General features: G+C 39.2%; 22 protein-coding genes and 3 long non-coding RNA genes across 30 annotated transcripts; 9 read left to right on the plus strand and 16 right to left on the minus strand.

Annotated features, from left to right (window-relative positions):
* Window positions 1-679: 679 nt before the first annotated feature.
* Window positions 680-28,009, minus strand: LOC119555294 (sodium-dependent nutrient amino acid transporter 1). 2 transcript variants are annotated; one of them, XM_037866610.1, is made up of 6 exons: window positions 27,662-28,009; window positions 14,580-15,251; window positions 6,126-6,357; window positions 2,931-3,076; window positions 2,738-2,874; window positions 680-2,671 (listed from the first exon to the last, which is right to left on the minus strand). In XM_037866610.1, exons 2-6 carry the CDS (start codon window positions 15,240-15,242, stop codon window positions 892-894), a joined length of 2,958 nt encoding a protein of 985 aa, XP_037722538.1. In that variant the 5' UTR covers window positions 15,243-15,251; window positions 27,662-28,009; the 3' UTR covers window positions 680-891. The 2 variants fall into 2 exon arrangements, with proteins under 2 accessions (XP_037722538.1, XP_037722539.1); XM_037866611.1 differs by lacking the exons at window positions 14,580-15,251; window positions 27,662-28,009 and adding an exon at window positions 8,370-8,606.
* Window positions 28,010-28,321: 312 nt separating this feature from the next.
* LOC119555295 (exocyst complex component 1) lies at window positions 28,322-31,573 on the minus strand. Its single transcript, XM_037866612.1, has 6 exons — window positions 30,797-31,573; window positions 30,511-30,738; window positions 30,004-30,453; window positions 29,462-29,943; window positions 28,890-29,397; window positions 28,322-28,790 (listed from the first exon to the last, which is right to left on the minus strand). Exons 1-6 carry the CDS (start codon window positions 31,448-31,450, stop codon window positions 28,443-28,445), a joined length of 2,670 nt encoding a protein of 889 aa, XP_037722540.1. The 5' UTR covers window positions 31,451-31,573; the 3' UTR covers window positions 28,322-28,442.
* Window positions 31,574-31,790: 217 nt separating this feature from the next.
* On the plus strand, window positions 31,791-32,670 carry LOC119555298. The gene is made up of 4 exons (XM_037866614.1): window positions 31,791-31,884; window positions 31,946-32,007; window positions 32,296-32,465; window positions 32,526-32,670. Exons 2-4 carry the CDS (start codon window positions 31,962-31,964, stop codon window positions 32,580-32,582), a joined length of 273 nt encoding a protein of 90 aa, XP_037722542.1. The 5' UTR covers window positions 31,791-31,884; window positions 31,946-31,961; the 3' UTR covers window positions 32,583-32,670.
* Window positions 32,671-33,554, minus strand: LOC119555297 (DNA-directed RNA polymerase III subunit RPC7). Its single transcript, XM_037866613.1, has 3 exons — window positions 33,323-33,554; window positions 33,127-33,255; window positions 32,671-33,060 (listed from the first exon to the last, which is right to left on the minus strand). Exons 1-3 carry the CDS (start codon window positions 33,464-33,466, stop codon window positions 32,695-32,697), a joined length of 639 nt encoding a protein of 212 aa, XP_037722541.1. The 5' UTR covers window positions 33,467-33,554; the 3' UTR covers window positions 32,671-32,694.
* Window positions 33,555-33,750: 196 nt separating this feature from the next.
* On the minus strand, window positions 33,751-35,219 carry LOC119553296 (RAB6-interacting golgin). The gene is made up of 3 exons (XM_037863613.1): window positions 35,027-35,219; window positions 34,245-34,944; window positions 33,751-34,186 (listed from the first exon to the last, which is right to left on the minus strand). Exons 1-3 carry the CDS (start codon window positions 35,124-35,126, stop codon window positions 33,976-33,978), a joined length of 1,011 nt encoding a protein of 336 aa, XP_037719541.1. The 5' UTR covers window positions 35,127-35,219; the 3' UTR covers window positions 33,751-33,975.
* Window positions 35,220-35,504: 285 nt separating this feature from the next.
* On the minus strand, window positions 35,505-40,135 carry LOC119554377 (ubiquinone biosynthesis protein COQ4 homolog, mitochondrial). Of its 2 annotated transcripts, none has more exons than XM_037865257.1 (5): window positions 40,064-40,135; window positions 36,648-36,874; window positions 36,373-36,577; window positions 35,753-35,976; window positions 35,505-35,681 (listed from the first exon to the last, which is right to left on the minus strand). In XM_037865257.1, exons 2-5 carry the CDS (start codon window positions 36,866-36,868, stop codon window positions 35,525-35,527), a joined length of 807 nt encoding a protein of 268 aa, XP_037721185.1. In that variant the 5' UTR covers window positions 36,869-36,874; window positions 40,064-40,135; the 3' UTR covers window positions 35,505-35,524. The 2 variants fall into 2 exon arrangements, with proteins under 2 accessions (XP_037721185.1, XP_037721186.1); XM_037865258.1 differs by lacking the exon at window positions 40,064-40,135 and adding an exon at window positions 37,700-37,963.
* On the minus strand, window positions 38,099-39,724 carry LOC119554376 (UDP-sugar transporter UST74c). The gene has a single exon (XM_037865256.1). It carries the CDS (start codon window positions 39,502-39,504, stop codon window positions 38,386-38,388), a length of 1,119 nt encoding a protein of 372 aa, XP_037721184.1. The 5' UTR covers window positions 39,505-39,724; the 3' UTR covers window positions 38,099-38,385.
* Window positions 40,136-40,385: 250 nt separating the features above from the next.
* LOC119554691 (neurofilament medium polypeptide) lies at window positions 40,386-44,531 on the plus strand. The gene is made up of 6 exons (XM_037865692.1): window positions 40,386-40,659; window positions 40,711-40,855; window positions 40,911-40,973; window positions 42,845-42,898; window positions 43,033-44,090; window positions 44,153-44,531. The coding sequence occupies exons 1-6, from the start codon at window positions 40,459-40,461 to the stop codon at window positions 44,402-44,404; spliced, it is 1,773 nt and encodes a 590-aa protein (XP_037721620.1). The 5' UTR covers window positions 40,386-40,458; the 3' UTR covers window positions 44,405-44,531.
* On the minus strand, window positions 40,986-42,969 carry LOC119554692. The gene has a single exon (XM_037865694.1). It carries the CDS (start codon window positions 42,764-42,766, stop codon window positions 41,051-41,053), a length of 1,716 nt encoding a protein of 571 aa, XP_037721622.1. The 5' UTR covers window positions 42,767-42,969; the 3' UTR covers window positions 40,986-41,050.
* Window positions 44,532-46,200: 1,669 nt separating the features above from the next.
* On the plus strand, window positions 46,201-64,673 carry LOC119554567. Of its 2 annotated transcripts, XM_037865537.1 has the most exons (3): window positions 46,224-46,285; window positions 46,503-46,690; window positions 56,637-64,673. In XM_037865537.1, exon 3 carries the CDS (start codon window positions 56,651-56,653, stop codon window positions 60,716-60,718), a length of 4,068 nt encoding a protein of 1,355 aa, XP_037721465.1. In that variant the 5' UTR covers window positions 46,224-46,285; window positions 46,503-46,690; window positions 56,637-56,650; the 3' UTR covers window positions 60,719-64,673. The 2 variants fall into 2 exon arrangements, with proteins under 2 accessions (XP_037721466.1, XP_037721465.1); XM_037865538.1 differs by lacking the exon at window positions 46,503-46,690 and having other exon boundaries at window positions 46,201-46,285.
* A 9,469-nt stretch (window positions 64,674-74,142) lies between these two features.
* On the minus strand, window positions 74,143-74,894 carry LOC119552534 (larval cuticle protein LCP-17-like). The gene is made up of 2 exons (XM_037862153.1): window positions 74,883-74,894; window positions 74,143-74,567 (listed from the first exon to the last, which is right to left on the minus strand). The coding sequence occupies exons 1-2, from the start codon at window positions 74,892-74,894 to the stop codon at window positions 74,157-74,159; spliced, it is 423 nt and encodes a 140-aa protein (XP_037718081.1). The 3' UTR covers window positions 74,143-74,156.
* A 1,481-nt stretch (window positions 74,895-76,375) lies between these two features.
* Window positions 76,376-77,009, minus strand: LOC119554143 (larval cuticle protein LCP-17-like). Its single transcript, XM_037864920.1, has 2 exons — window positions 76,941-77,009; window positions 76,376-76,815 (listed from the first exon to the last, which is right to left on the minus strand). The coding sequence occupies exons 1-2, from the start codon at window positions 76,950-76,952 to the stop codon at window positions 76,405-76,407; spliced, it is 423 nt and encodes a 140-aa protein (XP_037720848.1). The 5' UTR covers window positions 76,953-77,009; the 3' UTR covers window positions 76,376-76,404.
* A 3,687-nt stretch (window positions 77,010-80,696) lies between these two features.
* On the plus strand, window positions 80,697-82,974 carry LOC119552900 (mitochondrial inner membrane protein OXA1L). Its single transcript, XM_037862825.1, has 4 exons — window positions 80,697-80,828; window positions 80,936-81,212; window positions 81,323-82,379; window positions 82,452-82,974. The coding sequence occupies exons 2-4, from the start codon at window positions 81,129-81,131 to the stop codon at window positions 82,634-82,636; spliced, it is 1,326 nt and encodes a 441-aa protein (XP_037718753.1). The 5' UTR covers window positions 80,697-80,828; window positions 80,936-81,128; the 3' UTR covers window positions 82,637-82,974.
* Window positions 82,975-83,562: 588 nt separating this feature from the next.
* Window positions 83,563-84,287, minus strand: LOC119552903 (MIP18 family protein galla-2). The gene is made up of 2 exons (XM_037862828.1): window positions 84,064-84,287; window positions 83,563-84,010 (listed from the first exon to the last, which is right to left on the minus strand). The coding sequence occupies exons 1-2, from the start codon at window positions 84,182-84,184 to the stop codon at window positions 83,661-83,663; spliced, it is 471 nt and encodes a 156-aa protein (XP_037718756.1). The 5' UTR covers window positions 84,185-84,287; the 3' UTR covers window positions 83,563-83,660.
* Window positions 84,288-85,022: 735 nt separating this feature from the next.
* On the plus strand, window positions 85,023-86,692 carry LOC119552901 (nucleolar and coiled-body phosphoprotein 1). The gene is made up of 2 exons (XM_037862826.1): window positions 85,023-85,177; window positions 85,481-86,692. Exons 1-2 carry the CDS (start codon window positions 85,166-85,168, stop codon window positions 86,591-86,593), a joined length of 1,125 nt encoding a protein of 374 aa, XP_037718754.1. The 5' UTR covers window positions 85,023-85,165; the 3' UTR covers window positions 86,594-86,692.
* An 822-nt stretch (window positions 86,693-87,514) lies between these two features.
* On the minus strand, window positions 87,515-88,327 carry LOC119552902 (biogenesis of lysosome-related organelles complex 1 subunit 4). Its single transcript, XM_037862827.1, has 2 exons — window positions 88,104-88,327; window positions 87,515-88,048 (listed from the first exon to the last, which is right to left on the minus strand). The coding sequence occupies exons 1-2, from the start codon at window positions 88,245-88,247 to the stop codon at window positions 87,671-87,673; spliced, it is 522 nt and encodes a 173-aa protein (XP_037718755.1). The 5' UTR covers window positions 88,248-88,327; the 3' UTR covers window positions 87,515-87,670.
* A 420-nt stretch (window positions 88,328-88,747) lies between these two features.
* LOC119555382 (ATP-dependent RNA helicase DDX42) lies at window positions 88,748-91,472 on the plus strand. The gene has a single exon (XM_037866726.1). It carries the CDS (start codon window positions 88,834-88,836, stop codon window positions 91,213-91,215), a length of 2,382 nt encoding a protein of 793 aa, XP_037722654.1. The 5' UTR covers window positions 88,748-88,833; the 3' UTR covers window positions 91,216-91,472.
* On the minus strand, window positions 91,467-109,930 carry LOC119555381 (zinc finger MIZ domain-containing protein 2). Of its 3 annotated transcripts, none has more exons than XM_037866724.1 (11): window positions 109,153-109,930; window positions 97,492-98,053; window positions 97,093-97,254; window positions 95,879-96,657; window positions 95,702-95,820; window positions 95,504-95,636; window positions 95,223-95,436; window positions 94,345-95,087; window positions 94,151-94,280; window positions 93,467-93,853; window positions 91,467-93,389 (listed from the first exon to the last, which is right to left on the minus strand). In XM_037866724.1, the coding sequence occupies exons 1-11, from the start codon at window positions 109,215-109,217 to the stop codon at window positions 93,258-93,260; spliced, it is 3,426 nt and encodes a 1,141-aa protein (XP_037722652.1). In that variant the 5' UTR covers window positions 109,218-109,930; the 3' UTR covers window positions 91,467-93,257. The 3 variants fall into 3 exon arrangements, with proteins under 3 accessions (XP_037722652.1, XP_037722653.1, XP_037722651.1); XM_037866725.1 differs by having other exon boundaries at window positions 108,825-109,929; XM_037866723.1 differs by lacking the exon at window positions 109,153-109,930 and having other exon boundaries at window positions 97,492-98,197.
* LOC119555383 lies at window positions 101,052-152,635 on the plus strand. Its single transcript, XR_005219884.1, has 3 exons — window positions 101,052-101,138; window positions 101,298-101,555; window positions 152,545-152,635. It is a non-coding gene; the product is annotated as an uncharacterized LOC119555383 (long non-coding RNA).
* A 4,570-nt stretch (window positions 152,636-157,205) lies between these two features.
* Window positions 157,206-157,471, minus strand: LOC119552535. The gene is given in 2 exon segments (XM_037862154.1): window positions 157,206-157,396; window positions 157,399-157,471. Coding segments are annotated over 2 exon segments (264 nt in total).
* A 10,510-nt stretch (window positions 157,472-167,981) lies between these two features.
* Window positions 167,982-168,761, plus strand: LOC119554722. Its single transcript, XM_037865737.1, has one exon. The coding sequence runs from the start codon at window positions 168,148-168,150 to the stop codon at window positions 168,469-168,471; it is 324 nt and encodes a 107-aa protein (XP_037721665.1). The 5' UTR covers window positions 167,982-168,147; the 3' UTR covers window positions 168,472-168,761.
* A 2,172-nt stretch (window positions 168,762-170,933) lies between these two features.
* On the minus strand, window positions 170,934-171,861 carry LOC119554721 (loricrin). Its single transcript, XM_037865736.1, has one exon. The coding sequence runs from the start codon at window positions 171,848-171,850 to the stop codon at window positions 171,059-171,061; it is 792 nt and encodes a 263-aa protein (XP_037721664.1). The 5' UTR covers window positions 171,851-171,861; the 3' UTR covers window positions 170,934-171,058.
* Window positions 171,862-181,301: 9,440 nt separating this feature from the next.
* Window positions 181,302-184,659, plus strand: LOC119554723. Its single transcript, XR_005219834.1, has 2 exons — window positions 181,302-184,398; window positions 184,457-184,659. It is a non-coding gene; the product is annotated as an uncharacterized LOC119554723 (long non-coding RNA).
* A 20,698-nt stretch (window positions 184,660-205,357) lies between these two features.
* On the minus strand, window positions 205,358-205,859 carry LOC119554061. Its single transcript, XM_037864803.1, is given in 3 exon segments — window positions 205,358-205,437; window positions 205,768-205,834; window positions 205,836-205,859. Coding segments are annotated over 3 exon segments (171 nt in total).
* A 38,337-nt stretch (window positions 205,860-244,196) lies between these two features.
* Window positions 244,197-245,534, minus strand: LOC119554299. The gene is made up of 3 exons (XR_005219810.1): window positions 245,245-245,534; window positions 244,521-244,663; window positions 244,197-244,322 (listed from the first exon to the last, which is right to left on the minus strand). It is a non-coding gene; the product is annotated as an uncharacterized LOC119554299 (long non-coding RNA).
* Between the last annotated feature and the right edge of the window lie 42,824 nt (window positions 245,535-288,358).

A 288,358-nucleotide genomic window follows, 5' to 3' on the forward strand; every position in this document is an offset into this window, starting at 1 on the left:
CAGAATAACTTGCTCTGCGGCAAAAACAAAAGTGATCTTTAACAATATTTAATTGCTATTTTAGGATGTTCACTTGCCCATTCCAAAATCTCGTTCGCGAAACCATTTTGTGCAAATTTGTAGCGAAAATTTATAGCTCAGAATTGCAGAATATAAATTCTAAGCTGGATTTTGGTAGTTATCGACCGCAGAAGCTATCGACACGATCCACCGATCATGTTCGAACACGTATGCTAATTGAAATTCTGGTTCTCAAACTTGAATCCCCATGGATGAGATATCTAAGTAAGAGTTTTTGCGATTAGAAAACAAATTTAGCACCCGACTTGATAAATACCCGAACTTTGATATTTAATAGCCATAAAATTTCGAAGAATAGAACACACGGGCGATCATAATTTACTAATCATACATTTATTACATAAGATCGTTTTCGAAATCGTTGTGGTTTTTCATGCAACTTTACAATGGATGCTTAGGTTATATGGGGTCATAAGACTACGGACTAACTTATTTCAGTTATTTCATGTTTTTCAGGCACTCGAATCCATTATAGTTCAGTGTGCTTAGACTAAATGTAAAGTTTTTCTTTTCCTGCTCCTGATTTCCAGATTAAGAACAATGACAACGGAATTTTCTCGACTTAAGCTAAGGAACTAGATCGTAGAACTATATCTAGGGATGCTATTTACAGCTCGCAACTAGAAGATACACTTTCCATATGGACATGCTTCGTTATTCGTAGCTTAACAATTAGGTGTGCCTTAGGTGCAATACGGATTACAGATACAGATGCGTTTGTTTTGGATGCAACAAGTCTTTTTGAATGTGAATGCTTCGTTTTCTACTCCTACTCCTACTCCTGATCCTGATCCTGGATCTCCCCTCGTTTCACAGCTCCGTGGAATACTCTTCCGGATTCACGTTGAACTTCCGCCAACAAATGTGATCTGCCGCTCCACCGGCGGTCGCGGGTGGTGGTAGTTTGTGGGAGTTGACATTGACCACCGAGCTGGCCGACCGCTTCACATGGACACTTGGAGGCGGTGGTTGCTGGGCAGGAGCGGCCAGACATCCTGTGGAGCGGCCCAGTGGATTGCGGGACATGGCCAAGGTGGAGTTATTGTTGCTCTTCCCATTACCATAGGTAATGGATTCGTTGGAGGGTGATATCTCTATCCTTGTGGAGTGAGATCCACTTCCTCCGTCGGAAAGGCGACGTATGTAGACCACCTCGCGATGCTTCTCCACGGATTCCCTTGGCAATCGCATCTGAGTTTGAGTCTGCGGCTGGGCAGTCTGCCTCATCCGCTGGGAATACCTCGTGGGTTTCGTGGCATCACTTGCCTGGAAGGGCACATACTGCTGTTGCGTTATGCCGGGAAACTTATCCACACTAATATCCTCCTCGATGGCTGAGTCCCCAAACATGGATCCACTGTAGTTGGGTGAACTATTTCCCGGTGTGGAGGACTTCCAGTGCTGCTGATGCATGGGCGTCTGGGTCTGTCCACCATTCTGTGCACCATACTTCGTGGCACTCGAGTACTGACCCTTCTTTATGGAATGTGTATAGTCACGGGTACCCCTTCTTCTTAGGGTGAAATCCCTGCGTCCCGTATCCTGGCACACCGAACGCCACTGCTTCCAGGAGTGACGGGCCAAGGGATCCGCCGGACCCCACTCCTTGGCCGGCTTGGAGGCCTCGCAGATCATGCCAAAGAAATTGTACTCCACCTGACGGAAGATCTGGACGCAGGCTATAATCACAATCACGGCCAGCACAAAAAGAATTGGCGCCCAACGTGGGAGATACTCGGCCAGCAGATCGTACTGATCATCGTCTGCGCACCACCAGACCAGGATGCCCGTTAGGATGGCCGGACAGATGACCCACAGCCACATCCAGATCCGAAAGATGGGACGTCCGATCGAGAACTCCAGATCGGTGTAGATGTTCTTGGCTCCGTAGATCCAAGTTATGGCAATCAGCTCGAATACCAACGCAGTGATCACCATGGTGCCCACCAGACGCGAGTCCAGCACGCGGGCGATGAGGAACTTGGGCGCCGCAAATGATATGACCGCCACCACCAGTCCAATCAGGCAGATCACATAGTTGGGCCTTCGTGGCACGAGGCGTGTGGAGGTGTACACGGCCACCGTGATGGAGACCATGGATGAGAGGATGATCAGCAGGTAGATCAGCGATGGAACCAGGTGCTGCAGCACATGGCTATCGCCCTCCCTTGAGCCATTCAATACCCTATCATAGATGGCTGTCAGCGGTTTCAGCTCCTCCATATTCTGATAGCCATTGGCCGACAGATCAAACTGGACCATGAACAGGGTCACGGCAATGGCGTTGATCAGCAGGTTGAAGCAGAGGTAAACCACCGAAGTTCTCACGGCGTCGCCTTTATAGAGGAACTTCCCCGTGACCATGGGCAGGGCTCCAAAGCCACAGTTCACCGAGAAGAGGACCTGCATCAGGGCATTGAACCAGATGTTGCTCTCGGCCAGCAAAGTGCCATCGAAGCTCCAGAGCTCCGGGAAATAGTGACGACTGAAAGAGTTGCGCACCTCCCAACCGGTGAGGGTGCAAAGGAGGACCAGACCAACCAGTCCATAGACGAAGACGCTTCTTCTCAGGATCTTGGCATTATGGGTGCTGTTGGTATTGTTATATAAATATTTATTATAGGCTTGGATTTATATTAAAGGTTGTCCAACTTACCACAGCATTACCACTATCCAGAGACCTATTAATCCCGCTGCCAGGAGACCAAAATACAAAGGATTTCGCCAGAAGGGAGTGAGAAAGGTCTGCTGCAGGCACTCCTGTCCACTGGTTCCCGTCAGGAGATAGCCACTCTGTAGAGTAAGAACCATAAAACATGTATTCTGTGGGGGAATAGATTAATTCGTACCATTCGCAGCTTCACGGGTCCGGAGCACTCCCGGAATGGCAGGTCGTTGGAGGCGAACATTCCGATGTAGGCCAGTGCCAGCACGGCCTGCAAGGACACCCAAATGGCCGAAAGCCACGAGGCGAATCGACTGATGATGCAGGCTCCTAGAAATTATGAGTACAATCAATATCACTTAATTATTAATGAAGATTATATCTTAAGTCTATGAATATTTCAGTTGATTTTGATAAAGCACATTAAATTTAATTTTCTTGGCCAATAAATAATCTCGAAATATATTCTATTAAACCATTTATATACAAACTCTAAGACAAGATAAATTCATTTTGTTATTCTTGTTATAAAAAGCATATTTATTCTTATTATCTTAATAGCTAGGCCAACTCGAAATCTTTATAAATTTATGTTACATAACCAAATCTTCCTGTCTCGTATCGGATATAAAATATGTCGTTCAAAGTACGATCCTAACACATAACCTTGTTAACTAGACTACAAAAGAGCGGAAGAGGAGGAACTCAGTTAATTAAATTACGTTTGTCATTTAAATGGCGAAATTTATAAAAGCATTCGTTTGAAAAGAGCTCAAGTGAAAACAAGTTATAAACGAGAACGAGATGCTTTTAATATCTTTACATTTACATTTATAACGTATTCTGCAGCGACTGAAAACCGATTCGCCAAACCAGATCAATTTGACCTTATAAACACACCCAATGCTGTTAAATAGACATATGTATTGTAAATCGATTGGGGGACTACCCTAAGATGGCATTGAAAAGTGTTCAAAAGCTATAAAAATGATTTGGGCTTCAAAGGCTTTAGGGCTTGGCTTAAAAGCTCGATGAATATGAATAAAATATTTTAATTAGCATTGTCTGTTATAGATACCGCAACTGTATTACCATTTTCATTACCCACTTCCTATTTTTTCATATAGGCCACATTGTGTTGCGGTTGGCAATTCCGTTAGCACTGTTTTTTATGCTTATATTGCAGTATTGATTTGCGCTACCCATCAGGCAAAAGGTGAAGGAGCAGCAGATCATATCTCATCTGGCACATAGATTCTGTTCTCCGTTCATTCATATAGGCAATCGGCAATCGGCACGTGTCTTGAATACTTTGCCTCATTTATCGTAATTATAGGCTGCCAAGCACTCACTCATGAAACGCTCCACTCAATGAGCTCGCTGATTTCACAATGAAATGGGTACATTAAAGCAAACGTCAGTGGCTCGAAAAATGTTAAGTGTTGCCTTCAGCCATTTGTGGGTTTTATAAGTCATAAGAAGTTAAATGCTCATAAGGAATAGGCTTTAATGATGAGTCTTTATCTTAATACCCAAACATAGTGCTGTCTTTGTCAAAATATTTTATTTAATGGAAAAGCAAAGATAAATTGGCTAACAGTACATTAAAATGCATTTTCTTTTTATTCTTTTTGTTAAGGACGCCACTTTGCATTAAATGTTAATAAAATGTGTTTAAATGGAAGTGTTTTCTCAGTTTAAAGCTCATATAAATAGCTGTTAATCACCTAATAAAAACTTTAAAGAAGGCTTAATTATCTTGAATGAGAGTTTCCTATTTATTTCCAACTAATCGAAATAGTTAAGACAATTTAATGAGATGGTCTAATGTTCATACGCACTGTTGTCTTCTTTTTAAAGTTTGTAGTAGATACTTGTGAAAAAAAGATCTATGTCCTATAATAAATTTAATTACAGATCTTATAGTTAATATGATAAATGCAAAAAAGGGCGATACAACGAAGGCATTCCTTTGCAGCCACCAAGCATTCACGTGTTTTTTGTTGGTGTTTTTATTATTACTGAGGTCTTTTCGAAGGTGTTGTGTCGTAATTTGCAGTTGTCGTTTTTGCTTTTTGCCATTATTAGTTGTTGCTCATATTGCTCATTTTTGAATTCGTTTGTTTCTCGTTACAATTGTTTTTGGTTTATACTTTTGTTCATTTAGAATTTGCCTTAAACGTCTCTATGGTTATTTTTTGTGGACGCGCCGCCGCTTTGCCCGCGATACCGCCTGTCCACAGCGCCATCTTCCATTTGGCTCGTCCGTTTCCGTTTCCGCTACCGTTTCCGAGCAGCTTCCGGTTCCGCCAGGGCAGAAGGACTCAAGCCGGGCGGCGTTCAGATTTTGTTGTTGTTTGCTGTTGTTTTTCTTGGGCTTTTTTTTATATATTACTAGATGTCCTTGTGGGCCGCCACCCAACACTTTTGCCCCTCTACCCGCTGCTGCTGCTGCTGCTGCGGGGGGCGTGGCGAGCGTGGGCCGACGACAAAGGGGCGGGGCGATGGCCGCGGGGGGCGTGGCGCGCCAGCGATTACACGAACGGGACACACACACCAATGCATTTTGAGGTTTTAATATTTTTTTGTACGATTTTTCAGAGATTTTTTGCGGTCGTCCTGATAACACACGATGATGATTTTATCTACTAGGTCACATTTAAGTAAGTCTTCTCTTTTTTTAGTGTATTTTTTATGTGTATTTTTTAAGATTTTTTTGTTTGCATTGATATACTTTTGGTCTGATATTTGTATTTTTTCTTCATTTTGTTCATTTATCATTTTCGATTCGTGATACATATATATGTCTTAGACTTTTGCGGTTGTTGATTTTGCTTTCTTGTTTATTTAGTTTGCTCCTGTGCTCCTGTGCTTTTGCAATTGCACACACACACATCCGCAACCCCTTTTTTGGGGGGGATTTGGAATGGTATATATGCGCCTGCTACGGCCATGGTTTTTTGCTTCAGAGAGTGAGAGAGAGATGACGAAAGTTTTGCAATCGTAACTTCGGCTACCAACGGACACAATTCGAGAGAGTGGGGATGAGACGGGATGTGTCCAACCGTCGTTGCTGCGGAATGCACGACCGCCCGATGGAGGTCCTTTCGATCCGGGTATTTAAGCCACGTCCTTGCGAATTCCAACTTGGGAATTATAAATGCGCGCACTAGGATTGCAACTGCAGAGCTTTCCCCTTTGGAAGCTTCTGCCTCCTGCAATTGGGGATGCAAAAAGCTGCAGCTGCAGCTTTAGCTTTGACCCCCTTTTTACAACTACCCCCTATTCGAAAATGGGGGATGCGATGCTTACGATGCTTCTGAGCACCTGTTGCCTGCCGAAAAGTATGCAACCCCCGTCGCAGAAAACGGAAACTCACCTTTGAATATGGGCGAGGCGCGCCAGGTGTGCGCCGCCCCCTGGCCCAAGAACTGGCCCACGGAGATCTCGAGCAGAATCATGGGCAGGCCGACTAGAAAGAGCAGCGCCACATACGGCACCAGGTACGCCGACCCGTAGCGGTCCAACTCGCGTGGGAAGCGGACCACGTTCGCGTAGCTCAGGTTCAGGCACAAGCAGAGCACGAGGCCACGGAACACCGAGCATTTCGTCTGCAATAAACAGAAAAGAAATGGCACAGATATTGAAATTAGTTTCTAGACAGCATGGGTTAAGCATTAACCTGATAAAAAGTGGAACCATTGACGGCACCCACCAATAAAACAACACCCACGGTGTAAAAATTAAGTACAAGTTTCAACACTTATACTCGTAAGAAAGGAAAAAGAACTAATAAATATCTGTCAGTTATATTTAAAATATAATATGTACTTTTATTTAATAATAATAATAGATTGGTACAAAACATTTAAAGAGCATGGTTTGGTATAGAACTATTTGATTAAAGATAGAAAACAAAAGATACAATGTTAATCATATTTGCTTTTTGCATTTTTCATACATTTAAATTTGTCAATAAAACCAGAATGTAATATAAAGAACATGGATAAATATCATAGATTAAATTATTTACATTTACTCTTAACTAAGTTGATTTACTTCCTTTTTTATCAGTGTATATGTACAATGTACATTGTACATTGTTTTCATTATGCCAATCATAAGTCTTAGATTTTCGTTTTCCCAATTACCAAAAAATAAATGCTTAACAGGTTCAAAGACATCCACTATTTAATGTTTTTACACCCTGAACTCCCTTCGAGGAAAGTAAAAGTTTACAATAATACACCCAGTATTCAGCTGTCCGAAAAATTTGCGCAGCTGATGCGAATATACAAAAGTTACAAATCGCTGTCATATGCAAACCCATTGGGATTCGCTTTTTGCAGGTAAGCCAGACAAATAGCGGCACAGTCACAGTTGCCGCATCCGCCGACATTAAACAAAAACAAAAATATACTCCTACAGAGCGTCGCCGCCATTTCCGGTACTTCCGCTTTCGACTTGTGTAATTTCGCTATGCTTCGCTTTATTTTCATTAATTACACAATTTTGCTTTCTGTTTATTTGTCTTACGACTCATATTCCTCGAATTACCCCCCACTCCATGGCCCAACAAACTGGCTTAGTTCTTTGTGTGTTTGCACAGTGAGCGGCAAAAGAAAGTGCCCATCACAGCAGGGAGCCATGGGGAATCTTATTAGGCGGCGACCGAAATTCGCTCATGGCTCTAATAAGTCATCATTAGATGTGAGCGCGCAAAAACACCAGCCAGCAGCTAACAACAATCCTCACTTTGGTTACTTTCAAAGCCCAAAAAAAAGCTTAGGAAAAAACAGCATAACAACTGAAGAATACCTTGGAATTGGCTGAGATTAAAAATCTTAAAAACATTTTTATGGACATATTTCAAGGTATTTAAAAGTGCATATATGTAAAAATGTATGGCTTGATCTATTTTATTTATGTATTTAACAGCAACCATCTCTCTCTTTTAAAATCATTATTAAATATATTTTGCCCTTTTGAAATTTAAGTTATAGCTTTATATAAAACTTCAAAAATGTCTATCTTAAAAATTTAATCAAAAAATGTTATAAAGTACTAAATTCATAGACGCCTTTGCACCAACAAAAATTATTATTAATTAAGTAAAATTAATCTTTACGAAAAATTTCTAATCAAAAATGGAAAAACATTAAAATTAACTATAAATTCACATGCCTAACTTTTTTAAAAGCCGAAACTTAAAACCTTTATTTTAAAGTTACATTTTAAATTTTTAAAATGATTTATAAATATTTCTAATATTTATCTTCTAGCAGACTATCATATTTCGCTAACCTATTCCGGTTCTAATCCCTTGTTTTATGCACAGGGTACCTCTTTTAAGTGAAATTCATTCAGTGAGACAAACTAACTGCCAACAGGGCAACAGCAGCATCCAAAGGTAAAGCGGTAACAACAACGTGACGCCCAGGTAAACGCAGTTAATAAAGCGAAAACCGCACGGTGAAAATGTAAACAAAAAAAAATCGACCAGCCAAGCGGCGTTTGGAGTCTATGAGCGTGCAGATGACGAGCATTATATAGGCATATATCACATACCCATAAACCATATCATGCATGATGGCCCCCCTGAGTACCCCGCCCTATCACTTACTTTTCGATAGTATCGGAAGGGTACATCCTCGTGCACAACATACAGATAGTCGGCTAAATACTTTGTCGTTGGTATCTCCATCTTGGGACAGACTTTGTATTGTTTGGTGTCAAAGAACTTGTCATTTTCTTGCATTTGTTTGTTGTTACATACAAATCAGGTTTTTGTATTGTTATGCTTTGGATTTATTCGTTAGATTTCTGCGAGGTTTGATTCCTTGCAAGCTGAAATATTAATTGCACTGCACTCAAAAATAAATAAATTACAATTAACGGAGGCACTCGTGTGGATTTTTAAGTATTTCGTATTTATTTTTTAAACATCATGCTAATTAAAGCCTCGACTTGTTGCATTTGTGTCAAGAAAATAACAATATTTTTATGCAAGTGGAACAAGTTATCACGTGACGACAGCGAGCCAACAAAAAGCGCAGACTTTTAAAATAAATTGGCAACACCTTCAGAGCCTGGCCCTGAACCGCTTATTGAATGTCTCGCTGTCTCGTTTTGTTTTTATTTCACATAAGGTATTTGTATTCTTTTTTTTTTATTATTTTTTGTCTCATTTAACACAGATCGCCAACGCGTATCAATGGCAGTTGTTATGGAACTATAGTACTCAAGCTCCATTTATAGATTATGATATATAGAGCTGTTTGTGGTTGCGGATTGCCTGGAATTCAATTACATTTCATTGCACAGAACTCATTGGTCAGGCGATTCACTTCACACTTTTGCATTTTCCCCGATTGCACTGCGTTTCCTTTTTCTTTAAACTGTTTTTATTTTATTTTGAAGCTTTTTCGATGAGCGTGTGCACTCATCACGGCTGCAACGTCGAGTTGCGACTGCGCAGACGACGGTTTTGATTGGGGGGAAAATCGAATTCGAGTGCCCGGGGAGAAAGAGCCGGCCGAGAAAGATGGCCAAACAAGTTTTCCCCCAATGGGTAGACTTATATTTGGGATCTGATCTCTCTCCGCCTGATTTTTCCCCTGGCAGAGTTTTCATCTGGATGAAACTCGGTGGTTGTTTTTGGACCACACCGAGCGTGCGAGCGAGCGTACCTAACTGCTCTCTCATTAATGCAGAACTGACGACTGACGTAGTGCCGGCGGCAGCGAAATAAAAAAAGGCACTACCATACAGGCGGCAGCGGCTCAAAAGCAGCGACGGCACCAAAGCGTGGCTTTCTATGCACAGTGGCTGCGCAAAGTCAGCGCACGCCTCCGCGCATCTGCGGAAAATGAGCAGCCGAACTCACGGCTCACTGGGTTTCTTTGGAAATTTATGCATGCTTCTACCAGTGCACAGAGAAAAATATATAAATACCTAGTAATATTTTATCAAAAAAGGTTATAAATATTACAAGACTGCTTAAAATATAAATTAGTTGAGTTTTAGAAACAAATTCAATTCAAGCAAGACTGGACTAAAAAAAAAGTTTTCTAAAAACCATTTCATTGACTCAAAGTTATAATAAAAATACAATTCTTTTAAAAATAACTATAAGTTTTTATAAATATAAAAATGTGTGATTTCTAAAACAATTTTTTTTTGGGGCTGCTCATTTTCTGCTGCATTCTATGACCTATTTTTCCAATTTCAAAGTTTAAATAATGTCTTATGAAATATTTATTTATGCGTAACTTAAATTTACTGTTAGGGGCTAACAAAAGATAATTATCTTTAACCGACTTCAAACAATTTCCCCTTGCCCTTTAGCACAAGATACATTGTAATTTTTCCAAGTGCACTTAATTCTCCTGAGAGAATTTAATCATCTCAGGTTTATTGAAGTTCTTCAACATTCTAAGCTCGCCCACGTGGGTTAATTGAAAAAAAGAGACCGGGGAATACAAAGATGCTGGCTGAATGAGACTTTATTTCTATTGCTTAATGATGCCCTCAGGCCGCGTTCCCATGTCTCGAAATCCATCTGCATAATTAACCTGTCTTCTGCACAGCAGGAAGTGCCCACCGCAAAGAGCAGAAACCGTCTTTTAGTCTTGGCTCTTTGAGCCGCTTCTCATACTAAAATTAAATTTCATTTTAACACGTTCTTTTAGCGCAGAAAGAGAGAAGAGCTTGGTAATTTCTAATTATTATGTAAGCATGCGAGCGAAACTGGCACTGGTCGCGTAATTAACAGCACTCACTGTGTGATCAAATAAAAATTGTGGGGAAGGGAAAAAATTATCGAGGTAGCGCCGAGCAAAATAGGTGGACAGAATAAGCGTTAATGGAAAATAAAAACATTATTACTAGTTAAAATTTCTATTTGGCAACAAAGTTCTGTCATATTGAGCGGAAGTTCCTACGAAATGCCAATAAAATCGAATCAATGAAGGTTTGACTTTCTCAACGATGATCACATCAAGAACTTAAACACATTTAGCATAAATAATTGCTTGATTTTTTGGCTTTTTGACGGTTGCGTTTGTGCCCGGCATATCGAATGAGCTCCAAAGTGGTATAATAAATATGTGAAATATGAAAAGCCAAAAGTAAAAGCGTGGGTTGGGGCCAATTAAATGAGAAACTTAACCCATAAATACCTGGCAAGGTTTCTCCTAGGTTTATTCTATCGAGAATTGATTCCGTGATTGTATCAGAATGGAAAGGTGTCTTGTAGGCTGGACAATCATTACCTTCAGTGTCACCTGAAACTGGAGTGTGAAAATGTCCCCACAATAGAGCACTGGTCACAAAAGGTGTCCGAAATAAGGCTATTGTGTGCAGTATTTGCTGTTGAATAAGCGATGCCTCGACAATCTCTTTGACTGAACGGATCTGGGCACTGGAGCATGGACAAGTGTACCTGGGGAGTTGTAGTTATAGTTATGGTACTCGCATCTGGGCTATTGTTTTACGATTCGGATTGCGTCTCGCGGGCTCTATCTAATCAGTGGCCAGTGAAAGGAGAAGTCATGAAGCCATGCAGTTGTCTGTGATATCGTTAACTAGTCAAATGGTCTCGGTTACACCCAAAAACCCGGTAGCGCAGTGTACCGTGTAGTGGGATTGTGTATCGTAAAACTCAAGGGAACTCTGCCCGATTCTTCCCCCATCCGCACTTTCACTGTATGCCAATTCAACGATTTGTCGATGCAATTCTAATAGCCCCCCTGCAATTATTGTATTGCATGGAACCAGTTTCCAACTGACGTCATTTCTTATTTTCATTTCTTTTTATGGCCGAAACGTGCGACTTGCCACTGCCGAATTTGCACCGAAAGTATTTGCCACATTGTAGTTGTTGCCACTGTGTTTTGTTGAACTTGTTAATCAGCGAATTGGAAACGAAATAACATAAGAGATGAAGTAACTGAACAGCTCGAGAAACATGCATATGGGCAGAGGTTTTCGCTTTGGGTCTTGGGTTTTGTGTTTTGGCCACTCGCATGGGCCGCCAAGAAGTAATGGAAGGGAAGTGGTGGGCCATCGATTGTGGTAAGCAAATTGCACATTCGAAAAGTCCCAAGTTAAAAGTAAAAATAAGCAAACAAATATGCGAACTGCCAGCAGACATGGAATTTGCCGAGCCCAGTTGCAGATACTGTTTTAACAGCGGGACCATGAAATTGGTCAATAAATTGTACAATTGAATACGAAATTTTGGCAGTCAATAATTAAATTAGTTTATTAGTGGGCTATTTACTGAGTAAGTGTTTACCGTAAATTAATTGCTGTTTTATAAAAAAATAAGCCAATTGAATAATTCATTTTCCTTAATTCCTATTTCTTATAGTTGAGTGTATAGAGTGTCTTGATTTTAATTTTAAAAAATTTTAAACGGATTCGTTAAAGAATAAAAGTAATTTTTGTAGTCTTTTACTTTAAACAAAATATTTAATGTGAAATTGTTCTTTATAAAAACAAAAGACTTAAGCGACAAACTTTTCCCCCACAAGTATGCAACACTTTGCCAAGTTTGCTTTTCCATTGCCCTTTTGAAAAAGAAATACTGCATACCATAGGGATGAAAATGTCTTACTATGTCAAGTGGAGTAGAAAAGTAAGTGTCAAGTACATGTAAAAATAAATATGTTCATTAATCATTTTTATTTAAACTTTATATGATAATTATCTTTAAAATATATAAAAATATGAAAGGTAAGGTTTGTTACATTTGTTTATCTAAAAAAAATGTTCAAGCTAAATGTATTTCAAATTTGTATTGCATTAATAGGTAAATATTTATAGCACAACTAATTTAGTTTTTAAAGATCACTTCGCATAGAATATATTTTAAGTTAACCACAATTAACATGTTATGCAATTACTTAACACTTTAGAAAATATTTACTTTCTTTGTTGCTAATATTTCCTTGGTTAATCTTTAAACAAACATTGAAGAGATCTAAGAAAACTACTAGTCCACATTAATTTTTTCCCTCAAAAACACGACGTCTTTAAAATTGTTGTTATTGAATTACCAGCACGCATAACAAATGGTGCCCTAGTGTGTGTGATGCTAATTAAAACCAATTAGCATCTGTCCGAAGCATTTCATATTGCACTTGGCACTTGCACTTCCACTCGGCCGGGGAACCTGGCCTGAATGGGTGAAAATTACGGGAAACAATGGGAGTGCCATTTAGATGCGAAAGACAATGGCCAAGCGACCAGTTGGGCCCTATCCGGTACACTCCGATCCGATCCAGTCCGGTGCCCGCTGCCTTACTAACCCAAATAGTGGACAAATACGAGCTCACAGATGCCGAAACTAGTTTTATGATCTTGTTTATTATGTTGCCGCTACCCGACAACCCTATAAACAATGACTATTAGACCAAGACACAAGGATGAACTGTATGAAAGACCTGCATTCCCCGCCGGGTTCGAGCAATAAAAGAGCTTCAGGTGTTTGAAGGTTGCCATCGCCACGCCCTCTACTGCAACCGTGATTGTGTAGTCTTAGGTAATCTTCATCTTGAAAACTACTCAAACACCTCAAATCGAAGATCAGCAAACAAAGGTGGAGGCAAACAAATCGCGCGAAAATTAACGCGTTTTAACTCTAGAAGATGAAACAGTGAGATGGAAAAGTCTACTGATATACAATAAAAAATACACTATCATATATATACAATGGTGTACGTTTCTAAACAATTAAAACCGAAACCATCATATGCAACTATTGTTTTCTGTTTACGGAAGTGTTTAAGTAACGCATACTTATCACCAACAGCCGAATGCATTGGCTTAGGCAAATCGATCGATTGGAACCAGACAAACAAAAATGTGAATATTCTCTTGAGACCTGAGACACGTACACAAATTCGTTCCGAATATTTTCAGCATTATTAAGCGGAGAAATAAATTTTACAGCAACCGTGAGTAATCAATAAATGGAATCACCGAAGCTTCAAAAGACTCGGTTTACCTGATGATAAGCAGCAGTCATCTGGGAATAAAAACAATCATTCTTATTCACATTCATTCTTACTCTCAAAAAACCTCGAAAAGGAAGATGAATCAAATCGCTTCTGGCTAGCCCGTAACATTGAAAAAAGGTGTTCAACTTGAGAGATCTTGGCTGATAACTTCTAAATAGCCAAAACAGGTAGGACCACCACTCGAATGGGAACCAAAATAAATTGCATACACGAGCTCTGGCTTCAAAGATGAACTACTTTTTTGAAAGTTCAATCTATCGGTATGCTAATTGAATCTGAAAAATGCTAATAAAAACACACTTTAATTGCTTTGGCTAGGCCGCGAAATAAAAGGCGTGTGGAAGATTGAGTTTCCTTTTGTCAGCTTTTTTAATTTAAAGAAGAATTATATTAATTAACTTTGGTAGTTTTGCAGAAAGTTTATTTAATCAAGCAGCTATTTCAGTGTGCTATTTAGTGGAAGCTGAGTTTGGCAAAATATTTATCGGATACATCACTAGTTAGTAAAAGATGCAGAGGAGTGCGGAATGTCTTTGCAGGAAAAAAATATTTTAAATTAAAACTAATAATGTGTTTATTAATAAAATGTAATAACTCAAATATTAAATACTGTCTGATATTATTTAATCAGGAAAACCAACTAAACCTATAATCAAATTCGTCTTGTTAAAGTGTTTCATTTCCTGAGGCACTTACAAATTAATCAATGGTTTTTTATTTCCTATTAAGCCCATTTACCTCTTCATTTTCCCACCATAAAACCACAATACTTTCCCCCATTTTTCCACACCTGTCTGCCCCGAACTCACCTGTTTGTTGGACTCATCCTCGACGGCGGGCAGCAGCTTGGCATTGCTGGCGGTGGTGATGTTGTGGGCGGAGTGGGCGGACGCCGACACGGAGAAGTTCTTGGACACCGCGTCGTGGTCCATGTCGTGGTAGCCGCCCTGGATTTCGCTCAGTGTGTTGTTGCTGCCGCTCAGGGTGACGATGCCGCTGGAGCTGATGCGACCGGAAGTGGCGGTGGTGCGACCGCCACCACTGTCCACCACACTGGACACCGTGGAGATGCAACTGCGAGTGGTTTGTGGCGAGGGCGTGACGGCGGGCAGGTCCGCCTCGCTGGCCTTGGCCCTTCGCATATTTAGCCAGGACATTCGCTGCGGCTGCCGGCGGTCCAAGGTCACGGAAATCGGACCATTTCCGGTTCCGCCGCCGCCTCCGCCGCCCGTTGGCGCTCCACCAATATAGACACAAGTTCTCGATGTGGCTGTGGAATCGCTGCGCAGCCGGTTGGAGTTGCTATTGTTGTGATTGTGGTTGCCATCATGGCGCGGCAGGGTTGCCATGGCGCCGGATATCTGGCGGTAGGTGGGCGTGGCCGGGGGCTGGGTGCCACTTCCGGCACGGGCTAAGCTGATCTGCTCGGCGAGGGCCTCGTCGCTGCTGCGGGGCTTGTAGATGCTGTTCATCTATCAGATCTGGGAATAGCGATAAAAAAAAGAGGGAACAATGTCAGCTAAGTTTGTCACTTTAAATAAATCTTTTCTGAATAAATGGGGGTAAACAAATTGGGGATCGGAAACCTATTCAGGAGAGCCCCATAAATCACAAAAAAATCAAACTTCAACAGAAATTTAAATCATACAAATATTTGGGTTCGGTCAAGAGAAGCCAATGCCAATTTAAAATACGATTAAACATCATTCGTTTAAAATAAAAATCATAATTTTCGATTAAAATGTAAAATAATATTTATTTCTGCACGTATTCAACTAAAAATACCAAGCAAAACTGTCAACTTTTTTCTTTGTGTTCGGTGAGTAAGGTTCGTGGAAATATCAGAATAACTTCAAAGCCAAACTCCGCCTGCGGAGTTCACACGAAGCCCGAAAATCATATTAAAAATACGATTATATCCGCTTTGGTTTTTCTAACGAAATGATTCATATGGGAGATTCGTTGGGGTTTTGTTTTGGGCCTGTTTGGACAACTGATTTACATGCGAATCGAACTGCGAGAGAGAACAATGTCTGTCCGTTGAACGGAAAGTGAAAAGTCGCCTCAATTCGCAGCTTTGCGAAAGTGAAAGCTCTTTAGCCATTCTACAGCATACTGATGGGCTTATTATGCCATGGATTATGACATTGTTCCCGGAGAATCTGCGATCGCCTTTTGTCATGCAATTTAGCACAAATCAGAGCAAATCATTTCATTTCTGCTCTAGACTGCTGACTTTGTTGCCGAAATTTCACCTGTCTGGTTATTTTTATCAGACACTGCCAGAGAAAACCTCTCGACAAAAAGTTGACAACAATGAGAATTGAAACAAAGTCGTAAAAACAACTGTTCCAATATGAACATGGCAAAATAAAAAAAATGCATGAAAACAAAATAAAACGAAGCGAAAGACATACAGCGATATCAGTTGCTCGGGTCTCTGTTTCCCAACTTATTTTATTGACCTGAAAATGAGTTTGTCTTGCTAAAAATATTTTTAAGGTTCCCTTGCCATTGCTTAACCCATTGGATGCCAAGCTTAAATTTAATCAGAAATCCAATAAAATGTTATTGACTTAAAATGTTTAACTGGATTGAACTTCTTTGGACAGCCTAAAAATATTACTGATAAAACCGGATTACAACTTTAAGAGCGCTGTCCTCTTCAAGTATCCAATATATCAGCCAATGTATTTTTAAAAGAAAGATAAAGAAAAAACTTTAATACATTTACATTCATAACAGCTACCGTCTTCGAGCCTTGACAACACAAATTAAGCAAATATGTGCGGCTAATAATCATTAATTAAGCCAAGTGCTCGAATATCTTCGACGATTGGTGTTTATATACTTTTTTGCACCGCTGGATACAATTCAAATGACACTATGACTCAACTCGAACCTAACATTTCGATTATTAAGGTTGTGCCATTATATTAATGACTGCTCTCATCTTATCGGCACAATGGCACACATTTATCTTGGCAACAGCAGCAGCCTCTTATCACAATCACCTGAAATGCATATTTACAAATAATTATGCATGCTTGCATAAATGAGCAAAAAAGGTTCGGTGGTAAAAATAAAGGAGAGAGAAGAAAACAAAATCAACTTTTAACATGCGATTGAGTTCGGTGACCAGCGAAACAGTCCAAAAGAGGCCGTATCTCAATCTTGCCCGAGTATTTATACAAATTTTCGTTCATTTACTGGTGTTTCAAGCCGCCAAGTCATAAAATAAAAGAAGGTGGAAATCCAAGGTGTTCGACTCGAGTTATATCCTATACTAAAATGTGATTATCAAGGAAAGTATGGTTTATGAACCACGGTACAATAAATGTGTGGAATTTTTTAAACTGATCATTAAGAAAATTAGAAATATATTACGAAGGATACTAAAAAAATAAATATTAAAACATCTAATACAAAAATTTTTGTTAAGCTAAAAATGTTACATTTTCAAAAAGGTGTTGTTATAAATATTATGGGAAAGGAATCTTTATAAAGAAAAAACTACAACTATATTTACAAAATTTAAATTTGAAATACTAAATAAATGGAGACAACACCTTAAAGATTTTTCCACTTGTATCATTTAAATTTTGAACTTTTCATGGTTTTACAGCATTACATAAACGTATTTTCTTTAGCGGTTTGCTGAATACATCGCAGACCCTTAAAACTGTATTTTCCTCGAAAGTCCCTTTTTGCGGATCAAATTACTTTAGCCAGCCGATGTTTATCCACAAACAGGCTTTAATGAGTACCGGGTATCGAAGTGTTTACGGCGTCTTCGGCAAAATGAAGGCACCAAAGTGGATGACGGCGTCGTCTCCGCTTGTTTATTATTGAACATTTTGCAAACAAATGTGGCGCCGTATAGCCAGAGATTTGCATGTTGCAGATGTGCAGATACAGATACAAAATTCGGAGAGATGTGAATGCCTTTAGACACTTTGGTGGCCTACTCACACAGGGGCAAACAGATCGCAGACACAGATACAAATTGTGAGGAGACGGGGCGGAACCAAAAGCGGGATCGCTCGACCGTTGGCGAAGACTCGGAAACCCAGTCCAGCGGGACGATCACCAAGGGATCCGGCGATCCGGCGATGCATCAAGTTACAAGTTATTAACAGGTACGAGTGCGAGTACAAGTGTTGCCGAGGAAAGCACCACACGAATACCCCTAGATGTGCCCTATGCTTTTCTTTGTGCACTCAAACCGAACGGCAACAAGTGCGGGAGTTGGGATCTTGGTCTTGGTAAAAAGTATGACACTTGATAAAGGTTCTGACGAGGGCAGCATATATATTAGTACTACTATATATAGAAATGCTGGCACCAACTTCCACTTCAGCACCACCATAGAACGCAGCCGGGCGTAACCACAACGCCAGACAATCCGCCACTGACCAAAGCCAACGCGAACATTAACTTGCCATTTAGCCTGTACTTATGGCCCGCAGAACCCAAACAAACCGCACAGAACCCCAGATAATTCCACCTTTGGTAATAAAGTTTTTTAGCTGAAATTATCAAGGGTTCACTTCCAAGGAAACCCCAAGAATCAACTGCTTTGGCAGTCATTATTTTTAATGGATATGCAAATGGATGGATGAATCTGGCATTACACAAAAAGCTTCTCTTATGAGGGATCTACAAAACAAAGAACCCGCAAGATCAATCAATACTTGAAGGTCAGAAAGTTAAAGGGTTTTGGTTTTGACAAATGAATATGATATATTCTTAATGGGTTTTAATGGTTATATAATGATATTGTGATAGGGGTAATGATAGATTCCAAAGTAATTCACACTTCTTATCAAATGTTTTCTAATTATATAAATGGTTTTTAAAAGATGGCTATTCTTTATATAAATGTCCTTGTTTTGAATTTTCAGATTGGTTTGCAAACTTTTTATTACTTATAAAATTATGTAACTAAAATGATCAAAAACGTTTTTCCCTTTAATTTTCTTTCAGTATGACAACCTTTAACTCTAATAACATTCCCGCCGGATTACCATCAATTAAACTGCGTACTATGATTAGTTACGAACCCATTTTTAACGAGCACACGTGGTTGACCTTTGACAGAGCGAAAGTCCAAACTGCCAGCGATTCGAACGCCCATTATTAGGCTGAACATGAACCTGAACTGGAAATGTCACATGTGTCAGGCAAACAACAGAGTAATTTTCATTTATAAACCGGCAGCACTAATTAGTGTCCAACTGTGTGGCTAATTTGGAGATCATCCAGAGGGGAGACCAAATCAAATGAAATCAAATCTCGTGGCAACAATTCATTTAGTGAACCTCGGGGATAATCGCAATTGGCATGGTGCTCGGCTATGGGCTGTATCTGTATCTTTATCTTTAATAGCCGTATCTGTATCTCAATCTGCATTCGAGTAATTGAAAGTCTGTGCTTAACCTGGCGTAAAAGGAAAGTAAAAACTATTTAGATGGGTCTATGTATTTCTCCTCTTTCTTCTGCTTCTGACGGCCGGCAGAGATCACAGCTACCAACGAAAGTAAAAACAACAAAGCCAAGATACATACTTGGCTAACTCCAACTGCTAACTGCTAACTGCCAGCTGACTTGACATAGTTTCTCAAAAGGCGAAGATTATGTAAAATTATGTGCAAATTGAATTGAAACTCAGGCGACACAAGTAAAAGTACACGAGTACGAGTATCTTGTATCTTGTATCTTGTATCTCGGCATCCGCGCGTGTCTGTATCGCATTGATTGCCTTTTATTGATTGTCCAATTCCAATACCAATCGACTTTAATTAATGCTGTCCGCTCTGGGGACACGGACCACTGCAAAAATCTCGCCATGCCACGCCCCCTTTTCAAACGCTCGACTGATTCCCATTCAAAGTGAATTTTCAGCGGTGTTTTCTCAACAAATTGTCACATCTGCGATGGCAATTCGAGTTCCGTTTTTCGTGTTAGTGGGGCAAAAATCCGAAAACTCGTTCGTCCATTATGGCTCTGCAAATTGCATTTAGCTCGTGGTAATTACACTTATCCAGAGATCAAGGCAAGTGGACACTTTTTACTTTTTTCCTTCTTTTTTATTATTATTGAACCTGTTTTGCGCGTGGAGATTAGCCAAGAAATTGCCCACTTTGACACTTGTTTGTCACTGGGTCAAGAGCATAAAAAAGATACGCCAGGAGAGGCTTTGGCTTCAACCGCAAACTCGATTCAATAGCTGCTGCTCGGGAGGATTGTGTTGGCCCATGATTTGCATAAATACTTCGTGCTGCCCTTGCCGCTCGTTAATTGCATCAGCATCGAGTCGCTGGCAATCATAATCGGTACTCAAAACAAAACTCTACTAAATGTCGGTACCCCCCCCCCCCCCCTGGCTATTTTACCCCCCTTCAGTTGCACAACCAAAGTTTCGCTTTTGGTTTCGCACAATGGCAATTATCAGAATCATTAGCAACTGAATGGGCCCCACCTGGCTCCCCCCTTATTGACATTAGATTTGCCGCTTTCGCAATCGATTCGAGCAAACAGAAATAGTCAAAGTGGCAATGAAAATGGCGGGATGCTACCTGAATAATTTCAGTTAAAACCATAATTCATGCCAGGTGTTTGGTGTTCATTTCAAGTTGATAGCTCGTTTTTATGGAACTCTTTCTTTGATAAACAGGTGTAAAAGACTAGTGATTTGGTTCCCAGTTGACTTTAATGCGTTTCCAGAACTTATCTGAGGCTATGCTAATTTTAAGCTCAGTCATATATAAGTTGAACAATTTTCTATAAAAAAGATTCACATAAAATTCTACAAAAGTTCATATTCGCAAGGAGTTTAAATTGTTATGATTTTATTCTTGAGGTAAAAAAATCAGCATACCCTTTTTAACACAGAAAGGCAATAAATAGTGATACTATTATTATCACAATAAATACTTTAAGTATTTTAGCTTCACCTCAACCAAAGTCAGCAGTTTTTAATTTCAACAAAAATCAAAACAATTAATTACCGTAGAATTCCTCGAAATAACGTAAAATAAACTCCGGTAAGCGATCACATACACATTAAATGCAGTCTTTAACATGCAAATATTTTAAAATATATTTCTTTTTTTCACAGAATTTCAATGATCTTCTTGTCACTTCTTATGGCCAGCCTAAGGTTGAGCCGACATTCATTCATCACTTGTTAGGAAGTAGATAATTTTTTAATTTGTATTCAGGTTGGCTTCTGCTTTTTTCGGGGCAACAAGCGAAACTGGAACTGGTAATCAGAGACGTAACTCTGTTCCGAAAAGCTCATTTGAATGCTCCATAAAGAGCAATTGCCACACGGCGAAATGGCAATCATTGAGGCACTGGAACCCTCATCAATTTCGATTCAATAGCGCAAAAATTCATGGAAATTACGTTCTCACACACGCGAATTGAAACGAAAAACAAAAACCAACGAAAAACATTGGAAATACAAACTACAGATACAAAGCGTTTTGCGGTAACAGAAAAACTAAGCGACGACGACGACAGGTTCGGCGGTACTGACTGACTGAACGGACCGAGAGCGGAACTGCGATGAGCCGAGCTGAGCGGAGCAGTGGATAAAATACCTGGCAGGTAGCGACGAGCTGAGCGGTACAACACGTGTAACGGCTAAATGTATCTGCCAGATACACAGCTCCTAGCCCATCCGATCAGGCGTCGGGTAGTCGCGGTAATATCAGCGAGACACGCAAACCGTTTTAAGATAGCTTTAAAGAGAGGCTCTCGATTTTAACATATCCTGCACACGAAAAAATTGGTATTAATTTGGAGATTAGAAAACCAATTTGTATTATAATTTCGTCATCAGAACCACAGAGAGAGGTCGCAAGAGCTAGCTTCTCTCTTTTATACCATATCCTGCACTGGAAAAAAGGCATAGGTCTACAATAAAAAGGTAATATTATAAACTATTGGATATTATATTATAAATTCCTTTATTATCTTTTCTTTTTAGTTGAAGTAGTCCCAGTTCTTGAATAAATAAGATTGTTTATCCTCATGTATTTTTTGATAGGGTAGATCCAAAAAGTTTTGCGAGTAGCAAAGAATTATCTAGATCTTGAATTGTTCTGGAATAAATATAATCTTTGTCTTTCAATGCATACCAATGATAATTTAATATAATAAAGTGCTGAAATCATATGTATTTGCTATTTAGTTGTTCCATATCTTATCTATATCTAAATATAATGACTAAACAAAACAAAAGGACCTAGAGATAAGATCGAAATGAACTGTGCTAAGGTAAAAATGATCTAATTACACATTATATTCGATAGGTTATCTGTCCATTGTGCTTGTCCATTTCTTGTTTATTGAATCAACCTTACAATAAATACATAAATTTGTTCCGTGTACCCGGCACATAGGAAAAATACACGAATCCCAAAACTGAGTTTCATTGAGGGAGGGAAAACCTTCGAAACCTTCGGCAAAGAAGCCGCACAACAAAGAACAAGGCGAACGAAATGCTCATAAACAGGAAATTAATCACTCGAGTGTGTGTGTAATGCGTCGATTCCCATTCTCAGGCCCTCAGGTAGGAGGTAGGATATATCTGGGCTTAAGTCCCTGTCGGCGGTAAAGGACGAGGTTGTGAGGAAGTGAGAACTCGAGGGTTAGGGCAAGGTAGGGTTTCCGTAAATTCCCATTTGCCAAGGTCGCTCAGGTATTCACAACTTCATTCGCTGCGTGCAATTCAATTCTGTTTATTTTGACTTTTCGATTGTTCACACAGTGCAGCATAAAGACGATCATAAAAAAAATATTCTCAGGTAAAGCGAAGCTATTGGCATAATGCTAATGAGTTCCTAGTTTGAGTTTATCTTAGCGATGATTCAATGGCGGGCCCAAAGATTCTTTGCCAATAACAAATTACAATTGGAGATGTTGCCACTTTAAGAGGAGGTGGAGAAGGCAGAGTTACCGGTTTCCGGCTCATTTCTAATTATAAAACCGACAACTCAACAATTATTTTTAATATTAATTTAGCATGCATCCAGCGAATATTTCATGGCCCCAGAACATTTGCGCAATACTGATGTTGATCATAAGCTGGGGGTACGAAGTAGAGGGCCTAAACACCTTTTGATGCGAGAAACGCGCAAGTGCTTTGTCTTGTTTTGATTTTTTGTTCTACTCAGATATTAATGAGTTAAGGAAACCATCTTCACAGCTTCCAAAAAAAAAGAGCTTAACAATATTGTTGTTATATAATCTGAATTCTGATTTATTGTCTTGAGTGATTACGTTTTCCTGGAAGCGTAGTTTTTGTTATACGCATAATCCGCAGATTTGAAGATTTGTTCTTGCTAATGAGATCCATTCTCTGAATTACACACTAAAGATACTATTAGAAAATTTCATCAAATATGGTAAAGTTAATATAAAAATGAATTTTTTAATTTTTTCTACGCTTTATTACGGTTTGTAAATTTAAAAATAATGTTTCTATAAAACTGACAAGCTTTTATGATTGCTTTATTACAACTGGAACATGCCAGCTACTTTTTCTTAAACGGGAATTGTCAAACATTCTTTTAGATAATTCATTAATTTGTTAATTTCATATTCCTATGCAAAGCAAACTATGCAGACATGTTCGTCACACCTGAGCTTCCCAGTTAAAACCTCTTTTCTCAAAGACCTCAAGGCAGTTCAGCTTGGGCTTTGTGGCAAGGGGTGAGGATAATGTTTGGCACCGCATTAGAACCGGGCACATCAAAATGAGGAAACTGGTCTATATGTAATGTAAGACACGAGTTCGTCCACTTCCACGATCACGTTTGCATGGTGAAAACAAACCAAACCAGACGAGCAGACACTCGAAAAAAAGGGGACGATAGCCGACTCGCCTTGGCAGGTAAACCTGTCAGTTACCAAAATGAGTGCAGAGCCATTTTCCGCAGCATGCTTTACTTTGCTTTACATTACTTTGCTTTTTTGTTTTGCTATTTCCCAGCCGCCTTTTGGCCACTTTCTAGCAGCAGACTCTAAGAACCGTCGAGCAAATTGCACCACTTTGTGGCGTTCTGGTGGCGAGTCGGCCAAGAGGCATCATTATCATGGCCATTACCGGCTGCAGTGTACCTTACTGACACCATAAATGGTCCGCCTGTGCCCTCAGCCACAGAGTTATGTGCTCTAGGTCCAAAAGGGGCCGAGTGTGAGTGTGTTGGAGTACCCGAGTATCTGGAGTTACTTTCCACCTCAGCTGCTGCGTGGAGCAATCGAGCCGCGAGATCTGCAACTCTACTCCCAATCGAATATGACGTGCTCAGGCGTTTATTTCTCCATCGTTTCTAAGAGCCAACTCGGGAAGATATCGCATTTGTCTCTTGAGTTTTCTTGGAGGTAAAGAAGAACGTTTGATATTTGGAATTTCGGAATCGTTTTCTAAATTAACTAACACCAACGAAATCTTTAAATAAACTTGAAATCACTTTAAAAATTGTATTATACTGCATCCTGCTTAATGGTTTCGCAAAGAACACCATTTTATTAACTATATCATATCATATCAGATATAGTCTATATGAAATATTTTTTTAAAAATAATTTTCTTTTATAATTTATTCCCTAGTTTTGCATTTTAAAAGTTTTGATATTAAGCCAGCATGGTCATAGGTTAGTTGGAACCCATTACCCTCACTTTCCTTACAATAATCTCACATATCGGATGGTATAATTCGTTGGTAATTAAAAGGTAAGTTGGTACTTTTGTATCCATTTTCGTTTCTAATGTTTAACAAGAAATTAAGATATGGTCCCTAAATGTCTCATAAACGAATGAATGCATTTCTTTTTAAACTTTTCCAAAGATCTGAAGGTAAAGGTGTATCTCTACCCGCACAACTTCCTCACTTTTACAGTCATTTTGCCGCTTTTGATTAAGTTACAACGTGTGCTATGGGTTCACACAGTTCACATGGCTCATGGTTTTTTGAGAACACGACAACAATAAATAAAGATTCACCGAGTGGGGGTGAGTGGCTGGTATTATGTGGCTGGCTTGCATACTATATTCAGTTAGCACTTGCCGTAACTCTTCTCGCCTTTATTTTTATTTATTTGAGAGTGACTTCATTTTCTCAGGGCTGAGCCGAGCGATCTAAGGCTGAGCCGGTGACATGCAACCCCCGTTTCGGGTTGTTTTTTTTTTTTTTTAACTTTTTATCGTATAACGTTCCATTGTTCCGAACAATGTGCACCGCACACTCTTTTTTCCACATGCATTATAAAACAAGCACATAACTATACGATCACCTGTATATAGGTGTTTCATTTGCACATAGCACACTTGCGGCGCTTATTGTTTAAGCTTTTCGATTGCCAAACACCCCGAAAATTTTAGGAAAAATTTTGAGCACGTATGGCGGAGATTAGGAACCCCAAGTACACCCATCGGGGGTCAGTTCTGCTGATGACAGCAGAGCTTTGGAGAATTTGGAATAAATTAGTCTAGGTCTAGACTCCGCTCGCAGAAAAATAACGGTCAGTTGGGTGGGCAAAAAATGTGCGGCCCACAGCGAACCATGATGCATTTGCCAAAGACGGAAAAAAAAGAAAGAAGCGAAAATACAAAGAGAACGAAAGGTAAGAAGCCAGAAATGGGCAGGGAAAAAACTGCCTCTGGCAGCTAACCTTAAGTAAACTTGGGTTCTGGTTCAGGCTAAAACCGGAGAGAGATAGAGGAAAAAACCTGATGACTCAGTCACGAAGAATAAAGTTGATGGTTTCCCCCTCGGGAAATTGGCGGAAAGTATGGGGGAGTGGGTGAGCTGTGGGTGGGGGCACCTTCCTACACTCCGAACACTGCTTTTCCGTAAAATATTAAAACAAAAGATAATGGCCAAGTGCAAATATTTACCAGGCGATGCATTCTACAGCGGATATTACGCGTTCATATGCCATTTCCTACGGAAAAGTTCTAAATGTGCCACGCAAATAAGTAAACAGTCGGTTTAGAACGAAAACAAGAGTGACTATAAGTGTTTACTCTTAATTCAAGGTACTATTATTGTAAATATTATTTGCTGGAAAATACCCACATAAAGATAAAACGCGTTCTGATTTTATCTCATACAAAATGAGCAACAACTTTCTTGAAAAGTTTTTTATATTATAGGTCAAGAGCTCTCTATCCTTGTTGTTCTAAGCCTTGCTGTTCTTATTTGCACAGCTGACAATATAATACTTAATTTTTTTTTAAATTAAATATATTATTCCCATTCGCACAAGTGCATAGAAAAAGTAAATGAGGTGTGGACCATTAATTCGCTTCGGTTATCAAGTGTTAAATAGTATTCTCTGCATGCAAATAATAAAATGGAACGGCAATTAAAACTGAGCAAATATAAATTTCAATGGTGGCAATCAAGGAAATTAAATAATGTAGGTACATAAAGCAAAAATGAGAACTTTGATATCGCCGCATTGGAAGCAAGGTACAGTGGTGACATATGAGACTATATTATTCACATATAAACAGTAAATGAATGAAGTTGGCACACACTGTTACTGAGTAATATTGGCCAATATAGTTATGCAACGATATTTATGGTTTTAAAAACAAGATATCTGATAACTATTTAACTTAAAAATTTGATATATATTAAACTTTTACACAGTATCACATTGCCAACTCACTGAGGTCACCTCAACATCCCTGGTCTTTTAATGACTCAAGATCAACTCAGCGATTACAATATTTACTGATGGCATAGCATAGATAGCTCTTGAACCTAATCACTAAACATAGTTGGAGTCTTATCGCAGCTTATACGTTTCTTCGAGAGCAACTACAGTGGGTTCTGTAAGCGTAGGGCCAGTAAGTTAACTACGGTCTGAACTAGCTAATTATGGCGGAAGTCGAAAATGCACCGCCAATACTACGTATTGTAGCATTGAACTTACCGAGACGATCGCCACTGACTGACTTTCCAGGGGCTTATCAAGGTGGGCCAGGTTTCAGCGAAACTTCGTTAAAATATACGGCAACAGCAACTGCGATGACCGCCAGTTAAGGCAGAAACAAAAGGCAGTTGCCAAAGAGGAACGGTGAGGAAAGAAGAAACAGTGGAAACTGCCTTTGAAACATTAAAGTATTTTGATCTTTTATTAGTCTATAAATTATTATAATAAAAATGGCAGGTATAAAACATTATATTTAAAACACACTATCTTAAGGAACCATGGTCACTTTATAGGGTTCCCCAATTAAACATAATAAAAGATCGTATAATACGAATTTTATTTAAAATACAATGCTTTCATTTAAATTTTTGGTGAAGGGTGTTGAAAACAGAACGTAATTCCAAGTTTTTATGTGAGGTGTTAAAAAGACCTCCTGCCTATGTCTTTCGTATCCGATTAGGTTTACACAAAAGACATGTATAAATATGTAAATACTTTTTCCATGGACCTCCTAACCGGAATAACAGTTAACCGGTATTCACTGTACTACATCCAGCCGAAAAAGTGGAAGAACATGGGCACGGGAGCGCACGAAAAACACAAAAAACGAGGAACGTGTGTGCATGAGAAATGCAAGGGAGGAAGGCAGGGCAAGGTATGGAAAGGCTGGAGGAGATGGGGATAGGGATGAGGATGGGGATGGGAATGGGGGTTACGGTGAGGTAAGGAGAACCGAGTCAGGAGCGACAACCGCAGCACAAAACTGGTCGGACGGGTCGCTATAGCGGCCATACTCATGGGACAGCCCAGACAGGAGGGAGGATCAGTTCGGATCGCATCGGCGGGCGGTCGTCTAACTTTTTGTTCTCCCTGACGGAGCTTCTTAAAATATGCACCACATTCAGTCGCATGCACTGCGGCTTTTTGCAATTACCATTTGCATTTCACGGAGTTATCAACACGGCACATGAGCACACACGGAAACACGTACGGATAGAACAATTTAAAATGCACGGAATAAAATGCTTATAAGGCAGATGGGGGAACCGACGCGGACGAGCGACAACCGATCGGATAGAGGCGCGCAACTTGACTGGGAGCTCTACCCAGAACTCCAACTACTGGCGGTTGAAAAGCCACCCGGAAAGCTCACTCTTCGGGCTCTAGAGCTCTCTGCATATCTCTTCGGGTCTCTACAATCTCTTCTGATCTTGAAGAACTCTCTTTCATCTTTCGTGGGGGTTTGAATATGCGCGCTATATATTTAACGAGCAGCTGAAGTAACGCTTTTAAGCAAGGACAAACCTTTTACGCGGAATACAAAAACTTCCGTTGCTTAAGGGTTAGCTTTTAGATATCCCAAGGTCTTTGCCGTTAAGTATATAAAATATTTTACTTTCTATATAAAAAACATTTATCTAACCATGTTTTAAGAAAACTGAATAAGGGAAGTTCAATATTTAGAACTTATACAATCAACAACAGCCGTTTCAAGCCTCTAAAAAGCTCTCCCAAAGGCCAACTCTTTCGAGATCTCCAAGATCTTTCTCTTTGATCCCTCTCTTTTATCGCTTTCGACTTTTGCAGATCCACATCTGTTTAAATATGCGCGCCATATATTTTCCAATCAGCAGAAACAGCGCTTTAAATACTATTGCACTTAAAAATAAAACCCGATTTAAACGCTCCCAGATTTTCGGACAGGAATCCCTCGATCAGTGGGACCGCGCTATGTCCGAGAAGAAGGCGAGTATGTCCTGGATGTTGAACTCAAGGTTGATCATGGCGCCAGCATAGCACTTCTGGATGCGCTCCTCCAGGTAGTTGTACTGGGCAATGAACTCCTCCTGCATGGCGTGCCACACCACCTGCAGCAGGTTCTCCTCCTCGCTCAGGTGCTTCTCTACCTTCTTGTAGAGATTCTCCAGGCCTTTCTTCACCTCGCGCGCCGGATACTGGGCGATCACCTTGCGAAGCTCCTGTTTGGAGAAGGCCATCTGGTAGCTGATTTCCGTTTCCTTGACTCCCTGAGTCACTTTCAGTTGCACTCCCTCAAAGAATTGCTGCAAATGGAGAAGGGAAAGTATGAACAAATCGGATATAAAATATTACTTATAATATCTGTTCAAGTGATGATCTCTTTTGAGAGGTCATTGACTTACATTCAGTTTCTCCAACGGCCGGCCGAAGTACTGAGTCACATACGCTTTTAGCGCATCGTTGTAACACTTCTTGGCCTCTTTTTTTAGGGCATCCAGTCCAGGAACCTTTAGCTGGGCTAACAAGGCATACATATGGTGGTAGTTCTCCATGCGCACCACTTGCACAGGTGTCTTGGGATGCTCCTGCGAATGAAGATGGATTCCCTCAAAGATGGCATTCACCAGCTGCAAGTACCACTTCTCCATATCCGTGCGACGATCTGACTTGCGGAAGATGCCCTCTGCCGTTTGTGCAAAATTCTCGAAGTTCTCCACGTACGGCAGGATGGCCTTTGAGCGCTTATGCAGCTTGGCCTCCTTTATGGACTGCAGTTGGTTGTGCATAAAGCGGTCAAAGCTGCGCTTCACCTGCACCAAGGCAGAGGCGAAGGTCATGCTGAGAAAGGAATGTGTGTCCTGGGCGGACATGACGTGCTGGGTGAGTCGCACGAAGACGTATAGAGAGTAGCTGGGAGTAAATTTAGTAATTAATACTTGCTAATAGTTCTAATAAGATCATTTTGATTACTCACAAACTGTCCACACGCTCAAAGCTCTGGATAAAGCTGACCAGCTCGGGTTCTAGACAACCGAAAAGCCCCATCATCAACTTCCGCACATCCTCGTTAATCTGACGGTCTATCCGCTTCTGTGGCACTCCTTCAGCTGATGGCGAGACAGCTCCCGATATGACTGACTGCGACATGTCCACCGTTTTCTCCATCTCCAAAGTGGTCTGCGTGTTCTTTGTCGTTGGACTGATAACGTCCATTTGAAAAAAATTAATGCAGAACAGCTGCTCCTGCAGGGCAATAGGTTCCAGCTCAGCTAGAACCTTTTCCAGCAGGGCATCGAAACGAATTCGATCGGCACTCTCCACGCCGGGTCCCCACTGATCTCTATTGATTCCCAAAGTACCGTAGGGTATTGTCGACACAGCCGACTTCCTTGAAGACGTGGACATGTCCAGATCCTCCCGAGAATTTCGAAGCTTCTCCGTCACCTGAATTTTAGCCTATCAAGGGTACAACGTGATTAATATACGACCTATTCTTTTAGGATTTTGAGTTCTTACCAAATTGAAGAAGTTCCTCACATCCCTGTCATAGATCTTGCTCAGCGATGCCGTGTAGACTCGCATCAGGCCATCGTAGGTCTTCCGATCCATGGCTTTGGTCCAGTGCATCAGCTCCGTATAGGGCGTCAGCTCCCGATGAACGTTGGAATGATTAGGCAGCGTAAGTTCGGTGCTGGTAACCGGCATGTCCCCTATTTCGTTGCCCAGGTGGATGAACAGGTTATTCATAAACCGACTGACAGTGGCGGAGAACTTTTGTTTCCACTTTTCAAAGCGCTTGCGCTGATCCTGGACTGCCTCCAACCGAAGCAGTGCGGGATCTATATCGCTGTTCATGGCCTGCTGCAGACATTGAGCAGCTGCAATGGCCGCTTTGCGTCCATTAGCGGTCTTTAGGTCGGGTTCATCCAGAGCCTGCTGCTGGCTGTGCGGCAAGTCCAGTTGGCTCTGAGGAATAAACAAACAATTAAGCTCTATAATACGAGATGTACTTCCAATACGCACTATAACTTTGTTGAGTTCCTTCATCAGCTTGATATTGTTGTTGTTGGCGATCTCGATCATGGCATTTTTGCCGCCAATCTTCTCCATGGTTTCCTTTACGTGCCCCAGGATATCCTCGTAGCTGTCCAGGCGGTTCTCGAACTTGTCCGCTTCGGAGATGGCGTTGTCGATGTGCTCCATCATTTTCAGCACCTTTTGCTCCGAGGCCAGAACACTTTGCATATTGGCCTGCGAGATAAGAAATTATGAGTAATGAAGAATGCTTTTGGAGTGCCTATTTAGTCACCCCATCCAGATCGTGCAGCTCCCGGGACAACTGCTCTATGAACTGCTCTGCATCCTTGATGGCAAAGTCGCACTCGGAGAAGAGTTTGCCCAGCTCGTTGGCCTCCTTGTCCGTCAGGGCGGTGAACTCCTGGGCTTCCTCTTCCTCGTCCTCCTCGTCGTCGGTGTGCTGCGTCTTTTGCGTCGCCCTGCCCAGAGCCACCTTCTCAGGTGACTTCTCCGCCAGCCAGGCAGCGGGCACATTCCGAAACTCTGCCCTCTGGCCACGCACACTCTTCTGGATCTGGCGGTTAAGCACGGCCAGGAAGTTCTGGCGCTCGTGCGGATTGAGGGCGTACCACTTGTACAGCTTCTCCAACTGCAAATCAAACTCGTGCGTCTCGAACTGCTCGTTCCGGCCGTCCACCCACTTGATCTCGTCCAGCTGCCAGCTCCGCTTGCGCTTGTACTCGCCCTCGCGCTGCTCCGACTGCTTGATGAGGCACAGCGTGATTACGGGCACTGGTGGCGCCGTGGTGACCACGCACAGGTAGCAGGGCTTCTTGTCCTTCTTCTTGACCACCGTCACCACGGAAAGGAGGCGCTCGCCGGCGGCCAGGAAGAGCTCCTTCTGCAGCGTGTGCTTGATGTTGGCCATGGCGCCGATGGACAACATGGCTGGGAATGTCTTGCGGAGCACTGGTCACGAAAGAAAAGTCCTGCTTAGAATCAACAACTGGCCAATTGTTTGCACTTGCAATTAGAAAAAGGAGAACGCCTCCGCATCAACAGCTGATTTTACAGAGCTGATAACAGAGGCGTTAACAGGCTATCGGTTAGAGAGGAGCGGGTGACGAGTAACGTAAAGAAATTCAATTAACAATAAGTAATTTCATTCTACTTATTTTTAAGGAAAATATTAATTTCAATATTATAAAATTGTCCCAAAAAAGACGTTTTTGATATCATTATTATTATTTACTTTAATTTTAAGAAGCTCATCGTGAGTGATTTTAAAGGAACGGCTCGTGAGTTTATCTCTGATTTTAGGGTAGGTATTTTCGCTTAACAATAACACGGTCACACTGTTCGACACAAGAAAACTTACGGGTGAGTTTTTATGCGAAAAATTCTTTGGCGTAAAAATAATCCATATTTTACCTATTTCCAGTAACTCTCGAGCAATCATGTTGGTTAAGCACATTGTCAAGCAGGGGCTTCTGCTCAAGAACGGTGAGTTTAGGCGGCGCATCAACTATTTTAAGTGGAACTGCTAACCTTAAAAATTACATAATGTGGGAAGCGAAGAGAGGGACTTCAAGGAAGTGGATAGATATGGTTAACCCCCAATCCTTATAATAACCATGAACATCCTTTATTACAAGTTCCTAACTATGTTTTTCATAATTTAGTTAAAGATAACTATATAATAGTTTGGTACTAGGATGAGATCATATCCCAAGAGAGGGGCTCCCTCATTTTTAAAGGACCTTATTTAATAATCTTTTCCTGTATTTTCAGCTGGCGCCTTGTCGCGTGCCGCTTACCACGTTGGACATGGTCCCCACTCCACCATGAACGATCTGCCCGTGCCCGCTGGAGACTGGAAGGAGCATCACAGCCAGAGGAACGCCAAGTACAATGCCGCGCTCATCACTGGCATCCTGGTCCTGGCCGGTACCATTGGATTCGTGAGTTCCAGCCACTCTCTTCCTATTCAAGCCTCCTCCTAACCGAATTCCCCATTGCAGGTGAAATCTTCTGGTGTGATCCACTTCAACTACTACGTGCCCAAGAGCCTGGACTAAGCCAGTCACCCCCTACGTGTATATTAATCAAACATTTGTGTTAAATAAGCTTAAAGTGGCGACATAGTAAATCACAGATCCAAAAGTATTCAGTTCGCTGGTTTTATTAGTATCAGTACACGGGACCATCATCCAAGTTGTCGTCCTCATCGTTGAACGCCTCTCCGTTGTCAAAGTATGTGGCGCCGTAGTCGTTGTCCTCGTCCATCTCATCATCCATCGCCGCCTCCGGATCGTCCTGGTCTTCCTCCTGCTCGGAGTCCGATTCCTGCTTGACCTCGTCCTGCTCGCCACCGCCAGACTTTAGTTCCTTCTGCTCCAGCACCTTAAGTCTGTCCTCGATGTTGGTCTTCTTGGCTAGCAGCTTGGGACGTGCATCTGCAGCCCGTCGCTTTCGACTGGAGATGTTTAGCTCCTGGGGCATGGCCTTGTAATTGAACTCTGGCTGGGTCTTGAGCTTCAAGCGAGTCATGGCTTTCTGGGGTTGTCAGAAATAGGATTAGGGATGGTAAATAATAAGTACTTATGTAGCTAGGCTTGTCACCTCTCGCCAGTCCTTGTGTTCCAGCTTTTGAGACTCCTGGCTGGCGGATACAATGTAATAAGGCGAGTCACGCATCCTGTTTAGGAAATCCTCCTTCCACAGCAGTTGGTAGTTTTGTGTGGCAGTTGTCTATCACAGGAATATTAAGAGCATGTTCAACTATGTTTTTAGTTAGTTTAAATAAATTCAAATCCACCTCTAGGGTAGTGGGCCTGTTCAAAACAGGCGGAAATGTGGGAGGCGGCGCTGTCTGCACCGGCAAATCCTTGGTGCAGCCCAGCATGGCCATTTGCTCGGCTGTGAGGGTGCCTGTCTTTCCACCCCTTCCACGTCCAGCCATTATTGGATTGTTTCTTATTTAATTACGCTGAGAAATATTTATTTTCCGCTAATTTTGTTTAGCTTTTGTGCACGTTTATTTAACTCAAAAAACGATCAGCTGCTGGGCTAACTTACGGCGTTGCCACATAGTCGGAACAAAACAATAACAAAAGAGTTTTAGGTCGACTTTTGATACCCTTCTTTTTCAAATTTTCTTAACCGCCTTTGTATTTATATAAAAATGTATTTTCATTTTACACATAACATATACATATTTTATTGCAATTTGCACTTTTTCACTTACACTATGAACAGTAAATACATACTAATATTAGAGAGCACTCTAGCACATATAGAAGCCCTGTTTCAATTTACAATTTCATAAAATGTAGCAAAATAGAATTAATATAATATCAAGTTTCCGAACAAGTTTCCTTTTTAGCGAGCAAAGACGTTAACTCGCTGGTCAAATTAAGGGAAACAGGGCTGAAGCAGGCTGACAATTCGAATTTAACAAACTAATTAGGCTCAATTGACATTGGGTGGCGAAGAAGGGGGCTCATCGGTTGGCGCCAGGCCGACTTTCTGCATCAGTTCCGTGAGCTTCTGCGCCTTCCGATCCTCGTTGTGGGCAATTACAGTGCAGAGATGCTCGGTGAGCAGCTCCTTCTTCTCGGAGGCATTGTGCAGCTCTATCTTGGCCCGCAGGAACTGAGCTTCGATCTTGACGTATTGTTTTCTGTAAAGTTAAACGTTATTAATACAGCCTTATATAGGTTTTATGCTCCCCCACTCACTCTACATTGGAGAAATGTATGCAGGCATTGTCGATCTGCTTCCTCAGCAGGGCTACGTCCACAGCAAGATCGCTCTCCAGCTTGGACAGCTCGTGGCGGATCTCCTCGATCTTCCGTGACTCTGCCGCCGTCTTCTGGGTGTGCTGCTCGATGGCCTGGTAGAGCATTTGCTTCTTCTGCTTGTTCTGCTCCTCGATCATGCGACGATGCTGCTCGAAGTCCTTCAGCGAGATGCCCTTAAAGGGTGAGTCAGTGTTGAGGCGCTCCCGCGATGTGGACTCCTTGCTGCTCGGCAGGATGCTGGCATCGTCTATGGAGCTGCTGGTCTGGCCTTCACCGCCCCCGATCTTCAGTATCGAACTGTCGTCGGTGGACGTTGCCTCAGCATCCGCATACGTGGCAGTGGGTTTCTTATCTCTAGCTGTAGCATGCCCATGGTAGAGTGCCTCCATTAATGAATCGGAAAGAGCGCGCTCGAGGTTCAGCGAGCCATGTGCTGCGTCATCTTCCGCCGTGGGAGTTGGCGCCTTCTCCGTGGGAGTTGCCGATCCCGATTTGGCCTTTTTCGCCACATCCGGTTTTTGGATGGGCTTCTGTGGTTGTTGCTGTTGCTGCTGCTGCTTCCGTATTTGATCCCCTTGCCGGAAGATCTTATCGGGCATCCGCCGAATGCCGGGTTGATTCCGGAGCGCCTGTTTCGCTGCTCACGCACACATGGAAGGTTTTTTATTATAAACAGATAATTGTTTACACGCTTCGTGGTTCATTCACGGTGATCTAACCTGCTTCCAGATTCGCAGGCCGCCTGCCCACGCTGCCCTCCTTCACGCCCGTTATCTTGAGGATCTCGTCGTGGCTAAACCCATTGAATTTCTCAGTCATGGTGCGGGACTCACAGATAATTAGCCATTAAACAAGAGTGGACCGAAAAACAATACACAACACATCAGCAAAAGCAAACAGAGCGTTTATGGTTGCCAGATGGGTTTAAATTTGGATGCGATCATTTTCGAATATAGGATGTTCCCACTAGTGCTTAAAAATAATTTTTAATAGACTTGAAATTAATTTAAAATTTTAGATCTATTTACATCTTATAATTTCCTATTTATTTAATTAATAGTTATGTATTCCCATTGGTAAAAACACTACTAATTTAATTTTCCAAATTCTCAACAAGAGTTGCCAGATAGTGCCTCGATAATCTGCGATCACTTGAATCGATATCTCCAATCGATAAGTTCCACATTTAAAACAAAATTTAAAAATAAAACGCCTCATCAAGCTTTATTCAACACAGTAATGCCCAATTCGGAGCGCAGTTCGTGGATGTTCTGCTCCCAGCGCTTTTCCCAGTAGACGGGCATCAAGGGCTTAGTCCGCTTGCCATTCTCCAGGGCCCAGGGCAAATAGCTCTTCAAGTACGCACGCCTCTGCCTAAGAAGACGAACAAATAAACAAATGCGTGAATGGAGGCATAATTGGGCACCGCAGTTCACTGAACTCACTTGGGACGTAGGCGAACTGCTCCGAACACCGCGCCTCCGTAACACATGGGCAGTCCCGTGTTCAGGGCCTCCACCCACTTGACGGCCACCTCGCCGAGCATGTTGGTGGGCATGTCCAGCACAGTGTGGATCAGGTCGTGGCATTCCCTGTACCGCGTCATCAAGTAGGCCAGCTTGGGGTCCTCCAAAAACCTCACCGCCATGCGACTGTCGGGCGTGACTTGCTGAAAGTTGGTTACCGAAATTAGTGTCTAATCGATTGATGAAACCTAGACAACTTTTGTAAGAAATATATTATATAATATAATATAAGATATATGTTACATTTAAAAAACACATTCAAACTACTAAATATAATTAATTAACTCCAAATTTCTAAGCGCTCATCTCTCCTAAAAAATAAGGAAGTTTTCTTTTTATATTTTTAATCGTAGCTGATATTGTGAAGTCGGGTTAACAAGTTTGATCTTAACTTTTAAATTATTTTCTTTCGCATTTGGCACAACTATCTTGATGTTGGCTTCCTATCCCACTTATCTATAGAATGTCTCTGAACCAGATTTCTGCACGTGTTGTGTTTACTAACTTGTTCCTCATTTTTTATCACCCGCTCTACTTACATTATCTTTCAAGAACTTGACGTAAGAGGCCCCAAACGTATCTGGTGGCAGAGTTTCCAGGTATTTGAAGTCAATAGTGCTGGTATGGATGCGGGGCTTGTCGGCCATGATGCGCTGACCCTCCTCGCTGGCCTGCATGGTGTCCAAAATACTCCAAAGGGCATCTTCTCCAGTGGTCTCGCCCAAACAGGCGATCATGTCGTGACTTTAAATGGGAAATAAATGGTTATTAGCTATGGTTATTGATCAAAATATTATAATATATTATATCCCACCGTCTTGGATCTAGTAGGGCAGCAATGGAGGACCCTGCTCCCAGGAATAGCCGCTGGAAAGGGGATATCTCAATGCGATCCTTGAGATACTGACGCTCGAAGGCATCTTGGGGCTCTGCCTCTGGCGATTCTGTGGCTACCGCTTGGCTATTTACCGAACCCAAAGTAAGACTTCGTCGCAGGGCCAGCGGCTTTGGGAAACGCCAGCAGCGTTGCAACATGATGATCTGGGGATTCAAAGAGGAGACATGGGGAGGCACACCCGGTGACCTTATCAGCACGATCGTCGGCATCATCATTACCAGCAGCGCACATAAACATGACCCTGACTACCTGTCTTCGGTTAAAGCTTGTCGCTCGGGCCGTACGTGCCCACTTTCAATAGCAGCGAATATGAGCAAACAATTTGTCCATAATGTGGGTACGCGGACAGGGCTGATGCTGACTAACAATTTACCTCACCGCACTCGGACCGCCCAACGGTTAAATCCGAGAAAACCTGTTTCGGCTTCCTCATTACCTGTCCCCACTCCGAATCCCTCATTCGCCACCTATCAATATCGCGGGGTCTCAAAATAAAACCTAAACAAATGGCTGCAGGGGGCACTGGCACCTCATCTCGGATTTTATGCTTAATTTCAATGTCGTCATTGTTTTTTGAATAAATGGCTAGTCACTACTTATAGGAACACCACGGCAATGCTGTGTATTTAAAAAGTAATTGCACATAAAAACAATCTAAAAGTAAACAAAATTTACAGTCCGTAGTTTTAGACAATTAAGAGTATATTATAAGCACTTTGTCGCTTGGGTTAACTAATTCTTAGAAACAGATATCCATCTTAAAGCATATATTTAGTTAGGAGACAGCAAACAGAAGAGTTTCAGCTGCGCAAATTTATTTACTTCTATAAGAAAGCGAAAATTCTTTAACAATCCATTTCGTTACTCTAAACAGAAGTCTATTCTTAGGCAATCTACAAAAGCAAACGGAAAATCACAATGTCTATGCCCAAAAACTGAAGGCGCGCTTATCTATATTTTATTATTACCACTCGCAAACGCTCCCTGGCCTGATAATGTTTTTTTCCCTAGAACAACATGAATAACCCGATCTCGTCTACAGAGTAGCCCGTAATCGGTCAACTCATTCAAACGTATTCCGCCGAGTTGATGACGCTGCTGGTTTGTCCAGCACTGCAGTACTTTATTTTGTAGAATTCTTAAAGTTCCAGCGAGTGTTTACCCAGAACAGATAAACATCCGATTAAGCAAAGGTAATTGAAAAGTCGCACAACGTGGTTACACATTTAACTCCAACAACTAATTAGAGCAGCACATGTGAGGCCAATAGTTTTTTCTTAATTAGCAAAGGGAGAGTTGTGGAGTGCTGGTTGAGGCAATCTTATCGCTAACGACCCGAAATGGAACAGAAGATAGAAAACAATCGGTTATCTGGCACACCCAGTGCGGCGGAGGAGCTGGATGTCTGTGTATTTCTATAACTTATGACACTTTCGATGCAGGAAACAGTTGCATGCGGACAAATGTACAAAGTGATTAAAATTACATAATTGCTAAATTACACTCTTTTAGATACATAGCTAGATATATGTACAGAGACGATGCGCTGTGTGGCTATAGGAAAATCGAATACGAAGTCGCAGATCGCAGAACGAAGTACGGAATACGCTAAACATATCGTATGGCTTTGGCTTGAGTTTGAGCTAAGACGAAGCTAGACATTCTCGCCGCGGGTGGTGGGCAAGTGGGCCTGCTTATCGGGCGCCCGTTTCCGCCGAAAAGTGACGTACGTGTACAGCAGACTAGCCAGCACGCTGATGTTGATCCCTATGCAGTTGAGCCACGAGAAGACGTAGTCGCCGCCAATGAACATGCCCAGGTAGGTTACGCAGATGTTCTTCAGGCATCCCACAATGGTGGTGGTCAGTGCCGAGTTGAACTGCGTGCACAGGATGGTGCTGTAGGACAGGATGAATCCCATCACGCAACTGAGCAGGAACTGCAGCACAAACACTGAGTCGTTCCACTGGCCAAAGTTCAGCGCCTGCTCCAGATCCCCAGTGGCATAGTTGAGGGCCAGGGCGGGCAGGAACATGAACAGCGAGTTGTAGTACATCAGGCCGTACTTCCCGATCTCCGAGGTGTCCAGTTTTTTCTTTACATACACTCCATTCGAGGCGGTCAAGGCGTTGGTGATCATCACATAGATGTAGCCCCGCATGTTGAAGGACAGATCATCGGAGGCGGCCAGCAGGGCTCCACCGATCATGGCGTACACGCTGACCTGGACCGCATTCGAAGGTCTCAGTCCCAGGATCTTCAGCTCCAGCAGCATGGTCATCAGGATGGAGAAGCGCCGCAGAGCCGCAAACATGGGCAGACTCAGGGTTTTGGTGCCGCCCAGGCCGAACATCATGTTGCCCAGAAAAATCAGTGGCAGTGGGAATATCTTGGCGAATGTGTTCCTTTGCAGGGGCGGAAAGGAGACCAGTTTCAGGCGCTTTCCCACGCCCAGGACCACAATGCTGGCCGTCAGTTGGCCCAGGCTGAGGAACAGGAACGAGGGGAAGTGGTAAGAGGTCAGCACCGTCTTGTTCACCACCGTGATCATGAAGGAGGACAGGCCGTAGAACAAGGCGCTGCCGATCTTCTTGACGAACACTGCAGACTCCTCGCGCTCCCGGTGACTGAGCTCCTTGGAGCCGGATCCATTTAGTAGCGATGCTCCCCCCGAACCGCCGATCTTCTCCTCCTTCTCCCTGTCATCATCGCCGTCCGCCAGGAGCGGCTGCAGGTCCAGTGTTGTGTTCCCGCTGCCGCGCGAGACACTCATCGTAATTGCGGGGCGGCTGGTACTTGAATTTACGTGCTTTCGTCACTATCGTTCGTTCGACGGCTACTATCTTGCGGCACGCACATTTGCTCACTTCTTTCGGGGCCTCTGTGGGGCCGGGGAGGAGGCCTTCCCGCAGCACATCAACGAGTATTTGCTATTTTTACCGACGCGAAATCGCAGCCATTCTCCGCGGAACAGATGTTCAGTGTGCCCTGGCAGAGCTGTCAGAAAATACCGCGCGAATGAAATGCCCTAAATATGCCACCACTGTTACTTAACAGCAGTTAACAGTGGATGTAACACTTTCAGCGGCAGCATCTAGTTTTTCATGTTTATGTTTGCTTTGATTTACCTGGCTTATAATAGTCTTTAACTCACTTTACAAATCTTAATAACCTTAAACTGATATCTGCTCCAAATAACCTAACAGCTACTCAAATAAGAACACAAGTTTTCCACTATAAACTGACCTTTTCACATGAAAATTGCTATCCACGCTGCTTGCAACCACTTTTCACAACTCACAATTAGAAAACTAATTCATTATTGTGCTTACCTTCTTAATTTTAAGCCGGAAAACGCACGACGAATTATCACAAGCTACACCGCTCGAGAATCAGCTGTTCTGTACGAACAATAATAACACTGTAAGCTACAGAGCACAGTGGGTAACCGACTTCAATTTTGTAAAAGAAATTCTGTTAACTAAATTCGTGAGAAGAAAATAGTATTTTTAAATTACGAACAAACTTTCAAGTTTTTTCTAGGTCCTAGTAGTAAGTTAAGAGACATTTACTTTAACTTTCATTAACCTTTTTCACCTTTTGTTTAACATACATCGCGAAGCATCATATCTTTGCCCCACTGTGCGTCGGACATTAATCAAAGTGGCAACGCTGGCTGAAAGACTGAAAATTGTTTGGTTTATATTTGACAACAAACTATATTAAAATGAGCGGCTCAAAGGCGAAAAAGCACAGCAAAAGCGACCAAATTCCCAAGCCCATTAGCATAAAGAAGGAGAAGATGGAGGAGGACCGCACGCTGCACCCGATGACCCACTATATAGACGACCGTCTGGAGCTGGTGAAACAAATTTTTGGGACCTTAAAACCCAAAACTATCATGAACCTGGCACCGGAATTCCTAAAGGTGCGTTGAATTGTGTCTATAAGGAGATTACTTATGGTCAACATTACACAGAAAACCCCCCTGGACGAAATCGAGGAACTCTGCCTGGAGGAGCTCCTCTGCTTGTCCACAAAGCGCCTGAAATCCATTATAGAAGGCACCAAATGTCCCACAGACACCGAGAGCTCTGAAGATTCAGATGTGGAGCGCAAAGAGGGTATGTTTGAGCACTCTTTAACTCTTAGAACCACTCCCTAAAGATCCCCTTTCAGAACACATTTCTCTGGAGGAGATTTCCTCGGACAGCGACATTGGAGGCCAGGAATCCCGAAAAAGTGAGTGCTTTGGCATAAGTTACATTTAATTTAGAGCTGGTTAATCTGTGTTATCTGCACAACTGCACGCCGGAAAGTTAGCCACCGTACTTGAACTTCTCGCAGGCGAAGAGTGGTGACACGTAAAAGGCCCGCAGGATACAGACATCCTCGCCTATGCCAATGACCACGTTCTCAGTGTCCTCCTTGCCTACCTCCAGCGTAACCACAAAGTCGCCAACCTCCAAGCAGCCCTTCTTCCGCATAAAATCCACTCCAAACTCAATGGGACTGTAGTTACACTCGTTTAGCTCCTTGGTGTACAGAACCGGGTGCATATTTCTGCGCAAGTGAAGCGCTCGTGCCAGTTCCACCTTGCAGGTAATGGTCTCCGCATCGTCTGTGTCCTCCAGCGGCATCATCATGTACACTGGGCAGTAGATCTCGACGCGGGAAAGAGCCACACTGGCGGTCTCGCACTTGGTGAACAAAAATATGGCCTGGCACTCAATAGAGCTGATTGTCCGAATGATAAAATTGACTATCGTCTGGTATGAAGTCAGGATGTTCTTCACCACCATTTTGTTCTGGACGACCCCAACTCGATAATCCTTAATGGGCATCAGCTTCTTGACAATCAGCGGATATTTGTTGCACCATGGACTCTTCTGGATGTGGATGGCATCAACCTTCCACAGGAACTCATGCAACTCGAAACGCTTGAAATCGCTGCAACGCTCCAACGGCACGGTGCCAATCACCGGCTTCTTCTGGCATTGCGAAATGGGCAGCACGTCCTCCATAATGTAGTTGTAGACACAGCAGTTAACGTTGAACATGTCCGGAATCCAAAGGTAGTCTACCAGCTTAATGATGCCCAGCAGATCCAGCATGTTGCTCCGCACATACTCAAAGTCGATCATTCCGATCAACTTTAGGCTGAAGCCAGAGTTAAGGGTTTGCCGGATGGCTCGAAGAAAGCTCTTGCATCGAATTTTGGGCAGAACCACATAGTTGGCGTTCATGGATGCGGCCATCTCCAGGTCTTTCATATACAGATCGGGATACACTTCGGGATCCAGACTGTGGCACTGTCTGGGGAGCTCTATAAAGTCGTAGGAGGCCACTAGACCAGCATCAATGATCATCACGGTCAGTGCTTCGCGGAGGGTCTTCACCACCCGACCCCTAACTTCCCTTCCGATCAGCACAATGTCGCCTAGCTGGACAGAGGCGAGATAAGCCCGCAGATTTATCACGTAGACGATCTCCTTGTAGCCTTTGTAGCGGTACGCTTCATCGGTGGTGAGAGTGACCACCCCACCTCTGGCCAGCATCACGGTGCAGTTGTTCCTCAGCCTGCCAACGCGGCAGCACTCGCCATTAATCTCCAGCGCCAGGCCGGTGGTCAGACGAAGTTCTCTTTCCTCTGTGTGCGCCGCAATGGCAATGTTCATGGTGTCCAAAATGGCCTTCAATTCGTCGGGCTTATTGGCCACCGTGTCGACGTGGAAGGTGTATGTGCCATTCTCCAGCATGCGACGCAGCTCGTCGTGGGTGGTTTCAGTCACCAGCTTGGCCACCAGACCCAGATGGTAGTAGCGTCTCCGCTTTCGCCGCCTAGCATGCTTCTCATGAGCCTCGCAGGCGGCTTTGAAATCCTTCAAGCGCTGCTCCAAGTCATGCTGTCCATTGAGCCTCACCGTAAACTTCTCCAGTCGGTTCTCGTCTTCCGGCTGCTCCTCCTCTTCCCCCTGATCCTCTGCAGTTTGGCTGTCTAACTGCGGCTCCACCGCTTGCTGGTTGATCGGCATTCTGGCGTGCAGTTAATTTAAACTATACTTTATATACAATTTTAAATACAATCTGTTTCCATATAATTTAAATTTCAGGCAAGAAGAAGCTTAGAGCCAAAAAAACGAACAATGGAAATGAAAACAAGGAGTGTGAGTATCAACTTTATTAATGTATAAAAACTAAACAAGATCGAACGAACACATTATGACAACTGCCATATACATCTGTGTCCCTATGACTTAAAGTGGCTTAGGTTACTAAGGTTTCATATTTTCATCCACAGCGGGCGGTCAGATGAGCGTGCTGGAATTGCTGGAGCTTCAAGCCCGTGCCAGAGCCATTCGCTCTCAACTTGCCATGGAGCCAATCACCAAGATAGAGGTCAAATCGGACGATGATGACGAGGTACCAGCAGAGAAAGTTAAGCGAAAGGAAAAGGATAAGCGCAGCTCCAAAAACAAGGAGTCCGGCAGCCGCAAATCTCATGAAAGTAAAGCAGCCAAAGAGGGTACAGCGATCCGCTCGGCAGATGCAGATAGTAGCAGCAAAGAACAGTCGGCTCCCCGGAAGAAAATCAAGATCAAGCGGAACTATCGACAGACGTCACCCGAAAAAGAAGTGCCAGCTCCAGCCCCTGCTCCTCCTCCACCGCCGTCCGAAACTTTGGTTGCAAAGAAGGATTCCCCCAAGCAGCCACGTTCCAAATCGCGTTCTGCTTCACCAGATGTGATAACCATACAAACAGAGCCGGAAACATTGCTGATCAGCGACAGCACAGATGATGAGGCCACAAAACAGAAATCAAAGGAAATCATTGAGCCAGCTGTAGCGGAGCCACCAGCTCCAGTCGTAGAAAGCGAGCCGGAGGAAGGTGAAGTCCGCGATGAACCCGAAGAGCCAGCCAAAGCAGAAGAGCCATCAAAGCCAGAAGAACCTGCAAAGGCAGAAGATCCAGCTGTACCAGAACAACCCGCCGATGCTGAGATCCTTTCTAAGCCAGATGAGGCGGAAAAGTCTGAAGAGCTAGATACAACAACGACAAAAGAACAGCCCTTGGTAGAAGCACCCTTAGTTGACCATAATCCTCCTGCCCAATCAAAGGAACTCCCTGCACCCGAACCAGCTGCCATAGACGACGAAGATCAAAACGACGATGTCATTTCAATAGGCGGTGATCTGGAAATGATTGAAGAGATGACCAAGGAAGACGAGCCACCGCCAGTGAGCATTAAAAACGAGAAAAAGGAAAATCTGGCCAATCTCGAGGACATGGACAACGATGTTATTTCTCTGGACACAAGCGAGGATGAGCGAGACAAATTAGAGGAGCCGAACTCCGAGGTATTTTGATATGTCAACGTTAACAATATTTTGTTTATCACCTTTAAACCTCTTATTTTTAGTCCTGGCGCACACGCTACATGAAGAGCTCCAAGGTCAGCCAGGTGCTGGCAGAGTCACGACTGGGAAAACGCGTACGCGACAAACTCAAGAAGTCGAAGCGCAGCAAAGTCGTCGCCAGTGATGAGCAGGCCAAGGTTGAAAAGCCGGTCTCGTTCACTTCGAAGCACGAGGATGGATCCATTGAGCAATATCAGGAGCTGCTGCAGCACCGTCAGCGCAAAACTTCCAGCAGCAGCAAGGGTGATAAATAAATCCACTGGGCGAGGAGGATTGGGATTTTTATTGTAAAGTCGCGTACTGACGCACAGTCCTGGTTTATATGGCATATAAAAAGTCGAATAAAAATCCGCTGTCCTCGGGGGCGGCAGAAAACGTAAACAATTTGAATATATCGTGCTAAGCGCATATTTGATTTCTCATTCGTCTTTTCTTGTAATGCATACCCTATAACAAAGGGCATAAATACAATAGGATTAAGTTGAAGGAGATTCTTTACAAAGTAAGAGGTTTAATTTTAAGTTACATTTGTTTGTATTTAAAATATGTTATGAATGTTATCAGTTGCTGTAATAATTTGAGTTTAAAACCTAATTTAATGTAATCCATATATGATAATTTAAATTTTATTTTACCTAGTTAACTAGATCACGATTCTCAAAGAAAGATTTCAAAGGGTATTTAATGAATCGACTTGCTTTCCCGAAACTTTCTTTATTGTTTTTAGTTTTGTTTTGTAATTTAAAGGAAAATGCGAAAACTATGCTCTCTCATTTCCGCTGCGTGCTCCATTTTCGGAGGGGAACAGCCGTTTATGGAGGGTTCACTGAGGCCAAACAGCGGGAAAGGCAGTTAAACGGGTCGCACGCAGGTTACGCCTTTGCATTGATATTGTTTGTCATAAACTAGCTCAAAAATCATTAAGCAAAAACTTGAATGGAAGGGTTTGAGTTTAACCTAGTTTGGCACTCCAACCCCAGCCCCTGATTTCCCTCCCCCAATAAGGATTCAGCTCCTCCCGCTGCTTTGTCATCGACTTTGCTCGATTTCTAATCATGCGGTTACAGAACATGTCCACACCACTCCACACTCGAATCCACTCCAACCGCTTTTGACTATCCTCCTGGCCATTCCACTCTACTCGATTTGTTAACCACCCCGCTTCGATGTTACTGGTCTGGTCACTGGACTATATCTCAATTATGCTGCTGGGGGGCGGCGGTTGAAGCGTGTTGCACCATAAACGATGATTGTTTTATCAGAGACTTGGTCGTGTTGATAAACTGTTTTAGCAACAACAACAAAAAAATAGTCCGGAGAGCGGTGCTCTGAGTGGAATATTTATTTTTTGACTTATCTAATACGCATGTCCTGTGAGCAGAGGGTAGGATCAGTGTGCTTGTATAGATGTGTGCTTTTACTGCGAATCCATCAAGTGGGCGCACTGCATACATATAAGTATGGCATGGGTGTGAAATAATAATGTATGATTCGTTTTAATATGATTGTATATCAAAAATTAATTTTAGAAATGGAAAAATTAAGGCAATGAAATGTTTTTGACCTTAAAAGGCCCCACGTTGGGCGCCAAAATATTGATTAGTCTTTCAATACTGCCTCTGCCTTATTATCTCCTGCGGTTTTTTTATTTTTACAACAAAAATAATATTTGTAAATTTTAAAAAATTAAGAAGACGAAAAAAGAGTCTAATAACATGTTTAGTTTAAGTGCCCCACGTTGGGCGCCAAAAAATATAGTTAGTGGAAAAGGTTAGCACATGTTTTGGCTAGCACCACCACCCCCTCCTTTACAACTTCCTGTGGTTTTCTTTCTCTTTTTGGCCGTAGAACGCCCCCGCGGCGAGAAGTAAACAAAATAGCAACAGAGCGTTGCCCGCTGGAGGTTGGGGGTGGCTCTGGGGGTGGTTTCTCTCGCGGACTCTCGCTCTCTTTCGAGTGCCCGAGTGTGGGTGTCCGCATCCTTTGGCGGCAGGCTGGCAATTGGGAAAACGGAAAAGCCGAATCAGTCTACAGAAAACGCGTACGTGGTGCAGAAGTAGCCGCGGGTGGCTACCACAGCGTCGTTTTGGACTTGTCGGCATGATCAAATAAGTGTAACGCCCTGTACAAGTTCTGTAAGTTTCCAGCTGCAACAAAATCAAACCAAATCCATGAGAAGCAAATGAAAGCCAAACAAATGCAAATATCAATCTGCCGATTTCAGTGTTCAAAGTGTTTGTAATGAGTGACAAAACCCGAGAATTTGTAAGCCAATAACAATCAAAAAGTGGTGGCAACACATCAAAATTTAAAACAAGGATAACCAAGCTTATTTTGTATTTTTATAACCAGAAACGCTGTGCTAATCAAAAACCCAAAAAGTGCTTTAAACGTTAACAAACTACTTAAGTAATAAATTATTAAAAATTTTGATACTAGCCCAAAGTATGCCTTATCCAAGGAGTTTCCGTTCGAAGCGCGTTTATTTTCGCAAAAGTTTACACTTAGGATTAAAGATGCTCTCTCTGGCCAGAGACATTGTGAGTCCCAGCTACGCAAACTGTAACCCAAATTAATCCATATACATAACCGGATTATTGAACTTCGCCCGCTTGCATTGGCCACTAAAAACAAGAAACGAAATTACGATTGGCTTTACAAAATAAAATGAAAATTAATTCAAATTGGCGAATTTATGAAAATGTGTTTGCTAAATGCTTTCGAATGCTTTAAAACCACCATTTATATGCAGTCAACGTTATTTTGCAGATCTAAATTACTATGACAATGATTAGAAAATCGGAAAAAACTGTACAAAGAGCTATGCAACTTAATTGACTGCATTTTACATTCCTTTCCTAGGCTACCCAATAAAAATCATTTCCCTGAAAAAAAATTGCCCCATTCATATGCATGTATGTATGTACTTATTTTATTAAAATATTTAAAGATTTTTGTATTATACGACTAAATATTTATGAAACGCATTTGGATAATGTATATTTTAAACATTTTAAAGATTTTTAGCCTTAGTAACATAGGTAAATAAATGTAAGCTTAAGATAAAAAATAAAGAAGAATATTAGGAACAATTTTAGAAAATACGGGTTTTTAAAACAATTTGCAATATAAAATAGCGAAATTCATAAGATAAGTTGGAATATTAGGTACCTTTTACAAGGAAAATTAGAAAAATACTTGTTAGACGTTCCTTATTAAGGTTTACTAAAATATATATTTCTTTATTTTACTAGAATTTAAAATAACTTTAGGTTGTTCTAAAGACAAACTTTTGACTTTCTTCAAAGTTTTCTCTTGAATGTATGCTATACTGTCAAACCAATTTCTGAGAGCACCTAATTCAAATAGCTCTCCCACGTATCTTTTATTTCTATCATATATGTACATTATAATATTGGGTTCGAAAAGCAGAAAGACCGAAAAGATAGATTTTTTGATGGATACAATGACTCACCCACACACACACAGACAGTGTCCTACGAAGTTGGTAAATTTAATTGGAATAATAAACGGTGTGTGTGTGTGTGTGGTGTTCGCTGCTCTCTCACTTTTTTTATGAAACAAAAATGCACAATGCCTGATATAGATGTCATAAAGTTTTATTAATAATGAAAATTGTACTAAAAACGAGGCCAGCCGGAATGGGACAATTTATTAAAAAGTCTCATTAGCTCACGGGTTTTATCGCACATCGAGCATACGCCACGAGGTCCCCTTACGGGTGCTAATAACGTAAAAGCAGAAACGACGAATAATAATAATATGCCCGGCTCGGGATTGCGGGATTGCGATAAAGTAAAATTTTCGATATGGGTGGTGGACATGATTAAAATGCGGACCCCAGTTTACCACCCACATTTTTTTTATGACTGGGCAATAACTGGGCCGTCGGAGATTAAGTATTTTTAATGCGACAGCGACTGACAATAAAAATATAAAAATTTCAACGATAACGTGTGTACCACCATATAGCAACGTCAGCGGGCCAAATCAATTTCCATATATCTATTGATATGCGTTTTGCATGTGTCTATTGTAAATATCCAGCCGACTGATATTAAGTCACTTGCCATGTGCTCCTCCGGCAATATTTATTCGCTGAAAATCAATAAATTCCACACAGACACACACTCGTAAAGCGAATATTTTTCTTTTTTTTTCCTCATTTTCTCTTTGCGCTGGCGCTGCGGCTCATTATTAATATAAGTATATACTTGTATACATCTGTATATATATGAATGATTTTTTTTACATTTTTATATTTTGCAGGGCCCAGAAGATGGGGGTTGGCTTAAGTGTTTTTCTATTACGCCTTTTGCCCGAATTCCAGCTAGGCAAACATACACACACACACCCATAGAGCACCCTGAGAATCACCCACACCACCCCCAATATTATATTTGCTTTTAAATATTTTGATATACAGCCCAGTAACTCACACACACACACACACACAAGCAGGCGTTTTCTCATAAAAATTTCGTACTCGAATAAGACGAAGTAGCTGCACACACACACACAAACTGGGCAAAATGTAACCCGCAGGCATTATGGGTTAAGGGGGCAGGGGCGGTGGAAAAAGGGGGGCCACATGGCAAAAACTTTGAGCAGCAGCAGGAAAATAATGTAAAGGATGTGCCAGGGCCACCATGGAGACCAAGCCGACTGTAACTGGAAAATAATAATTTTTTCTCCCTTTTTTCCTTCATTTCTTGCTTTCTCCGTGAAAATAAACCCCCACCACCCCACCACCCACTTTCATCCCTCCTTCTGTATGTTTGCCGTTTCTTTTGAGTGTCAGAAATGGAAAAGAAAATAATTTGATGGTTTCATAAACTCGCTTCGGGGGCCAAAAAAGAGGCGTGGGGTGGTGGTTTTCCCCTGGCTGTCAGTGTGTGTGTGTGTGTGTGTATTTCTGATAAAATTGCAAACTTCTCCCCCTCTGTTTCCCTGTGTGGGTGTTTGACTAAGAAGAAGAAGCTAGAATTTATGGAATTTTTCTTCTTTTGTATTCTTTTTTTGGATGAAAAGTTCCTGGACGATAGATTTCTCTGGCGAAATAGTTGCAGCATACTTAAGGGGGTTGCTTCTGCAAGAAGCTCATCATGTCGATAAGGCAGATGATAAGGAACTACATATATTCTCGGTCTCATTAGAACCAAGGAAAACACTTGCCTTATTATAAACATGATTATTATAACCCCTCATCCATAGTTTCTCTGCTCACACACACACACACACGCAATTTTACTGGCTTATGTATGTGCACAGCATTTGTCCTTGTCTCTGTGTTTGAGTTTCATTATTAATTTTCCTCGTTTTTTCATATTTTTCGTATTTTTATTTTATCACACACATAGACACACTCACACATAGGCCCAGAGGGTGGAACGCACACACACACACACACACACTCGCATTTAGTTTATTGTACAAAATATTATTTGATAGAAAAAAGTTTTAGTGCCCGACAGAGATGGAAATAGTTTTTGTTGGCTTTTCGTTTTTCGGTTGGTCGGAAAATAGATGGTGTATGTGTGTATGTGTATAGGAGGGGTATGAAAATGGTTGGGGGAAATTAATTTTTCACTTGGTGGCCCATGCGCCATGGAGATGTGAAAGTGAAAATGATGGAAAAAATATCAAACCGTTAACGATTTACAGGCCTTCGAAGCTCTCATTACAGGGTTTTTCACTCCCCCCTCCAGTAAATATGTATGTGCTTGTTTGTTGGTTTTCCCAGCGCGTTCATTGGTTTCTAATGAGATTTCTCACTAATGAGCTGGGCACCTAGAAACTGGAAATGTTTTTCCGATTTTTTTTCTGCCGCTTGGCTTTGGGCTTTGGCCAAAGGATTTCTGAAGCTACGTCAAAGGAAATTCTACGAAATTATTTCGACATACTTCTTACATTTCAAATGATTACGGTTTCTGAAGAATTAAGCAGGTTTTCTTTTTCAATTATAGGGCTCCTTTCTGCATTATAGTCATTACCTTTCTTAGATTATTAACGTATTTGATGCAATTAAAAGCTAGTTAATCTAGATGTTTATACTACAATAATGTGGGTATTATTTTCATTTGATATATGTATATATTTCTTAATAGATATGGTAGTTATCGATTTTAGTCAGGTTATCAACACAATCTGCTCTTTACTTTCTTTACCAATTTGTGTTACTTATTGGAGAACCCGAAAAACTTCTTTCATCTAATGAATTCCTAATCAAAGAGACTTCAAAGTAACACCCCAATCTTGAGACGTCTCACGTAGATCGAACATTGCATTTGTAATAAAGTAATTTGTCGCACACATTTAACGAGGAAAGGCGACACCAAAACCCGTCCCATTGACTGATTTCTCCCCCGCACTGGAAGAAAAACTAACAGAGATCATTACTCCCAAGTTTAGGGGTTGATTTCCCGATCCCCTGGACACATTATTATTCCCATTTCCATTTACATTTTTGAGTCCACGCATAATTTCAATTTGATTTTCATCAGAAATATTAATTGCAATCCACATACCACATTTCGGGCGGGGGTGTCCTGTCAGGGGCTGCTGTTGTAGGTGAAAGTGTGGCATATGGGCTGAAAGGGGCGTATCAATCATAAGCGACATTTCGTCAGGACACGCTAGGCTAAGGGTGCGAAGTAGGTTGGTCCTTGCTCAAATTTAAATTTAATAATTATTTTTATGGTACCCAACGAATTGGGCGGGTGTTACAATTCTAAGCACCCCATAAGTCGGGCCACCACGAAACCACAAACATTGAAAATAGTAATTGTAAAATGATTTTAAAATTAAATGCATTTTCTTATAATAATAAAACCATAGTTTCCAGCAATATTTGCAATTTTAGAAAACATTAATCGAAGTCATATTTATTTAATTTTGCTTCCTAACTGCAAGTATTAAATTTTCAAGCTTAAAATATTTAAATATTTTTAAATTAATAAAAATATATAATATTGATCCCCGAAACTCTCTCTAGAACTCGAAACCCACTTTGGGATATTTAAGAGCAATACATAGAAAATGGTTAGCTTTATTTAATAGACCTTCGAAGAATATGATAGATTATTAGACTGAGATTGGGATATCTTATTTCTTACATAAAAAACTATTTTTATTGTAAGCTAAGAAAAAGAAAAAAGCTTTCCATAAATGAATATCCAGTCTTATTTATAATGATTTGAATGCCACATTGGCGATTTGTTTACATTCCGCCCACTGCAAGGACATGCGCCTACGAAAAGGGGAAGCCCCTCTTTTCGGGCGGTGCGTGCGTGCGAGTGATTCCAGTCGAGTGAAAGCGAAAGTGAAAGTGCCGGCAACGGCTGCGTCACAGTGGACATGTGTGAGAGTGAAAGTCGATGGGAAAACCTTGACCACGACCACAATGGCGACCAGGTCAAAGTAGACCAGACCGAGTGGGTGGTTGGGCTGTTCTTTTTGGGGTCCGATACGATCCGATTCGATTCAGCTGCCTGCCGACCAATGAGTTGCCAACTGCTCCGTTCCGACTGTTGCTGTTGGACTATTTTGCTAGCCTGGTTCGTTCAACCGGCGATTTTCTAGCCACACTCGTACACATATGACTATGGCCGGCTGCTCCAAAAAAGAGAGTCACCTTCTTCATGGCGCAGACGCAGAAACTGGGGGAAATGCGGGGGAAGTCACTTTCACTTTTTCGGCCTCTGATGTGTGTTGTGTGCCGAGTGGCAAAAGACTGAGTGGAAAATGGTAAAGGGGTGGCCAAGTTTGGACCCACACGCACACACATGCACTTGCAACTGGCATGTCCTTCGAGATACAAGTATCTGTAAGTCAATCCGTCAATCGGGGAAAGCAAACAATCACTGGCTGTATCTCTGGGGAGAGTTTATGACTCAGATTTATGGAGATGTCCACTGAACCAAATCCTAATCCCTTCAGGGACTCGCCTGACCCTAACTTGATCATAAAGACAGTTCGAACCACTTTATTTCTGCATTTCCATAAATTATACCTCATAAATAAATTGCCGCATTCACAAAGTATATCTTTATAGTTCTGTTAAGATTTTAATTTTTGTATATGGTCTATAAGTATTTATAAAAAAGGCAGAACAACAAATTTGTAGTAGCTAAATTCCCCCATACCACAATAAAATGTCAATGCCTCAAACCTCACCCGTCTTTAATTCAATCTAAAAGTTGAGATATTATAATTAATTGAAATTGACAAGAGTTGACTGATTTTTTATCAACTCAATTATAAACATTCATGAAAGAAAAAAGAGATACAGACAATCGATCAAAAGCTTTTTAACTTTACACCCATATCATTTCTAATAATAGGTACGTGTAATCCACCCTATTTCAATTTTCCTTACAATCTTTTAATGTTCTTTTCTTTAGGATCCAATTTATATTTTATTGTCCTAGATTTTAAGGCCCTTTATAAAAGCAATTCAAAAAGTGATCTACACATCCCTTCAAATATATTCCAGCTATAAGGGTTCTTCAAATTATTTCTTACAATAACCCTTGGTAATCATGTTATTAAAAGACAATTACAGAATCCTCTCTCTAATATCACTAAAAGGCATACAAAAAGGTAACTCTTACCTGAGTGACGATTCAGAGTCCGCAGAAACCCTTCAATTAGCCAATTTCAACATTTCGTAACATGGAACACCCAACCCTTTCAGGGAATATTTATGTGATTCCTAGCTACTCAAGTCAAGAAGTTTCGGCTTCTGTGACAGGAACTTGAAAGAAACCAAAAGAATTTCTGACTCTTTTCATTGGGAGTGCATAAATTAAAATAACAAAAATATAACTGCCGCTGGCGGAACACCAATAACAACGATGGCGGTACACGAACTTCTGCAGTAGGAAAAACAAATTGAAAATCCTATCGAACAATGATAAATTGGCACGACAACAATAATATCGGGGGAAAACCCTCCAAGTTGCGCGGTTGTTGCTCATTCGTGTGTCGCCGTCCCTTTCTTTTGTAGTTGTAGTTGTGGTGGTTACTGAAAATTTCAAAAAAAATAAAAGAGAGGAGGAAAAAGAAAACTAAAAGGGGCGGAGCAATAATGGTTTTCCGGGCAGCGCTGCTCTATTGTCGCTGTATGGATTTTTTTTAAGGGAAATTCTATGATTTTTGATATTTTGGGGTGTTTTATTGAGGTTTTTTCGGTGATATGGGTAGGGGCCCAGCGCGTGTGTGTGTACTAAACGATACAGAGGGTTAGGTCTGTGTGTGTCGTTGGGATTTTAGTATCATTGCTATTTGCTGTTTTGATTTTCAACCGGCAACTGGCAATTGATAGCCGATATTTTTTGTTATTCCGCTGCGTCATGCGGCAGTTGACAACGAGCTAGCCACTTGGCAGGACACGATCCCGACACACGCCAAAAAAATATAAAAGAAACTGCGCATGCGCAAAAGTGACTTGCGTAACGCGAACATAACCAGAGCATCAAGTGATCACTGATCGAGGAAATAGTTTTTGAGAATGTTTAGTGACCGAAGAAACGAGTGACAATAGAAACAAAAATTAAACGAAAATTATATCGGATCGCGAAAATCAAAAACATACTTAATGAGTAGGTTGATCTAAAAAAGTTGTATAGTTAATTTAATAGTTAATATCAAAGAATGGAGTGATCAGTGACCTTCTAAGGAGAAATACATCATTAGAACATGGAACAAAATAAGTTCATTAGTGGTGTTTCACCTGTGATCAATGTGATTTTATTGGATCACTAAATCTTAATAATATCACAATTTTAATGTTTGAAAACTAATTAATTAAACAACCTTAAATTTTAATTTGTGTCTTAATTTTCGACTTCATTATTAAAAAATATTTTGGTCCTACTTAATATTTAAACGCGATTTGCTAATTATATTTTTTTTAGTTTAAAAAAAAATTTTTAATATTATTTTTAAAAAATTGTATAAACCGTTCACATCTTCATTCTTTAACAAACTTAATAAGTTTCAATTAAATTCAAGACTCAACTATTTATTTTTTATTCACGGATAATTTCTGTAATATTATTAAAACTATTTCTTTTTCATCTTTTAAAAAGTTTTGAGATTAGTTTAAGCACCGATTTTATGGGCTTAAGTTTGCAAGCTCAGATTAATTTTCATCAGAAATACTTCTACCGTCAACTATCCAAGTCAGAGCCAAAACCAATCTGACGTTATTGGTTTCCCCTAGGCCAGTGTCAAGATTATTTTCTGAGTCCTCTGGCCCCCATCCAAAACTGGGTTGATATGTTGGTTTGCCAAATTAGCCGCTTCTCTTGTGGAGTCTCAAAATATACAGTGTACACATGCACATTTACTATATGTATACCTAGTCAAGGAGTACATGGTTTTGTTTACACTCTGTTGGCATTTTCATTTCGAACATTTTTCTCGGGCATCCTCCCACTGGCACGAAGAGATGGATATAGGGCGGGCAGGCAGGCGAAAAAAATCAAATAAAATAACATCAAACTACCTTAGGCTTTATAAAAATCCCAACCGAAATACAAGCAACACTCGCTATCGCATACACAAACGCACAAAGATACTGAAGAGAAATGCGCACATCCTGGCAGGCATTTTTGCTTAACTCCTCAAAGTGCCAGGTTCGTGGTCATGGGGAAAGGGGGGTTAAAAGGGGGGAGGGCAGTGGCGTGGGAGTGGGGTTTTGGCCTCAAGAAATTGTATAAAAGCAAAGTCAACAACAACAACTACAACGACAACATGTAGCTGGAGAACCAATTTCCAACCATGGAAACTTAATTTATGTCTGCAGCATAGTTGAGAATATTTTTCTTTCTTTCATTCCTTTTGCCTACTCTCCGCCTGCCACCCCCAACCCCACCCCCTGGAAACTTATTTCCCCCCCCCCCCTACCCTTTGACTGCTCCTCCTTGGCTTTTCTCCTTTTAGCCTGGGCTCAAATAGGAAAAAGAAATTTTCGGTTTATTTCGAAAAATTTTTCCTGCACAGAAAGAAATGTTGCTTATTTTACATTTTATCATTACTTCATGCTTAAGGTACCGAGTTCAAATATTCCACAAAAAAATATTTCTAATTTCACATTGTCAAATAGGGCTAAATGCAATAACGCACTAGATTTAAATTTTTTTAAAATGTTTTTTTAATCCAATGGGCGTTTATAGCCCCGTAAAGTCCATTAAAAATTCAAAAAATTTTCTACTTCTATTCCTTTTTCGATATTGTATAATGAACATTGTGATATAAATACATACCATCTAGTTTTCTTCCTGTGTAACTCCGCCTATTTTTGCCTCCCTGTTGCCAGGCATTTTCCCCCTCGTTTCCCCCTCATCCCTACCATATTCCTTTTTGCTTTTCTTGAGAATCAAATTTATTTTACCAAGTCATGTTGAAGAAAATTTTTATAAGTTTTATGCTTGACTCAAGTGATGGTGTTGGTTGTGGGGGGCGGTCGGAAAAGTGGGTGGAAAATGGCTGTGTGTGTGTGTGTGATAGTGTGGGGCAAAAAGTTTTCTGTGTGCGCCACACAAGCACACACACCCACACCCACACACAAGAAAATAAGCAAAATTTGTATTCCTTAAATCGGATGACTTTGTATAAATTTTCGTGTGCGCCACAATGGGGTTGTGTGTATGTGTGTTAGTGGGTGGCAGCTGGGGCGCTTAGTAAACAAACAGCAAAAAGAAAAAAAAACAGAACAAAGTTTCGTTTCCCCATATATGTATGCTATACATATGTATGTGTATATAATGGAAAAATTTTTCATAGAATTTGCACAAAAATGAAAAAGTGTAGCCACAGCGAAATGGTGTGGGAAATGGTAGATGGTATTGTGGGTGGCAAATGGGTGGGAATAACGATGATGGAGAAGAGAAAGCAGAAGAAGGCGGACAGAAGCAGAAAAATGAAATTAAGCGCATACGGAAATGAGACACAAATATTCTGCGTGTGTGTGCGGGCTTAGGCGATTGTGTGTGTGTGCAGGAGAAATATTTGAGTGGCATTCGGTTGAAGCCAAACTAAAATTGAATGGAATCCTTGGTCAAATATTCTGCGTTTCTCTCTACATTTTTCCTTTTTGCCAAAAAATAATGCGATCTAAGCCTCAGCCCATTCATTATGTACACTGAAGAAAAATAGGGAGGGAGGGAGAGTTATGAATAAATTGGTTGTGTATATGAAGGGATTTTATTGTTATTATATTGATTAATATTTTTGTAAGACATTTGCCTTTACGGGAAAAGTATTATATATAACAAACTATTATTATTATTATGTCATTTAATTTTCTTCCACATAAAGTGGCTAAACCTTATGTTCATACATGCATATAAATAACCCCAATATCCCATCCCTTTTAGTTAGATTTAAACCCCCCGCTAGCATGGCTTCGACTTCAATTAAAAAGTTCTCCACTACAATGTTTCTCCTTCTCCCCCGCAGTAATATCATCCAAAATGGCTGCATCCATATATGCCACCCCACCGCCAGATCTGAGCAGCGAGGACACTGCTCTTTCCGACGTCTCCAACTCATCGACACTCAACACGAACAGGAACAACCACACCAGCGGCAGCAATAGCAACAATCCACATGAAGCCACAGGAGCAACGCCCACAGCCACATCAGCCACATCAAGAGGAGCAACAGGAGGAGGAGGAGGTGGAGCTGGAGGTGGAGGAGTGGGAGTGGGAGGCACTTCGCCCACCGCCCACTTGGTCAAGGCAATGGAGCTGGAACTGGAGCCCAAGCCAGCGGGAAGCGGCACAAATGAGGCGGACCAAATGGAGGAGGCAGCGGAGCAGCGGCACAAGGACGCGGAACAGCAGCAGCAGGAGGAGGAGGAGGAGGTGGGCGATGCCAACATGGCCACCATGGCAGCAGCCATGCAGCTGCAGCTCCTGGAGGCCCTCAGCGATGCGGCCAAAAAGCGACGTAAGCAGCACAACCCCAGCCGCCTGGAGGCCCTCAATTTGAGTGGCGAACCCTCTGGTGAAGTGGGTCCAAAAAGACCCGACTCCTCCACGGTGGACTACGAAGAGAAGTTGTCCAAGATGTTCCTGCCCAAGTCCATTGAGCAACTGAAGGAGACCTTCGAGATGCTGCAGCAGCAAAAGCAGGAGGAGGAGCAGCAGCAACCGGAAACGGAAGTGGAAGCGGATGCGGAAGCGGAAGCCATGGCAGACATATCAGAACCCAACAAGCAGCGCGAGAATCCCTATCACACCTACTGCAAGCAGTGCGGCGAGAGCTTTGAGACCGAGTTTAAGTTAAGCCTGCACATGCTGCAGGATCACGGCGATGATAGGTCCGGTGAGCAGGATCCCGCCGATTTCCTGGCCTCCATCAAGGTGAAACTGGAGCGTGCCGACATACCCAGTCCGCAGCAGGAGCATAATATGCAGCAGGACATGACCAATGGTCATGGCAAGGATTTGGATCGAGAGCAGGAGCACTGGTTTCAGGCCATGCAGCAGGCGCAGCATCATCCGCATGGTCCGCAGATGCCACCTGCCTTTCCCTTCCCACCAGAGGCAGCCCTGGGTCCAGCTGGATATCTACCACTTCTTGGCATGTCTGGTTTCCCAGGGGTAGATGGTCTGAATCGCCCTCCCCTGAGGATCTTCAATCCCGAGGCCTATTGCGAGCTGTGCAACAAGGAGTTCTGCAACAAGTACTTTCTTAAGACCCACAAGGCCAACAAGCATGGCATCTTCGATCCCGTCGGCGAATCAAGCAGCTCCAACACTTCCAGCCATCACAATAATAATAACAACAATAACAACATCACCAGTAGTAACAACAACAACAGTGGTCACTCCAATCCCGGCGTGAGTTCCATGAGCCAGATGTTCCAGCTGCAAAGGGAGGCTCAGGTTTTGGCCAAGCAGGATGCACAGCCAGTTGGAGGAAGCTCCAATCCCGTGGCCTCAGTCCATTGCGACATCTGTTCCAAGCGGTTCACCAACATCTTCGCCATGCGTCGTCATCGGGCCAAGCAGCATGACATACAGCCGGGTGCCCAGGATTCACCCAACTCCCAGACACCCATGCCATCGCAAAACCTTCGGGGAAGTCCCAATGAGCCACTGCAGCCGGCCATCAAGCAGGAAATGTCACAGGAAGGTCAGGAGGTCAAGCCGTATCAATTGCCCGAGGGATTCCGCGAGGACTTCACCCTGGAACAGGAGGAGCTGAGCTTTGTGCCACCGCCCAGAAAGTTGCCCTCTCATCTTCACCAGCAGGCCAAGGACTCGAACTTCAATCCGGATAAGTTACGTCGCCTGGGCGTCCAGTTTCCCGAATTCTTCTGTGAACTGTGCTACCGGGAGTATGCCAATCGCTACTTCCTGCGCACCCACAAGTGGAAGCGGCATGGTCTGTTTGTGCCACCCGAAGATGTGGCACCACAGCAGGGTGGCAAGGATGAGGGGGCCCAGATGCCCAGTGCTTGGCCATTTATGCCTCTTAATTTGATGCTGGCCAAGGCGGCAGCTGCCACCATAGATCAGCAGCAAGAGCAGGAGCGCGAACCGGAAGCGGAAGTGGATTCAGAGCAGCCCAGCAAGAGGATCAAGTTGGAGCAACAACAGACGCCACCGGAGGGCTACGATGAGGACAAGCTGAATGGCTCGGTGGTGGGATTGCAGAATCTGCAGAAACTACAATCCATGTTGCAGCAACTGAACGACATCAATGGCAAGCGACCTTTGCCCTGTCACCTTTGTGGCCAGGAGCAGGAGAACCAGTATGCCCTGCGGGCTCACCTCATGACCGAGCACGCTGGCCAGATGCAACTGCCCATGCCCATACCAATTCCCCTGCCCGATCAGCAGCAGGCACCGCAGCATCCCATGGTCGGCTTGTATAATCCCCAAACTCCGCCAGGGGCTCTCCCAGGAGCCAGATCCCCAGCACCTGGCGATCTGCGATGCCAACAATGCGATCGGGATTTCGCCACCACCCAGGAATTCAAGCAACATATCGCCGAGGTGCACATGGGCAGAAATGGAGGACTGAGTGGAAGTCCCCTGCGGGAGGGTTTCTTTACACCCGAACGTCCGGTGGCGCCATCAGCGGGCGGTCCAGGAACTCCAGCAGCTCCGCCAGGGAATCGTCCAGCTTATACCCTCACACCCACCAGTAGCTATTGCGAGATCTGCAACAAGGAGCTGTGCAACAAGTACTTCATGAAGACGCACATGCAGCGGATGCACGGCATCGAGATCGAGAATGGCGCCCAAATCGGGGGAGTGGTGTGCAACATTTGCAACAAGGAGCTGTGCAGCAAGTACTTCCTGCGGGTGCACAAGCACAACACCCACGGCATCATCGAGGAGGGATCCCCATTGCCGCAGCCCAGGGGTCAGAATGGAGTCAAGATGGATGCGGCTGCCGCAGCAGCAGCAGCATCTGCAGCATCGCAGCCAGCCCAGCATGATCAAGACCTCAATGTGTCACCACCCACAGTGGAGGGCAGTGCCGGAAGCAGTTCCTCCAACTCCAATCACGAGGTGTGTCCACTCTGCTCTCGCCAATTCAGGAGCTTCAAGTGGCTGCGTTCCCATCTGATGAACGAGCATGGAACCGCTGGAGTGGAGCGCCTCCGGGAAATAGACACCAACCCATCCTCGGCTCGCAGCAAGCCCAACAGTCCCACGCTCAAGATTCCCAACGGCAGTGGCAGTGGTAACCCAAGTGCAACGGGATCCGGAGCTGGAAATACCGCTCCTAATCTCGCCCAGGCCCTGCAGAACCTCAATGCCCAGCATCTCTTTGGGCAAATGCAACAGCAGCAACAGCAGATGCCCAAGATGCCACCACTGCCGCTGCCCGGAATGTTTGGCGAACCATCTGGCAGGTTCAAGGAGTACCAGTGCTCACTGTGTCCCTTCACCACGCCCTACTACGCCTTTCTGTTCATCCACGAGCGCTCCCATGCGCTGCTCAACAACGGGGGCGAGGGCATGGAGTTGCCCATGGAGACGCCGCCACCTCAGCAACCACCCAGGAGTTCGGGTAAATCTCGCAGCAAGTCCAACAAGGCGGTGGTGCCACCTCCGCCCATCAAATCCGAGGATCCGGAGCCTCCTCTAGAGCCCACCAACCTCAGCACCTCCGCACCCAAGGTCGCCTCCCATTCGCCCACTGCAGGAGGAGCATCACCAGCCGCCTACTCCCCCAAGGCAACCAGCTCAACTTCACCGAAGATTCAACGCCGTCGTTCCACCTCAAAGCCCCCGACGACACCCAATGGTTTGGGGAGCGGAAACGGAAGTGGCAACCATCGATCGGCGGCAACCTCACCCTTCGAGGGATGCGGTGAGTTGGCCAACGGAAGTGGCAAGCCGGCGAGCTATGCCCAACCGGATCGGGCAGAGGAAGCATATCAGATGCAGGCCTTCCACCTGCAGCCCGCCGACGCCGACTCGGAGATGCAGTTCGCCCCAGCCCTGGTCTACCTACCGGTGAGGGTTCGGGCCTCGGAGTCGGCCACGCTCAGCTTCCGGCTCACACCGGCCTAAAGGTGCCACATGCAACAGGTATAGTGTTGCCAGCGTAAGTTCAAGCCACAGAAACGAAAGAAACCCCAAAAAGTTAAGAGATGGGGGCACTCTAAATGGTAAATTCTTAAAAAAAGAATAAAAAATGTAATCCCTGAGTGCCTCTATCCCAGAAACTCCAAAAAAGAAATCCCCCAAAAACTACATAGTTAAGCAAACGAAGTTAGGAACATGAACAAGACAAAATAGTGGAACTACAAAAGACTGAGTGCGCATATTAGTTGAGCTCATAATTAAACTTAAATATATACAAAAAACCATAATACAACCAATCGATCAACATCTAAGCCCTATATCGGGCCCAAAAGTTAACCATGTCCAACATGGCACTGATCACAAAATCTATAGCCTATAACTCAACAAGAACAAGTCCGTTTCAGCTGGCAACACTGTGCTAACCATCAAAATAACATATATATAAATATATATATTTTGATAGACGCATCACAAAGCATAAAGCATAACATACCGCAACCTATAACATATATCTCTAGTGATTAACTATCAAAGTTCCTATGCGTAATAGTAATTTAACGTAAACGAGTTGCAGAAAGACGAGATGGTGGATGGAATCTAAATACGTACGTAGATTAGGCGAAGGGGAAGTGGCAGAAAATGGAGAAAAAATTACTATATATACCACTTAGAAGGATTATATATCGTAGTAGCAGCAGCATAAATCAAAATTACAATTATACATTTCTCATCTAGATATGGCGTGGGTTTGTCGTGCTTAGATTAGGGCTGATCGGCACATATATAGCATATATATGGCATAATAACAATGCTATGGTAAAGCTTCAGCACAAACAAATTGCTCAAAATCAAAATCTTTTTAGCGAAGACTACACTTTTAGGATGTTCTGCAAGATGGCCCGAATTATCATCCTCTATATAAACACTCTTTTATTAGCCGTATCTGAACCGAGTTATACCCAAGGAAATGTCTTCACTAAAACATAATTCCAGCGCACAACGTGTACATATAAAGTTGTTAAAGATAACACCATAAAAGGTTCAGATTTTCGATAGCGAGGGGAAGTACGAGATAGAAGCAAAGAAAACTAGCGCCAGAAGGTAAACATTAAAAACATTTAAACAACTCAGGGCAAAAGTACAATGACCATTAGTACTTTTTTATACAAACATATTTAAAGAAACCAAAAAAAAGCATACGCAAGTAAAATATTACCATAATAATAAATTAAATATATTATGAAACGTTAAAAAAGATAACAAAAATGCTACCTCAGACGGACTTGAAAACAATAATTTAAATAAAATGAATTTATAAAGAAAAATCTACGAAACCATTAAAACTGCAGTAGAGGCAAAACCTTAAAGCTAAATCAAATTTTTTGTAGTAACTTTACCTCAAAACAGAATTACATTTAACCTATACTTTATTCAAATTCTAAAATATATACTATGATTTAGTTGACCATTATAATTTAAAACATTCCAAAGACCAGAACTAGTCGCATAAACAAGAACCAAACCATTCTAGTCAAACGTATAAGGATTAAAATAATTAAAATTATAAAACCAGAAGCCAAAACAGATCCATCAACTCTTCAGATTTGGGTGACGATTTTCGCCGATTATTTTGTAGTGTTTAAGGAATTTGTTCTTCGGCGAGAGGAGTTGCCCAAGATGAGTGGATGGCTCCAAGAAGAATACGGTTCGGCGAGGAATCATTTGCTATATTTGAAATTTCCTTTTTTTAAAAACGTGTGTTTTTTAAAATGCTGCGTGCCTTTTAGCAAATACTTCGCCGAGCCCACAACACCAAAAATTTGAACTTCAAAATCGAAATGAAATTTTACATAGAACTACCAATATAGATCGTAACTTTATTTTATATTCCATTTACTTCTTAGTTCTTATATCTTACTTTAAATGTGTATATATGTATTGAATAAATGTCATGCAATTTGTATTTGTTAAACTTGAGTTTCTTTTATTATTTGAATGTTGATTTCTGATATCTCTATTTATTAGCCACCGCATGTATTTTTAACCCTGATTGAAGTGTGCCAGACCCGAGTCCAAGGTCTTAAAAAATCACAATCTTTGACTTGACGACTGTGAAGTTGTCGCCGATAGGGGAAGACCTTTTTCTTTGTTTCGTATTATTTTTTGAAAATGTTCCCATAGGGGACCTTCATTTTTCGGGGTGTTATATGCTGGTCCAACGCCTTGGCCACTTCAATTATTAAATTGCCATTTGATTCAATTTGTCAACAATAGCTTGAGAGCCTATCTTCGACTTGTTTAATCATTTTAAAAAACTCACAAGCAGCTGCCTTCCTTCCACATCTCTTTTAAATATAACCAAAAACAGCACCCTCATAAAAAAAAAAAAAAACATAATAAGTGAAACTGTTTCCGGTTTTGGGTCAGACCTTGACCAACCCCCTGATTAGTATGTTTGCATTAAAAAATGCATCTGTATGAAAAAAAAAAGGAAACTACGATAACAAAAACCCAGCATGGTCATGTGAGGGTCAAGTTGGAGGGTCGCGTAAGCAGCTGCAGTTGTTTGAAGTTCTAAAAAAAAAAGTTCCTAAGCCGGAATCAAAATCGATATTGCCATGGCTATTGATTAAATGCAGCCACCCTCTGGGATTGGAAATGCGCCCGTTTTGGCAGTTAATTATTTGTCACGTGTCCATGCAAATTTCATCTCATTGATTACGGCCAGATATTCGATACTTTTCCGGCTGCCGGCGCTGCAATTAAAGATTGACTCGAGCAACAACCCCCAGGTTGACCAGGGGATGGTAGGCAAATTTCATAAATATTTTTCCGAGATTTCCCCCAGAAATGTTTTCTATTGAATTTTTATGGCAATTTAGGAAAATCCACTGCCAGCTATTTTTAAGGGCGCAAACAATTGACCAAATGCAGCGCTACCCCATGGTGCATTTGCATCGATTTAAGGGTGTCCGCCGCTATTTGCATGTTTAAAAGTGAACTGGAAAAATTGCAATTTATATAAAAATAAAAGAAAAATGAAAATGAAATGAAAAAATTGCATTTGCCAAGGGTGATTTGGCAGCAACCCCATGCAAATTCCTTACCTTCTTTGGGCTCGGGTTTTTGGCAATGGCATACCATTATTTTTATTTCCTTACAATTTGGCATGACTGCAACCCTCACACAGAAGAGCGCACAAATCAAAAATAATAATAAAACTATGTTTTTAAAAATCTAAAGCTAAATAAATTTTACAACACGAAACCCAAAAACAACTTGCAACGTACCTTGAGCATAAATCAAAATTTTGTATGACCTTTGGTAGGGTCAAGCTGCAAAACCACAAGAAAATCAAAAATACAATTTTACTAGCGCTAAGCAAAAAAAAAAACAACCAAAACCAAAAATTACACTCTTAATAAATATTTTAGTTGTAGGCTTAAGTCGAAGCAACAAAACGCATTGAAAAATTATTAATTTAATAGATGTTGAAGTTGGAACAAGAGAAGTTGAGAAGAAAGTGAAGAGAAATGCAACACAAAGACGTGAGAGCGCAAAATCAAAAGCCACGAGCAAAAAATCAAAAGAAATTAAATTAAAATTAAATATAAAACAAAAACCCAACAAAACAACATTTATTTAGCAATTGGCAAATGTATGAGATATATACACTTATATATCGATATATATATATATTACATATACTTAAACAATTTTACTTTGTTATTATGTAAAACTATGTGTGAGAAAAAATCAAAAGAAAGCAAGGAAAACTTGAACAAAATAATTTATATTATATGTAAAATGTGAAAGAGCAAAGAATCAAAAAAGGTGGAAAACCAACATTTTTCATTTCATTGTAAAAGAGCATTTATCAAAAATTGTATGTGTTTTAAATTGATTATATTAAATATATATACAAATACATATAAATAAATTTAAAATTGTGTGATTTGGGGCAGGGATGGGGGTCCCTTTGAATTCACAGCGACTTTCTTTAGTTCAACTTCCCTGAAGCAAAAACGCACTCAGCTACAAGTGTCATCATCTCGAGCTTAAAAAGTGCTTAGGTCGCCCTGTGATCCCCATTCAAAGTCGGCGAGGGACCTGCCTAAGCTGATTTTGCGACCCTTGAGACTGGAACCCCAACCTCTCATCATGTTCAGGATAAATGGAGAAAATTTCAACTTTTCCGAGTTTTGACATTTGCTTTTAGCTTTTCAATATTTTCCAAGGAGACAGGGATGAACGGAAAACACTTAGAAAAATATAATGGAGCCAAAAAGGTCCACATAAAATAATATTTCCATTCTACCTTTAAAACATCTTGAAATAATGTTGCATTTTTTTCCTTCCTTGGTGCAATAATGCTACATTAATCTTTCGAAAGTTTTTTAGAACAAATTCATATTATTTTTTTCTGTGCAAAACGAAGGACCTCTAACCCCAGAGAACCAGGGAGACGGTCCTTACTTTCGCTTGTTGCTACCCCAAGCAGTCCGAGCATTGCGAAATCAAAGTATGTCAATATTTGTATTACATGGGACACTCACTGGCAGGAGCGACTGTAGCTGTAACTGTAGACGTAATGGCCAAACGCAATGCGTGTGGAAATGTCTTATCAATAATTTTTGAAAAGAATGCGACGAAATCAATTCCGATCGGGGGCTGGAGATGTGCGTCTGACGCGTGTTCCTGACAGCTCTAAGGCTTTCTTGTCCTTTCGTCCCTTGTCCAAAACTTCCTGTTGCCAAAAAGGCGAGGAAACAAACTTGTTCATAATTTGGCAACGGAAGAGAGCAGAATGTTTTCCCCATAGTTTTCGGTGAGTATTATAAATGTGTAGTGCTATATAAGTTGGAAAACTTTTCCGGGTACAGTTGCCGTAGACTTTTGGCATTGTTACTTAAAAGTTGGATACACACATACATGTAGGAAGTTCCCATTATGTACTATGTTATTTAGAAATTCATAGCTTTTGCAGTCATTACTCAAGAACATTATACCTAAACTTAAATTCACTTTACTTCTAAAAATTGTAGGTATCCCAATTTTCTAACTAAAAACAATTATTTATGATGATGCACATGTGACAACTACCCCTTCTTTCTAATGCATTATACATTAAAACCCATCCATCAACGACAGCAATAGCTCAAAAAATTCCAGAATTAAATTACAGTTTTTGTTGTTTTTGAATGGATTGCTTGTGGAAATTAGTTTTTAATCGATTTGGCAGAGCTTCACACGCAGGCCAACAAATTACAGGCCTGAAACACTCATTGAACACCATTAAAGACCGACCTCAGGACAACTTCACCCACTTATTCCACATATATGTACATATATTTACGAGTAATTTCAACTCTCAATTAAATTGTTTAGGCGGCGCCAGGCGCAAACAACAATTTTTGTTGTCACCATATGCTTTGGAAACGCTTTCCATTTTCAATACCCCTTGCTCAGGAAGTTCAAAAGTATGTTGATTTTGGGGAAGTCTATTGAAAATAAACTAATGTTAAACCTTAGTTCAATTAAAATTTTAAATTTAGAAATCTATTGTATTTTTTGAATTTATTTTAAAAGATATAATTTTCTTCCCTACTAATCATAAATACAAGAATCTGAGGGGTACTTTATATTTGAGACTAGCTTTTTTACTCGTGCTTTTATGGGACTTCGTTTCATTGACCGCCTGCCGAGTCCTTGGAATGTGTCAAAAAACCCCCAAACCTTGGGTCAACAACAACGGCTACAAACTTTAATAATTTAACTTATGGATTTTTTCGGCTCCTTGGAGTGGGGGTAAGTATTTGTTATTTCGTTTTCTCATTTTCCAAATGTATATCAAGACGAGGGGCGGAGGGAGCGAGGGGATCCGGATCTGGGGTGGGTTTTTCATTTGTTTTCCCTCTGGCATATGCACATTAGTCCTGGAAATGCGGCAATTTAAATAAATGACGCAAAAGGACACGCACCAGAGACGAGTGGATAGGAGAACGGGCGGGTAGGGGTGGCAGTAGGTTACCCTAATGACTTTTCAGAACGCGACTAAAATTGGTTTTGGCTTTTCTTTTGCATACATTTCCACCAGCGTTTAGCATTTTTAACTAGGAATTTTCTTGATGTCATTTTTCAAAGTATAACAAAGTGGAGCGGGAATTAGTATTTGCATATATCTACATTTTTGAATATATTACGCTTGGCAATAAAAAGATTAAAAGATAAAGTTGGAAAAATTATAAGCTTTCAAAGGTAGTATAATTAAATGGATAGTCAAAAATAGTACATATACCTGAGGGTTTAAAAAAAATATGTATGCAAAGTTGTTTTACTTTCTTTGAAAGTTTGCACATATGTATGCTTAAGTTTTTTTTAATGTAAGAGCGAATTCAAAAGTTTGATTATCTCCTGCAACGATTAATCAAAAGATAGGATTTAAAAGATATAATATAGGGGTTTCCATATCAGTTATAATTATTTCAGGATTATTATCATAAACCAAATATATTGATCAAAGTGACACTGATCAGGAAACTTATCATTCCATATAATGATCATAAATTAGATCTTAATGAGTTCATTGGGCAATTTTCGGCCCCTTAGCACATTAAATCCGACAACCCCATATTAAAGATCTAGATCTACTATCTAACTTCGAAATCCCTTTAACTATTTCTCATTTGGTGGCATGTGAAGCCAAAGAAAGAAGAAAACTAGAGGCATCGACACCCAAAATACGGATTTATTTCAGTTTCAGTTGCGTTTTGAGATTTCTTCGTTCGTCCTGCTCCTTGCCTTTTCAATTGGATACACACAGCATGCGAGTTACAGAAAGGACTGCCAGGACTCCGAGTCTCAGTTTGAGTTTCAGTTTGAGGTTTCTGTGGAGGGGGAATAGGTTGAACGGGCGTTGATGAGGAATAAAACTTGCCAGGAGAAAGGACACAAGCGCACACACACATGCGTAAGCGTACTTGTATGGTTGCGAGGGGAAAGGACATCAGGAAAGGAAAAGCGAACGAACGGAAGCAACAAGAGGGCAAACAATTTCTTCCTTTTGGCATGAAAGTTGAGAGAAAAATAAGACGAAAATTGTAATTTTCATCAAGCGCAAAAAAAACTTTTTTGTATTTCATTTCAGCTTGACCTTAAAAGAAAATTAGATGCTCATATGTGTGTATATATATAGCATATATATAACCATATGTACCTACATATATGTATGTATGTGCGAGACTATCGAACGAAATTCCAAAATAAAAAGAAAAATTTAACGCAAAAGGCAAAGTTTTTTTTGGGGGAGTGCCAGTGCGAGTATAAGGTTGCCAGGATAATGGGGGAGGGGTTTGGGAAAATTCTACAAGCATGTGTGTGGGATGCTGAGGCTTCTGGCTTCTCCAATTTCCAGCTGGCCACCCGAAATGAGGGTGTCCTTTGAATTCCTGCCAGTGTGTGTGTGTGTGCGAGTGTGTGCTTGAATGTGTTTTTGGGTGGGTGGAATGTATGCTAAAGTGAAAAGTAGTAAATTGAACTTTCTTCCTTTCTCTGACCCTCCATCTGCTCCTTCTGGCATCGTTTTTATATTTTTGTGGGCAATTTGTACTTTGTCTGCGTTCAGCACTTTTTGCAGTTGTTGCTCCGGCTACTTTTCCACTTTTCTTTTCACTTTCATTTTACGGCTGTCCCCGGGTTCATACTATATATGTACACATGTGCGTGGGTCCGGAATCTGGATTCCGGAATTTGGAAAGGGAGTTGGAATTTGGCTTTGGACTGGGGCCATTTGTTATTTATCGCTTTGCAAATTAAAGTTGAGCCGCATAAAACTTGCAAAATTATTTATAGCAATAAATATTAACCAACCTGCTATTCCTTACTATCCTTAATTACAAAAAGGAACAAAGGAGGAGGGAAAAAAAGCCTGACAAGCTGATAATAAATTGAAAAATCTATCAAAGGTAGCAGGCTGTATTCTTTTTCCGGGGCATAAGAAGTGGTTAGGGGCTATCAGCTTGCTGCTGATGGAGTAGAAATCATAATGTCAGGATTGACTTGACAGCTACAAAAACAATACCCACATCCTGCGTTGTCCTTGTGCAAGAATATTTCGCAAAAAATGGTATGGTGTGAGTACAGTGAAAATTGACTATGAGTTAATACTTCAAAAACAGAAAATTGTAAAACGGAATAATAAAATAAAAAAATTTTAATTATAATAATATTAAATTTTAACAAACATTTTGAGCTATAGAATACATTTAATACATATACATAGCCTTATTATCAAAATAAAAAAATAGATCCTTTAATTTAAAGTTTTAAATTTAATTTTACCTCGAAAATGAAAAACTATCCTTACAACAAAATATTAAATTATTATTTTTTTCAGCTCTGCTATAAACCTCGTATATTTATTATAATAAAAAAATATTAACATATGTTGTGGGGCTAGGATAAAGAAACCTTGTAGCGATGCCCCACTTTATGTATAAATGATGACAATAAAATTGCTCCGCTTGGGTGTGTATGTGGATGTGGGTGCGTGTCTGTTTGCTTGGCAATCAGCCATGACAGCCAGGAATTCTTATTCCCGACCGAAGAATACGCCTCACCAGACCGACCACCCACTCAAACCCCTCGGCAGGGCGCCCCTGGCCATCACTTTCCCTGCAGTGATTTTGCAATGAAATTCGATGGATCCACCAGGGGAGTTGGGCCGATATAAGCCTCATTATGGAAAATCAATAGAGACGAATGTAACTTTAGATTCAGGCAACTACAGAAAAAAGGAAATCGGAGATGGGCCAATGAAGAAGAAAAGTAAGATAAGTGCACGGGAAAAATTGGTATTCTCTATGACCACCGGAAATTATTATCCAAAATAGGTAATATTAAGTATAGGTAATTATTATTATTATAAATATTAAATATAAATTGTAAATATCTAAAAGGAATACTAAACTTTCAAATGAATCTTAAATATGCTTTAATTCAAAAAAGGATCTTTAGAACCTTTTTTTATTCTAACATATATAATCATCCAACATACCTTCTACCTTTTTATGTAACGTTTTTATTTCCAGTGTAGTTCAATGTTATGGACTGCGCATTAAACTAAATTTCGATAGGCCTGCTACCCCCAACCCCCCGATCTAGGATACAACAAACAAAAAAAAAAGAGGCAAAAACAAAATTAATTAATTTATGTGCCAGGCGGAATTTTCCATGGCAATACTCACTCACACCACGGCCGATACACACATACGCAGACAACCGTCTATTGATACAATTTTTCCAATTTCAACGCCATCCTCTAACAAGCTTTTTGTTGTCTCTGCTGTTGTTGTTGTTGCCCATCCTGTTGACAACGAGAGCGACAACAACAACTTGAACTCATTACAAAAACATAATAACAAAATAAATATTGAAAGAAATGGCATAAAATTATAAAAGCCTTGTCCACAACAAGGAAAACTGCCATTGGCAGGCCGAAGTGAAAGTGGAGCTCTCCTGCTTTCCCCGCCTCCCCCAAAGCGCCAATAAATTTTATGCACTATCACACGCACACACACACACACAATCGCTAGCTGAGTGCGTAAGCTGCTTAAGGGAAATGGGAAATGGGAAAGTGGAAATGGAAATGGAAAGCAAAGGGAAAAGCGCGGGGAAATGGCGGTCAGTGTGTGTGGTCAGACTTTGAAAGTGTGTCCGTGGGGGAGCTTGCATTATTCGAATAAAAAAGGCTGGGCAAAAACTCAAGTAGCAAACAGCCCCCTTGCCCAAAGCCATTGACTTTTATACTTTTATCTCCCAAAATGTTCGAGAACAGAAACTCGGAAAGTGGTCAAGGAGTAGCTGAAGTACATCCATAGCTGCGGAGCCAAAGATAAGATAGGTGGCGGTTATAATTCCTTCAAATCTTCTTAAGCCTCTTTTCAATCGAAACCGATTTCCAAACTATATAGCAAGCAGGAACTACAACTTTTATTTATACTTGATAATATTACAAATATTTTTAATGACATTAAAATAGAACGCTAATATTAATAAGCTGAAAACAAAGAGTAACAAACGAATAGATCTAAGAAGGTTGTAATATAATAATTTAAAGATATATGATATGAATATTTTTTGATAGTGATAGAGGTTGTTTAAATAATGATATTGTTAATAAGACTTAATTTTAAATACTTATCATTTTTGAGTATGAAATACTTTACGATAAGATTTAATCTACTATACCATTTTTGTAATCCCTTTGATTATATTAAAAGATAATGCTAATATCGAAAAGCAGATAACATAGAGTTATTAACGAACTGAAAATCATTCTCATTAAATCTAAGAAGGGAGAAAGAAAATAATTTAAAGAAAGAAGTTAATGTTAGTATTTTTATAAAGCTGATAGGGATTATAAGAATAATTGAATTACAAATGACCCTTGATTTTAAATACATATATTGTCGAGTATGATATTATATACTTTAAAATTCTACAATATTCCTAATGAGATTTAATCTACAATTATGTCCGCATTTGTTCTTTTTATAACCGTATAATCACCGATAAATCCAAAAAAAAGAAATCATTGGGCCCTCAAGCATGGGCCAGCATGTGAAGACATTACACATTACCAAAACGACGCGTGTCTTGATTTAAAAACCCTAAACTCAACTCAGACTCACACGCCAGAGTCAATTTTTAGACAAAAAACTACAGTACATTTTTACACCAAAAAACCCCTAGTTTTCTTATCTCTAACACCCCAGAAAAAACCCCGGCTGCGGCCCCTAAAGCCGTGGGCAAACACAGACGCGTGCGCCAATAGTATCAAAATCGAATAAGTAAACAAGATCCATAAAAAAACCTAAGATACTGGCGAGTATGTGTGCTGTATCCGTGTTTGCGGCACGGGTAGTTTGGGTTTTTAAACACCATTTGGACCCTACGAACTCCGGAATTGTGGCAGCTGCTTGTCGAATGGAAAATGTGAAATCCACACGCGTGCGAAGCGTGTGGTGCCCCCAAAAGTTGTCAAAAGAATCGACATAAATTTCATTAGAGTTTACAATCCGCTGCATTGTTGCACATTGGAAAACCGGGGGACACAGAAAGGGTTGCCTGTCCAATCGGGACAGTTTTCCAAAAATCTGTAAAATCTAGCCCAAAACGAAAGGGGTCACCAAATTAGTTTTGAGCGCAAATGAAGCGAACTGAATGTGAAATTTGAAATCCTCCCATGACACTGAAAAGGGGTTAGGGGCTATAGGGTAAGGGGTAAGTGCTCATGCTGCCCTCAACCCTTGCCCATTGTAAAGTTGCAATTTTCTATGGATAATGCGAATTTTGCAACAAAAAATTTCCTGACATTTTCCGCATAAAAATCTCGCTGGGTCGTCGGGGGTAAAAAGGGTCACCCAATGCTGCCGCTCATTGTGTAAATAAAGGATCAGGCGAATGCAACCAACTGTCACACGTCCATGCGAAATTAATAAATTACATTTTCTCATTTTTTTTTCGCGCAAAAATACTTGCCAATTTTTTAACCCAAAATGAAAGGGGACGGGGGAAAATTTAATTTTCGGGTGCAAGAAGGGGTTGTGCGACACATTAACTGAGCCCATTAATAAGCGTAGCCAACCCCGGGTGACACGTGGGTCAATGTCGCCCGACCTGGAAAAAGGACAAGGACGACAGGCGGCGCGAAAATGGGTGAAAAAATAACAATAAAGGAACCCAAAAACACAGAAACAGTAAAAAACTGCGAAAAAAAGGAAGCCCGTTAAAATTCGCACTCGATTTGAAATCGGGATTTTTCAATAAATTGGCACAGGCCTTGGCATTTCCTTCTTTGTTCGCCAGGCAATAATCCTCTTAACTGCAGCGACTGTCGCAAAATTGGAACAAAGCCGGAGGGAAAATGACAATGCCGCATAGGGGTACCAGTAGCTGGCTCCTTTGCCTCCTTCCGCCGGGACTAGTTAAATAAATGAGATTTCAGTAGGAACAAAGGCGAAAGCCTTCTTCGATAAGCCGGTAACTAGGACGGACTGCTTCAGTGATTAGGCGAACAAAAACTGCAGTGCGTTTGAAGTTAACCAGGGGACTCCCCACTACCGTTTTATCCAACCAATTAAAGTTTTTAGGAATCCCAATCCCCTACAATTTTTGGGACATTTTTTTGGAGGTGTAAGAAATTTCCACTAGAAATATCTCGATGTATCAAGAATCTTTCTGAGTCCACCTTCCTTAATAACATCTTTAATTTTAAGATATGTATAAGAAAACAAAAAAATAAGGGTATCCGCGCACCGCCCAAACTATTAGACCGTATATTCAGTGGCTTTAAAAAACTGCACTTTTAGATTCCATAACTTGAGTTATTAAAATTCGATTTAGACATGCGATACCTCTATGAGTTTCTGATTGAATTCTCTAATAATTATCATTTATATTTACCTTTTAAAAAGGTGGTAAAATTTTTTACCCATTTTTATGTTCGATTTTTCCGTAAATCCAATGGCTTTCAGAATGGCAACCCAAAACTGCACTTCCAGATTCCATAACTTGGGTTATTAGATCCCGATTTAGACGTGGGATACCTTTATGAATTTGTGGTTGAATTCTTTAATAATAGAGACTAAAGTTTTTCTTTAAAACGATGGTGAAAATTTTATCGTATTTTCATGTTCAATTTTTCCGTATTTTCAATGGCTTCTATATTGGAACCCAAAACGGATCTTCTAGATTCCATAACTTAAGCTATTTTACTCCGATTTTAAGGTGTTATACCTCTATGAGTTTGTGGTAGAATTCTCTAATGTTCTGCATTAAAATTTTTCCATTTAAACAGGGTCAAAATTTTAACCCATTTTCATGTTTGATTTTCCCGTATTTCCAGTGGCTTTCAGAAGGGACCCCAAAACTGCATTTCTAAATTTCATAACTTAAGTTATTGGCCTCCGATTTTGAAGTGTGATACCTCTATGAGCTAGTGGTTTAATTTTCTAATAATCTAAATAAAAATTTTTGTTTTTTAAGAGGATCAAAATTTTAACCTATTTTCAGGTTCGATTTTGCCGTTTTGCCAGGGGATTTTAGATAGAAACCCTAAAACTGTAATTCTTAATTCCATAATTTCAGTTATTGGATACCTATTTATACGTGGAATACCTCTATTAATTTGTGGTTGAATTCTCTGATATTCTACATTAACATTTTTCTTTTAAACGACGGTCAAATTTTATACCCAATTTTAAGTCAGATTTTTCGCAATTTAATTACCTTTCAGAATGGCTCGCTTGTAAAGAAAACATGTTTTAATAGTTTTCTTTAAATCTTCTTCGTTTATTTCATAAAATTTTTTAAATCGTAATAAAGCTTTTAAAAGGTTATCACATAGGACTTCCAATACTCCCTAACCGCGGAAGGAGTTCACCTTACGGTACTGGGAAGGACCCTGGGACTGGTACTGCTGTTCCACGTACTGGGGGTGAGTGCGGATGTACTCCAAGGACTTCAGGATGGCAACTGGGATTGGGGGAGGAGTGGGCAGGAGGGCTCCCTGGGGCTGGAAGCCGTTCTCATCAGCCAAGTACTGGATCTGAACGAGCTGTCCCTCGGGCGAGTAGTACGAGTAGCCTCCGTTGACCTGGTGTCCTCCAAGTCCGGACTCCTGGGCGGCGATTCCGTTGCTGGTCTCGTAGGCGTAGTCGTAGTGACCATCGGGACGGATATCGCCACCACTCTTGGTGATGTAGGCACCAGCATCCTGGCTGTATTGGGAAGCGGCACAGGCGCAAGCCAAGAAGGCGGAGGCGATAAGAATCTAAAATATATAATATGATCAATATTACTGAATGAAAAATAATATGATTTTAAAATTAAATAATATACTTTATTCCCTGATAAATAGATATATAAAACAACTTAAAATAAGCTAAGATATACAAAGAAATTTAAGAGAATTCGGTAAATGTGTTATTACTTTATGTTGCTTGGTGGTAAATTTCAGTAAATCTCACTAAGAGCATAAATTCAAAAAAAAGGTTCATATATGCACTTGGTTTATTATGATGTTCCCACCAGGGTACGTAAGTATTTCTTTTTTTTCTAGTCTTTATTATTACTTAGATGTACTTACGTAGCGGAACATCTTGGCTGGATTGGAGGAGTGCGTGTGTCTGCGGCTAAGAGACAACTCTGAATGATAACTTTTGCTGCAGATCGCTAATGTATTTATAGGAATTCTCTATACGAAGCCCAATCCACCCAAACAACTTTTACGGCCGACTGCAGGAAACTCATCTGAATAACAATGGCAAAGCCGAAATTGGCCAAACTAGAGCGACGCGAGCGGCTTAAAAGGTAACGAGCCACGCAGTTGCAGAAACTTCGGCTCTTGATTTGTACGTTATTTTAAGCTCGGTTAACCGATTTGTAGCTGCCCAAACTTGAAGTGACGTAAAAATGATTTAAATTTATTCATAATTTTCACAGCTTCCAACTCGTTTTTATCTCAGAACTATTAATGTAACTAATATAGTTTATTGATCCATGTAATTAATAAATTTGTGCTACTTTTTTCTAAATCTTAATAAAGATATTAATTATGAGGCTTTTGAAAGATTCCTAGGAAATCTAAAATATTAAAATGTAAAATATATCCATTCTGAAATGGCTCATACTTAAAAGTAGGCATAAAGGTCAAGCTTTCACATTTTTATAGACTTTGTAAAATGTTTATAAAATCGGACCATCTATATTGAAGTTATCACCAAACAAGTTATGGTCAGTGGACTGAAATTAAGCACTTTTTTTCTAGATGAATGAGATCCTCTTCTCACTATTACAATTTGAAATATGGCTACTACATCTTTAAAAACGTTTCTTTTTTTCAAATTTTATTAAAAAAGTAAGGATCACGTATTGCTTATATTTTTTATGATTTTTTGAACGTGAGAGTGTCAGAAAAAAGTAATATGAAAAAGAGAAAAATATGTCTCGAATGCAAATTTCTAAACAATTTGAAAAAATCATAAAAAAATATAAGCAAAACGGTTTCTGAAAATGCAGTTACTATAAGTTTTGTTTAGAGAAACATTAAGCATCAACATATTTAAATTTTCAAGACGTGAAAAAAAGGTTTATAAGTAGATTTTCACGAAAATTCAACATTTTCAATAAGTAATGAATGGGTTATGAAAAGTCTTGTATCAGCAAACGGAATTAAAATGACCTTTCCATTGATGCCAAATTGTACATGAAGTAAGTGCAAAATTGAGTACCTATATTTAACTTTGGTTTTGTGTAAATACTTTTGACCCCTCCTGTATTTCAAAATTAAGAACGAAAAAATCGTATATCAAACAGTGTTTAAAGATTCTTGAAATTAAGACGAAATGCTTTTGAGTTTGCTTTTAATAACAAGCGATTTTGAAATAGAGATAAAAGAATCTCAGAATCATCTTAGAATTTTAGATCCTAAAGCTTGTTAACATGCCTAAATATATTTTAAATAGATTTTTGATTTCGTAATCTTTTCAAAATAATACATTTATGAAATTTGGTTTACAACTTCTTCGTTTATTTTAACTCTACAATAAAATTTTTACAATTTGTAATAAAGCTTTTAAAAGGTTATCACATAAGACTTCCAATACTCCCTAACCGCGGAAGGAGTTCACCTTACGGTACTGGGAAGGACCCTGGGACTGGTACTGCGGTTCCTCGTACTGGGGGTGGGTGCGGATGTACTCCAAGGACTTCAGGATGGCAGCTGGGATTGGGGGAGGAGTGGGCAGGAGGGCTCCCTGGGGCTGGAAGCCGTTCTCATCAGCCAAGTACTGGATCTGAACGAGCTGTCCCTCGGGCGAGTAGTACGAGTAGCCTCCGTTGACCTGGTGTCCTCCAAGTCCGGACTCCTGGGCGGCGATTCCGTTGCTGGTCTCGTAGGCGTAGTCGTAGTGACCATCGGGACGGATATCGCCACCACTCTTGGTGATGTAGGCACCAGCATCCTGGCTGTAGGAGGCAGCGGCGTAGGCGCAGGCCAAGAAAGCGGAGGCAACGAGCATCTATTCACAAAAATAAGATTTTATAACAATGATTTTAAAATGAAATCCATTTAAAGATTTTTAAAAATATCTCAAAACATGTTTTTTTGGTTTTTAAGTTATTAATAAATATCTTTTTGACTTACGTAGCGGAACATCTTTGCTGGTTTGGAGTGTGTGTCTAAGACTGAGAGACGACTCTGAATGGTGACTTTTTTGCAGATTTGCAACGCTTTTATACGAATTCTCGATGAAGCCAGATCCACCCAAACAACTTTTACGGCCGACTACAGGAAACTTATCTAAATAACAATAAAACTAGCCGAAGTTGGATAAACTAGACCGCTAAGAGCGCGTAAAGAGCTAAAGAGCCAAATATCGACTCTTCGAATTTGCAGTCTAGCTGTGGCCACACGCCTACAACTGCGGTAAAAATATTAGCTTTGAATATTTTTAAAAAAATTAAAAAACAAATACATTTTTCAGATGTTCCGTTAATATTTGTTTCTATAATATATTTTGTAACAGTATTATTACTTTAATAGGGCTTTTAAAGAAAAAGGGGAAGTTCTATTTTTCAATTATGTAAGGATTGAAATAAAATGAATAAAACTAAGATGGGACCTTACCCTTTTTATTTAATAATACATAATAATTTTCATACAATTTGTTAAATAATTAGAAAACAAATACACTGGATTTTAAATAAACCCTAAATTAATATATTATGTATTTTCAACTTGCATTTAAACGATTAACTGAAACTTACAGAAACTCCGTCACTTAAGTTTCTTGTTTGGTTTGTTCACTTTTTAATTTTTTTGGTAAGGCCTGTTGCACACCAGACCTAAAAACGCGACCTCAGCTGTGAGTGCGGGTATTGCAAAGAGTAAAAGCTAATATGATCACCGCATGCGGCAATGTCAATGTCGCAGCTAGTTTCTGGTTCAAAATTCAGTTTTAGGCGGCACACCCAAAATGGCAGTCTTAATTAAATGCATTTGAAACAGACGAGTCCCAATACGATTTTAGCATAATTTATGGTTCCACTCCGGTCTGCTCAATGCCTAACTTTTCCAGTTCGATCCGTCGAACCCTTCCTTCACCTTAGTCATTTGTAATCTTCGACTTCGAGGCGATGAAATGTGTGCGTTTAACAAATTGGGCCATAAAAGTGAGTTAATGCTTAATTGGTACGCGAAGTGAGATATCAAACTGGATTAACCCGTTGCCGGACGCGCCTAATCCGCCTTATCCAAACACTACAAAACGTCTCGTGTCACCAGCGGCACCTTTAATGCGATTTTTCCAAATTCATATTCTAGCACGATGGTAAGCAGCCTGTTTTTAAATCATTGAGAAGCTTAAAAATTAATTATGTTAATCAATAATAGCCGGCTTTATTTCTAATTCTTAAAGAAACCATTAGAGTAAACAGTGATAAAAATGAATTAATTTTCTAAACTAGATTTTATTGAGAAACAATTTTGCATGCATGATGTTAAAAAAAAAATAAAAAAAGTTATTTTGATATTTTATAGATTAAAAAAATATTTTAAAAGCCTTTCCAGAAATGTTTTTTTTATTCTATTTTCTTTTGGGGATCTTATTGATCATAGAACCTTTGGTTTTAAACCACCGTGTTGATAATTTTTGGTTTAAGTAAATCAACGTGGGGGGCCTTGAGAAAATATCCATATGATGAGAACACAATGGCCATAAAACTGATCTTTATGACAACCACTGAAAGTGAAATCATCTGTATGCTTTTTAGGAAATGCTAATGTTTCATTTAATTCGGAGATGTTGGTTTCGGTGACATGGTAACATGTCAAAGGCTTTGAAAAGATTTATTGTTTTGCCGATTTATACACAAAATCTGAGTTAATTTCTGAGAACATATTGTACATGGATTATGTATTGTATTTGCTGTCGTCACTAACTCGGGGATTCCCAAAAATGTTTTCTTATAATTATGCATCTTCCGGAGATACGATTATGGTTATTAATTTAATGCCACTAATTATTGCCATTTTATTGGGACTACCATATTAAGTGTGGCTTAAGATTGATTGAATCTACCTTAACCTTCCAGCATTGACGACCCAGTGAATAAATTTAAATAAATCATACTTAAATAGGTTTGAATCATTCGCATTAACTGAAAGTTGTAAGTCGTAGACCAAATTCAGACGAGATGCCAAAGATAGAAATAAGCCTCTAAAAGTACTCTCAAACTCACAAAACGTTTAAAGCCCAATTCGAGGTTCCCAAGTTATGACATGTGATATATTTGAATGACAACCATCTCATATCGTTTATCTTGTGTTCTGCCTCGATCTCGATATTTAAAAAGATGCACCTTCCGATCGGTCAGCAACACCTTAAGCATAAACGAGTTCCAAATATTATATTATTTTTAGACTATTTTTTCGGTTTTTTCCTCCTTTTCATCAATAAACAAATTGGTTTTGCTTAAAGCTACGCGTCAATGGCTTCGACGGCTTCAATATTTCACACCGATTCTGGGTTATTGATATGCATATAATCGTATATAATCTCGCTGGTTTCGATTTGGTTATATGCAGATGAGGCGTCAATATTGGTGCAAGTTTTGTCTACCAAATCGATACGAATTTTAAATTTATTTTTCCCATGCCAATCTTCACTAAAGTGTATCATATTACTAATGAGAATTATACATATAACAGTTTCCAAAGCCATATCTTTATATACCCTTTATAAGAATAAGCTATTTATATTTCAAATTTTTATTTAAGATTTTGCAACAGCGTATTATTTGTTTTTATACTAAAAATTATGCAAATTTTTAAATTTAAATAATATTATAGATGATATGATATGATTTTAATGTAGAGGTAAGCCAAAAAAATATTTTAGGGCGCAGCCAAACGTTATAAAGTAATTTAACATTATTACTGAACTTTAGCCGCCATATTTATATTATTTTTTTGAATAACTAGGTCAATGTGTTTACATATATACAATTAACGTGTTTTATATCCTAGCAGAGAGTTTTATAATTTGGTTTCAGCCTTAAAGTATATTCAAATGTTAAAAAATTAAGCAAACATATTCGAGCAACTGGCATGTGTCCAAACATGAAGACTTCATCCATTAGCGTATTAAATTAAATGCAAATTAATTGGACTGAACTCGTGTGCATATTAATTTGACTGAAACTGATACAAATACTGCCAAATATGCCACATTGACTTTTAGCATTTTTCCATAACCTGTTGGCCTTCCGGGATGTATTCTCCTATAGTGAGTAAATATTTTTATGGTTTCGAAAGCAAATTGCGAGATTATTAATGTAGTTTTCCAAAAATTAACAAGCTTTTAATTTATGGGACTTTTAATTTATAGATGACTTTTTTGCTCTTTATAAAATGCCTTTTGAAAGTGTTTACGTTTTAAAGCGAAATCTTTTTCAGAGCTTATAAAATAAAAATTACAACTATAATTATAATAATTATTGATTAATAAAACAAATATAAAATATTTGTTGTACATTTTATATTTATTTTACATGGTAGAAAAATAAAATCTATTTGAGGAACAACTTTTTATTCCGCCGGGATTATAAGATTAAACATATTTTCGCAATGTTTGGTAACCAATATATATTCTTTTTTAAATTTAAACTAAGAATTGCCTTTTATTATAGTCAGAAGATCATTAAAAAATTATTTTCGTTTTTTGACCATTTTATTTTGTTTTATATTAATTTCTTTATTAACTTGTTTTTATTTAATGAATGGAAATGTAATTTTATTTTTATTCCACATTTGTTCAATCTTGAATAGTTGAATTGAACATATAATTAACAGATTTTATACGTATTTAATAAATGAATTGAAGATTTCATTCAGTACACTCTTTATTATTTGTCAGTGGCCAGATTATTGAAAATACTTTTGAAGTCTGCACGAAATTTAAGCAAAACAAAATTAAACAAAAGGATAATTTGGTTATCGTAATCATACTGGACACGCCTGCCAAATTTCCAAGTGAGCAAAATAATTAATTAATTATTTAATTTAACTTTTTCTATGTTTTGATGTATTCGTTTATTATTCTGCATAATCATGCAATTAATTTTGAATTCAAATCTTAGCGGTTAAAAATAGTCCCGCAACATTCCGCCGGAGGGCGTTGTGCCCGAACAGCTGTGACTCTGCTTCTTCTTTGGCATTCACCCGCCCGCGTATATCGTGCCATCTCGCTCGCACTTGCGCAGACCAAAACGAGGCGAAAATAAATTGTACCATTTAATTTAAATTTGACCAAATCGCGAGCACAGGCACAAAATGTTGGCCCACAGGATGCAGCTTTGGAGGACAACGAATGCGGCGATGGCCTTGAGCTCCGCAGCCAGCCGTTATCCTCAACAGGTGAGTGAAAATCGATGGAATACAGCCGGCGACCTGTGACATAACCTGCAAGTTGCCAATGTTTGAGATCTGAAATCTACCCGAAATTCAATGAAAACTTTGTATTTTAGGGTACCACGACGGGCAGAAGAGATATCCACCTGCAGCGGATGGCCAGGGGCAGCAGTTTGCCCTTGGTGGCCACCGGGAAATGGTCAAATCCCGGCCAGCTGCGTTTCGCCAGCAGTGGAGCAGCTGCAGCGGGAGTTTCGGCCACAAAGGGTGAGGAATTCATGCAGGCGGTGTCCAAAACGGAACTGGTGGATCTACCCGACATACCAGCTGCCCCAGTGCCTCCACCCGTCGACGGTCTGAGTGTAATGGACGTGGTCCATCTGTCCGGAGAACCCTCCTTCGCCTCCATTGGTCTGGGCGGCTGGTCGCCTGTGGGCCTTGTCCAGAATTGCATGGAGTTCCTGCACTGCACCTGGGAAATCCCCTGGTGGGGAGCCATCGCCATGGGAACCCTCGCCGTGCGAACCATTATATTCCCATTGGTCATATTGGCCCAAAGGAACTCCGCCAAGATGAACAACAACATGCCGCAGATGCAGATGCTCCAGCTGAAGATGACCGAAGCCAGGCAGTCGGGAAATGCCATTGAATCCGCTCGTTATGCCCAGGAAATGATGCTGTTCATGCGGGAAAAGGGCGTCAATCCTCTCAAGAACATGTTGGTGCCATTGGCGCAGGCCCCGCTCTTCATTAGCTTCTTCATGGGATTGCGCCAGATGGCCAATGCCCCAGTGGAATCGATGCGGGATGGCGGACTCTTTTGGTTCACTGATCTCACCTTGGCGGATCCATATTACCTGCTGCCCATGATCACCAGTGCCACGTTGTACCTGACCATTGAAATCGGCACGGATTCGGCGCGTTTATCAGCCGCCAATATGAACACCATGAAATATGTGCTGAGAGCCCTGCCCATCGTGATCTTCCCCTTTACGATGAACTTCCCCGCCGCCATTTTGACCTACTGGGCCTGCAGCAACTTTATTTCGCTGGGACAGGTGGCTTTGCTGAGGATTCCCTCCGTGAGGGACTACTTTAAGATCGAGAAAATGCTGACCCATGCGCCGAGTGCACTGCCGCCCAAGAAGGGATTCGTTGGAGGCATGAAGGAGTGTAAGTATAAGAGGATTACCCGCTTTTCCTATCAGCTTTTCTGATCTATATCCTTTCTAATCCCTTTTCCAGCCTGGGACAACATGAAGATCTCGAAGGAAATCGAGGAGCGGCAGCGCCTGGACGAGATTCGATTCGCCAAGGCCGGCAAGGGGCCGCTGGTCAAGACCTACAAGTTCGATCCAACGAAAGCGAGCAAAACCATCTCCGCGGAGCCGCACATGCGGCTAAAGGAGCCGCCAAACAAGCAGCGATAGTCCCGGATAAGTTCATCCTGTGACCGCCGCCGAGTGCTGTGTCTTGTTACGTTAATTTAACCCATTAGTCGATAGTTTTCCACCATCAAACTGAACGTTTTGCTGCTAAAATATAATTTGTAAATGGACAAGAGCCGATTTTACTGATATGACCTAAATTGGGGAGTATAACAAAGGATTATACTCTATGAGACGAAACGCATGGAAGGGAAGTGAAGACGTTATGCCCGTAAAATATGCCACATATTAAAGCTGTAAATGATTTCCTTTTTATCTGTTGATACGATAAGGTTTTTGAAGACACTCAAATACAAAATTGATTGTGGATAATGAGCTAATAAATACTACTATTAAAAATAAGGGAATCGAATCAAAAAGCAGTAACAACTTAAAAAATATGTTAGCTAATATTCTTTGTAATCGCTGTAGCCAGGGAGACTATAAAATTCGTACTATTATTGCCACATAAAAAACAGGCAATCAATCTACACTAGAGTGAAAACTTGCTAGTTGCTAAAATAATTATTGTTGCTAAATCATCAGTAGACACTAATGTCTATAAATATAGAGTTATTTATCATACCATGTTTGCAAATTGCGGAAATGCTATAAAATTGTCAGTTATTTTTCTGCTTTAATTATACCAGATACAACGAAACACATCTAAATATAGCTCTAAAAGCTTTTTAAAAAGAGAATCCCCATAGTTTCGAGGTTTAAATCATTATTATTACTACTAAACCAAATAACGATGGGTGGAACCGGGCTATCAATTATCATTGTGCTGTTTCCTAAGCCCTGCCACATTAATTAAAGATTAAGATAAAAGGTTTTTAAAGATGTACAGTACAGACATAATTAGATTGTCATTATTATAGGTACATGGAAGCAATCAATTGCCCAATAGATAAGAGTACGGAAAAGGGTAACATTATTAATGTAAACTTCTATTAAATCATTATTATTATTACTAAACCCACAGCATAGTTATATATATGTCCATTAGTAGGATAAAATTAAACAATTAGCCCCTGGCGGAGATGCACTGGTTGATCACCTCGGCGAGGTGCTTGTTCTCCAATGCGGCTGCCACTCTTTCCTTATCCGCCAGTTGCTTATTGACCGCCTGCTCGGAGGCGTGGGTTCCGGGTGTAATCTCCACGGTGACCTTGAAGCGGGGTGGCAGCGAACGGAGCAACTTCACCCGAATGGACAGGCCAATCAAAGTGGCCATCGAGCAATGCGGAATCGTCGGGGTGAAGCTGATGTGCACGGAATTCTGGCCATCGCTTATGCGGATTAGGTCCTCCTGCACCACATGCAGTTCCTCCAAGGTCAACGGATGCTCCGGGTCATTGATATTCCTTATGAGATCTGGGCAATACCATTTATAAGACAGTTTCCCAACTATTTTCCCTGATGCTCACCGAAAATCTCTCGCTTGTCAAAGGGATCAGATACATTTTCGTCCTCATCGTTGGCCGTCAACACTCGTTCCTTGATCTTGTCATAGACATTGGGGTTTATATTTTCTATTTCCGTTGGCATTTTAATTTGTTTACTTTTCTTTTCCTTTATTTACACGTTTTTTGGAAAAATGCACGAACAAAAAACCAAAATACAGACCAGTGTGTCCCTATTGTTAGAATTGATAATGTACCAAATTACACCACTCTCAGTTTTAAGGTGTGTAGACACTTTTTGGGCGCGTAATTTATTTGAACTTGAAATTATTAAATTTGTAATATTTATGGGATTAGTAAGCAATGAATTAACTATAAGTTTAATCAGGCACCCTTTAAGTAGTTTTAAATTTATTACAATTGACTTGTTAGCCCTTTCTTAATCAAACCGAAGCTAATCATGTCAATATGTACAGCACAAAAACTCCACGAGTGATTTATTTGAGTTCAAATTGGATATTAATTCAGGGCAATTACTATATCAATCAAATCAACGCTATTCTCGAGAAGTACAGTACCAGGAAAACGCCATCCAATTGATATGTTTACCTGTCATCTTACGTAAAAGGCGTAATTACAGACGCTCCGCGATCCATATTTATGTGCTCTTCAAATTAGCTGCGGGAATACTTAACTTAAGTTAACCAAGCTTAACTTAACTTTTTTGCAAGCCAGTGCTAAATGGCCGGCAGATGTGGATCCGTGCATGGCGCTGAAATGACTAAGCCTTGAGCCCATTTCGCCGGCCAAACCCGCTTTAGTTTCTACATTTTTATTCCATATTCAGCTTTTTCGAGAAGCCGGCGCACTTGACTGCGATTTCCTCGGGTTATAATTAGCCAGACTTATCAATATCAACGTGGAAACGCAGTCGTCGCCGGTGAGATTTACATAGCGAACGGGTTCCGTGCACTTGGCGTGCATCTATTCGCAATTAGCACCGAATTACAAACTGGTTAGCATCCACTTCCAGCAAATCGGAGAAGCCTCCGATCCGTGGAGCTCATAAAATGGGTTCGCCCCATGCTTGGAGCAGCAGTTTGGGACCCATTTCCAAGCAGTCAACATGAAGTCGGTTGTAAGTGGAGATCTCGGTTTTCTTAGTGTTGAAAATAATATAATTAATAACTATAAACAGAAGTTTTTGTGAACAAAGAAGTTGATCCTGTCTAAAATTTCATAGAGTTTTCCTGTGGTTTTACAATTCTAAAGATTTTTGAATGTTATTTTAATGTTGGAAAACATGATTAATAATTTTTAAGTTGCAAACATAAAACACATGGAAACTCGAAAAGAATATAACATTAAAAAACTCTCAGTTTCCAGACAAGAGATCTAAATTAATAAACATTTTTTTTGGGTTTTTCTCAATTGTTTTTAGATTATTCTCTTAGCCCTGGTGGCTCTTTGCCATGCGGCACCTTTGGAAGTCAAGGACTCGTCGGCCGAAGCGCTCTCCAGACCCAGTCCCATCAGTCCCGATGTGATTGTTGATCCCAAGCCCACCGAGAAGGTGGTTCTGCTGAAGGATGTTCCCGCTCCGAATCGTCAAAAGCGTAATGAGCCCAAGAAACCCGACAGCGTTAAGGCCCATGAGCCGCAGAATCCCCATAGCCAGAAGCCCACTCCAGCCAATCCTCATCAGAAAGCTGGCCCACATGATGCCAAGGCCCAAGACCACAAGCACAAGCGGGAGGCTCATCACGAGGAGGGACACAAGGAGGAGCCCCAAGAGGAGGAAGTAAAGGGTGCTCCCGAGGTGGCTGCACCTCAAATAGGTGTTGTCGAGAAGAAGAAGGTAAAGCGCGAGACCCACCATGAGGAGGGTCACAAGCAGGAGGATAAGCCCCAGGTTGAGGATCTTTCATCGCCCCACGCTGTTCCCGCTCATGCCCACACCGCCGAGTTGCCCAAGAAGAAGGAGAAGCGGGAGGCCAACCACGAGGAGGGTCACAAGGAGGAGGCTAAACCCCAGGTGGGGGCACTGCCTCATGCTCTTCCAGCAGCTGCTCCAACCGCAGAATTGCCGAAGAAGGAAAAGCGCGAGGCCCACCACGAGGAGGGTCACAAGGAGGAGGGCAAGCCCCAAGTGGGTGCACTGCCTCATGCTCTTCCCGCTGATGCTCACACCGCAGAGTTGCCCAAAAAGCAAGAGAAGCGCGAGACTGTGGAAAAGCCCGACAGCGTGAAGGCCCATGAGTCCATCCAGCATAATCCTCAGCGTGCCGATGAGCTCCACAAGGCTCTCGAATCCCTGGCCGGAGGAAAGGTCCCGGAGAAGCGTCAGCAGCGCGACATTCCCGTGCCCACTCAGACCAAAGCCACCGCCGAACCTGCAGCCACCACAAAGTCGGAAGTGGGAAGCACCACTCCGTCCACCCACCATCTGAACATTCCCCATCCCATTCCCGTGGCCGAACTCTTCGAGAAGAATAAGCATTCGGATAAGTCCACTTCCAGTTCCGAGGAAAGCAAGGAGAAAGTCAAGGCCTAAACTTTATAAACCAAAAGTCGCTAATTGAACCATCACGAGATTTGTAGTCACAGAAAACGAACTAAAATAAACAACAATATTTACATGCTTATATAAAAAGACTGTGTGTTAATTAATCAACAAATATTTAGGGAAAAGGAAATCAAATAAACTGGTTTTTAGCACCATCGGTTATTAGAAAAGGAAATGGGTCTTGGCTTTACTGTTTAGCATTAACTAACAACAGATTAGCGCATTACTATCTATTTTAAGGGCTGTCAGAATAAATTACAACTGTCTGGACAACGTCAATGTAAAGTAGTTACAAATTTAATTATAAGCTAAAAGAACTTGAAGTTTCAAGGCCAAATACAGTTTTTCGAATATGTTATTATTGGCGCCTCTTAGCTAATAAATCACCAGATTATTATGGGCTAAACAAATTACATTTCCTAATATACATTTTAGACTGAGGTGGTACCCCCTGGAACTTTTTCTCATTATAAATATTTATATGAATACTTAAACAAAATTGTATCGACAATTATATTCCACTGCGTAACGCCTCGGGCTTCCCCGTATAAATTAGATCAATTTTACGACGTGGAACACGTAAAAAAATTGTACGTTTACATAAGCAGCTCTACGCTAATTATTCACTAAATATTTATGGGTTTCATCTAGCTAATAGTCATGGTATACATTACTCCGACGTTTAAGGTATCACAAAAATAAAAATAAACATCCAGACCTAGTATAAGCAGTAAAAACTGATGGCTTGGTTTGGTTTTTTCCATTCAATCTGGAACTTGCAATTATAGCAAATACATTAAATGTAATTGCAAAACCAAATACAGATGTATTTAAAGATCTACGCATTAGTAATATTTTGAAGGCATTAAGTGGAAATGTTATCACATGGAACAAATGACATTATTTAACAAAGTTTATAAAAATATATTTGGATTTTATAAAGGCAGAGAGTTCAGGAAATAGCCAGATCTCAAAATGGTATTTAATATTTTCGATAATGATAGTTCAATGTAACAGCTTAAGCAAACTATATTTCTTTCTAATTACTTACTAAATCGGAGTTAACTAACTAGTTAGTTCCTTCTCCTCTACTGCTTCATCTTGAGATTTTCCGAAGTAATCATCGGATTTGTAGATCTCCACAGGTTGATATTCCTCTTCGATAAGGTTGGATCGCGGCAGAGAGTTGGATGTTGCGGAATCGCTGGCACTCAACTTGGCTTTCAGGGGTTTTAGGAGAAGGCCTTTGAGGCTATAGTCCGTGACATGGAGTTCCTCCTCAGCTATATCCACATTTCTCTCGACTTCTAACAAATTTGCACTAACAGCACCCACAAATTGCTCCAGACCATCGATTCTAGTTTTTAACTGCTCGAAACTGTCTCCGAATCCCAGGATACTGCACACATTATTGGCCATCATTCCATTGGACTCGGCGCGCACCTAAAAGTCAATAAACCATTAATAGATCTTACTTAATTTATGGAAAATAACTCACCGAACCCAGCAAAGTTTCAAACTCATCTAATCTGGTCATCATATCATCTATATTCGTGCACAGTGGGTTTATCTCCTTCTCCAGGTCGGCGCTCTGCAGGATCTTGGCATAGTCCCGGGAAACATTATTAATATCAGCTTGCATTTTACAACTTTTTAACCAATATTTGTAAACAAAATCAACAATTGTTTTCTTTTTCGCCCCTAAAAGTGTGTGCACACTAAGGAAAGGGAAAATTGTGTCAATTGGAATCTATGTTATCGGTATAATATCGAGGTTTGTGTCTTCGCTGTATCATGTGGTTATATTGGCTAAATAAAAAAATTTAAGAATTATCGATAGCACCACAATTTCAAAAAAAAAAAACAAGGCGGGAAATTTCCAGTCTATCTGTATTTGTTATTCTTAGAAGCTGAAGTTCAGAAGAAAGTATAAATTGGTAATAAATAGGTATTGGAAAACTTGCAGTGCAGAGTTAAGAGAACAAGACAAGCAGAGCAAGGCTGTTTTTAAAATGTTCACCCGAGACCAAAAGAATCGATTCGAATCCATCGATATTTGCAGAGCGACCGTTTTAAATATTTTCGGTATATTTACAAAAATGGTATAAAAAGTATTTTCCCCCAGAACTGGACTGTATAATTTATCGCATTCACGCTGCTCATCACTATTATTGATTAAAATTTGTTGGCTTGGAGCACCCGGAATTGGAGCACCGAATAGGAGCACGATGAGCGGCTACCGAGGCATCGGCGGTGGGGGCTTCCCCTACCGCAAGCCAGTAAGTTCCGGCAACAACATGAACGCCGTGCCCCCACCCCCCATGTTGAATGCGCGGGGCTATGTGGGCGCCCGAGGAGGTGCATCCATTTCTGGCGGAGCGGCCCGCGGTGGGCTTACGGGGAGTGCGCCGACAACATCGACTTCCAAGCACGGCTACTCCACCTTGGACTCCATCAGTCAGTACACCAACGCAACGAATCTGGTGGGCAAGAGGAAACACCACACGGACGACGATTACTTCGACGACGACGATGAGCCCCGGGAGAAGGAGATGGAACAGGCGTACATACCCGCACCTGGATCCCCGGGAGCACCTGCCCCGCCAGACAAAAAGCAAGAGGAATCCGACTCGGATGAGGATCCGCTGGAGCAGTTCATGGCCGGCATTAACCAACAGGTGGAGAAGGAGAAGCGCCAACAGGCCCCCAAGCCTCCAACTCAGGCGGTAAGGGGCGACATTGATGACGAGGACGACGAGGAGAGCTACTATCGCTACATGAAGGAGAATCCCAATGCCGGTCTCCGCGACGAGGGATCTGACCCAGAAATTGAGTACGACGAAGACGGCAATCCCATTGCTCCTCCCAAGAAGAAGGAAATTGATCCCCTGCCGCCCATCTACCATTCTGAAATCGAATACGAACCCTTCGAGAAGAACTTCTACACGCAGCATGAAGACATAGCTGCCCTGGATGAGGAACAGGTGCGGGAATTAAGGCGCACCCTGGGCGTGAAGGTGACGGGGCCTTCGCCACCCAAGCCAGTCACCTCCTTTGGTCATTTCGGTTTCGATGAGCAACTCATCAAGGCCGTAAGAAAAGCGGAGTACACACAGCCCACTCCTATACAAGCTCAAGCTGTGCCCACCGCCTTATCCGGCAGAGACATCATAGGCATAGCCAAGACGGGTTCCGGCAAAACAGCAGCCTTCATCTGGCCCATGCTGATGCACCTTATGGATCAAAGGCAGCTCAAACCAGGCGATGGACCCATAGGTCTTATCCTAGCACCCACTCGTGAGCTTTCGCTACAAATCTACAACGAGGCCAAGAAGTTTGGCAAGGTCTACAACCTGACTGTGGTCTGCTGCTATGGCGGAGGCTCCAAGTGGGAGCAGAGTAAAGCCCTGGAGCAGGGAGCTGAGATTATAGTGGCCACGCCCGGACGAATGATTGATATGGTCAAGATGAAGGCCACCAATCTGAGAAGGGTGACCTTCTTGGTGCTCGACGAAGCCGATCGCATGTTCCACATGGGCTTCGAGCCCCAGGTGCGCTCCATCTGCAATCACGTGCGCCCAGATCGTCAATGCCTGATGTTCTCCGCCACCTTTAAGAAGCGAATCGAACGTTTGGCAAGGGATGTGCTCACCGATCCGGTGAGAATAGTACAGGGAGATCTGAACGAGGCCAATCAGGACATTACTCAGTCCGTCTACGTCTTCCCCAATCCCCTGCAGAAGTGGAATTGGCTGTTGTGCCACCTGGTGAAGTTCCTTTCCGAAGGCAGCGTCCTAATTTTCGTGACCAAAAAAGCAGATGCCGAAACTGTTGCGAATAATCTTTTGCTAAAGGAACACAACTGCCTATTACTCCATGGCGATATGGATCAAGCGGACAGAAATAAGGTAATTACACAGTTTAAGAGGAAGGAATGCGACATCCTAGTGGCCACTGATGTGGCTGCCAGAGGATTGGATATACCGCATATCAGGAATGTGGTGAATTATGATATCGCCAGGGACATTGACACTCACACGCACAGAATTGGACGAACTGGCAGAGCTGGCGAGAAGGGTAACGCTTTCACTCTAGTTACCGACAAGGACAAGGAGTTCGCCGGTCATCTCGTGCGGAACTTGGAGGGTGCCGATCAGCTGGTGCCCGACGATCTAATGGAGCTGGCCATGAAGAGCTCCTGGTTCCGCAGTTCGCGTTTCAAGCAGGGCAAAGGGAAGAGGCCGACGAATACACACACAGGATTGGGCTATCGGGAGAGAGGAAATGGCGGTGGTTTCGGATCGGCTGATGGCTCGGAATCTGGCACCAGGGGATCTGTCCATAGTCCAACTGAAGGACCCTCCAACAAATCCTCTTCCAGCGCAGGACCTGCCACCGATCGCTATGCAGCCATGCGGGAGGCCTTCCGATCCCAGTATAACAACCAATTTCGAGCCTCCAGCGATCGGACCTGGGAGAAAACTCTGCCAGATTCCGGAGTCTTTGCTGCGCCAATGGCACCTCCATCGTCATCCCAAGGAGCCCCCTCCTCGTCCAGCAGCAGCAGCAACCAGGACGCCAAAAGGGCCAAGAAGAGCCGCTGGAATTGAACGAAGGGCCCAAAAAACTGACGCTGCTCTTTGGTTTATTTCTCTTCATATTATTTAATGTGTATTTGCTTTTGTTCCATCGTTTAAAATTACAGCTTATGGACTAAATTTAAACATATTATATATAATCAGATATATACCATGTTCATTCATAAAGATTACGTTAGTTAAATACTCGTATGTACAACTCTCTTCCTTCGCAGCCAGTTCCAGCGAACGATCCCACAGATCCAAATAAAAATCTTTATTAATTGTAATCATGGTTATGTGTATTTTATTTTGAATAAAATCACATTTGCGCATCCCAACTGCCTATCGATATTGTTAATCGTTAATCGTGTCGTTTTTCATTAAGCGAGAGAAGAAATCGAACTGGAATATCGAAATCTTGAAGCTAAATTGTTCGTTAATCATTATGAAATATTGTTTTACAATGAAACCACTACGAATTTTGTTTCTTTTTCGCTTTTGGATATACGTGTTTATATAATAATTGAATTACGTGTGTTCTTGATAACATTGAGAAGAGATTGAGATTCATTTAACTACCACATCGATGCGATTTTGCGTAAATTTTCGAGTTTTCTTTCGTTTTGTTAAGCGCTGAACGGGGAATTAGCCTGGGCAAAGCTTAAAAATTTCGCTATATTTGAATATCATATCAGATACGTACATGAATATATATATTTTTCGTTATATATAGTTCGCATATATACTCTATTCAAAGACTCGTCGGTGTGTGGGTGTTATACATATATATTTGTATATAAAAATTGGTCCATGTTAACCACATCGTACGAAACTTATAGAGGAACTCAAGACGGAACTGAAGGGAAATCCAAAATAAAAGGGAATTGTGTGGGGAAATAAAACGCAAACAAAATCATAACACTCTAAGTTTAGTTTTGAAATACTTTTTGTTTTTTTCATTTATTATTATCATTATTTAAATGTATTAATTAGCTTTGTGTGTGTGTTTTTTTGGGGGAGGGGTTGTGTTTTTTTTTTGTTGTTGCCGCATATATAACATACATATCCATATATACAATATATTTTAGATCTAGCATTAAATTTGATTTACACTTTTAATAGTTTGTTTCTCTCTTCCGCTAATTATGCAGTTTTGTTTTGTCTCTTAATTATACACATTTACTTTCTGTTCGTTAAAGTTAATAATTCTTAATATTTTCTCCGCTGTTCTGTTAAATTTCGTTTATCATTTACCGAGCTAAATCAATTACATTTTATATGTAGATAGGCTTTAAAAAATAATTAAAATTATGCAACAATTAAAATGTAAATGTTTTCATTTTATAAATGTAATAAAATTGTTGGGATTTCACTTGTATGTATTTTGTATCTCTCATTTAATTCGCTTTTGTTTTTCTTTGCTCATGCTTGTTTTGTTGTTGCTGATTTAACTCTTTTTTATATTTTTAATACTTTGTAAATGAACAAGAAACATTTTGCAACAAAAGTCTGGGATAAGGCAAACAAAAAATGTAATTTTCCAATAAACGAACAAAGGACTTTCTGCTGCATTTTAAATTCGTAAATTTCATTGAAGGAATTTTCATGCTCTGAACTGAATTGATTGTTTTTCATTTTTTTATATGGTATAATGACTGTTTGTTATTTTTTTACGCTTTTTGTGTGTGTGTGTGTATTTTTTTTCGATTTTTATGGGTGTTTTTTGTCAGTTAGCTTTAAATTAAATGCCAATTAATTTAATTAATTAATTTTTAAATCACATTTCATTGTTTTTCAACACGGGCAAATTCAAATTTCCGCTTCGATTTCTCATCCAGTGTGTTGTTTGTAATAGTTTATCCATTTTTGTGGTTTTACTTGTTGCTGCTGTTGGTTTGTGTGAGGAAACGAAAATGTTTGTTGAAGTACGCGACTTGCTTCTAGTGCACATTTCATTAAAATTAATAATACTATATACAATTTATGGTATTTCTGCCATTTCAATTCTCCAACTCTCTCTCTGTCAGCTTTTGGGCCTTGATTTAACATTTCGCCATATATTTTGATTAGGTCTAGTCGAATAACGTGGCCAGCAAATCGTCGCTGGCATTGTTGTTGCTGCTGCCACTCGAGGGCGGAGTGTTAAGATCGGGCTGGGGATCGAGATAGGACAGGATTTCCATGGGATCCACGTCCTGCAGCAGCTAAAAGGGGTTTAGAAAAAATATCCAAATTAGTACTTTATATTTTTCAACAAAATATATGCATTTCCAACACTTACATTCAGATCGTGGGCTGTGTCATTAATGGCCGCTGCCGCCGCATCGAAACTTTGCAGCTCGGCACTCAGATCGCTTTCGCTGAACTTCAACTGGGTCTGACTGCTCATCAGCGAGTTGAGCAGCTGCTCCTGCTGCTGCTGCTGGCTGTCCGCTCCCCCGCCCCCCATGCCGCCGCCGCCCATCCGACTGGGCGTGCCCGGCGTCTGCGGCGAGTTGTGGCCCGTGCTGCTGTTGTTGTTGCCGCTTCCGTTGCTGCCACTTCCGCTTCCGTTGGCATTGGGCGTGCCGCCGCTGATGGGTTCATTGTGGGAGCTGCTCACGCTGGGCGGACCGCCGGGGGTCATCGGATGACTGGCCGCTCCGGGAGTGTGCGGGGTGTGGGGCATCTGAAATTTAGATAAATAAAATTGTATTCGAGTAAAGGTTTTGGAAGATATAAATATTTTTTTAAATAAATCAGAAAGACTATTAAATGTATGATAAAATACAATTTGGAATATAAAAAACTTGTGTATGTTAAGAATTTTAAGAATGTCAGTGGGATACATAGATCAACAAATTGATTGGAACAGTATGTCAATAAGAAACAATTTTTTCTTAAATATTATTTTTCAGTATTAAGATGTCTATTAAGATCTTAAATAAAAATATAATATATATCTATAATAATTTTATTTCCTTACCTGATCGCTGAGAGACTTTTCCATGGCATTCAGCTGATCCAGGGAGTTGACTCCACCATCGCTGCCGGCCAAACCGCCGCTGCCATCACTGTGGTTGCCACTGAAGCCGTCATAGCTGCTGCGATTGCCACTAAAAATAACAAATTAAATATTTAAAATATATCTTTAAGATATAGATTAAACAGAAAACTTACTGCTGGTTGGTGTTGCCGCCGTTGCCCATCATGTTGCCGCTGGCAATGGAGTTCATGTCGTGCATGTTGTAGGGACTCATGGCCTGCGCACTGTCCCAGGTGGGCAGTTGGGTGGATCCCGGCGACATGACCTTGGCGATATCGTCGCACAGTTCCTGTTTGATGGCCGGCATGGTGGAGTTGCCACTTCCGTTTACGGAATTGGGCCCGCTTCCGCCACTGGGATTGCTAGGAACATTCGAGGGAGGCGGGGCATTGGGCATGCCGCCATTGTGCTGCAGCGCCCGCCAGTTGGCCGACGAATCGATGATCACCTCGTCCACATCCGAGTTGCCCAGCGTGTTGAGTATGGCCCAGATGTACTGATCGATCTCCAGGGTATCGGTGATGGCCGACTTGCTGCACTCGGGGCAGCGCCACGAGCCCCGCTCGCTGTTGATCATCAGATACGCCTCCAAGTCGAAGCACTGCACGTGCTTGCACTCGTGACCCCGGGCCGGAAGTCGTATCCGCGACTTGGTAATGGGGCACTTCAATGAGATCTTGGCGCACTGCTGGCCACCGCCGCCCTGCTGCTGCTGCTGGGGCGTGGCCTCCGATCCGGGATTCGTCTCAGGTTGGCTCAGGTTGCGCTTGATCTTCTGCACACTGTGCTCCAGGGGTAGCAAGTTGCGCTTGTGCAGCGTCTGCAGCACCTGGCGCACCGAGGGTCGATGGACTAGCTGCAGCACAAACAGGTGCGACTGGAAAAAACAGAAAAGAGGGATATAATTAATATAAACTTTGAAATAGCTATTAATTAAATATTTTTTAAATATTTCAAAATCAAATTTATTGATTTAGGTACTTTAAAATCTTTGTATCTTTAAGATACTTACACAACAGCAGGAACTGGCGGTCAGCTGGAGGGTATTCCTCCCTGGTTGGCAGACGGCCTTCAAGTAGAGCGGACGCAGGGCGGTACTGTTCTTCTCGGACCGCTCGATATTCAGGGGCGTGGCATTCGCGGAGACGGTGACGGTGTGCGGCCAATTGGTGTTCATCTGCCGGTCGTCCTGGTGGAAGCACTTAAGCTGCAGCTCCAAATCGGTTCTAAAATTAATTTAAGAAAATTCCAGTTAGTTAAATACTCTGTAAAAGTAGTAACGATTAGACTTACCTGCACATCAGCGTGTTATAAACATTCTGCTTGAGATGGAACACGTGGTTGCTGACCGATAGATTGTGCAGCAGGCGGAAAGGAGCCAAGATGATGCCATCGCGCACCGGGAATGTCAGTCTCATTTCTTCGCCTTTAAAAAAGAGTTTAAGATATTAAATAAAATTTTTAAAATAGGTATAAGCTAGCACAACTTACTGTTGTCCATGGGTGGCTTGATGTCCGGATTGGGGCTGACATAGGGCACACTGCAGGCGGGCGTCAGTGGTGGCGTGGGATTGCCAGGAACTGGACTGTGCTGATAGTTTTGCTGGAAACTAAAGAACCAAAAAGGTATTATTAACTGGTTAATAGGTAGGTACAACAAGAACTCACCCTTGATTCTGATAGGGATTGCCGGTGGTGGCCACGCCTCCCGGACCCGCCGGGCACATGCCACCTGCCTGCTGCATTCCGGCGCTCTGGCCGCTGCCCGGATAGAACTGACCCTGATGCGAGCCAGCTCCTCCCACTCCGCCGTAGCCCACTCCGGGCATTCCGCCGCCGGATCCTTGGGGCATGAAGCGCTGCTGGCTCATGCAACCGGGTCCCGGACCCATTCCTCCAGCGGTCATTCCCCCGGGTCCAATGGGTCCCATTACGGGTCCACCAGTTGGACCCAAGCCATTACCCGCGGACATACGACCATAACCTCCATTGGCAGCGCCCATGGGTCCACTGCGTCCGTAACCATTTCCGGCTCCTCCCGCCTGCATGGGCAGAGGAACTCCTCCTCCGGATCCGGGATGCATCTGCCCGTTTCCGTACATCTGCGCCTGTTGCTGCTGCTGCATGGGATTCCCCGGATACATTCCGCCCGCTCCACCCACTCCGCCCGCCGCCCTCTTCTGGGCCATGTGCATTTGGGGGTGGGGATACGGAGCCATCCTCCTCTGCTGCTGCTGCTGTTGTTGTTGCTGCTGGGTGAGACTGGGTGGCGCCTGCTGGGGATATCCACCATTGGCCATGCCCTGCATCTTGGCCATAGGGTTCATGCCGCCCATTTGCTGCTGCGCCGCCTGCTGCTGGAGGGGATTCATGCCGCCGCCCATGCCGGAAGTTCCACCAACTCCGGGGCCCATGGACATATTCTGCATCTGGTTCATGGGCGTCATCTGAAGGAAAACGGGGAAAAACCATGATTACGGGGGTTTTTTAAGGTTGCACACAAGGGTTTCACAAGGGGTTTCTATAAAAGTCAAGTCCTCGTGCCTCATTCTTTAATCCCAAATTAAGTGAAAAACTTTTAAACATTTAAGGCCACGAGAATCGGGGGACTGGGGCATATAATGCCACTGGTCTTGAGCGGATTACTGTCACTCTGGCAGTCAGAAATTTGTCATTTCCAAAGCGACCGACTTCTGTTCTGGGTGCGATTCGAATGATTCGTTAATGGGCGAACGTTTTAAAGGCGAAATCTGTTTACTGCCGCAAATGAATTGTCAACAGCTGGTCATATAAAAAATGTGGATGGTATGGGAGTGCAGTGAAGTCATCCAGCCATTCCATTCCCCAAAAAACCCATAAAATATATCCCAACTGGAACTCACTTGATGATGCCTCTGGGGTCCGATGTTGCCACCTCCGCCGTAGCCCATTCCCATGCCCTGGGTGCCATTGTAGCCACCTTGGCCGGAACCGCCGTTCATGTACTGGGCATTCATGTTGCCCATCATGCCGCTGTTGGGTCCAGGGTGCATGCCGCCACCCATCTGTAAGATGAAAGATAAATGGGTTAAGACTAGAAATAAAAGGGTGTCTGAAAAAATAATATTTATATGTCTTCCAATTGGGGTTTTGAATATATACCCTTTGTTTATAAGTAATTTAAATAGAATGTAATTTAAAATGATAAAATTAAATTTCTTAATTTATTTTCAGTGTGGGAATTTTAAACTTGTCCTTAAAATCCATATTTGGATCTTTCTTTTCCAACTAATGATCCTCACCTGACTGTAGCCACCCATGGCGTCCATGCTGGACATGTGTTGCTGCTGCTGCTGTTGGTGGTGCTGTTGCTGGTGGTGTTGCTGCTGCTGCTGGTGTTGCTGGCTGGCAGCAACCATGCCCGTGTATCCCTGACCGCTGGAGCTGCTCAGTCCGCTTAGCGAGGAAGTTGCCGAACTTGTGGCGCCCCCGAGGGCCGTGAACTCCGAGTTGGGACCGAAGGTATTGTTCAGGCTGCGCAGGCTGTCGCCGCCGACAAGGTCATTGCCCAGCATAAAGTTACCACCGCCGCCCACTCCGCCGCCTCCGGATCGCTGGTGTTGCTGCTGTTGTTGCTGCTGCTGCTGCTGCTGTTGCTGTTGCTGTTGCTGGTAGGCCAGAAAGGTGTCGCGCTGATGTTGCTGCTGGTACTGTTGCTGCTGCTGCTGGTTGTAGTACTGCTGCTGCTGCTGTTGCAACTGTTGCTGCTGGTCTACGCCGACTGTTGCACCTGGCGGTGAGATTTGGCCCCCGGTGGCTGGCGCCCTTGAGGAGCCCGCCTGCTGGTTCATTTCATCATTTTTCCTGTAAAGTTCGTAATAGACACAAATCCATGAATTAGTCGGTATCGAAAAGATGATAATGTAGCCGGATGTCCCAATATAATACATGGGCATTGTCCATTCCAGCACTTCATAAGACATATTTATCGTATGATCCCCGAATTGAGCAGAAAAAGTTCAAAACCTCTTAACAACTAGACAATTTTGGGTGTATTCGAATGTTCCCTGGTGGCAAATAAGCAGGGGCATTGAGTCCCATGCCTACTTTTAGAAAAAAAGAAGTGATTTCATCAAAAATGTAATACAGCTTGGTTTTGTTTAATATGTTGTCAAAGTTTTTTAAAAATATTATATTTATTTTTATTATTTTTCTTCGAAAGTACCACCCTTATCGCCTTCGTTAGTCATATTTATGAACTGTCTTGGGTTCTTTATTTCATACAGTTCTTTAAAATTGTAAAATTTATTTTTGGTTTCTCAAGTAGAATCTTAAGTTCGTACCAAGAATCAATTCCCTTATCTCGCCATTTGATTAGTCACATCAAAGAACTGGGTGGTTGGTTGTTTCTGATTTGAGTTGCTCTCTGCTGCTCGAATCATTATTCGACCTCCATGGATGATGTCAGCCCGAGGCAGCTTATGTTCGTGATTTTACCCCAGTATCCGCAGCACCCAACCATCCAACCATCCAACCATCCAGCCGTTCCTAACACCCCTGATAGCCCCCTTTCCCCAACGCCCGGCCATATCTCCATCATCGTCATTGTCAACGTCATTCATTGTACAGTTTGCTGTGTGTTGTGTGGCAATTGCAATTGCATTTTCCATTTTCCATCTTCTCCGTTGCTTATATTTCCCATTGCACTTGTTTCCCCCCGATTTGCTGTGACATTTAAGCCCGAAAATGTCAAATGGGCTCAGGGTTTAGGTTTAGGTTTAGGTTTAGGTCTACGTTTGTTTTGCCCTCGACATCGCTCCCTTCAATTGTTCCACCTAACCATTGAAATTGTTTTCGCATTCGCTTTGATGGCGCGACTTTTAAGGTAAAAATAATTAAGCATATTTGCCAGGCGGACAATAACAATATGAAGCATATGAACGCAGTGTGAATGCGAAGCAGAAAACAGATAAATTCGAAGCCAACTGGAGAACCGAAGATGGTAATACTCTGGATAAAAAACCATTATTGAATAATCAGTAAAATCTTCACTAAAAACCTTAATAAAATTCAAGATATTTGACAACAGGGTCGAATACTTAGTATTCTTCATTTTCCTCTGGGTTTTTATTTATTTAAGAAACGGGGCGTATGAGCAATTTTTGAAATAACAAGGTTTCAGAAAACTTTGACTCGGAAAAAATGAAGGAAATCGGTAATATTATAAGCAAAAAATCAATCATAATTATTTTTTTTAATATTTAAAATATTAAAAAATATTTTTTTAAAAACCTTTTTTGAAAGAGTAAAAACCCAAGCGCAACAACAAAAAAAGTCGCACATTAAAAATATAAAGTAACACGCTCACAATAATTGCGCATCTACAAAAGCAGCTCAGCGCAAACACACAGTACACACCACAACACAAAAGCAAATAAAGTTGGAAACAAATAAAAATAAAAAAAAAATATTAAAAAAAACCCAACAAAAAAACGTAACAAAACGTAACACAACGGCAACAACAAATGCAGCAGCGAGCGAAATGCAAATAAATGGCACACTAAGCGATTGGCTGATAATCGCATGACGAAAAGCCCGAGCCGGCAAAGTCTACAAAGATCGCTAGAGAACCGAGCGGGGAAGAATTGCTCGGCGGGAGAATCGAGTGGGGTGGTGGAGGAGGGGGGGGGAAGAATTGGCGGTGGAACTGAACCTGTGATTGCCGCGAGACTGTGACGATAAATTAGCATCGAGCAGCTAGCAATTTCCAAGTGCAAAAACAGAGTGGAGAGGTAAACAGAGCAAAGCGGGTCATTAGGTCGAATGGGGGAGAGAGACGAACATAGAGCGAAAGAGAACGTAAATACAGTGTGCCCCAAGGCAGGGAAACATGTCGATATACAGTGGTCACTCGACTGAAGAGATTAAGCCAAAAGTATTAATAACAATACAGATCTTAAGTTTTCCAAACCGTAATATCTTTGTTTAGTTCTAAAATTTAAACTAAAAGCGCTGCCGAAAAGTGTGCTATATTATATTGTTATTACAATAATTAAAATCACAAATAACTAAATTACTCAGAATGTCTTATCAATATATACTTGAAAACCAGGCAACCTCCTCTGAGATTTAAGATAAAGTAACTAAAATCATCAGAAAACTAGCCAAATAAATAAAAGAAAAACAGATCTAAAAGCCCTACTGAACTGTAGAAGATATTGGGGAATTCTAATGAGCAAACAACCAAGTTGAGCACTTGCGATCATATAATCGTCTCATTATGTGACTTGCACTGGAAAAAACAGCATTTTTTAGGGGCTTTCGAGAGGTGGGGAGCGAGCGATCTCTGATGACGCTACTTTGCTTTGTTTCAGTTCCCAGTTCTAGTCGAGTTCTCGTTGTTGCTGCCTTTTGTACTTTGATTAGATATAAATTTCTTCATTGATTAGATAAAATAAAGCAAAACAGGTAACTCGCAGGCAGGTGAGATAGAAAGACAGCCCGCGAGGGTGGGAAAGAGACAACGAGATATGATCAAAGTTTAGAATCACTAAAATTCAGTTCAGAGGCCGTAGAAAACACGTGCTTGAAGATATAGCTTCATATCGAAATCGGTGCACGATCTCTGCACCCCCCTCCCCTTCCATCTTCTCTTTTTAGTTTGCTTGTGTAATTGTAAATTGTGCGCACTTTGATTTGCTGTGGTAATAAAAATTATTTCTCATTTGGCACACGAAATGATTTCCGTATGTCAACAGACAGGGGCGTCGTTAAAGGTTTTCAGCCGGGGGTTTATGTTTTACTATTTTTTATACATATCTTATTTTTTGCAATTTATTTGACTATATTTTCACAATTTATAGTCATTGTTTCTGGCGATTTGAATTATGGCCCAGACGGCAATGCGGCATTCAGGATGGGTAGAACATCCTTTTGGAGGACATGTCTGGTAAGCTTTATTACGCTGCTGAAGCAGAACAATCCCTCAACAAAAAAAATATCATACATTTTCTTCTATTTTTATTGTTATTGTTGTTTGCGTGTTTTTTTGTTCGACTTGCCTTTGAGTTTCTGTGTTACTTTTTTTTTTACTTTTTTTATTTCACAGACGACAGTTGGCGTCATGTAACAAAACAAGTAATATATACAAAATGGATGTGTGCGTTTTAGAGGCCATGAAAAATTGTGAGACACGTGCGTGGAGCCAATGACAGAACGAAATGTTTGGAATAGGTTTTCATACCGGAGTGGGAGGTTTCAATCATAGTCTGCTGACAGAAGTGCTTCTTTTGGAACACATAAGGAAGCGATTATGGTTTTCAATTCGATAAGGATGAAAAAGCCATATTTTTTATAAAATTTCAACGTAAGTCAAACTACATATGGATTTTAAATATATTTCAAAAAGTTCCGGTTCCTTTTGCAAAACCAATAATACGTCAAAAATGTTTGATTTGCTCTCTTTGCCGTTCCCGGCCCCCTTTCGACTCATCAGTCACTCAAACTCAAACTCCTCTATTCCCGGCTTTTTGTTCCGCTGCAGTTGCCCACCTCCCACCGCTGAAATGCGTTTGACAGTTGTTTTTCAAGGGTGTTTGAAACCGAACCACCGCACCACCGAAACCACCCGCTGTTGGCTGCACTTTTCGCATACAAAATACATACGAGAAAAAACAAAGAATTGGTTTTTTTTACCAACATTTTCTCCACTCTTTCCAGTCCAATTTTGAGTTGGCAGTTGTCGTCTGTCTGTTTTTTGCCCCTGACTCTGTTCTGGATTCATTTTTTCCATATTGCCCTGTCAAGGGAGGTTGTGTATGGGTTTTTCGTTACGTATTCTTTTTTTTTTTTTTTTGAGTGGCAAAGGATGGTAATAATTTTTTGCTCGCCGCTTAGTTTAGGGACTTTGTATGCCATTCGCATTTGGGCGGCGCCTGTTGGTATGCAACACTTTTTGTCGCCTCAAGCTCAGTGGGAAAATTCTCCTTGCCACCCATTTTCGATTGAATTTCCCGTGGAGTTTTCCTTGCTCGCTTCGATCGCTTTCATAATTCATCTGCCTCGCATAAATTGCAATCAGAATGAAAATAAAAATAAATCAGCATAATAGACTCGACCCCAGAAAACAAAGCAAGGCAAAAAGAAAGCAACCACCAGGAGGAAAAGGCAGCAGCAACCCTCCGCTCGAGTGGTTTCTTTTTTTTTTCACTGGGGGTGGAGGGGTGAACATAATAAAAATCGAACTGTAAACAGAAAAAAATAAAAATAAAAAGGCGAAGAAAGAGCTGGGGCAAAAAAGCGAAGAGAAATCGCGCAATTTTTGATTAAAAATCCAATGCAAATAATACAGATGGTCAGCAGGCGGATTGTGGTGGTGCTGTTGGGCTTCTGAGGGATGAGCCAAGGGGGTTGGCAGATTTTTGAATATGTGCAAAAACATATTCGGCACTCAGCCCCCTTTTGCGCCGACAAAATGTTTGCCTCCAACTTTGTGCTCGGTTTGCATTTTGCGGATTTGCAAATTCATTTTTATAAATGTTTTGCCGCTTGCGGTGGACAAAGGGAAAATGGCTGGTTGTCTGTCCCACATGTGGTATGAGTAATATTTGAAATATTCCACCCTTTCCTCCTGCTGCTCCTGCTGATGCTGCTGTGTGTGCATGTTTTCAGCACCTGTAACTGGCTTTTATTTATTGGCCAGCCAGGACTGTAAGCTGCTGCTTTTCCACATTGCGTATACGCAGTGTGCGCCAGGCCCTAAAACATTCGTTTTACTTTTTAGGCGCGTGTCTGCGGCTGTTTGTAATACAACTATGTATTTGCTAATTTGCATACTATATAGTAGGATTTCCTAGGATTATAGTTCAGGGTACGGTGGTCACTGTGGCAACAATGATTTATGGAACACTTAAATTACAAAGTTGTAGACTTGTTTGGTAAATAAATGGAAGATATGCAAACATAAGTTCCAACTAATTGAAAAATTAGTTCAGGTTTAATTACATGAATTCTTATCGTTTTATTAATAGGTAATAACACATTTTATGACCAGCTCGACACAAGAGATAAGCTAAAAGGTCAAAAGATGTTGGCAAGATAATACCACTTTTACCAGTTGTAATATTGTGGGCTATGGACTAATTGTGACCACTGTGATTGGCACTTGGAATACGTATTTACAGGTGTTTATGCATTATTCAATTCGGAAATTGCATTTCACTGTCGGTTGTTCTGCGTTGTTACCCATTGTATTTGTTGTCGTCTGCTACTTTGTCCTTGTGGTGTTGTAACCAAAATCGTTTTGATGGCTGATGGTGTCGCCATTGAAGTCTGCTCGTGTTGGTGATAAAAAAACTAAAAAAAAAAAACCTAAACAAAAAGCGTTGTGGTTGTTGTAACACACGCGCTAATCAGGTCGCTAATGGACGAACCACCAGAAAAACCCCTTGCACCACCGACCACCCACAACCCCCTGTGACTATCAATCAGCGATGTGGTTTTTGCACACCTTACCCAGTCACTTTTTCGGTTCGAGTTCGGGTTCGGGAATCTGATGTTTTGGCTTCGATTTGCTGGCGGGTCTGGTTTTGCTTTGCTTATCTTATCTATCGCGTTTTGCTCAAACTAAATTTATGCCAGTCAACGGGGGCAAAACGGAAAAAAAAGGAAAGGTTTGGAGAGGGGTTTCTGGCGAGGATGGCGGGGATTTAGCACTCAGTGCGATCTATTCCATTGTCATCGGCGTCATTGCGTTTTTGGCATTTATCTAATCGCCAATTAAGTAAGAAAAAAACCCAACAAAAATCATAAACAATCAGACAGACATAAACATTAAAAATAAATCGAAGGCTGCGACTGTCAACGCGCGAAACTGCAAAAAAATCCACAAAAAATAAATGTACAAAAAAAAAGAAGCTGCAATAATTTTGTTCAAGTATTTTTGCACACTCACACACTGAGGAACATGCATAAATCACATTAAAAATAAAACAAAACAAAGCGAAAATTGCAACAGCCAGCAAAACTTGAAGCGACTCAAAACCCAACGCATAAATCGCCAGCAGAGACGTCGACTGCGACGCGAGCGTCGTACTTGAAAACCAGTTTCGAACAAAAATGTCTACTGAAGTACAGCTAAATAAGAGCCGCAAAAACAACTACCAAAATAAACGCAACCAAATGTACACAAGAAAATGTTAGCTATAAATACTTGCCATCGGTAAAGGTTAGATATGGAAAATGTGGGGCAGGAAGCGTGGCGATTGATAAGCGAACTCGAACCTAGCTGATATGTTGAGAAGCGCGTAGAGAGGCGCTGTGCTCACGACACACGACCAGCAGGTGGCGCCACCTGATCTAAATCGCAGAGATATATCTTTTAAAGGGGTGCACTTCGTTATAACGTGATCCCTTTAGTAATGATTAGATTCTTAATTGTATAGTTTGCATTAGGTTATCAAAATAATTAAACGGACTTGCTGCTTTTGCAAGAACTTAAGTAACTGCTGCAGATAGTTCCAGAAAATCTAAGATACTGTACTCAGCAATCAGTTGCTTCGGTTAACATATGGTTTAAATATTTATATGTATTACCCATTTGCACTCGCCCACTTCCTGGGTCTAATAAATTTTTCCCCCACCCACTCTTCTGCCACCACCCACCTTGATTGCGTTCCATTCACAAAAAACCAGCGACCATTTTGCGGAGAGTGCTAAATGCCGGCTGACTGAAGGTACTACCTGGCCATAAACAGCGATAAGCAATTATCGATAACTGAAATATTTCTGCATACCTAGGCACGATTTAATGTCGGCCAAAACAAGAGCAAAACGAAGCAGATGGTTTCGTACAGGTAGAGCTATTCAGAGAGTGAAAATTTCCATTGTTCCAGTTGTTCTTTTGCACCCAAAAAAATATATAGAGAGCGATGGTAGTTTGGGTTCTGTTTTTGTTTTTCTATATAGATATAGTACGATCTGCGGGTATAATTAGCTTGTCAGTTCCCCCCACCCAAGTCCGATAAGAGTTGGTTACCTTTGATTTGGGCCTAAGTACGTTCTGTGCCCATCGATTGTGATAGTATTTATTTTTTTTTTTCGGTGGTTGGTGGTGTTGGCAGTTATCTGTGAGGTTGTTGTGGCTGCTAAGCATATATTTTACTATATCTATGCGAATGTGTGGGTTTCGGTACGGTCTAGTTTGATATCAGGTTCGTTCAGGGGCTTTTAATTGGGTCGTTAAATGTTTTCGTTCGGTATTCGTTGCGTTTTGGGAACTTTTATCATGTGACTAAACGAACTCTGAATGGAGTGGAGTGTGCGACTCTTCAAGGTGCCTCGAGGAGCCCGAGGCGAGTCAAGAGTCAACTGCTTAACCCATTAATGTCCAATCAAATTCAAATGGTGTGATTAGATATGCACCGCAGTTCGCTCTTACTCTTTGCTCCCATGTGTGACCTTCAATCTGGGCTGGTGTTGTTTAACCCCTCGTCTAGATTTTAGGGGTGGCTTCGGTGGCTTCGTTGGCTTACACATGTAACTATTGTTGCGCCCTCGAGTGTGGATTTCGTTACGGGGGTTGCTCAGTTTCCAGCCCCCTGTCTGATGGGTTTATTAATATCGGACGCTCCTCCACTCGCTAAATGTTCCATGTATGTTTCTGTTTGTTTCTTTCGGGGTTTAATCACCGGGAATTCAGAACGCTATCCCTCTCTCTCTCCTTTCCAGCGAGGGTTGTTGTTGCCTTCTGCGATTTGCAAATGGTTTTCCGCGTTTAGGTTTTGTTTTTCTGTCATTTACTCGTTTGTATCACATTTTTATTTCCCGTGTGAAAATCGCAAACAGTTGAGGCAAACAGGAAGTGGCCAGGAGTGGAAGATGAGGGGGGGGGGGGGTTAAGAGGGAATCCCCCTGGTAGGTAGGTATTTTTCTCAAGTCCTTTCGGTGGTTGCTTGATGGGTTGTGATTTGGTTGCCTCGGTGGTTGATTGATGATTGTCTCGCGCTTACGCAGTTTCTGTTTTAGGATTTCGAGGTGTGGGGCGGTGGTGGGTTGATGACATTAGAGGGTGTTTACGATAAGCCCAGGGCGTTAATTAACCGTTGAACTGATCTGCTAAACCGGAATTCGAAACTGTTTCAGAACTGTGGAAATTCCCGAAAAATGTTTTATTAAGTGGAAACTTCAGCTGGAAAGTTTTCTGAGGACTAATCAATCACTAAGAATGGAAAAAATAATTTGTACATGTTTGAGGATCAAATGATTCACGATTATCCAATTGTATTTATTGGAATTTTTATTTTTAAATCTCGAAACAGGATAGATATTTTCAGATTGTTTTCAGATTCCTGACGAATTTTCCTTTAGCGGAAATAAAACAAAAAGATATTTTTCTGAATGGCTTGCCATCTTTTCTTCTGAGAAGGTTACTTCGCATCTCATTCGCATATTCTAGATGATATGCCACCAATCGAGAAGAATGGCCTCTAGAGGTTTCCAGGCAAAGATATTCCCCGTTCTTGGGAACTCCCTGGAAACTTGAAGCGAGTGCAACTACCTGTCTTTTTGGGTTAAGAACTGCGACTATTGCAAATGGGTTAAGGTTTACCTGTGGTCGGCATTTTTCTTTTTCTTGGGCTAAGCCCCGTACCTTTTTCTTTGCTTTCATCTTCTTTGCAGCGATGATGAATTACAAGCGAACCGAAAAAATGTCTGCCGAGAGTTTTCCATTGTCTGGGGGAAAAAAAGAGGGGGAGTTTGGCTGCGGAAAAATGCGTGGCATGTGAGAAAAACGGCAAACGAGATACGGGAGGGAAAATGGTAGGGAAAACTGGAGTGGGGAGAGGTCGTCTTGCTGACGGAGTGACCTTTTTTTTTTGGGTCCCCCCTTTATCTTGCCACAAAAGAAACAGAAACAGAAACAGAAGAGGCAACAAACACGAATACATACGAGAAATGGGCGAAAACATTGTCGAGCTGAGAAATAAGTGACAGACTTGAGCGGTTGTTTTTCGGTTGTTCGGTTGCTCGGGCAAACGAAGCGGATCGTTGGGAAAATTTCTTTCTCGGTATCGATATGCCCACTTCCACATCCACTTCTCTTCTATTCTAGACAACGATTCAATGGAAAACTCCGGCCACGAATATACCTACTCTACGTAGTACGTACAAAACAAAGCAACAGCAGTAGGTCGAAATGTTTTTGGACTGAAACGGAATGCTTTCTTGGCTTCTCTTCAGATACTTTCCGAGTGTATCTGTGTGCTAGAGTCTACGCCTGTCTGTGTGCGTGTCAATTATGGGTCAGCTGTGCGTGAGAGAGAGAGAGCATTAATCGGGGGGCGGCGATGGGAGGCGGTTCAACTAACAGCTGATGTGGGAATTCGGTCAAAATTAATCTACTGACTGGCTGGCTACTTTAAAGTGTCTGGATGGGTTTTCCAGTCATGAGGGTGTTTTTTGTGTTTTATTGGCTTTAATTTGGGCGATTTACAGAAAATGCTGGCGTTTGATACGCTTAAAATAAACATTTAACCTTAAGTATCGTACGTAAATATTTGTTTAAAGAATTGTTTATTTACCAATGAGACCTTTATGCAACAGTATGAATATTTGTTTGTTTGTAACTATTTTTATACATTCAAATTATTTTTGAAGGGCATTGAAAGTATTGATCCTAAGAAAAAGGACAACAAATGTTTTAAGGGGCTAGGTTTTTCTATTTTTGCACGTTAATGAAGAAACTCTAATTGTATAATATATAGTTTTTGGGGTTTTTTAAAAAACAACAATATTTTTAAAGAAAACATTTACGTTTTTGTTAAATTTTCAGCTAAGAAAATATTTTAAAGCTTACACAGAGCATTTAACAAATTTGGATAATCATGAAAACAATCAGAGAAACATACCTTACAAATTGTGGGAGGTACTTTTATAAATTATTTAAAATTTAATGATAATTAGACAACAATTTGTCAAATAAATATTTTAATAAAATATTTTTTTGTTTATCTCTTGGGTTTTTTTCAAAGGTTTTTTCCCTGAACTTTTCACAAATATTCCCCGAAACCATACTCGTAACTTGTTGATAAAAACAAATTGTTCCCGCATTAGTTGATATCATTAAAATTAACTAAAATATATTTGTCAAGGTATTTTGAACTTTTTCTTGCTCAATTCTTACAGACTAATTTAACTACACAACTATTATTATGATTTATTTATATGTATATGGTTCAAACAACAAACAAAGCATAAGGAAAAGACACAAAAAAATTTACATAAAATATCTAAAAACAAAAGCACATTCCATTTAATTATTTTGATTGTTTGTAATTTTGGTACAAGCACAACAATTAAAAGTTTCTAGTGGAGAAGAAATAAAATTGTTGATGGCCATAAAGAATTTTTGTACTTTGTGTTTGTAAATTGTTTTATTTTTAGCCAGGTGGATGGATATTTTTAGCCAGTCAAATTATATTGACTGCCAAGTTGGTGGGGCACACAGACGAAAAGTTGAAGTTTAAAAATTCTTTTGGCTCATTTGCTGTGATTTTTTTTCGGTTTTTCTGTTTTTCTGTTTTTTTTTTTTTGGTTTCTGTTTGGTTTAAGTGGAATTTATTTTTAGATATTTTACCTAAGTTTTCTTTTTCTTTTGGGTTTTATGGCAACAGCGCGTGGTGTGTTAATTGTTGTTGTTGATGGTTGTTGCTAGAGTTGTTGTTGTTCTGTGGGTGAGACAGGTGCACCACGTGAAGAAGAAGAAGAAGCGACAGCAGCAGCTGTGGAACGCTATCTCTTTTCCTCCGGCTTGTTGCTGTCTCTTTCGCCGCTGTTATCAGTTTATCAGTTCACTGGAAGGGTTTTCCTTGCTGTTTGTTTGTTTGTTTGTTTGCTTTGGCTTGGACACTTTTCACCGTTTGTTTTTGAGTTTTTCAATATTTTCAGAGGTTCTTGAAACTTACTTTTTGGAATTGCGCTTCGTTGTTTGTTTGGAATACATGGGAATTTTGTCAACAATCAATTGCATGGCATCAACAAATACATGGGACAACAACACTTGTCTCTCTGTGTTGTTGCTGCTGTTGTTGTGGATTTATAATTTGTTGATTGGTGTTTTTTTGTTGTTGTTGTTGTTGTTTATTCAAAAGGTTCACTGCAGCATTTTCGAGCACTCACTCTTGCTTACTTTTCACTTTTTTGTTCACTTTTTGCTCATTTGTTTTTTGTTTCGTATATTTTTTATGTTGTTTGTTTGTCACGCTTTCACATTTGTTTTGGGATGTTGCACAAGTTTGTTGTTTTGTTTTTTGGTTGCCTAGCAAATTGTTGAAGTTTACGAAATATTTAAGAAATTTTTCAGAAATTGTTGTGCTAGTTTTAAGTGATAATACTGTTGTTTGTAGTAATCCAAGTGGTTGGTTGGTGTTTTGTTGCTGCTGCTAACAGGAACTTTGTGGCACTTAATCCAAGAAATGTGCTGTGTTTTGTTTGGGTTTTTTTTTTGTTGCTTGTTTAGTTTGCCACTAAAAAATTTGTTGTTTTCGAAAACTTTTTACGCGATTTTCGAAAATTTTTTGGATGAAAAACTGTTTCACTGAGCCCTGGCTTTGAGATTTTGGCCTGGCTTTTTGGCGAGCTGCGCTTTTCGATTCGATTCAACCGAACGACGACAACGTTCGACGGCAGCCAGAAAGGAACTGAATGAAGTTGGCAGTTGGCAGCTGAGCTGACGTCCGGCGACCGACTGAGCAGAACGGCATGCAGCTGCCGTCGGCGGCGACTTCGGCCGCTCACCCACACAGATGCAGGCGCGAGGAGCCGAACGTATCTGAACCCCGAAGCGGTACAGTACGCTCTCTCGGGTTGATTTATTTCAGGTTGGTATTTCGGATTTCGTATTTCGTATTTCGTATTTCGTATTCATTTCGGTCTGTTAAGGGGCGACGACGCGCGAGCACTTAAGTAAAATAATAATTATGTATACGTATGTCAATTTGTTTGACTTCTTCGCCTCGCGGGCCCCTCACTACGGTTGAACAATAAAAATAGTAGTATTTCTACTGCGCTTTCCGCTTTCCTACTACTATTTCGGGCGATCTCTCTGCTTTGGCAGCATGCTCTCTCAGGGGAAAAAAGCATGCTTTTCTGCTACCTTTTTTGGGGCAGCTGACATTTATTGGGTTTGTTTTGAAAGCGTTTAATGGCTGCATGCGTATGCGTGTGCGTGTGCATCGGTGTGAGTGTTTGCGTTAAGTAGATTTTTCAGCACATTTGTCTTAATTGTTGTGATTTGTGGTTGATTTTTGAATGATTTACGGCGTGTGCAGCGCCAGCGGGATTAATTGTTTTTTAAATGTCAGCAGGGCAAAAGACATTTTTTATTTTTAGTTTTGAGGAGCGAATTAATAAATAAATACTTATTTGTTTTTAATAAAAACAATCAACATATATTATTAGGGTTAAAGTAAATTTTATTAACAAATTATGGCCAGAAAAACAATAGAAACCAGTCTGATTAATGGCCAACCCTTTGCCACCAAAGCCGCAAAATTGAAATACTTTAATTACCCGAATAAAAAACATTTAACAATTTAATCTGAGCATATCAATTGCCCCACACACGCAAACATGCACACTCTCTCACGCTCTCTTGGCCAAAATCCACTCCCAATTTATCACTCAATTAGCACGGAAAAATGTAGTAGTGTATTTACTACGCTTCTGGGCTCGGGCTCGGGTGCTCTCTCTCTCTCTCTCTCTCTCGCTCGCTCGCCTGCCGTCTCTTTCGTTTCGCATATACCCGTCTCTTTCGCCGTCGACGTCGCTGCTTGGCACAGCGTGAGAAACTCTCGTCGGCTTTCTGGTATCGGGTGTTCATCTCAATGAAATTGTAGCATATTTGTATCCATATCGAGATTAAATTTTCAAAACACAAACGAGCACAGCACGAGAGAGCCAGAAAGAGAGGGCAATGGGCGGTGCGAAAGAGACGGGACGAGCCGAAGCGAAAGAGAGAGAGCGAACGGAGTTCGTTTGTATGCGTGGCTTGTAAGCTTTTGTATAATGTTTGAGGTGGGCATACCATTTTTTGGTCGGGGAGTATGGAGGTGGTTCCAGTGGGTGGCTGGGTGGTTGGGTGGTTGGGTGTTTTGTGGGTGGTTCGTTGGGGTCGCGATTTATTGATGACGTCGACGTCGACGCAGACGTCGACTGCGCTGCGACGACCGTGTTAATGTGTTTGTTGCTCTCTGGCATAAAATTATGTTTTATTTTATTTAACATGTTCTGCCTCGATTTTTGGCAGTCCTTGTCATAATTCCCATGAATGGGCCGAGGGTGTGAGCGAGAGGGCCCGAGAGGTCCTGGGCGAAAGGAAGTCCTTTTTTCTGGCTCGAGTGCTAGGCAACAACAATCGCCGACAGTTGTGCGCTCACGATGATGATGGAAGTAATGATGATGTTGGTATGTTGGCAGAGGCTGCTTCATTGGGTTATGCTTATGGGTTTGTATTTGGGTTTGGGTTTGGGTTTGAGTTTGGGTTTGAGTTCAGGCCTCGCACTCACACACGAGTGGCTAAAATCCCTGTGTGATTGTACAGTAGTCACTCGTAAACTTGCATTTGAGGAATGTATTTTAATTAGAGTGCCATTTTTTAATATTTTATTTTACGTAGTTATAACAATTTATATTTGTTTAACTTTTTTAAAATTATTTTTTAAATCTTTACCTTTAATTGTTTATTTACATATGCTCAAATTGCATGATAGTGATAATTGGTTGCTAAAATTGGAAATGCATAAGACTTTGATAATGCTTACGAATCAAATCTTCAGTTTTTTGTGTTATATATAATATTTTTAATGTATTCGACTAAAATAAAAGGTCGAATATAAAATAATAATTTTGAAATAATTTCGACCACATTTTTATTGATTTGCTTAGGAGGACTGCTATCTCATCAAAAATACTGATAATTTATAGATTTAAAATTGTAATTAAAGCCATGATAAACAGTTTAGATGGTAAACAAATATATATCTTTAAGATCTTTAAACTTAATCATTTTTATCATCATTAAAGCAATGAAAACTACACTTTGGGATCCTTAATGCTTAATATCGGATATTCGAGGGATTACTGTGCTCATGAGTGTGCCTTTGCACCGTGTGTAAAAGGAAGTGTACAGCGTTGTAGGCCGTCGTCGTCGTCATCGCTTGCTGTTGCTGCTGCTGCTGCTGCTGTGCTGTGCTGATGTTGCTGATGTGCCGATGTTGCTGCCGTTGTTCGCAGAATGGTTGTTGCTGCTGCCGAGGGCGAGGGAGGGACAATGGGTCTGTTTGTCGCTCGGTACCCGGTTGCCGGTCCTCTGCCTTTTCCCCCGCCCCTGCTTTCCCCGAGGTGCCCTCCTTTCCCTGCATTTCCCTCATCCTGCGAGTATCTGTATCTGTATCCGCATCTGTATCTGTGTAAATGCGTTGGTTGTTGGCTTGTTTCGTCGTTCCTCCCCCTCGCCATGCCTCACCTCATCCCGCTTCGTGAGTGTGCGTGTGTTGTGTGTTGGTTCCTGTGCCTGTTCCTATTCCTGTTACTTTTGCTGTGACGACGACGGAGGCCATACAGGGTGTCCCAGGATGTGCGGGGGTGGGCAGGACTATTAGCTAACGATAAGGCTAAAAGTTCACCACAAAGAGTGTCTATATGGAAAATTTTTCAGTTGTAGGAAACTCCAAAACTAATATTTAATATAAAAATATCCTTTTCTGGCTTTGCATAAAGAAATTAAACATTCAATAATTTTTTTTGCCAGTGCATGGAAACTAAAATATTATTATTTTTAGAAGGTGGTTTCAAAAAAATAACTAACAAATTAATTTAATCAACTTAATGATTGTGTTACTAATTTTTAAAACACCAAACAAAAATATTATTTCATTAAGTCTGTCACGTTTCTACGTTTTTAAAACTATTATTTTCTATTTTTTTTTTTACTATGAATATCTCTATAATCTATTTTTTTACCATGCAAAATATGAGTTAAAAATATGACCCTACTTTAAAATGCATAAAATGATTTAATAATGATTGAAGTTAATTGATTAAATGCCTTAAAATCGCATTAATCTTTAATCGTCACCCATAACTTGTCCGTATAACTGGCTTACGAATCACCCTGTTCTGGCTGCCAAAAGCGGCTGTAAAAACAATTTAATGCATAAAACGACAAAAATCTGGTTTTCACAAAAACCAAAAACCCAAACCAGCAGCAATAACAAAAGCAAGCGACGAAAGCGCTGCCGCCAGTTGTTGGGTAGAGAAGGGGGGGGAGGGGGGTGACGGGGTGGCGGGGTGGTTGTCCCGAGGGGGAGTTAGGAAGTTGATGTTGCTGCTGGAAGAAGAACTCAACGGCAGCAACATCAGCAACAGCAACAACAGCAACTACACCAACGGCAGCAACACTCATGGCAGCAACAACATAAGCAACAGCAACACCAAAGCCAGCAGCAACAACGACACTAGCAGCAACAGCAACACCAACAACACCAACAACACCAGCAACAGCAACATCAACAGCAAATGTTGAGATTACACTAAAAGTAACTGCCGACGTCGGCAGCGGCAGCAGCAGCAGAATGCAACGCATTTGCAGAGTGCAGCACTAAAATCAATTATGTAGCCAGCGCAGCAGCAACATCGCAGTAGCAGCAGCAACAGCAGCAGCAGCAGCAACATCAGCGACTGCAGCAGCAGCAGCGTGAAAATAGTAGTGAAAAAAAGAGAAATAGCAAAGCAGCAGACGAAAGCAAAAAAAAAGTAAGGAGGCGGGGTGGGAGGCGTTGGGTGGAAAAAGGGGGAGGAGAAGGCGGAAAGTAGGGAAGGCAAAAGAAAGGGGGGGGGGGGGGGGGTTGGGGGGGGGTGCTTGGAAAGTGGGCGGGCAGCGGGCGGAACAAGTGTCTGTTTGTCGCTGCGTCGGTCAGTCGGCAAATATGTTGCGCATTTGTGAGCGAGTGAGAGAGAGGGCCATATGCTGTGCGATAGAGACAGCGCATCATCGTCAACTGCTGTTGTAACTGTTGTTTTGCTGCCACTCTTGCTGTTGTTGTTGTTGTTGCTGGGGGGTGGCTGGGCGGAAAACCGAATGCTAGTAAAATGCGTGCAAAGGCAAAGCCAAAGGCAAAAAAAAAAACAGACGAAGGGCGAAATACACTTATAAAGCGATTATATTCTGACTTATAGAGGGGAATTGTAAATATAATAGCTCCAAAATCAGTATCTAATTTAAAGTATTGGATACCTTAGTAAGGAATATTTTTATATAATTGTACACATATATTAATAGAAAGCAGCCCTACCAAATTAGAATCTATAGAAATTAAAAAACTCTAAACTAAAAAATTTCTTAAATTAAAGATAGATGTAAATATTAAAACATCAAATTCTGTGCATAAGCTTGCTGCTAAAAATACATATGTACATATTTTAAATGAATTTATAAATATATAGAGATATATACACTGGTCGGCATATGTATTTTGACAAAACAAAAGTTAAATATACTCATAACTTGAATTTACTTCTTGTAAACTATAGGCATCAATGGAAAGGTAATTTAAATGCCGTTTGAATAATACAATACATTTCATAACCCATTCAGTATTTATTGAAAAGGACGAATTTGTGTAAATCAACTTTTAAATTTTTTTTTTAAACTTTTTTCCTCGACTTGAAAACTTAAATTTTTTGATGCAAAAAGTTTCTTCAAACAAAAATAATAGTAAATGCAAAAAGAATTTTTCAAAAATCATTTTATTTATATTTTTTATGATTTTTTGAAGGTGACAATGTCGGAAAAAATTTGTATGAAAAAGAGAAAAATATGGCTCAAATGCATGTTTTTAAGCATTTTCAAAAAATCATAAAAAATATAAGAAAAATGATTTTTGAAAAATTCTTTTTGCAGTTACTATTATTTTTGTTTGAAGAAACTTTTTGCATCAAAAAATTTAAGTTTTCAAGTCGAGGAAAAAAGTTTAAAAAAAAAATTTTTAAGTTGATTTACACAAATTCGTCCTTTTCAATAAATACTGAATGGGTTATGAAATGTATTGTATTATTCAAAAGGCATTTAAATTACCTTTCCATTGATGCCTATAGTTTACAAGAAGTAAATTCAAGTTATGAGTATATTTAACTTTTGTTTTGTCAAAATACTTATGCCGACCACTGTATATAACTATAGTTAGGATCTGTGATGATTGTTTATATCTTATAGCTTAAGATATGTAGAGTACAAAAAATATCACCCACAAAAGCTAAAGCCAAAATCAGCAGCAGTAAACGATGAACTTTGCTGGCTGCTTTTGTTGTGGATGGTTTGGGTCTAAAGCAGACACCTTTCCACGTGCAGGTCGGTACCCCTCAGCCCCTCGAAGACCCACAGAACCCCCAGAACCCCCCGCCCCCCTCCCACCGCACTTTTGGGGTCTGCAGAAAATAATCAGCGAAAAACGTAGGAGAAAAAGAGCGTGCAAAATTATGCTGAGTGCTTGGCTGGCTGCCACACAAAGTGAAAGAAAGGCAACGACAACGACGACGTCTTCACCGCCCCCTCGGGCCCCGCAGACCCCACAGACCCCCTTTTTGGGTCCCCTTTTGGCCGCCCCTGGACAGCCCTCCACCCTCTAGGCTCTCCTTTTCACAAGAGTAGCATAAATACGAGAAAAAAAGGCAGAGAAAGAGGAAAAATCAAGGAGGAACTTGGGGTGGTGCAGGGGCGTCGGCGAGGGGGGGGCGGGCTCTTTGCCGGCAGATACTTCGAGATTTCGTTGCCCCCCGCCCCACCACTGGTTTTCATGCATTTTATCAGTCGACGCTGACGATTTTCTTGGCGTTTTTATTTTTATTATTTTTTTTTCTCTCGCTCTTTGCTCGGTTTCGTTTATGATTTTTTTTTTGCCTCTGCTCTGGTGTTGGGTTTTTGTTTTTATTTGGGTTTCGTTTTGGGATCGGGCAAATGTATCTGTATCTGTATTTGTATCTTTATATGTGGCGCTGATGCGGCTGTTGTTGTTCTTGTTGCCGTTGTATCGCTTTTGTATCTTTTAGCGCTGTTTTGAGTTAAGCAATTGATGGATATGGTTTATTTATAACGCTTGGCGACCGAAACCGAACCGAACTGAACCGAACCTCATCATCCTCTCCATCGCATCGCCAACCTCATCATCGTCATCGGAATTCCGACGACGTCGGGCAGCTCGCACAATGAGTGCGGACGTGTATCTGAGTATCTGCAAGATACCCATACCCATACCCATACCCGCACTCACTCGCTCGCTCGCTGGCTGCGTTCGATAAACGTAAGCGTAATAATATTTTATTGAAATTTGTTTTCTTGCCTGTACTTGCCTGGCTCTCTCCTGCCCTCACCACTCTCTCCGTGTATTTTCTTTTCGTTTCGGGTGCACGGAAAAGAAAATTATAAGATTATGATCTTAAAAATTAAGGTTTCAGAATTAGTTTAATAAATAACAGGGCTTTTACAAATTGGCAATAGTTTGAAACGTTTATCAAATAGTAAAAAATTACGTATAATACTTCATAAAATCTCTTAACTTTTTAAACTTTGATTATAATTATTATTTGGAAACCGAACTGAAAAAACCATTTTTAAAATTTGTTTAAATTAGCAATGTCATTTAATAAATGCATTTTGGTTTTTTAAAGATCAGTAATATTAAATTTATCTATAAAATTATATATTTTAAGTCATAAAACGAATATGAAATTGTTTTCAAATTAGCAAATCCAATATAAAATAATTAATATAGCTTAATGACAAATTAATACAAAAGAAATGAGTAGGCATTGTGTTCAGTGATGGGGACTGTGGGGACTGAGGGGGCTTCATTTCTTTTGTCGCTGCTTGCTTTTTTGCGCTCCGCTATAAGTATCTGTTGGATAAATATGAGGTTAAAGCGCTGCCTGCTGCCTGCTGCCGTCTGTCGGCCTGTAGTTTCTTCACTTCACTTCAGTTCAGTTCACTTGCATCTGTATCTGTATCTGTCCCTGTATCCGCATCTGTAGTATTTGTATCTGTACCTGCAGCTGTAGTAATACCATACTATACTATACCATACCCGAACTCAAACGCAAACCCAAACCCGCACCCGTATCCGTATCTGCATCTGCATCGGTGTGTTTCGTTGGGTCTCTGGTCTGGAGTCGAGTGCAGCGCATTTTGATTGTTCGCCTGCTCTTTTGATGAAAACATAAATATCACAACGCCGCCGAGAGAAAAGAGCCCGAAAAAGAAGCCTCAAGACATCCAAGAAGTGGATGAGGATGAGCTACATGACGATGATGATGATGATGGTTTCCACCATCGGAATTTCTATTTAGCTCTCTCGATTCCTGTTCTCGCATTCGGAATGAATGAAAATGTTTTTCCCATTTCCCGCTCTCTTTTCTTTTTTTTTTTTGGTTTTGTGAGAGTTACAACTTCTGGGGTTCTGGGTGTTCTGTTTTTCGTGTTTCCCGAGTGCGGTAAATTGATACGGCAATGGTGGCTTAACACTGGGCGTATGACTTCTCTATTAATAAGCCCAATGAAAGCCACAGAAAATACCATTAGGCCTTGGGATATTACTGCAGGCAGGCTTAATAGTGTTGAATTAGGTTTTATTGAAGATTAAAATGGCTTTTGAAGTTTTGACAGAGAGATTTAATATCGAAATGATCGAAAATTGGATTATTTGAAGATCTGATTTTGAACTTTGAGCAACAAGACGAAATATTAGGAGATGAGGGTTGAAAATTAATCTGTAAGCCTAAATTAGGCGAAGCAGGAAAGGGTTTAAATTACGATCTTAAATCCACAAATTGATATAATGGTACATTTTATTACTATAAATAGAAATCCAGAAAAGTCTTCCTAAATCTCACTGTGTTATTTATATTTTTAGTATTTTTGAGAGAGTTTATCCTTGATCGAATGTTATTTTTCAAGTTAAGTAAAATAGCTAATTAAAAAATATTTATAGGCACATACATGTTTTAACAAAATGTAAACTATGTAAGAATAGTTCAATGAAAACAAAACAAGGAGTCTATTTTGTTTTCAAATTAAAGATTTCTTCTCCAAGAAATGATTGAGCATGACTAAAAATAAATCCAATATCAGGGAGAAATCCCATAAATTTTGGGAGAGTGAGAGGGCAGTACTTCCTCCCCTTCATGACCCCTTTTTATGACCTCTCCTCGAATAACTTAATAATTATTCATGCAGTTACCCGACGCAATTACAACAAAAGTGGATGCCACATGCCCACGCTTCAAAAGAGCAACAACAACAGCGATAAATAAAAACAACGATCAACAACCAACAACCAACAAACAAACAACAACAACGAGAAAAGTGCGTTGTACATAAACGAAATCGAAACGAAACGAATAATAAATGAGAGGAAGAAGGAACGACAATACTTTATATAGTTGAATGACTGAACGAACCCGTCAACCACACCAACAACGAAAAAATTAACACACAAAAAATACTTATGCGCAATAACAACAACAACAACGAGCCCTCTTCGCCAACCAAATTACCTTAAAAACACCAAACAAGCTGAACAAAAAAATGGAAAACACAAGCCAACAAAAAATCTGAAAATAAAAATACATTAAACGAAATAAGATGAATACCAAACAAATAAAAAATTTATGCGTTGCACTTGGTTGGCGGGAGGGGGATGGGGATAGAGGGGTGCGACTGGGACAGAGTGAGGGATTGTATAAATGGAGGCGAGCGAGAAATTATGCCACAATCAAGTACAACACTACAACAACAGAAACAAAAACAACAACCAACAGAGAGGAAAATTCCCCCAGAAAAGTGCGTGGCAATGGGAAAACCGAAGTTAGAGATGGTTACGTGATAATATTGTTATGGATCAATTGAAGAAAAATATCTCCTGGAAGAGTTAGGGAAATTCTTAACAATGTAGTATTTTTTTGTATCCTTTAAAATCTAATAAGTATTCTTAAACCATAGATAATAAATTATTTGCGGTGCAAGATGTAATGACCAATAGGTCAATAATAAGTTGTACTTATGATTTAAAAATATGATTTTATTATCAGAAGTAAACTAAATAAAGTGCATTATAAAAATCTTTTCTCTTAAAAATGGTAAAGATCCCATATATTTATTAAATATTAAAATAAAAATCTTATGGATGGGAATGTAAAATCGCTTTTCAGAAATGATAAATAGTAATAAAAATGTAACACCATTTTAAACTCATAGTCCAAGCAAAGCATACAATTATTTCCCAATTTAACAAATTATATGGTGAGTGATTCTTCTTTATCATCTAATAGAGGCAATCCAAACAAACCCTTAACTTCCCACCCTCAAAAATCACTGGCGTCATCGAGTAATCCACTCACGCAGTCATCGCCCAAATGGATCAGACAATTTGTGATCATATCATAGCGGAGACTATACAGTGGTCGGCATAAGTATTTTGACAAAATAAAAGTTAAGTATACTCATAACTTGAATTTACTTCTTGTAAACTATAGGCATCAATGGAAAGGTAATTTCAATGCCGTTTGAATGATACAATACATTTCTTTACCCATTCAGTACTTATTGAAAAGGACGAATTTGTGTAAATCAACTTTGAAATTTAAAAAAAAAACTTTTTTCCTCGTCTTGAAAACTTAAATTTTTTGATGCAAAAAGTTTCTTCAAACAAAAACAATAGTAACTGCAAAAAGAATTTTTCAAAAATCATTTTTCTTATATTTTTTATGAATTTTTGAAAATGCTTAAAAACAGGCATTTGAGCCATATTTTTGTCTTTTTCATACAAATTTTTTCCGACATTGTCACTTTCAAAAAATCATAAAAAATATAAGCAAAATGATATTTGAAAAATTCTTTTTGCAGTTACTATTATTTTTGTTTGAAGAAACTTTTTGCATCAAAAAATTTAAGTTTTCAAGACGAGGAAAAAAGTTTTTTTTTTAAATTTCAAAGTTGATTTACACAAATTCGTCCTTTTCAATAAGTACTGAATGGGTAAAGAAATGTATTGTATCATTCAAACGGCATTGAAATTACCTTTCCATTGATGCCTATAGTTTACAAGAAGTAAATTCAAGTTATGAGTATACTTAACTTTTATTTTGTCAAAATACTTATGCCGACCACTGTAATACACAGTAGAGCAGATCACCTCCAAAACGCACACAAACAGAAGGCAGATGACGATGGTGTTCATCTCCCGTTCCCATCGCGATGATGATCATGATCAGCGGTCAATGATAATTCCATTTTGTTTTGTTTTTGCGTTTGCATGCGACGCTGAATCGGAATCGGGATCTGAATCTGAGTGACTACCCAACTGTTTGCCTACGAGCTGATGTATCTGTATCTGAGTATTTTTCTGGGTATCCGTGTATCTCTGTATCTGAGCATCGGCTGGGGCAAAACAAGATGCTGCTGGCTGCAGTGGAAGATGCTCGAATGCAATCCGCTGTCTGCTTACATTCCATAGATACACAAAAAATAAAATGCGGCTACGATAAATAATAAAATCCGAAAAAGACGAGCGATGGCAAACGGGACCAATGCAGCTGGGTTAGGTAAAAATCAGACCACCCCTTTCCACTGTTTTCCACTTGGGTGAAGTGAAGTCCTCCCCTAGCCCACGAAAAGCATTATCTTTCATCATAATAAACGGAGATAGCACTTAGGTTGGGCAATTACCAATAGGCGGCAACACCTCGACGCGACTTCACTTTGGCGTCTAATTGCTTAACAAAAGCTTCAATTAAACACTTCAAAGAGCTTATTACAAACCAATAAACCGCACCACTCACCAAAGGGAAGCTCGGGGCGAAAGAATCCGCAGTTCCTCAGGCGTAACGACTGTGAATGTCAAGGATACGCCACAGATACAGATACAGATATAGATAGAGATACAGATATACGGACACGCATTTCACAGATACACTCGCGGAACAAAGAGAGCACGCTCCACTCCATTCAAGTCCACTCCATCGATGTTCTGGATGGCCTGGTATATCGCTTTACACACATGATATAAGTGTCATGACTGCGTGGCCCGATAATTGTCTGTTTTGTCTGCTGTTTGTTGACTGCCGCTCAGTCCCTCCGTGTCCTTAGTCCTCTGCTCCTGCAGCTCCTGCTTATCCTACCTAACCAGCCTATCCTACTCATGATGGTGACGGTGACGCAGTTGTGCCTACTCGAGGCTTCTGTTGTTTCCCGCTTGACAAAAGGCCTCGAAACCTCTTTGGATGCCTACGACGAACCGATGGCCCTGTGCGGTTCGGTTTTAGTGGTGACTGATCCTATCTACACTCGGAAAAATACCAGTTTTTACTTGGGTTAGGGATGGCATACAAATAAATAACAATCTGTGATAAAAAAATTTAATTACTCTTTAGATTATAGTAAACCAATTTGAACCATTTATATTTTTTTAAATTTAATGGACTTTAAAAATTTATTATTTAAAAAACTTCTTTCAAGACATTTCAAGACAATTTTAATTATACATGTTGATGTACATGTCCATATCGAGATCTATTAATTAGTACACCCTTTTAAACATTTAATTTACAGTTTTTAGATGTCAAAAACGTAAATCTATAATAACGATTCGATATCATTTTTATAAGTAATACCTATATACGAACCAAGATTCTTTTTCTTTTTAGTGCACTCATATCTTTGTCTTTGGTGGTGGCTTTACTACTTTCTACCCGTCTTTCACTTCTTTCTTCCCTTCGCCTTCCGCTTTTTTGATCACCCCTGGGTAGCGTTTTATTGGACTCTTAGCGGTTCCTAATGTGCATCCTGTTGCGCTCTCCCCAGCGATATAAACAGGGTGTCTTATCGTAGGAACATCCTTGTTTGACTACCTGAACAACTTCCGGCTTAGAGGCAGTCCTCATTCGTTTTCATACATCTCCTTCTCTGACTCATTTGCATGATGATGAGAGGGCGAGGGGTAGATCATGACAGCGAAACGGAATCTCTTTCAAGTCAAAGCTCAAACTCGAAATTATTTGAACAACAATCATCATAATCACAATAATAACTTCCCTGCGTCGCACATGTTTGCCCGAGTGTAAGGGTTAAATGTCCTCGTTGAGGTGTGGGTTGTGCACACCCCTTCCACCCCTCTTCAAGCATCTTTTGCAAGCAGCCCCTGGTCTGGTTATGCTCTTGGTGTTGGGGTTACTTCGGGGTTCATAATGCCTCCTGCCTCCTTTGAACTCTTTTTGCGTCATCGCTTGTGATTAAATAAACCAAAAAAAGCACGAGGATATATGTGTATATAAACACATGGCTATATACTTATGTGTATACCTAGAAATTCATGTATTTTTATTTGAGCTTTTACTTTTCATCAGTTTTGCTTGTTTTGTTGTCGAAGAAATCCTTTTCTCTTTTTTCGCTTCCTTTTTATGGTGCGTACAAAAAATACGAACCTTTTTTTTGCACAGGGCTTGGGGTGTGGTGTCCCCGAACACACGCCAAATGTAACCTCAAAGGGTTAAACACGCAAAACGCAAAAGCTAAAAAAATTGGAAAAAAATAAATACAAAATAGAAGGGCCAACAAAATATGAAAAGCAATAAGCAAACTTGGTTGGGGGGTAAGGGGAATTAGTATTCAAGAGACGGAGAGTTAGCCGATTTCAATCTAGAACATATGCAAGGAGTGAGCCTTGAGGAGATACCCTATAAAAAGGAGAATACAGAATGGATATGGGATTAAAAACATAACGTTTAAATTTTTTTTACCATCTAAACAATTTTTAAAAATTTGTTGTTTATTTAAAAAAAATTGATAACCTTTTTAGTTTGTTTTTTCATAATAATTAATAACTTGACTCATCCATAAATGTTTAAAATAAATTGCATGGTAGCATTAATTTAAAGGCATATATCTACCGCATAGTTCCGCATTATCATTTCAAACAGAAGCCTTAAAAATCAACCATTTACCTTTTGGACCTCTATCCCAAAGTAATAAATTATTCATCTATCAAGCAATTTGTATAGCTCCCGATCCTGGATCCGTCTCACTTAAGCCAATTCAAAGCAACTTCATGCCTTGCTCAAAGCTCAATTCATAACCAATTCTGTCTAAACAAACATTTAGATTGGAATCTTTCCAGGAATTCCCTAACCAAAGGGGTGTTTGTCTTTGCCATTGTTCCGCTTCTCTCTACATTGCTACGCGGTGAGATCGCTTCATTATCATTGAAATCGTTGGCATTATCAGATAATTAGATGGAACAATTGTCTCATTTATCTACACCAAATAACGTGTTGTATGTCAGGGTCTTACCTAACCGAGAGACCCGAGAAAACCCAATCTCCCTCCCTCCCAGTAACCCCCTTTCGGCGTTCTTGTGTTGGGTTTTCAGTAAATTTGTTTGCTAATAGAATTTGAAAAGAACATTTGCCACGGAGGATAAGTCGCAGGGCGGTGAGGTTGCCCGAGCATTACGCAATACCTTTTGTCAGGGTCTCGTTTTCGGTAGCCGTCTTCTTCTCGTTCCCAGTCTCATGTAGATTTCTCTGTATTGACTTGAGATTATCGCACGCCGGGGTTAAAAACTTCCAATTTAAATTCAATTTCCGTGCAAAATGGTCAAAAGTCTGAGCGACAAGAGGTAGAGAGCCAAGTAAATACCATGCACAAATAAAAAACCCACCACTTAAGGGTTTGCCGACTGAATCCGGAATGCCGAGTCCTGGATCCTGGTAGCTGAATGCCAGCCGGATATCGAAGCGCAGACGGAGAGAGATAAACAAGGAAGCCAAACAGGATGCATGACCATGCAGGCGAAGTCACTTCATTATCGAGATTATCGGCGCAACTTCCAACCCTGCTAAGGCATCAATCCTTCAGACTCTTCATCTACACCGTGGCACCGGAAGAAAATTTGTTCTAAATTGGCTCTAAAGATCAAATTTTTTAGGAAATGATTGCGTTTGATTAAATTATTATTCAATAATGCAAAACTTTTGCTTTATTGCACAAACTGGATTTGGCTTACTTTGTACAGCTGGGCACACTTAAATTACTAGTGTGGCCCTGCTGTTGAAAATCAATTCAAATTTAGGTTATTATGCATTTTTAAAGTTTCAAAATTGCTTAATTAGGTAATTAACTTTGAAGACAACATGAAATGTGAGGGAACGAGGACATCCATCCTAAACTAATGAATCATTTTTCTCTCTGCACATCCTCATCACTCTTCCCAAAGCCCAACCACTTTATCGTCGTGGTCCACATCCTTGTGTGCATACGTTCGCGCGTCAGCACAAATGTCAAACCACTCACTGAGCCCTGTGGTGGTGATACGGTGGTGGTGGTGGCGATGGTGGTGCGGATGATGTTCGAATGGCGGGGTTGGTTTCCCGCTTCGAAACCCGTTCAGCTCCGTTTCGGTTCTGGCTTTGCTGGGCGCCTGTCCACGGGTATCCTTGAGCCCTGCTCTTTCCGAGTCGTGCCCCCAGGACAGGCTAATAAAATTTGCCAGCCAAATCCGCAACAAACCCCGAGAAATCGCTGCTTAGAAAAGGGAGCTCGAGGCGATCTGCTGAACGATGCGATTTATGCCGACTGCCGACTGCCGGCAGCCTAAGCAAATTAAAAGTGTTGAAAGTCAGCGAGGGAAAATTGGAAGGCATAATGGAAGGAAATTGTTTCAAATTGTCGGCCGTCCTTGAGGAAATGCTATAGGGTGGAAGATACTCGAGTCCTTATGTTGTGCCAGTTGGAATCGGATTCAAATTGAAATTAGTCTTAATTGGCCAAAGGTTTGGGCAGCAGTTTGTTAAAATTATGTTTGATGGAGTTTGATTAGCAGAGAGGTTGAAATCGTTTACTTGAATGTTTTTGTAGCAGAAATTGATTAGCTTGAATAAATTTACAATTTGCAGGAATAATTGGTTCATTTAAATTTTGTCTTTAATTTATCAATTGTTATCAATTAAAAGACTGAATATAGTTGTTTTATAATTTGGTGAAACGTTACATAAATAATAATAATAAATATTTCAGCAATGTATGAGTTTCCTTAGGTTTTTTTGAAAATCGAAACCCATTCAATAATAGGTTAATCCTTTTGGTAATTGGTAAATTGACCTCCCCCAATTACAAATTTTCCGTGTGATATCATATCATTGATTTATCAATTCAATTGGGCATTCACACTGGAAAGTATCTCGCATCTCAGGTAACCCAACCGAGTACTATCGTCATCCAGAAATGGGAAATGCTCATAAAAGTTAATTAAATGCAAGGCAAAGCAAACAACAATCAGGGTTAAGAGTTCCAGGGAGGAAGTGGAAGTGGAAATGGAAAAGAGAACAGCATAACAAAAGCGACAACAACGATGGCAAATCAATGGGCTAAGTGAAGGCAACGTAGCTAATCGATTCATTTGGAATTCAATACACAAACACGTGGGACAAAGACGGAAAACCAGGGGCAGAGACGGTGCGAGTTGGAAAATCAATATGGAAAAGCATAAATGGCAACACGCTGGCCAAGTGTCAAATAGAGGTATGAGCTAGCACCCAACCCGCCCAGTTCCTCCTCCTCCTCCCCCTATCTCCGCCCACCCCACTTTGTGTGCTGAAAATGCAATTGCAATGGAAACCGAAAAAGCCGTCAACCACCAGCACCACACATACTGACGCTCGCTGCAAAATGTCAGGCAGGCAGGGTGCTCGGATCCAGCAGATACATACAGTGGGGGTCAAGATAATAGTAGTGTACTATTTAAAAATATTTTTAATTCATTATATTTTTACTAGATGTTTTAATTGATATTTATGTATCATTTTCCTATATACCCATTATTATATCCAAATGTAATACATACTGAAAGTTCTTTAAAATATATATAACCCTAGGTTAGTCAGCTCTTCGCATTTAAAATCAGTTCCTAAATATGATAAATTTTGTTTCGAATACTTTTGCTTAAAATATATTTCTTCATCTCTTTTAAACATTTAATATTATTATATGTTAAGCCCCTCATGAGAACTACTATAATTCTAACCATATCCGTTACATCCACTCGTAAAATGGTACAATACCTTCTGGTTATAAGTCCGCTTCCCTTTCTGCCCCCTGGCACCCACTCGCTCTGTCGGTCTGCCATTTTCAATTTATTGTTATTATTAATTTTGATGCCGAAAAAGGGATGCCATGCCAGAGACCAAAGGCAAGAAAAAATCGAGCGATGGGCCATGGCACATGGGTCGGGAGGTCTGGAGGTCTGGAGGTCGGGGTAGGAATCGACTGGCAGTCGACGAGTTTATTTGTGTGAAATTCAAATGTAAATACTTGAGGGTGCTTAAGGGTGTCTTTAGGGGTTTAATGCTCGACTGCTACGCAATTTTTCTCTCTTCGCTCTCCCCTGGTGTATTTTTCGGTTTTGGTTTCGGTTTTTGGGATTTGCCTTCCGCTTGCGAAATGATTCGGTGGTTGGGCTGCCATTGTGACATGCTGCACTCCCAGTCAAAGTGAACTCAATAGATGCCCAAGTGCATGTGGAGAAAGTCCTTACTTGTATCTCGAAAGGCAGGATCTCAAAGGGTTGGGCAAGTTTCGGCAAAATTTGTCTCGAAAGGGAAATGCAGCGGGTAAGGAGGTTGCCCTTTAAGGAACTGATGGGAATTGAATTGGAGGGTTAGTCGGTTTTAAGGTTGTTTGTAAAATGTCAACATGCATTATTACATTGTTATTTTAAAATCAAATGTTTTAGGAAGGTAAAATCCTATTTATTTATTCAGGAAATTGAAGGAATTTTAAATATAAAGTTATTTTACGGCTACCAAAGATATCAGCACATATGGCACTAAATAAATCATATATTGCATCTCTGGTTATATTAATAATAATGTATTTTTTCACGCTCTAAGAAAATATATATGTTTTATCTACACGTCTTTCTTTTTTGTATCATAAATATAATTAGTCTATTAAGTGGTGATATATATCCGTTTGCTCTGATTGTTTCTAATAATTGTATATTAAATTATACAATTTGTTAAATGTAATAATGAAGTGCAGAGTGCAAAAATGTAGAAATTGTTGAAATTTCTTCACAACAGAACACCCTTTTTATTCACTTAATAATTGATGAACTAATCAAGAATTCCATGTGAAGAGGCAATATTTAGCTCTTTTAGTTATACCCTAGAGGGTAATCCCCAGCCGAATATCGAAGGGGGCACCTCACCTCCGCCCCCACAAACTTCCTTTTGTTTCTTGACAATTTCGTTGGCAAAGACGATGACGACAACAAAAGCCACCGTCAAAGATTAGTCATACGCAGTTGTTCTTTGGAGTGGGTGACTTTCAGGGAGGGGTTCGGAGTGGGGGAGTCGAGATGACGGGGACGACGACTGCGGGACGCCTGGCGACATTCATTTCAATTGACACGTGCACAATCTGCCCGTTCTCGTCATCCAAAGACAGCGGAAAAATGTTCCAGAAGCTGGGATTACGGGCGGAGAAAGAGCCGGAGACGGAGCCTCATGAATATGAAAATGTCTGACAGACAGGAGCTAAGTAGATGTCTCCTCGCACCTTGACAGGAGCTGAAGAACCGGGAGGACTTTTTGGTGCCATCAGCATTAGCTCAGACCCAGTCCCCTCCACGAACTTTCAGCATCTTCTTTTGTTTATAAACATTTTTATACTCAGAAAAAATTATTATTTTCCATTATATAAATAACTTTTATAAGAACTGTTACTGATATCGCTTCAACGGAATTTCAAGCAAATGTTTGTGTGGATCTTGAAAGCAGAAAACAAAGCATTATAAATATGGGATAATACTTTTTTTATGTTTATAATTTTAATATTGAAATTCAGTGTTTACATTTTATAAAGTAAATGTACTTAAAATGTTTTAAAAATATTAATCGAATTATTTGAGGACTGTTTATAAATCTTACAAACATAATATGGAATAGATTTTAATTTTGAGTTGATATTACTTAAAAACAAACTAATCCGAAATTTGAGAGGCTCTTATACAGCTGTTGTTATCATGATTTTCTCATTGTGTACACTCATTTGACATTTTTGTCACCCAAACAAAACAGCGGGTGGCTGGCACCTTCCACCCCGCAAAACGGAACGATCTCTTGGCCGTATTAAAAAATTATATGCCAAATCGAAATTGCATGTTTAACATAAACAGCGACAAAACTAAACGAGCCAAGGAACAACAGCTGGAGTTTAGGGGTATTTCTAATGCCTTTTTCGCTGATCACCCGCTGGGCCGTTTGGCAATCTGCTCTTTTGATTTGAACTCTATTCTGTGTAGTTCTGTGGAAGCTGAGCTTGAGTTTTTAACCCTTAAGTGCTATGACATTTATTGCCATTTATGAGGCTCGTTTTGGGGGTTACGCATATGAGCCGGCGGCATTGTTGTTCCCGGCATCGTTATTTATGGATATATGTATTTAATAAACTCCGTGGAACAGCAGAGAATTGAAAATTTGTTCATTTGCCATGGTAAATTATATGGTTGAAGAGCAGCGCGATAGTGAGGGAAAATGGGAAAGGGTGGGATGGGATGGGAGATTATTGAAACATATTACAGGGTGGGTATTAAATTAAACAATACTCGGATTAATAAACAGCAGATTAGAAGTTATGAAACATTATACCGGCTTAGTTTTTAGTGCACATATACATATGTTCACAATGAACTCGTTTAGCGTGCCTGCCAAATGCTATTCAGCCGATCTTTAACTCATAATAATATATTAGTTGCCACAGGCAATTTTAAAGAGATTTTAAAAATGATTAAAGTATAATTTTAACAACCATCTAGTTGGGGTGATACCTCAATTGCTAATTACTCTCTTCTTCTCTTTTTAACTCTTTCACTTTATAACTAAAGTATCTCAAAGGAAATTATGTCACTGCTCTCCATCACTTGCCCAATGTATTGATATTTAATCAAGGCAATTAATTAACATAATCACATTAATTGCCACCAACAGAGGGAAACACAGTGTGGCGCAATGCTGACTACCCTGTCCTTCAACTGATTACCTCATTTACGCAGGGTATACCGGATTCTATGGTGGATATCCATTATATAATGCAGCCATCTATATATACACCTTCTTTAATTTATATTACCAAGGGTGACTTGGTGTCGTTACCTCCATACCTTTTAGCGATCCCACTTGTTTTTCAATGGCCTCTGTCTCTGGCACTTGGGAACCCCTCACTCGGCTGCTCCTCAACTGTTTTGTTTATGATTTTGTGCCGTCATTGGATTTTTAATTTGCCTGCCATCCAAGTATTGCCCCTTCCATCGAGCAACTGCCAAGTGCAGTTAATTCCGCAATTGCAGTTGTGGGTGACTTGTTGTCGTCATCGTTGTGGGTTGTTTGTCCCCAGATCCCCACCTCCTCGTTTCGACTGCTTTATGTGTTTTCCTCGCTGGCGATTTGCATAATTTGTTCTATAATTTATGGCATGCGAAAGCCTTTTCTCCGCATTACTATTATTATTGTTCTTTCTCTGCTGTCACTCAGCCAAAGACTCAAAGCCTGGGTTTTCGAGTCTCTCTGATTGAGATGGCTTAATTAACTAAACGATGCGCCTGGAATTTAATTGGGAACGCTCAGCGAAGGCGGAAGCATTTTTCCAAAGTTTAGTTGGAACTTTCCATTCAGGGATCACATTCTTCTGAAGAATCTTCGCCCACAAATGATCTGCTAATGCCAGATGGCTTTAATTTATATTGTAAATTATTTCCCATATCAAAAGCAATGAAAATACAGTTTTTTCCCTCGCCAGCCGTGGAAATACTTTTTGTTCATAAACAAATTGTTTTTGTTGGCCACCCCGAAAAGAAAATACACAACTTGTGGTGTAGATCTAGGCAACAGTTCTAGATTTGTGATGGAAATCGAAGTGAAAATCGAGAAAAATGAGCAAAGAACTAGGAGAAAAGGCCTCAAGTGAACCGAAAACAATAAATAAAGTTTTTGCCTTGGTTTATAATTATAATCGTCTACGGCGGGCTGGAATTGTTGCAATTGCTTATATTATCGAAGCAAGCCATTAAAATAAGGAATATATGGCCAAAGACATTGAAATGTTTGGAAAACATGTTAATTATAGCGGAGAAAAAAAAACAAATTAATTTGCTAGTTTTAATAACAAGAGTTAGGATCCTTTTTGTTAAATTCTTTTGGAAAATATAAAAACAGTAGCATACTTCTTTGGTGGAGTCCTTGTTTAAAGACAACATAAAATACAGAAAAAATAAACCTTTTTATATTTGCTCGAAGCTTAAAAATTCAGGAGCCACATTGATATTCAAATAAGAACGTTTTGATTATAGATAGCTGCCGAAGATATTTCCTAAATTATGACAGAGTTAATATTTATTCGAGCACATTTTCAGAAACCTTTCAGAATTTATGCAAGCTTTATTTCATTTTTTTGGAAGCTGGGCTTAACCAATTCAAACCCCAGAAATTAGTCGTAATTATGGTTAAGAAACCTCTCTCTCTGCTGCCGTGTAAAAATAAAAGACAAAAGTTCGAAAAGTTTTCTTGCCTTCCCGGGGGTTGTTTTGATCCCACTTCTTTGGAACCCTCTCCATTTCCTTTTGCCACCTCATTATCTTTAACTTTGAACTTTTCCATTTCTCCCAATAAGGAAAATTCCGCTTTCCCCATCGCCCACTCTATATTTTTCTTCGTTTTATTTGCGCTGGTCGAGCTAGCGCCAAACGATTCTTGGAATAATTTTCCATTTTGCTGCTGCTTTGGTCTTTTGCTTTTTAATTGAGTACACACAATCGAAAGAACCAGATAGGAACATAAAAAAAAAACAAGTCAAATTAAATTATGTGCAAAGAGGACAGAAATCTTTTTCGGTGCCTTTTTCATTTGAATTTCGGCAGCGAAACCATTATAAAATTATTTATTAAATATTGTGAAATCACTAAATGCACATGCGACCATTTGGAACCTTGAAGTGTCGCTGTATCTGTTGGCTGTGTGTGTATCTGGGTTTTATACACACAAAACAAATTGTATTTTATTTTATAAAACGAAATTGTGATAGGTCAGGAAAATTGATAGTAGAGTTGAGCACTGGATTTCTTTTAGTTACTATTTTAAAATAATTATAAATTTGTTCTTAATTAATGACATGTTATTTCTCTCCATGTATCTGTATCTGCTTTTGGGCAACAGGGCAACGCTTGGATTCTAATTGCCGGAGTCGTCATTTGTCGTCGCTTTTTCATTGGCGTCATCCATTGCTGTCGTCGGGGTGTGAGATTTAAGTCAGTTTATCGACAGCATCGTCGCCGATTTTGGTTGCGTATTGTCGCCTATATGTGCCCCTCAGTATGCCTCACATATACATCGCACTCCCCTCGAAGTTCCCCCGATCGATCATCATCATCCTATGCCTTTGTTTGTGCGGCTCGCGTATTTCTTCAATAAATTTTCAGTTTATTCGGTTTATTTATTTACTTATATTTGCTATTGCTCTTTAGCTCGGATCCACCGCCCCACTTCAGTTCACAATTCCCTTTCCATTTCGGCTTTTTCGCTTTGTTTTCTCGCAGCCTTATGATTATTTTTCTCAGTTTCCACCTCCGAAGCCCCATTCCCTCACAATCTTCGCCTTCATCGTCTCCGTCGCTCGCGTAATTGAATTTCAACTTGTTTGCATTGTCGACGATGATGATAATTCGTCGGGGTATTTTGCGTATTGAGATCAGGGCCTCATCAATTAGTAAATTAATTTTATGCTCGGCGCTTTATGGAAGTAAAGTTTTGCAGCTCACCCGAGGGAAGTGGAAAATCGGAGGGATGAGCACAGGAAGGCGGCTTAAGAATGGAAATGTTGTTTGTTTACTCAGTTAGAAAATCGGCGGGAATTCTCGAGATTTTCATCTTGAAAGCCATCTTAAATCGATTTTCAGTGCTTTAGGTATTAAGCACAAACATTTTTGATATGGAAAAGTAGAAACAAATACTGTTTTCTAAAACTCTTAACCTCACTAAGGTAATTTTAATATTTTTTTTTGCATTAGTAGCACTTGTGGTTTAATATATTAATAATATAATATTACATATATATAAAATAAACACTTTTTTACGAGTGTAATACCTTTTATAAATTTTATAACGTTACAGTTTGCAACACCCCTATACATTAATCCCATTTTGCAAAATGAATTGTCCGATACTGTTTCCGTAATTATTCAATTTATTTAGTGCACCATTTGACGTGGCAAAATTTCATTTATAATCAGCTTTCGCTCTGTTTAAATGTGGCATACATTTACCATCCCTCCACCCACTTCCACTTTTCACTCACTATTTAATTTCCACTTTCCATCCCTACCAAAAGTTGCAATTATCATATTTGACTTTTCCGCATAAATTCTGGGAATTATCTCACCGCAACTATTTTTATTTATTTTAATTATTATTATAGTAGTTTTAGCAATTGTATTCGGTTGCCATATTTTTTGTGTTCCATAAAATATTACAGAACCCGAACGGAATGTTTGTGCCATTGATTCGTATTTGCGGTTGGCAAACCGACGCGAAATGTGCAACAAATTATTTCTGATATTATAATTTATTTATAGAGAAAAAAGCTGAAAATAGAAAAAAATCATGGGCAAAACATGAAATGTGACAATTCAATCACAAATCGAGATACGGGCTCTCTCACTTTTATTTTTTCTTATTTTGTCATTGGGTGTTTGCGCGTTAAAATGCAATCTTCATTATTTAATTTATTTGAATTTTTGCTGGCAATAAATATTCATTTCTTCTCAAAGAGGGCGGACAAAGTGGAAATGGTTGAATAGTATGCAAATACGATTAAATGTTTTCGTTTGAAATTTGTATGGGCTTCGATTTGATTGCTGCCAAGGGAAATGTCATGGAAAAATGGTTCTACGTGGCGGATACTCAACTTGTACAATGTTGATTTAATATGACAAACAATTGAGCTTCGCCTTTATGCGAATGATTAATCAACAGCTCTTGAGAATATGAAACATACGTGCATATAGTTGAATGCATTCCGCTCGGCCCTCTTGAATATTTAAACACATTACAATACCTCCGGTGATTTCTGGCTATTTTAATCTGCTGCTAAGTCCTTCTTTTGTCCGGTCAATGTGTAAATCAATAATAAATTCAAAACTTATTAGAACAAACAAGGATTCATTAGGCCCAATCTGTACGTCCGTCGCCCAGTTGTTATTTATATCGATATAACAAGGTAATAACTGCACACTTAAGTATGCAAATAGCCGGGCCCACACCTCCGCCTTTGTGTGCGTCTGTGTTTGCACATGCAAATGTTATCATTTGTGATTAGTTACAGTCCTGAAATGCTAATGCCTCTTGACAAGCAGCAGCAGCAACCGCAAGACGACTCACTTTCGGGTTAACTGGAATGCCGGCTGTGTGTCTGTGTGGGCCTTTGATCCCTATGAATAGTCAGCCAGCCGGAGGAGAAGCCCAATTTCCCCGGGCTGGCATTATGCTACGGCCCTGAATTATTTACACAAATCCAACTGCAATCGTTTGTCAATTTGCCAATTGACAGTGAACATAATTGATGGTGATTAAGGTTGAACGAAACAGGTAAAGAAGGTGGGTTTGCTTTATTTATGAAGTCGTAAGCTTTGTGGGGCGATTTATTGTAAAGATCTGAGTAGAGTAAATGTAAGTTTATTGCTTCCGCTTTATACCTATGATTAATTTAATTTATTAAGCAAAAATATTATATTTTAACATTTGTTTTTAATATTTTAACATACACTATTAAAATAAATCACTGAAGTATAATATTTGCCGGAACATATTAGAACAACTTACTTTTTTCCCTTGAGGGCATCCTGCAACTGCTTCAAGCACCGATCGATTTTTCTTTCCCTCACTTGAGAACCATATTTGGATGACGAATAGGGATCGAATAGGAATGGAAAGTAGGGATGTGTGTCAAAGGTAAGCAAAGGAGAGCCCGAGGTAGAATCCTCGCTTGAGACCTCCTCCTTGACTTTCTCCTCCTTTGACTCCTCCGATTTTTCACTCATTTCGACACCTTTCGATCTGCGTTACGCATACGCCACGTTGAGCAAACACGATTACTTCGACAGAGAGTTTTTCACGGCACTTCCAAACGCATCGAACTGTCTTTGGCAACTGCCGTCAACTTCTTTGTCCGACTTCCTCTGCGATTCATTTTTTTTTAGTAGTGCCTCTAGTACCTGGCGTCAGTTATTACAGTTGGCCAGCACATCTTGGCTATAGGTAGACTAATCACCACCGCCAGCAGCTGCAGACTTGCAGCTTGCCTGGCACCCGATTGCCTTCACCACCCATTCTGAAGGCCACGCGAGGCTCTTTGCATATTGCGTATACGTCATGTGCGGCCGGGATCGGATTTCACTTCACGGTAATATATGGAAAATTCCTGGTAATGCAACGCGATCCCCAAACTGATTGGTTTAATGGTTTGTTAGTTCAGTTAGCCGCCGGATAATAACAACTACTTTTATCGTGTTCTTTAAGCTTTGGGTTTCAAGTACTTTTTATCTTTTATTGTGATCCTCTTTAAGCAGGCTTAGTTTTGCTATATGCAGGAAAATAATGTCCATTATGACTAACGATTATAAGCAATTTATTTTTTAACTAGAGAAAATTATATTTGCAAGCAATCACTAAACTTAATTGGAAAAGTTATCCAATATCTGAAGTTCCTGGAACACATTGGTCAATGAAATTATTCCCGGAAAAGTTAACAAGCCATGTAAATAAATTTTCGCTCTAAAATTGGACAAACGTACAGCCAGTTTTGTGTACATGGTTGGATATTCCACAAATATTTGATAAGTTATTATGTTTAATTTGCAACGAACTACGACATTTAATTCTGGGAAGTACATTGCAGCAAACCCGTATTAATAAAGCTCAAAATATCAAAATTCCCGGAAGGTTGAACAGGTCAAAAGGTTAATGAACAACACTTATAATTCTAGTAAATAGCCATACTGCGAAATGGTATGTACCGTGAATTTATTAATCTATTTCAGCAAAATATCATATTTCATATTTTCTTCTTTAAAAAGTTATAAATACATACTGCATGTTTCCACATTCAGCCCAATAGGCAACCTACCTTTTTGGCTTTTCCCGCAAAGGACACTGAGGTAATGCCTCAAATACTTCCATCATTCGGTGCTCCAGCTAGGAAAAGCAAAATTGGGAAGTGTGCGGTGGAAAAAGTGACCTCATTTGGCAGAGAACCTCATTTCCTAACCGCCCCCCACAATCACCCGCTTTTTTTTTGTCTACCACAGTTAAGTGTCCTTTCGCATTTCGTTTGCTTAGTGTTGGTCCTGTTTTGTGGGCGGTTGATTTGCTCCTTGGCTCCTCCCACATCCTGTCGTTTGTGTCCTGCCTTTGTTTTGCTTTCGGTTTTGTGTTTTGCGTTCGGTTGGTGCCCATGTAACTTGCTGGAAAATTAATAATAATAAAAAAACACCTACCACGAGGGGGGAGTACACGCGTGACCCTATTAAATGTGTGCTAATAAAAGCTTGGCAGCTCTGAAAAAATCCAAAAAAGAAAAGGAAACACGCAGGGCCAAGAGGGCAGATAGCTGACCAAGTGCGTAATGTTTGTAGGAGAAATATTTCAATGCCCAAACTGGGTAAAGAAGTCTTGCTTACAAATTTCTCAAGTGGACAAAGGAGAATGAAATTACTTAAAAATTCAGGAAGTACTGCGGAAGATGACGGCGATGATGATGGGGAAAACAAAATCAACGCTCACAAAAGCGGAAACATTTACCGGGTAGTGTGGGTGGTATTTCTATTTACGCTAAAGGTCAACTTTTTCCATTTGCAGCTTGGTCATTTATAAAATCTTTGGGTATTATTAAGCAAAGCGTGGAAGACCAAACTAAGAGGATGAAGTGGTGAAACAGGCGGCAGAGGGGGCAAAGTCTGAGAAAGAATATAAAGAAAACCCAAGGAGGACCAAAGCCGAGTTCTGTTGTGCCCACGATTTATCAAATTAATGAGTATCATTTTATTTTCATTTCATTTTCCATGCGCCAGCACAAAAAAAGCGAAGGACGAAATCTCCGAAATTCCTGCTAAGCATGGTCAAAAGGAGAGCTTCGAAAATTAAGGTAACTTTCTGGCCATCTAAAAAAAAGCGAGTCGAAAAAAAATGTATGAAAAAGAAATCAAAATAAATGAGAAAGAAGAGGACAAGGACAGGTCAAAGTGGTATCAGAAGATTCCCTTCCATCTTAGGTAACAAACATAAAAAAATCAATGTTTTGTAGAATGCAGAAGAGTAAAATACTCTTATTATCATGGAAATAAAAACTGAAATAAAAAATGCAAAAAGAATTGTCAATATTTGATTTACTGGTTTTTACACAAAAAAATGTATGTGAAATATTTAAAAAATTGTATAGTAAACTTCCATAACTAAGATATTACATAGAGATAGGTTTGTTTTGGGTAGTAAGTAGTTATTGTTGCAAACTTATCGAATAACTCATTTGACCCCCGGTAAGTGCATAAAGTAAAGAGAAGCAAACACATGGCCGGACAGTCAGAAACTAATGTCGGTGATTACATAAACAGGACACAAGAAAAGGACGAACCCAGGCGGAGGGTGGGTTGGATATACACACACCCACAGGCCAAATAGGAACACCCAGAAAACCTTCATAAGCATAAATCCTCGCACCCGAATGCCAAGCCCAGGAACCCTCCACATTCCACCCACAAAATGCCGGCCAAAAAGGATACAAAACACTTTGCATTGGCAAGGTACAAACAAATAAAGTGACCAAACCCGAACCAAGTAGGAAATACCCACCCACCCATCCACACACATATAATAATAAATAAAACGCTTATGCGAAAAAAAGCGAAGAGTCCCGAAAAAGGCCAGAAGAAACCCAAAGGAAACGGGAGCGACAAGAAGAAAGGAAACGAAACGAAAAGAAAGGAAGCCAAGGCGAATTGTTTTATATCCCTCATTTGTCCATTTAATGGCTGAAACGAGCCACATCCAAAGAACCAAAGAACCGATGAGGACGAAGGACCCAACCCAAACTGGAATCCAGGACATGAGCAAACAAAGCTCGGATAGAACAGGAAACGGATGGGGAAAGGATGGCTGGGAAAAACGCAACCAAGCAAAGTGAAAAAGAATATTGAAACACTAATAAAAATGAGGATAAGCAGGGAATGCATTAAGTAAAATATAGAATAAGTGCCCGTACATGGTGGTGATCAGGGGGAGGGTTTTTTGGGGTGGTCGTCTGGTCTACATGTAAAGGTTACGGCAAGGGTTATGGCCGGGTCGCCCACCCATGATGGGTTGCTCTCTAAGGGTTGCTCTTCCGCCCCCCAAGCAAATACGAACAGATATGGCAATAATTTAACCCTTTACCAGGATGTGCAAAACCATACCTGGTACACCCTGAGCAACAGATTTTCGAGCTCTCGTCTCAAGGGCTCTGTTCAAATTTCATGGTCTTGCATGTGTAATCTAAAACGAGTCATCAGTGATGATTGCTAAAATGCCAAGCGTTCTTGGAAAGATACATTTAATATTACTTTTCCTGAGTAGACTTTTATAATCTGACATATTTCATACATTTCATAAGCAATCATAGTTCAAGAGATCATCCTTTGGCTCTTTCCTTTGGCTCTTTGTTTCCATTGAATATTAAGTTGAATGATGGCTTTTATGAAATGTTTACCCTGGGGGAAAAAAGCTTAAAAACAATCTGTGTTGAGAAAACCTTTGTTAAGTCGTAGGCACAATATTGTAAGCCTCTTGATTTTAATCACTTTGATAAATATATTTCTTTGATTTCTTTGAATAATTCCAGAGTAGTTAATGTAAGTATGTACTTCAGGCTGTGATAATCACATTAGTAAGGTACAACATTTTAATATTTTAAAGTAGTTTTATAAAAAGAAACCTATCATCGTGCTAAAATAAATTACATCTGATTGCATTTGCTTTAAAACTTAAAAAAAATATAACAAATATACGCCTAAAAATATAAAAAACTAAATTTCAAAAGCATAAAATACTTTTCTAAAGTACTTACTGCTCAATTACACGATCCTTTCTCCAAGCTTAACCCCCTAGTGCCCTTAAATATCCCTCTTGGCGTGCAACTCCCCTGAGCGGGCTCTTCTTTCTGGCTTAATATCTGTTACTTGTGCTTGCATTCGCTCCTCGTTGCGGTGAATGTTTTTCCAACTCAAATGTCAACTTTGTCACACTCGCACAGTGAACTCTGCCGGGGGCGGACAGGTGGAAGTTCGGGGGCTTTTCGGGTGGCAGTTGTACAGTTTGTCCGACCCCTGACCCCGTGCAACCGAACGAGTCAACATTTTTGCAGTTTTGGCCAAGGGGAAAGAGAAATGTAAAACAAAGTTGAAGCCAAACAGAAAAAGGACAAACAAGTGGTGAAGCGGGTGGGGGGGGGGGGTGTTAAAAAATAAATTTTAAACGAATCAGAAAATGGCAAATGGAACTGGCTGAAATTGGGGGAAATAGTGTGTGGCGAACATATTTTAGCTGCTGCGGCTGGGGGCAAACAACAAAAAATAAGAGCAAAAAATATGAATCCGAAATGCAGAGCTGGGACTAGGGTTGCCAGGCTGCTGTGCAGATGCACATGGAAGTGTGGCAACAACGCGAAAGTTTTTATTTCCTTGCGAATTCCGGGCGGAGGGGTGCCCCGGGGGGTTTATATCCTGGGTGGCATGCAACATTCAATGCATACAAATGGCATTTAAGCTTCCCAAAAGCGGTCTAAAAACGAGCTAAGCGCAACTCTGACACACATACATTCACATTTTGGCCAGCAAGAGGAAGAAGCGCAACGCAATTTATATGCGTGGCTGAGAAAGAGACGGGGAGAATGGGTTAGAAAGAGAAACATACAGAGCGTTAAGGGGACACGGACACGGCGAACTTAAACCGAGTCAAACAGCCGGCAAAAGCTACTAACTTACCCACACAGCTGCACACTAAGCACACACACGTGCACAGAAAACAATTATAAATTGAGTAATTAACTGTATATTAATTTGATAAGCTCGTAGAAATAATGCATTGTATAACATATGTTTAGAAATGTATCAAATCGAGACTTAATTGCCATTTTCGGCATCAAGTCAGTAAATCATTTATAAGTATTTAAATTTAATTTCAATTTATAATAGTAATATGGTATTAAAATGTCTAGCAAACAAAGTTTGTTTAGAGATGGGCTTTTGTAAGCAAAATTGGTATTACGAGATGACAATTGTAAGTTCTTATGTATAAGCTTATTACCATTTTAAAATTTATAAAAGATATTTTAAATGAAGTTTATAGTTTTGATAATGAAAGAATGCCCTGAATATTAAAAACAACAAATATTAGATAAAGTAAAACATTGATATAGATATGATTTTGTAGGGTTTTAAAAAATAAATTATGCTTATCTAAATTGATCAGATAATAATGATAATATTAATGTTTATATTTGCTTTAAAGAATACATACCAAAGATGATATTTAGGTTGATATCATATGAAATATATTCTAAATTTCAAAAACCATATTACTTTTTTTTACGAATCTTATGAAAATGGTAGTTAAAATAACTAACTAAATGCCAAATGAAATAATACATTTTTTCCAGTATTCCGCCCAGCCACACACTGTATACGTACTGGAATATAGTACTATTTCGACATGGCCTGCAGCTCGACTGCTCCTCCATTGTGCATAGGCATGGCTCTGTATAATAGTTGAGGCGGCTGCCAGAGGGGAACTGAGGGGTTTTCGGGGTGTATGGAGTGTTCGAGGGATATAGAGTGTACCGGGGGGAGGCCAAATGGGGTGCGATGGGTGCAAAGCAGAGTGTCGGTCGGGCTGTTGGTTATGGTCATAAAATAAACCAAACAAACAAGCCGGAACCATGTCAGAAGGCAGCATGTGTGATATGTGTGCCTGTGTTGGTGTGTGTCTGCGGCTGTGTGGGTGTGGGTGTGCAAAGTGTGAGGCACGAGCAGCAAGGACGAACCTCCGGTTCGGGACAGTGGGCATTTTTCGGGTGGGGCAGTAGTTTGGTCTTCAAGGTGAGTATCTCACTTAATTTGAATAGTTTCTCTTGTGTGCAAGCTGAGAATATTTGACATAATTCTTAGCAAGTTAGAATAATAAAGTAGGTATATATTAAATTACATACATTTACTTTAGTAAGAAAGTTAAACATTATTATACAATATTATAATATGAAACAAAATGAACAAAAACAAATTTAAAAAAGGTATTGAAAATGCAATTTGGTTAATAAAAGCATGGTTTAAGATGGTAAATCATAGTATTATTTTAGAAACCTTTTGTTTTTTATATTTAATTTTATAATATTAAGTTGACTGCTGAGTTTTAGTAAACATTTATATTTATTTTAGATCTATATAGATCTATTTGGCTCTTCTAGCTCTGATTACATAAAATATCTCTGAGTTCTGAATAGTTTGTCCCATCGTTAAGCCGGCTGTTGATGATGGGTCAAGAAGGGAGTTTTGGGTGGGGGGTGGTGCTGGGCGGCTCGCGACCACGACTAACGGTGCGAGCTGTTTCATAATTTTTTATACACTTTCGTTGGGCTGTGCTGCGTTTTGCGGTTCGACATAGACACGACCCACCAACACACGCTCACTTACACTCGCACACGGGCAAAAAGACAAAAAGAGGGAGGCACACATACACTCACAGACAGATAAGCGGACAGAGGGACACACACACATGCTAGATTATCCCGCCCACTCCCACACACACACACTTTCACCACCCATTTCTCCACGCCCCTTTCTCCATCGCACTTGTTCGTATGTCTGCGCATTTATCAATAAAAATTCCCTTGTTGTTTTTGCTGTTGCCTTTGTTGTTGACTTTGCGGTTTTTTGTTTTTAATATTTTCACCGCTTTAAGTGTTAAAAGGATATCTGGCATTTAATGTGTGTGTCCTGTGTGTGTATCCTGTGCACATCCTCCTGTGTGCGTGTGTGTGTGTGTGTGTGGGTTTTGGTTGCTTATCGCCATAAATATCATATTTATGTCTCTCTCTCACTCTGCAAGTGTGTGTAAGTGTGCGTTTGTTTGAGTGTTTTGCCTGAACCCGTATATTAAGTATACGCAGTGTGGCACCGTAGTGAGCAACAAACGCGGCAAAATGAGTGCAGAGAGCGAAAAATATCATATTTACAGTCACCAACTGCTGATTTTATTGATATTTCGCAGCATATCTGTGGCATTTTACTAAAAGCTTCTAGCTGCCACTTGTAATTAGTTTAGTAACATTTGATTTAATTATTATCCTTTCTAAAAATATTAGATTATGTGGCCTTAGACCAGACAACACTTCACCGATTTGAATTAAATTATAACAAACATTGTTTAATATGATTACACTTGTTTCAGTGTGGAGGCGGTCGAAAACTGCGCTTTTCATTAGTTAAGCTGAAACTAAAGGGAAAAGTTATATCCCTCTCATTTCTCCATCTGCGGAATTTTTGCCTACATTTTTTGTACAACTCACTCTTTGCTGCAAGTCCGTTTTGGTACATTTTATTTTATAATCTGACTTTATTTCTCGAGTGGATGTTTGTCATAAAACTCTCTAGTTCCCTTGCCTCCTCATCTTTCTCATTTTCTACCCATTTCCCTATCCCTGTTTTTATTCGGCTCCAGAGATTCTCTATTGAATGTGGGCCGCGATGCTTTTTTAAAAATTATGGGAACTTTGTTGAAGAGCTTGCTCTTCCCCTTTTCACACTGAAATAGAGCTGAAAATCGTGGAGATTATACAGTTTTGAATAAGTGTGCAGGGGGAAAACAAGTGGAAAAAAATTTTATATGGGGACTTTATTCTAGTTCACTTTAATAAATACACAAAATGACATATTTCCTTATTTTTGTTCCCTAAAAAACAATTTAATGGAATTGTATGCTAGAATCGATAATTGTCTGTTGCCCAAAATCTCATTTATACCGATTTCAATAAGGGATTTTTTGAAACCCTTTCTTTTAAAGCAAGTAAAGGTTCCCGACATCTTAATCTCGTTTTTATCGCCTCATTATTCTTTTCTCCTTTCAACGATTCCCCACATTCTCTTCCAATTTTCCTGCTGCTTTCCAGCTCAGGCCCCTGTGATGCGAACACATCCTGCCCATCCTTTCCCGGCCAGGATCCCTGGCAATCATCGTCAACGCATTGCTCAAGGTGTCATTTCCGGCTGCCCCGGCATTTCCCCCAAGTGCCCATCCTCCGTTCTCCATTCTGATTTCATTCCCTTTCCAACGGCGAGCGGTGTCAGGAGCAGTTGGTAAGTAACAAAATTAATTTTCGTACAATCCGGCATCAAGGAGGAACAACAGGAACAACAATGGGAAGCAATAGCAGAGCGTTAAAAAAGGTGCATCCAAGCAGAGAGCTTTATCGGAGGAGTGTGCCTTCCTTTTAGGGCTCACCCGCCCTCCGCCCCCGAAATCCCCATTTCAGTAAACTTCCCATCGTCCTTCTTCACCCAACCCCACATCCCGTTGTGCTGGCCTTTTGTCCAGTGGAGCATGGCAAAGCGGCTCCTTGACAGGACAACGCAGGAACAATCGCAGCATTTTCAACATGTACTAATTTTCCACTCCACACCAAGGAACAATCATCCACACGTACACATATTCACCCACACGCACAGGACACCCATACACATACAATTCCGGAGGACAAAAGCCATGGCAGGGACTTGGACTTGACGCGTTTGGTCCCTGGCACTACAAGGGATTAACCTCAAAAAATCTCATCAAAGTCAAAGCCAAGAGGAAGACAACGGACACAAAAAAATGAAGATGGTGTCCATGGAGCGGGTACACTGATACAAAATGTGGTATTATACAAAATTATAGTTAAGTGTTTTTATAAAGGAATATTCTATATTTATTGAGGGTTTTGAATAAAAACCTTAAGACTTTTGAAAACTATTAGAAATGGGTTGTAAACAATGTATCTTATGTCTTGAAAATTAGGTATAAATGATAAAGAGTTATATTAAAGTGTCAATACTTTTGAAACAATATTTCTGAAGTTCTAAACAAACTAAGCTATAAACAAACAATAAATTAAATTTTTTTAAAATTAAAGAAGGACCCAACTCATATAAATTAAATTTATTTAGCGGAATAAGGGTAATACCAATTTAAAAGGACATCAAAGACCTACTACTTGAAGAGCCCTTCTGGATTCCAGATCAACGGTTGTATGCTTTTATTTTGAAAAGGTTTAGAGCTCTTCCGGAAAGTTCTTGACTTTGGGTCAGCTTTCTTTTTCTGCGTGGAGCACATGGGTGTGAGCCTGCAAATAGCATAAGAATCCAAGGCAGGGGGATGGGGTGGCTGGGCGAACTTTGGGGATGGAGCCATAAAAATAAACCACCCGAAAGTGGGCTAAAATGAAGTTGTGTGTGCCAAGAACAATAAAAATGGCAAAGGAAGCTGCGAGCTGCAAAAGACCAGGGAGTAGAGGAGGGGAGGGCAGAAAAAAAAAAAAAAGGAATGGAAAAAGGGAAGAGCCGGCTGCCAACATGATGATGACGGCTAAAAGTTACAGCCTCGAACCAGAGCGGGAAAAAAAACCCCAAGCGAGAAAAGAAAACTCACAAGGAAAACTCGCTGCGAAGGAATGACGGAAAGAACAAATGAAAAAAAGACGTGCCATAGACAGCAAAGAGAGTGGGGCAAAAAAAGAAGGGGGTTGGGAGTTAAGGGTTGGGGGTGGTGGTGCTGCTCTGGGGTTGGCGAGGCGACAGAAAAAAATTATACAAATACAAAAGGAAGAAATCAAATGGGCAAAAAAGGACAACGACAAAAGAAAATAATACAAGCGATTGGGTTGAAAGTGTGTTTGGTGTGTGGGTGTGTAGGTTGTTGGGTGGTTCAAGCACAGGGGTTGCAATGACGAACGTCCGATGACAATGACGTTTTTTTTTATATTATTATTTAGCTGTGTGTTCTTGAATAAAACCTGTGCATATGCAGCTCAAATTTATATCCGATATTTCCAGGAACGGATGTGGAGTGTGAGATGGGCGAAAAATATCCTGGCAGCTTGTCAAGGGTCTGAAACGAGACAGCTGGGGGATGGGTTTGCAGATTTTGGGGATGGGCATTAGCGAGGCCCAGACAGTGCGAACCTTCTTATGGAATAATATCTCGAGTATGCGTAAATTCATTTTTTTTTCCGCCTGATTCATTGTCCTATGCAAATGAGGCGGAATCGGAATCACGGCGATTGAGATGGTGAGCGAAAAAGAAAATCGTATAAATTGGAAAGTGGGAAATGAAAAATGTTCGGGCCGAAAACCGCAGGAACTTTGCCTCGATTTATGCATTTTTTTCGCCAGTCAAACCAAATTCCTGCCACTTAGCGGCAGCTTCGTCATCTTCTGGGTAATTCGAAACTTTCCCAAAGGGATTAGATGGGGAATGCCAGGGGGATTGTCTGCTGGGTGGCTGTCCTTGTGGGTGGCTACCCACTGCGGCATGTAAGTTGACTATTATTTTGACGTGACTACACAATCAAAACCTGCAAATATCCAAAGCACCCGGACCCTTAAAGCTGCTTTGCTTATGGCCATCTCTTTCCCTTGCCCGATTTTTTTTCTCAACCGTCAACCAACCACCACCCACCGACCGCCATCCACCCACATCAATGGCAAACGACCTTCGCTGACAAAATGCACAGTGGCTTGGAAAATACGCTGATGCTGGGAAGGAATTTTGTTGGTGGGGGTAATTGATGTGGTCGGAATATATGCATATTTCATATTAATTTAAAGAAAATGTTGAGGGAATTCTGAAGTGGTGAAAAGTTTACCTTTTTAATTAAGGTGAAATGAACTTATCCTAATATAGATTTTAGTTTTCATAAACCTTCTAAAATACATTAATACGTGGTTGTAAGTTGCTTAAAAGATCTTAAATATGTTAAAAATACTTTTAAAAATCTATTAGAAAATAAAACACTTTACAATCTAATGCGATTGATTTTATTTAACTTATTTAAGATTTAACTTCAAAAAGTGTTAACTAAATTTATAAATAACATTTTTTTTAGAATTTTAAATCATAGTCCTTGTTTTCTCATATTTTTAAAGCATTATTATGAACTTGAGAAATAGGTTTTGGAAGGTAAATCGTGAAATGGAAAAAGTCATTTTTTTAAATATATAATTTGTTATAAATAGAACTTAATAATTAATTAGTTATACATTAATAATGGTCTATCTTACCAAATTAGTGAATATTTTCATTCTTGTTACACCTTTTTGAAGAGTGTAATCTCCCTGAGGGAGAATGCCTATAATTGTTGTATCTGTTAAGCTGGCTCTTATGAGTTAATCCCTCATTTTCGACCACTGTGCCATGTCTGTTGAACATCGCTGTCGCGCTGCCTTGTCTCTAAGCCAAACACTGTGTTGACGGCTTTTAGGCATGTGCGTGGTGCTGTGTGGGTTGATGAGGGGGGTGGTGTTCGCCGGGTTCCATTCGGGCTGGGTGTTTTATTCCACCCGGGTTTGGGTGTGCCAGGGGGCTGTAATAACAATGACGACGACGACGACGACGACGAGGACGACGTCGCCCAGGCAGAGTTGACAATATGCGCAGAACCATCGTCCTCCAACCTCCACCTTTCTGCCCATCTGTCTCCAACAAGTCGCGTCAGTCTGTCCCCTTGCCACCCTCCCACCATTATGGCCAAAGTCTTCAGCCGCTCCTCCAAATCTACAAACCTGCAAGACCCCCAACATCCATACTAGCCATACGCCCAACCCTTAACCCACGCTCATATTGCTGGCAATTTTCTATAATCCTTTTTGCCTTTTGCAAACATTTCTACAAGTTGCTGTGTGTTGTTTTTGTTACTGTTTGAGTTTTCATTGTTGTTGCTGGTGAAAGTTTATGAAAAGTGACTGCGTTAGCAGAAAATATTATGCTGCCAGCGGCAATGACTCCACACAAAAAGCAGAAGCCCAGCCCTAAATGTGAGCAGCACCCTCTCAACTGAGTGGTCTCCCCACTTTTAGCCATAAACTCTTTTTTATTTCATTTTATATGTATTTTTTGAAGCCTTTTTTTTTTGTTGTTGTGCCAGTGCTGGCAAAGTTTTAACTTTTGGTACCAAAGTTGGGAAAATGTTTAAATTCAACGGAGGAGCACACGCAGCTACAATGTTGTGTTGGCCTATCATGGACACAGTGCGTATGCGTGATATACTCGACTCCTTCCACAACATTTTCCAACCCAAAAACTTGCAGAGCTTAAATCAAACTTTTCGGTCGAGAGAGAGAGAGAGAGGGTCAAAATTTAGGGGTTTGGGTGGGGAAGGGGTTTCGGAAAGTCCTTTTAGATCTGCACTTCAACTTTTGGGTCAACGTCTGTTTGTCTATTTGTTTGTCTGTTGCTATCTGCGTCTGACTGTCCTTGTTGTTGCTGGGGTTTCTCTTACCAATCCTGTTTTTGGACCCCCTTTCCTGGGCACACTCAATGTCTGCTCGATTTGTTTGTACATTTCCCCCACAGACCACCCCACCCACCCCCAAAAATGTTCCAAACTTTACAGCTGACCATTGGACATTGTCCTTTTTCTATCTTTTTGGGTCTGTGTGTGTCTGAGTGTGAGTGTGTTTGAGCAACCTTTTTGTGCATTTTTGCCTTGACTGACTTGCTCGTCCTGCGGTCCTTGGACTCCTCTCCTTTGCCAAGTCGCCTTGGCCCCACATTCTGCTGCTCTGCTGCTGCTGCTACTACTGCTGCCTTTCTCTATTAACTTTTCGTTTTAGCTACTTTTTCTTTGTCCCTTCCGTCCGACAGGCGGTCCTTCAGTCCGTCTATCTGTGACCTGCAGAGACTGATGACCAAAGGATCTGGATCTGGGGGTTCGGGTTGGTTAGGTTTTCCATTTGGCATGGGTTCGTTTGTCGCTCGAGTGTCGCCAGCCGAGGGGCGAAAAATGATTTGTGGATGGTTAACAAGAGGTTGAAACTATTTAGGGGATGAAACTCCAGCTGAAGAGCCACTGATGAATAATTGGATGGAGCTAATGTCGGATTCAAGGGGATGTTTATTTCCATTTATGTGTATTAATTATAATAAGTAAAACCTGGTTGATTATTTTCATATATTTTAATCAGATGTTTTCCGTTTTTAATAAACCCTTATAAGCCAGTAATTAATTTAATCATTTTAATTAACCATTTTTAAATATAGAGGTTGATATATGTAGCTATGTATTTCCAATAATGTTTTTTAAGTAATCACACTTTAAGACACATTGAGTACTAAAAAGCAATTTAAATATTATAATATTTTTCTTTCCAAGATGTATCTAAATCACTGCTAAATAGATATGTTAAACAGAAAATGAATACAATTTTTAAATAGGTAAATAAAGAGGTTTTTTTTATCCATATGTAACTAATGTAATTCTATTATGTTTGATACTCACCCTAACAATAAATATTATTTATGAGTTCTAGAAATCATATTCAACATCTATAAAAATACCCCCAGGATTGCTTACAACAAAAACTTCTGCCAAGAGTTCTAACTCCTAACCAAATATTTTTTTATTTTTTATTCAAATTGCTTTTCTATCCTCATAATCTATCATGTATTCCCCAAAACAGCGTATTATCATCACCATCTTATGAGGCATATCCCCCGTTATTTTCCAATCGTCCTTATTTCAACCCCCACTACTACTCGATTATATTCCAGTTGGCAGATGACAAAACATCGCACCAAAGTCGACAGTCGCCGTCACAGTTCTGGCTGCTTCTTTTCCTTTTTCCTCCCCCACAGGACCCCCTTACCCAGCCATCCGAAAGTCCGATCCAAATAAATACAGCCATCTGCCCCTGTCCCTTTCACCGCCCCTTTTCCACCACCTGACGCCCGCTCCTTGGGAAAAACCATAGCAATGCCATAGTCCACGCTCCGAACGGTCCGATGTCCTCAGTCCGAAAAGGACATGCTATAATTTCCAGCGAAAACAGAGGGAGGGGAGAGGGGGGAAGCGAATGGGAGAGAGGGAGAGGGATAGAGAAATAAAGAAAACCGACTAAAGTAACCAAAGGAGAGGAAAAAAAGCAACAATCCCAGCAGGGGCAACAACAGCAACAAACAACTTAGGCCAAGCCATGTCCCTGTGCGACCAAAAAGCTCGCCCATAGTTGTCCTTTGCCAGGCTGCTTCATTCCATCACCCTCTTGCGAACAGTGAAAAAAATTGGGGCCGAAATTGAAAGATATAAAAAGAGTAAGATCTTGAATAGGCTCCTTAATTTCCATATATTTTTAAGGGGGAGTCCTTTTAAATTAAATTAAACCTAGGATATTTATCGAAATGGATATCCAATTTTATAGACATTTTTTCCAGTGTACTTATCCCTGTATTGGTATGCAAGTCTTGGTATGCCATCACGCAAAATGTTCCACTGTACACCCCCCTCACCCTTCTCTTTCGCTGACGACACCCCCAATCCGCACCCACCTCTTAATGGGTGGCTTGACAGGGTTTAAGCTCTTTTACGGGGCAGATTGTGTTTCCACAACAACAACCCAAGCAACAGCTAGAGAATCAGGACGAAGGACACGGGATTCGAGGAGGTAATTTTGGGGGAGGAGGAGAAGGAGCAGCAAAGTAAACTCGAAAAAGGTTGCATTTGATGGGGAAGAAGTGGGGGCAAGGAGATATGAAAGCCAAGTGAACTAGCGATGGCCAGGACACAATTATGATTTGGGGATAACTCTGTGTTTAATCCTCCAAGCATATTACTTTGGCACTCTTACTTTGCTTGAAAAATTAAGAATAGGAAAATATCTGGGGAGAATTTTCACAAACAATGGATTAAAGTAAAATCTTCCCATTTTTAAACATAATTAAAGAATAACAAGGGAGTGACAAGTACTATTAATACAAATTAAGTCTATACCAATACGAAGTGGGTAATAACATCGGTAATTGAATCTAGATTTAAAAGTGGCATCCTCTGTAAGTTTGAATGGGAACCCAAAACTGGACTTCTAAATTCCATAAAATGAGTTATATGATCCCGATTTAGACGTGGGATACCTCTTCGAATTACTGGTTGAATTCTCTAGTAATTTACATTCCCATTTTTCTTCAAAAAGGAGGGTATAATTTTTTTAACAACACTACTGACTTCCAATTAAAAAAATGAAATATCAACTAATAAATAGCTTTCTACATATAACTAGCAATATTTTTCTTCCGTTGATCTTTAACATTTTTCTCGTACGTGTCACGACCTTTCCCCATCGCTAAATTCGCCGATGGAAAAGACGTTGGCGGAAAATAAGCTGGCAAAAAACTTGATTCTACTTTGGCGCAAAACTTTCTTAGCTTCGACTTTTGTTAGTTGTTGCCCCGACTTTCCCGCCCACTCGCCACCCCCTTTTGGTCCTTATCCTTCCAGAACTCTCCTCTTTCTCCGCCTCGTTTCTTCTTGATGTTTTGCTGCTGTGTTGCTTTTGTAAATTGGTAAAAGTTTGAGTTTAATTCAATTCGGAACGGTAGCTGTGAGTGGTAGCTTCCTAAAGGATAACGAAAACGTTGCCCCAGGGGGTGGTGGCGGGGGGTGTCTGTGTGTGTGCATAGGGGTGTGGGTGTAAAGGATATCACGCGCAAATTGCGGTGCCTGACTGCAAAAAGGGCGAAAAGGAGGCGAAGCAATGGATGGCCCCACGTTGGGCGCCACGAAAAGTTCTAGTTGTTCTTCTCTTTGCTCTTGTTGCACCATGTAGGGGGTCGTTGAAAGGGAGGGGTGGTAAAGGGGAAAAGCCGGGGCCAACGTTTGGCTTGTTGCTCGGCACATGCAACTCTTGGCACGTAGTCGCCCCTAAATGTGACATGTTTATAGGGGCAGGGGCTGGCCCTCAAGGGAAGTGGAGGGGATAACAGTACGAAAAACAAATGGTTGCAACAACAGCAATACAAAACACTTTTGGGACAACAGTTGCCGTCCCTCCAGGTCGCCTACCACCCCCTATTTTGTTGCTGCATTTTATAGATTTTGGATGGCGTTACCTCCAGGTTTTTCCCCGCCCCCAGCATTTTATTAGCAATTCCATTCCACACCCCTCGAAAGGAAAATCCTCCCGCCTCGCACTCAACAGTTGTTGGTTTTGTTGTCGCTGTGCATTAAGTGTTGCCAACTTTATTTAATGGCATAACAGTTGACTGCCAGTCATTGGCCTCGCTACTCCACTCTAGTGCACTGTAAAATTATCGAATTGACTAGAGAGCCCTTTGCGTCTAATTTATTTAACAGATTAACTTAGTCAGAAATTGGGTTCAAAATATAGGAGATTAGGTAGATGCGGTTTGTGTTTGTCAAGGTCTGATTAAAAAGATAATTGTAGTAGTTCGTGGCTTGAAAATAATGTAAATCTTAATTAATAAAATCCTTATTTTAAGTGGCATTAATGAACTAGATTAGCTTAACAAGATTTGCGGATAAACATAGGATTAGCAGATTAGAGATACGATATTTAAGTAAGATAAATAATATACCTAAGTGTAAGAACAATTTTGGCAGACATATTTTATAGTTATTAAGCAATAAAGATAATCAGTCTTTAGTTAGGACCCAAATTCACAGTATCTTTTACGATACTCTAAACTTAATTTTAATAAAGCATATTTTTCGCTTTGCATAACGTAAAGAGCTTATAATAGCTGACTAAAAAGTGGAAACCGGGAAATGCGGAAAATATTGCTTGTGTATCTGCCAGAGAAATTCACTAATTTCAAAATGTTTCGTGGCTTGGTGACTTTTTTGCCGTCGTTATTCTTGGTTTGTGTGGTTGGTTGTAAGCAGGGCGTAAATTGTCTATTAGTCAGTGGAGAAAACGAGAGAGAAATTGCTGCACATTTTTATTATGTTTTCTTTTGCTTTTCGTTTTTGTTTTTCGGCTAAGGGATGAAATTTAATTAAGATACTTTGACGTCTCGCAGATACACAAACAGAAGGCACCCCCCCACCCATCCACCCACCAGAAAACCCACACCAAAGGACAGAAACATTTGGTCCTTGGGATAATTCAATTTGTATGTGTATGGGTATGTGTGAGTGTGGAAAATCATCAATATACAAAGACAGCAGCCAAGACGTTGACAATGTCATGGCCCCACCACCCACTGCACACCACCCACCACCTACAACCCATGGGTGGGCTTGGGTTTTGGAGGCGGTGGCTCACTCACTTTCGTTTTGTCATTTCGATAATTTTCGCCTTGTTGGATGTCTTTGGGTTTTGCTTTATTCGGTGGGGATGACTGAAGGGCAGCAGGCTTCGGTTAACGCATATAGCATTTTATTGGGGGTGATTTGTGTTCGGCATAGGCCACTTGTGTATTTCCTTCGATAATGAAATTACTTATCTATGTCATCTATGCTGATTTGGGTGTATTAACATTTCAAAGTTTGGGGAGAGCTTCGAAGGATATCACTGAAAAGCATACATTTCAAATTGAAACAGAAGTCGACAGATTTCTTAGCCTTCTTTATAAAAAAAAAAGAAAAATTGATTTAAAATAAATTAATAAAATGGTCACAAACTAATTTTGTTTGAGCAGAAACGTGTTGAGTAAATTAAATTTAAATATTTATAATAAATCCCAGTTCTCTTAGCTTGATATTAAAAATTTTGTTTTAATGAGAAAACCAATTTTTCTATGTTTTAGTTATCAAATAGAACACGCGTACACATTTTTCTATTAGCTCTTGACAGCTTACGAAATAAGTTTCTGAAGAGGAGTTCTTTGATCTGTCTTGGTCAATTTGCCCCACAGGTCAGGAAGTCCCTTGTAGAACCATTTGGTACCGCCCAAGGCCCCAATACCTCCTGGTCATCCCATTAAAGTTGATAGCTTTCCAAACTGCGGAGGATATGGGGTAATGGAGAAAGGAAAGTCACTCGCATGACGCAATCTGGCAATTATCTGGTTGCCATCCTCAAAGTTGCTTCCTTCTTGCCATCGCTAGGCCCAAACCCATAACCAAAACTCTATCGAATCTGTTTGGGGGGCGTCGTTTGTTCTATTGGAAATTTAATTAGGTTTACATCATTTCCTTGCAGATTCTGCCAGATGGGCTGCGCCCAGAAGAACATGCCCAAGATGGGGCAGAACAACAACGGCAGTTGGTCAAAAACAACTTTCACTTTGGGCATTAACTTCTTGAGGGGGCACTCAATTAGAGGCGCATCTACAAGTCAAATATTTTGACTGGGCACTGGAACAATACGAGCATCGGTCGTCGATTAATTAAACTTACCCCCGGTCGGTTGGGAGGCGGTAGAAAAGAGGCCTTGGCACAACAATGCATTAACGTACCGCTGGCTGACAGACACCAACCACCACCCAATAAAATATTAATGGTTACAATTATGTGCTACGTGGCAAGGATAACAAAGTTCGCATCCTAACGCAATTACAAGACAATCAAAAAAGGCAGCAGCTGAGGAAGTCCAACCAGCAACACATACAATAACTTATGCACCATAAAAAATATTAATACACATGTTTTAATTTCGCAGATTATGTATATTAATAAAACTATAACATGTTTTTATTAAAAAACAATTAACTTGTTAGACATAATTTAAGCAATTTGGTAATATTTCTTGAAATAGAAATAACGAAAAAGTATTTACGAAATTTTAAATACATAAAACAACTTAGAGTTCAAACATATTGAGCCTTTTAGTTATGGTCGCATTAAGGTATCTCTAAGCTATATTTACTAACAATATGGTTATGTAGATGAAAGATCAAAACGATGAGGTGCCGATAAAGAAGCAATCGTTTTGATAAGTTCATGAATTTTTTTGTAATTAATCAATTTTTTAATTTTAAAAGTCATGTTTCACGAAAGATTAGTTATTTGCCTTAAGTAATTCAAAACTAAAATACTTCTGTTTCGTAACTAATACTATAAAAATATATAATAACTTTATATACAATATTTATTAAAATATATAACAAATAAATAAATTTCCATATGTAATATTTTATTTTAGGCATTTTGGCACTATATTTAATCAAGGGCATTAATTTACGCAATTCAACATTTAAAATGTTAGATATAAACATATTTTAGGGAAATTATTACATCGTACGGAAATCCCTTAGGCCTAAGATTTTTTCCCGATAGAATAAAATTGAATTATTATATTTCCTGAACCAGTAGCCAATATTGAATCAATCCCATTACGTCTCATATTTTGTTTCAGTGCTTATAAATGCTCGGCATGCTTGAAATAATTCAATGAACACACACTGAGCGAACCACGAACGAACATTCGCCGGCAGGCCAAACAAGTGGGGTTGGATCGGCATCGGCTGAGAGATCCAATTCCGGGTGGTAGGAGGGTCCTTGGGTGGGTGGGAGCTCCAACCGCCCGCTGTGCGCTGAATAATTCGTAATGTATCTAACCTCGAAAACCTAATCAAGTCCAGTTAAGCAAATGTGTGCACAACAAGGCTGGGGTCCTGCAATTACCAGCGCACAGGACAGACAGGACTCACTTAGAGTGTTGGGTCGGGTGCCGTTCACGGTCTCAGGGCCCCCCTTTCAGACCCCAACTTAATCGGTCCGAGGTCCGCACAGAACGTCACACACGAACGCAACACGCTGCCGATGGACCAGGCGCTCAGAAATATCAAATCGACGATTGAGAGTCCGGGGAAAAGTGCAAGACCAGAAACCCCGCGGCATTCCCACATGCGCAATGGCACGTGAAACTCTGGATATGTATATTTAGTAGCATTGTGTCCGTGCGAACCCAGTCGAACAATCGAACCGAGCCACTAAGCGAGGTAAGAGCCGAGGCGAAACGAACTGAGACGAACCCAAACGAACACCACCCAACAATGAGGAGAGGTTTCGTGGAACCCAGGGGTATGATCGAATATACTATATGTTGTTGAAGGTGTGATAGGAACAACATCATTATAAATGTACTTGTATATTTTTTTATGGTGTTTCAAATACTAAAATACATTCTATACTTAGATCTTTAAGAAAACTAATTTGAATTATTTACTCGCATTACTCGCAAAATTTATTTTATCTCTATTAATTATCCATTAAAGCTAAGCATTTGTTATATAAAGTAGATTTGAAGTATAGCATACTACAGTTTTTCTGGGATACATTGAGCGTTAAGTTTTTTACCGACCAATCGTTAAATACCAATGATGAGCATAGATATAATTCTTTTTTTAATTGTCAAACACATAAGCCTTCATTTCAAATTAAACTCTAAGCTTACTTTTTAATAATAAGCACTAGGAGTATTTTTCAGATACCATTATGGATTTCTTATAATAAATTTAACACAATATTACCATATCTATATCTATATTTCATTTCTTTCCACGGAAGAAAAACCAAGTTACTTATAAAAGTCAATCGCTAAGTACATTATATTCGAAAAAAGCCCGTCTTCGCGTTATGCTCGCCTTGCGTGTTCTCCCGAAAAACACTTCTCCCGGCTGAAGTCGGCTGTGGAAATTATTCAGCTGGCAATTTTCCGGCTTCGCCGCCCCCTAACCCCTGGCCCACAGACGGAAAGCCAAGCGAGCGCTGAGCGGAAAATTCACTTTTCGCCATCGCTGCGCACTTGTGCCGAAAGTCAGTCGGGCACGTCCGCCCTCCGTCAGGTCCACGGGTCAGTTGTCAGTGGCAGTTGTGTGGGTGGCACACCCACGCCCAGTGGGTGACCTCCAGAGGGGGTGGCCATGTCGTGGCGGCGGGGAAAGCCACTCTCTCATTTGCTCGCTCAGTCGATTTAATCGTTTAGTGCGCCCTTTTGCGCCTTATCAACGTTTCATTTAATTTAGCCCGAAACCTTTTTCGGTTTCGATTTGTGGGCGTTGGAGTGGGTGGCTCCGGTATTCGGTTACGGATTTCGATTGGGATTCCGGATTCCGTCCGGATTACGAATTCCGAATCGCTGGATGGCCCGCCGAGTTGCGGTTGATTAGGTGTTATCGTTATGATTAGTGGTCGCTCGAGTGGCAACTCCGTCCGGGAAGCTGCGGTTTCCCAAAGGGTCGTTGTGGGTTAAAAAGTGGGTGTGGTCGGGGTGGGCGTTGCGGTATGTGGGCGGTGTGTAAAAAGGGCGGACAAGCGGGTGATTAGTTGAAAGCAATTGGGGGATAAACATCTCAATAAATTGATTGTAAACTACAAGGACTAGGGAGTAACCGCAATTTAACACAAATCAGGGATAATAAATATTAGGAAAATTCAATGGACTAATAAAAATTATTTGGGTGGTGAAGTTACCAGAACATTTTATTGAACCAGATAAGTATGGATAGGAATAAGGTAACTAACAACTAGTGAAGTGAAAACATGTTAAGGAAAGTTAGTGATTTTTGACTACTCAAAATGGTACTATACCTATTTTAACCTAGTCAACTTTAAAACTTTGCCTTTAATATATATTAAAAGTCAGTAAAATGAAGTGATAAGCATAAATCGGTTAAATGGAATATAAAATATTTACTGAACACTGTTGTGTATAAATATTACTTTGATTAAAACGCCAAACCAAATTTATTCTTAGTAAAGGGCAATTTAAAGAAATGGGATGGTTTAATTTAAAATGTCCTTTTTTGTTCTTTATTTAAACGGGTTGAGATCTTTGTCCCTCCTTTGGTCTGATCGGTCCTCTTTTTTTGAATTGGTAGCACTGATATCTCTTGCCACATATTGCTCATAAGCCGCGTGGTACACTGGAAAAAAAAGGAAGAACGAAAGGGTGGAGGAAGGGTGGAGGTAGCCATGTCCCACAGCAGCGAGGATTTATTAATATTTTTTCAGCATTGCTGCCACTCCCCAAACCCCATTTTCCCACCCTTCATTCAGCCTTTTTCACCGTTTTTTATTTTTTTGTTGCATACATTTTGTAATTTCTTTGTGGAACTCTGCTCCTTTGCCTCCATCCTGCCCCGAACGAGTCCTTTGCCTGTATGGTATCCTCGCTATCCTTGGCGATTTTATTCATTCATTTATTTGCGCTTTTCTACATTTCTTTTTTGCACCCATTCCCCCCGTCGTGCCCACTCTTTAGTTCAATTTCTTTGGGAACTTTCCTTCACGACTTTTCTTACGTTTTTTGTAATAATACCCACGCTTGGTATGGGAATTTCGATCGGAAGTTTAAACAGTGATGGTTTATGGTGTTCCGAGTACCCTAAGAGATATGGATTTAAACATTTCATTTTATGTAATTGATTTCCTTTAGTTATAAAGAATTTTAAAATCGCTGGCAACTAACTTGCTCTTAATTTGAATAGTTACATTTAAAAACTGTTTATACTGTATGCTCGCGTTTTCATGTTCTCATAATAAGCTTAAGTTTTGTTTAAAATTCCACATATTCACATGTTTTATAAGTCTACAAATTGCTTTACTTTGAGAATCAAAAAACTATTCTCTTAGATTTTAAAAAGAGTTTTTCAATGAAATTTAAAACCAAAAGATGGAAGAGTATATTCACACTTCTACTCGTTACTTTTCCCACTTTCTGCTACGTTTTTTCTGTGTTCATTTTGCTTTCTTTTGCATTTTTTCTTGGAACAAAGTTGCCGCTTTATTGTTTCGATTTAAGTTACTTTGTATGCTGTCAACGTTGGGTAAGATGGTTATATAGCGAGTGTTGGCTCGGAGGAAGGTGGCCTGAAATGGGGTTCAGGGTGCGAGGGATGGTGGTTAAGGGCAGGTTCTCTAGGGGTTTGGGTTTCCAGTTTGTGGGTGGCCAATTCCTTGGTCCGAAATCGTTTGGGAGCCGCTTTGGGTTTCATTGTTGCCTGGTTTTATTTCATTGCAAGGAAATAGGGGGAACGGAAAATGGACCTGAGGCTCTGAGGCTTGTACTTTGATTTGTGTCGGCCCCACAATTTCGTTTCGGCCCCGCATTGAGTTTTATGCTCGTTTAATGGCTGCGAATTTACTCGCTTTATGCGTCTTCGATAAGCATTTATTAGCGCCATGAAAATAAGGGGAAGGACATACATTGGGTTTTGGGGGGAGTGTGATTTTGCAGCGAGGGTAATGGTTACGGTATTGGCTTACTTTTTACTGGGTGGCCGATGGGGCGTATGATTTATTTTTATGTTATTCATTTATTTTTTATGCCTTGTCTCTCGCCCTTATTCTGTTTTCGTTTTGGGACTTTGTGGCTTCATCTTTGGGGTATTCGGTAAACCTTATGGAACATATGCTGACAGTTTTTCCTTTGGGAACTTGTCTGGTGAAGTATTATGGCAAATTAGGTGAAGTTTTTTTGTTGGAAAAGTGCTTGACAGGAAGTGGAAAAAGTTATGGGTAACCCATTTTTTCATGTATTTTTAATTGGTATTTTGAAGTGGCTTTTCTTTATTTGTAGGGGTTATATTTAGGTATTCAAGTTATATTAATTTAATCTAAGGCAATGGTATTCAGCTTTAACCCAAGTAATTTATAGCCTGGTCCCACATATATTATATAATTAAACTATTTCCCTAATTTATTTTCATATTTCTTATAAAGCAGTTTCCTCTTTAAATTGGTTTCCCATCCATTTTATCCTTTTTCAGCTCTCCATCTCTGCCTCTTTTCCCATCCCATCTCCGATGTTTTATCCTTGTCACTGCCGCATCCTCTTTTCCACAGCCATCAAGAGCACAGACCCCTCTTTCTCCTTGGCTATATTGCAATTTTTGCTGCTGTTGCCCATAAAACTTTTCCACAATTTTTCCTCCACTGGTTTTCTTTTTTTGTGCCCTGCCACGCCCCCTTTGCAAGAAGGGGATGTGGGCGGTGTAGGGACAACAACAAGGACAACATTTACTTGTCTGCTTAACTGCAAAGACAAACCTTACCCAAACCCCCCCCACCACCCAATTTTTCTCCCTCCAGCAAGCTGCTTTGCCTGTCATCTAAAATTCATTTTTATACTTGTATTTTCTCTCTTGCTTTTTTTTTTTACTTTTTTCCTATTTTTTTCCTGCTGCTGCTGCTTTTTTATTTCAGTTCGTTTTTGCCATTTTCTTTTCTTGAGCCATTTTTATTATTTTTGTCATAAGCTCGCATTCGGTGTCTGTGTGTGTGTGTGTGTGCGGGCGGATGTGCTTGTGTGAGTGGCGGCTTCTTTATATATTTTTCATTGTGCCACGCAAACCCCCCCCCCCCCCTGCCCCATTGCTCCATCCAAAACTCACAGAAGTCAAATACGTTTTAATATCTTTTCTCTCTTGACATTTTCACTACAGTTATGTTGCCATTTTTCCTCTCCTCTTGTGTGTGATTGTGTGTGTGTGTTGGGGATATATGTCCTTTATGCTCGTTAGTGTGTGTGTGTGTGTGAGAGAGTTTTTCTTCGCTTTTGGAGCTCACAGCTTCACGTAGTCGAAAGTCGCGCCAAGTTTTCCATCTTATTCTTCTGTGCGAAATTATGTCGACCTGTTTTTGTGGCTGTGTGTGTGTGTGTGGGGGTATTCCATGGAAAACGCATCCTTCGCCTGCTATAATGCCCCTCGTTATATGTGTGTTGGTGTGTGTGTGTGTGTGGGCGCAGCTTAATGCCTTTTTCCCACCCCACTTTCGGCCACCCAACGTCCTTCGCTGGCTGTTGCAGGCTGCTGTCATTGTAGGAGCCAACATGTTCGCTTTTCCCCGGCTCCCCTTTCCCCTCCTCTTTTCCTCACCCCTTGCGAAAAACCCAATCCTCAGTTTTCCTCGGCTCCCCGCACATTTCCACATTTTCTCCTCCATTTCGATGCAAGCGTAACATTTTGCGCCACAATTTTCCTTTTTTGCTGGGTTGTCTTTTGCGTTAGCAAGAGAATACACTAAAAGAGGATCCTGCTAAGTTATAAGCATTTAAAATTTATTTAATTAAGTAATTTATTTAATAATTGGTGTTTAATTATCTAACCTTTGAAAATTGTCATTTTATTTACCTAATTCTTTATCAGTGCTCTACGTTTGTATTAAACATTAAATGCTATTAAAATATTTTTTAATACATTTTTTAAAAGTGTTAAATAACACAATATAAATATAAAATTTTTTAATAAATTATCTTTATTGAATTTCGGTTAATTCAAATTTAGATTGAGTACAGTTAATTTAATCTTTTAAAACTTAAATATTTACATCATATGATATCATATCATATCATATCATATTATATCATATCATATCATGTCATATCATATCATATCATAGCATATTATATCATATCATATCATCATATATCAGAATAATATTATAACATATATTGTATATCAATAAATCACTGATATTACACGTTGAAATAACTTTTATAGTTTCTTATAAATAGAGTGTTTAAGATTCCAGCGCTTTTCACCCACTTATTTCGTGAACCTCCCGCCCCTCCTATACCATCTTTCCACTCACTTTGTCCCTGTCCCTGGGCGGCATGCAATTTTTTCCTCCGTCTGTGTTTGCCTGCTCTGACTTGAGCTTTTAAAAATATTTTTCCTGAATTCTCCGCTCGCCAAACACACGGAAAGTTAACCAAAATGTGGGATTTACTTATGTACCAGTCGGTGTACATAAAAAGGTATGCATGTATATTCAGGGGCTACTCTATGAAATGGTCAACAGAGACCCAAAAAGCCACCCAACCGCTCACAGAACGTGTAAACATTATGCAAACATTCCCGCCCACTTTCAGACAGAGAACATTCGGAATTACAATCCCCAATTACCATCACCTGACTGCATAATTAAATACAAAACGATTTTCCTTTTAATCTGCGGATGCAGAACAGAATGGTGAGCACAAAAACGATGACACGCCCCCCAAAAGGCCCCCCAGCCCTAAGCCGAACAACCGCACATAAATAATTAAAAAGGAAAATTCCACAATTGCAAAAAGGTCAGGGCATAAAAATTACGAAAATCGAATATTAAATTACCAACAGCAGGGAAAGCAGAAAATGTCGTTCTGCCGCAGTCGACATTTGCTCGACTTAACCCAACTTAACTGCTTGACAGCAAATTTTGTAAAATGTAATTAACCAGCGCCGGTCCTATGGTCGAGGAAAATGGGGAAAAGCCGAGCTGGTAAACAACCAAAAGGGAAAAAATTGGGGGGCGAAGGACGAGAAGGTGGGCAGAAATAAAAGCCAAACGAAATGGGGAAAATCAACAGAACTCGTTGACATAATTTTCAAGCATCTGAAAGGGTGAGAGGGAGATAGCCAGTTCCGAAAAGGGGATGAAAATGGAAAAGCCTTGTGTGTGTGTGTGTATTTAAGCTTTATGGGTTTCACTTGCTGCTTTTTGCTGGGAGCCCAGTCGAAAGAGCTGGACTAGGAGATACCCGATACCCGGTTAAGTCCACAAACCGCCAAGAAATTACAGAAGCCCAGGGGAAAATTATGTTAACAGAGCCGTAACAGATGCGAAAATGTTTAAATTGAGTGGGGATTGAAAAATTTATGTTACGTCTACTGAAGCATAATGTAAGATTTACATTTTTAATTTATTCAAAAAATAAATAACTAAACGCTTTATTATAGATCATGTGATACAATTCTCTATCGTAACAACATTTTTCTAATCTATTCTCTTTTATATAATATTTAATTTAGCAATTACCTTAGAATCAGAAGTACAAACAAAAAGCCTTTCTAATATGCCACATAACACTAACCAGTACACCACACCTCTACTGCCCTCATATCATTACTAAATAGTGTTTGGGGTGGTCTGTTATTTTTTGGGGGTTTCGGTTTTTGGTTGGCAACCATTTGTTGAACCTTTTCCTTTTTATTCTCTTTCTGTTTGCTCGGCCACAAAATTTGCGCCTCATTTTCACAGAGCCCCACCGCAGTAGCTGGTGAACGAGACAGAGAAGGACCTTTCTCGTTAGCTGTCTCACTCGCTGAATATACCTGTCTCTACCGCTGAATATACCTGTCTCTACCGTATGGCTGTCTCTTTCGCTCTAGCCGCACGTGGCCTGTCAGGAAACATGCTAAGCAGCGGCTTCCACATGCTGAAAGTCATTTTGATGGCCCAACAAATTCATTCCCGCCACCTCTCGCCAGTTACAAACCACCCGAAGGGACCCCAGGGGCCTTCAACCCTATACGCCACCCGATACGTATGCCTTCCACCCCCCAGGCCACACTTGGCCCACCTCAATTCAATTTAACTTTCAACTTTAGCTCTCGCTTTCTCTCCGCTTTCTCCACCCCCCGAGCTGGCTCTCTCTCTCTCTCTCTCTCTCTTTCGAGCGGGTTTTCCATTATGGCATTTTTCCGTAGGATTCACATCCTGAGAGTTCTGGGCGCCCAGTCGACTCCCGCGTTTGTCGAACGCAACCAACGAGCGGGCGAACCGAACGGCGAACGGAACAACGAACGAACAGCTGGCGAGCGAGTGCGACGGAACAACAGCGAGTGGGCGAGTGGGTCGGAGCGCCAGACGCTCCTGGGTTTCAGATTGTGAGTTTCGTTTGCCGGTTCGCTTTGGTTGGGTAATACACTCACAAAATTGTACACACTCTTAAAAAAAATTAAATTTTTTTTGTCTATAATATGATTTTATATATTATGATATATTATTAATATATTATCATATTATATTGTAATATTATGAGCTCTTATATAAAATTTAATATAATATAATAAAAAAGGATCTTATCAGATTTTAGAAAACCTTTGATATGCTTATAATTCCCAAGCAGTGATTCGGAATAAGCATTGTATAATTTGGAATAAGCATTGTATCATTAATATTGGATCCTAAATTTGATATAAAAATCTTAGGATAAAAACAATATGTTGTGAAGCTCCCTGATGACTCTAATAACTTTCCTTTCTTCAAAAGCTGTTCAATACTTTCAGTGTAAGGAGTCTACTTTATATGGATTGAGTGGGTGGCCTCCTCTCGCTACTGATTGTTACTGTTGTTGGCAAACGACTGTGCTTTTATCGTTTATTTGTGTCTGAGCTGGGGAGTTGGAAATGGGGTCTGCAAAAGGGGTTTTGAGTTCGTTTGTGGACGGTGTATGCTGGGTGGTAGATATGGGATGTACTTCAGAACAAGTGCCCAAGCCGAGCACCTCGGACCAAAGAGGATCCCAAGAAAATCGTTTAGCGGATAAAGTCTTAGGGGTAGAGCTGCCCCCAGGGCAAAAAAACTCAAGTTACGAGAGCAAAAAGGCAAAAGATGAGCTTTTACCCCTGCAAAGTACCAGGCTATCAGATTCAGTTACTGGTTTTTAAGCCCAGAGGTTTTAAGCACAGAGCTCTAAAGTCAGAAAATTTAATAATCTCAAAAAAAATTATTTTAAATCTTTGATTCGTTATGAATCTAATTAAATTATTTTGTGTACAACAGAATAATATTAAATATTTATGAACTATTATTTAAGACCGATATGTTAAAAATGCTTAAATAAAATATGATATACGGAGTTTTTTATGCAAATCCCTGTTTTGCAAAAAGGTTGTGTGATGTTTATTACAATGACAAACGAGATCAAAGAAAAAGTGAGAAACAAAACCTTTTTAACCCTACATACTAAATTGGTTGACTCTTTTTTTGTGCCTACCTATCCCCAGATGAGCCTTTTCAGATTCCATTACAAAGTCCATTAATCTGCCGGCAATCACAAATCGAACTTGCTCAGTGGTTCATTTAGCTGTCAGGCCCAGTCTGGACCGAAAGGACCAAAAGGAACTCCCTTAAGCGACAAACAAATATTGTCTGGGGTTTTATTTAACGGACAGTTGCCAGAATGGCAATGCTACCAAATTCAATTGCCACATCCGCCAGCGACTTGTCACGGGTGGTTGAAGAAAGACGCTTCTGCTCCAACCACTTTAGAGGGATATGGATGTTTTCTGTTTTATTTCTGGGCGCGTAGTTCCCGGTGCCCGAGATCCTTGAGGGTTGCTCTCGCTGTTGTCATGGTCACTCGATTGCTGCAATTAATATTAAAAATGATTTCATTCCCGGTGGCTGGTGGCTGGGCCTCCAACCCCCGGAACACCGGGGAAAAAGTCGTTGTGATCTGTTTGTGGCATGGGTTTCGGCACAATATAGAGTGGGTGACGGGATGCCGATTCCGCATCTGATTGCGATGGTGATGGTGGTGTGTTAATGCATATTTCAGACACGTGCTGGCTACGCTTCTTTGATTTAATGCACAAGGAGCTGGGCGGCGACTGGCAGTTGATGGTTGGTTGGGGAAAATGGGAAAATGGTTTGAAAAAAGGTTGCCATCGAGAGGAGCGGAGCAGAAGGCAATGATGAGCGGCTTAAAATATTTGTAAAGACCTTTTTATTAAAAACAAAAATCGGTTTTAAAGATTATTTGTTTGACTGGCGGGCAAAGAAACCCCACTCCCTCGCCAATCCCTCCGCCTCGAGACCCTTTGTTTGCCTGGGCGTGATATTTTAATTACGACCTGACGATGTCTGATGTAGATATGTAAATTCGAGTGTACGTGTGATTATTGAGTGCTTTGAATGCTGACTTATGTTCCCTGGTGGTGGGGTGGGCCAAACGGTGCTGTCTTGGGGCAGACGCACACAAAGGGTTAAATATTCGAACTATTAATGCGCCGGCGGAAATGGAAAATGGAAATTTACTACCCAAAAAGTTTCACCAAAAAACTTACCCAGAACCCCGGAGGTCTGGGCGTTCTTGTTCTTATAAAGTGGCGAACAATGAAAGGAAGTGCAAACTTTATCAGACGATTTGAAAGGAAATGACTTAATTAATATTGAAAAATGTTCTGGACTTTATTGGGTGGAATGATAGTGAAATAATAGGATGACCAACCCTTGAACATTTTTGCTGAGTGGATGAAATGTAGTAAAAATAAAGGGTTCTTTAAGATATATTACAAGAATTCATTATTTAATATTTACGAACTCTTTTGTATTTTATGCATTTTATATAGCACTTTTTTGGTTTAGTAGGTGTTTTCTGAAAAAACGTTTTCTTGTAAGATATAATTTTTTTGGAATGTTAATTGACAAAAGTTGTTTCACCTTGCATGAATTAATTCACGCATCAGCTATAAATTTCTTTATAAAGGTACAAAAAAGTTACTTGGGCATTCCGATGAACTTCAGTCTCTAGGGCTACAAAATTAGATTTAAGTTTAATTACCTAAACGATTTATGGATCCCTGAGGTGCTTTCCTGATCTATTAAAATTCCTTAAACGTATTTTTATTTCTTTTCTTATCCTTAACTATTGTTGGCTGAATTATTTTGCTTATTTGCGGGACATATGCTATTGTATTCCCCCTCTTTGTGGATATTCCCCTGGCATATGCTCTCTAGCTTGGACCATAGATGGCATTTCCTGACCCTCCTGATTGCCCTGCCCCCCTTTTCACCCCCTCCATTGTGTTGGCACTTGCGAGTGCGTTTTTTATGCCATGTTAAGGCCACTTTATGCGCTTTTTATGAGTCCGCAGCATCATAAAAAAAATTCTTTCCCCACTCATACACACAAATAGTTATGCTTTTGTGTGAACTGGATAGCGCACACACAGCCATTTATGATTTTTTCCACTCGCTTATATATTTTTATATTTATTGATTTTGTATTAAAAATGTAAGTGCGGGCTTTTAGTTTGGTTGTTTTCTCCACCCAGGATGGTGTAAAGTTTTTTATGATATTGAAATAAAGCGATACACATTCAATAAATATAAATAAATAACGTTAAACAGAACGAAAGGTTTTCAGAGCTGCATTCTAAAAAGAACGAGAAAAATGTTGAGTGGGGAATGAAAAGGTGAAATCAAATATTTTTAAAGCGTATTAAAAGGTGAGGCAGATTACTTTGGTGTTTCGAATATGTGATTCATGAGTTTTCATCTTAGGAATATATTTTGAAAAAACAAAATCTAGTTATGTTTTAGTATATTATTTATTGAGAATTTAAATTTAAAATATTTAATTAACTTTATCTTTTTTCTTTGTAAGTTTTCTCTATTTTTCTCTGACTTTTTGGTCAGTTAGTTTTACATTTATTTAATAAGGGTATCTTATCGTTTATATCAACTTCTAAAGCATTTTCCCTTGTTTTTCTTCTGAATGTAACATCGCCAAAGGGTAAAAGCAAAAATATATGCTGATATATATATTTACAAACAGGCGACGATTGCGACTCGATTATTTACAATTTGATTTTATTTTTACAGCCATTGACAAACAGGAGGGAAAAACTCGGTGATACGGTCGTGTGAATGTGTGTGTGCTTGTGTGTGTCCCTGCCCGAAAGGCATTTCCCGGCGCAGTGAGAAAAATCAATCAAAATCGATTTAAAAGCACAACTTCCGTTGCGGATTTACCAATGTCCGTGTGTGCGTGTGTGTGCCATTCGGCTTGTGGGTGTGTGTATTGTGAAAATGTTACCAATTTATTTGTTTTTATGCCCTCGTGTGTGTTTTATTGCCTCAGCTTTTGTTGCTGTCATTGTCGCTTTGTTGCCTTCATCCGAGTCCATTTCCCATTTCCCCCATTTCCATCCCATCCCCAAAAAAGGGGAATCACTTTGCATGCGTCCGTCTTCTGCTTTCACACACATATTTGGTCAATTTTCAATAACGGAATTGAGGCACAAACACCCGCACGTCACACCCACACATAAGCAGGCACTGAACGCATTTACAATTGGATTTTTGTGTTTTTTTTAAGGGTAAAGGATTTGCTCGGGGACTGGAAGGCCGAACAATAAAAGAGTGGAAATGGCATAAATACGTAATTCAGGACATTTGAATATTTCATAAGGACATGACCCACATACAAAATAAAACACACAAAAATTATTACAATTCTCTGGTGCTCACACATATTGGAAAATTCTTGTGCGTGTGTATCGGAAAATCCTGCTTCAGGGTGAAGGAAATTTGCTTTTATTGCTGATAGTTTGCATTGTAATTGAGTGGAAACAGGACAGAGATATGCAGGAAAAAGAGACGGAGAGAAAAGGAATCTATGAAATACTAAAATATGAGTGTGGGAGTTTTCAGTAGTCAAATTACTTGTTGGCCCAGATGAAAGTGTGACTTGAGGAAATCACTTGAGGATAATAACTTCTGAATGGAAAATTGTAATTGAGTTTGGCAGGGAAAGATGAGACAAAAGATGAGTTGGAAGTCACTTAAAAGGCAATTATTATGGTAATATTCTAAAACATTTTGTCTTTTATTTAGTACTTACTAACTATGGATTCTTTTTATGCTAGATATAAAATAAAATCAATTTGTCACTGCAAAAAATGTGCCAATCTAAAAACCCATTGACTTGGAAAATGTATTAGACTTTAAGAAACGTGTCGCATTACAAAAAACTTCAAGGGGAAATCCCAAAACGATAAACATCGATGATTACATGCTGAAACAAGTGACAGCTTTCACTTTACCAAAGATATCACATTGCTAGCATAACCAATAAATCACAGGATGTCCATAAGTCACACCTTCCCACATTCATTTCTCCTTGACTTCGATTAAATTGACACCGAACCCGATATCCCCCGACCTTCGGCCCGAGATATATGTAATAGATAGGAATCGCAGTTGGCCAATTACTGCCCCATCTCCATCGGGCACGCAATCCTGCACCACCTGAACCACCAGTACAACCACCCGAATCGCCTTCTGACATTTGGCATCACTTGAGTGCGCGGCCACCTGACAAATACCTCGGATATCATTCACGCCGGGAATCGGAATCATTCACTCATATCGCCAGCCACTGATTGGCATTGACAGACGTCGACGCAGACGCGTCGCCGGGCAACTGCAATTTTGTATCTTGATAAATTACTTATGACTGGCCCAGACATTGATGGGTACTCGGCACTCGGCGCTCAGTTTTCGGCGGGGGGAGGCCTCGGGCACGCAGCACAAATCACTAAGTGCGCACCTGAAAACATTCAACGATAAGTAAACAAGGTGCGAAATGGGCGGAGAGTGTTGGACCGGAAGAATACCCATTAAAAAGTGTTTAAAATAGCACAAAAGAAACTTGAATTTTGAGAAGACCTATCGTAATAATAATAAAATCTTAGCTGGGATAGAAATATGTAAGCCCAAAAAACTGAGATCCAAAGATATTTTATTATTACGAATTTAATATAAAATCATTTTTATAAGTGGAAGATATCGAAGATATAGATAATATAATATATTATATTATTGGATAATATATTCAGGAAAGAATTTTCAAATTATATATTTATTTTTTTTGGAACCATTAAGTATTCAGGCAGTTAAGATTCATTAAAGTTTTGATACAATTTTGATGGAATTTCTTTTAAGAAGGTTCTGCTTTAAATAATTATAGAGCCTCTTAAAGGAATAACATCTATATTTTTCAAAGAAATACCTAAGATCTTATAATATTTGTGGAAATAAACAACCATCCCAGTGAGAAGTAAAAAGTAATATTTAGAAAATAAGTCAAAAAGAGTTTGACAAAAAAAAAGGGTGCAACTGAGGGTATACCAAAATGAATTAGTAATAATATTTGCTTGTTTGCCTTTGTATAGCTTATTCTTCCAACTTGCACATTTTGCGTTCTTTATTTTTTTCGCAAAAGTTTTTCTCTTTTTCGCCATACTTATAACGATTTCGTAGCTGTTTCAGTGTTTTGGCAGCCAACAAAGGCGACATCGAAATGGGTTGCTGGGCGCTACGAAGGGGGCAGAAAAGTGGGGAAATCGATGAGACGACAACTTGTGATGGAGGTTTGGATATATATACTTATCGAGGTATGGACGCGGTGGAGGCGTCGCCGACGGCGTCGGTGGGACAGTTAATGGCGACAACGGCGGCGCACGTCTGGGTCTGGAAGCCCCGACTTTGGCGACGGCGATGCGATCCGCTGATGGTAATGGTGACTCTGGTGACGGTGTCGTCGACCAGACGAAATCCCGCCAGCAGGCGGTATCGGAGAAAAATAGTGGCACACACAGCTAGACGACAGACTCCTTGGGAATGACAGAGGACCGAAAAAACAAACCAGGACGAAGGACCCCATCCCCCAGCAGTTGAGTAAATCAAACCAATTTCAAAACTCAACTAACCAAGCAGACAATAACAAATCACGTCCAACGAAAAGAGGATGTGATGGATGAAGCATTTACTTAATGTTTGAATGACTCGAAACGAGGGGAAGTGTTCTATTAAATTGGAATTATTTTACAATAGGATTTTAGAAATTAAAGATTTAGTCAAGCTTTTAAAAACATTAGTAAACGTAATGATCCAATTTCCTAAACTACAAAATAATTGAACCGTATTTCGAATTATATTAAAATCCAATATTCTCTCATTTTTATTTGGTTTTTGAAATTCAAAAAAAAATCATTTTTCGCATTATATTGAAGTTTAATATCCTTTCCTTTTTATTTTCACTTTTATTATTTTACAAAAATTAAAGTTTTGGTCAATATGTTCTACTAAATTACAAATATATTACACTATGCTTTTAAAAATTTAAGATTTAGTCAAGCTTTTAAAGAGATTAGTAAACACAATGAGTACATTCTTAAAAAATAAAAAAATCATCTTTTATCCATTTATTATTTGTTATTGGGAATATTGGTTATAAGGCTTATGGTTCTAAAAAAAGAGCACTGTACTGTAAAAAACAGTAATATATTTTTTAGATGTGTATGTAAACGAAAATGTATACTTAATTGTTTACCCAAACATTCAAAGGTAGAAAATTAAAAAATATCAGACAAAGCACCAGTACTCGACCCTTTAATTAGAAAATCAAACATAGCTTTGAACGACAAATAAATGGGGAATTTTTTTTAGCCATCGATGTCAACCTCCGTCAAAACACAATTTTTTATGAATTCAATCAATGAAAACATAACTGGCTCTTCATCCCTTCATTGCAAATATATATCAGCCAGACAAATCGAAATTACTTTTGGCTAGAGGTTTGGGCTTTCATCCAGAATCCCGCCAAATGGAGCGGGTGAGATTCTTAATAACGACTTCCGAGGGGCGCTTAAACTGTTTGCTCTTGCCTCGTTGATTGTGTTTTTTCTGCATTTGTTTGTTGATGTTTCTGATTCAGAATCGACTGCCGCCGATGCACACGCGCCCATGGTAAACACACTTGAAAAGCGATTCAGTCAACAGTTCAGCAGACAGTTGACTCGTGGAAGACGGCCCCCCAAAAAGAATGCTGACAAAGGGGGACATTCCACCCACTTAGCCAGCCCAACCACCCACTGTTGTCCTTGGGTAAACACGCAATTTTCCACTTTTTCGACCGCTGCACGTGCTGAGGAGCGGCAAGAACAATGGCAACAATCAGTCGATAAGTAAAATTAAAATAATAACAAATTTCTGAAAGAAGCACCAGTCAAATATAATCAACGCAATGGGAGAAAAAAATTTAATCGAGTGGTAGAGGGGTGCGAATTCAATGGAAAACCGATTTTCCATTCAACTCATAAAAATTATTTCGCTTACGAATTTGTTTAGAGATGCGATTCGATTTTCGTATATTAAGTAAAAGCAAACCGAGTGCGTGTGTGTTTCGGTTTTTGTGTAGGAATGTTGCCTCGTATGTTTGTTTACAATGCCGGCAACAAGTTGATGGCTATTGAGTGGGAGAGAATAAATATGTTTAATGATTGTTTTTATAATTCTTCCCAAAGCCGAAAAATTGCGCAATTCCCTTCAATGGAAAATGCCCAAAAGAAAACAACTGGTAGTGAAAATATTCACATCCTCTTTGATAAATCAATACAGAAAATCAAACCTATCATATCGGCTATAGCCACCAAGCAACAAATTGCTCACTTCTCTGGGTGTGTATATAAAGTTCTCTCTTTGTATTCATTGTGTAAATGTTCAAGGAAACCGAAAAAGACCCAGTCTGTCTTTTGTCCTTTTCTATGCCACTCCATTTTCCCCTCCCCCCAAAAATAATGGGAAAAAAATAAGAAAAGAAAAGCTGAAAATGTTTCGCCCACTCTTCGCTGGCCCTAATCAAGTAACCCGAACACGTTCTTTGTTAGATTTATATGGAAAATATATTTTTATACATGCAACCCAATGAATCCCGACCCGAAACCTCCGCCCCAACCACCCACTGGCCCACCCACCACCGCCCGCTGTGAGAAAGCTGGCTCCTTGGGGGTGGCTAGACTTTCCCGGCTAGTCAAAAGTGATATTTTACATATTTTCCGACAGTTTTTCCTTTACTCTCCCACTTTCCTGTCCCTTCTTGGCTGCTCCTTTTTTTTTTTCTTGCCGAGCTTTGCTTGCATTTTATTACTTAACGCTTAAGTGTGCTTCTTAGGAGGGAAAATGGTGGGTTTTTTCCTTGCCGGGTTTTCTGTTTTAAATTGAAAAGTTGTAAAAGGATTTCTTGGGTTGCTCCTTTTTTTTTAGCTCTCCTAGAGTTTGGCAAATTAAACACTTCTTTTTTTTGGGAAATGATCAAACAGAAAACTTTTATTTAACAAATATGGTGGAATGGCGTGGAATAACAGCGAATGGATGTGAAATGAAACAATGGGTGGGGCGAATGAAAACAATGAAATCAGGTTTTATCACAATTACCAGCTGGCACCGCCCTGGGGAGCCCAACCACCGCTGGAAGAACCACCTGAGGACCATCCGCCACTGGAAGCTCCACCGGAAGACCAGCCACCACTGGAAGCTCCACCGTAACCACCGCCGGGTGCACCACCCGAAGACCAACCACCGGAATCACCAGCTCCAGAGTCCGATTCCGAAATGATTTTGATGATCTTCACGGCAGCAGGTGCCTCGGCACCACCACCTCCTCCAGAGGACCAACCGCCGCTGGGAGCTCCTCCCGAAGACCAGCCGCCACTGGAAGCTCCACCCGATGACCAACCGCCGCTGGAAGCTCCACCATATCCTCCGGAAGAGCCGCCATAGCCTCCACCATGACCTCCAGACGAAGCCTGCTGCGAGATGATCTTGATGATTTTGATCTCCTGCGCACCACCGCCATGGCCGCCACCTCCTCCAGCAGACCAGCCGCCGCCGGAACCACCTCCAGATTGCCAGCCTCCTGAACCACCGCCTCCTCCCGATTGCCAGCCTCCTGAGCCGCCGGATGGAGCAGATTCGTGGATCACTTTGATGACTTTGACTGGTGGGGATCCACCACCGCCATGGTGATCAGAGCCATGATCAGAGCCACCGCCGCCATAGCTGTAGCCACCATCTCCGCTGCCATGTGAGGATCCACCGCCACCACTGTAGCCACCGTGGGAAGAGCCGCCACCACCGTAGCCACCACCACCACCACCTGCTCCACCGATGAATCCTGCTTGAGCCACAGCGGCCGCAGCCAGCAAACAGACGAAGATTTTCATGTTGACCTGATGGAGATGAGCCAAAGCGTCGAACTGATGTCTCTGCCACCTCGTGGTTACACTTTTATAGAGCGAACCACCGCGATTTGGTGGCGGCCTTGTCCGGAAGCAGCACGCAAGTGGTGCAGTGCAACACCACGGACACCCCCGGGCCAGTTAACAGTATTAACACAGGCTCGAGTGGCTACGGCGAAAGCCTCGGTGGGTTGATGTCGAAAGACTCTCCCCTAACCTAACCGCAATTGAAGGCTACATTTGCTGATCGAATCAGTTGGGAAATGGATTTAATAAGTGAAATACGCTTTCGTTTGGGGCAACATGTCATTAAAAGATGGTATGATATGTCATAAATTTTAGACGGTTATTAAAATATTTGTTGAGCTGTGGGTTTATGTTTTAAGAAATTAGTCTTACATATGTAACTGCTGTGTATATTTTCTCATTTAGATGAACTAATTTTTTTTTCCGAAATATGTATACTTTAAAGTAATGTTGTGAGTCGTTTGTTACATTTTAGGTAGTTAATTTATTTTTTTTTTTAAAGTAATATGTTTAAGTCTTTGGTAAAACATTGGATGTTGAATAAAACAGACCTACTATGTAGTAAATTAGTATCTGGTAGAGTATCTCATCAGCGACTTCGCTCAAAATTTGTTATACTTTCTCGTGATTTGTTTGGATTATGTAATCAAATACACAACCAACAAACAAATAAGCGAGCAGGCAGCCAGCATTATTTTTGGCGCTTCGAGCGCACTTGAATGAAGTTTTTCCCCCTGATCGCACAAACATCTGCCCGTGCCCGTGACTCTGCCGCCCCTTTCCGCCGATCGAAGCCGTGATTAATGAGTGCGGAGTTCAAATCGCAGGTGATCGGGCCCAGGTGAGAGGACAAGTCGACGGGCAGGCGAGGTTCGTGCGCTTTCAACTGTCCCTGACATCGATTTCTGGGCTACCGCTTATAGTTGTTACGCATGCGATTCAGATGGGGTCACTCAATATACACACGAAGAAAATCCATTCAAATTGGCCATCAAACATGTAATACTTATTTTAAAATCCATTGTCATATCAAACATACTATAATATTATCGGGACAAAACCCATATTAAGAAGATATATTTTAAAGTATTGAATTAATACTTCTCCATGGCAAAGTATTCTAAAGATTGTTTAAATTTATAAAGAAAGGTAAACAATTAACATTTAAGCGCTTATCAGTGCACTACAATTAAAATAATTTTTGAGGTAAATCAATACCATTTCTAATTTTTCTCAGTGAATGAAATTTCCCTTCTGTTTATTATTTTCGTTTTTTTCCCGGTGCATTGTCTCCTGGTTTTTTCGGAACCCATGCCATTCTCTCCTCGTTCATTCATCTGTTCCAGCACCTTTGCATCCATTCATCGATCATCTAGCTGGGGGCTACAGTTCTCAATGAGACGTCAAGTTCTCATTAAGACGAGAGCCGCATGCAAATGCCAGATCAATTAATCAATTTGTTTTGCCAATAAATACGACTAAATATGGCCAACGATCTCTGCCAATAATGATAAATGGTTTCACCAGCTTGGTTTTTCTGCTTTTGCAGTCCATTTGGCTTTATGTTATTTTATCTCTTTACATTTTCACTCGGCCAAATGAATTCAATTAAGCAAAAAGAAAAAAAAATCCCAATAAAATTAACGTGGGAATATTTTTTGGCCTGCGCTTGGCCACGCATGACAAATATGTCAAACTACTTCGGGCCCCGCGAATTGTTCCCCTTCTCTGGGGCTAAATAGACTACGCATGCAACGTATTGCCAGTTTTATACTCATGTTTTTTGCTCAAGGCGGAAAAGACAGGCTTGAATGGGAGATAAATTAAAAGTCATTTATTTTCAAACAGTTATAACTCTATTGGGGGCCAGATATTTTTTGAATGACAAGTGGAATAATAAAAAGCATAAATTAATAGAGGTTCACCGCTATTTAAACTTATAAATTTTTACCTAATTGATTTTTAGAATTCAGAAAATATAAAAATATGTAAAATAAGATGGTAATAAATTTCAGTAAAAATGAATATACAATGATGTAGCTTTTAGTCAAAAACACTCTTTTTATTTGGCGTTTTTCAATCGTAGTTTTGTTAAATCAAGACGTACAGCTAAAAGACCGACTGTTTTGAGCAGCTTGTTTCTAATGCTAACGATCCTTATCTTTTTGGGGAAAATTAATTTTTTGACCAATTTTCTCACTTTTTATGCGAAAAATGGCAAAAATTAAACATTTTCAGATTTTAATGCCGTTGGATTGGAAATTAAGCTACGAGCTCAACGATGTATGACATTCCACATTTCGACCTTTACTTGCATTTTGCCAGCCAAAACACTGATTTTTAGGGCGAAAAAGTGGGATTCAAATTTTAGTCAAAAATACTACATTTTTGGGTTTTTTAATCGTAGTTTGTCCAAATCAAGGCACACAGCTAAAGGAACGACTGTTTTGTGCAGCTTGCTTCTTATGCTAACGATCCTCATCACTTTGGGGAAAATTTATTTTTTGACCAAATTTTGAATTTTTTATAAGGGATAACATCACTTTTTTTGCGAAAAATGGCAAAAATTAAACATTTTCAGATTTGTACGCCATTGGATTGGAAATTAAGCTACGAGCTCAACGAGGTATTACATTCCATATTCAGACCATTATTTGCATTTTGCCAGCTAAAACACTGATTTTTTAGGGCGAAAAAATGGGATCCATCTTGAATACAAAAATGATCAATATTTTTGCAGTTTTTTAATCGTAGTTTAGTCAAATCAAGGCGTACAACTAAAAGAAAGCCTGTTTTGAGCAGCTTGTTTCTAATGCTAACGATCCTCATCTCTTTGGGGAAAATTTATTTTTTCACCAATTTTCGAATTTTTTATAAGGTAACATCACTTTTTTAGCGAAAAATGGCAAAAATTTAACATTATCAGATTTGAATGGCAACGGATTGGAAATTAAGCCACAAGCTCAACGAGGTATGACATTCCACGTTCTGACCTTTGGTTGCATTTTGCCAACCAAATCACTGATGATTTAGGACTGAAAAATGGATTTCGATTTTGGTCAAAAATACTCCCTTTATTCACCCGAAGCTTAGCCAAAATCAAGGCGTTCAGCTAAAATATTTAGATATATTTTATTAAATAAGAAGACTTTGAAACTAAATAGATTTCTAGCGCTTTAAGCTGAACCCCTGGGAAAGTTGCTTAGGGTTAAAATGGTGAGCTTTTCCTTCGCCCTTCTCTTATGTCACATTTAGCAAGTCTGACATTTGGTGGAAATATTGTTGGAAGTATTTGCTGGTCGAAAAGTGAAATAAAGTTGCAATTCCTGCAAGAGCTGTCAAAATATTGCTGCTGTTGCAGTTGCTGCTGCTGTTGCTGCAGTTGATATTGCAGTTGCTGCTGGGCTCGGCAACCTGCTGACTGTTGACTGCTGCCCGTCGTTTTCCCATGTGAATGCTTAACCGATTGCAAGTGCTTACCCTCTCGCCCCCGACTAACCCCTTTCCATTTTCCCTCCCCCCTTGGCCAGTCAACCTGCCTGATATTTTTACCAAAAACAATTTCGACAGTCGCGCATTTTTCACGCTGCCTCATTTGCAGCGATTTTCAATGCGATATTTGTTGCTGCCGCTGCCACCGATTGTTGTTGCTAGTTGCAGTTGTTGCATTGCCTGTTGTTGCTTGTTCACATAACCATAACTCCGCATGGCACCTCTACAGATTGTGCTAAGTTTTTCCATACCCTTTATTTAATTGGTAAATGGTTTTTTTTGATTATATAAAATATTAATATTTTTGGTATATTAAAAGTAGTTATGATAATATATAATTAACATTGTCATCAACTAAAATAGTAATTTAATTTGATTCCTTACGTCTAATTTGATTTTACATTATTTAAGCATTTTACTAACTTTGTAAATATTACCCAAGCTCCAAAAATATTAGCTTCTTTAGTTATCTTTAAACCACTTAAAAATAAATTTCATTAAATATCTACCAAAAGCTTGAACTATTGCAAACTATAAATATTTTTTGGAACTATGATATAATATAACAGATTTCTAAGTTTTAAGGTTTCAAGTTATTTATTACCTTATTTGTGGAAATGGCTTGTATAAATTTACATATAACTGTCCTTAGAAATTTATTCGATTTCACCACAGAATATTTGATTTTCAAAAATGTAAAAAATATTATTTTGCAAAATCGAACTAGTTTATAAGGTTTTTAAGGTATCTAGTGAGCTTTCAAGATTTTCTTCTCAGCTATTCCCTCACATATGCTGGGCCCCAGTCGACTTTTATTTCGTTTGATTTCCTCGCCTTCAGGATCGTGACACACCGCAATGGATGTTGCAACTGTGGACTGGAGACCGGCAAGCAGAAATACTTGCGATTAGCTTGGCCTGGCCCTAAATGAAATCGGCGGCCATTGCAGTCATAAATGGCTGGCAAAACCTTTGCTAATATGTCATGGTCCCATCGAGGAGCGATGAACGACGAACGACGAGCGGGTCAGCGCGAAACATTGGGCAATTGGCATTTGTCGAGTGTTCGAGTGCCATGGTGTATGGAGTACTATACTGGGGTGTTATGCGCCATGTCATCGAAACCAGTTTACCGTTAGCACACACATGTGGCACAACCAGTACAGTGGTGACCCATTAAAGCAATCAGCGGCAAACACATGTAAGTCAAGTGGCAAACAGCGGGGCACTGGAGTCCCAGTCGCAACTCCGATTCCCGCCTCGATTTTGGTTACGGTTGCGGCTCATTACGCAGTTCGCTTTGATTTGCATAGCGATTGAATGGAGTTAGCCTAGCCGAAATGGAGTTGGCCCCTTGGGAGTTGGCCAGCCAGAAACCGTCCGCAATCCCTCGATTTTCCCCCTTTGGGCCGGCTCTTTGATTTGTGTGACATGTGCACAGAGAATTATTTGCTTATTGTTAAACATTTGCGTTTGAATAACTTGTAAGCTGTCAGGGCGACACTGGTAGGATTAACCCATAGTGGGTAATATCTTCTTGGGCTGTGGGAAATGAATGGAAATTAATGAGGTCTGCGGAAGAGTATATCATTCTCTGTGGGTTTTTTGTGGATATTGAATTAAATGGGGCCTTGAGATTTATTTATTTATGGATGAGTAAGCCAAGATTAAATGGGCTTAGGTCCTTAAAGAAATTTGGTAGACAATCTTAAAGACAACGAAAAAATTTATGATACATATATTTAAAAGAACATTGAGTCTTATATATCTAAGACGTAACTCAATTTTGTGTTATACGTTTTAAATCATAATAAAAACCAAACCAAAAGACCAAGAAAAATTAGAAGACTTTTTATATAATTTTTTTTTAAATTCGAAAAATGTATTTAAGTAAAAGATTTGTTTGTATCGATTTTTATCATTAAATAAAATTCTGCGAAGCTGAGGTTGAATGAAAATAATTCAAAAAAACCAATTTAGGTATCATTAGAAATTACATAAATATTTTGTATATTAATTTTGTAAGTCAATGGATATCAGCGCATACTTTTAATTTTTTTAATTGCCCAATGGGTTAATGATTCCAGTTGGACATGTAGTTAGCGTTATTGGCGATTGTCGATTGTCATATTCGGGCGGCATTCCTGCACCGTCAATAGTCGATTGTTGAGGCCGTGCAACCGGCTTATTACCGACTGTATCAGATGGCCGGAGACACTGAGACACACGCCGCGTATGCGCAATGTCGATCCCATTGCATTCTCGGCCGTTTTTCGATTGCTTTATTGCATTTTCCAGCGCTGCTGCTGACCATGTCACATTCGCTTTTCGTCTCAATTGCAGCTGAAAGACAAATTGCGCACCCTTGGCAGCTTGGAATTTGACTTTTTGATTGACAACTGCACCGATCAGTGATCAACGATCGACAACGAAATCCAAGTAAAGCCGAAAAACCAACGATTGGTTTCGCAAAGCACTAAAGTTCAGTTTATTAAACGTTTGCCTGGCTTTTCGGTTGACCTCGAAAACAAATTCAATTATGCAGAAAAAAAAAAGAAACGAAAATTTGTTTGCCAAAAATTTGCGAGGCACCTACGCCGACTCCAAAGCAATTTGCCAACCAAAAATAAATAGCTGCGATGAAGACAAGACCCAAAACACGGCAGCCAAAAAAATAGCGACAAATATCAGAAAGTGACGGCAGACCCGCTTAACCCTCCGACGCCCGATTAACCCACTCCCTTTACAGCGGAGACATCAATGCCAAACAAAAAGACGAAAAAAAGTGAGCGACTGGCAGGGAAAACGGGGCAAGTCTTCATCATTTCTTCGCTCTTTTGCTAGCGATCTCCCAAATAAAATAGAAATCCAAGTGAAAATCAATTGCAGCTACCAGAGAAAAAAATGTTGGAGAGCTGGCCATTCTTTCAGTTTGGTTTCTTTCAGTTAACTCGTCAACTTCGCCGCTCTAAGCCAGAAAATCACAAACAGAAACTGTGACTGAGCGACGGACACTGAGCCAGCTGACGTTACAGGTTTTCAAATCTGGCACATTAATTTTAAAGACAAATGAAACGAAAATAATACAAGATGAAAGCCATGCCTAGAAAGCAACGAAGTCAAAATGCTCTAGCAATAGAAATTGTGAAGTTTCGCCAGTAAAGAGTATTCTTTTTAAATATGTTATTTTATTTTATACCCCAAAAATACATATTACAAAACAAATTTTGATTGATGGTAAATATTTGAGAATAATCCCTAAACTGTTTACTCTTATTACAAGTATATTTATCAGTATATATTTTTCATCATCGCAACAGGTCGATTATCCATATCTTCGTTGCAACTTTATATAACAAAACTAACCTGAATGGACTGAAAATATTTGATAATAATCTTTCATCTCTTTAATATCTTTACTATTCGATTTATTTAAATATTACCCATTTTATCATCATCGAATCAGGTCGCATATCATCGAAAACCCAATCCAAAACCTAGGGTAACGATAACGGCTCACCTCGATGTGGATGGTGGACCACCTTGTGCGACCTTCTTTTCAGATGCCGACGTCGGGCAATACAAAAATAAAAACAATAAAGCACAACAGCCGAAAAGCGGCAACAATTACCAGCAACAACGGCGGCCAACAGACAGAGCCGAAAGATAATAATGGCCAATAGTTTTACGAGTCGCCCGAACATCAGAGGCCGGGCTTAGAGTCCCAAACAAATACTCGATACTCGAATTTCAAAGCTCACTGCAAAAAGATCGCCAATGGCCAAGTTAACGTTAACTCTAGCGTTTGGCTTTACCTCAGTTTCGGTTTGAGTTTGAGTTTGAGTCTTAGCCATTTGAAAGTCTTGTGCGAAATGAGCGTCAAAAAGTCAGATGGCAGATGGGTGGGGGGATCGGGATCAGAGAAGGGGCACAAAGTCGATGGAGGCCTTTCCTTTTTGTTATTTCTGTACGTTTTGTGTGTCACTTGCTGCGAAAGTCGCAAAAATGTAAGTTGAAAGTTGAACGGGGCGAGATGTTCACACCAGAAAATGGATGAGAGGGGTTCGGGGTACCTTTGTATCATTAGCCTTGGCTTGGTTATCCCCCAGGAGGTCTAACTCTAGCTGCTATTTTTAGGGCACACATGGGAATGGGAATCCCAATTTAATGGCTGGCAATTGACCGTAATTAAACATGGAGAAGTGAATGGATTATGAATGGTGTTGCGAAACGTCTGGATGATAAAGACATTTCAGTGGAAATTACAAATATTGAAATTTCTAAATACTTAGGCCGTCACCCGAATTATACGCTACATAATAATAGATTTACTTGACATTTCATTATATCTTTTAATTACGTTTTTTTATACTTACAATAGTTTACAGTTTTACATAAATCTGAAAAGTGCATCAAGTTTACTAAGGCAATTGACATAAACAACAGAAGATTAACGAAGTTTGTTGCCATATTTCTGAGAGCGTTCCTTGGCTTCTACTTGTTTCAGCAAATGGTTGGAAATTTAACAACGACACCCGCTTTTGTAGAAAACGCTAAGGAAGGTTAAAATAACAAATTTACAAGTAAAATATGGTTGACGAATCAATTACATATGGACTAAGTTTTTATTTTCAAGCAAATCAGGTAATTATAAGAACTTAGTAAACCATTTTTTTTACACAAATGCTTTTAAATGTGTCTTACATTATTCACAAAACATTTTTTCCTTACGCAGTTGTTTTAAAAATATCCTTTTTTATGAAGGGCAGGATATTACGAATTGTTCACTGGAAGGTTCATTAAAACATAAAATGTTTGTTAGTTTAAGAACAATACATTCTAATTACTGTTTACAAAACAAAAATAATAACACTTGGTATTATGATATAATAACTTTATTCATAATATGAATACAATAAGCAGGATGATCGCCTACAAATTTAAGTAAACATGAATCAAGCTGAGTATAGCTGCAGGCATGAACAGCAAAAGATTAACGTAGATTGGTAGCATCGTCACTTTTGATGGAAGTTCGCTGGCTTGTAGGTTTCTTAAAAGTGTTTTAAGATACTTATCCCCCAAACGGTTTTATAGGACACTGCGGAATTGGCTGACATTAGGGTTGACTAATACGATTACATCGAACGAATGTTTGAATAATTAACACGATGTGGTTAATAAAGGATGGTAAGTGGAGTTTTCCAGCGAATCCAGAGAGTTTAACTGCTAAGTAAAGATTTAATAATACAAAAGAATCTGTAATATTTTATTTTAAAGGGCTGAGTGAGTACATTATTACTGGTATTTATAAATTTTAGGTTAAGATCATTGAGAAATTGTGAAATGACTTAGGTAGAAAACATTTACTATCATTTGGAGAGGCCAAGGAAGCCAATCAAGAACTAAGCAGGAGTATAAAATAGATTTATAGATTCGGATGGGTAGAAAGAATGCCATAGATTGATGGTCAATTAGAGAGATACATAAATAAGAGGATGCATTAGAGAGATAGACAGCTGGAAAGAGTAAAACTCTATTATCCATTTTCGCAAGCTGCAAACTCAATCATCGTCAACGTGGCCACATTCTGGCCCTCTTCCCCCGCGGATCACCCAACTTTTTTTTAACTCTTGTTCGACTGTGGCACAGATAATTTGCCATCAGCAGCGCCAAATGTAATCCGCCATATAACCGTCTAACGGTAACTCAAAGCCAACATAAATATGCGCAAAGCCAGCAACAACAAACACAATCAGCCGTACAAACAGTTGGCCATGTGTTGTTGCCGGATTCGTTGTTGTTTTCGTTAACAGCTTCTACAATTTTTCATCCAAGTGCAGCAGCAACAATAACGGTGCACTGGGAGAAATATTTCAATTTTATTTTAATATATGCTTAATATATAGGCCAAAACACTTGTAAAAACCTTCAAAATATTGTAAAAATTGGAAAAACTAACAATATTTTTTTCAAAAATCTTGTAAAAGTCTTTAAAATATCTTAAAAATTGGAGAAAAAATTTATATTCGTATAAAAAATTGGTCAGTAAAAAATATTAATACACTTTATAATTTATAAATAATTTATATCCGAAATCTCCAAAAACTATCTTGATCATGTTATAAATTATTGAACAATACTTTTCTTATTATACTTTTTTCCCAGTGTAAGGGGGTACGAAAAAGTGGTGGGTAGGGGTGTTTTTTGAGGAGCCAAGCGATGCCAGGCAAACAAACAACTTCATGGGCGACGTGCAAAAATTCAATTGCTACAACGTCGACGTTTGTTGTATGGTTGTTGTTTCGCTGCTGTTGTTGTCAGCAGCAAATCACTGGCAAAATGCTCCCAGCCTCAACCTCAACTTGAGCCCCACTGCATCTCAGTTCCCACTCTCTCGGAGATCTTCATGATCTTCCCCCATCACCGTCCCGTTCCCCAGCTATATGGTATACATATCTCTCGGCGAGTCTCGAGTTTTATGCATTTGTCAGGCCACACTTCGGCCTGCGTCGTCATCAAAAATAAAATATAAGAAAAAAGCGCAAAAAATGTCAGTCAGTCAACGGCAGTTTGGTACTCCCCACTCGCTTCTCAAGACCCCGGGAAGCTACTCTCCAAGCGCTTTCTTCCGTCACATTTGTCTGTTTTTCCATGCCCAAGACTCGGCCAGTGCCTGCTTTCTGACAAGAGCTGAAATGTATCTTTCACCAAGTCACAGCCAGCTAGAGATGACAGCGTGACTGAAGATCTATCTTTATTGATAAAGATCTCAGAAAAAGTTGTTATGCCAAGTCAAAGAGACCTCATAATCTTGTATCAGTACTTAAAAAAAACATTATAATATCAGTTAACCATATCGAAAACAAGTTCTGTGGCATAATATACTTATAAGTATCTTATTATTATCTGTTTTATCAAGGAACTTAAGAAATGGTAATTAAAACTACTATTAAAAAGAACTACTTATAAAACTTATAATATTTAGAAAGACTGGCTCATCTCTGCATCAATATATCGATTACGGACAATCTCCTGTACTTATTCCCTCGTCCTATTAGTTGGCTAATATGATAATAGTCCGTACATGTGTCTAAGCCAAGGTTCAGACATCTCCTGAGAAAGCTGGTCCCCGATCTCAAGCCCCGTTCTCGATGCACTGGCCAGGCCGAACTGTATAACCCCCAGATCCCCACCATTTTCCACCACCCCACCCAATCCCCATCCCCATCCTTGTTCTCACTGTGATGGAAAACCATTTTCTCTACAACTCCAATCGACGCTCCACTTTTTTGTGCTTTTTTCCTACGCCGTTGTTTTGGTTTTATGCTTCTTTTTTTTCCGTTGTTGTGTGTAGCTAACATTTTTTATGCTCCAACTCCAACTAAACAATCAACTTTTCAAACTGTTTTTTCTTTCGCTGCCCCTCTATTTTTCTCTGGCTATTGCTTTTCCTATTTGCTGTTGGCTGCACTTTTTGACGGCTTTTATTGTTTGCCAATTTCTGGCCCCCGAGACCAGCGAAGCATTCCATCCTCGTACACCATACACTATACACTATACCATACCATTCCGCGACGCACTCTTTGCCTCTAATCCAGCACTCACCACTGGCTTCCCTCCTGCTCTCAATTGGTTGGGGTACACGGGGAGAAAAGTATAGTCAACATCTATATTTTATTTTATTTAAATAATATATATATAGTTTTTACTGATATTCTTGACACGATGGGTTTCGTTTTTTTGTTGTTATAACACCACTATGAACAATATTTAATATAATATATTGAATATTAAGCTCAAATAGAAACCAACGTAATAGATACTAAGTATAAATGTGCTCTATAGTTCTTAAGACTAGGAACTGTGATGTACGTCAATATAAACTCTAAAAAATGTTCAACTTTGGACAAATATATGGGTATTGGTTCCGTTGGTATTAGATTTGTAATATTATTAATATCAAATTGATCATCATAAATAAAGGTCAATGGTTTACATTTATTTAAATATCTATTTATATTTTATTTTAATATATTTCTTAATTTCTCTTGAGTTTCTTTCAGTGCACTCCCTCCTCCTGGATCACCCCTTTCACCTCCTCTTGGCAGCGCATCCATTGTAAATCCGCTAGGCAGTTGAGGAAGCGTTTTGTTCGGCTTGTTTGCCGATCGAAGAAGGTTCGCTGACAGACGGAGAAAGAGCGAGAAAGAGGGTATTACCAGGGGTTTTCTTCCCAGATGGAAATTGGGGAGAGTAAAGGGGTTTTCTAAGGCGCTCTCCTCGTTACTCGTTTGCCTGCACTTTTCTCCGATCCCCTTCTATTTATTATTGCCCAAGCATTTGACTTATTCTCACTGATCTCCAGCTCCAGAGCAGAGAAATGGTGGGAAAGAGACGGAGGGACTGGGAGAAAGAGTCTCGCTCTGCTTGCAAATCGAATTGGTTTGACTTGGATCGGCTGGCTCGATTTAGATGGCATGTCTGGGCATTTGTTGACGTAAATTGGCATTAACCTTCTCGCTGACCTCCTTCCGCACTGCACATTTAAAAGTTTGCCGGCTAGGGAAAGGCAAGATTTGGCTGCAGTAATTTATTGATTTTTTATGGGATAGTTCTACTTTTAAAGAATAAATCTCGAGATTTTTATAGTCAAGTTATGTTGCTACGAGATTCGCCAAGGTGCTGTAATGTTAGGTTTAAAGGTCATGGTAGATGTGGTTTCAGTCAATAACATTTTTTTGCTGTTTGTCTTTTGAAGATATGGAAAATTTGAAAGCTTTCAGGTACAAATACACCTAAAAGCCTCTCTTTTTGAGCACAAAGGCTCAAGCTGCCAAAGTTTAGTATCCATTTTTCTGCAAGTCTTGAGAATACAGATGGGCATACGACAGGCATTTAGTCCATTAGCGGATTTAGAAGGCCTAGTAACACCGTCCTTATCTAGGATCAGCAAAGTCTTACAGAAGGCCTATATTGATGTAAACGAATGGGTTTCCGAGGCAGCAGCTGTAACAGGTACTCTTGCCTTGTAAAATGACTTACTTTTTCTTACAACGTACCATTTAATCCGCAGCTGTAAAAAGAAAATTCACTCCTATGTGAATTAATTGTGAAGACCAGCCGGTGTTTGAGTTCAATGCCGATCATCCGTTCGCTTATGTCATTTGCGACAAAAAAACCACTTACTTTCGGGGGCAGTTTGCAAGCCCAAATTAATAAAGTAAAAGTTTTCTTACATTTGTTAAGTAATTTTCAATAAAAAAGTAATTTTAAAAAGTTATACAAATTGGGACATAGGCGAAAAGGGTATATTTTATTCCTTGTATCTTTATCTTTCTTGTTTAATTTTTAAACTATACAAACATGTTTTCTTATTCAATCTTGATAGACAGTTTATGGGTGAATCTTTCCATAATGACAATTGTTTGTTTATCTTTTCACTAAATAAAATACATATTTACCATAAAAATCATGTCTGCAATGATTTTTAAGACTGGTTTCCAAACCAATCCCATTACGCAATAGATTTCAAAGTCTTAACACAATCGGTTTCGGATGATCTAATTGCCTTGTCGGAAGCTCTTTGACCTTTAACATTCCGCCTGAGTACAGAAATCGTTTGCCTTTTGCGTTCGTTTATTTTGTCCGCTGGTCGTTTATTAATTAGCGAGTGTCGAAAATATGCAAATCAAACATTTCTTGTACATTTCAAGGTGTGGAGACAATGAGACAAAGTCTCGTGAGAAATCGAGAAATAGAAAATTATAACGCGTCTTAACGCGAAGAGGAGAAACAAAGAAGAAGCAGCGAAAAAAAGATGAAAACAAAAAGTATTTACAGTTAGTTGATTGTGCCCATTTCATTTTGTTAGCTTTTAGATGGTTACCAGTCCAAACCGACCGTCCTCCCCCTTTTTTCTCTGTATTACCTCTGAAAAACAGACAAAAGAAGCCAACGAACGCAATGTCTCCCAGCGGGGAGAAGAAAGAAAGGGCCCAGAAGAGGAAGCTGGCGGGGCGGGAGAATCACTGGCAGTTGGAGAAATAGTAGTCGAGAAGATGTGAGAGAAGAACGCGGGTGGGGCCACCGGACAAACAAACGAATTATGAACCAATTTACAAATTACCAAAGCCCCCAGAAGAAAACTCAGACAATGGGGGAAGGGTAAGGAGTACAGTGAACCACAGAAAGACAGACATTCAGTCTGGCAGTCTGTTTCGGTCTGGGATGATGATGCTGCCTGTCCTCAAGGAGAGATTAGGTCCACGCCCCCTACTTCTAGGCAGAAGCCATTGACCAAGTAACGAGTTTCAAGACCTGATTCGGAATTAGCCAATCCACTTGCCATGGATTACAGAACTTATTTCCGTTCAGAAAGCTGGGTAAAAGTAGTGATTATTAAAAAAATTTGTTAATAATATTATTAAGCCAATAGCTTTTGACCACATCAGTTTTTACAGTTTAGAGAAATTTTGTTACTTAAGTATTAATGTACAATTTTACATAATATTTCAAAACCTTAATAAAGGGCGTCAAGTTACACAATAATATCTTTAAGGCTGAGTAATACATCATAATTTAATTAAGATGTATCTTAAAGTTTAAGAACAAAAACTTTTATTATATTAGAAATACAAGCATCATGTTTAAAAAAAATACAATGCCACATACAAAGTACTTGCTCAGAAACGGATTTATACTATATATTGATTTTACAACCTTTATTGAATCACATAAATTCAACTCATTTAAATTTGCCATTAATCTTGTGACCCTTTCTCTAACTGAATACAGAACTTTTCTCTCCGGTCATTAGCGAGATATTCCTTGCCGCTTTAAGGAACCCCTTTCGCCAAAATATCCATTGCCTCGTTCCTCATTATTATTTAGCCGATTTGCTCATTTTGCTTCCTTGCTTCTCTTTTTTTTGTTCAAACTCAAACTCAGTTTATTTGCCTGCGCCTGTCGTCTCGTACACTTGGCAGATACGAAGATACAAAGATACATACCCATGGACGGCTCAGCATAAGTGAATATATCTTCTGAGCGGCGGGTTCTTGGAAATTGCGGTCCGCCAGCTGCTTCCCAACCCTTCCGCATCTCCTCGCTTTTTCTCTGTCTGTTCACCTCGCGAATTCAATTAAAATGCCGCTCTCCAAGTTCTTGCTCGAATCTTTGGTCTTTCTTGCGGCTTAGTGTGTTGAACCCGGACGATGCTCCACATCTGGGGTACCCAAAACCAAAGTGTTATTAATTTGTGAAAGTTCTGCCTTGCCACGCCCCCAAATCGCATGAGAACAAAACAAACACCTGCCGAAAGTATCTTTGAGATACTCGTACACAATGATTCAAGTGCCGCAAATCGAACAGTATGCCACATTTGAATTACAAAACGATTTGTGTGCGAAAATCAAATTCGATCTTGTCGCATTAATTACGTTAATTTGCTCACGCTCACGCTTCTCGTTATCCAGCAATTAGCATTTTATTGGCCACCGAATCGTTTCGGTTATCGGCCAAGGATATCTTGGAACGATTCTGGTTCGAGTGACAGTTCCATAGCTTGACTCAGCTAAAATTTCGTCATCTTATCTAGCACTACCCGCTGATAAGATTGTGCCGAAAATGATTCAACACTTTTTGAAAGCCTTGAGCGTTGCATAAATCGAAACTTGTTTCCCTTTCGCAGTTTTCAATTTCGGATTTAATAATCTTCCTAGAGAGAGAGAGGCTGAAATTAATTTGCCAAAAAACAGAAAAACAAATAGCCCGGCTCCAGCCAACAAAAGATACAAATAGTTGCAGCCGGAGATACACAGATACAAGACATATGCGTGTGTGTTTGTGTGTGGTTGTTGCTGCTGCTCATTGCGCAGTTAATTTGTTCAAGCGCTCAATGCGTCAATACCATTTGACTTTCACTTATTTGCCCCACTCGCCACTGCAGACACCCGAATCTGAACAATGGAGGAGGAGGAGGCACAGATACAGATATATATATACATTAGATACGGATACAACCAACGATAGAGGGCGAAGCGTTGCCAGGAAGCTGATTATGCAATCTCCAGGGGACGGGGGAAATGTCAAAAGGTACTCAATCGAACTGGTGTTAAAGAGGGAATTTTAGGAATTACAAAACATATTTTTGTATATTTTTCTCTTTAAGATAGGACACAAAACTTTTCTGTATTTTATATAATTTTTCCTTAACTTTAATCTGGATAAAATGGTAAATGAATTTCTCTTAACACAGCCATCTTTAATACGAGTTCAGAAATTGCTAATTTCTAAAACAACTCCTAAAAAGTTTTATATATTTTTCAAAAATATAGTTTATAAATAAAAGATTTAAGATTTTGATAATATATTAAAAATATACATTTTTAATAATAAATTACCCTTAATAAATTCCAGACTCTACCATAACTCAACCAGATGATTTCCAAGAAAAATGTAATTCCTTAGCTTTCCCCTACAAAAAAAGTGAGTAGCGTTCTTGCTTTGGGATAATGACCTCAGATTGATACTGTCACTTTCAGTTGTAGGATTTTCACCCACCACTTCGGTCATAGGAAAATACATATGCTCCCGGACATTTTCTTGACTCATAAGTGATTCATTCTATGCGTTAGCCCCTCTTGGTATTTTTCCCCTCATTTTCCCCACGTCAAGAAAAGATACAGATACAACAACTATCTGTGAGATACGATTTCCAATGGGTCGCAGTTGTTGCTGTTGCTGTTTTTGTTATTATTGTCTGGCGCGAGCAATTGATGTTGTAACATGGCTACCACGAGTGCAACATCCCCCCGGCCCCCTTGGCCACCCTCGGCACTCCCCCAATCTGAAAATGTGTGACATAATCTGTGCAGACTTGGATGTTGTTGCTGCTTTTTGGGGCTGTTGCTGCTGCTGCTGCTGCGGCTGCTGCAGTCTCACTCATTCAATAAGTCAGTCAGAGTCCAAGACGCCGGCGAGTTCAATGAACCGGCGAACGAACACCACCGCTGGCTTTTGTGTAAAAACAAAAACCAAGCACCGCCAACAAACAAAAAGAAAAAAACTTAAATATTTTTTGCTGCCTTTTTGGTCGAATATGTTACAAATTTTGTGTTTCTCTCTTTCGACTCAAAAGTTTGTTAGTTTTGCCCGGTCCGCTCGTTGGCAGGCCACTCTGTGAAATCACTTACTGGTTTTTATGCGACCAACAACCAAACAACCACAGTGACAACAACAACAACCAAAACAGGAGACAACAACACGAGCAACCGCCTTATGAACAACTGTAAATTTGTTGGCCGCACGTTATTCATTTAGCAGCTTCGCACCTTTTTTTCGGAATAATCCTCCACTTAAGGTAACAACATCAGCTCGATCACATATTGCTCAAAAAAGTAGAAAATATTTTAATTTAATAATGGTGTACATCATATTTGGACCAGCAAATACTGGAAGTCTTTTTGTGGGAGTCTAGAAAAATATTAAATATTTTATAATTCGGTTTTTGGCACTTGCTTAAAACACTTTAATAAGTTTCCAATAGAAATGCTATTTACTTAAAGATATTCAATGTTTTTAAATGGTTGTAACCACCAAAGTTTTCTAGAAGTGTGGAATTAAATCTTAAAAAATATATAAATAAGATTAATAAAGATAATTCGAGGTAGAACATTTTTATAACACATGGTTTCAACAAATAAATAAGCATTGAAGATATAAAATATTTTTGAAGTGCAAATGAATTGAAAGACCTAAACAATTAAATATTGTTTTAGATGAAAGCAATTAACGACGATATTCACATGAAGTTATACAAATTGTTTGCTTCAAAAACACTTCATCAAATAAAATGCATTACCTCACATATTTAACAGTAATTTTCCATAAAAGATTCTCGCACTACCAAAACACTTTATCGACAACCTTGCCTTTGTTTGCCTTATTGTTAAGTATTTTTTCATATTTCTTTGCTATTTACCGACTCGCTGCGATTTCTGCCCAATGAAACAGCATTGAGACGTCACCCGATCACTCTCGAGTCTTGGGGACCTTATTGACTATATAAACTATGCGCAGTGCGCACATAGAGATATTTCTATAATTACTAAACAAATGCCAATGTCAGGCCAATGCAACAACTGCAGCCACTGGTGGCAACAATCACTCGGGGGTATTACAACAGCAAACAATCATAATTATATGGCAGTCTTGGGCCGATCTCAGTTCAGCTGGGTTTAGCTGAGTGGAGCCGACTTGGGTGGACTTGAGTCGGTTTAAAGCGGTTACCCCCGGCCGTTTCGCCCCTTCACACTTTTGCTTATTTGTGGAAAGAAAACCTAATGCAAGACGATCTACGACCGCAGTCGCGGAAGATTGAAAAACATTTCGTAAAATAATTGTTGAGAAATTTGTATGGCCAAGAGAGCAATTACGAGGCGAACCAGACCAGCCCGAAAGCCCACGACTTCCCCAGCCAGCCAGCTGGCTGCCGTACCGCTTCCATATCGCCCCCTCTCCACTCCAGCGCCCCTACGCCCTTGTGTCGCCCCCTCTTAGCGCTCAAGCTCACACCATGGGCCGCTTAATGACCCTATTTTAATTTCAAGCATCGCTTGTCCATCGCACTTTGCGGAATTTACATTATACGCATACATATTTCTCAGTCGCTTATTTCGGTTTTCTTTTCTTGTTTTTTTGTAGCTTTTGAAAAGCCGCCCTGGAAATAAAGAACAGTGGACTGGAATATATTTTATAAATAAGTTTACTTACTATATTACTTGGGAATATACAAATTTGAAACTATTCTAGAGTCGTTTTAAATACTATAACATTTTCAAAATGTAGTTTTCTATATAAAATATTTTAAGACATTTTTAAAAACCATTTCTTATAAATACAAATGTTTATTATATAATGTATAGATATAAAAAAAAATGTCCTATGGAAATATATTAGAACAATCATCCATAGCAAACATCATAGGTTTACTCGAGAGGTTTTAAAATGATCCTGAAGTATTACAATTATTTTTACAATTTGTATCTCTAATCATTTTATCCTTAATCCTTTACCAAATGAAATATGTTCTTAAAATTATGTCTTTTTTTGTTTTTAGCCCAGTTTTTTATTCGTAACTCCCCCAGATTTTTGAACCACTGTTGTCGGTGAAGAAGCGACGAAGCAGAGTTGACTTTTGGACGCTAATATGACGACGATCTTGGCCTTTGGGCGAGGCGGCCATCAACAGCAGCAACAACAGCATTATCAACAACGCTAAAAACAATGAGAGCAACAACAACAGTAACAAGACCTAAGGAAGCCAGAAAAAAATATTTAAGACAATGGAAATTCATTTCATTCGCTGGGACTGAGACAGACTTCTTGGCCAAAGGCAAGGTCTCTCCGGTGGGATCCCCGTTTTTCCCCCTATTCCCCGATTTTCAACCTTGCTCACCTCACCCTCTGAGAAATTAGCTGCTTCAGTTATTATTATTATTGTAGCTGTAGCTGATGTTGTTGCTGCTGCCTTCCGACTGGGCAGACGTTTTATATATCTATATAAGTGATCGTCGTAGCTGGCACTTCATGTTTGCCTTTCAACTTGTCTGTCTTCTCTTCTCCAGCTACTTTTTTTTTCTGTTTTTGCATCCGCTTCCGCAACAACAATTATTGTATTAGCAACAACAACAGACATTTTGTTACCCAAGAGATTTTATTTTTTTTTTACGCGCCCCCTCCGCAGCAAAGTTTGACCTCAAAAATGAAAAGTTGAAATGGAAAATATTTAATCTAATGTGAAAATCGCTGGAGCGTCATCAGCTTTGCCCCCCGCTGTTCACCTTTTGGAACTGATAATGACGACACGACAACTTTTCGTTGGGAGTGAGAAATTGTATCACTCGCCGATTGTTCTCCACTTTAAAGACTCCCGCCCCCTCGCTTAGGTAATTATATGAATTCAGAACTTTGTTGGGAAGTTTTATGGTTTGTCAGAACTTTTTGTGTTTCGGCGTTACTGCCATAAATCAGAAAAATCTCATAAAAGTATCAAGAATGTGACAGTTTTGTTGCTGATTTTTGATTACTCATACGCATAAATATTTATTTGCAATGATGATTATCGGATTTGATTCTCCGAAAGAGGGAGACGGATAGAAGCACCCAAACAAAGATCGATGCTCAGTCACATGATATTGCTACATAAAACAAAATTTCTAGTAAATGAAAACTAATCTGGGAAAGAATGTTCTCTTTCTGTAATATCATAAAATATTTTTCTAGTTTGATTATATTTGTAATTCAATTTTTTGAATTTTAAAATTTAATTATAATATACCATATCAAAATATAAATAATTTCTATGCCTTGCTAGAAATATTTAAGTACCATAAAACATATTTGTATTTATTTTTTTCAGTGCATGTCACTAGTGCATCATCTTCCCTCTCTCTCTTACTCAGCGATCACTGCACCCGCACATGCACTGCCCTGAATTGTTCGTGATTATTATCATGCCGTTTTAAGCTTTGCCTGATCATCGCCATCCAGTGCACATTTGAGTGATTTACAAAACTGGGTGGGAAAAAAGGGGGAATCGTAGTTCTGAGAGGTTGAGGTGGGGCCTTGCCTCTTGCGCAATTTTAATAAATATTTACATTGGTTTCAAACCAATTTGCGCAATTTGTGCAGCTGCCTGAGAAGATCAAACTCGTTGAAAAAGCGGTTGTATTGAGTTGCAGAAATTAATAAGCGAGGTTCTCTTGAACTAAAATTCCTATTCTTAAGATACGTAATTTATTTAATTTGTGTCTTAAAGACTTTATGTTCTTTATATTTATTAATGCCAGTTTATTTAATTTCTTTACACATACTAAGTGTATGTATATCTATTTTTAATACTTTTTTTAAAGAGTCTAACATTTTTTATAACTTTTATATCGGCACCCTGCGAGCAAAAAGCATTGCTGTCACTTGGCGTGCGCTGCTCATTTGCCAAACAATTTATGACAAACAATTGCAATGAGTAAATCCGAAAAGGTGTGGGGGAGGGGTTCTTAATGGGCTGCCTGGGAGTCAGAACATCTATTAAAAGTTGCTTGGCTGCTATCAGTTTGAGCTAACTAAGGCCAAACTTGGCTCAGAGACAATGCACACGTGTGACATGAATGACTTCATGTCACCCACTACCCCCTAACCTTATTCATGTGACAAACAGATGTGCGATTAGCAGATAAGTTTTCATTTTCGCCCCTCACTTCCATTCGAAATATATCCCAAAATGGCAGACTGATGGATATCCCCATTGATATCTTCAGCCAGAGACACAAAGAGAGCAGTTCCAAAAGGGGGGGATCCAGGGGATGATCTCCTCTATTTTTATCAATGGCCTGCCATCATTGGCCATAACCAAAATTGGAACAATCAAGGCATTGGCCCAGCAACAGATGCCGGGCAACAACAGCAGCGAAAATAGTCTGGAATGCGACTAAATTTAGGCAGAGACAAAGATCTGTTCTGGAAAATAGGGAAGGCTACACAGGAAAAAATCGAAAAACCATTTTTAGTTCTAATATCAATTTTATTCAATCGGATATTCAGAAATTAAGATATTTTCCCACCACAAGAACTTGTAATATTACAATTTCGCAAAGTATTCTTGAGTATTAGTGTAAAATGAAAACATTTGTTTATAAAATGTAAATATGTTGATATTGATATTATAAATTACACAACTTATCTATTTTATTTTTGGTTAATATTTAACAATTTCTTAAATTCTGTTTTACTTTTCTGTGTATTGTGTAAAAACTGAGATGAGGGACATGCACTTACACATGTTCCAGACGAACTCAGAGGGCGAGCTCTCGACATCGACTTCTCCTCGTTCCGAGTGTGCGTATTAATAAAAGAAAGTGCAATGAATTCCCAAATATGTTAAATTGTCTACCAAACAAAGGAACCCAAAGGAGGGGATGGTGATATAGGGGGAAAATGGGTGGCGGGGCCCCAGTAACATGTGTGCAACAGATACTGAATGCGATTCAGGGAGTCTCGGTCTGACTTTCCCCTCTTTTCCTGATCCCCCGATTTTCCTAGGCCCTTTCCCGAAGAAGTCTGCTCTGGTGTTGGATCGTAATTAAAATTGAAGTGGAGGCACTAAATTTAACAGCCCTCAATGAAAAGGAGGATCAGAAGTGTAAATTAAAGATCGTCTGGAAGCAAAAATATAATAATTAATTAATTAATAAAGAATCCATCTGTTCATTAGATTTTGAAGTCGAAAAAGTTTATTAAGTAGTGACCATCTTTCAGAAATTATACTTTGGTAGATTTTAGTACAAACAATCATTTTTGGGATCGGTACAATTAAAACCAATGTTATTAATAGGATTATTCTAGATTTAAGGTATTTTAAAGTAAATATGCCTGCGGTCCTGTTAGCTATGGTGTATTCCCCACCTGCAAAGCAACCTGTCCTTTTATTACCATCATACCGTCTTCTAAGCATTACTTATTCCTTTGTTCCCTTATTTTAATCCGTGTTTCGGACTCATTTGCCGAAAACAAACTTTCCCATTCATGTCTATCAACTGTATACACACATTATGCGATATGCCACGCCCATCCACAGCCCATTACATGGCCCATCATGCAATTAGTGGTACCAAACCCCCCCCCTAGACAACCCGCCCCTCTTAGTTAACCGCTCTTCACGAACTTCCTTGCGGCTGCCACATATGAGTAAATATAAGTGAATTCGAGTGCGAGTTTCTGGTAGCGGAGCACAAAGCAAACTTCAAGCCAAGGATGGACATGGGATAGGAAATGACTGAGGGAAATGGGGAATACCCTAGCCGGACCAAAGAAAAAGTAAAAACTCAAATGAAAAATCATACAAAAGGCGCATAAATTAGCAATGGTCTGTAATTCCAAAAAGGGTCGACGTCGACCGTCTCGCAAAGTGGCAGGGAAAATTTTCATAAATATTTTTTCTACAGAGAGAGCATTGGTCTACAAAAAAAAAGGGGAGTTGGGCCTGGCAGTTACAGTCGGCGTGCCTGCGACGCATTCATTAGTTTAATATTAAAATAGTCATCATGAAGTGGTAGCTAAAAGTCCGAAACAATGTGCAGCAACAAGGCAGGAAAAGAAGTATCAGCAAGTACTAAGGGCCAAGATTTATGAACTGCAGTCAAAGAGCCTAAGTAATATACAGCACAGGTCAAAGTGATAGCAAAAACGCCCAAACGTCTTGTAAATTTTCTACTTCAAAAAATAGACGAGTAAAAAAATCTATTTTAAATGGTTTTATTACATTTTTTTTTTATTTGTATGTAAAGAATCTTAGTTTTAACTAATTATTTTATTATTTTGAACGCAACTGTGAATATCTATATGAGCTATCTCCTGCTGTGTGTGTGTCTTGAAGACGTCCCAAAGTCGCCGTTCGTGGGGCATCCCCTTAAAATCCCCTTCGTCTACGATTTTCTCGCCCTAGGGGGATCATTGAACTGTTTACGAATGTAGTCAGCCACTCGTCTCTGCACTCAGATTCAGATTGAGATTCAAACTCGCACTCACTATATACTCTATGTACATACTGACATAGTGGATGTGTGTAGGTGCTAGGGCGGGTTCTGTTGAGTCCGAGATAAGTATTGTAATATGCCGCCATATCGTCCATGCATATTTATGAACTTCGCAGCAACGGTTGCGAATGACCTTGAAGCACTCGAGGGCATAAGATAAATGCGAAAAAGTTCCCAGGTTACTAGATGATTGGATAAATAGCTCGAAAAACTACTAATGATGTCTATGGCAGTGTGTTCAAGCAATTTGAAAGAATAGTTTTTGTGGATAAAAATATATATATTCGAACTATTCAAGAAATAAAAACATCATATCATATTGTTTTTATCCTCGTTACTAGTAGAGTGAGAAGGTATATTGTATTTGTCTAAAGTAAGTTTCCGAACGTCTATATTTATTTTTGATCAGGATCATTAGCAGAGTTGATCTAGCCATGTCCGCTTTCCCACATTTTTAAACATTTTCTATAGTTACGTGCCAATAACCATACCCCTCAAATTGTTAATTTGATCAATGAAAATACACACTCGCTACTATTTTATAGTAGTTTAACTATTTTATGTTTGTATAGTAACTTAACTATTACGCTTAACTATTCCCCTTTATTGTCTATTGTTCATGTTTACTCTTCCTATTCTATCATCGCTACTCTAAGTCAACACAAATCAGTTGTCAGCCATCAAAACACCGGTGGATTCCCCCTTCTCATAATTATTCAAATTTGCATTTTAAGAAACAATTAAACCGAGAAAAGTAGGAAGCAAAAGAACCCCTGTTCAGGCCAAAACAAAACGAGACAAGCTCCACTCAACGCAACCATTTCAATGTGACAGATCAATTGTCTGGGCCCCCGGGAGGTAACCGAAGAGGAAACCTTCCCTTTGGGTATATCTTTCTGGCTCCTTTGGTCTCTTTCTCTATAGGAATTACCCAGACAACGCGTCAAATCTTCGGCTTGACTCTTGGCTTTTTTGCCTTAACCCACAGCCCAGTCAACACTTTTCCACCGAACATTCCGTTTGGGTTCCATTTTTTTTTTTCGCCTGCCCAGTTTCTTTTTCTTGCTCCAGTGAATCTTTGCTGTCTCGATTTGGTCTTGGTCTTGTACTTGGTTTTCTTTTACCTTGCTTTTCACCTGTCCGTCGTGTGGAAATCATGTGAAAACATGTGGCCGCCAGTCAAGCAGTCAGCCAGTCCAGTCACTCACTCATCCACTCATTCACTCATTCAGTTAGCCAAGTTTCATCTGGAGCCGCTGCAACAATGGGGATCAACAAATTAAAGTAATTTCCTACCGCAACGTTTCCACCAGCTTACACTTTCTGAAAGGTTAAGTTCGAATTTTTAACCACTTTGAATTGGCTCTTTGAATCTCTTTGGTTTTTCTTTGAAGAGGGTATTGCAAAATATGATACATTGGTTTTCTTTTAAGTTTCCACACTCGATGCCGGTTGATTTTCCTCGGATTTCGCAATGCGTTAATTGGAGCTTTTCATATGCCAAGTGCATGGCCATCGGCTGAGCTAGGCAACTACCAAATTACAAGACAAAAACATTCAAGTTGAGACGTCGACTCGTTTCGATGACTCGTTAAAAATTATATGTTTACCATCCTATATGCATTTTGCTATAAAATTTTGTTGAACTTTTGAGTGGCAGACTTTAACAGATTATAAAAAATACTCCGAATCATTTAGGCAATTTCTAAAATTCTTTTTTATAACAGATATTTTGATATATAGTGTATAGTGTATACCAAAATTGGTTTCATATTTATTTAAAATTTTCTTACTCCTTTGATTTAATCTTATAAACATTTTTTTGTTTTTTTTTGCAGCAAAAGAATTCTTACATAAATTCTAAAAATAAAAAACGTTATTCAATCATTACAAGATTTGATTTGCATAGTTCTTTCAGCACCCTGCCAGGCCATCCAATCCGTAAACTATTCTCGAGGCCCCGCGGTGTCGTCATCACAGCGTCATCTCTGCCACGTAAATGGTGTCAATCTCACGAGCCGTTGGAAATTAATAAAGCGAGTCAACGGCGGTGGCAGCGTCATCTGTATCCGATAGATACATTGGCTCATAAGCATAAATAATGCGATCGCAGTGGAAAATCTAGCTGTGACTGTGCCGCAGCCTTTTCATTTATGCGTCAGCCAATCGAGGGGGGCGGCATGGAGGAGGGGGCGTGGCCGGAGCGGAGCTTTGACTGACATTTATCGCCAGCTTCAATTGTTGCTGCTGCTGCTGCTGCTGCTGCCCGGCAAAGAGTTGCAACATACTTTGTTTTTCTTTTCTGTTTTTTAGAGTTTTTTGTTTTATTTTTTTTTGTCGGTTTTGGTTTTCGTCTTTTCGATTTTGTGTTTTGTATTTCGTACTTTTGGTGGCGACGGCGACGGCGACGAGGCTCAACGTTTTGGAAAATTTAGCACAAGGTTGCCACAAAGCAGCCAGCAAAATGAGCAATTGTGGCAACACAGTCGAAGCTAAAATCACTGTGGATGCCCGTTCACGTAGTAACGAAGCCCTCTGGAAGTGTACGGAAGGCGATTACAATACTACTAAAAAATATATTGTGCTATATATAAATATAACATTACAAATATTTGTAAAGAAAATGTAAAATTTGTCACGCTGTAAGTGAAAACACCTGTACCTTACATACCTTGATGCAACAAAAAATCATGTATCAGTAAATAAGATAGGGGTGATTTTTTATAACTACTATTTATTACATGTTAGCACACATACCAGTTTTTCAGTTTGATAAAAGCAAACCACGCTTTTAAGTTTTTTCAAAATATAACCTACCCAAAAAATCTCATAGGGTCTAAATTAAGTGTATTTTGAAGTCAGAGGTATGACGCAGTTTAGTAGGTATATTTATTTTAGATACTGTACCAAGCGTAAAGATTTCCTAGAGCTAAAATAAATCATCTATATTAAGTATTTAAAAAAAGAAGTTAAAAATATTTTTAATACTTTTTAAATTTGGATGTCAGAGGTGCGATCGTCACTGGTTTTCTAACCTTCTGAGAGGTTTTTTGCTGGATTGAAATTGAAGCTGCGAAACGCCAATGCACCAAAGTTGTTGCATTCAAATCGCTGTAGTAGTTGTTGCCCAAAATCGTAAATAAATAAATACTTAATTATGTTGTTTTGGTCGCACCGCTTTTGGGACGCCGAAGAACTGGAAGTCGCGGCAAGGAGAAACACATTGCGCATACGCCATGTTCAACAACACGATCAGCACTCGGGGCGGTGAGGTGAGAATCGAGACCTTTTCTCAGCCAGTCACTCTGGACAGGAGTCAAACACTTGTTGCCAATTAATCAGGCACTTGAATAGTTGAGCTAAGACCTGTCGTAATCATTGCGTATACGACTAGATGGCTAGAAGGGGGTAATTTAGGTGTCTTGGAATTTAAAGTAAAGTCCCACAGGAAAAAGTAGCACCAATCACCTGCAGAATAGCTTGCTAAAAGGAAAAGATTGTGAAATTCTAAAAAATATAATAATTATGGAGAACAACTAAATGAGGATAATAATTTTTGTATTGCTTAAAGTGTCATGTGTAATTTACAATCAAGGCTTCTGGATCAAAAGTAGATATGATTGCTTAAAAAAAGGAGTAATAAAATCTTTAAAAAAAACATGGATACTACACTGAATGAAATTCAAAATAGGGCGGAAAACGGAGAGTTTATGAATAATATATACCGAAGTATTTTAAAATGAATTTTGTTCTGTTTAACTATAAGAACGTAATGCCATAGAGATCTCTTATGTACTTGTTCTTACAAAACCCCACTTAATCTGCCATCTAGAATACGATGAGCAACACTTTCGGTTGCCAAACGCCATTGAAACGACTCAGCGGAGTGTGGTGAGCATCCTCAGATCCACATCCACTGACAGCTGCTTACGGCTTACTGATGCTGCTGCAACTCCACCTACAGTCAAGATGCGGATTTCCAGGGGTGGGGAGAAGGTGGAAGGGGGGAAGGGCAGCAGCATCCGCTGTTACTTCAGAACAAAATGCAAAAACAAATGCAATGGGAGTGAAGCCAACGACCGCAAACGTGCAGCGACAACAACAAAGGCAGCGCTCCAAAAAATGCAGCAGCCAAACAAACCACTCGACTGGGATCGGAATTCGCTTCCTCCCCCTCAAAGCTCCGCCCCTGCCCACCCCTCGACTGTCACGAACCGGAAGTAAAAACGTGCCAACAGAAGATGCGAATTGCTGCTGATGCCTTTGCTGCTGCTGCTGCTGCTGCTGCGGTGTTGCTGCTGCGATGTTGCTGCTGCGATGTTGCTACTTTGCCACTGCTGATGTTGCTGCATCTGCATCTGCGGCGCTCGCGAAAGCAGGAAAGCAGCAGCAAGTGCCAGTCGCACAGTTCTCTGCATTCTCTTGGGGATTAAGGGATGGGGTGCACTGAGAAAAAGGGGATACAATTAATTATTGCATTCACACCAAACATTTAAATAAAATACTTTTATATTTCTATAAAAAATATTTCTTTAATATAATGAAAGGGTTTTATCAAGACTTCATAAACTATAAGTGGTATAAATAATAGATAACGATAATCATATAAATGTTTTTATTTTAAGAACTTAAAACTAGTATACCATTGTAAATCTAACTTAAGCGTAAATGTGGGCAGAAATCTAACGTCCTTCTGGGCTCATCGATAAAAATATAATATAATAGTATAATTAATCTCAATAAAGAAACATATAAAAATTAATATGTAACGCAACTTTGAAAACCATTAGAATTATAGGAAATTAAAAATTTTGTAATGGAAAAAAGTTCTATTGTACTTTAATTTTAGTTTGTGAATCGAAAAATTAAAAAATCATTTAAGAGATCATATAAGAGATCATATATTTAAAGTTATGCTCAATTGAAAATCATTTTTATTTCTTTTTTGGGCTAATATATATTACTATTACTATTACTATTACTATTGTACATTTTTTCCAGTGCACTGCCTCTCTTCTCAGAACAAAGTTTGGCACACAAAGAACTTTCAAGTCGTCGTTGCACTTCCCCTCCAACTAAATCTAAATCCGAAACCGGGAAGAGAGCGCAGCAATTTCCAAGCATCATCACTTGCCACTTGTCTCCCCGTTGCCCCCTCTTCACCACAGATTCTGCACTTTTTCCTCCGCTGTTCGCCTGTTACAATTTTAAGCTATTTTTATTGAAAATGAGCGATATTCTCGGCCCGAGAAAGAGCGCCAGAGATGCCGAGAAGCTGAGTTGATGAAACTGTGTTAAGTGCATACTTTGGGTTTTCACGATAGAGTAGCAAAACCCCGCTCCCGAAATCCCCTCAGGAAACTTCATTCTTGAAGTTGGTTTCAGGATGGCTTCATTGTCACTGAGCTGGGCAGAGAGAACTTTACTCCCGAAGAAAACTCAACAAATTTGAATGATTCCCCCCATCAGATATACGGACGCAGGCACATAGTCTCCTTTGTATATATACTTATATTCCCAGAGTGCAATCTTCAAGACCCCACATTTTCCCGGTTTGCGCCCCTCTCTCACTCTGTGTCGTGATTTTCTTTTTTTCAAACAAAAACTGCGCTTATTACGCCAGCCCCGATGCATTAGAAGCTTCTCTTCAGAACTGCAGAGGGGAGAAAATTGGGGAAAGGGGCCGTTGCTTTTTAAGCTGCTCACACTCAACCCAGCGAAACTCAGTTCGCACACACAGCTGCCAAGTGGCCGAGACTAAAAACCGAGCACCGAAACAGCAACAGAGAAACAGATATGGGGACGGAGGCACTGGGGCCCTATGTTCTGTCAGTGGATTTATATACAGTGGATACTAGGTAGAGTGCATCATCTCGAAGGAAAAGTTATGAAAAACATTTATTATATTAGTGTTGATAGGGTTCTAAAAATTTAAGACTTATCAGTTTTATAGAAACACAAAATTAAACATCCTATCTATATCTTAAAAAGTTCTAACACTTCCGTGAAAGTTTAAGCTTTAACTTTATTTACTTTCTAAAAATCTAAGACCTATCAGCTTTATAGAAACTTAATACTTACACAAAATTATACATCCTTAAAATATCTTAAATAATTCTAACAATTCCGTGAAAGTTTAAGCTTTAACTTTATTTACTATTTAAATTTAAGACTTATCAGTTTTACAGAAACTTAATACTTACACAAAAAAATAAATACTTAAAATATTTTAAATAATTCATACACTTCCGTGACAGTTTAAACTTTCACCTTATTTACTATCTTACAATAACTTAAAAGGTACAAAGAAATTTTTAGAAAATTTAGAAAATTTGAAAAAATATATACTGGCATTATATACCAAATTTTAATAAATTTATGTTTTAAATTATGCTTTTAGTAAACGTTAATAAATTTTTTAAATAATTAAAAAATCTATTCTTAATATAATAATAATTCCTTTCACATATAATATTAAAGTACAATTTAAATCAGGGAAGAATAAAAACTCTTTTTTTAAGGCTATAAACCAGACATTTTTGACCATATTTACTCATAGTTACCTTAGAATCCCCCTGATTCCTGGTTCTGCTCAAGGTGTTTTCCCTGTAAGAGCTTCTGCTTCAGCTGCTGTTTCTGTGACTGCATCTCGCCTCATTTCGATTCATTTGCGCTTGTCTCTGAGCTGACTTCCCCTTCTCGTTCCGGAGTCCCCTGAATCTCAGCCTGGACTTCCTTTAACTAAAGTGTGTGTGTGTGAGTTTGGGTTTCCCTGTGGCTTTTGTGCTCCTCAATTTCCAGTTTTCGCACATCTCGCCCCGTGCGAGAACCGAGAACCGAGAACCGAGAACCCAAATCGGAGAACCCAGAACTGAGAACGGAGCAACGAGAGAACCCGAGAGCTGCGTTTCCAGCTAAAATATATATAGACGAAACGCCTCCAATCAAATACGTACCCCCCAATTTCTGTGAGTGGAGCGAGCTGCTGGCCGTTTCTGAACGCCTGTTCTCAAACGACTCAAACTGAGAGAGAGATAAAAGCATGCTGTGCAAGATGATGCTTCTGTGTTGATAAGGCCCCCCGATTGTCGCAGTGTGTGTCTGTGGAAATTGAGCACAATTCCTATACGCACCAAGTATCTCATGGATAGCCCGCCACCTACTTATGTACTTTGGGATTCATCCGTAGGCTGAGATTGAGATTGAAGCCGGGGTACTAGGCATGGCAAAAGAAAAATACTTCTTTGAGTGAATTATGAAGTTGTCTCTGGCCATTACGTGGGTGGTGGCTTTCCTTCAGTCCCCAAACCCACCATCCCGACCCTCCGCTCCTTAAGTCTCGATTTATTGTTGTACTTAAAACAGAGCCACTTCCCTGCTAGACCCCTCTTAAAATGGGGAAAAAAAAAGACAGAAACAGAAATAGACGACTTTGTATGACGAAGAAAGAGTTTTCATCATCGGGAAATGCACCGAAACCGTTAGCTGGATCATAAAATAGAGATGAAAAGCTTCGAAATGCTTTTCTGTCGTAGCTGTAAATGCAACTGACACACAAAGACTGAAAGACGCACCGCGATCACGAGCTGAAAATGGTTGTGGCTGTGACTGTGACTGTGGAAATGGAAATGGAGCTGTTGATGCCGGCCAAATGCAAATGCATTCTACTGGGCCACTCTAATGATCACCACGATGACAATGATCATAATGATGCGGCGTTTGATGACGGACCCGACCCAATGAATCTCTGTTTGGGGGAAGGGTCTGGAAGATTCCAATAAAATCTGAGCTTGACATCGTTTATCACTCCGTCTACGGGTCATATAAAAACACTTCTTTTATGGCCTAGAAAATTACATTGGGGTATGTTTTCCACCTTAAAAATATTATAAAATGAAAAAAATATTATTAACCAGGGAAAATTATACAGAACACTCCTATATCACTAACATATTTTTAAAAATTGCAAAATTAAGTAAAACTATTTAAATTTAAAAATGTGGCATGACAAAACTAAAATTTTAAATTGAATAATAATAATTAATTAATTTAAAATGTATTGTATATGTATAAAATGCCTTGTCATATAAAAACACTTATTTTATGGTCTAGAAAATTTTAATTAAAGTTTTTTTTCTACCTAAAAAATGTTATAAAATTGAAAAAATATTACTAATCAGAAATATTTATATAAAACAAGTTTAAGGGTAATATGTTACTTCAATATCACTAAGACCTTTTTTTTCAATTGGAAGTAAAGAAACACTAATATTTGAAGTTGGATAATAACATAAGAGAATTGATTTAAAATATATATGTGCCTGCAAAAAAATGTTTTCAAAATATTGAGCTTATTAACTTCAATTTAAACAATTTGTAAATGCCACAAAACAGTTTTGATGCCCAAAATCAGCATATGGATACGTCTTTTATAAATATATCCCCCCAATTTGGCTTCGGCAGCTTTAAAATGCAAATAAGGAAATATTAGCCCATCCAGTTATGACCCCCGAAAATGTCTCATCTGCATGTCCGGCAATTTGCAGATGCTCCTTTGACATCCAACTATGGCAACTCGTCCGTTTGCAGATGAGGCTTGCAGATGAAGCCTCCCGATAGATGGTCCCATCTGGGGTTCAACCTGGACTTTCACTTCGCTGGCTCACAAATTATAGCTAATTATGCAGCATCTTAGCCGAGATTGGGCAACTCCTGGCCGGCAAGTCTGCAATTTGGCCATGTGGTTGGGGGCTAATGCTGAGGCTAAACAAAAAACTGATGCTGGGGCAAATCTGGGGCCGATCTGGTCATGTGGGTTTTTCGCCATGAGCCAGAAAGGCAAACAAAGCTTAGGCCGTAATAACTTTGTTTGAGCCGCGCTGCAGTTTGAGGCCATTATAACAAAATTTTTGTTTGCAAAATATTCCGACTTTCATTTTCAGTCAGAGCTGCGTTGAAAGTTGATTTGCAGATACACTGTATCTCTTGGACTGATCGCGTTGTGCTGTTACTTTCCGTTACCCGGCTCAAGGTCAGCCCGCCTGAAATTGTTGCTAAGTTAAAGAATGCGTTGACAATATTTTTTGTTCAACTTAATTAAAAGGCAAACAGCCCAACTCGCACGAAACAAAGCAAAAAAGTACGAGGAATAGAAAAAAAAAAAAGAAAAAAACAACATGAAAACCGAAACTGATAAAAGGTTTTATCAGCCAGCCAGAGCGGAGACATTAACCACGATAATTATACAAAACATGTGAGCCGTTGTGTGGACCTGCAGACAATTGGAAACAGGCCATAAAGCAAAAGCAAAGTCGACCGCAGATACAGATACAAATTGTATCTAGTGCACGGGTGATAAGCGGATGGGCCACGTGTGGAATGTGGGGCGCAGACTATCTGTAGATAGATACGTATCTTCTAGCGGCAGTTCAAGGAAACAACGCCCCAGCTATCGAGGCAAAGACCAATTTGCAAATACTTGTAGCGCGAACACGAAACTTTATCTCGCTGCTCTCGGAACGGCGATAAAAATCCAATTTTGATAAGCTCCTAAATTATGTATAAGGCAAAACGATCCGATCCCAAGGGTTTATCTTGCGGTTTTGCACCGCGCCACCTTATCAAGCCGTCTTTATCTCAGTCATTTCACAAAGCCATATAAATAAGTTCTTCGCTATAATTTACTTATTTATAAGGCTTTTTATGACTGCTTAAAATATTTATTTTCGTTTTATGGCTTTCATATTAACAGAAGGGATGTCTTAAGATGGCATACCTTAAATGCCCTTTTTAAGAATTTTATTTAATTATTATTTATGGTATATGTATATATTTGATATACAAGTATATGGTAAATTGGTAAAAGACAATTTAAAAATTGCGTAAAACTTCTAATACTACTAAGTAAGTACTAAGTACTTTATTAAGTAAAAAAATAATATCTGAAATTAATTAGTGATAACTTGTGTTCTTCAAAGTATAAGATATCAGACCATATAGATATGTATTCTTCTGACTGACAAAAGATATGGAACTGTCTGCAAGGGTAAAAAAGAACTGACGGGTTAGTTGGAAAAGGAATGGGTTTCCGTCCTTTGGCGCAGCATCACCCCAACAGGTTTCGATCGGTCATCCGGTCCTTAACATCCTCCATCTCGAATGTTCGATTCTGCTCCCGTTGCCGCTCCTGTCACCAGACGGCGTTACCAATGCACTTCGCCCCCAACTCCTCCCTGCGGCAAAGAGCGGTCATCATCATCGTCATCGGCTAAACCATCGATGTGTGTGGCCCAGTGGACGGGGCCTTAAAACTGGGATGGGAACCCTGGATGGGGACTTGAACTGGGGACTTGGGCTCAGTTGTCGGCGCCGCTGGAATGTTGTTAGTTATAAAATGGCCACAAAATCATAACGCGGGCGTGGGCTGCCACTGGACTCTGTCGCACTGCTCTTTCTTCAGGCACTGCGAGAAAATTCGAGTACAAGCAATTTTACATTATATTTTAATTATTATGGATTAGTTCTTCAATACCAGAAAATTCTTGATCTAATTTCATGACTTAAAGTACTTAACACTGTAACAAATTTAAGATACTGAACAATCATATTTAATTTAAAATATTTATAGTTGACTCATAGTTATTTGGTACTTTGACAAGATATAAGGACGAAATTTATTCTTAAAGTATATTTCCAATACTTAAAGCATTAAATTCGTTCTGATAAAAAGAACCAAAACTGATAAAGAATTTTATCTGGAATTTTCTCTCTCTGTGGTCCCAAAACCCCGAACCTGATATAACCGATGACGAGTTGCTGCCTCTGTCGAGTTCTGTGTCCAGAATATACATATGTCCGAGACTCTCTCCCACAGCATCCACGCATTTTTGGATGGTTCGTCTGGGGGGTTTTTTTTAATGGAACCCGGTCCGCTGGACTGAGTGTGAATTGAAATGTATTTTTTACATACCCGTACATGTGTTCTATGCCAGTCGATTGGATCTCGAAAATCAAATCAAAACTCGTAGTCGTTTTATGGCTTTTTAGAAACTCTAGGAACTCGTTTTGTTCGGTTTGGTTCTGTTTTGTTTTCCCTCGGTCTCTGTTTGTTGTTCTCGTTATTATTATTATTTTTCTATTCCCATTTCTATGTGTCGGCGGCGTTGGTGGCTCGCTTTGAATAATGATGATAAGGCCCCAGACTCGCCTTTCGATCCAAGCCGATTCCGAACCAATCCGTCCATCCATCCATATATCCATCCATCCGACTGCTCTCTCTCTCTCTCTTGGCGGCTTGATTATTGATTTATTGTCTGATTTTTTGGGTCTGTGTCGCACAGGTAAACGAGAAATCGTCACGGATACGCAAAACGGTCAGCACACCGAAATGTATCTCGGGGTTCGCTTTTGTATCTCCGGCGACTATGCAGATACATTTTTGAAGCGCACGCTTCAGCATTTCTGATGTTGTTGTCATCAATTTAACAACAACGACATCGCCGGACAACAAAAGAGACCAAAAGAACTCAACTGAACCCACCGAAGAAACGAGAAAAAGAAAACATTCTTCTCGTCTTGATCCCGAACGTTCTCATAATTTGTTTGCCCCCCCCCCCCCCCCATACCATACCATACCATACCATACCATACTATACCATACTATACCATACCCATACCATTCGGCCATTGTGCGACCGCGGACTGTGAGAAAGATTTTATTTCGTTCAAGTGGTTTTTGATTTAACACCAAACAGCCAACCAAAGAGTGGAAAATATTTTAATGATGCGTCGTCGACGACGCTGCAACTGAAAAACAAAAAACAAAAAAAAAAGAAGAGGAGAAATAAATGGAAAACAAAAAAGATTTCTAACTTGTTTTTCGGTGGCCTTTCTTTTTTCCGCTTCTTCAGCGCCGTTGTTCTCAATTCATTTGTGGTTTGATTCGGAAGACATTCGTTCGATTGATTAGCTCGCTGGGAAAGCAAGCGATCACTTTCGAATCGAGGTCGTATTATATGGGCTGTGTCACCCCTTTTCTTTTTCAGGGGGGAGGGGGCTTGAATTCTGTGCTTCCGCTCCGGAAGGGTTCAACTAGAGAGCGAAGTACTGCACTCGACAAGCTGCCAATGAGGTCCTACTTTTGCCCAGGATCCTGGTTCCTGTCCCATGCGGTTTAACATCTGTCACGGCTGCTTCCTTCCTGGGACCAGGAAAAAATAAAAATAAAATAAAAAACAACGACAATAACAACTGAAACCGCATCAAGGGTTTTGGACTTAACCAGGCAAAATATTGAGCAGCTTTTATGAGGTATTTTAACAATAATTGACATACATTTATGACCATAAACGAGGGGAGAGAAGGGCTTATTGGTTCACTGATCAAGTTTGTCAATTTTAAAAGGAATCGATAAACAACATCCATTAACCGATTGGAGTGACTAAACATAACTTAAATAATCTTAGGTGTTAATCTAACCATAATGTGTGAAACTATCAAGACAGCATATCTTAGTTAATATATATGTTATATGTTAAAAATACGATAAAACAATAACCAATTTCTAATGATTCATAGGTCATGATTCATTTTTTAAGATAAATGTAATTAAACATATCAAGAAAACAAATACAAATTGTTAGTAAGCCCTGATAATAATATTTATAAATATTTAATGGGTAAGCAATATCATATTAACATACATATATTTGGAGTTCATATTACATTCATTCATTATGTTTTCCAATACATTACACAAATTAGGGTAAATCCATTTCGCCTTATTGCATTCATAATTTTCTGCAGACATATTTTAGCAATAAAAGCAGGAATATATTTCACAACTCAAGTATGTAAAAACCTCTCCACGGGTCTCGCTCTTCTCGCTTTTGAAATAAAGCCGACTGCTTAATTCACCCCTTCCGCTGACCATTACCTCTATCCCCCCCTAACTCGATTCCCCCTCACGACTCCTTCAACTAATGTGACACTAATCATGTGACCTCGAGTGCCGCTGGCCACATTTTTATGACCGCTTTGCACGCTGTTTACACACGACAATCGTCGATCGACCAAAGTTTTCCAACATTCTCGGAAAAGAAGAACAGAACGGATGACGGAAAGAAAAGAAAATGCGATCCATTCATGAAAGAAATGCCATTCTAATGCTTTCTTCTCGTTGTGCCTCTATTGTGGCACCTATTCATTGGGTACTGCGAGGGGAAATCAACAAACCAAGAATGGTAAAATGTGTTAAAGGCCAGAAAATGGGACTGAGAAGGTTTCTTTATTGCGTGGGTCTGCAGAAGGAGAGAAAACTGGATGGGAGTTCGATGATTACAGAGAGAATAAATAGTAGACTTTTATTTAAGAAGCTTCTGGAGACATAAAATATTTTGAATGCTCTCTACTTATTTGGATAAATATTATTTACTAACAATAATGTGTCCAAATTCAAAAAGATTAAAAATTTTTTTTTTTATTTAAAAAAAAAGTGCTTAAAACCATTTTAGTATTATTAGTATATTAGTTAGTATTTTATGATGTATTAATTCCATTTTTGGTATAAATAAAATATTTATTGTCGTTCCACTTTTTCTGTGTAATATTGCATATTCACCTTTCGTGTTTTAGTTGCCTACTCAAAAACCTATAACGCGTGTCAGAGCAACCAATTAGTGCAGCGAGTGGGAGAGAGATAAAGTGCGAGAGCAAGGGAGACCGAAAGAGAGGTGCGCATGCGCGACCTTTAGTGTCCTTTTATAGGGGTTGTATGATAACAGAACAGCTAGATCTCCTTAAACTGGTGACGCTGATGAGCCGCAAACTGCGCAGGAAGCTTCTCTCTCCTGCAGCTCTCCTTTACCCCTCGCGATTGACAGGCGGCATTTAGGGGATATATATATAGGTAGGATCCCAACCCCTGGAGAATCGAGGATCAAGAATGGAGTGTGTGTAGGCAGGAGACGACGCAGCAGGACGCGCTCCAAAAAATTTCATTAAACATCTGCCCGGCTCATCATCAACCTTCTTACCTTTTTTCTTCTTCTTCGTCCTGACGAGGACATGTGCGTTTTTAGTTATTGAAATTTTTACTTGTTTTGTCCTGTCTCTATGCATTGTGCATTGAGTATTTAATTGCAGATAATATCGACAAAACAAAACAGCAGGCGGACGACGGAGTCCCGAATCAACAGCTGAAGTGCCCGGAAATGCATCTGGGCAGAAAGGGGATTCCCCCTCGGTCTCCTTTCTTCGCTCTGATCTCCCGGGTTCCCCAGCTATCCTGTCGCCCCTCTTGACATTCGTTTTGTCTGCCGTGGAGGCTCGAGCACGTGTCAATAATTGTTCAGATGCCGAATGGAGCTCGCAGGTCCTCGAAGAATCAGCTGTCGTTTGGGTGGGGGAAAGGCGAACAACAAGCCAGTTGCCCAATTTTAATTCAGGGAGATGATGATGGTATAAGCTACACAAAGAAAGCATTGTTCTGTAATAGGGTAAGCATGGCTTGGAGTGTATGGGGTCAGATTTTGGAACACATTGCTATGATGTTTATGAAAACATCTTTCGAAGTTATCGAATTATAAACATTGTGATAGAAACGTAAATTAATTTCAATAATATACATGAGTTCTTAAAAAAAAAAAATTAATAAACATTGTTTACCAATAAATAGATAACTTACACTGAGCCATAGCAAATATAATTTACTCGAAAGTGTATAATAGAATCAATTACACCTAATTTAATGTACCTAAACCAATAATAAATCAATGAACTTCATAAAATATCATAATTTAGTTTATAAAACTCTTACAATATGTGATAGACCTAAAACAAACATAAATCAAACTTAAGTGCCTACATACCTACTTATACTTTTAATTAACCATTTAAATTCAAAATATTATCCTTTAAATGTCACATTTATTTAAAGCTATCGAACCATTTGGGCGCAATTAACTAAAAAGGATTTTTTGAAATTTCTTCGATAAAAAAGTAAAGTAATTAATTGTAAAAGACCATAAAAAATAAAGTACATGAGCATCTAGGATTTTCAGTAGCTTTTCCTTACTTACATAGGCATTCCGTGATCCCAACTACCACTCCTTTAACTCAGTCTGATGTAAATAACCACCAGCTATTAATTTCTCCTAAGTGTGTCTTTCTAATTAAATCGAAAAAAGCCATTCGATTGATATATTTACGCAGCTCAAGTCCCGCCACAACGCGGATTTGCGTTTGGCAAGATCTCCTGGCCAACGAATGCAAATTAGTTGCGCACTTGGTCAACAGTTAACTCATCATCGCCAAACAACTTCCAGCTGCTTCTTCTCCGAAAAGCTAACGGCAAAGCTAAAGCCAAACGGCAAAGAGAAGCCCGCAAAGAAGCTAATGTAATTGTGTTTGTAAATGCCATAAAGTTGGCAACACTTGCTGTGCTGTGAATATATTTGCCCACCTAAGACCCCCCCCCTCTTACTTTTCACCGCCCACTTTTACCCCCTCCTAACCCACCCGATATTACCCCCTTTTTCCGCCCACTTTTGCCCCGCTTTTCCGCCCCCCCTTCAAGCCCACTCCGCCCCGCTCAACGCTTGCAAATGAAGTTCACGAGATGGTCAAGACGATAATGTTGGCGAGCGCATTTGCCAAGTCATGACTGCTGCTGCTGCTGCCGCTGTTGCTGCTCTGATGTTGCTGCTTGCCTCTGATGTTGCTGCTGCCCTGACACCGCAGCAACATCAACATCAGCAACAGCAACACAGGCGAACGAGTTTCTGTTGCTTTTCTGTTGGCTGCTCTTGTTGCTGTCCATTTTGTCGCCATCGCTGTGCCCTCAAAAAAAGAAATAGTTGGAAATCAAATCAACAACAAAAGTAAAGCAACACCAACAGCAACTGTCCAGCGGAAAATCGGGGAAAACCGAAGCGATTATACACTTGATTTTTCATTTTTTAAGCTAAAAACATTAAAATTAAATATAAACTTATTTGTTAATAACAATTTCTTATAATGTATACATGTATTTTCTGTATATATATGGTTTTTAGGATATAATATGGATATTTAACAAATTAAAGTTCGTTAAATAAGCAAAAATAATAAATAGCTATAAGTTGCATAAAAGTTTTGAATAAGTACTTAGCAAACACAAACACAGATTTATATATTTTTCCAAATATTTATTCTAAATGAATATATAATAATCTAAAAGATAGATAGATAAATCCATTTATGGAATGGAATACAGATATAATGTATTAAACTTTAATATTCCAAAATAAAGGAAAAATATAGAGAGCATGAAATTTATTTTATAATTAAGACAGATATCTTAAGCTTAATGTATCAAATATTTTTCTTAAATTTTTTAAGTTATCTAATAGCTGCTTAGATTATTTTTTAAGAGTATCATCGCTCCAAAAGCAACACAACAGCGACAAATCTATGTAAAACTCAATTGAAGTGCTCCCATCGTCGCTCCACATTTTTACACTGCTTTTGGCTTTTGTTTGACTTAGCTTATGCCCGGGCCACACCCCCTGCCCGCCGCCCCCTTTAACCCCCTGGCGGCCCCCTCTTAACCCAAAGTGTGCATGGCAAACTTGGCGTTCCAAAGCTGAACTGCACTTCCAATGGCCATTCACCAACACCAGCCCAAGGCCCTCACACAGATACACTCACCCATACACTGGCACTCAAATGAATCTCCGCCTCGTCGTCGTCATACAAATATTTAGTAGAGTATGAAGTAGTTCGGGTTGGGTACATGAAATGAGTTGACCTCGCTTGACCTCGTTTCAGTTTCTTTTTGCCCGTGCCTTTGCTTTTTGTTTTCTACTGTGCTTTTTCCCTTTATTTATTTATGTTTATTTTTTTGTATTTTGCTCGCTGTAGCATTTATTTTATTTGCGCAAACGATTTTAATGAAATTTCATTTTGCCCCTTTTCTTCGGCGCCCCCAGCGAGTCTTTATTTTCTCTCGGATTTCAATTAGAAATCTTCATAATTCCATCTTGTTGTCTGTGGGCTTTCGGGTTGGTCAAATGATTGTCTTGGACTTTTTGGCCAGTGTAGCTCATTCTGCTTCTTGGTTTGTTTACCTCGCCTTAATGTTGCTGCTGTGCTTTTGCTGTTGCTGTTGCTACTGTCTTTCATGTGTATGCTGCTGCTGTTGATTACTTTCACCGGACAGCAACAACAACAAAAAAGCACAGTTATGACAACAACAACAGCTACAACAAAAGCAACTACAATAGCTGCAAAAGCAGCAGCAACAACCATAACAAGAAGCCCACCAAATAAAAACGTAGCAAACTTTTATTATTGTTTTGTGCCTCTGGCATATGAAATATGTTTAAACATAATGAGGCCAACCGAACTGTTTATGTTGTTTTGATACACTTTAAGTAAGCACTAACTTTTTATTATGAAGATTAAGTCATAGAATTTATTATTTTACATTCGTCTTAAGTTAACTAAATAAGAAGATTTTGATTTAACCTTTGATTTAACCTATAAAAACAAAATCATGCTTAATTATACATAGTAACAAAAAATTTTCAACCTTATTAAAGTATTTATAAAATAGTTTGAAAAGTGATCATATCATATCTTAAATTTGGTCTATAAAAATAATCCTTTTAATTATTGATCATACGCAAAATCTAAATCTACAAAATCAAGGTTATTTATTTAATAAACTAAATTAAATTAAAAAAATTATATAAATTATTAAATACTATTTAAGAGGCTTGTTATCCAAATCCCATCTTGTTACATCTATTGGTGTTGCTGCTAACGAACTGTCTGCAATGTTGCAGGTTGCTGGTGGCATTGTCCGCGCATTGTAGCAACAACATCGCCACAGCAGCAACAGCCTTTCTTGAGGCCCGTATCTGAATCAAAATGAAAATTTGAAATAATTAGCAAAGCATTTACAAGTTGTTTTTGTTGTTCTGGGGGCCAGTGGCTGCTGGAAAATCGTTCAACTGAAACTAAAGCATTTATTGCGACGAAGCTAAATCCCCAGGCGATTTATGAGCAATAATCCGAATCGATAAATCTGCATGGAGATATTGCAACATCAAGGATAGATTCCAATAAAAGCTTTGGCAATATTGTGATACCCCCAAACCTTTCTTCAGAGTTCCAGACTTTTGTCTTACTTTCTATTTCCTTGGCACGCATTTTGGGTTTGCATTTGGTTTGACTTCACCGTTAGGTAAATGGGATTTCGGCAGCAGCAGCAGTGTTACCAAAAAAAAACAGATCATAAAAACCGTTGACATGCATCTCATATAACGCGTACCCTTTTCGCCCCTCCTAACCGAAGATTTTGGGATTTTTTGTTAGTTATTTTTTTGGTTCACGAAACTTCACGAAAATTTCATTGTACCCACGCTGTTGTTGGCGAAGCGACAAGCGGAAATGGTAAACATTACCTACACTTACTGAATAAGAAGAAGCCCATGGCCGGGGGTTACGAGGGGGGCCTAAAAGGGGGCCTAAACGGGGGGATACGCGGAATGGGAAATGGGTAACAGAAAAAGACAACGAAAACGGTTAGTTATGAAACCGAAGCATCACTCAAAGAGCAAAGCCGCCCGCGCAGCCGCAGTGGAAAAAAAGTGGTGAGGGAAAAAAGCCGGAGAAAGGGGGCAAAGGGGCCACACAAAAATGGTAAGGAGAAAGGGGTTAAGGGGCAGGGAGAAATATTTGAGGCAAAACCAAGTGACAGCCGCCGTGGCAGCAACTTTCCAATGCTCACAAACAGTGCGGCAGCAAATACAGACATTTTCATATTATTTCATTATTATTATTGTTTCGCTATTTTGTTGCTGTTGTTGCTGTGAGCCAACAACAATAAATGTAAAACAAATAAAAAGAGTTGCATGATGTTTATGTGGAGGTGCGCCTGAGTTGACCACCAAAACCACCGCCAAACGCAGCTGAGCCATAAAACCTTTCAAAGCTTTTAACTATTTTCACAAAATGTGGAAAAAAAAAAAGAAAAACAGATTTTGGTAGGGGGTTGCTATACGGCAAAGTGAGAGTTTCGTTAGGTGCTGGATCAATCAGTTAAGAGAATCATAAATCACACGTTAGATCAAAGATCATATTATATGTCTGTAAACCAAATTGTAAAAATGTCGGGGCTTATTGCAATAAAATACTATTTTTATTAATTTAACTCTGTCTAAGACATACAATATTTAAACAAAATACATACGACCCAAAGATATTGGCCTTCCTATGATTTTATATATTTTTATACTATTACATATTCCTAACATTTAAATAAATTTTAAATTTCTTACTAGGATCAATTACCCTTATTCTGCAACATTTAAGCATTTAATTTTATTTTTTTGACAGGTACCCACTATTGATTATGACAATTATTGCTACAAAATTAGCATTAATACCAATAAATATATTAATTTCAAATTTCAAATTAATTACAATGCTTTGATTAAATCATAACCTTTTAAAATTCAGAATTTTTATTCTCTCCCTTTAAAAGCTCGTTTTTCCGACGCTTTTGTTTAATAGAATTGCAGGCGTAGGATGTGGCGATGGCAAAAAGTAAAAGCAAATAGACTGGAAATGGAGGGGAAAAATGCACAACTTCAATCAGGACCTTCCCGCTTCTGGGCAAGGACTCCATTACATATACACCCAGGCATACTACCTCATATGGCATGTACACATGAACTTTTCTATCCCAGCCAGTCTCGTATGTTGGTGGATTGAGAGGGTTCATTGCATTTTATGCGACGCGACGTTGCAGGTGGAAATGCAAACAGCAACAGCAATAACAATATGCCAGGATATGCTGGGCGGTGTGGGTGGCAAGGACTTTGGTTGGAAGGACGAGGTGGGTCCTGTCTGGTTCCGTGTGCTGTGTGCATTTCTGCTGCTTTGTTTGCAATCATTGCATGTGCGAACCGAAGCCCAAAGTCATATTCGTCGACGGGAAGGGGGTGGGGGGGACCATGGGGGTTACCGAACCGAACCCTTCGCAACCAAAAAGGCCACAACACAATCTTCTCACCGGGGCCAGAAAATCCGGGAGGGACGTGGGTCCAATGGGGACTAACACCCGCTAAACAAAAGGAAAATGGCAGCTCATTGAGTTTGACTTTCGAGGGCGAAATATTGTGGGTTGTAGTGGAAAAGTGGGGGAGGGGGAAAATATGGCAGGATCTGACAAATAGCCCATTCCCCCATCAAAGTCCTCCACTTGCGGGGAGCCAGAAAAACGACCTTAATCGAGACCTGGCCACAGAATACAAATCCCAAATTCATTGATCGTGAGGTAATGTTGACAAGTGTAGGCAGGAAAAGTAAAGAGATTAGAAATGGAAGTGGGATTACGATGGTACTATGTTGTAGCGACCTTGGGTACATAAAAAGAAATTATAAAATAAGTGTAGAGCTTAAGTAATAGCATGCTTATTTTAAATAGTCACCAGTAATCCTATGTTCTTTTAAGGTACCTCCTTAGATTTACTAGTGCTTATTATATGTAATGATAGAAAGCAACACAAAATTTAATATTATACCATTTTGAATACTTTTATTTTTATAACCAGAAATAGTTTTAAATTCAGCTGTTTTTACCCTTTGTTGTCCTGACAACAAAGTCACAGCATCACTGACTGCCAGTTAGTGAAAAATCTGCATGTGGCAGGCCAGAAGCCCTGTGCGGAAAGCCCCAGAAAACAGGGAGCCCAAGCCAACCAACCGGGGGGTATGCATTTTTCGGGATGGTCAGGTGGGGAGTACAGTTTACATCAGCATCGACATCGGACCAGCCAGAAGCAAAGGCAGAAATCATAAAACGAAAACGAGTTACAAAACTGCTGGAAATTCCGCCAGAGAATCGAGCTGAGAATCGGAGAATCCGGGTAGCCGGAGAAGGAGAAACGGGGGGATTCTCATCGGGGCGACAGGTAGAGCGAATGGGTGAAGCAACGTTTGCGGAATGCAAAACTAAAAATAGGAGGCCCCAGCGATGTGGATGTGGCTCCTGTATGTTGTTGCTTTTATTGGGGGCTCTATTTATGCCTCCTGCGATGTGTGCAATCCGAAAGTCAAACCGAATAGAACAGTAGTAGCAACCAGAATAAGGATTGGCGGTAGAAAGAGCTACACCGGAACTTATATTCTGAATATTACCATTTCTTCGAATGAGATTGAACCATTTCTGTTATTTTTTATGATAATTTAATTACTTGTAATAATAGAGTTATTAAACTAATTAAAATAAAGATAACGAATGAAGAGAATTCAATTTCCCCCAAAGGTAGTTCTTTCTCAATTGAATAAATTTAAAGTAATTAAATACAATAAACATGCTATGCTTTTCTGGCATCTTTCGAAAGAAAGAAAAATATGAATAATACATAAGGTAAACATGCAAATAAAATATGCTAAGAAGAGAGATATTTTTTATGAATTAAACCATTTATAAAATATTTTTTACAGTGCCCTGGGGTCTCTTCTAATGTCTGGTTACCGTCGTCGTTGCCATTATATCGTTAGACATGGCAGTCACCCCACATTATAGACCCGTCTACATATATCCCCTCCAATTCCCCATATCGCGTCGACTTTGATTGCAAAGTTTACATGGCACCAAAGTGCATTTTCAATAAAAGGAAATATCAAACTTCTCAGACTCACCAATGCAAACATCGCACACACACACGTGAGCATATATATTTTCCATTCAGTCTATAGTATATTTATCGTGCCTTTAGTTTCTGCACTTGCTCGGCTTCTAAGCGAAAAGCAGGATGGAAAACCTTGTGGAAATTCTGTGACCTCGCGCCATGAATGTTGTCGCCAACTTAACTCGTCTTCGTCCTAGACTCCTTACCATTTTCTTTGGAACCGCGCATGCCAAGTAAAATTTAAGTTTTTAACGAAATAAGTAAATTGCAAATATGGAAATCTTACTTTAGGAATTTGTTTTAAATACATATTATAATATCATATCAATTAACGTTAATAAGTTTCGAGGGAGTACTAGAAAAATTGTAGAAATAATAAACCTAATAAAAATTATATAGATATTATTTATTTAATTTGTAGTTGATAATACAACACAAATTGCTTTTGTAATAATAATATTACTTTGTTCCAGCATAACAAAACCATTTTTGGAGTATTCCCTGTGCAGAAAATCTGAGTAAAATTCTGTTTTCTTCTCTCCTTTCAACTGGCAACTAAAATACAATCATGGAAAACTTTTTCTACAGCTCACATTTCTTTGGAATAAAACTTTTTGACACTTTGCTAATTTGCGTGAGTTCCGTTTGAGCTTTTTTGTAAAAATTTACATGGGCGACATCGTTGACTTGTGTTGATCTCGTTGCTATTTTTTTCCCCTGGCCCCACCTGCTACGAATTTCAGCTAATTGAAATGCTAACACATGCTAAAAATCGGAATCTCTTTTAACGTTAAATCGTATAGAAGTGTTTGTTATCACCGGTCTTCGGAATGGTTCTCAATTGAAATTCATTTTTGCCACCGGCCGGATGTCCGGAGTACTTGAGCGTGGTTTTGGTTCTGGTTTTGGTTCACCCTGGTTCTGGGTTCTCTTGGGGTTTCGTTCTGGTATTCTGTTCGTCTGTTACTGGGGACACGCCTCGTCGGTGTATTCATCAAAAATTCACTTTAACTTCATTATCATCGTTATTGTTTTATTTATTCCACCTTCTGTTTCGCCTCAAGACACTTGATCGCTCAATTGATTTTCTTGCCTTGCCTTCATCATCCTCAGCGGAGTTTTTATGTTTGCATCTGTGTGTGTGTGTGTGTGTTGACTTGGTGGCCAGTTGGCCAACCCCTCCTGGACCCCCTTTTGGCCACGCCCCTGCTGTTTATGCCCGCTGCTTTTTGACGGTTTTCGTTGTCTTCCCTTGTTTTTTCAACTTGATTTTTTCTCATTTTTCGCCTGTTGTTTTTGTTGATACTCGTTGTTGGGCGCATTGTCGACACTTTATTGACTACTTTTCTGGATGAATTTGTTGGTTTCTTAATTCCGCTGCCTTTGGCCCTCGACTCGGTTCATTGTTCAGCGCTCTCTGATATCACTCATACGCCCCGCTGGCCCCCTTCATCGGCTTCTCGGTTTCGGTTTGCCTCCTTTTCTGCGGCTCGCTTTATTTCTGTTTATTCGGTTGTTTTCGTTTTTAACTTAGCCGGCTGCATCGATTTCGCCGTTGCTGCCTCTTTTTTATAATTTTATTGTATTTCGTTTCATTTTTTTGCTCGCTTACTTATGTGTTTAATTTTTTTGCAGTGGCTGAAAAGGTTTAAGGGGTATATTGGGTTTTTGACGAGTTAAGGCCAACTTTTATCCAAACTGTATTTCATTACTGCAGTTTCTTTTTGAAGCAGATAGAGGCCTTTGTTATTAAAATTAAGGTATATAAACGTATTTTATTTTTTAAGCCTCCACTTTTTTTTAACTTAACAAATTTGTTTAGTTTTAAGTAAATGCATTTTGTTAAACTATAATCCATTTTTGATCCATTTTTTATTCTATTCATTTCAAGTAGTCAGTTTTGCCTGCACAATACTTATAACAACTAACACTTCTTAAAAAAAATTGGTTTAAGGAAAATATTTCAATCTTTCCTTTCCCTTTAAATGTTTAGTCCTAATTTTAGATCCTCATTTTTTCTTTTAAGTAAAATATTTTAATCTTTTTTTCTCTATAATTATTCTAAACTCATTTTAGGTCCTTTTTTTTCCTATCCAACGAACATTTATAAAAATTCTGCGATTGTCATGACAATTGGTATGTGCTTAGTATAACTATACATCATATCATATTAATTAAAATACCCGTCTATATACAGGGTATCCCATATTCGACTCAGAGCCAGTCTACCCCGCTCATTTCGTTTTTTCGTCGCTTTTGCGGGCCAGACACAAAGACAACCCGAGCAGACAGCGGCGGCGTCATCCACGACGCATTGGGTGACTTGGGGACCCGGAGTCTTGGGGATCTTTCGGATCCGAGGCCTGGACTTCCACATAAGCACAGATACAGATACACACACCGCCTTGTACGTTCTGATTTAGCTGCCTTTAAATATGAGTTGAGGTGTTGTCCTCGCTTAAATTAGCCTGCAACTCAGACCGAGACAGAGACTCAGTCCCAGACAGCGATTCCATATACCATATACCATATCCCACTTGAAGTCGGGTCTGCAACTGTTCTCTTATGTGCCTGGATACATATCAAATAATTTGCTGGCCGGATCAGCGATATATAAAACAAGAAGCAGACATTATATATTAAGTATACATATATGTATATCTTTTGTCTTTGGCATCTCTCCTTCTTGTACGTTTAATTTACGTTCCTTCTTTTTGGCTCTTTGTTGGACACTTTTTAAAAATCTGTTTCTGTTACTGGAAAGGCCAACAAACCGAACGCTGTCCATAAATCAGTAACATATCGAGCTCATATAACGGAACACATCTTTTTATAACCCCCGACAATCATGATCAGCGATCGGCAGATCCAGAAAGACAGCCAATAACCATAACGAAATCAATGTGTGAAAAGTACCATAAACATTTAATTGCCAAGCGACCACAAATTGTCATTTAACCAGGGGTAACCGAGCACTCGGCCCAAATCGAAAGGGGAGATTGATGTCGGTTCGGGCCCAGAGACTGAATTGCTTGTCATATAGTTTTATAGACTCGACCCGCCAGCCAACTTGGGGTGGCACTGCGAGTATATAACGTGTCGAGCGATCTCTTATGGCCTGTTAACTGATCATAACTCAGCAAATTGCTTTACTGATCTCGCCTGACGACTGATCACGTCTCTTTTAACCCAATCACGAACTGCAGGTGTGAACAGGTAGAGACAGAAGAGTGATCTGCTCAAGAGGGGATCTGTCATGGATCATGGATCTATGGATCAGTCAAAATAGTTGATATAGTTAGTGAACGATAGGCAAAATGATACGAAAAACAACATCGATCTGAAACGATCACTCATGAAAAATAATCGATCAAAGTCTATGGAAGCATATGAAATTAAATGGGGGAAGAAGATCGGTAGCAGATTGGCCAACGAAGCGGTCAAGTGTAGTGTAGGGATCGGTAACTGATCGAAGTGATCCAAAATGGGTGACTTCCTATAAGTAGATATTATCTGTTAATTATTTTTACAAACCTATGAGTACTGCATTTCACTTTAAGTAAAATTATAAATGTTAGTTAGCAATAGAAATTCTTTGTAAAGAGGAACTCTTCGAGATCATTCTTGTTTCTTTCTTAAGCACACTTAAAATGCAAGCTAAGTTGAATCTTTCCGACAATCTTAAGCCGCTCAAATGGACAGCAAATTCTTGCTAATTTAGTAGAAATTCCCCTCCCGATCCTGTCCACCTGCCAGAGACACGAAACAGATATTGACAACACCCTTCGTCAATAAACCATATCACACGATCATCACGATCATCATTATGACCGTCTTCGGTTGCTGCCCGCCGATGACATGGATTTGACATTGGAATTCAATACGGGTCGAGGAATAACACCGATCCCCTCTTAAGGCTTCTTTGCAGAATTGTACACCGCGCTCCTCCACCTCTGCGATCATCGTGATCAATTTCGAGTCATAAATCGCAACACGAAGGCTTTTGTGTATGCATGGCAATATTTACAAATTATGTATGTGCTGGCGATGGAATGTTCTGCGATAGAACCGAGCGCCAATGTCAGGGTTATCCTATAGAAAGAGACGGGAACTGAGGCGGAGACAAAGACGGCATGAGAGGTGGAGCCTTGGCAATGACAACGCACCCAACAACCGACAACGAGCCACAACAACAGCGGCAACAACAACCGGCAACAGACAAAACAACAACAATGACACTGCACTGGTTTACCTTCAGGACGGTCAGTTGGCAAGTTGGAGACCGAAGTCTAAAGGCAGTACACCGGGTACACCGATGTCTGGGCACCCGACAACACGTTCCAGGCATCCCACTCCACGGTAGAAGCTCCCGCCCGCTTTCATCCTCCTTCCTGGGGAGTTACAATGACAGGGACCACACTATATGGGTACACTCAGAAAATATATCACTGAGTTCCAGTGCTTTATTACCAAAAGATATACATGGACTTAAGTATTTCATAAATATTTTTTAGAAGGTAAAAATGGAAATCATACTTTTGAATCATATTTTTTTTATCTACTTCCAGATATTAAAAGAATTATTCTCAAAAATGTAAGATCATGAAAAAAACAAAAAGGGACGTTCATACAAAATACAATTTTCTTAGAAATGTATACTATAATGTAAGAAAACAAATAATATATTAAATAAAATTCCATTACATTTATCTGTTAATTTGGATAGATTATATTCCTTATATTACTACTTAATCGCGTATTTCATACAGCTAAGACCAGATAAATTGCATATTTTTCAGTTTAAGATCTCGTTAGGAAGCATGGAAACTAGATAATATTTATATATTTAAGATTTTTCCTTTGTGTAATAAAAAAGTGATGCAAAGTCGGCTGATGGCGAGTGTTCCAAAGAGGCCGAGTCAAAGCCAAAGCTAAAGCCATCCATCCAGGACAGAGGCGGGCAGAATCACGGGAAGGGGGTGTTCCAGGGGAGTTGGCCAAGGGGAGGCAACTGTCTGTAAATTAACGCGGGCGTTAAAATTGCAATTTTTCACTTAATGCACACACTGAGACAACAACAACCGACTGCAACTGCAGCTAAATCATGTGAGTGGAGCGACGCTCGAGTAGGATTGAGATCGAGATTTCTCTGACATTCATACCTTTAACTCATTTACGCATAGCAAAGTCAATGGCAGAAGAGGCAGAAGCTGAGATATTTAAGGAACAGATCCATCTAGAGATGGGTAAAGGAATATTTGAAAAAAAACGGATCAGGTATGAAAAGTTTTTAACATTTAAGTTATTTTATAATTGTGCAAAAATAATAATCTTAACTATTTGAAATCAAGATCTTTTTAAATAGAATAGAATATTTATATAAAGTTTACACATTTATCCATACGATATCAATGTTTATTTAACATATTTATATACTAGGATATACTATTTTATTAATTGTGAAACGTTTTGAAAGTACATTTCTTAGGCGGCACTTTGATGGAATCAAAACTTAACTACGCTTTGAATATCAATCTCTCAGAAGATATATCTCCCATCTCTAAGTAGAAAATCTGCGCCCATCTTAAACTTGTTTCTTATGTAAAGTGTCCTTGAAATAATTGTAAATTATGTCTGCACTTCACGTTCATCCTCTGTGCCAGAGATCTTGGATCTGGAATCTCGGAAAGAAGAAGCCGAGGAATCTTCATCCAGTTATCGGTGGACTTCCCCGCGTCTCCCGCAAAATGTGTGGGTGGCGCGCGGTTTCGAGCTATTAATAAATTTCAATAAAGTGCATTGGCGGCTGCCATGTGGCATGTGGCATATTTGTGGGGCATGTGTCACCCCACCATTTGCCCCTCTGCAGAAATCAAGCCCGATGCCCCTTTCTTCGGCTTCTGCTTAATTGAAAATCGCAAAAGCACAAATTATGAGATCTCATGCCGTTGCTGTCTGGTTGGCATTTTCCTGCTATCTCCTGGTGCATCTTCTGCATTTGGCAATTGAACAAATAAACAGAGATATACACCCGCGACCCCGGTATAAACCTGCTCACCAACTTGTGTTCAATCTCCGCATTCTATTCCCAACCTGTTCAATTTCATCGCTTTTGCTCATTTCAATAATTTATTTGGCCAACAAGCAGACGACAGGCGCAGAGAGTAAGAGAAATAGAAAATTAGCGGATGAGAGGTGAGTGCAGAGAAAGAAAATAGTTTATAATTTGAATTGTTTTGAATTTAATTGAATTTTAATTTCCATATAACAGAGAGATATTTTTAATAATATTTATAATTTATTCATAATTTTTTGCATTTAAAATAGAGTAACATAGAGCTATTACTGCCTTTTATTTTATTTAGTAAATATAATTTACTACAATCATATGAAACTAATTATTATAATTATTTATAAAAGCTTAATATAAATCTGCTTACTTTTACTTTAAAAACCTTCATACAAACTGCTAAAAACATTTCTCTCAGTGTAGGAATATGCACCCTCTTCTCGTTTGCTTGTGTTGTTGCACTCGGCTAGCCAAATTATTTGGCGAATAATCTGCGGCTGCTTTCGCTCGACGGATTGCAATTAAAAACTTATTTTTAAGAAAAATATACACAAGCCGGGGGGGTTGGGATTGCGGGGCGTGTAAAATCAAGGGGCGGGTCGGAGAGGGGGTGGCTGTAAATTAAATGCACATAAAACGAAGGCGGCCCACATGCTGATGGTTGGGGCAGACAGCCCAAGCACATGCAACTGTGGCAAAAACACCGCACACAATTGAGTCGCAAATTTATTTGGTCGAGACGCAAAGTGATGAAGGGGTGGCGAAGGCGGGTGGATCGAAGGGGGGCGGGGCAGTGGACGGTGCGTCGACGCTTGGAATATTTCAAATTTGCATTTGTTAAAAGGGGGGAAAAACAAGAAAATTGGGCAAGAAATAAAAACTAGAAATGCCAAATTAACATTGAGATAAATAAGGAAAATTTGAGGAAACATTTTCAAATACGGGAATTTTTAGGTGAACTAATTATATGTTTAAAATTGATCAAAGGAAACAAGCTAGTTTAAAATAAATGTATATTTAAATGACAATTTAATAAAATCAAATAATATTAACACAACATTTAAAATGACTTTATATAAATGTTTTGTTTAATTGAATGAACTCTAGATGTCAGTCACTTTTTATACCCATCTCATACTATAAATCGTGAGAATGATTAAGCACTCCAAACAGAATAATCAGTTTGTAAACGCTGTATTAGTGAATTCAATAAACAAATAATAACACAACATGACTGAACACAAAACCTTGATTGACTCGATAATTTGATGTTATCAAACATTCTCTATTCAATTTCCCATAATATTGTTCATACGCCCTGGGTGCCAAAAATCCACTCAGCGAGCACACAGCATTATTTCGCATTTCCTACCCTTCCTGCTTTCCTTTTTTCAATTTAGTCCATCATATATGGAATTCCCCCAAACCTTTCAATTGTTTGCTGGCTGTACCTGCTTTCGGTCAATTTTCAATTGCCTTCAATATTTGCCAAAAACAATCAGCGGAAAATCGAAAATATGAATATGAAAATTGCGAATATATACTATATACAATCTAAATGTGTGTATAGACAGGCTGGGTAATGTTTGCAAAATAGCTGTGCATAAAATTTAATACAAACAGTGGGATATTTTTGATTTTTTTTTTTGTTTTGCCCACTGCCGCTTTTCAATAAAATATCAAAGCACACGGCGCAAAACAGCAACAAATATACCTACACACTCGAAATGCAATAATCATATTAAAAGCCACAGAGCAAACAACAACAACCACGGACAATCTCTAAAGGCAACAAAATAGTTCGTTTTTAAAGTTATTATTAGCCGCAAAATGTGGCCCGATACAAGAGTGCACAGATATGCCAGATATACGAGCATATAGATGTACATTATACACCCAAAACATATACACATATATATATATAAATAAATAGTGTGAGTAGTTTGGGCCATTGTGTGTATATGTGCAATCAATATATTGTACATCGGTTATATCTGTATCTTGCGCCAATTGAACGACCATCTATATGCACACACCCCGACTAACATATATACACACAAATATATATATTCTCGTATATCCCATTCCGCTGGTGTTTCGGTTCGGGTTCTGTGTTTGTGTATAAATCATTTAAGCGGCCACCAAATAAAAATCAAGTTGAAAACATTCAATGAACTACTTTTTCCCTCTGCCAGTGCTAAAGTGTTGCATGCAACGCACATATAAATATAAATAGTACATATGCCATATCCACATAAAATTCAATACACATCTAAAGTACATATAGAATTCTATACAGTGTGTTTTTTTGCTGACGACCGAAAAATCAACAAGAACAATGCAAATATGGAAACATAAACTATTTGCCAAATACCAAATGGGAGATAGCGCTTTTTCATTAGATTTTAAATGTTGTTTTTTTTTTCGTTGCCATTATAATTTGTAGGGGAAATTATAAATAATTCAAACGCAAAACGCATTTTATACGTGGGTAAACAAATAAGGGAATTTTGAAAATTAAATGATCAAGGGGGGACGTCAGGGGGATATTGGTCGAATGAATTCTCAGAGGTGTTTGCAACTATTTTATCTATTTTAATTGCCAATATAAGAGTATATTGTTCATAAAAAAATTCTTAGACGGGATTCAAATTATTATAGCCTTTTCCATTTATTTTACAAATGAAAGACTACCGTTATAAGATATTTTAAATATTTTAAGAAGTTTTTAAAAATATTTTTAAATCTAAGTATAAGTATATTTCTCAAATTTCCATGTTACAAGAAAAATAACTGAATTGACTTAAGCTAAATGTATATAAATATTAAAAACAGTAATAATTTTAAAAAATTAAAAAAATATCTTATGCCCATTCACATAAAACACAAAATGGGTTATTAATACATTTAAGCAAAAAAGAGACCAACCAAGTAAACAAAACTACAAATGTTAAATGCCAAAATGATGCAGTCATTTTGGGTATCTTATTTCAATATAACACAAGCACCGACAAATGGTAAATAAATCAAAACATGACTTTTATAAGGCTTAGCATAAAAACCCATGAAATTGTCTGAATATTACCCTTTTCTACCGCTCCTTCAAACTCAGACAGCTAAAAGTTCCTGCAAAACAGACACATCGTTATCGATCAATCCTTCACGCTATGGAATTTTGGGTATGTCCCACTGAGAAGAGATCATAACGACAAAGTATTTGATGCGGCTGACTTGCCTTGGCAAATTTAAGCCATCAGCCGCTGCAAATCGATTTGATGTGGCAGGGGAAAAAAGGAATGGGTACCTATCAACAACTTGTTGCGATCATTGTTGGTCACGCCCCCTCCTCGACAATTAAAAGCCACCTAACCGCCAACACTTTTATACATTTTTTAATTAATATGCAGTAGCGGGCACAAAAAGGTGGGCAGCTGCCGCTGCTTAGGGGGCGTGGCAATGTGGCAAGTGTCGAAAATTTATGCGCCACATTAGTTGTAGATCCATAGATACAGATACTGTATCTCGAAACAACGACAACGCCCCTGCCATTTAAATATTCAGAAAATGGGAAAAAATTATTTATTAATTTGTTAATTCGTTGTTTGTCATTTTGCGGCTTAAACGTTTCGTTCTGCTACAAAACACATCAAATTTATGGGACCCCACATTATGGCGGGGGTCTGCAGAAAGAGACGGGGCGAGCCCGCCAGAGCGAGAGGGCGATACGATCTTCGGCTGACCACGCTTCGGCTCAGTTCGGTTCAACAGCGGCCTCGGCTCGTCGCTCGCAATTAACACGCCAAATTAGCGACGCAACGCCGCTGCCGTACAGAGAAAGAAAAGCAATAGCACCTTTAAAAATAAATTATATATACAATTTTTCGGTTCGGGAGTAAGAATTATAAGTTTTAAGATACATATATGATATTTGTATACCATTACAAAATTATTTTTAGTTTGCACATTACCATAAGGATTTTAATGATACACTTTTTTTAACTATATAATAAAGTAATTGTTCTTCTAAAAATAAAAAATATCTTGTGATGCATTCATACCTTAATTTATTTTACCTTTTTGGAAACTATTTATTTTTATGCAAAAAAAACATTTTATTAATTTAATTACTGACAGAAAATGAACTCATAATTTGGTTTGGGTTTCCAAATAACTTTCCTCAGTGTATTTAAATGTAAACTTAAATTTTCACCATACGGCAGCAACATCGGCAGTCAAAACTTGTTGAGCATTTTTATTGATACGTTTTGATATTTTTCAAGAATTTATTTAATATATTTACAGATTTATGAGCTCGCTCCCGACCATCGCCGCCTCAGTCAAATATTTGTAGATTTTATTTATGGCCCAGAGCGGGCCAGCAACAAACAGCCACACACACACAAAATTTATTAGCCAAGTTGAACTTTTTTCGGTTGAACACAAGTCCCAGCGCCTCGTGCTGATCTTTTGGGGGGCGGGGGCGGATGATCAGATGATCGGGCGGGGGGCCTCTGGCCAAGGTGACTGATCATCTTGGCCTAATGTGTCAAGAGCTTTGAATAATAAATAATTGTTTATAATGTATCCGCTGCTCGATCTTTCTCGGGTTTTTGGGGCAACGGAAAAATTGGGTTAAAATCGAGTGGTGCGGGATGGGGAATGTTTGTTTGAGTATCTCATCAGGCGATCGATTGGAACTAATGAGAGCTCACCATGCATATATGCAGATTTCCGTTGAGTGATATAAGGCGATGAGATATTATTGGTTGCTAAACAAAAGAGATTTGAAGGCAGAGCACGTGATGGAGATTTCCATATGGCAAAGCCATTTATTTAAGGAGTTCTTTGGAAATATAAAGCAAAACCGTTTTATTACTAGAAAATTATATTTGTTATCGACTTAACTTTTATTTACAGAGTTCTCTGGAAAATAAATAAAATATTGTATTTCTACAAAATTATAATTTCAATCGTTTAAATATTTGTTAAATAAATTCCATCGACCAACGATGTATTGTGAAAACCTCTATATTTGTTCATTGATATATTTATTTTCAGCTATCCTAGGACAATTTATTACGAATTATTTCAACATTTCTATCTTTCTTTTGAATCTTTATATAAAAAATGTTAAGTGAAAATTCATCATTAACTAATTCGCCTTGCTAGGAGTTCTGTCGCCAAGTGGGAAATTCTCCCCATCAACGTGGTACTGTCTCATGTTGAGCTGACATTTCCATTCGTTCGCCGTGCTAACATCTCCTCGAACATATGTTCTTGGCTCGTGCTGTCTGAGTCGGAGTATCTGTATCTGTATCTGTTTCTGTATCTGCGTGTGCAGATGTATCCGCAGATGTATCTGCCGCTCTGTGTGCCGCACTGTCTGCTCCCGCGGCGTATACGTAATGTGACAATTGCTCGCTTCGCTTCTGTCACACACTGCAACTTTGTCTATCTGTCTATCTTCCCCCAACCTTTGTGCACCCTTTAACCATTTCTTCCCTTTCACTCTGCATATCGGAACATCTTGTACAATTTTATTACGCTTTGCATCGCATTTTGTTGACAGTTTTGTCAACAAGCGTTGAAAATTGGCTAAATATAAATATATGTACCCATCCTCGTTTTGTTTGTCGCACTGTGTGCAGGAATATTTATTACAACGGCAACAACTCGTTCGCATCGCATTTTATTTATAAATGCGAATATAAATAGGTGCAAGATGCACAGATTTCATCTGCCCAAATGGAGGGGGGGGAGGGGATTTCGGGGCACAATACGCGGGATCCTGGTGCACAGTCAAGCGAATTCGCAGCAAGCATGACTTGTAAATAGCTGCGAGTTAAGTATCTGGCAAAGTGCAAAGTAGTTGCCAAGGCATCACCACCAGACTGCGGCGGCATCTTCCTCGCCATCATCTTCGTCCCCTATAGTTCTCGCCCTCATCTTACACATAAATGCACTGCGAAAAATATATGTTGATATCCGAAAGCCTTAATAGGCTATGTAAAAAAAAATAGCCATTAAGGCCAAGTAATCACTCCCATCAAAAGTATAAACTTATTTATTCTTTGTATAACTTTAAAACCTATACACCAGGTTAAGATAACCTAACCTATACTTATATGTTATAATATTTAATAATAAAGAAATCATTTTTGAACTTCTAAAAATAAAGTTCGTTTTTAGGTACTTACTGATTTAAAATGATATCAATCTGTTCTAAAAATATGAAATATATTTTTTATTAGTGCAGCATCATCATCATCGTAATGAACTGGGCACGCACTTGTCTCGCTCAGCCGTAGAATGATGAATGTGGCAAGCGGCGGCAGATGGGGCGATGTCTATATGGCTATAACTATAGCCCTACCTATGAGTATGTCTATGCCCCGGGAGCGAAGAAATTGCAACATTCTGCCGCTTTATCGCTTTTCCAGGAATCGGAATACGCTTCCGCATCAATTGAAAGCGCAAGTGCCACTATTTTTGTGAGAGCTGTGTATTTCAAGAAAGAAAAGACGAGGGATATTTTCTTAAATGTTCATGCAATGTCTATTGTAAAAACCAAACTTTTATAAGATATATGAATTTAAACAAATTTATTTGTTTAAAAAGTATAAAAAAATAAAATAATTTTAAACGTTAAACACTTGCTATCTATTTCAAAAAAGATGATATCATTAAATAATTCTATATTTTTAGATATTCATTATTTAAAAAAATTAAGGAATAATTTAAGCATAATCAAAAAAAATATTTTAGCACTATAGTACAACTAGTTATTATACACAATAAATACTATCGCAAATATATATTTATTGAAAGTGTACTGAATCAATTTGGTTCGCACCTAAAGAACTTAATCTACTCGGTAAATATTTTTTTCCCGAAAAACGGATTACATTCTTAGCTTTGCTTACTGTGAATTATTCGTCATCGCGAAGACTATCTTACCACTTAGCTTTTTCCCCCCTTTACAACTATGTACAATCCGTGGTTTATCTTTCGCACTTTAGCGGGGCTTAAAATAGAAGACCACGACACTTCCTCCCGCTATAAAAAGTGGGAACTGCCGCCCTATGGCGCTGTCAAAATCAGTTAAAAACACCGATTCGCTGTCTCATCGCCGGATCAACGACCACAGCGACTTGTATGGCATGTGTGTGGATTTCTGTTGCTTTTTTTTCGCTGTACTTTCTGTCTTCTATGTGATGAGGTACGAGCAACAAAATAAAAAATAATATAAAAACAGCAACGAGAACCAACCTCAAAGACAACTTTCAGGTGAAACACAAACAACAACGTCGCGCCAAAAAAAAAATGTAAGAAAAAATATTTAAATATTTTAAGAGCGATGACCCAGAAGCCGAAGCCCCAGCAACAACAACAACCTCAAACACCTTCCAACCGGGCAAAGGCAACAAAAACGAACTGGAAAAAAATTAAAATGAAGAATTTTTTTGGTTCAACAAGAAGAGTTTAATTTGTCAGAACAACAAACTTGATAAAAATCTATACACACGCGAGGGAGAGAGAGCCAACATAAAGTATGGTAAAAAAAAAAGTGATTCAAAACAAAAAGTTTCCCAAAGATTTGGCCTCCAAGCAAACTTATTTTGTGCTGACATTAACAAAATTATTTCACGTTATATTGTTAAGACAAGGATGGAAATTAGCATTTAAAATTTTAAACGTATATAAATAAATACAAATTTTATTATAAAATCAATAATCATTAATCTTAAAAAGGTTTCAGGTTTGTATTTATATCTAATATGTTTTTCTGACCCAGAAGATTTTTAAAATTATTTCTCCCAAAAAATAAAATAGATTGATTTGAGCAAAAAATTTTATTTTAAATCATTTTGAATTTAAATTTTAAATGAGCAAGTAAAGTGTAAAGAAAGTGATATTCAATGATAATAAAAATGCGACGTTTTTTAGTTAATTTTAGTTTTTAGCTATTTTTTTTAATAATAAAACTCCTATATTAAAACCACCATGTTGCTATAAAAAAGAACAAGCTAGGCATACATAAATATATTTTTCGGGCTGTCAATTTCCCCCTATGCTTAGCTTCCCTCTATAACTCTCCGATTCTATTTTCTCATCCAACATCTGAGATCATAAATCTTTGTTCGGCTGCCGCTTTTTTTTTTCTTTAGCTCGAAGCTCGTTGCTAGTTTCTTCTAACGTCAAACACTAATTGGTATTAGCAGTTGCTATCACACGCACCCCCTCGACAGCCCCTCAATTATGGCTCTTCAAGATTAAAGAACCAACGGGTTCAATGGATCAAGCCAAAGTTGCCTTTACCTTTTACGGCCTTTGACTTTGAATTGTGCCGCTGAATTTTGTTTGCCGCAGCCGCTGACAAACGGCGAGAAACAGGTGGGCGTGGTTTTTGGGAAGGAGAACCTGTTGTTAGAGACTGTTGTTAATTCAAGAAGTGGGTGGTCACTAAAAAGCTCAAATTAAATTAGTATCGGATTTAACGGGCTTCGAGATTAAACAAATTATCTATTTTGGCCGGCTCAATTTAAAAACCTAATGGCTCATTTTAACTTTTAAAAAGCTTTTTAAATGAGTTACAGAGATTGTATATATTCTTATTGTAAAAATATGAAGTCAATCATTTTTAAATGCATCTTATAAAATGGAATTAAAACACTTAACCTAAGCATCACAAATAAAAATCCCGTTTCCTTAACATTTTTCTGTTGAAGCATTTTAGTTTTTAAAATATCTTGTATATAACTAAAATGCTTCAAGGTACTTCTATATCGATAAACGATTATTTATAATTCGGAGCCAATGTTCAGACAACGAACCCCAAAAACAAAGCGACAGCGCGACGTGCAAAGTGCGAAAAACGAACAACGGAAAAATTGTAACTCAAACGGAGGTCGACGAGGGTGGGGGTAAGCAAATGCAAATGCCCAGATACAGATACAAGCGGGCACAGATACAATCAAATACATACGTCAATTGCTTCGCTGCTTCGTCGGTGTGGCTAAAAATGAAAAATTGCTTTTCAAAATTAAATCAACATTTAATTTTCTCGTAATTTGCTGCCAGCCTGCTCAGCCGCAAAAGGAAAAGGGGGGCGGTTGCCAGTTGATGGTTGGTCGGTTGGGGGAGGGGGGGAGGGGGGGAGGTTGGAAAAGCGAGTGGTGGCTGAGGGAAAACTCACGCATTTTTCTACAAATTAATTTTAGCACAAAGATTGCCAGATACAGAGAAATGTACCTCAGCTACCAGATACAAGACACCAGTGCACGGCTATAGATACAGATACAGATACGAGATACAGATACAGCTATGGCTATAAGGCCTGTCTGTCTTCCACAGATACATCGTATTGGTTAGCCATTAAATGACGCCAGCAACAACAAAACTACAAATCGTTTGGCAGCCAAGTGCCAAATAAAAACTTATTACTTATACGCCTCGTATGCCAGGCTAAGGCAAAAGCAAAAGCGCCCAGCACATGAATCTATTATGAATTAGACTTTGAATGCCAAAGCACACTCACATCCGCACTCACACACATACAGCGAATGGGCATAAATAAATATTTTGTAGCTCGTTTAAATATTCACCCTGGAGGGCAATTTTTCGTAAAGATTTTTCGGTTCGATTCGAATTGTATTTGCGGCAGATTTAGTTGAGTTCTCTCGCCGGGAGAATGAGTGGAAAATGTGTGTTTGGATGAGAGCAATAATGTGGAACAAGGTCCACAAATAAACAATTGAAGATTATTGAATACCAGTTGCGATTTAAGAGGGGAGGGGGGCTTAGCTTAAGGAAACTCGTGTAGCAATCAATGAATAAATTAGTAAGGGTGGGCCATGTGCTTGATTACGAAGACAAATTAAATGTACTAAGCCTTGTGCTGAATTCAACACTTAAGTAGATCAATTAAATGTAAGACTGCTGTAAACTTAAAATATATAATAACCTTCTATCATTTTTTTATAATGGAACAATATTATAAAAACATATAAACACTTATGAACACAAAATTATTACAGCATATATCTTAAAAATAGTAGCATTTAATAAAAGCATTTAAATAACATAGGCTAAAATGTAAATAAATAAATAATAAATAATGTACCTTGCTCAAAAAAAATAATACTAATAATTATAAATATATTCTATCAAATCTGTACAGAAAGAATTACATTTTTGAACATTTTTCCAAAATATTAAACATTAAATTGCCCTCAAAGAATATTTTTTTTAATTTTCAGCTTCAGTAGGTCTCATTTTAGACAGAATTAGTCCCATCAATCACAGCCAAGTGCTAAGCCACCACAATTTTATATCTTGACCAAAATTATCCATCACATAAACGGCTCTTCATTCATTTTATAAGTCAGCCCCCGCACGGGCATAGCAAATGATCCATGGCATAACTCTAAATAGAACGCATTTGTCAAAGAAATCAAACGAAATTCTCTAATATTTTTAGACCACAAAGGTGGTGTCTCCCCACTTTCCCAACATATAGCTTTGTCTATATCTTTATATGATTTGTTTAGGAACTGTGAAATTGTTAAACTGCCACTTATTAATAATGTCAAACGTATACACACACGTAAATGGAAATGGAAAAACCGAAATTCATTTTTAGTTCTTTATTGTCAAACAAACAAACAAACGACAAGAAGTTCTCTTTTTGAATTGAAATATTTTGACGTGTTCCAAATAATTTTCAGCGAGTTGTTGTTGCCATTTATTATTAACTCGATTCTCTATCGGTGTGTTGTGTGTGTTGACAAGATAGAAAAAATGTGTCAGAACAACAGAAATTGTGTATTCGCCCCGAGGGCAAAGGAAAGTTTCTATCAGATGCAGAATAATCCGAATCCCCAGCTTCTTGGCTTGAATGGATGAGTTCCCAATGCTAATGAGCGCGTATCTGACAGATACAATTTATAATTTTGACAAGTGCAAAAGCACGAGAAAAAGAAGAATGCCAACCAAAACCCGCAGTCAGCCAAATGGAAAACGAACAATAATATGCAATTCGAAGGGTAGAGAGGGGCAGAGTAGCGAATTCCAAAGCAAAACCAGAAAAAATAACTTTGTACAACCCACAACAAACAACAATACAAATCTCAAACAAAGCCAAATTATTTTGTATAAACGAAATTGTTGACAAATTATGATTTAGTACTGACCGCATTAACATATATCCATACACAAATACCGGGCATATCTGAATATATACGTATGTATATGTACTTATCTGGTCAGCAAGTTATGAGCGCCGGCCATCTGTTCATAAATTTCACGCTGCTTAATTAAAATTGTGAATATTTTATGCAGTTGGGCATGGCAGTAGCCCAAGTAGCCGAAACTAATGCCCGATAAACTGTCTGACCTTTTGACCACAACTCATTTCCATGAAGAGACAGTCGGTTTGAGTTTCGATACCTATTACTTTTAAAGGGGTAGATAAGGCAAGGGTAATATGTATATTTATACTATGGATGAGATACATTTACAAAAAATTTTAAAAAATGTTTCCAAAATATATAAGCATTTAACGATAAGGAATATTGTGACTTATCATATCAATCTTGGAAATTCTATGAAATGTTTGACTAATAAAAAACATATATAGAAATGTTTGGACATATAACCCCTTTTTTAAAAGATAATAATATGTTTCCTCTGCTAAAGGGTAACTTTCTAGTCGTTTCCCAGACCATTCTACCTACCTTTTGCGAGGGAGCAAATATTAAAAATGCATTTGAAATAAATAAACACATAAATCCGTATGCGAACCGTATTTATGAGCAGATGTTTGTATTATTCGGATGCATTTAAATGATACTCTTACGAAAAATACGTTTATACTTATGCAAATTCCCTGACCGCGGGGTGTTTACATTTCACTAATCGACACCATGACGCTACTTTGTCGACACTTTTTTGTAAGCTTTTTTGCTGTCCCGGTTTCCCCTAAATAATTCCACATCCGCTCTTCATTTGCATTTCTTCACAAGCGGCGCTCAGCTGATAATCACCAAATTTACGCTTAAGTATTCTAAATTAACTTTGTTGCGGTTATTTCCGTCGCCATGGGTTCTCAGTTGGTGATAAATATTTGTTTTGGCTTTGGCCCGACGTGTGTCTTCTAAACGTTGTTTTTGCTGCCTTTGGCTGTAATTGATTATTCTGCCAACTTTTCGCTATTGTTAGTCTCGCACATTTGTCGGAAATTTATTTCCAACGCGCTCTGAAATAATTTAGTGGAGTGAAATATCAAAGCATAAGGTGAAGGATCAAGGCAAAACGGGGAATGTTACACTGAATAATTTACGTTCTCATTTTGTAAATATCTTCGTAAAAACTTTAACGATTTGTTAGTAAATGTATCTAAGAATTTTAATAGGTAAGATAACATTTACTATGAGTGGTACAATATTTTACCAACAAATGTATTGACAGTAAAGTTTATACAAATGTATATAATACCGTTTAAGATCGTATAACAAACAGAAAACAAATTAACTATAATTTTTTCACATTTTTGTAAGATAATTTACCATCTTAAAGATATTCAATAAATATTTCTTGTTGTATAAAACTCTATTTGATCGTTCAAAAGCAATAAAACTTTTGTATACGTTTTATTTGTTAGCATTCCCTGACAGCAAGATTATTATTAAAGAATCGTTATGGAATTATGTGACTGCCTTATTAATAAAATGCAGATATAACTCTCCACAAAGAATGATCAGCAAGCAATCGCAGTTATCGACTCCGAATCTGATTGATCGATTTGCCGAAGGTCTAGACCAAAATCGCACCCCGAGAATGATCAATCTTCAGAGCAGCTTTCATCAATCAGCGATGGCTATTGAAATCTGGATCGGAATCGGAATACAAAATGTCAGCACTCTGTCAACGGCTTGACAGCGGGAAATGAAGAAAGAGGGGAGATTTGCCAGACTGAAATAAGAAAGAACAGACAGTGGGTTCCTTAATCTGTTTAATTTGCAGATGCAGTTGGGCAGATAAAAGGCAGCTAAATGGGCAGAGAAATCATAAAAAATGAGCATTAAAAGACTGTCCCTGAAGTGAGCGCGTCTCTTGTCTCGTTGAATATAATTTATGAGTCAATTTCAGACAATTATTGTTAAATATTATTAAGCATTCGTTGGGCTGTCAAAACACGCGCCGCCATCGTTTCGAATGATTTACAGGGAATTGAAGACAATTGTCACTCCGCGGCGAGTGATGACAAATTTTAAGTGGATAATCTTCCATATTATATTGAAACCGAGACTGCTCAGTCTCAGCCAGAAATCTCAAAAAAAAAAAAAGAAGGGAACTCGCGGATTGCCAGTGCAAATTAATGTCAACATTGATTAAGGCTGGCAACTCTGGCCCCTCGGAAACCCCCCTGAATTCCCCCATCCTGGCGAAACCCCTCAAAGGCATTCCGCAAATTTACACGGCCAAGCGAAAATGCGAAGACGCGTGGCTGCCAATTATGGCAAAATGAGAGGAAATACAAGGCGGATCACAGGGGACTCAAGGGGAAAGACAGCCAAAACGAGACGAAGACAGATCGCCAAGATCATTGACAATTTGTCGGTGGCATCGGATCACACAAACCAGTCTTTAACGATATAAGAGAAACAAATCAAAATTTTATGAGCCAACGTTGTGAGGAGAACAAGCTACAGGCCACATATAAGTAATATCTGGGCAACCACAAAACCTTGATACCTTATAGAATATTTAATCAAAAAATATTTGAAATCAAATAATAATAACCTTGTAAAATGTAAGCCGATTTTCTGAATATGATATTTCCCGTTTTTTAGATTAATTAGGATAATTTATCAGATACATACATAAGAAATTTGAAAATTATGTAAACTAATAAATACCTCTCGAAACTTTTGTAATAAATTTAAAATTTCTTTATTGCCTCTACATTTTTCAAATAACTTATCATTGACAAGGCTCAAAATAATGTTCTTAGCTAGTTTACATAATCTTAAATATTTTAAGCTTATTGGTAAACTCAATAAATATAAACGAATGGGTCTTAAAATCGCCATTACTTCCTTTCAGAAGTCGAAAACTGTGCTCCAAATTCCCCTTGAGCTACCGCCAATAAGCGCTTTTAAATAAAACAAACAAATTAAGACAATGCAACTCTCTGCGCTTCGGCTGAGATAAATATCAGAGTAAACACAAAAAACACAAAGCCAAAAAAAGCAGCTCGGCTCGGTTCGGTTAAAATCAGCTTATTGTGGATCTGCTCAAATGTGTGAACAATATCGGCGTGCGGATCTTGCCCAGCAACCAAAACAGAGAGGCCAGATATATCGAGGGGGTCCCGAGACCCAAGAGGGGAGTACGATGGACCCGGGAGACCTGTTTAAAAACCTGTTAATCAGCCAGAGAGTAAATCGGAGAGATATATGGCGATGAAGAGCGAATTGCAGCAGCGTTTGCTGCGCTTTTGGAGCAACTCAAGAGCTGTACTTTTGCATAGTCGGTGAGAGATTGCCATTACACCCCCTACCAAAATTTGTGCTTCGCAAAACTCCTCTGCTATCCCCCCATTTTCTTTATTTTTCCCCAGCCAAAACTGACGTGAAAAAAACCATTTGGACAATGACAAAACAAAAACAGCAATCGCAATGATTCTATTTCATTCGCTTTGAGGGAAAATTTCAATTCAACGTCAGCCCAATGTGGCACCCCCATATCAAGCCCCCTTTCACCCACCGCCCATGCTAACCACCCACTCGAGGGGGGAATCCAATCAGCCACGCGTTGGTGATAAAATGCGTTAACAATACGTGAAAAGCTCTTTCCTAACCGTTTTCCCTTCGCCTTCCGTTTTCCGCTTTTTCCCGTTTTCTCTTCCTTTTTTCGGTTGGTTTTGCGGTATCTGACAGATTTTTGTGGGTTAGCCTAATGGGGGAAAATCAGGCAGAAGGTTTGTACACAAGCAGGCTACTAAAATCGGCAAAAGCCTCTTCTGAGGGATTTAAATTCTGGTCTCGCTTTTTTGGGGCGATGGTGTATAAGATTTTCGGGGTGTATTACCTACCACATCACACCTGATTTTTGTGGTTAAGAAAAAGACTTTTGGGTTATCTAAGTGGATGAAGTTGTCAGGAATATTTTATTTCTAATACAGAATTAGCATAAGGAGATTTCTAAAGGAATTTTTAAGAGACATCCAATTAATTTTAAAACTTTCTAAGTAGGAATGTAACATTACAATGCAAAACAAGTACTGAAATTTAAGTAGACAGGAATTTTTAAATGAAGCAATAATAACCTTTTTAAGCTAAAAAATATTTATTGTAACAAACAATTGGTATACTCCACTTTTCAGTGGAAAACACCTTATTTAATTAATTTAAATAAACTTAAACACGATAATTAAAATGAAAAAAAGAGTCGCGCTTTTAAAAAATTAAATTAAGATTTAATTAAGTATTAACTCCTTTAAATAACACCTCCCTGGGGAAATCAATTCAATGAGGTCTGCAAGTAATTTGCACAAATTGACGGGTGCACTCCTTCCAGTGGTCCTGGTTTTATGAGCCGTATCGGATAATCTTAATTTAAATTGCTTTCCATACCCCTTGTCGCAATTTTCGGGCTTCCCGCTTTCATTGCAGCCACAATTAAGCATTCAAAAAATGGTTGATCATGTTATTTAAGCCAAACACTTGTCACAATAAATCACATTTCAATCCAAATATTTGCGCAATTCCCCCAAGTCAAGGCCCCATTGAAAGTGCCCCCCTTTTTTCAGTGGGTACCCCCAAAACCCCCCGTTGAACCCTGCGCTGCGCATCACTCATACGCCCTGTGTACAAAAGCCGAATTGTCCACAGGCCAACCACCGGCTTGCAACAACAATAAATACAATAAATACGGCGGAGAGCGAAGCGGAGAAAAGCAAAGCAAAAGCAAAGTGAAGCAAAGCTGAAAGCAAACAGGGCAAAGCAAAACAAACGCAGCAGCCGCAGAGCTGCCATTTGCCCATTTTAAACTCCACCTAACCCCACATCTGGGGATCCATTTCCATCCATATCCAACGCGTAGCCTCCCCCGCCTCCCGCATTCCATGGTGGGCGGAAAATAAAAAGGAAACACTTTTAAGCAAAATCAAATTCACAAGCAGCAACAACCTGAAAGGATGGGGGAATACCAACGTTTTTAATACTCTAAAAAAAACTATATAAATTACTGTTTTTAAAAAAACTTAAATACATTTTGTACTTTTTTATAGAAAATTTATTAAATTATACAACATTTATTGTCAAAGACTGTGTAAATGTAAGGACTCTGTTTTAAAATATAAGTCGATTTATTGAATTTTATAAGAAGTTTGCGTCAAAATTTAAATACCTTGGAAAAATTTTTACCCTTATTAATTATTTATAATGATCAAAACTCATTTCATAATTTATTTTTTAATTTTAATGTTAATATAAAACTACACATTTTGTAAAAAGAATATATCTTCACTAAATATCTTTTCCAAAATAATTAAAATACTAGAAAAATCTTTACTATATGATATAAAAACATCTTTTAAATTTGCAGTTACTGTTATATCACCATAAAACTTTAAATTTATTTAGTATTATAGTAAAATTCTACTATAAAATATTTTTCTAAAATAATGTATCTTTAGGATCTTTAGATAGTCAAACAATCAAATTTGGCATCTCTTGAAATCAACATTATATGAAACATTTTATAAAAAACTTTGGAATAATATTATTTGGAATACTCCTTTTTTCGAATAGCGTATTTGCGTAACAATCAAGCGCACACGCAGCTCAGTCGTCGGCGAGCATGACGAAAGTCCTTTCGCACATTACCACATTTTTGTAGCTCTCGCCGTGGTTGTTGCTGTTGTTACTTTTTCTGTTTGTTGCTGTTGTCTCGCATATTTTTGTTGTTGCTGCCACCCAGTGAGGCAAGCGACAGCGACACCAACAACAAACACAAAGCAAAGGCAACACGAAAGACAAAAGCTAAAAGCGACAAATGAAATAATAAGAGAGCTTAAATAACTCCACACGAGAGCGCACACACACATATGCACACACACACGAAAGGGCGACTCCAGCACACTCACACACATAAAGGCTTGTAGGTGTGGAAAGGGGGAGGGGGTGGGGGCAAGAGGGAGGAGCAGGTTGTGTTTGCATGTTTGTTGTTACATTGACTTCCGATGACGGGCAGCAGTCTCCCTCTCTCTCCCGCTCCATATCCCTCCCCTCCCCCCGCACCACCCACCACCCACTCGGGGGCAGCGCTGCTCGCTCAGAAGCTGCGAACTTGTTTGCTCAATATGTTTCACACACAAGCGCACGCACACTCACACTCAGACGACAAAAAGCGGAGACAACGAGCGACGATGGCCACACGAAGCTTTTACATTCCACCCCCACCTCATCCCCAACCCACTGTTCGATACACTGAACTTTAAGTTATAGGGACTATTTACAAATTAAACATCTTAATATTTATATCTAGTTTACAACCTAGTTTGGATATCTCTTTGTATCTCAAAGTGAAGTATAACTTAAATATCAATAAAGAGAAAATACTTAGATCTTCCCCAAAAATCTCTAATTTGTTTTTATCGTCCTTAAACCAATTTAAAATTATGATAATTTATTGGTTAATCCTTTGGACAAATTGACCTTATCTTAAACAAGGTTAACCACCCCATATATCATCTTCTTTTATTTATTTAAGTATAGTTTGGGAATTTCTTTTTATCTCAAAGTTAAGTTTAATTGAAATGTCAATAAAGAGAAAATACTTAGATCTTCACCAAAACTGACTAATTTGTTCTTATCGTCCCAAAAAATCTATCTAAAATTATAATATTTTATTGGTTAAACCTTTGGACCAACTGATCTTATCTTAAACATGGTTAACCATCCCATATATCATCTTCTTTTAATTAATTATGTATATAATTTTATATACCAATAGCCTTGATTACCTTAAGTAAGCAAAGAAAGCTTTTCTAATCGTGATATTTTACCTTTTAATATAAAATGTGGAATGAAATTTAATAATTCGAAGATTTGGCTTCATACCAAATATATGTAACTCATGAATACTGGCTAATAAAGACTATAACATTTTTTTCAGTGTACTTTCCTGCCACATTGCACGCTAAATAATGACTGACAGTATGTTGGTGCTCTATACCCCCCATCTGCCCCTCTCTCACTCTCTCTCTCTCTGCCCCCCTCCCACCATCTCTCACACCCACCCACCCACAGTGTGACCCCCAATTGCTCTCGCTCCCACTAAACTGGCAATCCAACAAACGCACACAAACCAAGATCTACACGACAAAAAGAGCGAGGGAGAGAGTGTGAAGAGGGGTAGCGCCAATGAAAGAGACAGAAATAGCCCAACGGAAAGAGATGGAGAAACACGAGTTGCGGGAGAGCAGGTTGCATCGAACTTGTTGCGTTGCGCCACCTTGCGCCCGCTGCCTCCACCTCTGCCGACGTCGCTGCCTCTGCCAACGCTCTCGTTTTGCTCTTTGTGCTCCCAATTACTTTTTGCATGCTACCTTGTGCCCCCACTTCACCCCACACAACAACAACAACAACAACGAATAAGTGTTCGCATTGCTTTTCGTTATTGCTTTTGTTGTTTTTACTTGGCTTTTGGTCAGCAGCCGACTGCGACGTCGACTGCGGCAGCGGCCAGAGGCAGCCCAGTGTTGACGTATTTTTTTGTAGCTTTTGCTCTTGCCTCGGGTGTTGTTGTTGATGATGTTGTTGTTATGCTTCATGCTATATCCGATGCGATGCTATATGCTATATATGCTTAATCCCTCGAAAACTGACGACCCGCAATCCACAATTCGAAATGTGTGAACCACTGTATGAGCGAGTGTGTCGAGTGTTTAGCTGCCAGTGTGCACTGAAAACAATTGGGGAATTTTTTATTGTTTTATTAATAATATTGGAGAACTTACACATTAATGATTACAATTTTCAACTACTTTGCAGTCATTATAGAGCCATTTTAAATTGTTGTATTTTAAACTGTTACAATTTTTAACTTAAGAAAACAAACTAAGTTTAATTTTAATTTAGTGCCATTTAATATGTGCTTAAATAATGGATAAAAAACGTATTAATTACATGTATTAATATAAACGCTACCATTAAATCTTTCAAAAAAAAATATTTTGTAAGCTTAAAATATCCCCGAAAACTATGCTATAAAATATTTAATTGGCAAAAAAAAATATATTAAATTATTATAATAAAAATACTTTCACTTTTTAAAACAAGTAATTTTATATATTAGCTCTTAAGCAATATTTTAAAAAGTTGAAATATTTTTTTTTTAAATTAAGTAAAATCTTAAACAATTTGAAAAGCTTTAATGGAAAGAATAATAATAAATATCTATATGGCTTATGCCAAAACTTTCTTATATTTTTTTTAAGTGTACGGGTGAGGTTAGTGTTTCAGGCCCGATATGCTGACCCCCTCTCTCGGGAGCCCCCCCTCTCCCCCCTTCGCCACCGCAATCGAGCACCGTTCGACCGCAAAGCGCTGGGGCCATGTTTTCACACAGAGCTTACACAGATAAACTCGAATCGGTGAGATTGGTGAGGGGGGGTGAGAGGGAGAGGGGCAGAGAGCCACACACACTCACACAACCGCACACACATTAACATATCAAATCCAAAGGCGAAACATTCGCAGCGTTCTCATTTCGCAAATTGACTTTAATATTTGTGTTGTATTTGTTTGCCTTTGCTTTTGTCTGTGCTTTTGTTTATTTCTTGCTTTTCTGCGTTTTAATTTTATACGATAATTGTTTGCCGCCAAAGAGAGTGAGAGATGGGGAGATATAGAGATAAAGAGAGAGCCAGGGAGGGGGTGCAAATTAATTGACACGATATTATTATTTATTTTTAAATGCTAATGGGACATTTTAGGTATTTTAACATACAATGCTCGCCCCAAAATTGATGGGCCATAAATGCTATAAGAAATTCGATTTTTATGGTTGATTAATTGGCGATCATTTTTCAAGAATCGATAAAAAAAAATCGTTCACCGATATTAAGATCGCTGATAATGCTGCGATAATGGTTTTAAAAATTACACTTAATACGGGGTAATTTATGTGTTCGTTTTTGGTTAATTTTTTAAGACTGAAGGGTTATATTTAACAACTGATTTAAAAAATTATCTTACAATTGAGGTTTAAAATTTTGAATAATTAAATGAATTAGTTAACAAAATTTAACACTAATTTTTTTAAAATAAAATTAAATATAAAATAAATGAATCACACAAATATAATAAAGAACAAATTCCAATACAGCTGTATTAAAAGCAATATTTTAATTGTGCATTGAATAAATTTTGTTTGGAAAGTATATTACACAAGATATTTATTTAATCAAGAAATTTAATCATTCTTATGTTTAAAATTGTTAATAAAATGTTAATAGATATTAACAAAGTATTAATAAATAAGTATAAATTGAAATATCCAGAAATGCATATCTGAGGCAACATTATGGCCGATGCAGTGCAACAACAATCTGGTCGACCTGTCAAAACTATTTAATCCAAATAACAAAAAACCGCAGAGTGGCCAGCAACAACAAAAACACCAATAATGCCCCAAAGGGGCCAATACAAAAACAACAGCAACAACACCGAGACACAAAGAACACAAAAGCGCACACCAACGCGCACAAAGCAACAGCAACAACAACAAGAGCGCGAAAAGAAAAAAGAGAACAACAACAAGAGCGCAAACACCGCAAAATAATAAACCAGCTCGACAAGTCTAAATCACACTCATTAGCAAAAGCCCCCCGAAAAAACAACAACAACAACAACAGCAACATCATCGCACTGACCCCATCATCTCTGTCCCTCTCTCGCACACACTCTCTTTCTCTCTCTCTTTCAGTGCTCCCCACACAAATCAAAATACACACAAGCACACACACTCACACTGGCACACCATCATATCTCAAATTGTTAAACGATGAGAACGAGATGAGAACCTACCCTGCAGTACCATTCGGCGCCGATCAGGCACTCAATCACTGCAAAAAGTTCATCACTCAGCGCCTAATAGGCGCCTAATTTATATGTGATTAGGTGCTCAAATTAACATGGGCATGTCCTAGGGTTCATCAGTGCATAAAAACTAGCACCCATTCGGCGCATTTTTGAGCACCCCTTTGAGCGCTCGATTAGGCAGTCGAAAAGGCACACATTCGGCGCACGTTGAGCGCTCGATTAGGCAGTAGAAAAGGCACTCATTCGGCACACGTTGAGCGCTGGATTAGGCAGTAGAAAAGGCACACATTCGGCACCCGTTGAGCGCTTAGCAGCAAATATAATTTCAATTGTAATTTTTATTTATTTTTATTTAAAATTTCAGTTCGGGGGTTCCCGGTGTTATCGGAGTCGTCGGTTCTTCAGCATCTGGTTTTTCACGCACCTCATTGCTTTTTGCAGTGCCTTTTCGGGAGGCTCCGAGGGCTCCGAGCGATTGAATCTAGTATTAGAAGAAAAATTAGTTTTGAAAATAGAACGAGACGAAAATAAAAACGAGTGATCGAAAGTAATCATTATTTGTAAGTTTTATTTATAATAAAAGATGTGTTATCTTTGGTATTCAATGTAAAAATCCCAGAAGTCATTTAAAAATTAAACTTACAAACAATAGTTACTTTCGGCCCCAATAAAAACTTACTTAACAAGGCGCGGACGAAATTTGGGTAGACTTTGAGCTTCTTCTTGTTTTGGCCCCCTCCAAGTTGTGGGACAGAACAAGTTCCTCGGATAATATGCTTAAAATGGATTGACTTAGCCATCCATTTTTACCATCAGCCTTGTCTAAAAATATAAGAAAATTAAAAAAATATCGAGAAGAAATTTGCAAACTTTTGTTTTCGGTCACTTGATTTATTTTATTTTTTTGTAAAAAATTATTAAGAAAAATATAGCACACACTATTTATGTATTTTTTATTATTTATTAAAACATTCATTGGTTTTGCAGATGCGGAAAAAAAATAACACTTTTCCAGGGACTGAAAATAAGAGATGTTTGAGATTTTTATTTAAATAGCCACGTTTGTTTACGTACACAAAAGTAAGAATTGTGGTTTAATGTTATTAATATTAATTTTTAACGAATTTTAACCACAAACATAAGTTTCAAAAACAAACATCTCTTATTTTTTGTCCCTAGAAACTTTGCACTCAGTAAGATTTTTAAATGCTTTCACAGATTTGTTTATTTGTTTATTATATGCACCATTTGTTGCTTTTCACATCAAAAATTAATATTTTTCACAGCTATTTTTTTTCCGCCACGTGTTTTTTTGGGAATCTTGTATTTCCCTTATTTTAAGTATAGATTATCTTGTTTTTTAGTCTCACTGTTTTCAGACTGTTGGTCTGCGAACGACTTACCTGGGAATTGTTTCTATTTCAATTTTAAGACACTATTGAATTTGACAAAGTTAATTGCTCGTAGATTTCTGTCACTTCTAACTCCTTCACTTAAGTAAACGCAAGTGAAAAAGACGAAAAAAGGCGCGTGCCTTCCAGAAAAACAACAAGCAACAACAACAACGGTTCCGCTAATCCGTTGTTGTTCTGTTTTTTTGGCATGTCCCGTTTGGTCTATGCATCTTGCACTTAGAAGCAGGGTATTTATAGACATATCCGACTATGCAAATCGTTGTAAAAAAATATATTTTTAAAACTTCACATATTAATAAATAATATTAATAAACATATACATTTTTTAAGAAATACAAATAGTTTAAAACCCAAACATATTATTTTAATTGGTTCAAAAGGAAAGGGTGCACAAAAGTCTAGCTATTTTAATTGCTGGGCCTCCTTGCCCTCACACGCATTTCTTCAGCTGAGACATTGCGAGAGAGGGAGAGCCCAAAAGTACTTTTTGTGCGTTCTCTTTGCGGACGCCGACTGAGAGCGCGTCTCTTTGCCGCCGTTGCGCTCAGCTCTGCCGGCGTCGCTGGCTGCTCTGCCGACGTCGCAGTCGGCTTCGTGCCGATTAGGCGCCTAACTCAATTGTGGAACTGCAGGGTAATAAGAAACCGAATACAAAAGATAAACACAAGCGTAAACATTTAAGTAACAAAATTGGCTTTTTGTTATGCTGAGCAAGCGAGAGAGCGAGACGGTAAGAGTCTCGCTCTTTCACACTCTTGACAGCGGGAGAGAGAGTGCGAGAGCGCCCGCCATTGCTGCACGGCAACACCCATACACTTGCGTTTGCAGCACGGCCATACTTTTTTTGAGAGAGAGATATAGAACGAGAGAGCGCTCTCTCACTCTCTCTCTCTCTCTGAAGTAACGGCTCGTTTTTGTGCCTGTATGTGTGTGTGTGTGTTTGTTGTCTGTGCAATTGTTTTTTCAGTGGACAGATTGCCAATTGATTGTTGTTGCTGGCGCTCTCGGTCGCAGTCGCTGCCTCTGCCGGCGTCGTCGTTTTACGCTTTTTGTGCTTTTCGCTTCTTTTTTGCCCCTCCCCCTCCCCTCAGCCCATTCCTCATGTCATTTTTTGTTGCTTTTGCTGCCGACAGCGCTGCCTTTGGGGGCATAAATGCTCGCTGCCTGCCCCACAAGAGCAAACACACACACACACACATGCCGGAACACACATCGATTTACAGTGGAATCTCAGTACATGGTCAATTGTCAGATTTTCCCTCCAAATTACAGTGGATCTGCGATATATTGAACAGATTTTAATTGCAACCCTATTTTAAAGGTTTTGAATATTTAGGAAAGGGTAGGGCAAAACCGACCTTCTTAAACATTTTTAAAAAACCTTTTTTTTTTTTTTTTAAATCTAAAAAAAAATTTATTACTTAAACAAATTTTTTTTTTAAATCGTTGATACTGTTTTTACTTATATTGTTACTAAGACATTTCGCTTTTGTTCTTAATTTTTTGTTCTTTCATTTATAATTTCCTTAAACTGTAAAATACGGTTTTTGTAATTTTTAAGTAGTTTTTCATAATAATATTATTATCATAATCAATATTATTAATAAATTTATGAATTTGAATCTCAAAATTAAACAAAAAGGCAAATATTTTGGAGTTATGAAAGTTCGACCCCCGCTGCTTCCACCGTATATGTAATGTGCTCGAGTTTGAGGCTGCGTCGTCGCCTCTTGTCGTATTTTCCATTTTCCATTTCCATATGTTGGCTGTGCTTTTCTGCTGTTGTTATTGTTGCTCTGCTTCCTTTTCTTTTTCTTATGCTATTTTTCTTTTTTTTCTCTGTGTTTTTGTTTTGTTGTTGCGCAAAAGTTGTTAATATATTTGTAAAATGAAATTCATTTCGGAATTGCTGTTTGTTCTTCAGACACGTGTGTGTGTTTGTGTGTATTGTAGTGGGTGGTTTGTGGAAAATGGTGACAGGGGGTGGTGGTGGGTGGGTGGTTAGATGGCTTTGCATAAGTGGGTGGCAAAAGGGCGCGGTTGGAGAGCGGGTGGCTTCAGAGGACTTTAGCGGGCAACCAATTTACACTGAATGACAGTTTTGATTTATAATTTGTGATAAACATGCCAAAAATGAAGCGCAGAGAGGTAAGTGAAGTTTATAGAAGTGGAAAGGTTAGGGGAAGGGTTTATTTGTATTATTATGATCAAACAAACGTTTTAATTAACTCAAAAAACCATTCAAATAAATAAAAAATAACCTTATGATATATGATATGATATATGTTAACAATATGATTAACATAAAAACATTATAATTTTTGGTGTTCAGTTTCGCCAGGTTTTAATTAATTATTGAATACAAAGATTTTCAAAAATTCGATTTTAGTTAGTTAGTTAGTATAATTAAAAATTCATTTAATTTTTTTGTTCTTATAAATGAATTTAAATATACATATTGTAGTACCAATTTTCCCCATCTTAAATTCCATTTAAAGCCAAAACTACTATTAGTTCTACCGACTTTAACATCTTTCCAAGCGCAACTTTGGACCTGCTGCCATAATCTGTTATGGATATCATAAGTAACGATAACATTAGCCCAAATAGACCCATTTCCCAGACACAAACTCATATAAAACAGTCGAGGAAGTAGAAAGAGAGAGCAGCACTTGTGTGTGCTCGACTTTTCAAAGCACAAAACCGCGCCAGGCTCCATTAAACACCCAAAGAGTGGGTGAGAAAATGTGGGTGGTGTGGGAAAAGTGTGGAAAATGGGTTGTGTGTGGCTGCGAGGGGGTGGGTTGTGGGGTGGGTTTCGGGTCGCTCGCTTTGCCAAGAGCCAAGTATAAAAGTGTCAAAACTTTCTGTTAGATTTTTGTTTTTGTTGTATCCTTTTGTTATTTGTACACACCCTCTTACATATAAAAATACACTGGCGAAAAAACTATTTAATTTTAATACACTTCTAAACCTAATCGAATGTAATCTGAAATATTTGGCAAGCTTTCCAAGTGTATAAGATGATTTTAAAACAAAATACACAGATTTTGAAATTACATCCGTTGTATTAACAATTTTGTATAAAAGCTCAAGAAGTAAGTTCTTAAAGTATTAAAACAATTAAACTATTTTTTTAAATTAAAATTTAAAAATATATCTTAAATATGTATATAATTTTTTTGTGTGCTCAGAACAAAAACATAGAAGTAGGGATGGGAGGAGAAAGCGCCAAAAGGAACAACTAAGGCAAAAACCATAAGCTTTTTCGCTTAGAAGAAGCGGGATAGAAACACAGGATGTGCGAAAGAGAGCTTACGATGGGAAGTGAAAGAGAGGGAGTTCCTAGAGTGAAAGAGAGCGCAAGAATGGGGAGGCCAAGTCAAACAAGTGTCGCCCCACTTTACCACTCCTCATTATATCGCACACATTTTTATTTATAGCCCAGCGTTACTTTTTTTTCGCCGCTCATGTAGCGTATATATAAAAAGGATATACACGGGAAATGCCTTAACACAATTACAATAACTTTGACATGAAAAGTGGAACAATAAACCAAACCAAACTCGACTCAACTCGCTGGAATGGAATTGAATGGAATTGAATTGAATCGAAAGCGGGAGTTGACACCATGGGAGGCAATGGCGGTTTGTCCTCTTCCTCTCCGCTTCCACACGCTCCTTCGCACGAGCTGCTCACTTCCGCTTCCGCCCATGCCCGCTCATGTGAGTGTGTGTTTGTGTGTAATGAAGCGACAGCCGGCGGCAAATGTTTCCATAAACAACAAACACGACAACAACAACGGGGTCGCACAACATTTATTAAATGGAAAAAAGAAAACAGGACAAATGGCGGAAAACTACAAAGCTAATGAATGCGCTTCTGAGCAGATAACTTTTATTATAAATCAATTAAGAAATGAACATAAATATATGTCTAAAAAAATATTGTGATAGCGATTTTATAAACAGAATTTATGAAATTGATTAAAATTTTATTGGATGTATAACTAATAAAAATGGTATTAGGAAATAAATTTAGCTTTTTAAAAAATGGCAATATTTTTATATTATTTTTATTTTTATTTTATTTTTAATAAAAATGATATACCAAAAATCATTTTAAGTATAACATGTAAACTATTATTGGAAAAAAGACAAATACAAGGCTTAAATCTTAAAAGAGTCTGGAAGTTTGCATGTCAAATTTTATTTTTTGGTTTAATTTTTTATTTTATTTGAATGTATGTCTAAAATGATAAAAATCTAAAACCCCCAAATATCAAACGTAGGGCAATCGCTGCTTGAGCAACTTGTAGTTATGCCTCCGGCTGAGTTCTAAACACGCAATACCACCCCCTCCCCAGTTCACCACCTTTCCGTCAGCCAACGGTTTTATTAATTTAGGTTAGTGACTTAAGTTTAGCATTTGCCGCAATTAACTTAATTAGAAATGCATTTTGTGGTTGGGCCGAAGGAGCAGCCAAAGTCAACGAATGAATCAATGAATGAGTGTGTGTGCAATTGAGTGTGAATGTGACGGCGAGTGAGTGTTTGAGTGTGCGATTTTTGGGTGGGGAAAGGGAGGTTCTGTGCGCCCATAAAACATTTGCGGTGTAGGTATGTGTCATTTGTTCACTTCATTGAAATACACAGTAATAAAAATATAATAAAGCCATTAATATGTGTTATATTTTAAATTAAAATTAAATTCGTTATTATATTATATGGTATCGAACTTGAAAACTTAAGATCTTTTTACTTTTTGATTATTTAATGTTTTTTTATATATAATAATGTTTCTTATCTAATCTTATTTAATTTTGTATCTATTTTTGATTTCATTAAAAAAAGGGATCTTAAAATAAGAGCATATTAATTTAGGTTTACCTTAAAACAAAAATTTCTTAAGGTATAAACTGCTAATAATACCCATACTTTTTTTTCGTGCAGACAAATAGATGAATGAGTGAGAGTGAATACAAATGTGAGATGGCAAAGTGAGTATGCTTTATGGCCCATTATGGCAATAGCCAATATATATATACACACTCGTGCTTATGAAAAAGCCTCCGCTTCGATTCGATTAACTAAATGCGTAATTTTGCTCTATTTTCTGCGGCAACATGGCGTATACGTCATGCTGGAAGGCAAACTTGGGCGGAAGTGAAAAAAAAGTGAATATGGGCGGGTGGGGGCACTCAGTGACACATGGCCCTGTGGCGGGTGTAAATGCGTTGAGCATCCAAGCGAAAACTAATCCAAATCAAGTGAAACAAAACAACCAAAAAAAAAAAAAATAGCAAACAAAAAATCACACAAAATAAAGTTTCAATCCGGTTTCCATGGCAAGCTTTTATTTTATTTTTTCGAGCAGAAATAACTGAATTTTTTGAATCCAACGCCCTCCGCCGCCCTCCCATCCCGTCAATCCATCATGGGCAACACGTTTCGCTTCAACTTGTCAAAGACTTTTCGATTTTTTCCTCCTATTTTTGTTATTTTTTTGTGTTTTAACATTTTTTTTTGCTGGCTGTCTTTTTTATAATCATTTATTTCTATTTGATTTTATTTCTTCCTCCGCATATTTTTGCGGTCGCTCGTTTTGTGGTATTGCCAAAAACCAAATAAAACAGCGATAAAAAATTAGCGGTATCTGTATAAATCTTTCAAACCGCATATTGCCGAGAGATTTGAGTGCGAGCTACAATCGTTGTGCAATCGGAATTTTGGTTTTGATCGAAATATGTCAAAAATGGGGCACAGATTATGGCAAGAAATTTACAGAAATCAGGAGATTTTGTAGGAATATATGTTGAAAAAGTGTGTATATTTAGAAAATTTGTAAATAAATTTATAGACTGAAAATTAATAAAATATAGCAACACGTTACAAACTGAAATCTTGTTATTTGATTTTTCTGCAAATAATCGATTTATTAAAGCGTCAAGGATTATTAATTCTTAGAAAAGCACCCTTAACTATAAACCTTTAACATATTGAACATAATACCCTGACTTGAACCCATTCACAGCTTTCACCCAAGGTATTCATTACCAAAGCGCACATTACCAAATATCCCATAATTCGACCACGGATTCCGACACGCCGCCCTCGAGTTTCAAGCATTTGAGATACTCGAGTTTTGGACTCTCTGGCTTCTTCATCCGTTAATTGTATTTGTATCTTTAAAAGTGAAGACTGGGTCACACACACGGCGGCCACTGAAGTGACTTGAATAGAAGTCAAGTGGAGCCAAACAATAGCGAAGATGAAACTGAAGACTCCCCCGCAGAGAAGCAGCCAATGTTTGGGGGTCAGCGGGATGAGGGGGTGGTCGTAGGTGGCTCAACAAATTAGCATAACTTGTCATAAGTTGAAAAATCCCATTAGGCTAAAGATTTGCCTTTTTTTGTGATTTCTCGTGTACAGAGAAAGAAAACTAGGTAGCTATTTTTTACAAAATCATTTATTGTTATTTCGAGTTATTTTATCTATAAATATTTAATCAAGAATTTCCCCAACTAACTTTAAACTGTAGTGTACCATACTAATTGTACATTTATCTAGTTATAAAGTTACCCTTCAATATCTTAGTTATTAAAAGGCTATAAGTAACTTACATTGCCTAACAAAAAAATAAAAATAAAAATTTTTCTTAACCTTGAACTTAAACTATTTAAAAATATCAGTAACAGTTTAAACTCTTCAAATAAAATGCAGAAATACTTTACACTCTTAAAATGATATCATTTTAATTTAATCTAAAAATATCCCTTTATTGTCTAGTTCTTTGTGTTTACTCGATATATTTCTCTCTGTTGAGGCCATTGGATTTGTTTTGTTTTGGCCGCGTTGAAGGCTGATCAGGGCATTCGATCATTAAGAAATTACCATTTACGAGGTTTGAGGAACTGCAGAGTTGGGGGTTCCGCTTATTGGATTCCCTTCACTTCTCGAATGCCAGACGAGGCAATTAATTTGCATAACCAAACAATGCGAAGATCTATTTCTGCCTGTAACAAAATTTAATGTTTCATTTCCATTTACACAATTTCTTTGGCACATCTAAGAAAGCCGCAAAATGTTTGGTAGAAAAGGTGGGGGCGTGGTTTCATAAACCCTAATGATATCGATTAATTTGCATTTCCCTTCACAGCTTCCGTGGCAGCGTAACTTTTCCGTTGTAATTAAAACGCCAAAAGGTGCCACACCCAAGTTTTCCCTCCCAGTTTCGATATTTTATATACTTGAGCAGGACTCGGATGTTTTAATGTCTGGAAAAAGTTGGCGCAACAGCACAAAAAAAAAAACAAAATGGAAAAAAAGAAGCATGCTGGGAAAATAAAGAGAGCAGAAAAGTAAAGGAAAGGAAAGTCAATGGCTGAAGAGGAGGACAAAGTTTTATGGAGCCCAAAAAGTAATAGGCAAAGACGTTTTGGGAGGGGATGAGGGATTGGGCTGAATTTTCCTGTGCCAGTCGTAAGTAGCATTTAACAGCCAACTTATGGCCGAGGAAAAGCGTAAAGAGGCTGAACACAAGTCAGCCATGAAACCCCATGAAAAGTTGTACAAGGAAAGCCTCCCAAACATTTTCCTACCTACCGAACTGACTGGAAAATATCATTCCCGGGGTAAATCAAAGCCGATTTGCAGTTGATCACTGAGAGCAGTTTACAGTCACACCACATAGGTAGAAAAACATAGGTATTATACCTTTTCTTATACACATATATATGCAGCCGATCCTTTGGCCAATGAAAATTTCATTTAGTTTCTTTTTCAGTGAGGGCGAAGAGGTTTCAAAAACTTTTCTCCAACCTTTTAAATTTGTCTGGCTTTTCTTTCTTCCCCCGCCTTTTCCATTTTCAGCATTGCAATCTCGCTCTGCCTGGGAAAAACTTTGTCTGCATTTTTGGCTCCATCTTGGAAGAGGGAAAAACTTTTGCCTTTGCTTTTTGTCATATTAACAGCAGAAAATCATGGGTACGAGGAGCCTGAGAGATGGTTATCAGACACAGAATGGCGACTGCTAAAAATAATTTCTTGCTCTGAGTTTTGTGAAGTTTTTCACCCTACAATTTCCCTGACCACTGACCTGACTTCATCATCATCATCATCATTGGCAACGCAATCTTTGGTCACTTTAACTTGTTATATATATTTATATATATATATATATTCAACTCCTTATATATGTAAATACGTATGCAAGAGGAGGCCACAACCACAGGAATCGGAAAGAAATCGCTCAGTAATCAAAAGGGGATGAAGGAATAAAACATTCAATATGCAGAGGGGTTGACCGCTGGGCCAGAAGATACACTTTCTCAAATGCCGTTCAGTGCAGCCAGTCGGAAAATTTATTTGGCATAAATTAAATAAATTTCTTAATAAAATAATGTTGAAGGGGGAATTCTCCTTTTTTTCTTAAATCAAGATTAATTGAGTTCTTTGCAGAACAGATTGCCTGAAGGGAATTAAAAAGGAGAAGATCTATATAATTTTTGTTTGGTTAGGTTACTGCATTTCCTAGAACAACAGTTTCTTGAAGAGAATAACATTTAAAATGTAATAAAAGTTTCAATCCTTAGAAAATGATTCATTAAAGAAACATTATTTTGTAATTCTAAGGATTCCTGTTAAAATTTCTTAAACGTCTTAATAGGCCAAATTTAAAAATCTGCAACAAATTAATAATTAATATTAATGGACTAATACAAAAAAAAGAGAAATGATAAAAATATAGGAGCTATATGTTTTTGTGATAAAATTGAGTCTTTGGAATATTTATTAATTATTAATTTTTAAATATAATTTCGATTATAATTAAAAATTGGAACTAGAGAGAACTTAAATAAATCAATTTCTAAGTTAATTCCTCTGGTTTTTTATCAGATTCAATTTACGTTTGTTACCGGGGTATTTTCGCATGCTTATAGGGAATTCATAAATCTGTGACTTATTTTCTTTGTCACTTCTTACTCCGTCTTGCTACATCCTTGCCTGAGTGCATTGGCGTCTGTTGTCCTTGCCAGCACACACACAGACACACGCACAGTGAAAGAAGATTCTCGTGCACACACACACACACACATTCCCAGGCAGTGCATTGGCAGCTTCCTTTTGGCTTCTTTCACCCATTTCTTTGCACTCTGAAGATTTCTCCGCCATATATACACTTTTTCTTCCTCATTTTTTTTCCTTCTTGTTGCCGCTTTCTGGCATGTGAATGTACTTGAAGCATTTCCGGTGCACATTACAGTGGAGAACAGCTCGGAACGACGACGACAACATTGCCCATTGTTGGCATATACCGCCCACTCCCATTCCCAATCCCTTTTTTTACCCCAACCCCCTGATCTCATTCCGTTCCTGTTCTATTTTGCTCCTGGAAGAGTCAACTTTTTCAGCGCTTTCTTCTATAGTGCACAGAGAAAAAGAAGCTAGCACAGTGGAAAATTAAATATAAAAATAAATATATAAATATAAATTGCACTTAAATAAAAGTATAAATGTATAAAGGCATTTAAGTTATTTAATTTAACTCTTATAAAACATTTTTAAAAAAGGGAGTATCGACTTTATCATTACTAAAAGAAATTCTTTAAAATATTTACAATTCTTTAGCTTAAATTATGATTTATAATTATCTCATTTTATTAAGATCCAATAATACAAACTAAGCGACAACCATAAAAAAATGGGTAATATTTAAAAGTATTTAACATTTTTTAGCTTTAATGTCAATATTAGCCAACGATTTGGTAAATGTGTGTTTTATAATTTTTAATTGTTTCATTTTATTAAGATCTTTTAAAACAAAGTAACCGACAACAAAAAGGACTTAAAGGTCCTTAAAAAAAATATGAAATGTATGTATATGAATAAAATTATTTAATAAAAAAAACATATATATTGTCATATAGATATAATAACAGATATTGAAATAATAATATAAATTATATAAAAATGATTTCATTTTAAAATAATTTTTATTTTTTTTTAAATATATAGCTAGTATGTGGATGTTCTAGGATTAAATGAAAAGAAAATTTTAGATTGATACTCTTGCAATTGTATTATAAAGTTATGGTTATAAAAACGAGAAAATTATATGAATAGTTTTTTCGCTACTGCAAGTGCAGTAGAAGCAGTTGAGAGAGCAAAAAGAGGGAAAAAATTATCAATTTAATTTTGTAACTCAACTTCCGTGCGCTGGCTTGACACCCCAGCCCCCTCCTGCCACGCCCCTGTCCATCCCTTCCAAAAAAACTACCCCACCCACCCCCTTGCCTGCTCACTTAGTTGAACTGTTTTCCTTTCTTTACTCTCCTCACACACTCATTTTTTAAAACTCGCTTTTTTTTCTGCTCGCTTTTTCCGCCTTGCACACTGTTGACACTGCCGCCCCAGCCCACCAACGCCCCCCCCCCGGCCACGCCCCCTTTGAACACTTGTGGGTTACATAAGCCAGGAGTGTTTGCCTGCTGCATTTCTTGCTGCGCTGCCAACTTGCCGGCTAAATAGCAAAATGCAGCGAATACGCAATATGCGCAAATTACGTATACGTCGTGTGGGCAAATATGTGTTTTTTTTTCCCTCCCAGCACACATATACACATGTGTATATACTTAGTTATGCTATAGCTGTATAATGCAGGGCTTAAAAATTCATGGAAGCGCAGGAGAATAATGCGAAGTGCAACCTTTTCTGAATAACTTGGTTTTTGCTTACTGCCTTCATTTTTCCCAGAAGCGGTTTATTACGGAAAAATCAAACTAGTTTTAAATTCCAGGGAAAATAATTTTAAGGGTGAACTTTTACTAAACTACTTCTTATAACAATAATTCATGATATAACAAAGTTCTTTTTTAGTTTTATTTTTTTTAACTTATGTATTTTTGTTTTTTCAAGACCCTTAGGCTTTTAAATTTTACTTTCTATGATATCTTCTAAACTCCCGTATTTATTTTGAAACATTTTGTAATTTTATTTAAAGTTCTTTTAGATATTATTTATTATAGATATTATATATTTTTAGCAAAACCTAAATGTAAACTAAGCGATGCTAAGTGATTAATAAAATCTAGTTGAATTTCTTTAACTAAAACTAGCTATATATTTAAATTCTGATATCCCTATTAAAAACCCAACACGCAAACTTTAGGAACATCAAGATTTAAAAGTAATGCCTAAGCCGTTTAGTTTTAGCCAAGTTTTCAGCTCATGACCATAACTTTTTTATGAGTATTAACCATCCAAGTTTTCATGGACTACTAAATAAAGTTTATAAAAATATTCAGCGTTTATTTACAGCTTTCTTTCGTGTGATAAACTTCACTTTATACAGCTATTAAAGGGATTGTTTTTCCTTTTTAGTAACTGGATCAGCACGCTTTAATTTCGTCAGATTTTATGAACTATTGGGCTGGGCACTTTTTTTTTGAGATTTCGTACACTAGAGACAAGTTTCATTTCTCATTTATGGCCTTCTTTTTTTCGGGTGGGTACCAGGGGGTCTGAAAAATTTAACTGCTGGCAATTTTCGAACATTTCGCCATTTTCTAGTTTGCTTTTACCAATTTTCCTTTATTTTGCGCGCTGCCATTGTTGTTCTTGCTGTTGTTTCTGCTGCCTTTTGGCTTGGTTTTATGCGTTTACCAGGTGAGCGGGGGGTGGGGGGAAGGAGGGATCTAAGGGGGGGTGGTGAAACCACAATAGCAACAACACGCAACGCAGGATTTTCGAAAACCCACAGCATAAAACATCAGTTACCCCCTCTGTTTCACCCACTCACTTGGGGATTGCTCCTTTTCCCCACCCACCAAACACCACCCACCGCCCACCGCCCCTTCCGGTCCTCGCTCTCTACTTTACGAGCTCTGAATACAAAATGGGTTTTCTGTGGGTCTCCTACATTTCACCAGCACCTCCAGCCCCAAACCCACCGCCCTCCTGAGTTCCGCTTTTCATCCCGTTTAGAGTGTGGAAGCTTGCCGCGTGAAATTGCCACTTGCTGCACACGCTTCTCGCCTGTTCAACTTGGCCTCCGTCATGGCATCGATGTCGACGTTGGCCCGTCCCTACTGTAGGAGCTCCCAGAAAACCCACCTCCGAAGCACTGAACAAAATATATTTCAATTTTCTAATTGGAAAAAAAACATTTTATGTGTAACTGCATTTAAGCTACAGAACTAATCTGCTATTATAATTAGCGATACTAATAAATTGAGAGTAATATATTAATACCTTACGAAAACTACAACCTTAGAATTTCTTTTTTGTTTTTATTTTATTTTTGATTATAATTTCGATTACAGCAAATCGATTACTCAATTTTTTTTGATTGTTTTCCGATTTGTCTATTTCTTACATTTTAAATTGTGTTTAATATTCCAAGATGAAAAACCAATGTACATAAGATAAAACTATAAATTAAACCAAATATTACAATTAAAATTTCTTAAAAACAGTTTGTTTTATACAAATAGATGTGTTAAATTTAAAGATTTGTAATATTACAAATATATTTTCATAAAAAAAAGTTTGTTTTATACAAATAAATGAGTTAAATTTAAAAAAATTAAATATATCAAATTTATTTTCCTAAAACAGTTTGATTTATTCAAGTAGATACGTTAAATTTAAAAACTTGATTGGACTGCACTTTAAAAATAATTTTAACACTTAAAAATAATTTATTTTATTTTCTTTATTCATTTGATTTTTTCAGTGCACTTCTCAACCTCATCTACCCATAAAGTTTATTTCATTTTCGCGCACATTGCGTTCCGTTGTCACAGCCACTCTTCCACCAGCCCCTCTCCTTCTCCCTCTCTCCCCTTCTCCTCTCCCCAATTCTTCTTTCTTCTCTTCCCCACTTCCCCTCCTCTCCCCCTCCTCCCTGCTCGTGGAAAACAAAAGTGGGCGAAATGGCAGCGTCATCGTCATCGAAGTAGAAGAGTGGAGCCGAGGTGGAAGAATAGGGAATATACGGAGGGGGGGAAGGCAGTAGAATAAAGAGAGAAATCCCGAAAATCATTTTCACCATCCCAACTGCAGCCCCCTATTGTTTACGAGTGTGTGTGCGCGTGTGTGTGTGAGTGTGGGTGCACCACAATGCCTCCCAAAAGAGGCGAACTGTTTTTTGTAGCATACTTTTATGGGCAGGCGGAACGAGAAGAAACAAACAAGAGAATTTCACTTTATCTTCGCCAGATCAGACTTTTTAACTCCATCTCTGCACAATATTTAACCCGCAAGAATAAAGCAACAAAATTAAACCGAAAAAAACTTAAATCCTAGTAGAACATACGCAATAAATAAAAACAGAAAAAATAAAAGCAGCACACAATCAACGAGTGTAAGGAACAAGACAAACAAAGAGCGGAGAAACAAAATAAAAAGGGAGCAACAAACACACCCACAGAAAAACAGGCTGACAGAAGCTACAGATAGCAAAAATATAGAAAAAAGATCAAAAAATGGATAAAAGACAAAGCAATCAACGCAGGTTTAAGAACAGAAAACGAAAAAGTTGACAAAAAATAGTAAAAAAAACCCTTAGCAAAAGTTATCAAATTTTAAAACCATTTGTAACTATCCCAATATCATAAAAAAAATCTATATTTACAATTACATATATATATAACTATAGCTTAATTTTAAATTTTAATTCAAACTAGCTACTATACTACATTATTTTACTTGGGAAAATTATAAATCATAGTCTGAACTATACATCATAAAAGAAAAATAGATTTTCATCTTAAAAAAATTCATATAATGTAAAATATATTAAAAAGAAAATTTAAAAACAATAAAATTTGTATAAACAAAATATTTATTACCAAAAAATATTTCAAAGTTCTTCATATTACAAAAATATTTTCATAACTGTTACGTTTCCGTTCTAATTCCATGTTAACATATCAGATGATGATTATATGTCAGTTGCACTTATACGTACCACATATAATATATTTTTTATACACCAACTGTTTAGTGCAAGTCATTTCTCACATTTTTCTTTTATTTTCCAAAAAATAGTTCACATACCTACTATTTTACCTTCAACTATACCCCCCACCATTCCCCTAACCATTTGCAGCCCTTCAAAAAGGAAGGCAAAAGAACCTGAAGAAATAAAGGATCTCGTTTGCTGGCTAAAAATAAAAAAAGGGAAGCAACAGCACAAGTCGAAAAAAAGACAAGTGAGTAGAGTAAGGAAAAGCGGAGAAAAATCGGGGGAAAAATAGGGGAAAGGAGAAAGCAAAGCCAAGAGCAGTGGGCGGGTGTAAAAATGGGTGGCAAGAACTGAGGCAAGAAATGTTGATTTTTTTTTTGTGGCTGTATTCAGTTTTGTATATATTGTGCCACACTGGGGCATTATAACGTTATCCTTCTGGTTATGTTTCCGCTTGCCAGTCAAGCCCAAGCGATGACACGAACCAAGGGAAATGGGGGTGGGGGGTGGTAGGAAAATGTGGGAGGTGGGTGGTGTAGGGTGTAGAAGAAGGCAGCAGCAACAATGGCTGACTGACTGACTGCCAAGAGACACACACACAAACACAGAGAGGAAAACCCAAACGCACACATACACAAGCAAAGCGAGGAAAGTTCTCTTATTTTTATAGCAAAAACGGGTGGCAGTGGGTGGTGAGAATCGTGGCACGAGTGCAACTTATTTTTATGAGCCACACACACACTCACAATCACACTCATTCTCACACAGATACAGATACACAGCATCGCTGCCAGTGGCAAGCTCATAAAATTTATAACACAACGTCCTTGCCGCCTCCTGACTCCTTGCGGCTTTAGCTACAGCAACAGCACCCACCCAACCACCCAACCACCCACAACCACCTACCGCCACCCACTTTTGCCCCCCTATCTTGTCTGTGTGTGTGTGCGTGTTTGTGCGACTTATGTTTGAGTTTCGCTATGTGTGCGTGCGTTTGTCGGCGGCTTCGTTTGCTTTTTCATAGCATTTTATGCTTTTTGTGTTGTCGGTGGCTCTTGTTAAAGAAGATTTGCCCAAAATGTCAGAGGGGGTGGCGCCGTGCGATGAGAATGCCGCCCACTTAAACGCTAAGTGGTGCAACTTTTCCACGAGAAAGGAAATGGCATCGGGATGAGACGAGTTTGAGTTTTCTGAAGGTAAAAGCGGTGGGGAAATAGGGGGTTTGGTGGTAAAAGTCGCTGTGGCACCTGTCATGTATGCAAAATTACGTAGGTGTGGGTGAGCGATACTTAATAATGCAGATATACACACATACGCCAAGGAATCTATATATTACCATGTGGCAAAAAGCCAATGTTGAAGAAGTAGAGAGAGATTGAATAAAACTATATACATAAGTTTTGCCACTTTTTCATTTCTTATTACACAATCCATTTAACTTACTTTATTTGAAGGAAAAAGAGGTTCTTATAAATATTCTTAGTCAGTTATAGGAAAGTAAAAACATATGTATATATGACACATACGGAGAATATCTTTAAAAATATTAAAATAATTTCAGGAATTAGTTATAAATTAAAATAAAATTATAAGAACTACACATCTATTATTAATGATATTCCAAAATATTTGACAACTTTAGATCATAAGAAATATATTCTATAATAACCCCAAATATTCTCAATGTTTTGTGACCTTCCTCATCACTTATTTCCAGTTACATTGCTTCTAAATTTCTAAATTTTCACAGAAAAAATTAAGCCAAAAACTATTAACATAATAATTTCAACAACTTCATTATAGATACCCCCCAGCAAAAGCTTTACACATGAATCCTGCCACTCATCAGATCTTTGCCCACATTATACCCATTTCATAATCACCAACAAAAAGTAAACATCTCATTGGGACTTGGCCCCACAGAATGAAATACTATCCATGTTGGCCCCCCATTTCCCTTGCCGCAAATGTGCTGCACACACACACACACACATGTGTAAACAAGGATTTTTCCGAGAAAAGAAAAAGTTAAAAATTTTTGCTTACAAATTGCCAGGCGAACAGAAAAGAGAAACAGCAAAAACGAGACAAGCAAATCCCAAATGGGGACGAAGGGGACTGAGGACACATGCAGGACTCTCAAACAGGTCAGACTGATGTACATACATATGTATCATCCACAAGCCAACACTCATTTCCCCCATTTTCAACTTTCCCCACTTTCGTTCACTTTAACCCCAGAGAGTTTTGTGTGTGCGAACATTTCACTGGAAGCGAAAAATGAAAAATACGAAGAGAAATCCTCTAGGAAAAGCTACCAAATGCAGTTTTATAATGTAAACAGGAAAAAAAGTTAGAAAAAATTAGACGAATAGTTCTTAACTTAGTAATATAGAAAATATCATTATTTTTTGTAGGTTTTATTCAATTTATATGATAAGAACCCCTTAACAATTTATTTTCAGTCATTTTGTACTTAGCTCTTTTAAAATTCGAATGAAATTAATAAAGACAACAGCAATTGGTAGCAAGGCAAACATTAACCAGCAAACATCCTCTCGATTGTCTGAATTTGCCATGCAAATGTTTACAGGGGCGTGCCTGTAAGAGGGGTTCTGCAAATGCATTGTCAATGTCTGTTTTACATAGTATGTACAAATGTAGTATGAGGTGGGGGGGCTCGAGATCAACATTTATATAGACAACACTCGACACTTGCCCGAAAAGGGAGCAAAGGATATTGCGAAAGCGAATATGGACACATGGATACGAGCAAATTGTAACTGTGTAACTATGCATGCGTGTGTGTGTGCCAGTCTACTACTGTCCCTATCTACTCATGGTATCCCCATCTACTCGACCCCTTTCTCCATTTTGCCTTTCTGGGGGAAAGCCATCAACCTGCAAAAAAGTTTTGAGGCAGACAATGTGTGCTGCCTTACGTGCCCATATCTCTCTCGCAGCACCCCTGCTTTCTCCAGCTTCCTTTCTGCCCCTTTCTCTTACACCCCCTGCTGTATGCTGCTGTATGGGTTTGCATAAATAGACAATGAGCAAACAGCTTGCGAACTGAATGATAACGCTGGAGCAACTGAAACGAGGACCCAGTCACCGTCAAACCAGCAAAAGCCAACTACGGAGCTTCTCCTTTCACCATTGTGCCATGTGGCAGGCAAAATGGCAGTAGCAACAACAATACAATCACACTCTCACACACACACACACACTGGCACACACAACGATGTCACCAAAAAGTTGCCCGGCCTCACACACACAAACATGCAAAATATTCGCATCCAATTCAGAGTCCTTCTTCTTCACTCGAGCCACCAAAACTTTTGCAGCCTTCAAAGATGAGAAAGTTCTATAAGAGGCGCAACGAAGATTGGATGTTCTGGGGGCTATACAAAATATACTTAGGTAGTTAAAAACATATTAACAGAAATAATATTAATATATATCTACACATTTGTTTTTATCAAAATAAAATATTATACTATATTATATGATTTATATTAATATTATTATTATTATATTATAATATATATTAATATAATATATGTTTATATGTATTTACGTTTATATATAATAATGAAGATAATGATATTATATGACAATTCAATACAAACGTGAATCTTAAAGTATAATGCCTATTACACTTTTGTTTAAAAATATGTATATTTTTAAGAAAGTTATTATTTATTTGCGTATTTATTAGAGGTAGTTAACATATACTAGCCAGATTAAATAATATTAAATGATTAATAATATTAATATCACCCTAAAAGTAAACAAGAATTTGAAATGTAAAACTAGAAATGAAATATATATTCTGCTACATTTATTTATTTAACAAATATGTGATGTCCTAGGCAATATCAAATCAAAAGTTTCCCTGGCAATATCTATTACATTTGGTCACGGATAATATTTTTTTAAACCCTATTCAAACATAGAAAAATTGTTTTAGGTAAAAATATGGATTAGAAAATATTTGTCAACTGTTTTTTTTTCTCAAATACAAAAATACAATTTTCCATACCCTAACCCAGAGCAACATCTGCATCACACCCTAAATACACTCCGTAACCCCGATTCCCCAACCCCTTTCCAAACAGCTTTGCTTTAATTTTCATTTTCATAGATTTTTCTTGTTGCTGGGTTTTTGCTCCGCTTTACGTTTTTCCATTTAGTCTTCCTTTTTGGCTGTGCGAAACTTTTTGGCATTTTTGCTGCTGTGCTAAAACTTTTATGCGCTCCGTATGTATGTATATATGCATATATGTTTTGCGTGGCTGAGTGAGTGTGTATTTTCGTGCGAAATTTTGTATAAATGTTTTTTGGCAGCCTCTCTAAACGGCAGCGCAGGAAGCATCACCAGCAGCAGCACCTCCACAACCAACACCAATTGCCACCCGAAAAAAACAAAGGAAATGAAAACAAACAGGGCCAAAAAGAAGCCAGGGAACTCCAAAAACGCCTGGCACAATTTGCGCCTTTCCAAGTATGTGTTTGCGGGTGTGCCTGTGTATGTGTGTGTGTGTGTGCCAGGGGAAGGGGGGTGGTAAAGGGGGCGGTTGGCTGCTTGTGTGCTCAACGGCCTTCGCACAATGTGGCGTATGCGTAATAATTAATACGCTTGAATTCATTAGTTGAGCAGATTTTGCATGCCACGACAAAAACGATGAGTACATATGTACTGGTGGGGTGAGATGGTGTGTGTGAGAGTGTGTGTGTGCGTGGGTGATTGGCGGATAAGAATAAATTACTATAAAATTATTAAAGTGAATTTAAAGTGGTTCGATCTTAATTTCATATAAATGAAGAGGTTTATATAAGGAAACAAAAATGGTGAAAAAAGGGATTCTTTTATACATTTTCAAAAACTAATGTCATTTATATTTTAAAGTTTAAAGATAAGTATTTTAAAAGAATATTGTTTTTAAATATCTATCTATATTATAAAACTGCTACTCTTGGATTTTACAATTTATCCTTCGATGTAATTCCAAAATCATTTTTTTAAACTATTCCATTTCTGATTTAGATCTAGGTAATGTACCCATATTTTCTATTTCAAAAAAAAACCAAAGTTCAAAAAAAATTTTAGTGTTTCGACTTTTTAAGGAATAGTTTAATTTAAAAAGTATAATACATATTTTAAAAATGCAAAATTTTTATGCAAAATTCCATTATAATGTTTTTCCAATATTTCCATTATTGATTAACTTCGAAATGAATTATCCATAGATTCAATTATAAAATAAAACCATACTTCAATTAAAATTTCAAAAGCAACTCCTTCCCTTGTTGTATTAGATTCATTTTAATTAAGAAATCTACTTTGTTTTTGAGCGGAACTTCAAGTATTACGTATACGCGCAAATAACGAATTTAAATATTACATTTTCCCATTGCTCAAAGAGCAAACATTTCACTCATTAGCCCTTTTTCTGCTCTTTTGTTTTGCCTGGGGGTGGCACCCACCCCCACGGCATTAACCCCTTGACGGCCCCCCACGGCCATCAGCGAAGGCGTTTTGCAATGAAATTATTATTTAAATGAAAACAGCAATGGAAAAGTGAGGCGTTGGAAAAGGACGATGACAACAATTGCAATAACAACTAAGTGGGTGGAAAGTGGGGGGGGGGGGGGGGGGCTGGCGACAGTGGGCGGGGGAGGATGTGGGGGCGTGGCAAGGACGATAATGTCGACGGAGTGACAATGCCAACAGCGAATATAACAGGGAAAATGTTAATAATTACATAAATAACAACAACGGCAGCAGGAGCGAAACAAAGATGGCAAATGGAGAAGGCTTTCAAAGGGGAGTTGGGGGCGCTTTTCCAGAGAAAAGGGGAACTCCCGTTTGTATGTATATATACATATAAATGTATGTGAATGTGCAGAGCTATAAATGAAATCGGGACAAAGAGGTGGAGAAGTGTGCTGGGTTTTTTGTCATTGTTTGAGGCAGCAGGAGCGCCAAAAGTGACAGCGCACAATATGTAATTATGTTCCCGACACAAACGCACACACTCACTGCCACTCGACAATATACATACATACACACACACACACACACAGGCGCAGAGTGAGTGTGCGGCAGGATGGTGTGGGTGCACACAAGAAATATGGAAAAAGGATGCAAAAACGTTGGCAATTTGTGTCGCGCCAAGAAGAAAAAGCAGCAGTTGTGAAATGGGAAAAGTAGGGGTAGCTATTACACAGAGAAAAAATAATGTTTTTAATAAAAAATAACATGAATTTAAAAATATATGTTCTTGAAACACTACATTTTCTTATTTGTAAATGCCAACAAATTTTAGATTGAAACCATCTTAGTTTTATCATTGGATTTTTTTTTCTGAAAATATAAAATTAGGTTAAATAGTAAATATTAAAATTAGTAGTAATAATAATAGTAAATAGTAAAATTAGACTGGTATTTTTCCTCAGAGAAAAACATAAGTTATCAAAACAAATTAACTATGTAACTTTAAATATACATTAACAATATGCTTACAAATTTTAAATTTGGTCTAAAAAAAACGTTAGAAAACATTTTTGTAAAATTTATTTAAGTTCCTTTAATGTGCATTTTTTTTATACAAATATGTATAATTTTTTAATTTCATTAAATTTTTATTCAACATTTTTCCTCAGTGTCGAAGAATCAGAACGGGAACATGGGGATCCTTCGAGGGCCGTCCTTGTGCATTGTAAACTGGCATTGGTGGGGCCGCCCTTTAATGTAAAAGGCAATAGCGACCCAAAGGCTAAAAAAGGTGAACTGCGTGAGACTTTTATTGCTCCAAAAGCGGTGCAGGTTGGGTCCTGAAGGGGTTGCATATTTTTGATGGGTAAAAGGGGAACAAAGAATGTCGGTGGTTTTGGGGTAGCGCGAAATTGGCGACAGGTGGCGCATGTGTTGACATCGCCAGCGGGCGTAAAGAATTTCATATGCGCGGGGTTGATCTCCGATACCCCAGAAAGTATGCTATAAAAAGCTAACTTCGTTAAAGGCCACCCACCAACCCTCGGTAAACAATACTGCTCAAGCTCGCCTCGCTTCGCCGGTTTGCTAATTAGCAAACGCACAGCGATAGAAATTTTAATTTAAAAGCCGCCACCTGCTGCCTCTTTCTCCTGGCGAAAATGTCAATTGAGCAACCTTTAACCTTCCCAACGGGGGGTGCAACTCGCACTCGTTTCTAAATGCAAACTCGTGGGTTTTTTTGACTGAATAAATATTTACACAAATGTGTAAGATCTTCGAGCATTCTTAAGACTTTTCAACTGATTAAATTAGCTTTGTTATATTTTTTGTTAAATTATACCCATATAATTGTTAAATATCTTATCCTATCCTAGAAATATCTTTAAATTCAATTATAATACTTTGATGTCTAAGGTTTTTTAGAGTTAAATAAGAGTTATTTAAATACTTTAAGCATTAAATTCGTATTTGCTAGCAATTAAATTGCTTCAGTTTAACAATGTTCAAAGACCCAAATACATTTAGAAGATTTATAAATATCTTCAAATGCTTTCATTTCCAGGCAACAGCGCTTGAAATTGGAGGCAATTTGTGTGGGTGAATGAAATGCCACCGGCAACGAATTTCTGTGCTAAGAAAACAACAGGCAGTCTTTACGTCATTTCGCCGAAAACAGTGACGTCATTAAAGATAGCATTTTCAATCTATAAATGGAAGCTAAGAGACCGAAAGAGAGTAGAAAAAAAGGAAACAAAATGTTTGCCTTTACTGTGTTTTTGTCATACATATTTATTAACCTTCAACTGCCGCAAGGATGGCGCGCCAGCTTATTGTTAACCTTCGTCAGTTAGCCACCCTCGGAGGCTCCTCTTCACGACCTGCGACCTACAACCCCCCAGACCCATCAACCCCCTCCCACGTATCCTTTTTCCCTCGGCTTAGATTCATAAAGAAAATTTTGTATGTGCGCGGGCTAAAACAGAGGACAGATATACATAGCCGTACATCGTACAACCAACAGGCAATAACAGACCACCCACAACCCGCCGAGAACCGAGAACCGTTAGAGTGAAACGACCTCGCCCACCTAGCCGGGCCACCCATTAAGCGCCTCCGCCCGCCGGTGGCAACCTTCGCTCTCTTTTAACGGTCTCCGAGTAGCCTCGACCCATAAATACGATAAACTTGCCAGCGTCTGTGGGCCGCCGTGGGTGTGTGCGGATTTACTATTCATATACACAAGTCCATTTGCCAGGGAACTACGAAATAACCTTTTCCACCGATATATATTAAGAACAAACAACGAAAGAAACCGTATTAACTTTACTATTTATAAACTTTTTCGGAAGCCAAGTAAGGTCTTTCATTATTAAAAAAACGAATTGTACTTCATTATATTTAAAGACTTTAGTATCAACATATATGGTACATTCCACAAGTAGGTATACAAGTAAAAAAGAAACACATTAGTATAAATTTATGGTTAAGTTATAAAAATAATAACCGTTTAATAAAAAAGTCAACCTATTTTAAGTTGCCTGAAAATATTTAAGTAAGCATAAAAAATATAGGTAACATTTAAAATCTAATGATCTAAAAATAAGAACAGTTTCCATCTATTCGAAAAAAATAATGGTAGAAAATCGACTGACACTTAAACCGCAGTCCACATCTAAGCTGATTTTCATTTCCCAGTTCCAGTCGCTTCATAATTGATAATAAATTCTGCGGCAAACTAGAAAAATGCCCGACGACACCGGGGCATATCTAAATGTCCAACTGAGCACGGTTATTAAAACTCGCGCAATTCGCTTATCGAATCAGAAGCGCACTAATTCCAATATAAATGGCTGCGGTTCGGGAAGCGTGGAGGTACGGAGTTCCCCAGTTGGCCGCTACACATATAACAAATGCTAAGCAATATAAAACCAGTCCGATAACTGTTCATAGCCGATTAACCAAAGCCGCACGCAAGACACCGACCGAACCTGACCGTCAAGAGATCTGCCAGTCGCTCACTGAGAACGCCGAGAACTTTAAGAACCCGAACCCAGAGAACTATGAGAATCAAGAACTCAAAGACAGGTGATGAACAGTATAGTGATGGCTGTAGCTAAATACTTTCAATAGGCCCTGTACCGCAATTTAAATTTTATTACTTAATTTTATCAAAACGTATTAAAAACTGGTCAAAATAGACAAACAATTTTAAATATTAGACATTCGGGTCATAATAATATAATACTATACTTAGTTTTATTAGAATGGATAAAAGCCAGATCCCAATTCTAATAACAAGGCTAAGAAAATAACTATATTGCAAAATAATACCATAGAAAATACCATAATACCAAGAAAACCAAGACGAATTTTGCTTTTGGGAACATTACTATTAAGCTGTCTTAGTTTTTTTTTAGAGATACAAAGTTTTCCCATCACTAGACAGATACAACAGTTGTTGCTGTCCGAATGCTGAATGCTTTTGATGAGCGTGAAATACAACAAAGTCAAGATCAGCAACAAGTGGTAAATGGGCGTGGCAAGGAGGGCGTTCGGGGGGGCGGGGCGGTCGGCGACAGTTGTGCTGAAGGTGACCAAAGCCACCGAGTACCAAGCACCGAACATCGAACACCGGACATTGGACACCGGTCGCCGTTGGCCGGTGGTCAGTGGTCAGTGGTCAGTGGTCCGCTCTGCGGTCTGAGTAGCGTCCAGTTCTTGGCCGCTGACAAAACGATCGTAAATAATTTTTATTTCAACTTCAAGATACCAAACTAGTCTGTCCGGGCAGCGCTGCCGGCGTCGACTGCAGACAGCAGAAGCCGGTGCAGAAATGAATTTTTAAGAAAGTTTTGCACAAACAAAAGGCGATGATGCATAAGGAAATAAGCGACTAGAATGATTCGGGAAAGGTTAGAGATCGACTTAGATATGCCCTATAGCTAAGGAATTCAAAATGATTTATTAAATAATAAATTTTATTATAATATATTATCGATAATATGCCTCTAATACCCTCTACTATATCATAAACATAAGACTTATCTTAAAACATATATCATTGTATTATAACTTCATATGTGGCACACGCTTGCAACCATTCCCACTCATAAAGTTTACCCACGGCAGAGTATTTTTCCCCCATGACCAGAAGAAGAAATAAAAAAAGCCGAAAAAGTTTTGGCCCGAGGCTTATGGACTAATGATAGCCTTGATGGGGTTTCTCAGGGGTCTCGATCCCCAGATCTTATTTTGAAAGTCCTCGAACCCGAGGCTAACCAAGGGGATCACAAATGTATGGCCAAGGCACAGGTGAGCGGTGCCAAAAAACTCTTTGCATACATAGATCATCCCACCAAGTGACGTTTTGTGTACCTGCATGGGGATCAGAGATCTGTAAGCCTCCCTCCCCCTTCTATTGATGGGTTGGCCTTGCCCGGAACGTATGACCCGAGAAGAACGCGCTCTAAGCTGTCTTCTGTGTTTGGTTGGGTCTTTGGTTCCCCAGTCTTCCTTGGGTCTGCCTTCGATGTGTGTGTTTGCTGTGTGTCAATGGCCGCAGAAGACTCAGAATCAGAAATGGTCTTGGACAGGGACCCATGGACTTAGGGGGCAATGGAGTGGAATGGCGAGGAGGCTCAATCCTGGGAGCCGTCGCGCAATTGAAATGAAAATATTCGCAAATTGGCTGCGCCCCCTCCGCTGATGAGGCCCTCCCCCGGCAACCCTTTATGCTTCCTTTCGGTCCTCTCTTTCGGTCTTTCAGTGTGTGCTTGAGCCACGCAAATCGTCAGGCAGCAAGTAAAATTTCCTCAGATGGTTGGCTCAGCTATAGGGTATTATAGGGTATAAAGGGTAGAACCGCAATAAAGCCTAAGAAGCCTTGACTTGACCATTTTTAATAGATTTTAGAATAGATTTTACTATATAAGATTTTATTTTAAAATGTTTTCTCATAACTATTGTTTTATAAGAATTTACCATAAGACCTCATGAAACCATAAAGCTCTTAAAGTTTTAGAAAAAACTTTTAATTAGACTAAATATTGACTAAATATGGATTAAATATGGACTTTTAATTATTTTAATGAATTAATATAAGTTCTTTTATTTTTGTATACTTATACTTCTCTTTAAATAATAATAATGCTAATAATAATATTGTTTATTACATCCTATTCTCAACCTGTTGACAGAATAATTATTAAATCAAGGCTTTTATGGTTTTTGATACAATTTAACATTTATAAATAACCTTCTAAAATATTTTCAAATATTTTTCCATATTAATGGTTGTGTATTCCCCAAGTCGGGCTTGTAAAAATCACATCCCTCTATACTGATCATTCCTGCTTATCGTTGTTGTGACTTCACAACGGCCTCATCTCCTCCCGTTGTTGTTATTGTCTCGTGTGTTCTGTGAATGTTTTCATTTCCAGGCGACCATGTCGATTTATTTGAATTTAATCTCTGCCTTTAACATGTTTCGGGGCCCCAACTGGAGCTGAAACTGAAGCTGGACATGGAGCTGTAGCTGTAGCTGTAGCTGTAGCTGAATCTGAAGCTGGGAGTCTTCATCGCCGGTTTGGTAGCCGTTTGCATTTGGACTCGACTCTCCCCTTTCTGCTGCCGATCTTCTTGCGGCATTCCTCAAGTTTATTATATGGCCTAGGACATCGACATTCACCACATCCACGCCGATCGACACTTGGTGCCATTGGCCAGGAGGCGGGATCGCAGGGGGCGGGGACAGGGACTTAGGAGGTGGTTCTGCTGAGTGAGGTCAAGCAGAAAAGCCAGGGGGCTTTTTGAGACCGATCTAGTCAGGGTCCCCGTTTTAACAGCTCTGCCTGGTCATGTGGTTAGCCCAAGGGGATTTGCTTTTATTCTTCTGTGATATTTTTATACAGTATTTATAGAGACGGTGTAGTATAATGTTTTAATTAACTTAGTGCACTGTTTTTTCATAAAAATGAAAGATTTTGATGTTTTATTTAAAGGTATTTATTTAAAGGTTATTATAAATAATATATGCTACAATTTTTTTAAGTAATAGGTATAACTTCTGAAAATATAGCTCAATATTTTTTAAAGCTCGCCATTGCAATAAACCCACACTAATAACTAAAACTGAGTATAAAAAAAATGTTGGCAATTAAATTTATTGAATTCGAGGTCGTTTTTGAAATAAATGAGGCTTATAAATATACAATTCTTTAAAAATTTAATAATACATCTATCTTGTGTCTTTAAGATAAAATCACAAAAATAAATACCGCAAAATCCGATTCTACTAATAAACTTAGTTTCCAATTATAGCAGCTTATTAAGATATATGACATTTTTTTATTATGCTTAATTGTATGAACCAGGTATCTTACGACCTCACTTTTGACCATCTCTATTCATTCTCCAGCTAGAAAAGCTCATACGTCTAGTCGACGACCGCTCAGGAATTTGATTTATTTTATTTGGCGTTAAAACAGCAAAGTTGAACAATCATGTTTGGTGATCATCGTCTAGCGATAGAACTACAACTGGAGAGTACGAGTATGTATGTATCTGGAGTTGGAGTTGAAGTCGGAGTTGCAGTTGAAGTTGGCAATTGGACACGGATAGCTCAATAGCCGTTTCTGCAGCCTCAGATTCAGCAGAAGCTCGCCTTGGTCTTTGGCTTTGGCTTTGGCTTATTAGATGAAGGCATATAATAAAAGTGTTGCGGCTGCTGTGTCAGTTTCGGATGGAGGGGGTGGCGGTGGGTGAGCTTGGGCTAGGAGAGTGGTCACAAACCAGTTGGTAAAAGTTGAAAAAGCAAAAGAAGCAAGGCAGCAACAAAAAAAAATAAAAAAAATAAACGGCTTAGATGCATTTTTACAGTCAACTCTCGGTCGCCCCATCTCACTCTTTCACCGGCTGGCAGGTTTAGCTGCCGTCTCTGTCCCCCTCTCGGCCCTTGCTTCCTCGTTCGTTGGCTTTAATTTTTCCATTTGTTTTGGCATTTAAAAATGCGCTTCCTTGTGAGAGGTGCACAGGAAAAAAATAAGATTACTTATAGAATATTTGCTTATATTTACATATCTTCATTAGCCATCTACTGCTGTAAAATGATCAAAATTCAAACAATTCTTAACAGAATTTTACACTTTTTTTAATCATAATAGTTTTAAGTCTCTTATTTAGGAAATTAAATTCCCAAAACTTTACTTCAGGATGAAAACTAAGAGATACAATTTTTGAGCTTCTGGAAATTATCAAAATATTTCTTACGATTGAAAAAATTATAATTTAGTGTTCATGCGTAGTTTTATAAAGATAGTATTATATTATGTAATATTTTTTTAAGCTAATATTAATATTAATATTAAATACTATGTGTTTTAAGCTTTTTCGTCCAATAAAAAAAATATCTTAGAACAATCTAAAAGTCGTTTCGTACTGTGTACAGCTGGGAGGTTTTCAAGGGGGGTGGCTCTTCTTTCAGCTTCTGCTTTGGACCAACTTGCCTTGGCCTTAGCTCTTTTGGACTTGGGCCACAACAAATGCAAAGAACCCATTGAATTCCTTGGGATACTATTGACCCCAAAGTCGTAAGATTTTTCTCCTCTCTAATAATGAAGTTGTTTTGCGCTGAGCTTATCTCTGTCTCATTTTGAATTTATTAAATTATATGCAACTCGAATTCGAGGCGCAGAAGCAAAGACTATATACATGTATTTTTTTTTTTTAACGCAGCAATGTTATATTTCCCAGAATTTTTTAGCAGCTGCTTCCTGTTGTCTCTTGTCTCTCTTATGTTGTTGGCACTTTTTGGCCACTCGACACACGCACATTCTTCTTCCTCATCCTCACTCCCCTTTCTGCAGCATGTAAAACTTGCCACAAAAGATACAAAAGGCATTCGAAAGATACAAAACAAAGGCAAAGATATGAAGTGCAATGTGTCCCAAAAAAAACTGTATATGCAAGCATGACGCGGCACTAAAGATGATTATGCTAAAAATTAATAAAGAGTTTGTGAATGAAAAGAATTCGCTTATGATAATTTCTTGATGTAGATGATTGTGTATATAATTGAGTGATGATCTGAATGATTTAATCAGATTCAATTATAATGCATTAAGCAGATATGAATATTAAACAAGGGAATGCAGAGTACAAAATGTAAAGTGAACGATAAAAATTAAAAATTAATTATGTACAAATGTGATGATGATTAAAAGATTAAAGTAGAGTAATGTAATTTGTACATTATTTAGACAATAATGAGTTTTTTATTTAAAAAAAAGAAGGAAATAAAAACACAAAATAAGATCGCCTTGCAAGTTTTATTTAATAACTTTATAAGAGTGCATTCCTTAACTCCTTATTAATTTATGATTAAGATCGTCTTGCAAGTTTTATTTAATAACTTTATAAGAGTGCATTCCTTAACTCCTTATTAATTTATGATTTCGTTATAAGCCCCTTTCTTATGCTGTATTTTCACTCCGCCCTTATCTTGCGATCCCAGTTATTCCTCAGATTATATCTCGACATCGCTCAGCTGCCCAATGCACCTGAACAATTTGTATTATACATAAACAATATTAAATAAATACAAAATATGCATGGGGCCCTGGAATTGTGGCTGCTGTTATGCCCTTTTAACTTGCTGAGTTCTTTTGTTGGATGCATTTTGAGGGCATTTAATGACCGATGCCAGGTGAAATACACCAACAGTTGCCAATTCGAAACGAAACCGAAACGGAGCCAAAGTCGAAGTTCCAGACGGACGACGACGACAGGTCCGTCCAAGTCCAAAATGAAAAAAAAAACAGAAATAAAGGAAAATATTAACCATGTGCGGAGTGTGTTTGGGTCTTGGCAGCTCCGAGGATGCGGTAAAAAAAAAATAAAGGAAGATATGGAGGAGGCCCAAATGGAGGTGGGGGCGAGCGATCGCCAGGAATGTTGCAGATGCAGGAGCCGCGGGAGGATGATGGGGACTTTGTTTTAAATATTTAAACTTGCAGCAGGATCTGCTGAAAAGGTGGGGAGATGACCAGAGGATATGGTCGCTTCTGGCAGACGGATCTTTGATGTTTTCCTGTGTGCAGCAGCGCAGCCGATTAAAAAAATTTATAATGAGCGACGACGGCGACGACTGGCAATGGATCGAAGATGAGAAGAAGATCGAGCAGGGCTTATAAGGGGTATAAAGGGGGGTTTTGGAGAGGTAAAAGAGGTAGGGGGAGGACAGACGTTGAAGGCGGCACTCGTATTTTATATATATATGCGTATACATATGCCCTACCTCTCGATCTCTCGTTTCGATCTCGCATTTAGTCCCAAAAGTCCCTGTATCCTACACAGAAAACAAAGTACTTCATGTAAGACTCAGAAACCAAGGGATATTTCAATAAATAACATTTGAACTTAAGTACTAATTTTGATACATATAGAAAAAGCAGACTAATATATGTTTTTCATACTTATTCAAATATCGAGTATCAACTCGATTATACAAAGTATTTGGTTTGCCGATCTACAAGAACCACAAAATAGTTAAGAACCATGTTTTGGGTATCTTTTTAGTGCTGATTCTCATTAAATTTTATGTTATCAAATGTATATCTTATGTAAATATCTGTATATAATATAATCTTTCTTCCGGTGTATCCCCCTTATCCCTCTTTTCACCATTTTGGCACTTAGTCAGTCATTTAGTCATTGGCCCGTCGTCATCATCGTCTCGGTCTCCTTTTGGATTGCGTCTGTTATTATTTTATTTTATGTGCTTTTCCTTTGTCTTCTGCACCAATTTCTGCAAAATTTACTTACACGCAAACGGCAGAGGAGAAAAGGGAAGCATCTTGCCAGTTGCATTCCCATACACATATATATAAGATATATCCTCCGCTTGTCTGCTCCTCTCATAATCCCCTTTAATTTGTCTTTTTGCTGCCATTGGCCGCTTTTATTTTTTTTTATTTTTTGTTGGTTTCTTGGCCGATTCTCGGACGGTCGCTTGGTTTGTTTGTTTGCTGCCAACTTCTGTTGTTGTCGCTTCTTAGCCAAGAATTTTAATTGAAACGAGTTTGAGCCGAGGCTCCACAGCCACAACCAAACATCCAACCCAGAGCAGTCCAATCCGCTTCACTCCACTTCACTTTAGCCGGCTCTATTTCACTGCAGTTCGGTTGTCTAGACCTGGGTCAAGATTTTTTTGGCCAATAGAAAAGATGCTCCCACAGCCACAATGTCCAAACACTGAAAAATGGGTAGAAAGATGCAAAACACTTGTTAAGCTTGGATAAGTCCGATTATATTGATTTTGGATTGAGGATCTTTGATTGCGCACAAAACAGATAAACTCAAATTGCTATTGAAATATTTTTGTACTTAATTGTGTGTTCATTTAAATATTTATTATTGGAATTGGGATTACTGAAAATTATACAACTAAAATTTAAATTAAAAAAAAAATCAAGAAATTCTTTCTATAAATATTTGTAATTAAGAACTGCTTAAAATTAAAAAAATACTTTTGTTAAATTTTTTTCCTTTGAATTTAATATATAATGGTTGACCCTCATTTACTTTATTACTCTATTTTCAGTCTAACCAAAAATGTATTTTTTAATATACTTTAACTTTTATTCACGTGTAAAGTCACAGCCAACAACCTTAGCTTGCACCATAGATAATAGACCATCTTTGTTCACAGGAAATCAAAGCAAAATCCCCCGATACTGGCTAGATATGGGATCCTCCCCCTAACAGCTCTTCGCCGTGAAAACAAAACCCAACATTCTCTGCCTGCCGATCACGACATGGCCGGTCGAACAACTTCTGTCTGCAGTGAGGCGGAAAAATCGAAACGCAAATATATCTGACAAAATACACGACACCTGATGGCATCCACACACAAACATAGGCACATGTGGAGAGCAAACAGGAACAGGTAAGAGGAGTTGGCCACTGGGAAGCCGCAACCGAATCCGAAGCCTGGTCAATTTGTCTAGAGGGCAGCACAGCCCACAGAAAACTGGTCGAGTGCACGTGCTTGGGATCGAACCTGAAGTTCGGATTCAAGTTGGCCCTCTCCACATACCGAGATATTCTCGACAATTGACCTCAAACTGGGTGAGAAGAGGGCTGGCTGGCTGGACATCATATCGTTCAGCTTCCTTTCACATGCCTTTTTTCTGCCGCATTTTACTAATTGAATTCCAATGCCAACAATATTTTGGCTTATTATGTTATTACCAAGAGGTGGACGGCCCTTCACTTTGCCTCACTGCCACTTAGACACGCCAATTGGGGCGAACTTTCTTTCGGCATCTGTCTGATCTGATCCTCTTTCGCCCAGTCGCCCAGTCTCATATCATTAAATTCACACCCAAGGGAGCAGGAGAGGGTGGGCGGGGCAATTGGAAATTATGTTGTAATGCGTTGTGGTAATTACAATTTGCGGCCAGGTTAATGCGCATGTGCAACAAACACGTCAACAGCGCCGCTCACGCATAACCCGAAACAGGAGCAAGGAAACGATCAAGAAACAGTTGCTTAAACAGTTGTTGAAGGGGAGGGGGTAAAGGGGACTGTGGTACCAAACAGGACTGAAATTTGAAACTGGCCAGGCCATGTAAAGTGGCCCAAACATGCGCCACAGTGGCCACCAAAAAGCGACAGTCGGTCGAGGCGATCGGGCGACAATTTTTTAAAGAAATTTTTCGGTTAACTAAGGCAGGAGAGGAGTTGAGATAAGTATTTGGCGCCCAACGTGGGGCGTTTTCAATTTTAATTATTGATTTTTTTTTAAATCTATATTTCTTATGTTCAAGCAGATTTAAAATGAAACAAGGAAGAACGCTATAGTCGAGTACCTCGACTATCAGATACCCGTTACTCAGCTAAAGGGACCAAAGGAAAATGGAGATATGCAAGCAGCAAATGCGCCACCTACCGGCGGTAGACAGATCTAAGCGTTGTGGGCGTTAGAGTGGGCGTGGCAAAGTTTTTTTTAAATCAATCGATAGGTATTGACGAGACCAATACATTTAAGTTAAAATTTTTTATCTAGCACGAAAATTGTGGGCGCCACAGGCTTGGGCGGTTTGTGGGCGTTAGAGTGGGCGTGGCAAACTTTTTTTTAAATCAATCGATAGGTATTGACGAGACCAATACATTTCAGTTTAAATTTTTTATCTACCATGAAAATTGTGGGCGCCACAGACTTGGGCGGTTTGTGGGCGTTGGAGTGGGCGTGGCATATTCGCGTAATAAACTTGCGCTGCGCTCAAGCCTACGGAATCTAAATCTGAAATCTCGTTTCTCTATCTTTGATATTTTCCGAGATATCCGCGTTCATATTTACGATTTTTTGAAGTTTGTGGGCGGTTTGTGGGCGTTAAAGTGGGCGTGGCAAACTTTTTTTTAGGTCAGTCGGTAGGTATTGATGAGAACAATACATTTCAGTTAAAATTTTTGTTCTAGCATCAAAACTGTAGGAGCCACAGTTTTGGGCGGTTTGTGGGCGTTAGAGTGGGCGTGGCACTCTTTTGAAACAAACTTGCGCTGCGCAGGAATCTCAGGAATCTGCATGCCTAATCCCAGTATTGTAGCTCTTATAGTTTCCAAGATCTCAGCGTTCATACGGACAGACGGACAGACGGACAGACGGACAGACGGACAGACGGACAGACGGACAGACGGACATGGCTAGATCGACTCGGCTAGTGATCCTGATCAAGAATATATATACTTTATGGGGTCGGAAACGCTTCCTTCTGCCTGTTACATACTTTCCGACGAATCTAGTATACCCTTTTACTCTACGAGTAACGGGTATAAAAATCTTCTTTTGTATATAATTTCATAGCTCCTATTATGTAATTTTAATTATTTTATTTAATTTTAATTATTTTTTTTTTTTTTTAATTTATATTACTTATGTTCAAGCAGATTTAAAATGAAAAAACCTCCTTATGTATATAATTTCTTAGCTCCTATTATGTAAACAAAAGTTGTCAGCAAATATACTTATTTAAAAACTAATGGAAGATTACATAAACATTTTTTTACCATTTTCCTAAGTGATTCACCTGATGTAAAACTGGTAATACCTGGTATATTTACTTAAGGAACGAACAAAAATTATACAATTTAAAAAGAACAAGGGAGAACGCTATAGTCGAGTACCTCGACTATCAGATACCCGTTACTCAGCTTAAGGGACCAAAGGGAAATGGTGATATGCAAGCAGCAAAGCGAGATTTAAATGCGCCACCTACCGGCGGAAGACAGATTTAAGCGTTGTGGGCGTTAGGGTAGGCGTGAAAAATTCATTATTCAATAGAATAAGTTAGCCGCGCACTTTGCTTTCTCTGAGCGCCGGCAGTGCTTTTTTCTTTGCCGCTAAGTTCGGCTGGCAACTATGTATTTACATACACACACATACACGCGTAAAAACATTTCGCATTGTCTGGCTCTGACGTCATAGCTTCTTCTTGGGAGGTTTGTGGGCGTTAGAGTGGGCGTAGCAAAATTTTTTTTGGGTCAATCGATAGGTATTGACAAGACTAATACATTTCAGTTAAAATTTTTTGTCTAGCATCAAAACTGTAGGAGCTACAGTTTTGGGCGGTTTGTGGGCGTTAGAGTGGGCGTGGCAGTCTACTGAAACAAACTTGCGCTGCGTAAGAAGCTCAGGAATCTGCACGCCAAATCTCAATAGCCTAGCTCTCATAGTTTCCGAGATCTCAGCGTTCATCCGGACGGACAGACAGACGGACAGACGGACAGACGGACAGACGGACAGACGGACAGACGGACATGGCTAGATCGACTCGGCTAGTGATCCTGATCAAGAATATATATACTTTATGGGGTCGGAAACGCTTCCTTCTGCATGTTACATACTTTCCGACGAATCTAGTATACCCTTTTACTCTACGAGTAACGGGTATAAAAAGAAAACTTGAAATAAAATAAATATATTCATATTCTTAGAACAACAACTGTCAATACAAACATGAATAAACACGAGAAAGGACGTATTTATTAACCATGTTTCTAAGTGATTGATTTAATATTAAATTGACCTGTAAAATGTATGAAACTTATACAAAATGTCTGTTAATAAATACTTAAATCCTCACAAACGTATTGAAATTTATAGAGCCCCTCTCTAAGTGCGCCCAAGGCTGTTGGATCTTGGAAACCGCCCATTGACTTTTGGCCGGTTGTCTGGACAGGCTTAAGAGCTAAACACGAGCAGCTGCAGCGGCAGCGGCTCCAACTCGGACTCACGCAGGTGCTGAAAACTTAATTATTGTATAACACACAACGCCGCACCACCACCCCTCCGCCGATCCAAGCCCGTCCCATCTGCTGCAGTGGCAACGGAAGCAAGTTACTGAAAGCGGTTCGAGTTAATTAATATTTCTTGCTGGCTGCAGATACTGGTACAAATGTTTTATTAATTCTGTTAATTAATATTGCCAATGAGCTTGGCTAAAATGTCAACGATAGGTACTGCTCGGTCTGTCTGTCTCGTTCTCGAAATGTCTGTCTATCTCTTTCTTCTTGCTCCTTTCTTCGGTCAGAAGGAGAGAAAGAAAGAGAGACAGAGATAGGGAAACCAGTTTTTTTTAGTACAAGGCGCTAAGGTGCATGTAAAACTAATTGAAGTAACTGCGAGAACAGGTGGAGAAAAAGAGAAGACACTGTGACAATTAGCACGGGCGCCTAATTAACTCCTCTCCACCTCTCAGTAATATTTTTTAGCTTTCAAATGATATCTCTCTTTGTCGCAATCTATTGACTGGCTATCGATAACTCTCGATCATATTTTCGCATAACTGTCGAAGACTGTAACTATTTACGACTCTAAATTGTCTCCGCTTGCGTTGAAGAATGCGGTTGGAAAACTCGTTTTTTTTCGCTGTGGTCACCATTGAATGATTGATGGCTTGACTGATTGATGATTGAAGGTCGCGGAGTCTCTTAAGTGACTCGCTGACAAGTGCGATGGGTGTCTCCTTTGTGGTGTTAATTACACGGCCACGCCTCTCCGCCTCCTGCGTTGACATTTATTATGCACAAAATGCCACATCAGAAATTACAAAACACAAATGCAAATCGATGTTTTAGCTCTTTGCCAAAATGCAATTAATTTGTAACTGCAACAGTTCTGTGTCCCTTTCATATCCCTGCCAGCCTGTGTGTGCGGTTTAACTCCCTCCCTTTCGATGGAGATACTCTGCTCTGCCGCCTACATAAAAACGAAGGCAATAAACTGCAAATTTCATGGCTGTAAAATGCTATCTCAATGTTTGTAAAGGGTATGCGATTGGGTGTATTGGGTTAACAAATGTTGTGAAAGATACCTGAATATATGACCAATCAACAAACTCATTTATTTATTATAGTTATTTGAAAGATTTACTTTGACAAGAATTTAAAAGTGAAAATGGAATGTAATATATCGGGATAACTGATATTGTGATGGACTGATGATGACTAAAACTGGCGCCCAACGTGGGGCTTTTTGAATATGACAAATCTGTGAATTAAATTCTATATTATTTATTTATGTAAAATTATGTTTATCTTGTAATAATGCATGATTCTTATAAAGTTAAAAGATACAATGAATATATTAAATTACAGGACATTCTAAGAATGCAATCATTGTTAATACCAAAGTATTTCTCACTTGTTTCACGTCTGCCACTGATAAAAGCATTTCCACATATCAGGCTCCCGAACACACACACATCCAACGAGTGATGTACTCTCACTCTACCATAAATATACACAGGCACACACACACACACAGAAACCAATACACGTACATATATGAGCTCGCATATCCAAACATACCCACACAAGGACACGTGCACGTAGTTATCCTGACACCGACACGCAGTCAAATGTAAAATGCAAACAGAAATTTCATGATTCTCCTCAGCTGCTGTTACAACCTGCCGCCTCCCGTTGCCGCCCATGCCACGCCCCCTTTTTCCCAAAAGCCCCCCCCCATAATGCCACCACTGTGAGCCCGCCCCACCCCCACTAGTGTTTACTTGCATGCTGTGTATAAATACGAATTTTATGTTATTTACACAAACGTTGCATCCTCACCTGCCGCACATATCTCTCGCTTCCACTCTCATTTCCCCCACCTCATTCTATCTCCCTCTTAATGCATTTGTGTGTGTGTGTGTGTGTGTGTGTGTGTGCATCCTGCAAACTTTGTCATTTGCATAACCTTTTTTGGAAACGAGGGCGGAACGTACGTTAAGCTTTTCTCTTTATTTTAAAGCAATTTAAAATATTTAGTTACAATTACATGTCAACAAATATACTCTCTGTACAGAGGCAGCAAAGGACACCAAAGGACACGCACGTACGGACAGGACACACTTATTTGTTTGCTCCAAAGGTGGCGGTGTGTGGATATCTGGGGCTTTGGCCAGCCATTCAATGGCTCAATTCGAACATTTGCCGCCCTTTGAACCTCGTTCCAGAATGAAAAGCGCAAAAGTTCTGCCAATTTTTATGCTGCACAACGATGCGTATGATTAATTTAAGTTTACTACAGACAAATATTAAGTATGCGACATGGAGGGCCGGGTGAAAATATTCGGAGTGGGTCCAGTGAAGCTATCAACCCAATAGACACAAGTCTAGACAATGACAATGGCGGCGAACAGAAAAGGACCGCTTAAACAACATTTAGGGAAGTGGGCGGGAAGACTTTCAGATATCCTTTAGAGATGGGAGTGTGAAAAGGTTGACTTATAGATCAGACAGAGATTTAAAATTAATTATACCGCTGAAGTTTTATAAATATAAAATATATTTATGAGGAAATATTATTTTAAAATTTTTCGGTAGGGCGATCAAATTATAACATTTATTCCTAAGAGCTTTATACAATACAATCATTATACTAGAGTATAAATTAATAAAAAATGTTTAAATCAAATATCAAAATACATTTATCAAGCGGTCCTAAGCCAAATATTAAGATAATTATGCTCTGGATGAAAAGGTTTTAAAAATGTTTTATAAACAGACTGTAAAGACTATTTAAAAACTCTTCTACGATTATATTTTGAGACATTCTTAATACCTCAACACCAATAAATGCCTCTGTGGTATTTCCGTTTTTCCTATTTTATTTTTTTTAATTTTTACTGGATAATCACGTCTCATCTCTAAGCTGCAAGGAAGATTTAATGGAAAAGTTGCAGTTCTGTGGGCCAGAATGCTGGCTGGCACGGCAAGCAAACAAACAGACCGAATGCCGAACCAAAAACCGAAACACAAAAGGGGGCAACAAATAAACGCCAAGCGAGCATCGTTGAGCACCTTTAGTCGCCATCCCAGCATCCCATCGTCCCACTATCCCATCATCCTGCCATCCTTTCACCGGTGTCCTGTCTGTTGTCTGCCACATAGAACGAAAACGCAATAACGAAAGGGACTGTAAGGAAATCAAGGAGGAGTGCGAGGAGCCGGAGTCCTTCATGTTGCATATGCATGCCGTAGACAACTTCTTTGTATATAGCCGCCCACTCTACAGGCAGAAACACAACCATATAGGACCCAGGTCCTAGGCCCCGACATTTACTTAATACTCGACTGGCAAAGGGGGAGGGTTGCTTGATGGTTGGTGGAGTCCCGGGTTAAAAGGGATCCCAGACCCTGTGCGTATGTGTGCGCTCTGCCAAATGGCAGGTAACATTCAACGCAATTTCGCTGCCAACACACAGAGGACGCAAGAAGCTGGCTGAAAGAAAGTGGAAAGCGGCAGGAAAATCCGTAGGAGGGAACAGATCCGTCTACGGAACCGAGTGGAAAGTCCTACAGTATCTGTGTTGTAGTTTATTGCAATTTGCTTTTGTTGCCATCGTAATTGTTATTGCGATACTATTGTCTGCTTTAAGGCGGAGAGAAAAGATGCAGTGTATACACGATGGGAAAAGTCTGGAAACTGCCAATTATAAATATTTAAAGAAGCTGTAAGTACCAAAAAAATTGAACCCTCTTTAAAAAGTAATATTTTAATGACGAACATTAGAGAATTTAACCACAAATTCATAAAGGTATCCCACGTCTATATCGGGCTCCAATAACTCAAGTTATGGAATCTATAAGTGCAGTTTTTGGTTCCCCATTCTGAAAGCCCTTGGAATTACGGAAAAATCGAACATGAAAATGGGTCAAAAATGTGACCCTCGATTAAAGGAGAACTTTTTATGTAGAATATAAGAGAATTCAACAACAATTTCATAGAGGTATCCCACGTCTAAGTCGGGATCAAATAACTCAAGTGATGGAATCTAGAACTGATCTTTTGGGTCCCCATTCTGGAAGCCCTTGGAATTACGGAAAAATCGAACATGAAAATGGGTCAAAAATGTGACCCTCGATTAAAGGAGAACTTTTAATGTAGAATATAAGAGAGTGTAACCATAATTTAATAGAGGTATCCCACGTCTAAATCGGTATCGATTAACTAAAATTAAAAGAGGTATCACACTTTAAAATAAATAAATATTGCCTACTTTCCACAAACAATACATACTTTTCATTTGCGTACCCTTCTATATCTAAATATTAAACTCAGTTATTGCTGTTAATTGAATAAAACAAAATTATTGCATATGCTATGCTCATACCACGGCTGTCAGCATTTTGGCTAACCAACTTTGATTACACATTTAGTCAGTATGTTATTTTAATTTATAGCCCAGTAATTTACAATAAACCAATAACCAGCAGCGACGCAAATGGCAAAAACATCAACAACAGCCGCCAGATGGCGCACAGCCATGATAATGATGATGATATAGGAAGCAAAGGGCCAAAATTCAGAAACATTTCACAATTATTTGCCATATTTGAAACCGCAGTCAAAACAGGAGCTGCCAGCGGAGGAGCAGGGATAATGACCTACCGAATTCTATATCCCTGGATGATATCCCTGTCATACGCTTTTCCCGTTGCCGTTGTTGCCTTTCATTGTTGTTATTTTTGTTTTTGTCCCGAATCAACGTTAACAACAGCAACCTGAACGACGACAACAACAACTATGTTAAGAGGAGTGGAGCAGCAACAACAGAAGCATCCACAAACCACAGGAAACCCGACCCGGGCGCCAGGACGAAGGACTTATTATGTGAATTTATACGCCCGAGTAAACCTATATGTAAGCACAGTCATGTTCAAAATAATATAGTTCCTTTAATAAAATTATAATTTTAAAGTTATTTATTTATAATTTTCAATAAAGCTAAGGTAATGTAGGTAATCAAGAGAAATAATTGTTAAAGAAATCTTGAAATACTATATTTAAATATTTATAGTGTATTTTAGAAATGCTTTACGAAATATATCGTACTGCCAAAACACATTCATTATATTTTTATTTCAACATAAAGGAGTACTATTATTAAGTTTCGGTTTAGTTGGTATCAAAATTGGTTTTTTGCCTAATAAATAGGATTATAATAAAATAAATAAAAAATTATAGAAATTAATTCGCTAAAAATTAAATTTGAGTTTTTAGAACTTAATCACTATTTAGTTGAGCACAGCTGTTCGTGTGTGTAAAGCGGGGGCGTGGCCGCTGCCCTCGTCCTGCGGTCCCGGGCAAAAATGTTATGCAAATTTGCATCATCCGCACACACGTGTGTAAATTGTTGTATGCATTGTTACCTTAAAAAAACAGCGTAATTTTTTAAATGGGTTTTATTTACACTCGAACCCACACCCACTTTTCGCTGCTTTTATCCCAGCTCCCTGGCAAAAAGTGATTTTCCATACAAATTAACAAATAAAAACTCACGCAAAAAGGAGCAAACAGCACAGAAACATTCGCAGGACACTCCACTTACTTATACTGGGACATACATACATGGCATACATGACTGACAAATATATATTTATATACATACGTATATATTTCGTATATATCTGTGTGGCATTTTATTTATGCGATGCCTGTGCAAAAGATTCAGGGGAAAATGTTGAATTTTTAATGCAAATATAAAGCAGAAAATTGTATTTCCCTTACCCGTCGATCCTTGTGGGAGATTTATTCGGATAGTCTGTATGTCTGAGAAAGTTTTTTTTAGAGATATCACTTTAGGAATGTTCAAAGGATTAAATTGATTTTGTACTGAATTTAAGATCACGATAGAGACAATTCAATTGAAATGGACAGACAATAAAAATATAAAGGATTTAGAAATATGAAAAAGAATTGTGTCAAAAATAGGAATGGTTCGTGAATAAATCTGACATACCAAGCGAATACAAAAAATATTTAAAGATTTATAGAGGATCAAATTAAATGCTGGCTTTGCCAAAATTTAACAGAGACAAGTTAGTTATTTAATTATAATTTTAAGGTGATACTAGCAAAATAAACTATATTTATTAAATATTAACAAATTCTAACTGAGTTATACAGCCAAAAATAAAATAATACAAAAGTGCTCATGCCCCAGCACTTCAAAGGGCATAAAATTCATTTAAGCGCTGGACGTTTTTTACTTTTTGGCATAAAGTTGTGCAGCAGATTGCCAATTGGCCAGTGACACTGCACACACACAATGGCACATTGTAAACACAGATATTCACACACAGGCATGTAATGGTATCACTTTTATTTGTTGGTCCTTTGCCCAGAGTCCATTCCATGGTCGAAAAACGTTTATTTAAACAAGTGAAATGTAATTATTTTGGAATTTATTATTAAATGAATTTTAATTGTAATAATGTGCATGTTAAAATGGCTCCCTCGCACACAGTTACATGCATATACATGTGTGTGTGTGCTTTTGTGGTTTTTATTGATTTTAATTTATTTATTTAACCATTTGTTGTTGTATTCTGTTTCTGTCGTCCTCCTTTTTTTTTGTTTCTGTGCGTCAACTGTCGGTTGGGTTATTATGAAAATGTACAAGAGTTTTACAGCGTTAATCAATTTCATTTTCACTCTGGCGAGCAGAAAGCGAAGCAAATTAAATGAAATTAAAAATGCATTTTCATACCTTGCAACACCGCTTACCGTTAGGCCCTGTGTAAGCCAACAAGTAAACAAACACCCGACCACAATATACGCATCATCTAATTGGGTAGGTGGAACAGGGGGCAGCAGACATGGCAACAATTTCATTTTATTTGCTTGCATATTTTAATTAACCCAAAAAGCCACACAAAACTCTCAGCAATTTTCCGAGCAGCAGGAGGGCGAAAGGGACGTGCTAAATCCTTGCTCAATTGTTATTAGGTGTGATTTGTAAACATAATACATATAGTACACAATACAATACAAGTATGTGTGTGTGGGCAGTACTTAAAATATCCTTTGAAAGGGTATCATAAACCTTTTGAGAAGACTTACTTCATTTATTTTTACTAGAAGAATATAATTCACTTTATTTTAATAAAGGTAATCTAGAGAAATCATTTTTAAAGAAATCTTTAGATAGCTTTATAGGATTATTTACTTTGTTACCCTGAGAAATATATTTTTTGATTTTCACAATATCTTCATAAAATTCAAATGTATAGCAAACTAAGTGGTTTACTGTTGATTTTGTTTCAATATACGACAACTCAATTCCAAATATTTTGGTGATTGAATTAAAAGGAATTTATGTTGTTAGAGTATTTTTAATCCTTGCTAAGCCCATGCCTATTTCCTTGTCTGTTTTGCCCAAGATTTTGCACTGTACGCACAAGTAGATACAATTTGTTGCCTACTTTCGGGCGCTCTATATCCTTGAGACTTGCACTGTATCTCTATCTCTTTTCGGCTGCCCCACTTGCCATCTCGCTCGGGGGCTGGAAATGGGGCTCGTTAGGCATGAAACGGACGTGCTTAAAATTTCATAGACACACACACACACACGCAAACAGACTCTCACACAGGCACGCACTGGCTCACACACACACACACACACACGTGTGCATATCAAATGAACATGTGTGCGTATCCTTTATGGATTTAATCCGCATGCCTGCGGTCGGCCACAAGATCAACTGTTGGCAGAAGTGTGTCAACAAGGAGGCTCGGCCTCCGTGTCCGTTTTTTGGGGGCGAAGGGGATGGGGGGGGGGGGGTGCCAGTGGGCAGGTGGGTAGGTGGGCGTGGTGCCTAGCAAGTGGTCATAATGGCCAACCCATCCACCTCTCACCCCACTTGCCACACACACAACCCTCTGTTGTGCTAATAATGACGCTTTAAGTGCGAGTGTGTGTGTGTGCTCGTCTTGGGTATCTGTGTGAGCACTGAAAAAAAATGTTTACCATTTTGGAAATATATAAAACCCATTATTTTTGTACTCAAAGATACGTTTTAAAATATTTCTCATGGGCTAATTTTAAATCCTTAAGTAGTTTTGTTATTGATTTTTTAAATGTTTAGAAGATGAAATTCTGGATTGTAAATTATTATTCTTATTTTAATAAATAAACAAATTAATTACATTTACATTTACATTGTAAATAATAAATAAATAGATCTACAAAATTGTAAAAAGTAAGCTGTTTTTTTTCGATTTCATTTGGCTTATGAGGTGTTTATGATATTCCCAACAATATTTTAAATTTAAGTAGACATCAGTTTTATTAAAGACATTATTATAATTTTATATAAATATAATTATAGTATTTATAAATAATAATTAATATTCAGGTTTCCCCACTTTACTTAATTTTTGTTTTGTTTTTAATTAGGGGTCTATCCTCTAAACATTTAATGTCATGGGAAGTGCCTTTAAAATAATGTGTAATCATATATATTTATTTATTACCTACAAGAGAAGTTCTCACTTTTCCAAGTGTACAAGTGAGCACCAAACTCCATGAGTAGTGCTTGAAATGTTTCAACAGCAAGGATGCTAACCGCAGACGGAGTGTTTGAGTACAAATGAGTGAGTGAGTTGAGGGTAAGCATCAGTCAGTTACACTCGTCAATACTTTAAGCCTGCTTCTGGAACTCCTTTGGCCCCAGCTAACCACACATTGTTCTGGCAGGTATCTTCTCACGCCTAAGCCCCTTCAGAAACCTCAATTAAAATCCTTGTTATTAAACAAATATCAATTTGTTTCATTTCCAATCAAGTTA

The sequence above is a fragment of the Drosophila subpulchrella genome, chromosome 3L, assembly GCF_014743375.2.
Source record: "Drosophila subpulchrella strain 33 F10 #4 breed RU33 chromosome 3L, RU_Dsub_v1.1 Primary Assembly, whole genome shotgun sequence".
NCBI lineage: Eukaryota > Metazoa > Arthropoda > Insecta > Diptera > Drosophilidae > Drosophila > Drosophila subpulchrella.

Excerpts from the sequence above, each read along its gene's own strand:
- LOC119555381 (XM_037866723.1), bottom strand. The coding sequence starts at position 98,172 with ATGTCTTATGAAGTGCTGGAATGGACAATGCCCATGTATTATATTGGG. Across the intron at positions 95,437-95,503 it reads TATAACACGCTGATGTGCAG|AACCGATTTGGAGCTGCAGC; the intron begins GTAAGTCTAATC and ends AATTAATTTTAG. Across the intron at positions 93,854-94,150 it reads AAAAGTCTCTCAGCGATCAG|ATGCCCCACACCCCGCACAC; the intron begins GTAAGGAAATAA and ends TCTAAATTTCAG.
- LOC119555298 (XM_037866614.1), top strand. The coding sequence starts at position 31,962 with ATGTTGGTTAAGCACATTGTCAAGCAGGGGCTTCTGCTCAAGAACG. Across the intron at positions 32,008-32,295 it reads GGGGCTTCTGCTCAAGAACG|CTGGCGCCTTGTCGCGTGCC; the intron begins GTGAGTTTAGGC and ends CTGTATTTTCAG. Across the intron at positions 32,466-32,525 it reads TGGCCGGTACCATTGGATTC|GTGAAATCTTCTGGTGTGAT; the intron begins GTGAGTTCCAGC and ends TCCCCATTGCAG.
- LOC119555294 (XM_037866610.1), bottom strand. The coding sequence starts at position 15,242 with ATGAACAGCATCTACAAGCCCCGCAGCAGCGACGAGGCCCTCGCCGAG. Across the intron at positions 6,358-14,579 it reads AGGATGAGTCCAACAAACAG|ACGAAATGCTCGGTGTTCCG; the intron begins GTGAGTTCGGGG and ends TGTTTATTGCAG. Across the intron at positions 3,077-6,125 it reads CGCCTCGCCCATATTCAAAG|GAGCCTGCATCATCAGTCGA; the intron begins GTGAGTTTCCGT and ends CATAATTTCTAG.
- LOC119553296 (XM_037863613.1), bottom strand. The coding sequence starts at position 35,126 with ATGACTGAGAAATTCAATGGGTTTAGCCACGACGAGATCCTCAAGATA. Across the intron at positions 34,945-35,026 it reads GCCTGCGAATCTGGAAGCAG|CGAAACAGGCGCTCCGGAAT; the intron begins GTTAGATCACCG and ends GTGCGTGAGCAG. Across the intron at positions 34,187-34,244 it reads ATACATTTCTCCAATGTAGA|AAAACAATACGTCAAGATCG; the intron begins GTGAGTGGGGGA and ends TTAACTTTACAG.
- LOC119552902 (XM_037862827.1), bottom strand. The coding sequence starts at position 88,247 with ATGCAAGCTGATATTAATAATGTTTCCCGGGACTATGCCAAGATCCTG. Across the intron at positions 88,049-88,103 it reads TTGAAACTTTGCTGGGTTCG|GTGCGCGCCGAGTCCAATGG; the intron begins GTGAGTTATTTT and ends ATTGACTTTTAG.
- LOC119554376 (XM_037865256.1), bottom strand. The coding sequence starts at position 39,504 with ATGAGTGTCTCGCGCGGCAGCGGGAACACAACACTGGACCTGCAGCCG.
- LOC119554567 (XM_037865538.1), top strand. The coding sequence starts at position 56,651 with ATGGCTGCATCCATATATGCCACCCCACCGCCAGATCTGAGCAGCGAG.
- LOC119554692 (XM_037865694.1), bottom strand. The coding sequence starts at position 42,766 with ATGCCGATCAACCAGCAAGCGGTGGAGCCGCAGTTAGACAGCCAAACT.
- LOC119554377 (XM_037865257.1), bottom strand. The coding sequence starts at position 36,868 with ATGTTGCAACGCTGCTGGCGTTTCCCAAAGCCGCTGGCCCTGCGACGA. Across the intron at positions 36,578-36,647 it reads GCCCTACTAGATCCAAGACG|TCACGACATGATCGCCTGTT; the intron begins GTGGGATATAAT and ends TCCCATTTAAAG. Across the intron at positions 35,977-36,372 it reads TCAAGTTCTTGAAAGATAAT|CAAGTCACGCCCGACAGTCG; the intron begins GTAAGTAGAGCG and ends ACCAACTTTCAG.
- LOC119555382 (XM_037866726.1), top strand. The coding sequence starts at position 88,834 with ATGAGCGGCTACCGAGGCATCGGCGGTGGGGGCTTCCCCTACCGCAAG.
- LOC119554722 (XM_037865737.1), top strand. The coding sequence starts at position 168,148 with ATGGGTTGCTGGGCGCTACGAAGGGGGCAGAAAAGTGGGGAAATCGAT.
- LOC119555295 (XM_037866612.1), bottom strand. The coding sequence starts at position 31,450 with ATGTTGTCCATCGGCGCCATGGCCAACATCAAGCACACGCTGCAGAAG. Across the intron at positions 30,454-30,510 it reads AGGAACTCAACAAAGTTATA|AGCCAACTGGACTTGCCGCA; the intron begins GTGCGTATTGGA and ends TTTATTCCTCAG. Across the intron at positions 28,791-28,889 it reads GGCCGTTGGAGAAACTGAAT|CAATTCTTTGAGGGAGTGCA; the intron begins GTAAGTCAATGA and ends CTCCATTTGCAG.
- LOC119552900 (XM_037862825.1), top strand. The coding sequence starts at position 81,129 with ATGTTGGCCCACAGGATGCAGCTTTGGAGGACAACGAATGCGGCGATG. Across the intron at positions 81,213-81,322 it reads CCAGCCGTTATCCTCAACAG|GGTACCACGACGGGCAGAAG; the intron begins GTGAGTGAAAAT and ends TTTGTATTTTAG. Across the intron at positions 82,380-82,451 it reads CGTTGGAGGCATGAAGGAGT|CCTGGGACAACATGAAGATC; the intron begins GTAAGTATAAGA and ends TCCCTTTTCCAG.
- LOC119554691 (XM_037865692.1), top strand. The coding sequence starts at position 40,459 with ATGAGCGGCTCAAAGGCGAAAAAGCACAGCAAAAGCGACCAAATTCCC. Across the intron at positions 40,660-40,710 it reads TGGCACCGGAATTCCTAAAG|AAAACCCCCCTGGACGAAAT; the intron begins GTGCGTTGAATT and ends AACATTACACAG. Across the intron at positions 42,899-43,032 it reads TGGAAATGAAAACAAGGAGT|CGGGCGGTCAGATGAGCGTG; the intron begins GTGAGTATCAAC and ends TTTCATCCACAG.
- LOC119552903 (XM_037862828.1), bottom strand. The coding sequence starts at position 84,184 with ATGCCAACGGAAATAGAAAATATAAACCCCAATGTCTATGACAAGATC. Across the intron at positions 84,011-84,063 it reads TGACAAGCGAGAGATTTTCG|ATCTCATAAGGAATATCAAT; the intron begins GTGAGCATCAGG and ends GGTATTGCCCAG.
- LOC119554721 (XM_037865736.1), bottom strand. The coding sequence starts at position 171,850 with ATGAAAATCTTCGTCTGTTTGCTGGCTGCGGCCGCTGTGGCTCAAGCA.
- LOC119555297 (XM_037866613.1), bottom strand. The coding sequence starts at position 33,466 with ATGGCTGGACGTGGAAGGGGTGGAAAGACAGGCACCCTCACAGCCGAG. Across the intron at positions 33,256-33,322 it reads ACAGGCCCACTACCCTAGAG|ACAACTGCCACACAAAACTA; the intron begins GTGGATTTGAAT and ends TTCCTGTGATAG. Across the intron at positions 33,061-33,126 it reads AACACAAGGACTGGCGAGAG|AAAGCCATGACTCGCTTGAA; the intron begins GTGACAAGCCTA and ends TGACAACCCCAG.